A 241,383-nucleotide genomic window follows, 5' to 3' on the forward strand; every position below is an offset into this window, starting at 1 on the left:
TCTAAGACCTGCCTCCAGGAAATTAGGCAGGGGGGCATTAGGACCTAGGAACCCAGAGCAGTGCGACTTACTGAAGAAAATCCGAGGGCAGAGAGTATAATGGTTAAGAGTTCCGGCTTCTGCATTAAATTCTGGCTTCATCATCTCACTAAGTGATTTTTTTTTTTTTGCAAATTCCTTACCCCCTCTGCACCCCCAACTGGAAAAGGGGGGCAATAGAGTTATGAAGGTTGAAAGTAAAGCTTATAAAACACTGGTGCATGGGGCCGAGCTCTTAGCAAGCCCTTTAAAATGCCAGCTGTCGTTTAGCTGACTTTGATGCTGACTGGGTCTTAGACACAAGCCTGAATGCTGGGCTTTCATTATATTGTAAATGCCCAACCCTGTGCCCCAGAACAGACAGCAGAGCACATCTGGGTCCCTTGTTTCTGAGCCTGAGTGACTGCTTAATGACCAAACCACTCCAGCCTGGGACGCGGAGTATCAGACCATGTCAATCAACCCCAATTACAAACGCAGAATCAATCAATCATCCTTCACTGGCCTCTTCTTGCTTTCTTCTTTCGCTGTAACATAAATTGTACCAATGGGTCAGCATTTCTTTTTTTTTTTTTTTGTCTTTTTGTTGTTGTTGTTGTTGCTATTTCTTGGGCCGCTCCCGCGGCATATGGAGGTTCCCAGGCTAGGGGTTGAATCGGAGCTGTAGCCACCGGCCTACGCCAGACCCACAGCAACGCAGGATCCGAGCTGCGTCTGCAACCTACACCACAGCTCACGGCAACACCGGATCGTTAACCCACTGAGCAAGGGCAGGGACCGAACCCGCAACCTCATGGTTCCTAGTCGGATTCGTTAACCACTGCACCAGGACGGGAACTCCTTTGTTGTTGTTGTTGTTGTTGTTGTTGTTGGGTCAGCATTTCTATTGGATGAAAACAAGGGAATGTAGTAAACCACAGTATGAGCCCAGGCTACAAGAAATATGTGGGGAGTTTGCACTCCTAAAATAATTACCATTTTTAAAAAATGGTTTCACTATACTAAAAATTTACATCCCCCATTCAAGAAGGTGGGGTTCTATTAAATGTCACCAAACCAGCTTTGATGATGGAATTGATGAGGCTGTGCCAGATCATGATGATAAAGCGTTCAAAGGTATATGTCACTTATAAGTATAACCACATCTAGATTCATAAAAATAGGCTTCCTCTTTAAATAGAATCTTCTTTCTGAGCATTGCTAAGTGACGTAATTTGAAATTTTCCTAAATTGCAGAGAGGGAGGTGGCGGTGGTATTTCTCCCCTTTGAGGAGATGACCATCTATTATATGGATTTGCAAATTGGTTAACTGTCTGGAACATTTGAAAAGAAAAAGGCTGTTTTAGTAAATTTGTACAGTCCTGGGTTAAACTCAGAGGATTTGGCCAAGAGAAGATTCACAGAAGCAAGAGTCTGCCCAATATATTTTGTATGAGAAACCAGGCTATATTTTTAAACTAGTGCTTTCAAAAAGAAAACAATAGCAAAATGCCTACAATGCCTTACACCTCAGCAAATTAGAGCTTTAAGATCCAGAAGGCCAGTATCTTTGCCCATCTCCACTGTGGCCACCTTGATGCCTAGATTAGTGCCTGGAACAGATACAGGCACTCACTCAATATGTCCTGAATAAATGAATTAATGAAATGAAATGAATTAGCAGGTGGTATGGTGTTGGTGTTCATTTTCTGTGTAAATTCTGAGCAGTTATAAAGGTAAACATGATCAGATCAAGAAGGGGAAAAAAACGAGCAGGAAGGTGATATAAAGTCACATTCGAATTTTGGGGCACAATGTAAGAGAAGACGAAAACCCAGTGTCAATGGAATTTATCACTACAAAGTTTTCATTCCCGCATGGAAATTTCCAGAGCCTATGTTATAAAGTATCTTACAATTTATGAGGAGCAACCGTTTTTTTGCTTCTGCAAGTATGTGGCAGCAGCACCATCTGCTGGGCAACTAGTCCGGCATTTTAGAACAATATTCTTGAGTCTTTTCCACATAGCAAATTGAATTTAGAATCACAGAAAATTACCTAGGAAATATCTTTAGAGATCATCTAGGCCCTATGTCATCTTACAGGTTATGATTTGCCTTAAGTAGGTACAATATTTTCTTTCAGTCTCTTGATGCAACGGAGTCCCACATTCATGTCTCAAGAGAGAAGACAAACCCCAGCCACCATTACTAAATTGTCACAGGTGTCATGTAAATCAGAAATGAAAAGGCAGTTAAAATCCATTTGTTGAGGAATTCCCTTTGTGGCTCAGGTGTAACTAACCCGACTAGTATTCACGAAGATGTGTGTTGGATCCCTGGCCTCGCTCAGTGGGTTAAGGATCCAGTATTGCAGTGAGCTGTGGTGTGGGTCGCAGATGTGGCTCGGATCTGGCATTACTGTGGCTATTGTGTACACAAGCAGCTGAAGCTCCGATTTGACCCCTAGCCTGGGAGCTTCCATATCCCACAGGTGCAGCCCTAAAATGACAAAAACAAAACAAAACAAACCAAAAAAAACACCCATTTGTCCAGCATCTGAAGAGTGCTGCCCAATAGAAATCTCTACAACAATGGAGGAACAGAATTTTTTTTTTTTGGGGGGGGGGGGTCTTTCGTCTTTTTAGGGCCGCACTTGCGGCATATGGAGGTTCCCAGGCTAGGGGTCTAATCGGAGCTACAGCTGCCAGCCTACACACAGCCACGGCCACGTCAGATCTGAGCCACATCTGCAACCTACACCACAGCTCATGGCAACGCCAGATCCTTAACCCACTGAGTGAGGCCAGGGATGGAACCCAAAACCTCATGGTTTCTAGCGGGATTCGTTTCCTCTGCACCACGACGGGAACTCCATGGAATAGAACTTTCTATGATCATCTATATGTGTGTGTACTGGCCAGTGCAGCAGACACTAACCATGTGTGGTTAATAAACATCTGAAATGTGGCTAATGACTCTGAGGAACTGGATTTTTTTTTCTAATTTGAATTAATTTACAGTTTTAAAAATAGCCATACATGGCTAGTGTAGAGTTTCTCAGCCTCAGTACTATTTACATTTTGAACTAGATCATTCTTTGCTCTGGTGGCTGTCTTGTGCACTGTAGGATGTTTAGCAACAATCCTGCCCCCTACCCAGTGGCCGCTAGTACCCTCCCCTGAGCTGTGACAACAAAAAAAGTCTCCAGACAATGCCAAATGTCCCCTAAGGGGGAAAAATCGCCCCTGGTTGCAAGCCACTGGGCTAGTAGCTACTGTACTGAACAGCATGGTTCTAGAATATGCCTGCTATGTATGGGACATTTTGGTTGAGAAAAAGAACTGACCACTATATGCTACACTAGAGCAGTAGGGGTCTTGTCATACGAGTAGAGAAGGTTTTAAAAAATAAAGTCAGACATAGTCAAAGAAATGTCTTTCTTACCTTCCTTCCCACATAGTGGAGATGGAGGCAGGAGAGTGATACTGGAAAATTCTGCCTCTCTCAAAAGTCCCCAGGTTAGCATCAGAAAACCTATACTCAAATCTGGCTCCCCCTTCACTGTGACTTAACTGACAAACTGACCTACCTGAGTCTCAGGGTCTCACCTGGAGAAGGGGAAGAAATAGTACCCACCTGGCAGGATTGCTGTGAGGGCTAAATGATGCTTCTAGAACATTCCTGGCTCAGGGCTTGACATGTAAACATATTCTACACCATAGTTGTTATATTAGCCACCCTCTTTCAAGCAGGGGGGAAATTTTTTCATGCCTTCCAACCAATAACACAAAAGTACTCAGTATATTCCATTAAAAATAAAAATCTCAGAGTTCCCACTGTGGTGTAGCAGGTTGGGGATTCTGTGTTGTCGCTGCAGAGGTGGGGGTTCAATCCCCAGGCTGGCACAATGGATTGAGGATCCTGAGTTGCCGCAGCTGCAGCTCACATTCTATCCCTGGCCTGGGAACTTCCATGTGCCATGGGTGTGATTGAAAAAGAAAAAAAATAATTAAAATCTCATTGAAAAAGAAAAAAAAAAAAAAAACTAGCCAAGCTCTATTAACCTGACTTTATTTTGAAATGCCAGGGGCCTCAACCCCCAATAACGTCTGACCGTTGCTTGTGACTCCACTCCCTTGACACATTTAAACATGCAGGAGAAAGCGTTTCAGCTCCTCGGGGAGACTGAGTCCTGTGATTCTGTGATGTTGCCGGATCCCAAAGCACTTCCGAATTCTAAGGCGGCACAACTGCATCAAAGTAGGTGGCCCTGGAGAAAGATCATGAGACAAGTCACATATGAGTTTCACTGATCTAAGACTCTTCCTTCCCTTCATTTAAGGCACATGAGCTATATAACACAATTATAAGAAAATAATATGGCGCTGCTTCAGACCATTTCCTGGGTTTCGTAGGAGGCATTTCTAGGCCATGTTCTCTCTTGTCTGGTATCTAACTGAAATGAGTTCATTAAGTTTTGATTTAGAACAAAGACATTTAAAACTCCATCTCACCAATGGAGGCTTATATAAGCCAATTTTGGAATTACAAGTCTATGTAGTTCCCAGCAATGGAAATAAAATCCATATTTAATGGCTTACTGGTCTTTACCTTTAAAAAAGGTCATATTTCTGGATATGAATAATTCTATAACTTAGCAGTTTTAAGTCATTCAAATACAATGAGCTATCAGTGAAGCGTGAGTATGTGATCTGAAATCATCTGGTTGTAGAGAACTATCCCAGTGCTTCAAATCATAGGTGAAAAGTGAACCAAAGCAAACCTTGCCTATAGATCCAGCCCAGAGTTTGCATCTTAATACAGTGGTTCTTAACAGGAGAGGAGGGGAAAGAGGAGCATTTTGATCCCTAGGGACAACTGGCAGTGTCTCCAAGACACTGTAGTTTGTCGCAACTTTGGATGGGGGGGGGGTTCTATTGGCATCTAGTATATAGAGGCCAGGGATGGTGCTAAACATCCTACAGCACACAGGACTACCCCCAACTGGTCCAAAATGTAAATAGTGCTGAGGCTGAGAAACCCTGTCATAGGGTAAAAAGAAGAGAAATGATTTCCCAGCCCCAGCCCTAAATTGCAATGGGAGTTCACCTCTGCTTATTAAAAACACTTTTGGAAGATGGTATGAGAAAAGGAATGTGTAGAGATATACATGAATATATGACTGCGTCACTATGCTGTATAGCAGAAACTGACACAACACTGTAAATCTAAGGAGATAAAGGACCTATATGCTGAGAACTATAAAACTTTAATCAAGGAAATTAAAGAAGATGTAAAGAAATGGAAAGATATTCCACGCTCCTGGGTTGGAAAAATTAATATTATAAAAATGGCCATACTACCCAAAGCAATCTACAGATGCAATGCAATCCCTATCAAATGACCCATGACATTTCTCACAGAACTAGAACAAACAACCCAAAACTTTATGTGGAACCACAAAAGACCAAGAACTGCCAAAACAATTCTGAGGAACAAAAACCAAGCAGGAGGCATAACTCTCCCAGACTTCAGGCAATATTACAAAGCCACAGTCATCAAGACAGTGTGGTCTGGTACCAAAACAGACAGACCGACCAATGGAACAGAACAGGGAACCCAGAAAATAAACCCAGACACCTATGGTCAATTAATCGTTGACAAGGGAGGCAAGAACATCAAATGGGAAAAAGACAGTCTATTCAGCAAGCATTGCTGGGAAACCTGGACAGCTGCATGCAAAGCAATGAAACTAGAACACACCCTCACACCATGCACCAAAATAAACTCCAAATGGCTGAAAGACTTAAATATAAGACAAGACACCATCAAACTCCTGGAAGAGAACATAGGCAAAACTTGCCCTGACATCAACCTCACAAATGTTTTCTCAGGTCAGTCTCCCAAAGCAACAGAAATAAAAGCAAAAATAAACCAATGGGACCTAATCAAACTGACAAGCTTCTGCACAGCAAAGGAAACCACAAAGAAACCAAAAAGACGACTTACACAATGGGAGAAAATAGTTTCAAATGATGCAATGGACAAGGGCTTTATCTCTAAAGTATACAAGCAACACATATATCTCAACAGCAAAAAAGCCAACAACCCAATGGAAAAATGGGCAAAAGACCTGAATAGATGTTCTCCAAGGAAGATGTACAAATGGGCAACAAGCTCATGAAACAATGCTCAACATCCCTGATTATCAGAGAAATGCAAATCAAAACTACCATGAGATACCACCTCACACCAGTCAGAATGGCCATCATTCAGAAGTCCACAAATAACAAATGCCGGAGGGGGCAGGGAGAAAATGGAACCCTCCTGCACTCTGGGTGGGAATGTAAGCTGGTACAACCACTATGGAGAACAGTATGGAGGTATCTTAGAAAACTATAAATAGAACTACCATATGACCCAGAAATCCCACTCTTGGGCATATATCAGGACAAAACTTTCCTTCAAAAAGACACATGCACCCGCATGTTCATTGCAGCACTATTCACAATAGCCAAGACATGGAATCAACCCAAATGTCCACTGATAGATGATTGGATTAGGAAGATGTGGTGTACAGACACAATGGAATACTACTCGGCCATAAAAAAGAATGAAATAATGCCATTTGCAGCAACATGGATGTAACTAGAGACTCTCACCCTGAGTGAAGTAAGTCAGAAAGAGAAAGACAAATACCATATGATATCACTCATATCTGGAATCTAATATATGGCACAAAGGAACCTTTCCACAGAAAAGAAAATCATGGACTCAGAGAATAGATTTGTGGTTGCCTGGGAGAAGGGGAAGGAGTGGGAAGGACTGGGAGCTTGGGGTAAAGAGATGCAGAATGTTGCCTTTGAGATGGATTAGCAATGGGATCCTGCTGTGTAGCACTGGGAACTCTTGTCTAGTCACTTACGATGGAACACTTAATGTGAGAAAAAAGAATGCATACATGCATGTATAATTGGGTCACCATGCTGTACAGCAGAAAAAAAATATATATATATATATATAAATTATTTTTAAAAACACTGCAAATCAACTATGCTCTAATAAAAATAAAATCAAAAAAAAATTTTAAAAAAAGCAACGCTGGATTTCCTGTTGTGGCTCAGAAGGTTAAGAATCAAACTGGTATCCATGAGGATGAGGGTTGGATCCCTGACCTCACTCAGTGGGTTATGGAGCCCATGTCATTGTGGCTATAGTGTAGGCCAGCAGCTGCAATTCCAATTCGACCCCCTAGCCTGGGAACTTCCATATGCCATGGGCATGGCCCTAAAAAGAAAAAAGAAAAGCTATGTACCCTCAAGAATCCCATAAAGCAGTACCCTCAATCCAGACTTGGAAGGCAGGCTCTAAACGACACTGAGATGTTGGACCCTACCCCAGAGATGTTGCTTCAATTGATATCAAGTAGCACCCGTGCATCTGAATTTTGTAAAGGCACGTGCCCCACGTCATTTTTTTGCGTGGCCAGCATTGAGAATGAAAACAAGAGGGTACCGTGGCTTCTAATTTCCTATCATGTCTCCACAAGCTACAGGATAAGCTGGGAAGCATACTTCTCAGGTGATGAAGAGCACAGAGAGGTGGAAAGAGACACATCTACAAGAAAGAAAGAAAAGAAAGAGAGAAAGAGAGAAAGGAAGGAAGGAAGGAAGGAAGGAAGGAAGGAAGGAAGGAAGGAAGGAAGAAAGGAAGAAAGAAAGGAAGAAAGGAAGGAAGAAGGAAGGAAGGAAGGAAGGAAGGAAGGAAGGAAGGAAGGAAGAAGGAAGAAGGAAGGAAGAAAGAGGAAGAAAGGAAGGCAGGGAAGAGGAAGGAAGGAAGGAAGGAAGGAAAAAGGAAGGAAAGGAAGAAAGGAAGGAAGGAAGAAAGGAAGAAAGGAAGGAAGGAAGGAAGGAAGGAAGGAAGAAGGAAGGAAGGAAGGAAGGAAGGAAGGAAGGAAGGAAGAAAGGAAGGAAGGGAGGAAGGAAGGAAGGAAGGAGGAAGGGAAGGAAAGAAAAGAAGTATTTACAACCAAGCCCTCACAGCACATTCAGAAGGTCCCTGCTGGAATTTAGGGCACCTTCCTGATGATGTCCAAGACTCAAGGCGCATATTCAGAATGATTACACCCTGTGCTCACAGCATTTGTTAACAAACTGAAAAAACACAGTGTGGGGAAACTGAACTTAATCTCTAAGCACTAAGGAAGGTTTGGTTTTGTTTAATATTCTTTTATTAAAGTATAGTTGATTTATAATGTGTCAATTTATGCTGTACAGCAGAGAGAAGGAATGGTGAAGGACGTGACTAATCACACATGCAACATACAAGGACAGAGACAACTGAAGGAAGTGCTGCTAAAGAATTACAAAGAACAAGACGTCAGAGCAAGCCTGATGGAGAATTAGCAAAAGTAGGGCATCAAATTTAGCTCAGCGTAATGACTGATGGAAAGTGACTATCTGTTGCTTCCCACAAGTGGGGTGATATATAACAACTACAGCCTTCATTCCACATAAATAGAGTGGAAGACCCTCTATGCTTTGTATTCAGGGGGTTGGCTTTACTCCATAATGGAATCAGCTGAGTCTATGCTTATCAGTGGGCATATTGCTTTGGGTCTCAATTTCTTCTTCTCCAGCAACACTCCTGGTGCTTAAAGACCCAAGTGCATGGAGGGGTGGTTCCTCGTGCTAGGCTGAGTCATTTTTAGCTGTCATTGTGTACCATACATAAACACTGCTCTAGATGCTCTGCAACGTGGAGGAGGAGGGGTGGGATGGTCATATTCTAGAACTCCTTTCCGGAGCCACCCAGAGAGAGAAAATGCTGTGTTAAATCTGCAAGTCTGGCTTTCTGTGCTTGCCTGGCCCCAATCCCCATACCCTCACAGCCTGGAATGACTCATGGAGGCAAAAGAAATGGCGATGCTCTCCAAGGGCAAATGACATTTTATAAACCAGTGGGCTCGTTGGCCATACTGCCACCAAAGTGTGAATTAAAGGCAACATATGTGTCTCAGAATGGCTTTGGGAAATAGAGTAGAAAAGAAGTTAGTGGAGGCAACTTGAAAATCCAATGAGATCATTTCATGTGGTGAGAGAAGAGTCTACACACACACACACACACACACACACACACACATTTGTGCGTGTGTCTATATGTATGATTTCATGACCTTGGGGGACCCTGAGGCACTTTTGCTTTGTGGATCTCTTTCTCAATTAAAAAAAAAGATATTTTACAACTGATAACTTGACAATTGTGTTCATATAAAGACTGATATAACCCGGGTTGATTTCAATTCATTTTTTTCCTTCCGAATTTGAAAAGAAATCAAAACATTCCTGTGGGCCCCTAAAAAACATGGTGAGCCCTAAACACTGTGCCATGTGTGTCTGCTGGAGAAATCAGGACAGTCTATACAGATAACAATTTTTTTGAAAAAAAGAAATTGTCAAAATGCAGGAAAAGTTGCCCGGCAGTGATTCCACTACTTCATGTAAAGGGGTTTCCATTGGACTGTTACCTGTGCCCCTGCTCGGGGACCCAGGCCTTGTTTGGGGACTCCAAGGAGGGGCTATGGCCATGAGCACCTTGGGGCAGTGGGTGTAGGAGGAAGAAGCATTCAGGGGCCACGTTACAATTCTGCCCAGAGCAAACACTAATTCTCAGTTATGTGGGAAGAAAATAACCAGATTACATGACATCAGAATCCTGCTTCAAATTCCCACAACCCCTGAAACACAACAAAGTCCACACTCCAGTTAAAAAAAAAAAAAAAAAAAGGCAGATCTCAAGCTGGCTGCTCTCCACCTCAAAGGACAATTAGGAATGCAATCAGAGGGGTCTTTTCTCTCCATCCAAGCCCACCCCCGATCTTGTGGCCCAGGGAAGTGCCCCTGCTCCATCACACCCTGCTCAACCTCAGTGTTTACTGGTTTGGGTCAGGAGTGTCCATTTTTATTTCTGGAGGAGTGTGATTTGGTGCTGATTAATTTATAATAGCATATGTCTCTAGGTTGCTGTGAATCATGAAAGTCATACTGTCTAATGCTCAATGAGTTGCATTCTAAACACCCAACTCCCTCCTCCCAAAGCCAAAGGCCCAATTGTTCAGCCCACCCGTACTGCAGTAAGACATCCTGGGGCATTGTACAACCCCAAAGAGGCATCTGCAGCACCATTCTCAAGTTTGGCTTAGATAACTTTAACATTTTAAAATAACATCTTAATTCTTTGAAAGCTGGCCTACCCCATACACGAATATTGCATCACCCAAGACAGCCCAGTGCCAACATGCCAAACAGCAGGGCGGTTCTTTATCATGTAGCCGCCACTGTACTTTGATAAATACTAAATTATCTCCGCTTCCTACATTTGCAGAAGGCAGAGCACAATCTTTTTTTATAGGACCGGAAGTCAGAACTCAGTAAGTACCTGCCTCCTGCTAGAGCCCACAGGAGTCTCTATGGATTAGGGCTTAGGTTCAGGCAAAGGAGAAGCACCTTCTCTCTGCAAGAAGAGCTGGCTCAGGGGGCTCTCTGGAGGCACCAGCTCCAAAGGACGTTTGCCTTCAGCATTCCTGGCCTGGGTGTCTGCTCCAAACTCCAGGAGCAGGCAGGCCAGCTCCCCACTGGAAGCCCTGGCCACCGCATGAAGAGGGGAGTCCAGCCCCCGGCCTTGGTTCACACTCGCTCCTAAACAGTCATGAGAACAACAGAGAGTCAGCCAAGGAGCAGAGCCCAAGCACCCCCAGCTCAAAGCGCTGCACCTCAAAGTTCCCAACAAAAAGGCATCCACAGGGGGAAATGGCAGCTCTCCTGAGAAAACAGATGACTTTATTCCAGTTAATAATATGGGCAACATCCCACTTGACAAGGTGACTCAATGTACAACATGAGCTATCTATGGCATATGAGGTTTAAAACCTGGCCTCTGGGCACTAAACATGCATGTGATACGTAACAAGAAAAATCCTGGTGGCATGAAAGCTGAACATGCATTATTAATGGAGCCCAGATATTAGCCAGTACAGACCGGAAGTGACGCCAGATGGTGAAATCCCATCTGTAACAGGCAGCCACATTCACACACTGAGCAACTGCAATCAAGTTCAAACCTGAAACTTGGGACCATGTGATTTGGACAGTGAAGGGCAACCAATAATGATGGCATTGCCTAGATTGGGGTGGCCAATCCCAAGATCACAGGGAAGGTGGCAAGGTCCTCCCCTTCAGGGATAAGGTAGATTTCTAGGACCATCCCCACTCAGTTCCATCCCTACGCTCTCAACACATCCCTACTGCAGCCCAGATGCCAGCTCCCACTATGACATACGGGGACATATGGCTTCGCCTGAGCTGTTCTCCTTCTAATAAAATGGGACTCTAGGTCCACTCAATACATGTTAACAAAATTGTTCTAATATCGGTCTTAGCTTTGTGAAGGATACCAAACCTGGCCCTTTTGTGACTAGGAGCTTAAAATCCACCTAAGATGAGAGAGGAGAGAAAGAGGGAGAGAAGCAGAGAGAATGAATCTCCTTACTCATGGTCACAGCGACCACGTGGGTAAAAGGCAATAAGAACTACAAGAACATTCAGTGGAGGGAAAGGTTACTGGATTTTTTTTTTGTCTTTTGTCTTTTTTAGGACTGCACCCATGGCACATGGAGGTTCCCAGGCTAGGGGTCCAATTGGAGCTGTTGCTGCTGGCCTACACCACAATCACAGCAACACGGGATCTGAGCTGTGTCTGTGACCTACACCACAGCTCACGGCAATACCATTTCCTTGACCCACTGAGTGAGGCCAGGAATCGAACCCACATCCCCATGGATATTAGTTGGGTTGGTAACCCGCTGAGCCACAATGGGAACTCTGCAAAAGGGTCAAGTTCTATTTCCAAATCAAAGAGAACTGGTGGAGGTGGCCCCAAATCTGAAGACTCAGCCCTCATCCAGCAGCTGTGTGAGTGATGCTGGGCCTAATAATATCACTGGCCAGAGGGAGGGAGGAAGAGGAAAGCAAGGCAAAATGAGTAACCATTGAGGACCACCCTGGGAGGAGCTATCGTCGTCATCATCATCATTTTCCTCATTACAAGTAAGAGAACTAAAGGTCAAATAGTTTAAAATAATTCCCCATGGGAACACAGCCAGTATGAACTCAGAGCTTTCCAACTCCCCTGCCCACACTCCTTCCTCTGCTACAATACAAATAGCTTTCGAATCCCTTTAATTTACTTGGCATTTACTTTCCTTGTTCTGCGCTGCTTTGGGTTTTACCTGATTCCAGAAGCTTCCTGGCACAGGCTACCTGCAGGTTTTCACAAGCCAAATATAAAGGTGTGCCCAGGTGGCTGATGTTATGGTCAATGTCACCGCCATGAGCCGCAAGAGTCTCGATGCACTCCGTGTGGCCTGCAGCCCATAGTGGGAGAAAACAATCATGGCATAAACTCTCTTAGTTAGGGAAACACCACCTTGCTCATTTTTTGTGTGTTTAAATTTTCTGAAAACTTATCCAGGGACTAAAACCTATGTCTTTTACTTAGAACAGGGAATAATCTTCAGCATTGCCACCAGATAATGGGTTGACCATAACATGTGATCTACAGCTCTGGGTAGAAGTCCATTTGTGTTTACCAGCCACTGGAAGCAACCAGCAACCATTCCACCTTCTTCAGTCATTTGTGGCTCTGTCATCAGTCTGAGCAGAGAAACTGAAGTGAGAGTTTGGGAGAGGTATGGAAGAACAGAGACCAAAGGTAGACCTGGAGTTCCTGTTGTGGCTCAGCGGTAATGAACTCAACTAGTATCCCTGGCAGGTTCAATCTCTGGTCTCGCTCAGTGGGTTAAGGTTCAATCCCTGGCCTCACTCAGTGGGTTAAGGATCCAGTGGGGCCGTGAGCCGCAGTGTAGGTCACAGATGCTGCTCGGATCCTGTGCTGCTGTGGCTGTGGTGTGGGCTGGCAGCTGCAGTTCTGATTCAACCCCTAGCCCAGGAACTTCCATATGCCATGGGTAAAGCCCTAAAAATAAAAATAAAATTTTTTTTAAATAAATAGATAAAGGCAGACCTGAAGAAGAAAGGGCACAGAGTGGGCCACTGGACAGGGAAGGAAACTTACAACCTCACCAAGGGCATGCTCTGGGACAAACAGGCCATGGTAGGCACAGGCGAGGCTTAGAAGAAGGTGCCAAATCCAGAGTGAGTGGCCCAGTGTGGCCAACAAAGTTTGGTGAAAGCAGAATCACTCTTCCTTGGGCTAGAATGTCATACTTTTTTTTTTTTTTTGGCTGCCCCATGGCACATGGCGTTCCTGGACCAGGGATCAGATCTGAGCCATAGCTGCAACCCAGCTGGGGCAACTCAGGACCCTTTAAACCACTGTGCCGGGCCAGGGAGCGAACCTGCATCCTGGTGCTGTAGAGACCCCACCAATCCTGGTGAGCCACAGTGGGAACTCCTAGAATGTCATACTTGCAACATTGCTCCTTTGCATTTACCTTGTGATACCATTTTAGTTTCATGTGTCCAGTGAATATGTTGAGTTGGCACGGCTCCCCATGAAGCAATGCCAGTGCTTTGGGAGATGATTATAATATCGGTGGATCCAGTTAAACGGGGCTGCTGTAAAGATCACGGGAAGCCATTTGGTGAAATGGCTGAAACAACCCTCCTGCAAAGCATGGTCATCATGACGAGGAGGAGAAGGAGGAGGAACTGGAGAAAAGCAAAACTTTCCATTTTATTTTTTGTCTCAGAGTTAAGAAGAGCAGAAAAAGGAGTTCTCAATGTGGCTCAGCAGGAACGAACCTGACTAGTATCCATGAGGGTACAGGTTTGATCCCTGGCCTCGCTTAGTGGGTTAAGGATCAGCATTGCTGTGAGTTGTGGTGTAGGTCACAGACACGGCTTGGATCCCGAGTTGCTGTGGCTGTGGTGTAGGCGGGCAGCTGCAGCTCTGATTTGACCCCTAGCCTCAGAACTCCATATGCTGCAGGTGTGGCCCTAAAAAAAAGAAAGGAAAAAAAGAGCAGGAAAACTGTGACTTTATGAAAATATTACCCACACAAATAAATTCTGGGGATCTAACATATAGCATGGTGACTATATAATAAAGCTATATTATAAACTTGAAATTTGCCAAGAGAGTAGATCTTAAACGTTCTCACCATCAAAAAAAGGTAATTACATGATGTAATAGATATGTTAATTAACTTGCTTATGGTAATCCTTTCAGAATATATATGTATATCAAATCATCACATTATATACCTTAACTATACACAGGGTTTTTTGTTTGTTTGTTTTCTTTTTTTGTGGTTTTTTTGCTTTTTAGGGCTGCAGCTTCGGCATATGGAGGTTCCCAGGCTAGGAGTGGAATGGGAGCTGTGTCTGTGACCTACACCACAGCTCACAGCAATGCCGGATCCTTAACCCACTGAGCGAGGCCAGGGACAGATCCCGCATCCTCGTGGATACTAATGAGATTCGTTTCTGCTGAGCCACAACAGGAACTTCCACTACACACAGCTTTATTTGTAAATTATACCTCAATAAATCTAGGGGTGGGGAGAATGACCCCAAACTGTATGTAACATCTTATATTTCCAAAAACTGAAAGTTTGTTTCACTTAGCAAACCTAGGTAGCCTTGACACAACATTCTTTAAGGCCCCCAAATAGGAGCATATAGTTTGTTTCATAGAACAACTTGATGCCATGGGGTCCTGGTTGCAACAAGATATTCCACAAATGTGGAAGGATAGTCAGTCTACTATATGCCAGGCCGTGTTCCAGAAACACAGCAGTGAACAACATTCCAAATGTTCTAAAAGGGTGCTTCTCAAACTTATGGTGCATCAGAATCACCCACAGGGCCTATTAAACCAAACACAGGTGGCTGGGCCCCACCCCTAAGTTACTGTCTCGGTGGGTCTGGAATGGGGTCCGAGGATCTGCATTTGCATGGCAGGTCATGCTGATGCTTCTGGCCCCAGGATCCCACAGGGAGAAGGACTGCTCCATATACCTCCTTTTCCCTCTTCCTTTCGACGGTAAGATGTCCCTTGAAGGAGTGAGTGGACGACTTAAATTCTCAACAGATTTACCTCTCTTAGCAGCTTCATGGATGGGAGATGCCAGATCACTGGCAGGTTGAGGGCTGGCTCCATGCTGCAGAAGCAAATTCACGCAGTCCTGGCTGCCGCTGACACAAGCGTTAAACAAGGGAGTATGCCAGTCTGTAGTAACACCATTCACCTATAAAGAAAAGCTCCAGGGAGTTCCCTTGTGGTGCAGTGGGTTAAGGATCTGGCATTGTTACTATAATGGTTTGGGTCGCTGCTATGGTGTGGGTTCAATCCCTGGCCTGGAACTTCCACATGCCACAGGTATGGCCAAAAAAAGAAAAAAACGAAAAGCTCAAGGATGAAGGCAGGCAGGGGGGTGTCCTAGATTCAAATCTAAGCTTCACCATTTTCAAGCTATTATTTAACTTCTCTGAGCATTGAATTCCATAGCTATAAAAAGAGGGCAAAAATAACAAATTCCATGACGTTGTTTGGAAAAACCAAATGGGGTCTGGAATATAAGGCACCAAGGATGTTCCTGCATATTCTATCTCTTCCATGCCCTCCCCAGGAACATGAACTTTTAAACTCATTAGAATAACTTTAATAGCTTACTATTATTTTATTCTATTTTTGCTGTGCCCGTGGCATGCAGAAGTTCTCAGGCTGGGGACTGAACCAGCGCCACAGCAGTAACCCAAGCCAGCACAGTGACAACGCCAGATCCTTGACCACTAGGCCACCAGGGAACTCCTATTCTCCTTATTTTATATCATGGTGGTTTGCAAAAATGGCCACAGATTCTCTGCCCAGGATGCACATCCCTTAGCAGTGTGGCTTTGCAACTCCTCCCATCAGAGGAAGGAGTCTATTGCTTCAGTCCTTGAAGCTAGGCTTGCCCACCTGAGTTGCTCTGGTCAATGGGGGCAGTAACAAATGCGATGCGAGCAGAAAGCTTGCCCTCTGGTGCTGCTCTTGGGATCCCTGGCACCATGTGAACAAGCCCAGATCACCCGCTAAAGGATGAGAGACCACATAAAGATTTACTGCCTCCCCAGAGTTCCCAGCTTTCTTAGCCAAGGTCATGGTGAAGCAGCCAGCCCCAGCCCCCATCAGCTGACTTCCAACGCCTCAGTTAGCCCAGCTGAGGTTAACAGAAGCAGGCCAGACCAGCCAACACTAGCAATTGTGAGATAAATCAATGGTTACAGTCTTAAGTCATTAGGTCAGGGTGGTTTGTTACAGAGCAAAAACGAATGGATCAAAACAGTGTGCTTTAACTGCCTGCTGTGGCTGAGCTGCTATGCATTCCACACACTCATTTCCTCTCTCCCAGGCGCACAGCCATACTACACTTCCCCACCTTCCTGACGGCTAGACACAGCCTGAGTTCTGGCCAACGGGACATGAGCTTAAGTGACGTGTGTCACTACCAAGATCGGTCCTTAAAAGTCTTCCATTCACAATCCTCCATGTCTTTTCTCTTTCTAGCCATCTGGAATGGAGCACATATGGGAGCCACTTGAAGAGAGTGGAGCAACAGGATGAAAAAAGCCTGTGTCCTTGAATCACCCTTGGAAAACAGCCACCCAACTGGGAACACCCACAGTAGAATTGAAGATGAACAAGAAATAAACTTTTATTCTATTAGGCTCCAGAGATTTCAGGGTTTATCTATTAAAGCAGCTAGTGTTACATTCAGCCATTTACTTGTTTATCTGATTGTCTCCTCATTTAGCATATAAGTTGCGAAAAATGTTTATTTAGAGTTAGGCACATAAAAAATGCTCAGTACATACTGGTTAGAGAATATGAGAAAGCCATATAGAATTTTCTGACCAGATTTTCCCATCACTTTTGATCATGAGGGGACTTAATTCATGGAAGACCTACTGGTCCCTACTTTCAAATTCAATGACTTTACATCTTCCTTCTGTAGAATCTCATTAGGCCATCCCGATTCCCATTCTCCAAATAATAATCATATGCCTTCTCTCTCTCAATCCTCATAATACCACAAAATATGGTGCATGATTGGGGGGGGGGGATTTTCCTTCTTTTTCATGTAAAGACTCTAAAGCTCACAGGCTAAGTAACTTGTCCAAGTTTCCAATGTTAATAAATGGTATAGATGGTCTGGGACCATTATTCAGGTCTTATGGAGCCAAATGTTATGTGTTTTCTACAATATTTCACCACCTTCCAGCCATGGGAACGAAGGCAGAAATCAAACAGCTATTTATTAGTAGTGACTGTTCAAGAAAATGATATAGACTCGAACCATTACTTTCAAGCTAAAATTGCAATATTTCATCTACTGCTAAAGCAAATGAGCTTGATGAACATATTACTGTTGAAAAAAAAACAAAAAAACAAAACCTCTTCATATTTTGAATCAGGCTAATCAAAAATGCTAAAAATTATTCAGAAGGTCTAGAAATAGTCATTTTTCAGCCATGGTTCCCCAGATGCGATTGGTGCTGCACTTACCTGAGCTCCATGCTTTAATAAAATGTTTGCACAGGAGGCATGACCTCCGAGACAAGCTTCATGGAGTGGGGACACACGATCTGCTGTGATGAGGTTCACAGGCCACCCCTGGAGGAGGGGAGATGGGCCAAGGAAGAGGTAGGGTTGGGTTTCAGCCGTGAACCAATACAAGACAATTCTTTTAAAAGTAAACTTGGCTCAAAACCTGACAGTACACTTAGGTGTTGACAATGATGTAAGAAAATAAATAAATAAATAAATAAAAAGGAACTGGAGTACTGCTAGTGGGAGTGGAATATAATACAACCACTTGGGAAAACAGACATACGTACCACCTGGCCACATGACGCTTAGGTACATACACTTAAGACTGACTTTCATCTTGCTCTCAGACTCTCTCAGCCTCTCACTTATTGGCTTATTGCGAGCTGGATGGCAAAGTGCTGTAAAGGATTTTGGAATTTCTCATTTCCAAGCAGGTTATGTTGACTCTTCCAGAACCCCTTCCCAGGCCCACCTAACATTGCCAGGTAATTTTTAACTCATTACTTCACAGAGGCTCCGGTCTACAGTGGCTTTCAGGCTTTTTTTTTTTTAATGGACTGAATAGTTTATTTAATATTTCTATCATCAATTGCCCCCTAGTCTCAGTCTATAATCAAAAGCTGTTTTTGATGGGTCCTTGGGGCTGTGCAGTATCAGGGCACCCATGGGTGACACAATGCTCAGTGCCTGGTAACTTTCTGTCCCAGCCCCCAATCACATGCCACCTCAGGCTGAACCAACTGACTACAAGAAAGTTAGGCTTTAACTTGCATCCTGTTCACAGTTACCACTTCCTTCCCCATACTCGGCAGAAAGGAAGATCATGAGCACCCATCTCACTCATGTTCATCAGAACCATCACTTCCTTCTTACTTTACCAAGGAGGTCGAAGCCATTGGAAGTGAGAGCTTCCTACATTCCCCTTCTCCCCACCCCTAGAATCTCTCTGCATGTCTCCAGTCTTCCCCTCTTCCATTGCTCCTTTCTTTGAGGAAGAAACACATGAGGTCACTCTAATAGCCCATGACCTCAGCTGGTCCCTGCCCCCAATCCCGCTGCTACCCCCATGACTGTCCTTCATTCGCCTTCTCACTTGCATTACCCCCTGCTCTCCTCTTTAGGCACACTTTGTTTTTGCTTTCAAAGTCTTCCCATCCCTCAATCCTGACCCTCTGCCAAGCAACCATCCAACACTCTTCCTTCCTTCACTCCCCCACCCTTTTTTAAAATAGTCTATCCCCACTGTCTCCACTTTTACCCCTTCTCTCACTCTCTACCAACACGATCCTGCTGCAACTGCTTTTAAAGATCGCCAGTGACTTCCTCCTTATGGGAACCAGGATGCAATGCTCTGTCCCCCACTTCCTTCCACCTCTGGATTTGCCACATACTTATCCTGTCCTCATGAAACCTCTCCCTTGGCTTCTAAGGCAGAGAGAACACTACCTGGAATTATCTGCAGCCTCTGGCTGCCTTTTTTTCTGTCTCTTTCACTAACTCTATCCTTCTGGTCCTTACATCTCCTAATGCAGGCATTTCCTCAAGGATTTGCCCTCAAATCCTTTTCTTTTCCCTCAATACTCTCTCTGTAGATGGCTTTCAAATCTAAATCTCCATCTCCAGGACATGTTCTTAATCCTCTGCTAAGACATAACCACCCAGAGACCCAGATCACACCATAAATTCAGCCTTTGCCAACCAAACTCCCCTGAAAAGAGCTCCTTGTCTTGGCAGACCTAATTCTCTGAATGGCACTACTATCTCATTTCATACCTAGGACTGAGACCTCAGAGAGAGGATAGAAGAATGATTCCCAAGGTAAAATGTTGGCACCTTCACATAACAAGCAGTGTGACCTTGGGCCAGCTACTTATCTCCCAAAGACTTAATTTCCATCTGAAAAATGGAGATAATTGTACCTCCCCCACAAGGATGCTATGAAGATCAAAACACGATGTATGCAAAATGCTTAGCAATCAGTAACTTCTGGGCAGTTATTATCTGAGGTTTCTTGTTATGCTTTATCACTTAGCCTTCAATTAGCTGCCACATCCTAAAGGTTCGATGTTTCAGAATGCTAGGGTCTCTCCTAGTATCCACTCTGATTGTGACTTAGCCCTTTAAAGATTGCAGGGAGCAGCATAAAAAATTTTATTCAAGGAACAAGAAAGCCAGTCCTCACCACTTGCATGCAGTGAGACTTTATTGGCAAGGTTTATAGGGCTGTGCATTCGTATCTCCAGAGGACCTTTAAAAAAAATCCTGATACCCAGGCTGCATCCCACAGCAAGTGCAATATAATCAAAGGGAGCTGAATTCAGGCATCAATATTTTTAAGAAACCACACCCAGCCCCAGCCCAAGGGGATGCTAATATGCACTCTAGGTTGAGAATCACCAAATTAAGGTCATACTGTGCCCAAGAGGTACCTTAATTGCTTTCTGATGACCTAACAACAACAAAAAAAAAAACTCGTAATGAAGTGCAACAGTTATAAAGAAAAGTTCATAAATCCTTAGTGTAAACCTCAGTGAATTATCACAAAGAAAATAACCACTATACAGGTAAAGGGGGGAAAAAGTTGCTGGAAGCCCACATATGTCCTACCCAAATTAATATCCTCCTCTCATCTGCAAAGGCATCCATAATACTGACTCCTCACATTATAGATTAGTTGTCCTTGGTTTTGAACGCTATATTAATTGAACCATGAAGTATGTATTTTCGTGTGTGTGCTCAGCTACTTTGACTTAACACCTGTTTTTCAGGCTCATTCATTCATCCATCTTCATTGCTATATAGAGTTCCACTGAGTAATATACCAAAATATATTTTTCCATCTTACTTTTGATGGACACTTAGATTGTTTTCAAGGGTTTTTTTGGCTGATATGAGTAAGTCTGCTACCTGTACATGTCTTCTGATGAACACATGTATACATATCTGTTGCATATAAACCTTAATGATGGAGCATGATAATGTGAGAAAAAAGAAAGTATACATGTATGTGTAACTGGGTCACCATGCTGTACAAGAGAAAAAAAAATAATGTACTGGGGAAATAAATAAATAAATAAATTGCAAAAAAAAAGAAGAAATGAAATTGTTGGATTGTAGGGTAGGGATATTTTTAGCTTTTTTTTTTTTTTTTGCCATTTCTTGGGCCGCTCCCACGGCATATGGAGGTTCCCAGGCTAGGGGTCGAATCGGAGCTGTAGCTGCCAGCCTACGCCAGAGCCACAGCAACGCAGGATCCGAGCCGCGTCTGCAACCTACACCACAGCTCACAGCAACGCCAGATCGTTAACCCACTGAGCAAGGGCAGGGATCGAACCCGCAACCTCATGGTTCCTAGTCGGATTCGTTAACCACTGCGCCACGACGGGAACTCCTATTTTTAGCTTTAGTAGATACTCCTTAACAATTTCCCCAAGTGGTTTGTACAAATTTACACTCCTACAAGCAATCTATGAGAGTTCCAGATGCTCCACATTCTTACCAACACTTGGTGTTATGTCTTTCCAAAGTTAACCCTTCTCATGGGAAGTGCTGATAATATAATCTCTTACTTGTAGTTTGAATTACTCCAATTACTACTAAGCACAGTTTGATGTATTTATTAAACATTTGGATGTCCTCTTTTTGGAAGGGCCAGCCCAAGTCTCTCGCTCATTTTTCTGTTGGGTTGCCAGTCTTTTTCATATTGATCTTAGCCTAGGAATATGAGTTCTTTGCCACATATACATATTGCAAATATTTTCTTTTTTTTTTCCAGGTGAACTATTTAATCAGATTTAATAGTCAATTGATTAATAATAGATTCCAAGTTAAACAAGGCATGTATACACTAAAGAAAGCAGTACAGAAATGTACTGTATATGAACTGTTTACAAAAACATACGAAATGCTGGATGGCACAAGAGATACAGTGCTAATACAAATGGATTGTTTAAGCTAAGTGCTTAACATAAACTGTCCATCCCTATGCGAATATTTTCTTATGTGAAGCTTGACTTAAAAGTCTGATTTTATTTATCTACTTATTTTTTAATTTTGCTTTTTAGGGCCACACGTGCGGCATATGGAAGTTCCCAGGCTAGGGGTTAAATCAGAATGCAGCTGCTAACCTACACCACAGCCACGGCAATGCAGGATCCAAGCCGCATTTGCAACCTACACCACAGCTCTCAGCAAACACTGGATCCCTGACCCACTGAGGCGGTGCAGGGATCGAACCTGCATCCTCATTGATACTAGTCGGGTTCGTTACTGATGAGGCACAATGGGAACTCCCTTAAAATACTGTTTTTAAAATATTGCCTTTGATGAAGAAGTTCTTAAGTTTAACGAAATCCAACCCATCAGTCTTTTTAATTCCTTTCTACATGCTACTTCTCTTTCATGTCAAATACACTTCTCTTTCTCTGTAGTCAAAATAGCCCTTTTTAAAAAAAATTCCTGAACTTAGCGGTTCTAAAGGAGCTTAAAAAAAATGAATGCATGAAGACTGCCCTAGGCTAAATCAGAATATCTAGGCCCAGATATTATTACATTTTTTAAAATCTCACACTAGTTTAATGTGAAGCCATGGTAAAGAGTAATTAGTTACAGATTCAGCTTCTCTCTTCTTGGACCAAGTGAGAATTTTTTTTTTGTACTTTTTTTTTCTCTTTGCTATAGCCATTTGAATGTTTGGTCTTATTCCCCTGACTAAAATAAAGGTTTGTTTAGCAGCAGTGCTTTTCATATTCTTTGATTACATGAAGTGCTACATTGTAATAAAATAGATACTCCTCAATTGTGAGGATTAACTGGAGTGGGTAATTTACATAATGTCACCTTAGTTAATTATCCCAAACTCATACAAGGTATTGTAATAGGCTGAATTTTTGCCCTCAATTCTTTACTCTCCTGTAGCACTGTAATACATTCACACCCTTGCCATGACCTCATCGTTAACAAAAAGTACTTCCTTGATCCTTGACTTTGGACTTGGTCATCTGACTTGCTCTGACCAATGGGATATCAGCAGATGTAACATAAGCAGATTGGAGGTATTCTTTCATGGTTGGGCTTACTCTACTATGCTTCAGCTTTTGCCATGAGGAAAAAATTCCTCAGTTATCTACTCATCCATGAGGATGTGGGTTTCATCCCTGGCGTTTCTCAGTGGGTTAAGGATGGGGCATTGCAAGGAGCTGTGGTGCAAGTCACAGATGCAGCCTGGATCCCGCATTGCTGTGGCTGTGGCATAGGCCGGCAGCTGCAGCTCTGATTCAACCTCTAGCCTGGGAACTTCCACATGCCTCGGGTGCGGCCCTAAAAAGCAAAGAAAAAAAAAAAAAAGACATGGTTCCAGGTAATGTTCAGTAAATATATAAATTCAGAATATAAATGAATACATTCAATATAAAAAGTAATATATAAAAGGTGCAGTGATCATTTTTCACCCTATCAAAATAAGGTAAATGTTTCATTTTATATGAGAATCAGCTTAACTTCATTTAGCTAGAGTTAATGTGTTATTATCTATATTGCTATTTTTAATAGGCTGCTGCTACCAAAATCACTTAAGAAAGTGGCTTAAAGTAGTCTGAAGTTTGTCTTTAGAAATTGTTTTCTTATAGGAGGATTTCTTAGTCTGGGTAAGTTCGTGAAATTGGAATTTTTTCAAAGTACATTTATTTCTACTAACTACTACTTGAAATTTATCATGTCCTTCAATTGTGAATAAAGACTACAAACCATGATAGTTATAGCAGTATTTAGGACTAACACAGAGAGGAATCACAGATTTTTTTTAAATGCATTATAATTACTGTAACTATTTAAAGTATCTCAAAATATATATTCATGCTATTTAGAAAGTATAGTAATCATTAGAATCACCACTCAATCTTGTTATGTAATGCATGAATAAAGAAGTTCATATACTATGCCATACATTTGTTTAACAGGTTTCCTTTACAAACAATATATGCTGGGGAGGGTGTGGAGAAAAGGGAACCCTCCTACACTGTTGGTGGGAATGTCAATTGGTGCAACCACCATGGAAAACAGTACGGGGGTTCCTTGAAAAACTAAAACTAGAACTACCATATGATCCAGCAATCCCACTCCTAGGCATGTGTCTAGAGAACACTCTACTTCAAAAAGATACATGCATTTCAATGTTCATAGCAGCACCATTTACAATAGCCAAGATATGGAAACAACCTAAATGTCTATCAACAGATGAATGGATTAAGATGTGACACATATATACAATGGAATACTACTCAGCTACAAAAATGAATGAAATAATGCCATCTACAGTAACATATTCATTCAATAGATATTTATTTTAGAACCTACTATGTGCATCAAATTACACTAAACTCTAGGATCATGCCAACCTCCAAGTAAAGAAGTGGTTAGATAGGACAGGATTCATCTCATTTTGCTGAAGAGGAAATTTATATCTTAGTATCAGACTATGGTTTCTTTTTCTCAGCATGTTGAATAATATAATCTGTTTAACATTTATCTTTTTTTTTTTTTTTTCAAAAAGTTACCTACCTGGCTGATGAGGTTCCTCAAAGACAGCAGACGTCCGTGAATTGCAGCTTCATGCACAGGCGACCAGTCGGACACAATATCTACATGAAAAGGGAGCAACAAGTTACATCCCCTGACACAATTCAGACCCAGAGGCTCATCCTTGCCCATCAATAAGAGCCTCACGGGTCTTACTGGAAGGCGACATCAGAGGCAATCATCCAACACGCCCATTAGGACTTCAGCATTTCACCCCTCTATGGAGGTTTCTTGTACAAAGTTCATTTGCAGTATCTAGCTAGCTAAATAAATGACTGCAGCCAGTGTCCAAACTGAGGACAAAAGTGGGTTGGGATGACAGATGACTGTACTTCCACTGACACACTGCTTTCAAAGGCAAATGGTCCATTCAGTTAAATGAGAACTTCACTAATGACCAGCATCAGTGTGTTAAGCTGTGGTTACCAGCCTAGTTTCCTGGGTGAAACACAAACTCTGCCATCTCAGCAAACAGTGCCATATACTAATAGTATTAATCTTGTAATTACATACACCATTAGGTTTGGAATCAAACTTAAACAGAAGCGTATCTATTTATGGATTACCTCCCTCCTATCCCAATATCAAGTGCAAATCAGGGTTTAGTCTAACCTTGTAAAAGGAACATCATTTACCCCCAAAGGCAGTGAGCCAGTGTGATTCAGAGAAAGCTTTGAATTCAGGGCCGCTTGACTTCTTCCAGGCTGCAGGTGCCTGAGCAGACCCTGAGCTTCCGTTTCCTCCTCTGTAAAGTCAGGATGGTAATATCCTTAGTTACCCATAGCTCAGCACCTAGTAGCTACTATTATTATCCTGCCCTAACACTACAGAGAGTCTCAATGATAGCCCACAGTCACCGCTATTTAAAATAGCAACTGTATTCTCCAAGCATAGGGAAAGGGTACACTTGCTTAGGAAGGAAGCCTGTAAAACCTATCCTGACACATTAAATGCTTTCCTCCCTTTCTCCTTGACTGATGTCACCTGAATGCAGCACAGACGTGAACTCTTCTCATCTCCAGCGCATTTGGTTGCCAGAACAAACAAAAGCAGGGAGGGGAACGTGAGGAGGCTCGTCTGAGCTTGCTGCCGCTCCAGCCCGGCCTGCTAGAGCAAACACACTATGTGCAAACAAGGCAGGATGGTCCCATCGCAGTCATGCCTCATGAAGGAACTGGATCTCTGCTAAGCTCAGGAGACCTGGAGAACAAGGGTAGTTCTACAGCCTGGCCAATGCACGGCCGTCAAGAAGGAGGTTAGACCACTCCACACTTAACACCTGCTGGCTGAGGTGGGCCTGCCACCTGGAGCTATCAGGGTCCTGGAAAACCCGTCCTGGAGAGCAAGTGACCATCCCTCCAGATGGATTCATGAGGCATTTATGAGAGCAGAGGAGGCAGGAGGCGCCCGCAGATACGCTGCCCTCCCAGGGCTTCCTTTCTGGGCTCAGTGAGGTGCTCCAGGTACCTCCAGTGAAGCGGCTTCTCCTAACCTCCCAAACCATATGTGCAAAAGAAAATTAGTGTCCTCACAACCTTCTTTGAGGCTCCTAACTCTCTCATGGAAAAATACTGCTGCTTCTGGGGCTCAGGGCCTGCAATCCAGACAGCAGTGATGGAAAGATTTATCTCCAAATTAGAATTCAAAGGACAACTCTATCCACCCTGTTGCTACTAAGGCAAAATACCATCCACGCACACTCCTGAGTGAGAGGAAAGAGCCAAGAAATGAGAAATGTCCTGAAAATCGCTTGGATCACCATGTGTGCGATGATTAAGCCATGTTTCCTTCCAACTGCTCAGCTGCTAAGAAACAGCTGCCACACTCCCCAAGCTTTCTTAGAGCTACCTCAGAAAATGAGAGTGGACAGCCAGGCAGGTGATCTGGGTCCTCAACTGTAACTCTGTTTATTTCATAAAAAATGGTGCCATGATACTATATTTTTCACTTCATAAAAATGGTGCAATTATATTATCAAGCATAGACCCAAATGGGCTTGACTTTCTGTGCATTCATCATGGAAACGCTGCTCCTTCTTTTTCAGGTAAAGAATTATGTACTTCTCCAAGGGGGGGGGGAAGACGACCTAAGGTTTTGTACCCCTGCATTAGAACGTACTATTTATTTAAGTATCTATTTATTGTCTTGCTGCCTTTTCTAGGGCTGCTCCTGCGACATGTGGAGGTTCCCAGGCTAGAGGTCAAATTGGAGCTGCAGCTTCCAGCCTACACCACAGCCAGAGCAACACGGGATCCAAGCCGTGCCTGCGACCTACACCACAGCTCACAGCAATGCCAGATCCTTAACCCACTGAGCGAGGCCAGGGATCGAACCTGCAACCTCATCATTCCTAGTCAGATTCATTAACCACTGAGCCATGACGGGAACTTCAGAACATACTATTTACAAAGCAGAGACAGTTTGTGTCTTTGAGAATCATGGGCCGTTGTCCTGGCACACGTGGTGGAGGACTAAATATCCACTTTAATGATTTGTAATTCACATACCACACGATTCACCTCTTCAAAGTGTACAATCATGTACAATTCATTGGTTTTCAGTGCATTTCACATAGTTGTACCTCCATCATCACAATCAACTTTAGAACATTTCCACCATCCCTAAACGAAACCCCTCGCCCACTGGCAGTCACTCCCCCATTTCCACTTCCCTCCAACCCCTGGCAACCACTGGTCTACTTTCCATCTCTACGGATTTGCCTATTCTGGACTTTTCATATAAGTGGAATCATTTATATGAAAATAAATGGAGGTGTTCCTTCATGACTGGCTTCCTTCATGGAGCATAATGTTGCAAGGTTCATCCACCACTATACCACGTATGAATACTTCATCCCCTTTCATGGCCAAATAACATTTGTAGAGAGAGACCAAAAAGTTAATAGACATTTGTGTTGTTTTCACTTCTTGGCTGTTAGTAACAATGCTGCTATAAACGCTCATGTACAAATTGTTGAGTGGCTATATGTTTTCAATTGTCTTGGGTTTACATGTAGGAGAGGAATTGCTGTATGATAAGGTAAGCCCATCTTTAGCCTTTTGAGAAACTGCCAGACTATTGTCCAAAGCAGCTGTATCGCTTTAGATTCCCATCTGCAGTGTATGGGACTTACCTTCCTACTTTAAAGTCCTTTCCAACTAGGATTTGGTGAGTCTATCATAGTGTGCCTATACTCCAGCCCAGGAAAAAAACCTTAGGTCCTTGTAAAGCTAAAACTCATCTCAAATTTATACAAAAGACTTTAGCCTCAGCTGGTCGCTGAACACTTGAACGATTATCTAAAGACTTTAAATTGTGAAAGGTTGATTATTCTTCTCACAATGACAGCACGCATTTCATATATAGCTCATTTAGCAAATGCCACAATTTGCAACATGGATCAGTCCACACACTCTCTGTAGCTCTTAAAAGCGGTGACAAGATATCCAGATGTTTCTCCAGGGTTTCCAGAGCCCACATCACAAGCAGAGCCTCAAATTCAACATGTGAGCAAATTTTGCCTGCCTTCCTGCTGACAACTGGGGAGAGAGCAGAATAAACAGTAAAGGGGGCCTATTCCTGCCAGAACATGGATGCTCCCCCCAGTAGGAAGCTATGGATGAAGACGACAATCAAGGTCACAATCCCCTTTTCCACTGACGCCGAGGAAGCATTTGAAACTCAAGAGCCATTATATCTATACAACTCGACAACTAAGCGCTTAGTATATATTAAAGATTCTTCCCCAGTACTTATTCAGCCAGGATCTATTGGTTTTACTGCCAAGAAACTGATGCCAAACAGGGTCAGTAGCAATGCCATAGATCCAGTATGTAGCTGAAGGTTAAAAATGGGGCAGGGAGCTCCCCTAATGAAATGACCCCACAAGCCCTCCAACTACTGCCATCCAACCTACCTTTCTTGTAAATTGAGACTCCATCAAACCGTGCAGCACATTAGGAAGGCTGCCGCTTCATTTTATTGCAATTTCTGGAATGACTGTTTTTAACTTCCATTATTTCAGAAGAGATGTCAAATGCACTAATTGGCACACTCTGAAAAGAGCTATTCAGGAAGCTCTGAGAGCCCCCAGTGAGTTCTGGGAGTAGCATCCATCTCTTCCTCCTGGGAAACATTTTGCAAGGTCAAGGAGGTAAAAGAGAGGGTGGGAGCACTTGCCTCCAGTCTCCGGGACATGATGGGGTCGGTTCAGTGTGCGTGCCAATAGTGGACAGGGTCTGGGCCCTGTGTTTCCAATTAGATTTGCTGGGGCCGCCATAACAAAGTACCAAAGTACCACAAACTACATGGCTTAAGTAGTAGCAATTCATTGTCTCAGAGTTCTGAAGGCCACAAGTCTGAAATGAAGGAGTCCTCCCAGCCACACACTCTCCAAAGGCTGGAGGGAACAATCTTTCTTCTTCTGGCATCTGGGAGGGGGTGGGAGGGGGTGGGGGGAGCAGGGAACGGTCTTTGCTCTTTCCTGGCTGGTTAGATGCGTCATCCCAATCTCTGCGCCATCTTCGCATTCTTTCCTCCATTTCTCCAGGGAAGGGGGCAAAGAAAAGCCTGCAAGAGCAGGTGGGAGCAGCCTTGAAAGTTCCCCAAGACCAAGCACACCTGGGCCTGACTTTCCCTCCGACGGGGTCCTGTGCGGGGCCAGGGAGGGGGAGTGATCAGGCTTCACCTGAATTGAGTTTTTCATCAGCGCCATTGGGAGAGAACATTCTGAGTGCTTCCCGTTCCACACGTCACCAAGGTCAAGACTTCAGAAGCCTAAACAGATGCAAGCCAGCTATAAGTGAGGTTCAGCCCAAGGGGTAGGACTGACACCCAGTAGGGAGGGAGAGACTCCACTTGGGAAGGGAAAAGGAGGCTGTCTGGGAGGGCTGCGTGGGGGCAGTGGCTCGGCTGGGTGGGAAGATATAGGAGTTGGTGGGTCAGATGTAGAAAGAGGAGGTGGGAGAGTGGAGGGGTCCTGCCATCTACCCTCGTGACCTCTGCTTCTTGGACAACTTCTCTTCCTTTAGTCCCTGTGAAATGATAGCATCCACATCTCGTCCTGCTTCACTGTCTGACTTACTGGTCCTACAGTCCAGCCTTGGTGCTGTCAGCAGTTGGACATCAGACAATGTCTCCTTCTGCAGAATTTCAAGCCAGCCCCTCTGCAGAACATCCTGGGGTCTGATTCCCCATCCGCGTCCATTCCCCCGCCTCTGTTCTGGACCATCAGGCAGTGCCCTGGGCACTGGCATTGTCACTTGCAGGTTCAAAAGTGAACTCCAGAGCTCTGCTCGCAAGCCAGCTCTCCTTCCTAACTTCTCTCCTGTCTCGCCCTCTGATCTGGCATTAACTTAGGCTTTGAAAATGTTGCAGCTTTGGCCTCTCCTCTCCTTTAGCCCCAATATTTAATTTATCCAGCAACGTAGCCTGATTTCCCTTTCCTTTGAAATTGTCACCCCTGTTTTCCCTTTCACTGTCATTTCCAGAGCTTGATCCAGACAACAGCTTCATGCAGTGGTTCTCCAAGCGAGGTCCCCAACCAGTACCATCAGCATCCCCTGGGAGTTCCTTATAAATACAGATTCCCAGGCACTACCCCAGACCTATGACTATGTCAGAAGTGGTGGGACTGGGCCATCTGTATTTTACCAATCCATCCAGGTAATGCTGATGTATATGGGTTTGAGAAGCAATGGATAGGTGCAAGAATTCCTTGTCAATCCACCACAATCCATCCTTACAGGTGCTACCAGAATGATTTACTTACAACCTTCATTGTGGCCAGAACCATCAAGGGCTCCAAATTTCCTGCCTCATGAAGGCTAAACTCTACTTTCTTCTTCTTCTTCTTCTTCTTCTTATTATTATTATTATTATTATTATTATTTGTATTTTTAGGGCCACACTTGTGGCGTATGGAAGTTCCCAGACTAGGGGTCGAATCGTGAATCAGAGCTGCAGCTGCCAGCCTACGCCACAGCCACAGCAACGTGGGATCCAAGCTGCTCTGTGACCTACACCACAGCTCATGGCCATGCTGGATATGCGACCTACTGAATGGGGCCAGGGATCGAACCCATATCCTCATGGATACTACTCAGGTTCATTATGCTAAGCCACAACGGGAACTCCCTTCCACTTAGCTTTTGAAGCTGCATTTTCAGGTTCCATCTCTCAAACCTGTCCTCGCTCAACTAAGACACTGCACTCCAGTTATGCCAGTGCCATGTATACATATGTCTGCCCACCCTCACCCTCCCATCCAGCCCTTAGAAACTGTCAACAGTGACGAGTGGCCAGTGCCCCTCTCTCACATGGAAATAAAAACAAACATAATGCTACTCAGCTGTAAAACAATCATGCCGAAGTCCGCCCAGTCCCTGATTCTCCCCCAAGTGACTAGTTTGCTGCTTTAATAAAATATATTCATCAAATCCATTTGTAAAAGTCACTTTTTTGGTGCCATTCTGCTTCCCACTCCTCCAAGTTCACACTCAAAACCTGTGATTAATCTAGGTCTGCCTTTGCAGATCTAAATTCTCCTCACTGTTGGGGGCTCTGCTCATTTTACAAGGAAAAGTGGATACAGGAATGAGTAAGGGAGGCTTGTCTCCTCAATGAGCCAGAGGGAAGGCATTTGGACTTTCATTTCTTCTTTTTCCCCTTCAGGACTTACACCGTAGGAGAGTTGTAAGTCCTGGCTGATGGCCAGGTCCCCACTTTTTGTCCCTTTGACTGACAAATGTTGTAGGCAGCCTATCAGGGTGCTGAATATAATCCTCTTGCCTCTCATGCCTAGATCCATTTTTCAGAATCCTTTAAGCCCGCAGGTACCTGGCGAGTGTTCACAGGAAGTGACAGTTTTCCAGGGGCGTGAGACTCTATACATTAGCAAAGACAGTGCGCCACCTGTGAAAATTGCACCTGTAGACACTTCACCAAAGTTTAAAAAAAAAAAAAAAAAAAGTCTCCTTTTAAAGCAAATCAATCAGTGCTCAATGTTTGGACATCGTTTATAAAGCCAGCCCCGCCCAAACACCAAACACCTATGACCTTTCACAAACTTTTCGCAGGAAAGATGTTCCCATTTATAAGTTATCTTTTAAACCTCCCGTGGAAATGATACATTTGACCCACAGAGGAAAATTCCTTGGAGCTGAAGTCTGTACTAGAGAATAAACTGTGATCATTGACTTTGGTCTAAAGGACCCTGCCGATAGATAGAGGTGTGCCCATCTCTGAACAACCGTGTGAAGGGCAGATACCAGCAAGATGGGGACAGCTGTCCAGTAACTGCCCCGTGGCCTCGTCTCGGAAGGACCACTGAGATCGCCCGACACTCAGCCCTCATTCCTTCTAAGCGTGATAACCAACTTCCCCAGCGCGCTCTCTCCACGGCCCCTCCACTCACCCCCCATCAATGGGTTGGAAAGGAGCCTGATGTCAGGAGCGTCTCCTGGCCTTGGGGGCTTGCTGCCGTTGCTGCCCAGTGGTTTGTCATCCATGGTGCCCTCCTGGTCCAGGCAAGCTCCACGCTCCACTTCAGTTGCTCAGAAAAGTCCAAATTCCATGCTCCCCCTGCTCCTGGGAAATTCCGGGGCTGAGCTGCACAGTCCTGGTCAGATGGCAGAGGAGAGAACAGGCAGAGTAATCTGAATACTACCTGTGGTCAGACAGACATGCGCGCGCATGCACACCCACACACACTCTCTCTCTCTCTCTCTGTCTCTCTCTCTCTCTCTCTCTCACTGTCTCTCTGTCTCTCACTCTCACTCCACCTACCTAGCTGGCTGGAGGCTGCCCAAAGCCCGCAACAGCCCCCTAGCCCCAAGTCTGCAAAGTTGCTGATGTCACGTCCTTTCCAAAACTGAGACCAATCAGTGAGGAAGCCTTGAGGTTTATCAGGCAGGAAACTCACAGTTTGTAACTTTTGGAGAGCCCAGAGAACAGGGTGGGGATGAAGAAAAACAACCACTCCCTCCTCGCTCGCTGCAACTTCTTTGCCCTGCTGGGGTCTGTTTGTTATTTGGGGGTTTCTTGTTGTTGAGACAAGCCCCAGAACCCGGGAGCTGAGAAAGCTGGCTGTGCTGCAGCCCTGCTGAACTGCTTGCACAGCAACTTACGCAGCACGCCCTGGCCATCTGCACATGTGGTTTCAATTTTTCTGGGAGTTTCTTATGGGAAAATGTGTCTATATGTTACAAGAATGCACGTTTGGAAAGAACTTCTATTTTTCTTCGTTCTGACTGCAAAGACTGCACTAAATGTCCTGCTGGCCCTTCCACCCCACATTACATTTTAACTTCTAAATAAATAATTCAGCGTTGCTATTGGAAGAATGGACTGCAGGGGCAGCAGGAGGGCGGGGAAGAGACCTGCTATCTTTCTTTTAATTGTTAGTTGTAAAAAGTTTTACTTTGTCAAAGTTTTGCCTATTTGTCTCTACCAATCATTTGGGGGTTTGTCCGTGTTTTTTCAGATAAACCCAGTTTCCCCATACTCCTGGGTGCTGGTTCAGGCTGGTGGCAACCCCTGGACTCCCCACCTACCTCTTCCAGGCAGAAAGGGATTTTTCTTCCCCATTCAGGGGGGCTCTGAGTTAGTCTCAAGCATTTTCTGGTTGAGAAATGACTGCAGATTTTTTCCCTTTTTAAAAAAATTATAGTTGTTTTACAATGTTGTGCCAATTTCTACTGTACAGCAAAGTGACCCAGTCATTCATAGACATACAAACACACACACACACATCCCTTTCTTATATTACCTTCAGTCATGGTCTATTCTAAGAGATTGGATATAGTTCCCTGTGCTGTAGAGCAGGACCTCATTGTCTACCATTCTAAATGTATGGAGTTCCCGTGGTGGCGCAGTGGTTAACGAATCCGACTAGGAACCATGAGGTTGCGGGTTCGGTCCCTGCCCTTGCTCAGTGGGTTAACGATCCAGCGTTGCCTGCCCTTGCTCAGTGGGTTAACGATCCGGCGTTGCCGTGAGCTGTGGTGTAGGCTGCAGACGCGGCTTGGATCCCGTGTTGCTGTGGCTCTGGTGTAGGCCAGTGGCTACAGCTCCAATTCAACCCCTAGCCTGGGAAGCTCCATATGCCGCGGGAGCGGCCCAAGAAAAATGGCAAGAAGACAAAAAATAAATAAATAAATAAATAAATAAATAAATAAATAAATAAATGTAATAGTTTGTATCTACTAACCAAAAACCCCCCCGCCATCCCACTCCCTCCCCGCTTCCCCTTGGAAACCACAAAATCTGTTCTCCATGTCTGTGAGTCTGCTTCTGTTTTGTAGATAGCTTCATTTGTGCCATATTTTAGATTCCACATATAAGTGATATCATATGGTATTTGTCTTTCTGACTTATTTCACTTAGGATGAGAATCCCTAGTTGCCTCCATGTTGCTGAAATGGCATTATTTTGTTCTTTTTTATGGCTGAGTAATATTCCATGGTATACATGTACCACATCTTAATCTATTATTCTGTCAATGGACATTTAGGTTATTTTCATCTTGGTTCTTGTGAAGAGTGCTGTAAAGAACATAGGGGTGTGAGTATCTTTTTGAATTAAAGTCTTCTCTGGGCATATGCCCAAGAGTGAGATTGCTCAATCATATGACAACTCTATTTTTAGGTTTTTGAGGAACCTCCATACTGTTCACAATAGTGCCTACACCAGTTTACATTCCCACCCACAGTGTAGGAGGGTTCCCATTTCTTCATACCATCTCCAGCATTTGTTATTTGTGGACTTATTAATGATGGCCATTCTGACCGGTGTGAGGTGGTACCTCATTGTAGTTTTGATTTGCATTTCTCTAATAATTAGTGATGTTGAGCATTTTTCATATGCCTATTACCTGTGTTTCTTCTTTGTAGAAATTTCTATCTAGGTCTTCTGATTGCAGATCTTTTTCAATACCAAAGATACAACCTTACTGTTTCAGATTTATGGAGCCTCAGTTGACCCACGTGGTAGCCATTGTTAACAGTTTGAGGAATGTCTTTCACATTTTAAAATGCATTTCTGAGCAACAGAAATAAAAGCAAAAATAAACCAATGGGACCTAATCAAGCTGACAAGCTTCTGCACAGCAAAGGAAACCACAAAGAAACCAAAAAGACGACTTACACAATGGGAGAAAATAGTTTCAAATGATGCAATGGACAAGGGCTTAATCTCTAGAATATACAAGCAACACATATATCTCAACAGCAAAAAGCCAACAACCCAATGGAAAAATGGGCCAAAGACCTGAATAGATGTTCTCCAAGGAAGATATACTGATGGCCAACAAGCTCAACATCCCTGATTATCAGAGAAATGCAAATCAAAACTACCATGAGATACCACCTCACACCAGTCAGAATGGCCATCATTCAGAGGTCCACAAATAACAAATGCCGGAGGGGGTAGGGGGAAAACGGAACCCTCCTGCACTCTTGGTGGGAATGTAAGCTGGTACAACCACTATGGAGAACAGTATGGAGGTATCTTAGAAAACTATAAATAGAACTACCATATGACCCAGAAATCCCACTCTTGGGCATATATCAGGACAAAACTTTCCTTCAAAAAGACACATGCACCCGCATGTTCATTGCAGCACTATTCAGAATAGCCAAGACATGGAATCAACCCAAATGACCACTGATAGATGATTGGATTAGGAAGATGTGGTATATATACACAATGGAATACTACTCGGTCATAAAAAAGAATGAAATAACGCCATTTGCAGCAACATGGATGGAACTAGAGATTCTCATCCTGAGTGAAGTAAGTCAGAAAGAGAAAAACAAATACCATATGATGTTACTTACATCTGGAATCTAATATATGGCACAAAGGAACCTTTCCACAGAAAAGAAAATCATGGACTCGGAGAATAGATTTGTGGTTGCCTGGGGGGAGGGGGAGGGAGTGGGAGGGATTGGGAGCTTGGGGTTAATGGATGCAAACTATTGCTCATGGAATGGATTTACAATGAGATCCTGCTGGGTAGCACTGAAAACTATGTCTAGATACTTACAACGCAGCACGACAATGGGAGAAAAAATTATGTATACGTGCATGTGTAACTGGGTCCCCATGCTATACAGCGGGGGAAAAAAAGTGTGTTGGGGGAAATAACAATAAAAAAAATTAAAAATAAATAAATGAAATGCATTTCTGTGCATACATGTAGACACACATTTATTCCTTTACATTTTCCACATAATTATAATCACATTATCACGTATACTTTTTATACTTATTTTGTCTTGGAGATCTTTCCATTTCAGCAGAGTAGCTCTGTCCCGTTCTTTATTGCCTATGGTGTAGCATTCCATATGATGCCAAAAGCATTTCATTATTCCCCTAATGATGGAGGCAGAATGTTACCATTTTCTCTAACTACGACAAAAATACTGCAGTCCACATTTTTCTACATATGGCTTCACACACATACTTAAACTGAGTCCCCCTAAAACTCAGTTCTTCTGCCAAGTTTATGATTAACCTCTCTATCCAAAAATTTATTCCCTTTTTTGTCCTGAACTGTTCCCCTCAAGACTGAAGAGTATCGAAGAAAAGGGGGGATTGAAACCAATTTCAGGCCCCTGTGTCTCTGTCCTTTGAAGTAAAAGGCTTTTTGCTTTATCCCCAGTAAGGGAGTCCCAGGCCTCTCTTGAGTCTCAAAAGGCTGGCTCAAGAGTTAATGACAAGGAAATGTGAAGATGTAGAAACAGAGAATAGCTATTGAGTCTGGAAACTGCCAACAATTTAAATGATAAATCTGTCACATGGCAGAATCACTGAACTCCTGCAAGATATAAAGGCATGCAAGATAAAAGGCCTGACACACATTCTTAACTTGTTTTTACAGGAATCAGACCCCTACCAGATAAAAACTGCTGACCACAAACATGTAGACCATAGACAGACTAGTTGAAACCAGAAGGTTGATGAAGCTTGAAACTTCACCTTAATGCCAACCAACCCGAGAACTGTGCATGAGATGATCATGCAAGCTGCAGCCCCTTCCCTCACACTGCCTTTAAAACCCCTTCCTTGAAGGCAACTGGAGAGTTTAGGCCTTTTGAGCATAAGCTGCCTGTCCATCCTTCTTGCTTGGTGTCCTGCAATAAATGCTGTACTTTCCTTTACCACAACCTGGTGTCAGCTGATTGGCTTTACAGCACAGCCAAGCTGACCCAAGTTGGGTTTGGTAACAGCATGCAAATGTTTCTGGAGGTGAGATTCCTAAGAGTGGACATGCTGGGTCAAAGTTGTGCTCACACACATGTGAACATTCTATGGAACAAAAGACACACACAGGAGGGGGTACAAGTCAAATGAGAATCCCGAAGGTGATCAGTGGATGGTCTCAGTGTCGATTTCCTGGTTGTGATATTGTACTACAGTTCTGCACAAAGTTATCACTGGGGGAATCTGGGCAAAGCTACAGGAGATCTCTCTGTATTATTTCCTACAACTGCATGTGAATCTGTAATTATAAATTTCGCTGTCCACTTCAAAATGAGAGAACCACTGCCCAACTGCCCTCCAGCTCTATTCGCAGAATGAACTGAGAAGGCCATAAGCATATACATTGTTCGTTACTGCATCAGGAAAGATTTGAAGAATGATGAAAGCTGCATTTGGCAGAGAGGGAGAAATTTACTCCCAATGTAAACTGGCTGACAAAGAATTAAACAGAGGGGTGCAATGGCAAAGCTAGATACCATTGCCATTCTTTTTCAGAGTTTCTTTATTTACTTTTAATTAAATTCCAAGAAGATAACATTTTTCCATTTTCAAATTTAACTTGGTTGTCCAAAAGGACAATAAAGATGTCCAGGTTATTGCCTTAGTCCCTGAGAGGGAATTAATCACCATATAATCCTCTCATATTTATAATGTTGATCAATACCTGTGAACATTGGAGGATGGGAACTGATTTTTTTTTTTTTAACTGTTTAAAACATTTTAGGCCAGAAATTAGAAAACCATTACCAGAAAAGTTCATGTTTTGGGGGTTTTTTTTTGGGGGGGGGCATTGTTTGTTGTGTTGTTTTTGTGTTTTGTTTTGTTGCCGCGACTGTAGCATATGGAAATTCCCAGGCTGGGGACTGAATCCAAGCCACAGTTGCAGCAATGCCTGATCCTTAACCCACTGTGTCACAGCGGGAACTCTAGTTCATGCATTTTTAAGGATCAGTAAGAGGGAAAAGTTGAATTTCATGTACATGAGCTGAGATTATAGAGAAATTGGTTAGCTTACAAGGAGCCACAGGAGAAGAACGAACTTACCAGCCTCTAGTCAGTCTTTGCCTGTGTCTGCATGTTCAGGAAACTTGTTCCAGGCTAGGTAAGAAAAAAGAATGATGGCCCGTAGCAGCAGTAAGGCCATGATCATTCCTTATCAAGTGCAGGCTTAACACAAGCCAGTGCCTCTGCCCCACCTCTCACCTACATGTCAGCGCGGCTGACATGACTCATGGATTATGAGGTTTTCCTCCCAAGGCCTTGGGGAGCCTTAAAAGTCATCTCCAATCAGTCAAAGTTGGCCTAGGAGCTAAAACCTCTTGTCATTCCAGCCCGCAATTTTTCTTTTTCTTTTTCTTTTTTTTGTCTTTTTGCTATTTCTTGGGCCGCTCCCGTGGCATATGGAGGTTCCCAGGCTAGGGGTCCAATCGGAGCCGTAGCCACCGGCCTACGCCAGAGCCACAGCAACGCAGGATCCGAGCCTCGTCTGCAGCCTACACCACAGCTCACGGCAACGCCGGATCCTTAACCCACAACCGAACCCGCAACCTCATGGTTCCTAGTCGGATTCGTTAACCACTGCGCCACGACGGGAACTCCTGCCCGCAATTTTTCTAGTACAAAACCTTTTAAAACTAAAAGGTACACATCTCTTCTGATCATGTGGAATGATGTGCTTTTCCTGCAGAAGTCCAATCTGTTCTAGTTGTTCTTGCATCAAAGGCTCTGCATGCTGAGCTGGCTGATGGTGTTACCTTTGAAAGCCACAGCTCATTCCTACTCCATCGATCAGATCAGCGCCATAAGAGTCAAACAAGGATGAGTGTTTTTTAAAAAAAAAATTCTGGCACAATGTAGTATTCTTGAGGAAACAATCAGGCAAATCAAAATTGAGGGACAGTCTTCATAACAATGGGGCTGGATTCTTCAAAAATGCTGGTGCCATAAAAGACAAACGTGGTAGGGGAGGTTTTCTAGATTAAAGGAGAATGAAGACACTTGATAATCAAATGTGATGATCCTTGATTGGATCCTGATGGGGGGGGCATGAGACATAAAAGACATCAATGCCACAACCGTGGAAATTTAAACATAGACTATATCCTATACTCATAGTGCATCAATGTCAAACTTCCTACATGTGATCCCTGTGTCACTGGTGATTATGTAGAAGCAGCTGTGTTCTTAGGAAATTCACGCTGAAGTGTATAGCGTGAAGCCTGGTGGGAGTGTGACTCAGGGGAGAGAAATGCATGCCCCTATAGACACATTTTGCACCAAATAGGAAAAGTTAATGCAAGCTCTACAGTCAAAACGCCTGAGTATATATAAAACCCACACTGCCCTGTCTGTTCACAAGCCATTGTCATTCCTCGTAAACCCAATGACCACGTGTCCCGAAAATTTGGGCTGACTGGGAACTCTGTTCTCATTGCACAATTCTGCAGGGTTGTAAAACGAACAAACAAACAAAAACAGTCTGTCTTCATTAAAAGTTTTGATACCTTGGTCATCATGGGCTTTGTTCCCTTAACATTTGAATTTGTTAACACTGCACTAAAATTTTGTCTTGGAGTTCCCACTGTGGTGCAATGGGATAAGAATCCAACCGCGGTGGCTCAGGTCACTGCAGTGGTGTGGGTTCAATCCCTGGCCCAGGAACTTCCATATGCCACAGGTGTGGCCATTAAAAAATAATAGTAATAAAATTTTTATCTTGATGACTCAGTTTTTAGGTGTCCCCTTAACTTTTTTGCTTCACTTGCCTTCTCCTAATTCTAGCCATAGTGAAGAAGCACAATATCTACAGATGACTCATAAATATTACAGATATTCATATATATTCTATAGCTGTGTGTACACACATGTATACATAGATGTATATGTACTACACATGAACATGTGCATACACACAAAGAGACATAAGCAAACATAGCAAAATCCTATCAGATGATGAGCTAGGGTGACGGACGTACAAATATTCATTGTATTATTCTTGCAATTTTTCTGTAAGCTGAAAAAGATGTCAAGATATAACAGCGGCAGAGAAGGAAATAATAAATGAAAATTAAAGCCTAGTATACATTTTTTTTACAGGTTAAACTCACATTAAAATATGAAGCTGCTATTCTGAGTGTGACCTATGTATATGTCCTGGTATAGACTCTGCTAAAGGAAGGAACTAAGGTATTCCACATGCAAATGTCCATGCAAGAGTGGCCCCTGGCAATGACATTGGATGGGAGAAAGGGAGAAAGCACGAGGTCCTCCAGCGCAGACAGCGCCCTTTCCTGACAAGGTGTGGTTATTCAGTGATTCTTCCTTCACCATGACAGCTTCAGGCAACGCCTCTGAAGCGTCAGCGGTTCTCTTTGTGTTAAATGCCTAAAATCTTCTCAGCAATGAGCACTATTACTGAAAAAAGAATTATCTGTAAACCTCAGGCTTATTTGATGTGGTAATATTAGAAATATCAGGGAGGGGAATCACTTTGGGAGAAACAGTTCCTTAATAAACTATGAATTAAAAACTTAGGTTGAAGGAGGTACCCAGCCTTTTAAATAATGAGTGGGATTTTTTTTTTTTTTTCTTTTGAGGGCCACACCCGAGGCATATGAAAGTTCCCAGGCTAGGGGTCTAATCGGAGCTACAGATGCTGGCCTACACCACAGCCACAGCAACTCAGGATCGGAGCCGCCTCTGTGACCTACACCACAGCTCATGACAACGCCGGATCGTTGACCCACTGAGCGGGGCCGGGGATCGAACCTGCAGCCTCATGGATCCTAGTCGGGTTCATTAACTGCTGAGCCATGAAAGGAACTCCATGAGTGGGATTTCCAATGAGTTGAAATAAACAAGCTTTTTTTAAAAAAAATAATGGGTCAAGGCAGATGATGGATACAGTCAGATAAATGACGGATGGACAGAAAGATGATAGACAGATGATATACAGATAGATATACTAGATGTTTATATAGAGACAGTGGTATATGAGTAGATAATATGTACTACTTGGTTATGAAAACACTTTTCACTTAAAATGATTCACTATGTATATATTGTAAATTATTTTAAACTCTTATTTTAGTCTTCTTAATCAGAAAATAACCTCAGAACATCTGAGAAATACTTCAAATGCTTTAAAAGTTTATGAAAATGGAAGTTCACACTAGTGTTATTTATAATAGCAAGAAGTTAGAAATGATCTAAGTATCAAACAATATGGAAATAGCTAAGAAATACGATAAGACCATTTTAACCAGGATAGTTTCAAAGGATTTGAAACTTAGAAAATTGTTACAACATAGTTTGTAGGAAAAACAGGAATCAAAAAATACTTTAACAGCAAAAATAAATAGGAACCTAATAAAACTTATAAACTTTTGCACAGAAAAGGAAACCATAAGCAAAATGAAAAGACAACTTATAGACTAGGGGAAAATATCTACAAACAATATGACCAACAAGGATTTAATTTCCTAAATTTATAAACAGTTCATATAACTCAGTAACAAAAAACCAAACAACTCAATCAAAAAATGGTCAGAAGACCTAAATAGACATTTCTCCAAAGACGACATACAGATGGCCAATAGGGACATGAAAAAATGCTCAGCATCACTAATTATTAGAGAAATGCAAATCAAAACTACAATGAGGTACCACCTCACACCAGTCAGAATGGCCATCACTAACAAGTCCACAAATGCTGGAGAGGGTGTGGAAAAAAAGGGAACCCTCCTACACTGTTGGTAGGAACCTAAATTGGTACAGCCACTGTGGAAAACAGTATGGAGGTTCCTCAAAAACCTAAAAATAGAACTGCTATATGATCTAGCAATCCCACTCCTGGACATATATCCAGAGAAAATTCTAATTCAAAAAGATACATGCACGCCAATGTTCATAGCAACAGTATCTACAATAGCCAAGACATGGAAACAAACTAAATGTCCACTGAGAGATGAATAAAGAAGATGTAGTACATATATACAAAAGAATATTACTCAGCCATAAGAAAGGACAAAATAATGCCATTTGCAGCAGCATGGATGGACCTAGATAGAGGTTGTTACACTAAGTCAGAAAGACAGAGACAAAACCTACATGGTATCACTTATATGTGGATTTTAAAACATGACACAAATGAACTTACAAAGCAGAAACAAATTCATAGACTTCAGAAACAAACTTATGGTTACCAAGGGTGAAAAGGAGGTGGGGGAGGGATGAATTAGGAGTTTGGGATTAGTTGATGCAAACTACTATACATAAAATGACATGGGCATTCCCACCGTTCGTGGCTCAGTGGAAACAAATCTGACTAGGATCCATGAGGATGCAGGTTCAATCCCTGGCCTTGCTCAGGGAATCAAGGATCCAGCTTTGCCATGAGCCGTGGTGTTGGTCGCAGACACGGCTGGGATCCCGAGTTGCTGTGGCTGTGGTGTAGGTTGGCATCTGTAGCTCTGATTAGACCCCTAGCCTGGGAACTTCCATATGCCTCGGGTGTGGCCCTAAAAAGACCCAAGAAAAAAAGAAAATAAATAAAATGATAACAAAGACCTACTACATAGCACAGTGAACTATATTCAATATCCTATAATAAACCATAATGGAAAAGAACACGAAAAAGTATATATATTTGGCTGGATCACTTTGCTGTATACCAGAAATTAATGCAACATTGTAAATCAACTATACTGCAATTAAAAAAAAACACTTTTATAATAGAAATGCTACATTCAATCAGATAAACAAACAAACCAAAAAAACGCCGATGATAACTATTGAAAACATACTGAAAAAAAGTCACTAAAACCTTAACAGTAAAAAATTACTAATAAATATTAGATACATACACAAATAGTTCTTTTAAAATACATTTGCCCTGGAGTTCCCATTGTGGTGCAGCAGAAACAAATCTGACTAGTAGCTGTGAGGTTGCAGGTGATCCCTGGCCTTGCTCAGTGAGTTAAGGATCCGCATTGCCGTGAGCTGTGGTGTAGGTTGCAGACACGGCTCGGATCTGGCGTTGCTGTGACTGTGGTGTAGGCTGGCGGCTATAGCTCCGATTTGATCCCTAGCCTGGGAACCTCCACATGCCATGCGTGCGGCCCTAAAAAGCAAATAAATAAATAAAGTAAAATACATTCACCCTGCCAGGGACCTTGCCTTAATCACCTTATCTAAAACAGTGGCTCTTGCCATCACTCATTATTTTAATCTGCTTTATTTTTCCTCCTATCACTTCCTGACATGACGATTCATGTGTGTGTTGCTTATTCCCTGTTGCCTCCACCAACACATAAGCTTTCCGAGGGCCAGGACCTTCTCTTTCTCTTTCTCAGCCTTGAACAGCGTCTTTGGCACATAACAGATGCTGAGTAAACATGTGCTGAATGAATGAACTGAGAAATTGCCCTAGAGCACTTCGAGTATGATTGAACTTGGAAGAAGTCCTGCCACTTTGAGAATAAAACATCCCACATCCTGTGAAAAAAAAAAAAATGAAATTATCTTAGTGCTAAGAACCCCCCCAAACCAAGCCACATAATTTAAGAACCCTCCCCCAAAACCAAGCCATACAATTTCATATAAACTAGATGATTTCTCTGAAGGTCTAATTCTAGTATGACGGAACGCAGGACTGAAAGGGAACTTTAAAGACAATATCGTGTCCAATCAAAAATCATAAGACATCATGACGACCCCAAGATTCGGGGATCTGGACTTATTCTGCATCCACATCCTTCTGGATCCAGAAGCATCAGAGCTGGTGAGTGGTCTCTTGGGAGTCAGTTCAGAAGTGGAGTGGCCCCCGCCACACACACGCCCTACCAGTGTTGGGAGGTCCATACAAACAATTCATGAAATCCACGGTCTGAAGTTTCAGACCGTGGATGCAACAGCAGGACAGACTGAACATCCCAAGACCTCCTAAGGCTTAATAACAGACCTCAGATACTCGGCGAGATGCAGGTTGACCAAAAAATGCACTCTGGAGAACACTTTGAAGATGCAAAGCCTCAGTTCCTGAATATTCTATGAGCATATTTTGTCAGGATTTTCCTTCAAAGTTTCTGCTTTTGATATGATGCTTAGCAAAGACTTTCCTTTTCATGTACATTCATGAACCTTTTATTTCAGTATTTTATACCATGGCTTAAAATTTAACATTTTCCAAAAACAGAGGTTTGTTTTTAGACAATGACGTGAAATAAGAATTTAGGAGTTACCCGGTGGCCTGGTGGTTAAGGATCTGGCATTGTTGCTATTGTGGCTTGGGTTCAGTCCCAGGCCTGGGAACTTCCACATGCCGTGGGCAAGGCCAAAAAGATAAATAACAATTTTTTAAATGAGAATTTAATCTTTTCCCCCAGATAGTTAACTACTTCAGATTAACTTATTTCATTTTCCAAAGTTGTGAACTATCAGAAATATAATGCTGGCCACAAGTGTAATTTAAAATTGTACTGTAGTCACATTAAAAAAGTAAAAGAAGTAGGAGTTCCCATCATGGTGCAGCAGAAATGAATCTGACTAGGAACCATGAGGTTGCAGGTTTGATCCCTGGCCTCACTCATTGGGTTAAGGATCTGGCGGTGCCGTGAGCTGTGGTGTAGGTTGCAGATGAGGCTCAGATCTGGCATTGCCGTGGCTGTGGTGTAGGCCGGCGGCTACAGCTCTGATTAGACCCCTGGCCTGGGAATCTCCATATGCCGAGGGTTCAGCCCTAAAAAGCAAAAAGATAAAATAAAATAAAATATAAAGTGTTTAGCTTGCAGTTCCTGTTGTGGCTCAGTGGAAACAAGCCTGACCAGTATCCATGAAGATGCGGGTTGGATCCCTGCCCTCACTCAGTCGGTTTGGGATCCGGCGTTGCCATGAGCTGCGGTGTAGGTCACAGACGCGGCTCGGGTCCCAGTGTGGCTATGGCTGTGGTGTAGACCGGCAGCAGTAGCTCTGATTCGACCCCTAACCTGAGAACTTCCATATGCCACTGGCACAGCCCTGAAAAGCAAAAAATAAAGTGCTTAGCTTTTTATATTTAGAAAAACACAAGGAAACCAAATTTTTGCAGAAATTTATTCTTGGAAGGAAGGAAAGACAGGGGGAAGGAGGGAAGAACTCAATCAGAACACATCCTAGAATACATATATTCATCCTAATCTTATTTACCCAGATTTACATGTCTGCATGCTATTCAGAATGGTGACTCAATTGAAAATCATCAATCTTGATTTTACTTTCACCCTACTTGACAGTTTGTTTTTAAAGTTTCTTAACAAGAGCTACAAACAAAAAGGTTTCTGATTGCCCTTTGGTTAAAGAGAACACCAAAGTAACCAGGAGTTTCCACTCCCCAAGTGTCGTGGGGCATCAGGGATTCGCCCTAACTTGCTTAGCTTGTCAGGATTCGCCATAACTAGCTTAGCTTGTCGGAAGATACTGGGAATCTAACTGTTGGGCGTCTACACTAGGTACCCGGGGTGCAGCAGGCAATAGCCTGCTTCTTTCCAAGCATCTTCCCATGGCCAGGTTGGACTACTGGTAGAGGAGGAATCTTTCCAGTGGCTCCGGCAGATAGAGTTTCTGGATGGTCTGATGACAGGTCCGACCCAAGCACTTCCGGACACACAGGCGGCAGAGCTGGGAAAGAGCGGGTGGGCCTGGGGAAGGAATTAAAATGTGCGGTCACAGAGGCAGTGTTAGGAGATGTGCTGAGGCCTGACAGGCCTCGGGTACCTCCTGGCTCCAGGTGCCCATGAGACTGGCCGGGTCCCCACACTCACAGGGGCCCTCCATTCTCAACAGATCCCAGCCCAACAGAGGATCTGAAGAATGGACCCAACTTGGACCCCGCTATGCCATGAACCTCAGTCATGGAGTCTCATGAAGTCATCACGCCCAAGGCTGTGAGTGGCTTCTGAGCCCTGGAAGAAAGCAAACTAAGGAGAGTCCAAAAAACAGCTGACCAGGCTGAGTGAGCATTTGGCTGGAATCCTCGTTACTCTGGCACATGGTTACTACCTGCCTTATTTCCTAACCTGACCGTATTGATAAAGATCTCTACAAGTAGACCCCTGTAATTACTGGACCATACAAAGCTTTCCTTCTCAAGAAAATCCTACTGGAACAGCATCTTGCACCGCACGAGAAATGGTGACCGTACAGACAAACAGCCCGATGACACCTGGACTGCTGTTGCCAAGAAGCATCCATGTGATAATGGAAAGCTACCTGGAGGGGCAGACCATCGCCCTTAAAGTCTTGGGGTGCAAGAATGCAAAGTGTCTGTCCTGTCAAACAGTGAAAGCTCCTCAGAGTGACCTCTGGCATAGCTGCTATTCATTCTTCTAGAGCAGCAGCTCTATTTATGAAGACAGAAGACAGAGGAACTTGCTTCGATGAAATATAAATCCTGCCCCTGGAGACACTTTTGATGGAAGACAAGAGGTAATTGTGACAAACGCTATAAACTATAGTCTCAGCTAATAGTTGTTAAGGACCTGGTATTTCCAAACAGGGAACTGGCAAAGAAGATGGTAATTCTTGCAGGAGAGATTCACATCAAAGAACAATCATTAATGACACAGACTATTGCAAATCATCCAGACCCGTCTTATTCAAAGTCTGGCCTCAGACCAACAGCCTGGGCATCACCTGACGGGTGGCCCGGCAGAGGCTAGGGCCCCACCCCAGAGCTCCTGCATCAGAATCTGCATTTTAAGGAGATCCCCAGGTAATTCGTAGGCACATTAAAGCTTAAGAAGCACTGGCCAAGCATCCCATTGGGAAGGTATCCAAGACATGGGGTGGTTTCACCAAGTGGAGCTGGTACCTGAAATCAAACTCTGCTTCGCTAGAAATTGTTTCAAAAGACTCAGGATGGAGGCATCATAACATTAAGTGTGCACGCTGGAATCCGAGTTCTTGGTTAGAATTCCCAGTCTACTTTTTAGCAGCCGTGTGACCTCCTGAAAGCCCTCTCTTCATGCTTCTTCTTTCCCATTCGCGACTAGGGCAGCACCAGTTATGATAAAATTCTCGTGGTTTTCAAGTTTTGAGAATTCAACAAGATTAATCTCCCTGAGGTGGAGAACATGCCAAGAGCTCTACCATTGAGCCCAGTTCCTGAAAGACACACTCTGTGTCCATGTGGCCATCTGTAACTCGAGTATTTCTCATTTCCCCTGAATTGCCTCTAAGTGCTACAAAGCGGAGTTTTGACCTGCTCAATCATGTGCTTATGGCAGGATAGATGCAGCAGTTCAAGCGTTTCAAGGTGAAAGAAAGTTCTCGGATAATTTCCTTGCTAATGCAAAAACAAAACAGCACGCCAGTTGCCTGTAAATGTCCCTTTAAGTGAATATATCCAGCGCACAAAAATCCCATCTCTGTGATGCTAGGACGTGCCCTCTCCTGCGTGCCACTTCCACTTACAAAGAGAAAAAGAAAAAGAAAGTCTAGAGGTGACACAGGAGGAGAGAGAGCAAATGTGTTTTTGGATGAGAAACGGATGCCCAGCCCTTTCTTACCTTCCCGGAGCAAGAGCGCCTGCTCCACGCTGCTTTTTGGAGCTGCCAGATCAAGTGCAATCTTGCCCTGAGCGTTCTTGCCCTTGATGTTAGCCCCGAAGTCTATCAGCAGGTGAATGATTTCCACACTGTTCTGCCTTGCAGCTGCATGCAGGGGACTGTCCAGCCATTGGCCATGGTCCACGTTGGCTCCTTAACAAAGCAGATGAGCACGATTCAACCACAAAGGTTAATGGAGAGACACACACAGCCTAAAATGTGCTAGTTGTCGATCGAGACATCTTTTTTTAATCTTTTTTCACCCACACCTGTGGCATATGGAAGTTCCCAGGCTAGGGGTCAAATTGGAGCTGCAGCTGCCAGTCTACGCCACAGCCACAGCAGATCCGAGCCGTGTCTGTGACCTATGCCACAGCTTGCAGCAGTGCTGACCCTTAACCCACTGGGCAAGGTCAGGGATTGAACACGCATCCTCATGGACACTATGTCAGGTTCTTTTCTTTTCTTTTTTTTTTTTTGTCTTTTTGCCTTTTCTAGGGCCGCACCTATGGCACATGAAGGTTCCCAGGCTAGGGGTCTAATCAGAGCTATATCCACGGGCCTACACCAGAGACATAGCAATGCAGGATCTGAGCCACGTCTGCACCTACAGCACAGCTCACAGCAACGTCGGATCCTGAACCCACTGAGCAAGGCCAGGGATGAAACCCTCAACCTCATGGTTCCTAGTTGGATTCATTAACCACTGAGCCATACGGGAACTCCCTATGTCAGGTTCTTAGTCCACTGAGCCACAACAGGAACTCCAATAGAGACATCTTAAATGCTATGACATAGTTGACAAATCTTTGAAAATGTATGGCTGAAGCCTAGAATCAGCAATACCTCCTAAAACTGTTTCCACGTATTCTGATGAGAAAAGTATAGAACAGGAGTTTCCGTCGTGGCTCAGTGGTTAACGAATCCGACTAGGAACCATGAGGTTGCAGGTTCGACCCCTGGCCTTGCTTATTGGGTTAAGGATCCGGCGTTGCCGTGAGCTGTGGTGTAGGTCACAGACGTAGCTCGGATCCCCGCGTTGCTGTGGCTCTGGCGGAGGCCGGCGGCTACAGCTCCGATTCGATCCCTAGCCTGGGAACCTCCATAAGCCACGGGAGCGGCCCTAGAAAAGGCAAAAAGACAAAAAAAGAAAAAGAAAAAAAAGTATAGAATAGAGAGATTTTTAGTCATTTTAAATGCTTCACTTACTTTCCCATAGGAACTGTGGGAGAGACAAAATTAAATATTTGCAGCTCCTTTCCCATATTTTGTTTTGGGGCACAGGACAAAGCTAAGTTTATTTAGTATTTACTATTCTGGGCTCAAAAAAAAAGTTTTCTGAATTACTATCAGGAGTGGCATATGATAGGGGTTTTTTTAAGTCAAAAAATCTTGGAGACTGATATTCTTATTGCCACCTCTACCTTTGTGTCAGTGGCTAAGTTTGGGGAATCTTTACCCAAATAATAGTTTCAAGACATTTTACTTTCCCCTGGACTCTCAGTTTCTGTTTATGACTTTGAGAATTCAAAAATTACTAAATGATCCAGCAGGATTGACCTAGTCCATGGCAAATGTCTATTGTTTTTTTTTTTTTTTTTTACTAACCAGCATCTTCCTGGGAACCACACCTCGATTTTACTCAGGGGAACCATCTCCTGTGATTCCCAGATCACGTGTTTCCAGTGAAGCCCAACAACTGCAGTGTAGATGGAAATCTAGGCCTAAGCCCATCTGCATGGGCTATTCCCTTGATTGGCTCAGAGATGGGCATGTGATTCAGAAAGAGCCAATGAAATAACGAAACGCAATTGGTTGTTTTCCCCCTGAGTTTATGGGAGAGAGACTCCTGCTCTGTCACTGGACCACCAAGGAGAAGCCAGGTGAATGGAGCCAACATCAAAAGAGGCAGAACTGAGAACGGCACATACTCATCTCTGAAGTCCTGCTTTAAGCATTTAAACATCAAATGCTGGCAGAGTTTTGACCACCCTGACAACAACTTCGTCTCTGAGGTCATAGAAAACCAACAGGGTTAACAGGTTCTCACGAAAAGATTTCTGGAAGTTACCTAATTCTAGAAGTTTCTTGACACAGTCGACCCTCTGGTAGGTGCAAGCCACATACAGGGGAGTTCCGAGGTGAGGCACTTCTTGGTCGATGTTGACGTTATTTGCCAGCAGAATCTCCATGCACTCTCTGTTGCCTGGCGGAACACATGATAACCTCGCTCAAGTAAGGGAAATAGTAACGCTTCACAGAATTACAGGACTGCTTATCTATAATGGGCTTTAGAAACACCCTAGTTTTTTGTTTTGTTTTTTACGGCTGCACCTGTGGCATATGGAATTTTCCAAGCCAGGTGGGGGTCAAACCGGAGCTGCAGCTGAGTCACAGCCACAAGCACACCGGATTCAAGCCACATCTGGGACCTACACTGAAGCTTGTGGCAACGTCGGATCCTTAACCCACTGAGCAAGGCCAGGGATCTCGAACCCACATCCTCATGGACTTGTGTTGGGTTCTTAACCTGCTCAGCAACAATAGGAACTCCCTTTTTTTTTGTCTTTTTGTCTTTTCTAGGGCTGCACCCGAGGCATATGGAGGTCCAGGGGTCCAACTGGAGCTGCAGCCGCTGGCCTACACCACAGCCACAGCAACTCGGAATCCGAGCCGTGTCTGCGACCTACACCACAGCTCACAGCCGGATCGTTAACCCACTGAGCGAGGCCAGGGATCGAACCCGCAACCTCATGGTTCCTAGTGGGATTCGTTAACCACTGAGTTACAATGGGAACTCTGGGAATGCCTAGATTTCTTTTAAGCAGAAAATAATTTGGGCAGTGGAGGAAACCTTAGAAATCACCAAAATAAAACCATTAAAAAGAAGAGCATGCCCTTGCTTCCCCCACTGAAATTCTTCCTTGCAGCCCTGGGGTACCTCCAACCAAACTAAGGGCACCAGGGAGCACAGCTGAAATCACTGTCTATAATAAGTCATGGGTTTTTAGACAAAGGCTACAAGACCGAGGGGGATAAATGACTCATGCTATTATCACCCCGGAAACCCAGTGCTCAAATCCAAGACCCAGCCCTGATCCCTCTCCATGACACATCTTCTCTTTCCCACCCCAACATGTAAGACCGGGTGGACTGCCACGCCACGCAGTAAAACCTTCTTCTTTTATTTTTGGTTAATTTGGAAGACTCCCATGAGGATTAAAAAAAAAAAAAAAAAAACCCTCAAATGTAGACTGTATTTCCATGCGCTCTCAAGTTCAATGGTAACTAAGAACTATGTGCGTAATCGCTGTCCTTGGAATTCACCAGGTGAATAGACAGGATTAAGTTGCAGCGTATGAATGACCTGCTCAGGAGCAAAGGCTTCTGAGGTATTTACTGATGGGGGTTTTTCTCTCTTAAAGAGTTTGTTCTTTTTTGAAGATTCAAAGGTTTCCTTAAAAAAAACACTATCACTGATTAAGCTTAACCAGTCTTTTCTTTAGAGATGATATAAACGTAAGCTTCATCTCGAGCCTGCTTGATTTATCACAATTCCAATTTAAGCATAATTATGCATTAAAATGTACAAATAAGGATTCTGTGAATTCAGACTCTTTGTTCGCATGAGTAAATTTTCTACCTGGATTATAGCATCAATCTGTCCAAGTACTGACTCAGACTGGCCCAGCTTGTTCCTAGAGGTTTAAAGCTGCCAGAATCCAGAAATGATATCTAATTAGGACCTAAAAGTGCCTGGTTAATACAATGCATCTAATCAACACTTTCAAATCACTCCTGTCCTTTCCCCCCCCCCCTTTTTTTTTATTTCTGCAAAAAACTGAGCCTACTTGGAGTGAAATTTAAGTATTCTCAGAAACTTTTAAAAACATGAATACATAGAAGTCAAGTGACTGGCGCCAATAGTATCTGATATAATGAATCTGCTATTCATCCTTCCATTCTGTGGACACTGGTCTCTAACACATTTTTATGATGATACAGAAAAAAATGCGCAGAGGAGTTCCCACTGTGGTGCAGTGGGATCAGCAGTGTCTCTGAAGTGCCAGGATGCCAGTTCAATCCCCAGACCAGTACAGTGGGTTAAAGGATCTGGGGTTGCCCCTGCTGGGTTGCAACTGTGGCTCAAATCTGATCCCTGGCTCAGGAACTCCATATGCTGTGACGGAGCCAAAAAAATATACTTAGAGACACAAGAATTTCTCTGTTTATAGGGATATATAACGCTTATATATGTATATATAGGATAGAGAGTGTATGTATATGTGTGTGTGATTTTATATATATGTATTTATATATATATAGTAGGCACATAGATACGAAACACTCCATATATAACTGTCTAAGCACTGCAGAACTACTTAAGTAATGCAAACTATTCCCAATATTTAACCACTTATAAATGTTTGGACGGAAAGGCAAATAATAGATTAATTTTCCCTTCAAATCAATAGTTAAATTTTTTAAACACTTCTATATTACTTTCAAAGTAGGCTATTTCCCTACAACTTAAAGGACGTATTTGAAGTTTGGAAAATGACCAACATCAATTGTCAATCAATGAATGTTTATTAAATATGTACAGGGCATCAAAACCATAGATATTCTGAGGTTTGAGGGGGTCTTTATCCTTTCAAGTAATCCACTGCAAAAAAAGTTACCAAGTAACATGTTTTATTTTGTTTGTTTGTTTTTTGCCATGGTCGAGGCATGTGGAAGTTTCCAGGCCAGGGAGTAAACCACGCATGACCTGAGCCGCTGCAGTGACAATGCTGGATCCTTAACCTGCTGCACCACCAGGGAACTCAAGTGACATGTTTAACAACCTGGGGCAAATCTTCCTCTATTGCTTTTGGAAATAGAGTTTGATTCCCATTATACCAGCAAAGATCACTCTTCTCCAGTGTTCTTACTTCTCCGTTGGATTTCTGATCTCAGTGTAAGAGAATAAGCTCCACTGCCGGTTGACACAGAAATGCTGCTCTTTAAGTGTGACCTTTGATAAATGGCACTGGCCTTTCAATGGCTCTTTTTAATGCCTAGTCCATGCATATCGTTCTTGAATTCCTTCATTTTACTCTTTTCTGTCATTTCAATAGCAATGGAGAACAGAGATGTCTGGAATCAAGAACAAGGTTTCCAACACCATGCTTCTGAAAACTGCCACTTGCTTTTCAACAACTAATGACTTTGAGAGCCATCAGCTCGTCTCGAGTATATTGCTTGCTGTGGACAGTTACCTTTAATCTTCCATTAGCGACATCATCTGCCTTGGCTTTCAGACACTTTCATCATTTATTTTATGCTAGCGGTTGATGTTTTATGGGCTTTGGGGCATGGACTGTTCTTTTCCGGTAAGGACAGAGACAGAAACACAGTACAACTCATGGAAGTGACGCCTGCAGCCTTGACTCCACCAGTGGCCACCCAAACACCAGCAAAGAACCTCAAGCCAGGCTGGATGAGAGACTGACCCCAGGAAACGGGACATCTGGGGCAAACAGCCACTCCTGGGTTGTAAGAAGAGGCTTTTCATGCCCACTGGTATTGCCAGGAGATTTGGGCGTGGTGAGGTTACCGCTGTGGAATTTCTAAGCCACACAGTGTCTGTTGGTTAAAAATATCTGGGCGACCCTAGTAAGGGGACCACTAGGTCAGTGACTCACACAGACTAGAGGGAGTCCACCCATGTTCTGTGGGCCAGGCGATGGCTCACCTACCTCTCTTCACTGCCTCGTGGATGGGCGAGGCCAGGTGCACCTCCAGCTGGGCCTTGGCTCCAAATTCCAGCAGCACATTGACACATGCAGCACTGCCGCTGCAGCAGGCATTGAAGAGGGGCGTGGCTCCGTGAACTGTCACCCCATTGACCTAGGGACGGGCAAAGGGAGAACCAGAGGATTTGCTCTTTGTTTCTCATCATCTCCAGCTGCGCATTCCCACGGATCTGTCTGGACAAACTTCCCAGGCCAGGAAATGAGTGAAGGAACTGTCCATCCTTCCAGCATTACATTTTTTTACATCAGTAACCTGCCAGCGCTCGCTTATAAGGACGATCATGAGTGAGGCACAATGGGACTGTTTTTTAAATGGATACAGGGGCATACTGGGTAGAGTTCTCTGTGCTATACAGCAGGTCCCCGGGGCCCAATTATTCCATACACCTCAGCGTGCATATGCCAATCCCAAACCCTCAATATGTGGGAAAGGAATCTGAAGGAGAATGGATGTGTGTATATGTACAAGTGAATCCCTTTGCTGTACTGCAGAAATCATCCCAACATTGTAAATTGACTTCAACAAAGCTTTTAGAAATGAAAAAAAAAAAAATGCATTCACGGGTATTCTAGAGTTTGTTTTTAGCAGCCTCCTAGTTGCCTGAGAACATGGCCTCTGGAACAATCAGCTTGGGTTCAAACCCAGCTCTCTTTCTTCCGTCGGCTCAGAGATCTTGGTTAGGACACTAACTTTCTGTGCCTGGGTTTCCTTATCTGTAAAATGAGGATCATAAAGGAATCTACTTCATGAGGTTACAACACCTGAGTTACGACGTGTTCAACACCTAGAACACTGCCTGAAGCTCAGTAAGCATCTGATAAACAGTCACAGCAAACAATGATCTCCATTTTCCACTAGTACGGAGCTGACTCCCCCTCGCAGTCACAAACACACCGAAAGTACTAGAGGTACCATCTAGCTTAAGGTCCCCAAATCTATCCTTGCAAAAAAAAAAAAAAAAAAAAAATCTGCTCAGCACTTCCCCACAGCTCTTTCTTGCCAAAGATTTCCTTTCTGGTCTACGACAATCCATACCAATCACAAATCCAGTAGCGACCCCTCAAGAGATCGTGACCAAGCAAAAGACACAAAGAAGAGAGCCATCAACATGGTGTCTCCAACCATCCTTGGTGCCTTCTAGGGATGTGGGAGGTCCAGGAGACCCAGCACAGCTGCGAGGCATCTGTGAGTAGGAACAATAGAGTGGAAAGAACATCCTGGAACCAAGGTGTTCTGGAGGGGAGGCTCTGATAGGACTGAAAGGTGAGAAAGACCATGAGGGTTTGATGTCAAGCCACTTTGCCTCAACAACCAAAGATACATGCTTGTGATCATTGGAATCATTAACCAAAAGCTATTTCTCCATAGTGCCAAGATAGCCCTCATTCAAGGTGAAAGTTAAAAATGAGATGCTAAGACGGCAGAGAGAGACGAGGACCCAGACAAACACGAGTGAATTCATACACTGTAAGGATTTCTAACCTAATTTTCATTTTTACGGACAAATATATGGTGGAACCGGTTCGGCTGGTTTTTAACCAAGTAACCTCCTCATCCTCAGGCCTGGCAATCTTCTCATTTGATTTCCTCTAAGTTTCTCTCTCCCATCAGGTCAACAAACATTTACTGAGCACCTAATTAGTTTCCACTGTTTCCAAAACAAGAGTGGACAGCGGCCTCTCTTTGAACACAATGAAATCTATTCCCAAAGACAAACGAAAAGAGAGAGTTTGGATCCAGTAAGAAATGCTTTAGATCATGACAGCAGCAGGACAAAGGACAGCATAGATCTGAGAAATATTTAGGAAGGAGAATTAATAGGATGTTGTGCTTAATTAGAGAGGCAGACGGAAGGAAAAGGGAGGGGGTCTGGAAATAGGTTTTACCTGGTCTCTTAGGCTGGGATTTGCCCCCACAGAACCTTCCAGAGGCTCCTCTACCACTCAAAGCTGTTGGCTCTTGCCCACCTGTGACCCCAGTCACGCAGCTGGAAAGGAAACAGGCCCCCAACCAAACTTGCCCTCATCATCACGTGAGCGGATGAAGTGGTAGCTCAAAGGAGCACTACCTAATGAAAATGAAAATACATGACCACTACGGCATCGGGAAAAATCGCTTTTTATAAAAGTTAGACTTTTATATTCGGTTCTACACGGAGAAACCCCACTTCCATATAAAATGCAAAGAAAATCCTCATTAAGCACTTAAAAACATTACAGCTCACAAAACAAGGCAAGGACTGAGTTTTTGTAAAAAAAATAAAATAAAACTGAACCTCAAAATACTATCTGGCAACTAAATCAAGGTCATTGAGATTTTCCAAAGTATGAATTTCAGAATTCCATTCTGATACCTATACTACACACAGCACCTCAGCCACTCCTTGGAAAAAAAAAAAGAAGAAGCAAATTAGTTACCTTCATAGTGTTTTCCCAATGGATTATTTGCTAAAAGCTTATTTAGTTTGACAATGTTGCTCAATAAAAGAATCGGTGTGGGTGTAAGGCGCTGACTTAGAGGGGTTTGGGGTTGCTGTTCTTCGAAAAATGTGCTCTTTGGAAAGCCCTATAACAAATTTTCCAGGATCAGTGTTCGATTGCTTTGGCTCAAGTCAGCCTCCCAGTGTTGAATCCGCCCTAGGAATTAATTACCTCATCGGAACGTGCACAACGGCCACAGAGGCTGAAGAGCAACCAGCAGCGTCTTCCCCACCATCCAAGAACACGGGCGCCGAGGCAGCGAGCCCCCCGAACCCCGCCGCGGGTCTGCGGCCTGCGAAGTGTGGGGTCTTTAGCTGCTGCGGCGGCACCTGGGCAGCCGGGCGGGGGCGGGGCGGGTACTCACGTGTGCGCCGTTCTCCAATAGGGCCTTCGCGCAGGCCACGTGGCCGCCGAGGCACGCCTCGTGCAGAGAAGACACCCGGTTAATCGTTACCAGGTTCACGTTGACACCCTGCGGTTTGGAGAGAAGTGGGTTACAGGCTGCATCAGCGCTACGGACGAATGCAAGAATGTGGGACCCGTCTGCGAAGGCTTCTCGGCCGGGCGGCTGCCGTCTAGAGAGGAGGCAGGGCCGGGACCGGGGGAATCCAAGCATCGCAGAGAGCCCGGGATTGATGCAGTGATTCAGCAAAAACGCTCACGCAGCCTGCTGGGCCAGGCGAAGGGCCAGCACCTGGGGCCTCGAAGTTCGTGCCAAGGGTCTCTCTCCTCCAAGAGCCTAGTGGGGGAGACAGAATTGGCGGGGTGGGGGTGGGGGTCCAGCAAGACTATTGCTGCCCTGGAAGCATATTCACATTTCTTTGTCTTTTTCGGCCACCCCGAGGCATATGGAGTTTCCGGGCCAGGGATGAGATTCGAGCCACAGTTTGGACCTATGCCGCAGCTGCAGCCACGTTGGATCCTTTAACCCACGGTGCCAGGGGGGTATGGAACCTGCGTCCCAGCACTCCAGAGACAGGCCAATCGCGTTGCGCCACAGCGGGAACTCCCATATTCACATTTTAAGTGGCGGCCTGGCCTGGTGTATCCTTGAACCTGGCTTGGGGAGTAAGAGAAAACGTCACCAACGAGGTGGTATTTAGCTAAGGCATGAAGCATGAAAAAGTTCAAGCTAGGAGGGCAAAAAAAAAAAAAAAGAGCATTCCAGTAGGAGGGAACAGGATATGCAAATATGCGACGCGGAGGAGAGGGTGGAAGGGCCAAAGGTGAAGGGTTGATATTTCTGGATCACAAAGATCCCACAGGTGGTAGAGGCGGAAGGAGGGAAGTGGGAGATGAGGAAAGGGGGGCAGTGGGAGATGGGGAAAGGGGATGGTGAGCTGGAGGTAGACCGCGAAAGGCCTTGATTTCCAAACAGGAGGTGCCTGTCTTCGAGGGAACGGCGTGCCTTTCAAGGCTGTTAGGCTGTTGAAGTTCTGATATTGGACGTTTGGGGGAGGCGGAATTGGATTTGGCCCGGAAGGACGACTCCCAGGCTCCAGAGTAGAAAGTAAAGCGGGCGGTGCTCCTGGGATTGAGGTACCGTGGTCGCAGCGATGCTGATCGCCACATCTCTGCTGCGGGGCTCGGTCTCGCAGGACCAGGGTCTGGAGCCAGGACTCCTCCTAAGGCTCCTCACTGGCCTTCCCCGCGTTCCTCCCCTTAGAGTCCGGGTGATATTAGAACCGGCTCCGCCCAGCTGCTGGTCGGCTCTGACCTCAGGCCGGGATGCTAACACCTAGGCCCTTACCCTCCCCGCCACCCCGCAGGACCACCCCTTTCACCCCTTTCTGCGAGAGGATTGAAGTTCCTGCCAGCCCCCAACCAAGTTCTGCCTTTGATTCCCTGCCTCAGAGCTGACCTGCCGAAATCCTCCAAAACCTAGTGCATGACCCTGAATCTCAAACCCCAACGCGAGTTCCCGCCGCATCCTTCACGGGGCTGGCTGCGTCCCTGCTGTGGGCACGGCAACACCTTACATCTTGGGGCCTGTCTATTGGCTCCTTGGTCCCGTCTCTGTTTATGTCCCGAGTGTGACATTGAGACTCCGGAGCTGTGCTGTCTATTTACACTTGGATAGCTAATCCAAGAAGATTTCTTTTCCTTTTCCCAGATATAATTTGGAGAAAAAAAAAAAGAAAAAGAAAAATAGGAAACATTTAAAAAATAGTCCACAGGGTGGCAGCAATGTGCTAGGAAAAACAAAACAAAACAAAACAAACCAAAACAAAGCCTGGATGGGCGCAGACTCTCCCAACCTCTGGAATTGTATACATGTAAGGCTGGGCGGGGCCTGAAAGATCATCTAGAAGGAATCACCTTCTTGGCGCAGGAGAAAACGGAGGAGCAGAAACTTCCAATTCCTAAATAAGACCTGAGGTTCCCCAGCTGACGGTGACAGCGTGGTCATCCAGAGCCCCCCATCCTTGTTTTTCAGGTTTTGCTCACAGCACAGCACATCATCTCTATGTAAAATAGAGAAGACCATAAAATAGAATAATGCCTTTTTTTTTTTTTTTTACTAGTGTGTAAGGGTAAAGAAGTAGGGGTATGCTGAGAAAAGGGGGAAGAATTCTCCATGAAGAATGCTCTTTACACAGTGAAGGAGACGGTAGAAACCAAATAAAGGAGTGAAAAATAAGAGAGAGCTAAAAGCCGTGTTAATATCCTGGACTCTATCCTGGGAGAGAAAAAAGACCCCGGTGGTCTGCAGTTGACTGAATGGTTTCATACCCTTGTTCCTCTCTTTTTTTTTTTTTTTTAAATAAAGATTTTTATGTTTTCCGTTATAGTTGGTTTCATCTCTTTTGACTCAAGGACTGGGTTATGTATGATATTAACACTAGGGGAAGTTGGGTGAAGGGTGTGCTGGAACTCTCTGTACTCTCTTTGCAGCTCTTCTTGAAAATTATTCCAAAAGAAAAAAGTTTATTTAAAGGACGAATAAAAGTATGGGATGGGGCAAGAGGGAGGAGGTGAATGACTTTTAATTGTGTACCTTTTCCTATCATTTCCACTTTTAAACTATGTGAATATGTCACATATTAGAAATGACCACAGTCGATAATATTTGAAGTCTTTTGAATATGCAACGACATTAAAGGCAGAGGAAGAGGAGGTCGGAGGAGGAGGAAAGAGAGAGGTGAGGGAGATGAAGCGGCACAAACAGGCAGTTGCTAAACAAATGAGTCACAGGGATGATATGAAATGTACAGTGTGGGGAACAGAGTCAATAATTATATATTTGGTGGAGTTCCCATCGCGGCTCAGTGGTTAACAAACCCGACTAGTGTCCATGAGGTTGCAGGTTCGATCCCTGGCCTTGCTCAGTGAGTTAAGGATCTGGTGTTGCCGTGAGCTGTGGTGTAGGTTGCAGACACAGCTCGGATCCCGCGTTGCTGTGGCTCTGATGTAGGCCGGCGGCTACAGCTCCAATTCGACCCCTAGCCTGGGAACCTCCATATGCCGAGGGTGCAGCCCTCAAAAGACTAAAGACAAAAAAACCCAAAAAACAAATAAATAAGCAAGTGATAAAAGTCAAGTGCAAAGTCCATTTGATTGTTACTAGCAGTCCTGTTTTCCTCCGGCCTCTTTCCTATGAGGTAACACAATGCATAAAAGAGAAAAAGAAAAAGGCACACAGAGAAAAAGAGCAGTGTGTGCAGCTGTTTAAATTCAAAATAAGGCAGCCAGGTTTGGTGGTAACTGGGATGTGGGGAAAAACAACCCTAATGACTTACCTCGTCTGTACACACAGAGACTCTGAAACAAAGTAAATGGACTGTGTACACTTTCATTTATCTCACAAATATTTGCTAGGCCGCTATTCATTACTCACGGCATGAGGGATAGTTATAAATGAAAATGAATTAGCCTTACTGACTGAGACTTGAATAAATCTTCCCAAACAAGTCAGATTTAAATAGTTGCTCTTGAAATGGTGTGTCATCGGGGCAGGCAGCCTCTAAGATGGCTCCCAGGGTTCAAGGTGGCTCCGTTTCCTGGCATTGGCTCCTTGGCATAATCCCCTCCCCTCGGGGGTGGGTTGGATTTACCGATTCACATCTAATGAGTAGAACATGGCAAACGTGATGGGATATCCCTCTGGAGATGAGGTTATATACTGAGACTTCCTTCTTAGGCCCACTCTTGTGCTCTTGAAGGAGGAAGCCAGCAGCCCTCTCAAGAGGGAGCCCCGCGGAGAGGCTCATGTGTCAAGACACTGAAGCCAGCAGCCAACAGCCTCATGAGTGACATTGGAAGCAGCACCTTCCCCACCTGCATCAAGCTGTGAGGCGTCTGTGGCCCCGGCTGATACTTTGCAGCCTGCACAAGACCTGGAACCAGAACCACTAGCTAAGCTGCTCCTTGGCCCACAGACCCCATGAGAATTTGTGTGTTGTCTCCGGCCAGCACATGTTGTAATTTGTTACAGAGCAATAGCTGACTAATGCAACTTCAGGGCTGCTGAAGGAATGCTGGGAAAGTATAAGGTGAGTTCAGGCAACGTGGGTTAGAGGGGACACACCCCCACCCCCAATCAGCCTCACAGGGAAACTTTTTAGGAAGCAAAGGAAGACCCTAAAGGAGCAGGATCGAACTGGGCAGAAAACCAGCCAGCTCCCCAAGAGAGGACAGGCAGGAGAAACCAACAGTGAGTTGGGAGAGGATACGTCCACCTAGAAGGTGCTGGAACCCAGATGGGGCCAGCCAGACCGTGGCTACTGTCAAAGCTAATAGAGAACAACCCTGGATTACAGCAGAAGCACAGAGGATCAAGTCTTGAGTTTACTTACTTGTGCAATTAAGGTTTTAAGGGCCAGCAGGCGCCCCTGAGCCGCAGCCTCATGAAGTGGAGAGCGATCGGCCCAGCAGTCTGAAACACACATCAAGCTCAGAGTCAAGGTTTGGAAGGCTTCTTCCTGCAGGTGGTTCATGTGCCCATCCCCTGGGAGAGGAGATCTGGGGAAGGGGAGGGGCGCCTGCCCCACATGGCAGGTTCTCTTAGCAGCCACTCTCAGGGTGACGGGTCACTGAGGATACAGTCCATTGGTACGGCGCTGTGTGTGGAGAGGCAGCCCGGACCATCTCTCTGGCTTTGGGTGGCAATTTTCACAAGCAATACAATTATTTAGTTCAAATAAACAGTGCCAAGGGCTTGAATCCCTTAGTTGTGAAGAGGCAGAATGAAAGGCAAAGCTGTCCTTGAACGTCTCTGCTTTCTTCTTTCCCCTGCCTCCCCCCAGCCCCCCATCACCCCTACCCTAGGCAGAAGGTTGTTTTGCAGACGATGTCATCCTCCAAAACTTTTTGGTGGGCAACTGGAAGTGATGGCTAAGCATGGGGCCTGTGGAGCCGTACGGCCTGGGTTCAAGTCCTGCCTCAGCCACTTTCTCTGCCACAATGGGCAAGTTACTAAAGTCATTGAGCTTCGACTTCCTGATCTGTAAAGTGGGGGTCTCTAAGTAGGCTGAGAAAATACGCCAAGAAAATTTATGATTACTAAGTACACAAGGCAGGCTGGCGCTCTAAGGAACAGCCTCAGAACTGCCTTACGATTGTATTTTTCTTGGCATTGCCTGCTTAAATATGCATCTGAGAAGGAAACTTGTATTGAACTTACCAAAGGGCAATCATTTCTTTGGGAAGAAAACCTCTACCGATTCACAGTATTTGGGCCTTCTTCAAATGCTAACTGTGCCCTTCATGCATTGAGCAGCATATCATACAATTCGGGTTTTACCCAAAGGGTCTGTCTTATCATCCTTTTCTAGGTGATGCCGATGATGCTAAGAATTCAGGCTTTCCCATACCTGCAACCTTGGCAAAGAGTCCCACCAAAGATGATGTGAACTTGGAATCGCTCCTCCTCAAGGAGAGAGTGACCTTTTCCAATGGGTCAGAACCAGGGCTAGAAACATTGCTTATAAGCCTTCTTCTTACATGGGAACTCAATCCGTATCTTCTCTAACCTGCTGGGTTATGACAGACTGAACTCCACAGAGCTGGATTGAAATGGGAGAAACTGGTATGATACCATGCTTTTCAAGGTGTGTGTGTAGATGGGGAGATATCTAAGGACTGAAGGTGGGAACTGGTGACCTGTCTGGTTCTCGATCTCTCTGCCTATCTGTCGATCTATCTATAGATCGATCTATCCATATCGATAGATCGACAGATAGACGGATAGATCTAGAGAGAGAGACTAGCATTGCATCTGAGAAAACCTAAACCAGGGATGCTTGGAGAAATGGCTGATTCCAAGTCTGCACCAAGAAAAATACAAGACGGGCCCCAAACATCTTGCCAGAAAGTCAGGGAGTGCTCAGTGAATGATGGGAAATGCCCAAAAGGACAGACGTTGGCTAGAAGAGGCATCCACTGGCCAAATACAGGACAATCGGAGCATCAAAATAAATAATGATTATATCCTAGCAAATGAAATAGGATATATATAGGCCTTACTGACATAAATGAAGGTATAAATGGGGAGAAGAGAAAGCACTTCCTCATGGAACACCAACGTAGAGCCATAGGAGGGAGAATAGAATCTGCCTCAGATGACCTCCCCACAAAGTAATGACATAGCTATAAAGGGAACAGGGGTCATTTTGCAGTGGAACAAAATCGTAGGCACCACCTGACCCCCGGGGATCAGAGTTAACCTCAGACGTGAGGGACCAGTCGGTACAGTGTGCCACCCCTTGAAACCCCATGAGCAGCCTCACGCCCCGCGGGCGGGAACACAATGAGAAGAACACAAGGTCGCTTGGGAGGTTCCTGCTCAAAACGCATGGCCTGAACCCGAAGATGAGGACACCGCGAACCGACTCAAACTGGGGGACATTCTCCAAAATAACTGGCCTGTAACCAGCTCAAGTAAGGACCGAGGAACAGGTTGAAGGAGGCCGATGAGACACAGAGATGAAAGCTAGTATGTGCGCCTGGATGGAATCCATTTGCCGTCAAGGTTATTGATCGGACAGTTGGGTAAACCCGAGTGGGGTCTCTGGGCAGAGGAAAGTGGGAAATATTTGTACCACTTTAGTTCCCCAATAAAAATATGATCTCTAAATATCTATAATCACTGGTGATTGCATCCTTCACTTATGAATAATGCTACCTATAATAAGAGAAAAATTTTAATCTGAAAACATACCATGCGCGTGTGTGTCTCCATTCGTTCTAGAGTCAGTTAAAAGTTGATGAATGGAGTATTTTTAAATCTCCTTGGACATTCCTAATTTGCATAAGCTAGGAATCAGGAGATAATGCATGCACAGAATCCTCCAGAGTCGGCCTTGGTTTCTTCGGAATACATCTCCATCTCATTCAGAGTGAGGCGCGCATTATACACATTGCCCTCCGGCTGCCTGGCTCTTGGAGATGGACGGGCGCGGGCACTGGGGTGGCCAGGACGCTCTTGCCCCCATTGCAGCTCGGCACCCTGACCCGGGGAAGCCACAAAGCCACAGCTGTGACCTAGTTATTCTCTCGTTCTACAAATAGCCAGCCAACCTGACTCACCTGAAGATGCCTTAAGTCCTTGCTGCCCAAATAAAACCAAGACTGTGATGGCAACTTGCTATTACTAACTTAGAATGGCAACGTGAAATGGGTTTTTTCTTCCCAAAACTTGTCCCAAGTGGGCTGCGGTGTCCCATCTCCTGCTGGAAAACAAGCACCTTAACCACCATTTCGTCTATTGCTAGTAACTTTCTGCCACCCACCAGCCCCCTAAGACCCACTGGGTACACACAGCCTAGCTGGATCTCTCGAACCGAATGCTGTCCGGGGAAGCCAGACACAAAGGAGGATGTGCCCTCTGACGGCCTCTCCAGAAAGTTCCAAAGGGGCCAAACTCACCATGGGTGTTAGGAGCCAGAAGCACCAGGGTTTGGCTAGAGCTGGCCGTGGTGGGGGCCATGCTGATAACAGGCAGGTTCTTGCTCCTGGGAGCTGGTGCCCAACTGTGAAAATTCCCCCGGCTCTTGGCACTTGTCTATATTTTTAGCATACTTCAATGGAGAGGTTTAAAAACCACCTGACTGCTGGTCAGTCCCCTTTCAAACTGTTGTCTCCGCTCCTCTGCCCATTCTCAGGGCAGGGGATGGCCCTCTGTCCCGCCCAGGCAGGTGGCAGAGGAAGGGCAGTGCGTTCTCACACAGGTTCCCCCACTTCCTCCTGGAGGTGCCAGCCTCCAGTGCCCATGGGGGGTGAAGAGAGGCTCCCCAGCCAAATGCCTGCTTGGCCTCAAGGGCAGGACTCACTCCTGGTCCCCACACGGGTGGGGGTGTGGGGGGGTATCACCCCCTGACTCCTTTCCTCTGCACCAGCGCTTGGCCACCTCTCTGTGTGTCCCCCACGGACGCAGCAACCTCTGATGCTCCTGGACTCCCACCCCATGCTTGGGATGCCTGCAGGTCATCTTCCGACCCACAACCCACAATCCAGAATCCGTGATCCCAGCCGCCTTCCAATTCTCTTTCCCCCTGTTTGAGGAGCAGAATTGTCCACCTAAACCGACCCAGGCTCCGCCCCCTGAAACGTGCTCCTTCCCGGACCCTCCAGCCCTCGGCTCTCGAGAGAGGCGGGAAGAGCCTGGCCCCCTGAAGCCAGACACTCCAAAGGCACAGCAACAATTGCCTCACCTCAGATCTCACTTCTGCCCAAGTGAGACTGGAGAAGGCACCGTGTCCGGGTTTTAAGAACTACCAGGTTTTCCCATCCTGCCTCTCCCTGTGGTCCATTTACTTGTGGGGGTTGCTTTGCTCTGTCCCCTGTCTCTCTCTGAACAATATGAAGTGAATCAATGGGACTGCCTTAAATGTGGAAATCGTTTTGGTTTCCCCACTGGCAACAAAGCCACTGTCAAGGAAGTCCTCTTTCCAGTCGCTGTTTTCCAGCGCTTGCTTCAAAGGACCTTGACGGGTTCTGCACACAAAGCCCTTTTCCAGAAACTCGGCCACGGTGGGCTCCTCTCTTTTTCTATTCTTATTCCCCACGTGCCGGCTCTTGCCCTTATCATTCCTGTTTTGCAAATTGGAGCTAATTGTGAGAAATTGAGGATAAAAGTTATTTGGCAGCCAGGGAGTTTTTCCATTCCTTTCAGGAAATATGCATCTAAGCTCTCCAAACAAATGAAGGCGAAGTAGGAATCAATCATTGCTTCTAAGGCAGTCTATTTTTAGTTACTTGGCAGCCTGCCTGTGTCACAGGGCTGCAGGCACATTTTTTGAAGATAGTTTACTCTACAAATATGTTTACTTGTTCCTGATGAGGTGTACGGAAAATGTTCAAGTACTTTTTCATTCCCCCCTTTGACTTTTTCTCAGAATGTGATTTATATCTTCAGTTCTCGGGCTCTCGGAATAACCATTTCACGACAGCTTCAACAACCAAAGAAGCTTCGACAACCTGTTTCAATAACAAAATGGGTTCAGATGGAATACGGTTGTCTGAGTTTCAAGTATTCAAGATCAAAATCAATTATTATTTTTATTTTTTTGCAATGTTTACCCTTCCTAATTCCAACAAGTATTTGAGATGACAGGTTTATGATTAAAAAAAAAAAAAAAAAAACCTCCGGCTAACTGCCTATCTCTAGTGCCCATAGAACAATCTTTATTCTCTTTATTCAAGTTCCAAAATCCTCTGGAGGAGTATCTTCTCCTATAGAATCTATTGAAGAAAAGAAAAGTCAAAAGGAATTTTGAATTCGAATTAAAATATAGGCAAGAGCCTAATTAGTATTTTAAGTAAAACAGAGGTAATTGGAAAAAATATATATTATAAGAAATTTCCTCAGGGAGTTCCCAACTAGCAGGTTAAGGATCCAGCACTGTCTATGAGGTGGCTGGGGTTGGATCTCCAGCCTGGCACAGAGATTTAAGGATCCAGCGTTGCTGCAGCTGTAGCATAGGTTGCGGCTGAGGCTCAGATTTGATCCTTGCTCCAGGAACTTCCATATGCCTTGAGCGTGGAGAAATGAAAGAAAGAAAGACAAGACGGACAGACAAAAGAAAGAAGGGAGGGAGGAATGAAAGAAGGAATTTCCTGAGACATCTAAAATATTATGACAAAATTGAGTTAAGGTGCACGTTCTCTAGAACACTTGGCTCTGGCCAGGAGATGAACTATGATCAATTAACACTTTTCTGTAGTGCGCTAGGAGGAGACTTCCTTTGAACATATTAGGAGCAGGAGAGCTGAGCTGAAGATAACATGTTGGGTGGCAAAGCCCCTGCTGAGGACTCTTTGTTCTCACTTGGCAAGCCAGCAGGCACCTGTGACATATAACCATTCAGAGGGTGGATGGGCCCAGGCCTGAGGAGACAAGTAACAACACCGAACAAGGCCAGGCAGAGGACTAGGCAAGAATGGACCGAAGGCAGGAAAAAAGCTGTTGACGGGGGAAGGAATACAAAAAAGGAGTCCGAATGAGTCAGGCAAAGGTGGGGCCATCAAATCAAGGTCAGTCCTTTGAGTTTAGCAAAGCAAGGACAACTGATTTTAGACAAAACACTTAGAACTAATTTTTTAAAGGGTACAATAATTCCACCATTTCTTATCTGCAACTGTAAAATTCCGCACATTCTGAAAACCAAGTTTCCCCTACCCTGCAAGTCGGAGAAGCTCCTTTGGCAGCAAAACGTGGCCAGGTCTCAGGTTTAGCAGTTTATTATTTTTAATTTGCATTTTTCACTTACTGTGAATATTGCTATTTTCGCCATAGAAATATCAAAACATTTGATTATGGGAGGCGAGTCCAGCTGGAAGTGCTATGTCATAAGAAGTATACACATTGCACCATCTTTCTAGTATCCCCCAAACTGCTGAATCCTGAAACATGTCTGGTCCAAGAGTTGGGAATAACAGATTATCAACCTGTATCTACACTTTATTTATCAACCTGTATCTACACTTTATTTTTATAATATATACTATATTATATACTAAATATATTTAGTATATACTAGTATATTTAGCTGTACTAAATATAGCTTCAGTTCTGGCCACATTAGCAAAGGTTGAAAAACCATGCACCACATCTCTTGGGAAAGAGAGAGAGAGAGAGAGAGAGGGAGATTGAGAAAGAGAGAAAAAGGGAGAGACTTTACAGAAATATCTATGGGCTCAAGGAAGGAGCTGGTGATCCATCTGGTGCTCTAGATGTAAGAATACCAAGGGCCAATGACAATGTTTCAAACTTAAAATTCAGATGTAATACATATATATTATTGACAAATAACAAAGAGGCCTGAAAAAGCTAACAGCCAAGCAACCATAGCTTAACTCCATTCTGATGAGTTTTCTCTAAATGTGTTTAAGCCACAAAGAAAATATCGAATGATGTATTCCAGAATATGAACAACAACAACGATCTTTCCCCCCCAAAAATAAGGTATTTCATGAGAGACGCAATGCTAGGTGTGGCTTCCAAAAGAAAAGTGCCAAGACCTATGACAGGCCAAACTCTGCCCTGGCTCAGGTTTTTACAGCCTCCCTTGTTTATGACAGCGCCGGCCAGAGTTTACAGGAACATAATATGCTAGTGGAATCAAGGAAGGTAACCTTGGGCCGAGACTTTAGTAAGTCAATTAGCTGACTTACTGAGTAAATGTCACATGTTTTCCCAGAAAACATTTGTCTGACCAACGAGCAGCAAAGGTAGTTTCTGGTTTGAGTCAAACACTTGGACAAAATTTTGTTTTGGCTTTTAACACGTCTAGCTTTAAATGTATATAGTATCTGACTGTTAACAGTGTCAAAAGCAAAAAGGCTGTTGGAATCGTGTGAAAAAACCACTGCTCTGGCACGGTACTGCCTACAGTATTATAGAGAACCTTATTTACATCTGGATATACACTCTGTTACACATGTGTGTGCATGTGTGAGTGGGGCAGATACGTCTTAACACACCCATCCTCACGCACATATGCATGCTCATAGGAAGGAAATTAAACTGAGAAATTAACAGGCACTATTCTCCATCCTGCCTCTCGTTAGCGATCATTGAAAAATACGTTTTTGACTTTTGTAATGCCATGCCACGTGCAAATTAAATGCATATTATCCTAGGCCCTTCAACAAGTAAAGATATTTGAGCTTGAGACTAAGTGAGCTCTATTTACGGGATTTGTATTATGGTTCCAGGTTTTGACTACGATAAAACTCTCTTAAGAGGGTACTTAATTAATGGCCACAAAGGCAAAAAGAACGCACACAAGCACCCGGAGGCAATGTTTTTAACACATTCTGGCTGATACCAGCTGTCGGACTTTACCTAATTTAAACCAGAAGGATGATGTGTGAACTTCGAGAAAGCCCCTGCCCAGATTTACAAATTAAATTAGAAAATTGCTTTTCGGATTATGCTTCATTGGAAAATTACAGTTACTTTTCTTTTTTGTAAACCAAGTCTAAAAGCGACATACCTCCCTGAAACGTGTGACAAATATAATCCCCAAAAGAAATCTCTTTCCACACTCCGGGCCTTCTGGTATTTCCCAAAACTTCCAGATTCTTCTCATTTTCCCCCATTAACTGAAGCATCCTGACGCTTTGTCTTTGGAAGTCTTATCTCTTCGGATAAGACTACTCTTGCCTAGTGTCCTTAAAGTTGTCTCGTGTGTTGGGATCACACAACGTAAGGCTATTTTGAAAGGGAGTCCAGGATGCAAGGTGAAATGGATACCAGATAAAGAATGAGGTAATCCTGGAAGCCTTTACGAACACTAAAAATACATGGGGAAATTCGGAACTCCGTTAACACAGACTCCTCCATCAAGCGGCTGTCCCAGCAGGACCGAGCAAATCTGATTCATTTACTTTGGTAGCATCTCCCTGCAATGAAGGGGAATCATTTCTGGAAAGAAATGGAGACTAAATCCTACAAAGCAGGAGACATGAAAAGGTTTCGCCCAAAGGTTGGCATTTCCTACTACAGTAACCTTTGCATTGCTTTGCAAGGTGCTGCATATAAATGGACTCAGTACAGGGTTTTCCTGACGGTGACAAGTGGCTAAACAATTTGAGTTGCAAATGACAGCACAACTATATATATATGGCATATATATTACTGCTTTTCGTCAAATTTATCGGCCATTCCATTTCCCGGGGAAACAGTTCTGTTAGAAGGCATTGTCAACATTTGATTTAAAATATTAACGAGGATCATCCTATAAAGTAATTCTTTTGTTAGTAGAGACGAGGTTTTTCAAAATACTCTTAGAAAGCCACGACTCTATTTACTTCTTAAAGAGTAACTGCTAATGGAACTACTACCTTGCAGAAATTAAAGCTGAAAATCCTCCGCAAATTGGTGCAGTCAACACCCTTTGCTACTTGAAATGAGACTCTTTGAAAAACTGCCCACTCAAAGCCAAAGCAGAAATAAAACCTGCCTTCCAGAAATATCATTCACATGAATTATCTAGGAGCATATCTGGGAACAAATTCATGTCTTTTTACCTGAAATTTCACCATAGATCTCTTCTGCTATCCTAGCCGCTTCTTTTCTATTTCCTTTGACGATATAGAAATGGGTTAGGAGCGCCAGGAAAACTTTAATCAAAAGCTTGAAGAAGAAAAAAGTAGCAAACATCGTAATAAAAATGTTTGGAAAGCCATAGGCAACAGGAGCGTCTTCCATTTTGGCTTCCACTCCGTATAGGTTCGGGGGACTGCAAAATTTCACCGAGTTATAATTGGTATCATATGACATCTATTTTAAACCTTTGAGCTCTCCGTGCTCCTGTTACAGAGAACTCAGTTTCTAGATTCTCAGCTAACTGTGATCTGCTTGCCCTGACATTCACGGCAATGTGAAATGAACTAAAGAGACTCCCTTCTAACCAGAAACATCCAACAGTTCTAGACCTACATTCCTCAGCGCAGTTTAACAAACAAAAGGTTGTCCAAAACTTTCTTCCTCCTAAATCCCAGTTCTTGCTCCGTTATGTTGGAAGGCAGGATTGGAAAGATAAAACCAACCTCTCAGACCCCACGGGGACAAAGAAAGTCATTTCAAGTTCACGCAAAGAAGTGCAAATACGTCCTGTGCTCTTGGAAGTACCAGCCCCTGGAACATTTCATTCTTCTCTTCATTCTGAGGTTTATGAGAGATAAAGCCCAAATCTAAAACATGACCAGTTAAGAGAGACTATTTACTCTCAGGCAGTGTTTAGTAACGGGCCCGTCTCAGCTGCCTCTCCAGGCTGGACGCACCAGACCACTTGCTGTGATAGACTCCATCCATCCATGACCGAGTCGCCCTCCACATTCCTAATCCTTTACTTTCTATCGTCAGGCATGGTGGTGCCTCTTTCGGGAAGATGTGGGCTACTCTCCATCTTGGAGGACTTACAATGAAACGTATGAATGTGCTCTAGGTTCTGGGTGAAGCCCCCCAAGATTCTACGCATCAGCACCTTCCCTTGCTAGCCCGTATTTTCTTGCAACCCTAACTCTTCGATAGGCATCAGCTGGCCAATGCAAATAACGCTCATTTGTTTTGAATTTTCCTCACCTGGGAAAAACAGAGGAGGAAACTCTAGGTCTCCTTCATTCTTGGCTCTATTCGATTTTCTAAATGTCTACAACCTACTGGTAAGGCCAAGCCAGCGTAAAATTAGAGGAGACGACTAAATGAATCTTACTTAATGCATGCTTTCTGCAAAAAAATATGGGAGTTTCTCCTTGCACTCAGGCAGACTGGAACAACCACCTATTTAAGAACCATCTCCCTATACTCTGAAAAAGGGGAGGCATCCGAATACAACCTTGACTCTCAAGACGCAACGTAGCCATTTCAGTGTTTCATTCTGCAAGCTTGGGCTGTTCCCATTCTCAAGAAAAGATATGAACATACAAGGTTTGCCAAGCTAAGACTACCTGGTAGAGTGCCAACGTATGCCAACTGACCACAAGCATCTTAGCTCTTTCAACGAACTGCTCCCTAAGAAGCCCATCACTTATTTGCTCCTGTCGGCCTACTGATGTCTACAGTATCACATGTTATTCAATCTTGTTTTGGCCCATAATTTTCATTTAAATCGTGGCTGTGCTTTTTGTTTTTCATACCAGAAAAGCTTTTGTCCTATTTCTGGGAGACCATCTTCGCTACGTTTGGGCCTTCCGTTTGAGATGGGCCCAAAAGGCTACTGACAGAAGCCGTTAACTCACGGTAAATGACACAGGGGACGAAACCAACGGGGTTTCTCAGCTCAGCACTACTGACATTGTGAGCCAGGTAATTCTTTGGGAGGCCGTCCAAAAGCACTGTAGGCAATTGGGCAGCATCTCTGACCTGTATGCATTCGACATCAACGCCCCACTCCTATCCAGGGGGACCAACCCAGAAGTGCCCCCCAGGCACTTTGAGCACTCCCCTAGCGGGCAAAATCACCAGGGCCACATCCAGTTGAGGATCCCCGAGCCACAGCCAAATATAAAGCATAAAGGAAAATCAACTCCCCAAATAGTGCTCAACACAAATCAAAGTCTACACAGCTTTCATTTTCAGAATTTCCTTTTTTAAAAAACGCCAGCCCCAAGATGAGACAGTTCAACATCCAGCCAGATTCTTTCGGGAAGGCAGAGGAGGAGAAAAAGGGCTTTAGAAAGACATCACAAAAGTAAACACAGAACTGTAATACGCTGGACTCGGCCAAAAATAAGTTTTGGTGTGAGCGAAATCAGAAGCTATGAGTGCAGGTGACTGCTTTCCACTGCCTCCTACAAAGCTGAAGCCGGTGGGATAGGCTGGGTGTTGGGCTCCATCTCGCAGGCCTCAAGGCCAAAGAACTGGGAGTCAGAGACAGAGAGGCATGAGTGGTTTAATAGATGGGGGAGCTTACACATCCGAAGCAAGTTCCTGGAGCGACACCCCACTGCGTGCGGCAGACAGCAGGTGGCGGGATGGCAGGACATGGCAGGAGTCTTCAGGCCCAGAGGAAGGGGCCGATTACCAATTATAGGGGGAATTGACGTCAGGTAGGCTCGTCAGTTACCAGGGAAACCAGCAGAGGGGTGTGCCGCCCCTCACTGCGCTCCTCTGATAAGCTATCAGGGTAGAGATGTTCTGATCTCGCGATCAGAACAATCACTGGCTGGGGCTGGGGGGCAAGTATGAAGGCATTTGCTGATTAGGCTCAATGATTAAGAGAGAAGGTATGTCATGTGAGTAGGGTGTAGGTGAAGCAGGCACCTGTCGAGCAGGGGATGTACAGAGAGCAAGCGAGCTGCCATCTTGGGTGGCAAGACCATATGCTAGGCTTCCGTAAACCACGTCAAAATTTAAATTTATCGTAATGTAGCTCACGGGATATACAGTATAATTATGTAGCTCACATACACGATAGTTTATGGATGGATTCATTTGTCTCACCCAGTAACTCTACTGCAGGGAAAAACAAGGGCTTGTTTGGATCAGGAAACAAAGGCACAATTGAACGTGCTATTCCATGAGTAAAACAGAGAAGATTCTAGAAAGATGACAGAGTAATTCATCAACTGAAGGATATTTCCTGTTTTACTAACAGACCAAGCAAAACATCAAATTGGACTTTAAAAAAAAAAAAGCATGCGAGTTAAGGGGTAGGAGGAATGTGGCTCAGCTAGTAAACAATATTCTGTTCCTCAAATGAGACAAACTCAGAAAATTGTCAAAATGTCATTGTGGTCTTTATTTTTGGACACGTAGCATGTTTTCATAAATCAGTTTTGCATGTGCTATTTTTATAACATCAGAAGAAATACAATATATTTTTCATAAATTCCTCATCACTGCAAGTTCACTTTCAAATAAATGTTAAGTAGCAGAGTAGAACAATATGTTTCCACATATTGACCAGTGCAACACTGACAGTTACAATTAAGGTATTCAGAAAGCCCGAAAATTAAAATTTACTAAAACAAGCAAATTTACTTTCATTTATTAAAAAAAAAGGAAAAATGCAAACTACATACTTTTCATGCAAGAACTTTAAATCCTATTTCCATCTGAAATAAATGGCAATGTAATAATTACTTGACAGTTTTTTGGGAAAAAAAAAAAAAAGCCAAGAAACAAAAACACAAGAAAAATAGTAGTATGTCTTTAAAAACGGAACAGAAGAAATAAAACCAAATGTTACAGTTTCTTGCTTTGTCATGAATATTGGCACTGTTTATTTCAGATTTATGTAAGTCGGTTTCTATGCACAAAAATCCCAATAAGACTGAATGGTTTGGGTCAGTCTGTTTTTCTTTAACAAAAGAACCCCTAACTTCTAGATTTTAAAAACTGCACTCTTGCATTTGTGTTCTAGTATAAAACACAAACATATTTCTCCCGTATCAGTGGCAATGACATAGGCATGTTAAGATACTTTTTTTTAAAAGAAGTTCTGTGAATGTTGTTGTTTACAAAAAGAAAAAAAGAATCGCAATACTGCCAGCATCTAACCAGTGCACCCACAGTGCCTCATTCTTGTGATTTCACAGTCCTTTAATCACAAAAACTTACTCTAAGGAGTTCAAAGAATTAATAAGACACACCATGTGGATAATTTGGGGTTTTAACAACCCATGGCTCTGGGCAACAACAATTACAGTTAACAACATCCATCCACAGAGAGACTGTGTTCCTAGAATTTTCAGACTCAACTGGCTACAAACAAAACATTCTGGGGTTAAGACTTCTGCACACTGACAATACTCATCAGACATCAGCTAGGCCACAAGTGAAGGGAAGTGACTTCTATCAAAAGTACAGGGTAGCAGCTGATTTTGAGATGGCACACCTCGTACATTCTGCTCGGAAAACACGAAGGCATATTGACAGAGGACTAAATTATGCACTGAGAGACGTGGACGGCTTCTCTGCACTATCATCAACAGTGATATCGGTCCCTAGTATTTAAAAAGCAAGAAGGATTTTCATACACACAACTGAAAACGAAGGCTCTACCTAGGAGAATGCGCTCAACAGGATCAGAGGAGAACTCGAACTAGGCCGGCAACTTTCCTTCTGGCATTAAGAGCGTGAGCATTTCTGGCATGGTGGGCAGCTTTCCCTCTCATGCCAACTCCGACTACCAAGTGAGCCACTTGAGTCATCGACGAAGAGCGAATGCACCCCTGGTCCTTAACACACCGAGTGTCCAGTTCAACGTTCTACACGCAGTAGGTGCTTAAAACATGCTGGTAGCCGACAGACCATTTTACTCAAGAAACCTGCTGATTATACGCAACACTGAGTGTGTACCCATTGCATGTCTAAAGACTACGCCTTAAATGTCTAATAAATGTCGTATGAATATGACTTAAAATAGTTCATCTAGTTGTTGTACTTCCCTAAAGAAAACTTGTAAACATCTGGTGAATGTCTAACGGTAGAACATTTAAAATTGGCCAAAAAATGCCCAGAAAACGTTTGGCCCTTCAGCACCCAAAGCTCCCAAAATATAATGTTAAAACATCTCTGCTAGAGGGATTTCAGTAGTCTGAAAAATTGCATACCTGAGTGGCTTCAAGGTTCTCTCTTAAATTTTAAATAAGTGCAAGGAGTTTCTACACTCAGGAATTGCATAAGTGTTTCTCTTTCCTCAAAATAAAACATTGAATGATATAGAGGTAGCATAACTTACTAAATTAACTTTAAAAAAAAAAAGAAAAAAAAGCACGGTTATCAACAGTCTCAATAGACCTATTACAAGTGTTTAAATCCTCGCAATCCAGGCTTTCTTCTACCTGGTTTCCGACTCCTCATTATTCTCGTCCCCGTTTGCACGGGAAGGATATTGACGAGTCCAGGCACCCTTTGGCCCCGTGGCATCTATTGCAACATCGATGATAGAATCTGGAGTCATCCACCTCAGGAAAACGAGGAAGAGAAAGTTGAACACAGCCAACAAAGCAAAAATGCAGCCTGTCACAGGGCCACAGTGAGAGATGAGCCTGTCCAGTCGCTTGTCCATCGGCAGCACAGCCTCTCCTGCCACGCGGTCGTACACCTGGCGGGAGAGAGGCCGAGAATGAGCGCTCGGAGACACGAGAACCCCGGACCCACGCGGACCAAGAGTGCTCTAGAGACGGAAACAGAAGGCACTGACATTGCGCTGTTGTTGTGACAGTAATGATGTGATTAATGAAACCGTTTACACTAAGAACTGCCACTCAATTCAACACTGATGAGCGCCTATTCTGGACAAAACACGGGGGGGGGCTGGGGTAGACACTGTGTGATACACAGGTGAATCTACGATGCGTACACCACAGCTCCTGTCCCCTGGGGAGCCCCATCCATATTTAACCACCTCCAAGAATTCCAAGGTCCTGAAAAGGTGGAATGGCTTTTCAGGTCCCCTCTGTCCAGGCCCTATTTCATTCAGCAGTGACTCCCTGAAGCAGGACTGGCCCTTGCAGACTCTGTGACTTGGACAGGCCTCACTGCTCTCTGGGAGACATCAACTCCCATCACAGAGCTACAACCTAGCGCCCTTCTGGGTACAGAGAGGCTCCTCTTTCCACAGCCTCGGGAACCCGTGCTGCTGCGCACAGATGGGGAGAATATTTGGAAACATTTCAGGGATTCCAAATAAAAGGAGGGGAAAGAGATGGGAGAAATTTTGGTAGATGGTATAGGTCAAACACTGGCAACCAAGATAAGGTCTATTGCTGAGAACGGGTAGTAGGTGGCCTGCTTTTTTAAAGTGCTGCTAAGCGCTCAACTCTAAAACAGTCAAAAACAAAGCTCTCGCAACATACTTCTTTCAAGCACATACCATGGGCCAGCATGAATGTTTTTAAACTCCATTTGGGCAGCACTTGTGCTCATTCTCACGTATCACCTGTAAACCATCTCCCTTTGAACTCGAGAAAGTTATGATGTGCAAGTTCTCCAGGTCAGTGGCCTCTGAAAGGTACAGGCTGTTCATCCAGCTCCTCTACCCCGTGGACATGCAGAATACATTTCAATCACAATGGCGTCAAGCATTAAGCTGAGGCTGGTGAATTAAAACTGAAAAAGTATGTTTCCGGCCCAAACACTGATTTAATTTCTTGACCAATTTTCTAAATAGCCCAGATAAACTAAGGTGAAAAGGAATCCAATGTCCCATATGCAATGGGTAAAATGATCGAGCAGGAGTTCCCATCGTGACGCAGTGGTTAACGAATCCGACTAGGAACCATGAGGTTGCGGGTTCGGTCCCTGCCCTTGCTCAGTGGGTTAACGATCCGGCGTTGCCGTGAGCTGTGGTGTAGGTTGCAGACGCGGCTCGGATCCCGCGTTGCTGTGGCTCTGGCGTAGACCGGGGGCTACAGCTCCGATTGGACCCCTAGCCTGGGAACCTCCATATGCCGCAGGTGCGGCCCTAAAAAGACAAACACAAAAAAAAGAAAAAGGGAAAGAAAAAGAAAAAGAAACTTAGCCTAGCATCCACCAAAGGTAATAAAGAGCTCCTTCCTTTTCATTTGGAAGACTTCATAAACTGAAGCAATAAAGCAGAAATGGTAAACTTACGTAAGCAGCAGCAAATGTGTACATGAACCATTAAGCAAGAATTAAGACACAACCTTCGCAAACCCTTCTCTTAGCACGTGACATACTTTTTCCGTTCTCTCCGCAACATTCCTCCAGGTGTAGAAAGTCTTGACGATGTTATGGATACTTTCTGGAGGCGGCAATGCTCCTGACTTCAGTTGCGAAATAGCTTTTTCCAATCCCTCGCACAGAGACTTTACAGAAGGCTCACATAATATGATAAGACTTTCTGGAAGCACTTCAGGAATTCCACCAACCCTGGTACTTACAACCTTAAAAAGAAAAGGAAAAAAAAAAAAAAAAAAGAACACATGAGCCATGATAATTCATCTCTCAGGAAAATAAAGCAAAACACAATTTTAAAAAAATTCTATAGAAGGCATCTGATTGTTTTTCAAAACGCAAATACAGAAACCCAAAATGTAATAAGCCCTCAGAGCTTTTTACCTGTAAACCACAACTGGCTGCTTCCACAATTGCCATGCAGAATGCTTCAGTAAGGGAAGTATTAAGAAAAATATGTCCTTGAACTAAGACATTTCTAACATCCTTGTGTTCTAAGGCTCCCAAGAGACGCACTCTGATTTTTGAAATGAGAGAAGAAAGAGGGGAGTAAAAATCATGCCACAAAAGAAACACCATTTATAAGCCACATGTGCTACCCGTACTATACTTCGATCCTCACTGCCTGCAATGTCTTCCACCTCAAATGATTACAGAGCACCCACCTGGGATCTAAAAGAGAGTCATACAAAGCTCTTTGGTTAAAAACTCCTACGGTTAGTCCATTTCTCACTTTGGTCACACATACCAAATTTCACCTTCTCCAGAATCAGCTGGTACTCAAGGAAAATGTTAATACACCTTGGTAAGTAAATGTTAAAGTGTCAGTTCTCAACAGGAAAATGTCCCTTTTCCACTGATGCCTCACATGGACACAACTCACGTGTCATCTCAGTTACTGAGGAAGAGAAGTGTTAGGATCCGTATGTGCTGAGCAATTTCCGCGATTTGGGCCATGCTGTTTCAATTACAACTCAGAAGGGCCTGAGAACCTGCAAGCATTTCCTAGCAAAGTGATCTTCTGTGCGTGCTAGCGTGCCCCAACCACTGCCCCCTAAAAACAAATAATCATGGGCTAACAAAAAAACAAAGTTATAAATTCTTTAAGGTTTCCCATTTTATATAAACTTTTTAAAAAAACAACAGGTCTTGCATTGCATTTTTCCATGTAGGAGAAGCAGCCTGCTTAAGGCAGGCAGGTAGCCAAAACCGAATTTAGGTTAAGCAATATTTTCTCACCCAAGACAACATGGAATCCATCAATACCTGTCATGGAGCTGGTATCTTTCCCGAACTTCTTCCAAAATGATTCTCTTTGGTCCCTCTCCTCCAATTACGAAATTTAAATCAGGGTATTTCTGACAGAGTTCAGGTATTATACCACTAAGCAAATCGGTCCCTGAAAACATAAAGTTGAATATTGGAGATACTAATAATGTTTTAAAATTTTATCAGAACTACTGAGAATCCACTCACTTTGGAAACTACTTAAGCAGTTTAAGCAGCCAAACTAATTCTTTGAAACCTTTCCTGGACGGGTGAACTCTTTTGCAAAATGCCAGGGGGGTCTCCCAAGACTTGCAATTCTTGAAGATATATCCACTGACACCCACTGTGACCTTGCACACACCCAGTTCGTGGGCTACTCTGTTATTCACCTGTACTGACACACTGCCTGTTACAAACAGCATTTGAGGTAGCTAACATTTTAAACTTTTCTACAGAGCAGGAGAGCTGGCTGGAGATCTGGGGCTTGTCCCAGTCTTTTTATGAGCAAGTTCTTTGGTAATAGGAAAGTTTCCTGACAGAGAAAATGAAAAGACAAGGTAAAGTCCAAGGTCTTGTTCAGCTATGAAATTCGAGCAGCCTATGATTCTACTTCCTGCTACAGGAAAAGGCTGAGCAGCAAACCATAACTGCTCCTGCCACTTTACTGAGGATGCAGGTGCTACAGAGGATTTTGCAGTGAACACTATGGTACTGGCAAAATTTCTAAGAAATAGTTTCATCCAAACCTGCTAGGGCTCACTTCTCCTGGATGACAGAAAATGCAGGCAGCAGGACCGCAAGTGCCAGATCATCACAGGCCATAGAACAAAAGGATGCACCTTGGACCTTTTTTTTTTTTTAAATAAAAGTTTTCTCATAATACATAAATACAACCTCAGGTAATATAAAGCAGTAAAATAAAGTATGCCCTGCTTGTCTTAAAGTGGCTATTCAAAGTGACAGCAATGTTGATTTTGAGAATGTAGTTCATTAACAATTACAAATTGTACACATTCAAAACTAAACGTAAAATAAGCTCATTAAAGTTTCTTAAGAAATGCACACACATTTGAGTTCCCGTCGTGGCGCAGTGGTTAACAAATCCGACTAGGAACCATGAGGTTGCGCGTTCGGTCCCTGCCCTTGCTCAGTGGGTTAAGGATCCGGCGTTGCCGTGAGCTGTGGTGTAGGTCGCAGACGCGGCTCGGATCCCGCGTTGCTGTGGCTCTGGCGTAGGCCGGTGGCTACAGCTCCGATTCGACCCCTAGCCTGGGAACCTCCATGTGCCGCGGGAGTGGCCCAAAGAAATAGCAAAAAGACAAAAAAAAAAAAGGAAAGAAAGAAATGCATACACACACACACACACACACACACACACACACACACACACACAAGAACTGCATGTCTGTCAATCTTCCCAAATACAGGCAGATCAATTATTAAAAGGATGGTAGGAGAAATAATATATATGGGTCATTTTAATTAAGTAATTCAAAGTAGGATTTATTAAATAAACTCTGCTAGTACTTTCAAAATATGATTGCATTAGCAAACAAATTCACAAGTAGCTTTTCTGAATTATGAAAGCTTCTCATTAAAATTTTAGCTGTCTTTGTTTCAAGTTTATTACTAAGTCCATCAACTGGATCTCCAGATAAACCAGAAGGTGTCTTAATGACTTTCAACATTTAGCCTCCTATGATTCTCTTTTCCTTTGCCTATCCCTGCCCTCTCCCTTCTAATACAAAGGTTAAGATCCATTCTTTAAAAGGAAAAAAAAAACATACAGAGTAATAATCATAATTGCGAACATTTACTGAGTGCTTACTGTGTCAGGCAGACGTACTTTAAATGCACTGTCATTTAATCCTGACAACTACGTTAAAAGAAATGGAACTGATTAATGTTATCAACGATCTATAACGTTATTCTAAGAATAAAGGTTCCCCCCCTACACACACAACAAAAGAGGTTCTGGCGCCTCTAACAAGAGTCTAACACAATGGAACGTAACAAAAGGATTTTCCATCACCGTATTCACACAAAATGGACAAGGCAAGTTCTGATTCAAGCGCTTTTAAAAGCACAGTCATTAACAATATTTTAAAGAATCTTCTGACTCTGTACCTAGATATTGGTGGCTGGGCCAAGGGCGGAGGGAACAGGAGACCTTGAGAAGAAATGAACTCAGGTTTGTCATCTCTGTTACTTACTGTGTAACCTGGGTGAGTTACTTACCCTCTCTGAGACTCAGTTTGTCTGCGACATGCAGATAACATCTACCCTACAGCTGGTGGGAGGGTCAAGTGAGGTACAGTACCATGCACAGGCTCTATCAACTGCAGAATATAAATGTGAGTCGTCATTACCACTAGAGCAAGCCCGGCGTGCCTGCACAAGCACGGGGCGCTGCGACACCCCGACTGAGAGCAAAACGGGCTCCATGGGAGAGGGAAGCGGCCGGCCAGGAATCCTGAAACGAATTTCGATTTATCCTCTCTTACTTAATACGTTCCAAGCGGCCTTTGATATCTGGTCCAAATGAACACCTCCTAAAGAAATTAATTTATTAATAATTAATGGACCATTAATACAACTACTCACTTTCAGGCTAAAGATGGGGCCATTCCTTCTCAGAATGTTACTTTTTGCACAGTGCCTGGCATACAGAGAGGGTTTGATAAAGGTTTGTTATATTACTGAATTGAGAACAGGAAAGGTTGTAGCTTCACGGTGTTGGTGGTTAGCTCAGCTGGCTAAAATACCATCATTAGTGAAATAAAGGTAACAGGTTCACTCTTTGAACAGGTAAGTTAATTTTGCTCTGATCCTTGACCACACATGCATCCTACTCTTTCTTAGCGAGCTTTCTCACAATGCTATAGGATTCGGTGAAAAAAAAAATTAGGCACATTTTTAAAGTTACAACCAACAACACATCACCAATATCCCCAGAGGGATTCAGAACACGGAATGCAGGTCTGTTCACATCTTCAAGGAAAGAACAAGCACGTTATTGCCTTCACCCCTGAAAATGCAGCTCAGAAGATTCTCATCATCCTCCACGTGGTGGATGGCAGCATGGACCTAGGCTCTGCATTCCAAAAATGAAGCACCCGAAGCCAAGCCCCCATCTGGATCCCGGGCCACCCCCTAGTACACTGGAACCTCTGATCACACGGCCGAGCTTCATGGTTACCAAGGATCAGCTACCTCTGCCCACACATCTGTGTGATGCCCAATGTACTTGTTACTGTGTTGGGTTACTTAATTAAACGACAAACTGACAAAAGGGGTTTCCACAAAACTAAGCCGACCCGTTTAAAAAATTCGATCAAGACACAGAAAAAAGCTCTTGTCAGATTAGGGGGTAATCTGAACCACTGTATCAAGTCAAAAAACAAATTAAAAATCCAGAAGCACAGCACTTCACACACCTTTAGGTTCTCACTGCATTTAAGTGACCCAAACTGGCAACTGTAAATTGTGCTCTTTGTAGGTGACTGCAGCTCAAACAGTGCACCCGTACTCCCAAGCCTGCGGGCCTACATCAAGCTACCGGCAATACAGCGCGTGTTAATGACATTTTAAGTAAATTGTTTAAAAGGGGGGTGCATATCATCTTTTTAATAATTCTCTACTTTTAATGACCATTTTGATTGCTGCAGAGGTTTGCAAATACCACTGAGAAGTCCATGTTTTGGATAACCATATTGTTTCAGACTTTGAACGGGCGAGGCTCTACAAATTCTACTTCGGGATCCAAAGTGCTGCAGAGGCACTAAAGCAATCCCCGACAACAGCAGACACTTAGGAAATAAAACCCGGGCTAAGTCCTTCATAGGAACCACTGAACCCTTCCACGGTTACCAAGCTGCCCACAGCACACAACAGGGAAAAAACGTGAAACTCAGAGACGTTAAGCCGCTTGTCTTGCATCACACAACGAGATGGAGCCGGGACTGGATTCCGGGCCGCCTCATCCCCCTTCCTTCATCACTTACCTGCCATTAACGTCTTATCTGTGATGAAAGGAAATAAGCAAGCTACAAAACAGCAACGTGCAGAACAAGCCCACTGACTTTGAGCATATGCATAAAAAGGAGAGGAAAGCTATAAATCAAAACACTCCTTAGGGTTATCCCTGAAATAGTACAGTAATAGCTGGTTTTAATTTTCACCCTTGTCATATTCTTAGTTTTCAACATATCTGCAATGAAAGAAACAGTTCTGTGGGGGACTGGGCCCTGGAGTTCTTACTGCACGTGTTGGGAAACTTTTAAAAGACCTGACATATTCACCAGCAGGCTACTGTTTTCTCTTTTAAATAACTATTACGACAACAACGGTGAGGGGGTGGGTGGGATTTACCACTGTGGCACAAATTCCTCCTTTGGGATGGACAAAATATTGGACCCTTCTTCGCTGTATTTAATGCAGAAGTAGTTATAAAACCGTACAAGAGAACGAAAAGCCCAACAATCATCATACACAAATATTCAACAGCTTTCTACAAGGAAAACAAAAAGGCTGTGCAGTGCAACTGCAGCTATCATTTCATTACCTTTTCTGTAAACAAGTCTGCTGACAACAACAATAGTTATTACACTATCATGCCTTCTAAATGGGTCTGGAGTGAAGTCAGTAGGATCTACAGCATTAGGAATGACGGACACTATTTCAGGATTCAGTGCTGCTCTTAGCACCGTGTTTTCCTTACTAGTGTAAGAGACACAAATTATGTGGTTTGTGTCACAAAGAGACACAGTTAGAAGCTTGTTTGTAAGCACCGAGCTGACATCAGCAAATCCAAAAAGGGAATGGTCCGTGAAGACTGTCTGGAGGCCCATTGTCTTGGCGTGGAAGAGGGCATCATGGGCCATGGCAGAAAAGGAGCTATGTGAATGGATTATCGTGACTCTCTCCCGAACAAATATGTACCTGAGCAATGGCAGACTGTGAAAGAGGGTCGTGGCTGTAGATTGGTTGTACATGACTTTCAGAGGCAAGTAATAGACTTTGAGGCCATTAGTGAGGTAACGGATGCCTTTGCGATTTCCGTAAGCATGGGTGACAATTATGACCTTGTGCCCTCTTTCAATCAGGCACTGAGAGAGCTGGTAAATGTGGCTTTCCACGCCTCCCATATTTGGGTAGAAAAAGTCCGACACCATGCATATATTATGGGAACAGGATCTACATGTGGGAAGACTTCCAGGGCTGACAGAGGAGAGCGCAGGTGAGGGAGGCTGGCTTGGCCCACCTCCTCCACTACAGGCCATGCTGAGATGGTTTAGGCATTAGTCCTTGGAGGGACCCAGTTAAGATATGTGTCCTCTAATACCTGAAAGAGAGAATAAACGGGATCTCAGCTCAGAGACAAAATACAGTCCATACTCCAAATGCAGATATAAATATGGTTTTCACGTTAATATAAACCTGTTTTCCCCCTGGAAATACAAAGCATATAATGAATTTATGAATTCGACAACCTTTGCTTGCTTAGCATTTACTATGGGCCATATAACAAAACTAGCTTCTGCAATGTCCTGGTATTTTTTTTTTTTTTTTTGGTCTCTTGTCTTTATAGGGCCGCACCCACGGCACATGGAGGTTCCCAGGCTAGGGGTCGAATTGGAGCTGTAGCCGCGGGTCTATACCAGAACCATGGCAATGCCAGATCCCAGCCGCGTCTGCGACCTCCACCACAGCTCAGCTCATGGCAAGGCGGGGTCCTTAACCCACTTAGAGAGGCCAGGGATCAAACCCGCAACCTCATGGTTCCTAGCTAGATTCGTTTCCGCTGTGCCATGACAGGAACTCCCCTTACATCTTAATTTTGCTCTAAAAACACTGCTACAGGATTTTAAATAATGTTTGTTACACCACATTATATAACAATTGGCCATGCTAAAAAACCAGTACATTCTAATAATTAAATACATAGCTCTTTACAGGAAAAGTTTGTGAAGCTCATTCTAGAGCTTAGCCACCGACTCAATGAATCTCAAGTTCTGCTAGTATAAATTCTGTGGCTTATACTAAGATATACCTGGAGTTAGAACTTTCTTGTTCTTTTTTTTTTTTTTTTTTTAATGGCTGCACCCATGGTATATGGAAGTTCTCTGGTCAGGGACTGAATATGAGCCGTGGCTGGACCTATGCGGAATCCTTTAACCCACTATGCCAGGCCTGGATGGAACCTGCACCTGCATAGCCACCCACGCCACTGCAGTTGGATTCTTAATCCACTGTGCCACAGCATGAACACCTAGAACGGTCTTTTAGAGCAGCTTTTTTTTTTTTTTTTTGTCTTTTTAGGGCCGCACCCACGACACAAGGATGTTCCCAGGCTTAGGGGCGAATCGGAGCTGCAGCTGCTGGCCACATCCACAGCCACGTGGGATCCGAGCTGCCTTTACGACCTACACCACAGCTCCTGGCAACACTGGATCCTTAACCCACTGAGCAAGGTCAGGGATCAAACCTGTGTCCTCATGGATGCTAGGCAGATTCGTTTCCACTGAGCCGTGACGGGAACTCCAGAGAGCAGCTTTTTAAAGTGTCGCCTGCAGCACACGCCGCCGCAGACCTCCACATTCTCCTTCCTTATTCAAGAATGATGACATCAAGCCGCTCCCTCCATTTTCTTAACCTTTGTTATTTTGGTTTTGCCTCCAGGAGCGTCCCTCCCTTCCGTCTGGAATCTGATCTAGAGACGCAAAGGGAGGGACCTGGGGCCATTTTCTCCATCTAAAGTAGAAGTTCAGCTCAGGGGTTCCCAAGATCATCAGCACAAAATGGATGCTCAATATTCAGTATGATTATCAATGCTTAGCTGTTTAAAGCTAAAGAGAGGCTTGGAAAGTGAGTGAAACTCTTCCTCAGCTTTACACGTTGAGATTTCCATGCTTCCAGAAACTCAACTATTCAATGGGAAGCCATCCTTAGAACCTGAGTTTCCGATTTCACCACAAACTCAAAAAAAGCAAATTAACAGTCATCTTTACTTTAAAAATAGTCTTAGAAACACTCCATTGTGTTTGTTGACCTGAATTTACTAATTAAGATTCACTACTACCAAATCATGAGACTCTTCAAGTCTGCACTTTTAAGTCGTCCTCTGTGGTTTGTCACCTAATCCCGAATTTCCAGTTCCATTTAATTTTAAAAGATGAGCGATAATGAAAGCAGTTAATAAAGAACCAAATGAAATCATTTAAAGTTCTGTCATTAATCCGCAATATCTTGTGAGGAAATCAGCCTAACATCACGGCGTAAAAGCCCAACAAACGTCACAGTCACAGAATCTTAAGGTTTTAAAGCTGAAGAGAGGCTTAAAGAGCTACTGGATAGCTCTTATTTTACAAATGAGAAGTCACACAAGTTGAGCGATTTGTCCGAGGTCCCCACCCGGCCACTTAAGCGGCAAATGCGAGATGGTCATAAATACGGCAACGGCCACCGAGTCCCTGAACAGTCCTGAGGAGCAGAGAGTCCCGAGGAGCCTTAAACCTGGTGGGGCCTCGGAATCTAGGGGAAGGGGCTCTCACCCACCCCCAGGGAACCGTCCCGGCTTCACTCACTGAGCGGTTGCTGGGGAGCGCCAGGGCCAAAGAAGGGACGAAACGACTCAGTCAGCGATCCTGTCAGAGTCAGGCGGGGTCTCGCTAGGCCCCGAGAGGAAAAGGGCCAGAGAGTGGGCAAAAGGTTGAGGCCGGCGGTCCCGGAGCCGTTCGCTCTGCCCGCGTTAACCATCGCAGAACCGGCTACAGCGCGGCCGCCGAAGCGCACCCTCATCCCCACTCGACTCCGAACACCCTCGGCCCCCACTTCCGAGCCTTACACCGGGTCGGCTTCGCCCACTCCATCGTGGGCCACGCTCTCCTGGGGGCAGCTCAGTCCCAGCTAAAAGCGGCAGACAGTGGCTAGCCCGGGGAGGTCAAACGCGCACTTACCGGCTAGTCCCATGGCCGCCAGTGTCCGGACCTCCCGCGGCTGCAGCCGGAGTCCCACCCCGCTGCCCCGAAGCACCAATCCGGGGCGTCCGCGCCCGAGCGCCGCGCCCCCGAGAAGACCAATCACGAAGAGGCGCTGGGGTCACGTGCAGGAGAGACGCTCAGTTCCCCACCCGTCAGCGCGAGATGCAACGTCAGCGCGCGCGTGCACATATCGCCACGATGTTCCGGAAGACTAGTTTTCTTTCGATGGAAAGCAGTAATCCTCGGTTTAACCTTTTATGTGAATTCTTAATGTTGAGATTTTCTCAAAATTGGCCTTGGCCTCTTGCTAAACAAGGAGCCAGCCCACCAGGACCCTTCGACGGAGTAAAACCGGCACTCCCAGCGTGCTTCGCAGGACCCTTCAGCGCTCCTGGGAGTTGTAGTCCCGTCGCCTCCGGAGGCGAATCCGAACTTAGAAAACTCATTCCCAGGATGCACCGCACTTCTAAACGCGGATCTTGCGGACGGGTGGGTTTGGTGCTTTGGTTGCCTAGTTACAGCGTCTCGTTTTGGAAGCCTGTTCTCTGTGGCTTCCAATTCAGACTTTGGCTGAGAAGGCTACAGAAAATCGGGGTCGTGGTGGCGTTTTGTTATTATCTGTGCCACAGCCGATTCTCCAGGTTCTTACCCCTCTGGTAGAATTGCCTGATGTAATAAAGATACACAAATGTCAGGTCAATTTTTTAAATAATTTGAATATCAGATAAATAATTTTTTATGTTATGTCCCTAGTATCGGGGACTTTACTAAAAGATTATTCGTCGTTTATCTGAAATTCAAATTTAACTGGGCATCCTGTATTTTTTCTGGCAACTCTCCACTCTGGAGAAAAAAATCTGAGGTCTGGCCTGAAGTATCAACTCCTGTTCAAACTGGTTCTACTGGCTATCATGGTGCTTGGCCAAGAATAAATGGGAGTGGTCTGATGGTTTTCCACCCCCTCACAGTTGGTACACGGAGTTCCCCAGTCAAGCAAATGCCTTTCTGAGCACCATCAACCACAGCTTCTAGCACCCATTTTAAGCCTGTAGAAAGCCTATTCATCCCTGAAAATTCCAGCTCCTTTGTGATGCCTTCCCCAAACCTCCAGAGAGAATTAAATCCTCCCTCTTTTATATTTTGATAGTACTTTGGCCATATGCTAGTAAAACATTCATCAAGAGATGATTCAACTTGTTTGCCTGGCTGCTGCACCGCCACCCACACCCCCACTACCCCACCCCCCTTCTGCCTCAACTTAATCCTTGGAGACTTCTGTCTTCTTGGGATCTCACATGTACTTCTTTCTGAAAATTGGCAGTTGTATTTCCTTGTTAAATGTCTGCCCTCCCAGCCAGAGAGTAAGCTGAAGCAGGATCTGTTCCTGGTAATAGACACCAAATAAGTTTTTGTTGTGTTAATAAATTTCTTTATTCAGTACCTGCACAATTCCTGATACATATACCCAATTAAATGTATTGAAAAAAATTCAAGGGGTGTACCTTGTAAAAATTACAGCATACTTATATAAATAAAAGAGCATTTTGGTTGTAGTATTTGAAGTGTATTAATGAGTTAACTTTAATGAGTAAGGCTCAAGTGGGAATAGATACTCTGCCCTGTGTTAATATTGATGCATCAGAGAATAAAGATGATTTAGGCTCAAGGATACTTATTCAAGCTTAGTAATTTGCAGTTGGCTTCACAGGTGGAAACGACCACTACCAGATGGTACAGCATTGCTTTGGTCTCCTTTTCATCTTTGCAATAGGTCTTAAGATAAAGAATATGGGCTGAAATTCTGGAGGGTATAAATGAGAGTTAAGCCTCATTTACTGAGCCCCTGGTTTGTCTCTGCCATAATTCTGATCACAACATACACTTGAAATTCCGCCATGAATCTTGTAAGATCCTGATGCCAATACTTCAAAAAAAAAAATGAAAAACAAAACTCGTGAGCTATTTTCAAAAGAGAATACATATTTTCTATCTTTCTCATCAAACATTTACTGAGCACCTACTCTGTAAAGGCTTTGGGGTGAATACAAGGAATATTAAACATAGTGTGTTTTAAAAGCTCTTCACCTCTCCTAGCTTTTATATACCTTTTAACAATGATTTAAAAAGCAATCCACTTTTCTTGAAAGGTTCCTTGTATTTTAAATACTGTAGAATCAGCTAACCTTTATAAATAGCTATCAGTAAAGGCACACTGTTGTGGAGTCTCTGTGGGGGAGGGGGGCAATAAACCTGCAAGCTGTTCCTACCAAGCCTGAAAACATTGAACATTCATCCTCTTTGTCTCTGATCTAGGCATTGAACATTAAAAAGGCAAATACATCATGATTCTGTACACGGTTCACAAGACCATATGAAATTAGATCTTATAGCCTAATTTCATATGGCTATAAGACTCCATTTTTAGTCAAACCTTGAGCAAAGCTCTCCATTTAGGGCTATTTTCTAAAAGTCAAGAGAAAGTTGTAGCAGGAGGATTAAGCTATAAATCTGGGGATAATTCTAATTACAGTGTTCTGCCTAAATGTATGGCATCCAGTATGCCTTTAGAGAATTTCTTATAAACCACTAGCATTAGACCAAAATACTTACACGCAGTGCCTTCTGATTGCACTTAATACAATGTGAGGGCAATCAGTACCAGTGGTAGCATAAAATGACCTATAAATGAAGAAGGTATAAAATAAATGTAGATATCACCTTCCCTTGAAATTCAAGTCTTTGCAAATTCATATGTAAATGAGCTCTTGGATAATTTTGGAGTGGGAAGGCGATGCATTTGTACTGAGAACCAACTATCCATGTAAAAGGCACAAGGCAGGGAAAAACAGGCATGAGCTTTATCCCCAAAGAACCAAGACAGAGTTAAGGCATATGTAAATATCTCTGATAAAATGTAGGAAGTGATAAGTGCCACAGAAGAAGTACAAGAAAAATACTGGGAGTTCAGAGGGAAAGAGTATTTCTGGCTGCCGGCAGTTAGCTTGTGGAAGTAAAGAGATCCCTGGGCAACTGCTGTGAGCAAGATTATTCCAAGCACAATGTGACCAGGGTACAGAGACAGGTGCTAACTGTCCAGTGAACACTGTTGTGCAATTACACAGGGGGAGAGGAGGGTAAGGGTTCCAAACAGGAGAAGGCTGGCATTTCCAGGGAAGGTTGGAGGAAACTGATAGATGAACTTCCTAAGAAAGATGGACTTGATGTTGAGCCAGACTTCCAGCCAAGATGACACTTTCAATCAAGATTTTGAGACTCGGAGTTCCCCCTGTGGCTTGGTGGGTTATAAACCGTGACCAGTATCCATAAGAATGCGGGTTCCATTCCTGGCCTCACTCGGTGGATTAAGGATACGGCGTTGCTGTGGCTGGGTATAGGCCGCCAGCTGCAACTCCAATTCGATCCCTAGCCTGGGAACTTCCATATGCTGCAAGTGAGGCCCTAAAACAAAATCAAAAAAAAAACAACAAATTCTGAGACTCCTCTCTTCTCATTCTGCTTCAAAAAAGAAAAATTAGAGACATAATATAAATGAGAAAAATTCAACTGTTACAGCTGTGATTAAAAGAAGATCCTAAACATTTCCATGTGTCAGAAACAGAACCAAAATGCAAAACGGTGATCAGAACAAAGTCACACAGGTCCTGGCCTCTGTATGTGGAAGCAGGAAGACTTGAATTAGGGCTCGGCTCTTGGAGAACAACAGAGACGAACAGGTCTCCACCTGGGCCTAGAGACAGGAAGCAACCCTATGGGGGACCGTTACGTGGCGGCCTTCAGTGAACCACTTTCCTATAAATGCACCCTTGTCTAATCCCCTCCCACCTCAGCTCTAGGCTTGGCCAGGTGACTTGCTTGGCCAAAGGCACATCAGTAAATGAGATACAGCAGAAGCTTAATAAGTGCTTATGCAGTGGGGCCCATCCTATTGGAAGAAAGCCAATGGCTATGCTGTGAAGAAGCTCAGGCAAGGTACTGAATGATGAAAAGCCACCTGGAGAGAGGCCCTCCCTGGAGAAAAAGAGTTCATCTTAACGCATCCAGTGGCAGATAAGTTCCCATTCACTGGTCATGGAATCAACACAACACTTCCCTATTAATTAAATAATCATTTATTAGGCACCTACTATATGCAAGACATCATTCCCACACTGAGGATTAGGAGTAAATTAAAGTCCAGTTCTCATCGAGCAAATGACCAACTCCATTAAACTCACAGTTTCACCTAGCTATTTCTTTCCTTAAAAGTCTTAAAATGGATTATCTGTGGCATCTCCTTTATCAAGTATCTCAGAGAGTGTTTGAATCTCATCTAACTCTGGCTGTTATGCGTCCAAATGTGTTTCTACCTCTAAAGGGCCTCCTACCACACAGCTGTAGTCACAGATTTATGATCTGTGCTGTCCTATTAATTCATTTTCTGGCCTTGTGGCTTAGATAAGCAGGGACATCATGCATCGCTGGCATTTATCGTGTTTGCTTTAAGCTCTTGGGACTTTCTCACATATTTTTATTTTGCAACACAATTTTGCGCGTTGAAATTTTTCAGCACACATTCCAAAGCTATTAGTTTGACAAATATTCCTGTACCAGGACCAGTGAACTCTAAAAAGGCTATCAGCCAGTTCCCCCACCTCCACCCTGAGGACCAGCCCCAGCCCAGCCCAGACCCAGCTTCAGGGATCTTGGTGGTTATTGAGGGTAAGCGAAGAAGCAGGGGGAGGGATTGTAGAAGTGGAAAGCCAGATCTCGTATAGTTTTGTCCAGAATTCCCTAGAGTAGCTCCATCTAAATGGCAATCAAGAAGCCAAAGCCACTAACCAAAATGTGGTTTGAGTTGGTTTTAGGGCAGATCCAGAAATCCAGTATGAGCCAAGAATTTTGCTCACAGTCATGCTTCTCTTTGAGGGATAATCCCTTTAATGTGTCAAGCACATGGTATTTTTTTTTCAAACTGTTTTCATTTATGGCGTGAAATTAGCAACTCTGAGATACAGGGAGATGGGATTATCACTCACGCGTTTAGCAGGAGAGGCGAGCTGAGGCGCCGTGGGGTTGCTGGGCCTCATAATGCAAATAAGTAGCAGAACCTGTCCTTCAGCTCAGGTCTTTTCTCCTTGTCCTGCATTCAGCCTCTCTTTTTACCAGTCACGATGAGCCAAGTGATGCCTTGAATGGTGCGGTGTCCCTTGGAGCATCTGCTGCCCCCGCTCCCAAGGGAACCTAACCAAACACTACTGAGGAGGAGAGAGCAGTAGAAACGTTATGAAGGGAGAAAGAAGCAAGAAACTGAATACATTTAAGAAACTAAGTTACCCACGAGCCCTTTCAGAAGCCTGAGAAGCAAATAGTAAAATGAGAAGGAAGAAGGCCCCTGACATCAAGGTCATAAAGGGAGGACGAGAGGAAGGGTGATAGCAGAGAAGGGATCGGGCCAAGGCCGGTAACTGGTGAGATGACGGTGATGGCCCAGCTGTGGGGACTGGTCCCAGGCCAGCTCAAGAGCAGCTGTGTCCCCAAGGCAGGGTCTGAGAACTAAGGCCAGGAAGGGAGCAGAGGGCCCAGAGTCACAGGCCACAGAGAGCTTCAGCAAAGGAGGGGAGAATTCAGGAAGTGCTTAGGAACCCTGGGGGAAGAAGGCCAGGCCGTTCGGGCCAGGATCCAACAGTTCTTCCCTACAGATTTGGGAGAAACAAAACAATTTTTTGCTGTATTTGTTTGCCATCGTCTTTCTTCTTCTTCTTATCCCGCTCTACATGGTCTGGCCTGAGAAACTTAGGTTACACAAGTTGGATCAGGTTCCAGTCATAAGGCGGTCACAGTGTAGTGGGGAGATAACAACGAACACAAATTTTTTTTTTTCTTAAAGTAGAGTTGATTTACCATGTTGTGCCAGTTTCTTCTGCACAGCAAAGTGACCCAGTCATATATATATGTATATATATATATATATTTTTTCCTTCCTTATATTATCTTCCATCGTGGTCTATCCCAAGAGATGGGATAGAGTTCCTTGCGCTGTACAGCAGGACCTCATTGCTTATTCATTCTAAATATAATAGCTTACATCTACCAACCCCAAACTCCCAGTCCATCCCGCTCCCTCCTTCCTCCCCCACTGGCAACCCCAAGTCCGTTCTCTATGTCTGTGTTTCCACATATAAGGAATACAAGTATTTACAAAAGTGTGATAAATGCCGCAATAGACTGTATATCTATCTATCATCTATCTATGCAAGATGCTGGGGAAGGCAACAATTTTTAAGTTATTTGCTGAATAACTTAGTTCTGCTAAATCCCCTCCATTATACCAAACTTTTCAGTAAAAGTTTGGGGGGAAAAGCAAAGAAAGAAGGCTTGTGCTGCCTTCCTGGGTAGCTGTTGGACAGAAAGAAGATCTCATGACCCCCAGAACTGAGACGTGAATGAGAATGACAACTGAGTAAGCGCAGAAACGTGGAGCTGGAGGTGGCCAGAAGACATACACCCGCAAAGATGGCAGGGGTACCAGGGAGCTCTTCTCCACCCTGGGACGAGGGCCAAATCAAGTTCAGTTGGGCATCAAATCAAGGTAAACTGAATCTCAAAGGACAGACTGAAGTCCAGCTGCCTCTTGAGTCACACACAACCTCGTTTAGAATCCTAAACCTTCTGAGAGCTATTCCTTCAGTTTCCCAAAACGGGTGTCTAGTTTTATTTTGCTCCTGTCTCTCTCACACCTCCCACTTCTGACTTCCTTTCTCCCTTTTAAACATTTGTTTTTCTTTAATGTAAAATTTAAAGCAGTAGCATATTAAGTAATACAAAATTCTCTGGCTTGAATAATGTGTTTATTTTCTTTTAAATACGCTTAAATATGAAACAACAGACAGTAGTTTGGTAAACTCAAAACTACAAGCTGGACAGTAATCAGACAATCAGTGCTGATCATACACATCAAAATCTGCATAAGAAAGAATCAGAATAACTCACAAGAGAGTTGTGATTAGCCAAGGACTCGGCGACTATGCAAATTACCTCATCTGCTCTGAATAATGAATCACATGACACCTGTCATTCCGTGAGGATCCGACTTTTTCATTCACCAAAAAAGGGGGGGGAGGGGCGGGTAACGCAGATTCCTTCTCCATTCCTTGGTGCACAGGGCATCATTAGTTACAAGACATCTGTCAGTGAGCTGGGGAACCCTCAGCTGTTGTTTAACGGAAGGTCAGTCTGGATTCACCAGGGGACTATGTAAAACGGATTTTTTTTTCTAACACCTGGAACAGCGACAGCAACTTGGCAAAACAGCATGCTGTTTAAAATGACAGGGTTGGGGAAATGGAGATCAAGGCTGAATCAAGGATTTTCTTGATCGTGGCGCCCATGGGTGGCCCTTTTCTCCTTTGGAAAGCGGCAGTGCTTTGGGCATGCTGGTTTTCCGTTCGTACAGGTTCTGGTGTGAAAGGGGCATCTGTCTTCACAGCTGTTACAGAAGAGAATAAACAGGAGAATTCAGATACAAGAACTAAATTCAAAGGAAAAATTCTGCTCAAATTTGATTACCTTTTCAAAGGACATTTTCCAGATATGCATTTAAAATGTCAATATAAAACCCTGAACGGTTAGCCCACATCGTTTCAAAATCTACTAAAGCACAACTGCCAACTTCTAAGTGCTCTAGTCATCAGCAAATTTCTTGCTATATAAATCCAGTGACATCTCCTTCCTCAAAGAAAAAAGTAAGCATATGTGGATATATATTGAGAGAGAGATTGAGCCAAAGAGTTTGCTGATCTGAAATAATAATGACTTAAATTTCATTAATTTTAGTGTTTGCTTAAGATCCATAAGCCAACAGTAGCAGGCAGGATTTCCTTGATTTCACAATTAGTCTTCATTCTATATACCTATTTCTTAGTTGCCAAACCTCTGTTTTACTTTCAAAAAGAGGGCTTGGCACTGAAAACAAAACTGTCTTAATAAGGAGTCTCACTGAATCTAAATGGCTTTTACACTAAATGTCAATGGGTTAACTTAAGGTGAAAGTGCCAAAGCCATCCACCTGCAGGTGTCTGGGTGAAATATCTTGTGCTTCTGACAGCAGCTCTCCACAGTTTCTCTGCATTCAATGCAGCTGCAGTTTTCTGGGTGCTGGATGAAATCTCTGGGACATGGCATTTTACAGACACACTCGCAACGATCTTCATCAAACTTCATGTGAGGCCCACAGAGAGCCAGTTCCTGGAGATGAGCATGATCTACACCGAAAGATAAAAGCATTGGTTGAACAGCTATTCCAGAGAGAACATGACCACCAAAGCTGGTTATATACTTTACATCATTCTAAAGTAACTTGGATTCACCTAATCTCCTTTCTTGTAGATTTCCACCCCTAATATTGTTACAGAGTGAAGGAGATTCACCTTTGATTTCATAATACTAACACAGGAGTCATGTGCTGTCTTAAGTTTGTGATAAAAATGGTATAAGCTGAATATTTTTGATAAGATTTTTTTAGAGATTTCCAGGTGGGTGACTTGTTCCAAAAAAGCAAACTTTCACAACCAAGTATTAGTCATAAAATAGAGGCTAAGGATTATGAGTCTAGTCCTTTCCAGTTTTTTTAGATGAAGATTAAAAGGAGAGAAGAACAGAAACACTAGTCTTATAGAAATATACCTCAGACCTTTCAGACTACGGGTAGTAACAGTGATGTATTTCCTCACCACAGACCACAACACAAATATAAAAGATACAACAGTGACAATGAACTTTGAGTCCACAGCTATCTATTGGAAGATATGATCAGCTGAGAGAGGAGGATCTGAGAGGTTTCTGACACAATTAGCTGGAAGATACTTCTAGAAAATGTACGAAATGGTTATTGGATAACTACTACTCCATATTCAATTCTGACCATAAAATTGAAATCTATTTCAAAAAAAAAAAAAAAAAAAAAACAGAAGGAATGGAAACTTTGGAAGAACTTGACAATGTCACCTTAGCATTCTTGAAAGGCCTGGAGGAAAGTTAAGCGTTTTAGTTTCTTCCTCAAACCTGCTTTTCTCCCACTTTGCCTCATTTAGTGAATGGTGCCATCACTCTTGACTCATCTGCCATATTGAATCTAATGACCACGTTCACCTAGTTCTGCCTCAATTCACTCAGTACTTTGTATTTTTGTGTAGATGGCTGTCACTCACTTCACCACCACAAGTTTTACCCTTTCAATCTGTTCTCCACAATATCAAATGTAAATCTAATCATGCCATTCTATGGCTCTGATTATCTTACAATGTTCTCCTCTCTTCCACAATAAAAGCCAATTTTCTCACCAGGACATAAGAGACCCTCCATGAACTGGACCCTATTAACCTCCCAGACTCTTCTTCTGTCTCTCTCTCTCTCTCTCATGTATCCTATGCTCATCCATACAAATTATAATACTTTTTGTTCCTATGATATGTCAAGGTCTCTCAAACCCATGCCTTTGGTCTTGTCTTTCCCCCTGAGAGCTTTCTCCATTTCAAGTTCAGTTAAGTGCTCTTACCCTGTGCATATTTCCATCCTATACTTTCTTGCACTGCTTACATTTGTCTGTTTGTGTTTCCTCCATTAATTAAAAAATCCTGAAGGTTATAGGGATTAGGTCTCATCGTTCTGGCATAAAATAGGCACTTGACAAACATTTGTTGAGTTTATTTGCTGTCATTAAAGGGTCCTGAAGCAGGCCAATATATGGAGACTCTGAAGAATCCCATCCAGTATTCCAAGACATTGGGTTAAATCATATGGTCTTGCCAATATCTGGCGATTGATGATACATCAACATGGCAATCTCATGTCATCAAATCTGTCTTAACAGCTCTGTGGTTGATGATCTTCGAGGGATCAGGTAGCATAGGTCCTGGAAGGCTAGATGTGGGGACAATCCATTCTGAATTGTGTGAAGAGGAAAAAGGTAAGCTTTGTAAGCCATGTGCCAGCGAAACAGATGTCACTTTGGGGCAAGTTGAGACTAGATAGAAGCTCTTAAAAGATTTACATGGATCACTAGGTGGCAGTAGATATTCGCTTGGAACACTCCAGGCCAGCCCGAGTCCATTCTTGGGGAAACAGTCTACCAAGTGCTCGCTGCACTTCAGCAAGGTGGTTGGCAAAGGTTGACCTCAATCCTTATAGACAAGTTAAAAGTAACAAAGAATGGATGCAGGAGGGCTGAGGGAAGAAGGAGCTAGCTAAGGGTGATACCGGAAGTATTGTATATCAACATGTTAGGTCCTCAGCCTTGTTCTACTTATCATTTTTATCAATAAACTCATGGCATTTTTACAAGTAAACTCTTGATTTTGTAGGTATCTTGAGGAATTTAAAATGCAGAGTCAGGATTCCTCAATATTTTTTTTTTTTTAACAGTTTAGAGCAATGATCTGAACTTAACAAGATGAAATTAAATTGGACTTGGATTCACTAACCCACATGTGCCCATTCAGGGAAGTCATTGCAGAAAGGGCAGTTGGCTTAATAGTGATATGTTGGCAGGGGTTGCTCAGTGAACAGTAAGTTCAGTATATGTCATCAGTTTGATGGGGCCACTGGAGAAGTGACTATGAACTTGGCCCTCATTAACTGAATTGTGGGACATGAAAATTAGAAGTGATTGTGATCCAGACTATTCCACACCTCTTACTTCCATCATTGCCACAACTTCCCTAAAAGTCCCCTTCCTCCTTGCCTGCTCCAGGCCAACCTATCTTCTTGTACACTGTCGCTGGGTTGATTTTGTGAAAGTTCTAATTGGTGCTGTCTCTCTCTGCTTGAACCAGTTAAGTTGTGTGTAGCATCACATCCAAGCTCTGGGACAAGGTTCACAAGGTCCCTGTGAACTGCTCTGCTTCCTCTCTCACATCCACCCAGCCCCCTTCCTTTATGTCCCCACCATGCTGATCATCACCCAGGGCCCTGACATGCTATAGTCTCTCACTTCCAGCCCTGAGTGCTCATTTTTCCCTGGCTCAGAGTACTCTTCTCTTTCTTCACTACTTTTCCTACCCTCAACACACTTGTGCACTGGTTAAGTCCCTCCCCAGGAATTATCTTCAGCAGAAGGAAGCTGCCTCATCCAAGGTTAGATCTCCTCCCACAGGCAGCCCATATCCAGTGACCAGTCCATAGGACCCAGCCCCTTGGCCTCAATTTGAGACATTCTCCCCAAGGGCTGTCCCTACTTCAGCTCCATAGGCTTGGCTAGTACCCCTCAGCACCTGCAACACAGTTCAACTTCTCCTTCTGCCCAGTCCTGCTTCCCTCTCACTTTTTAATGTACTCCTTCATGCAAACCTCTGGAGCACAAACCTCTCCCAGGAGCTGTGTACCAAGGAAACCTTGACTAGAACAGCCTCTAAGCTCTCTATGTACACAGCCTTCCACAATCACTCTCTAACACACTTTCGAAATGGGTCGCATGGAGAAAGAACTAGATTGGTTTTACATGGCTCTACAGGCTAAACCTGAATGAATGAGTTGATGCTCTAGAGCTAGGCTGTCCAACATGGAAGCTCCAGGCCACGTTGAGCACAAAATGGCAAATCTGAATTGACATATACTGTAAGTGTAAAATATACACTGTATTTCAAAGACTTAGCACAAAGAATGAAGGCTAGATCACTGATAAATTTTATACTGCTTTCACAGTTTTTATATTTTGGATTAAGTAAAATACATTAAAATTAATTTCATCTGTTTCTTTTGACCTTTTTAAGGTGAATACTATAAAATGTAAGTTACATATGTGACTCTCACTGTAGCTGGACAGTACTGGGGGGGGAGGGAAGGAGGAAGGAAGACATATATTGGGGTTCAATATAGTTTACTAGCAACAAGAATGTGCCCAGTGCAACTGAGCCACCTCAGTGGGTTTGGCATTTCCCCATGACTGATATATTTTCTAGCAGAAGATGGCTGAAGGCTTGGTGGGAAGGATGTACGTGACATTTAAGAACTGAATGGGCATTTAACTACATGAACTTTAAGATGCCTTCAAACCCTGGGTTGAGTGTTAGTGGAAACACTTAGAAAGAACCTGAGAGACAGAAACACAGGAAATAGGTTGTTAATTCCAGTTTCTAGGACAGATTCCTTCGAGTTTAATCCTCACTAGCCCTGCTTGCTGACCATAGTTGCAAACAAGCAAGGTTCAAATTGCCTGAGTCCTTGCTATCTTTTCAGTGGAATCGTCAAGTTCTCTTGGGAGTAAATAAAAAGTGTGTTCAATTTTCAGCCAGATGTTCATGACCAAAACATCAGAGCATTATGACTTCTGTGCAGTGACAAAAGCCTAGTTTATCTGGTTCCCAACGTCCCCTTAGCCCAACATCTGTGTTTTTACTTTGCCCTAGTTTCATAAGTTTTCTCTTATTCACCATTTGATCAAATTATTGGCATGTTTTCACATAACACTGTGAAAAGAAACCAAGTCCAAAATTACCTTATGTTCTTGTGAGACTTCTCTACAAATACATTAGTAAAATGTGGTTGGCTTGTGTTAAATTCTGAAATGGCTTTCATTAAAGGTTATACCTGTCAAAATCAGTGCTTTGGGATGTTCTAATGCCTTTGGGCTTTTCTTTAAGATCAAAGAGCAGACCTGGATTGTAAGAATCAATATTGTCAAAATGACCATGCTACCCAAGGCTATCTAACAGGTTCAGTGCAATCCCTATCAAATTACCAATGGCATTCTACATAGAACTAGAACAGAATTTTTTACATTCACATGTAAACAAAAAAGACTCCACATAGCAAAGCAATCTTGAGAAAGAAAAGTGGAGCTGGAGGAATCAGGCTCCCTGACTTCAGAATATACTACAAAGTTATAGTCATCAAAACTGTATGGTACTGGTGCAAAAACAGAAATATAGATCAGTGAGACAGGATAGAAAGCCCAGAAATAAACACAATGACCTATGGTCAATTAATCTATGACAAAGGAGGCAAGAATGTAAAATGGAGAAAAGATCATATCTTCAATAAGTACTACTGGAAAAACTGGACAGCTATATGTAAAAGAATGAACTAGAACATTCTCTTATACCGTACACAAAAATATAAACTCAAAATGGATTAAAGAACTAAACATAAGGCCAGATACTATAAAACTCTTTGAGGAAAACACAGGCAGAACGCTTTTTGACATAAATCACAGCAATACTTTTGGATCCACCTCCTAGAGTAATGAAAATAAAAACAAAAATAAACAAATAGGACTGAATTAAACGTAAAGCTTTTGCACAGCAAAGGAAACCATAAAAAAAGACAACCCACAGAATGGGAGAAAATCTTTGCAAATGAAGCTACTGACAAGGGATTAATCTCTAAAATATACAAATATCTCATATAGCTTTATATTTTAAAAAATCCAATCAAAAAATGGTCAGAAGATCTAAACAGACATTTCTCCAAAGAGAGATAGCCAAAAAGCACATGAAAAGATGCTCAACATCACTAATTATTAGAGAAAAACAGATCAAAACTACAATGAGGGGTTACCTGATACCAGTCAGAATGAACATCACCAAAAAGTCTACTGGAGTTCCCATTGGGGTGCAATGGAAATGAATCCGACTAGTATCCATGAGGAGGTGGGTTCAGTCTCTGGCTTAGCTCAGTGGGTTGGGGATCTGGCATTGCCATGAGCTGTGGTATAGGTCGCAGACACAGCTTGGATCCCACATTGCTGTGGCTGTGGTGCAGGCTGGCAGCTGTAGCTCCAATTTGACCCCTAGCCTAGGAATTGCCATATGCCATGGGTGTGGCCCTAAACAGACCAAAAAAAAAGTCTACAAATAATAAATACTGGAGAAGGTGCAAAGAAAAGGGACCCCTTCTACACTGCTGGTGGGAATGTAAATTGATGCAACCACAATGGAAAACAGTAGGAAGGTTCCTTAAAACAACTAAATACAGAACTACCATGTAATCCAGCAATCCCAATCCTGGGCTCATATCTGGAGAAAACCACAATTCGAAAAGACACATGCACCCAGTGTTCACTGTAGCAGTATTTACAAGAGCCAAGACATGGAAGCAATCTAAATGTCCATGAACAAGAACGGATAAAGAAGATGTGGTACATATATACAGTGGAATACTACCCAGTCACAAAAAAAGAATGAAATAATGCCATTTGGAGCAACATGGAGGGATGTAGAGATTATCATAATAAGTAAAGTAAGTCAGACAGAGAAAGACAAACATCATAGAAGATCACAAACGTGGAATATAATAAAAATGATACAAAAGAATTTACTCGCAAAACAGAAACAGACTCAAAGATTTCAAAACTTATGGTTACCAAAGGGGAAACATTGGGAGAACAGATAAATTAAGAGTTTGGGATTGACATATACACACCACTATATACAAAATAGATAAGTAACAAGGACCTGCTGTATAGCACAGGGAAATTTACTCAATACTGTGTAATAAAAAAAGGAATGGATATATGTATATATATAACTGATTCATTTTGCTGTACACTTGCAACTAATACAACATTGGAAGTCAACTATACTCCAATAAAATTTTTAAAAGCGATTAACGAGTAGAATGACGCACTGGTCTTGACTTGCTATATAATTATAGCACCAAGGGCTCTGGAATCTCACTGCTTCTATCACTCTTAGCTGTGTGACCTTGCGAAAACTGCTAGACATTTTAGTGTGTCCATTTTGTACTTGTAAAAAAAAGGGGGAGGGGATACTAATCATACATCATAGGATTATCGGGAGGATTAAGTGAACTGATAGATGTAAAAGGCTTACAAGATTTCTTGATCAATGAATATTAGTTGCTAATGCTGTTATTTTTTTACATTTATTTTTATCAGGGTATAGTTTATTTACAGTGTTGAGTCAACTTCTGCTGTATAGCATAGGGACCCGGTCCTACACATATATATTCTTTTCCTCATATTATCTTCCATCATGGTCTATCCCAAGAGACTGGATATACTCCCCTGCGCTATACAGTAGGACCTCATTGCTTATCCATCCTACATGTAATAGTTTGCAGCTACTAACCCCAAACTCCCCGCCCATCCCACTCCCTCCTCCCTCTCCCTTGGCAACCACAAGTTTGCTCTCTATGTCTGTGAGTCTGTTTCTATTTTGTGGATAGGTTCATTTCTGCCATATCTGCTGTTATTTTTTTATTATCATTATGATTTCACTACTGCCATCATTACCTTCCATTCCAGCAAGGGGATTCTCCTCCTGTAAAACACATTTACATTTGTTGCTATCCCAGAGCATGTCAATAGGACAGAGTTTCTTGGAATGAGAACATCTAGGAAAAGAAAACAATAAATCAGATTTTAAAGCTTTCAAGGGTAATGATACCTTTGGAACACTTTTTTTAAATGATGAATACATTTCTGAGTGGAGAACAGTTAAGGAGCTTAATTCATACTTATGAATTGCATGTTATTAGACTGTAATTCTGTAATTACAAATAGTCTCGGTGGAAACCTTTGGAAACTTAAAACTGCAATTTTGGGAAGTGATAATCTCTTTAAGAGGACTGGTGTTAAAGCTATGCAAATTAGCTGTCAACAGAGCTTATTTACCAAAAGGAAACAGTGTCCTAACACAGTTCCTAAGCATTATCTTCTTTAAGAGGGAGATAAGGACGTTGGCTAGGACAGCAGAGGCAGGCTGAGGATAAATGTTCCTTTGACAAGAGCTTTCTTTTCTCTTTGACTAACGTAAAACCACCAGCTCAATCTTTCACTCACTGTTAACAAAGTGCGTTTCCTCCTTTCCTTTTGCAAGATCTAAGATCTTGCAAGATCTTACTTTCTATTTTTATTTAGTGATTGCACTTTGCCCTTTATTTGTTTCTCTATATTAACCCCCCCATCAACGGTTCTCACTGTTGATTTCCGAACACTTCAGGGCGTCATGATTTGTCTCATAAAGAATTACAAAATGCTCAAAAGAAAAACTCCGAGTCAAATTAATTTTAAGTCATTTTCATTTAAAGTAAGACCTCCCATTTGGTAATCATAGGAGGAGGGGTTAAAAAAATGCCCAAATCAGATGCTGATAGTTCTGCCACTCCCCAGTGACTCCAGCAACCATTGCCCTCTGCCTTCCCCAAATATGGGGACTTTAATACACAAACAGCCTGAAATGAGTTTTACCTAATGCTTGTTCTGGAATGAGGGACCATATGCCAAATTTGAGACTGGAGTTTAACAACTGCATTGGGCTATGTGTATTAAGAAGGAAGGTGCCCACGAGTTGACATGCTGAGTTCATAAGTGCTGAGTTTTTTGGGGTTTTTTGGGCCCTATCGCAATACACCTGTCACACCTAATAAAACATATATTTGCCAAACAGTTATTACCCTTCGATCTGGGTTAGAAGCTAAAAGATGAAACGCTGGAAGAGAGAGTGATGACTCCGTGACTAATGAAGTCTTCTCCACACACAGCTTTAGCGAAGGCAAGAACAAGCATGATGAAGTATAGAAAAGGCTCACCCATCTTCTTCTGCGATCTGGATGGATCTTCTGATAATCGAGTAGGGATGATGAGGAGCTGTTGGCAAGCACTTACAACCTGTATGGTTGGCAACTTTAACAGGCACTAATTCAGGAACAGATGTCAAAGGCACTGATATCTCAAAGAGCTATAGCAGAGAGAGAGAGAGAACTGTCATGCATATACATATATTTTAAATTTCTACAGTGTATACATTTGCCCTTGTCCCTTACAGTAGTGACTTTAGCAAAGGTGTCCATTAAGAAGAGAATTCATAAGGATTGGGGCTGGCATGATGGAAAGAAGGCTGGGCCAACAGTCAGAGGACCAGAGTCTCAGTCAAGTTTATCGAGTATTTAAATTTGGTCAGATCTCTTAACTTCTTGGTGTCCCTAGCAGCCTTGTAAAATTGTCCTTTGCAAAGTGTAAGCTTGTAAAGGTGGTCCCTGCTCCTGCTTTAAGTCTGAGTGTAAGTTGTAAGGATTAAACGAAATTATAGCTATGAAGTTTCTTTGAGACCCTGGCGGACAGATTATTGTTCAAAGCTATTTACTTACCCATTCGCATGCCATCTCCATTGAAGGGATAGAGTTTCCTATCTTTTGACCTTGGACTTGGCCGTGTGATGCTTTGGTCGACAGGACATTAGCAGGCATGCCACAAGCACACACGTGAACTCTGCGTGCCTTTTGGGGCTTGTTTTCTCATGTGTTTGCTGTAGCCATGGAAAGATCGTACTCTGGGAGGTCTGCTGGTCTAGGAGGTGAGAGACACAGCACCAGACCTGGACTCGATCTGCAGCTTGTGTCAAGCCCAACTGAGCCCACTCTAAACGAACTGAATCTGCTACATGAATGTGGATAAATCCTTGCTGTCTGAAGCCACAATGTATCAGGGTGTTACTAGGCAGCATTACATAGCAATAGCTGACTGATACAAGACCATCATGCCCAAACCAATGATTATGGGTAACGTGAATATCTTTCTATGGTTCCATATGTCAATCTTTTTATATTACTTCATTTACCCTTATAACAACATTATAGGGTGTTTTTAAATTACCTGCCCCCCTACCTCTATAGGTGAAGAAACAGATGTTTCTTCAGAAAGTTTACATAACTTGCCTAAGGCAGGAGTTCCCGTCATGGCTCAGCAAAAAGGAATCGGACTAGGAACCATGAGGTCGTGGGTTCGATCCCTGGTCTTGCTCAGTGCGTTAAGGATCAGGCGTTGCCATGAGCTGTGGTGATGCAGGTCGCAGACGTGGCTCAGATCCCGCATTGCTGTGGCTGTTGTTGTGCTGTAGGCCCGCAGCTGTAGCTCCAGTTCAACCCCTAGCCTGGGAACCTCCATACACTGCAGGTGCAGCCCTAAAAAGCAAAAACAAACAAACAAACAAACAAAAACCAAACAAACTTGCCTAAGGCATATAACTATGGATTGGAAGAGTGGGGATTTGAACCCAATCAGTCCACTCTAGAGCCAGAAATATTTTGTTTGTTTTTGTTTTTTAGGGCTGCAGCCACGGCATACGGAGGTTCCCAGGCTAGGGGTCAAATTGGAGCTACAGCTGCCAGCCCACGTCACAGCCACAGCAACTCAGGATTCGAGCCACATCTTTGACCTACACCACAGCTCAAGGCAACGCCAGATCCATAACCCACTGAGCAAGGCCAGGGATTTGAACCTGTGTCCTCAAGGATCCTAATCGGGTTTGTTAACCGCTGAGCCAAGAAGGGAACTCCCAGAGAGAATATTCTTAATAATATGCCTTACTACTTTGGGGAATGAAATTGCTGTGACCAGAAGAAGATGGTATCTTGGCTAGTTAAATTTAGAAAAATATCAATTTCTTTCTTTCTAGAGTGGTTCCCTGATGGGTGGATAAATGTGAACTTGATTTTAATGTTCTGTCCAGTCGATCAATATTCCATGTAGTCCTTCTACTACACAGAGTATTCATTGATTCGCTTAATTTTTTTGGGATGAGAGATAGTTTCTTTTTTTAAATGACTAAAATGTTCAAATATGCCCATTTGGAAGGAAAAACTGCTGCACACTTACACTTAAGCACATTCTTAAAAACTACTCATTTGTTGAGTACAGCAGTCAAAATAAAGTACTCAATTATCTAGTAATTGGAAACAATCCATTTAAGTTATGTTTATCCTGACCTTTCAATGTGTAATAGAACTTCCATGAGTCCAAGAGAGTGTTTTTAGAATGTTTATTTTGCATGAACTTCATCGTCTTGCGAAATTTTTCAGCTATACTCTAGGGTATAACACGGTCGTGAACTAAAGCCTCTTACGTTATGCAAGCTCTGTTTCTAGTGACAGTTGATGCGTAGTCATAATTATGTCGTTTTTTGTCCCCCAGATTGCCAAAAGGTAGAGGTCAGAATTTTTACAGTTCCAAGAGTCTCTTTCAAAAGTTAGAAAAATAAACTACAGTTTAAGGGAATTTCTAGAGGTGGGGGGAAATTAAGGATATGTTAACCTAGTACGAAACATAGCAGCATTCCATCTTACCATCCAATTACGATAATTACCTAACGTGGGTATATCCAGTGCCTAAGTAATTTTATTGTAAGACTTCCTTGCATAATCATGAGACTAGATTGTGTAAGCAAATACAGACAATTAAATGAATATATCAACATGCATGAGAAATTTGCAACACAGAACCAAAAGGAATGTAGTTTGACTTACAGCTTTTTAATGCCTTTTCCTAAGTTTGTTATCACTGCTCTACACTGTGGCATTTATAATATTTTACAACAGTATGGTAGCGATAGAGAGAAGAGCTTATCTACTGAGCAAAAGGGGTTTTATAAGATGGAGAGGGAAGCATTATTCCTCTCGTGGGGACTGTAGGATGCTTTTCAAAGGTCTTTTGTGCTAGATAGTCTCCACTTGCCCCTCCTGAGACCCCATCCTCTCTCCTTCCCTCCCCAAAGGGCTGTGTCCCATGACCCTGACCTTCATGAACCAGATCTATAGTCGCTCTTGCCGCGCCCGCCCCCTTACCCCTTCTCCTCGGCCGGGTTAAAGGTTGGCAGTGGCTGCCACTCCTCCAGCCAGCCCAGCAGCCCTCTTCCCCACCTCCTTCCTGGGTTCCCCTAACCGCTCCATCCTCTTGCCTCTTCAGTCTAAGGGTGGAAACAGCTCCCCCTTCCGGCCAGCTCTGAGTACTTCACCAGCCCATCTGCCCGGACCCTGCTCACACCCTTCATGACACTCTTTTCAATCACTCCATTCGAACAACACAGAACCTAATGAGTCCATGAGTTAGAGCGGTTGTCTTTGGTCCTTTTAATGTCTGTTCTAGAAACTTCCACGTGATTTTTTGACCTTATATCATCAGAGAGACGGTAACTGACAAGGGATCAGGCTCTGGAGTGACCCGCCTTTGAATCCCAGCTCTGCCACAAGTCACCTCTCTGTGCCTCCATCTACCAGGGAAGATGATCAGCTACCCTTTTGGCTGGTTTCATGGGTTAAAGGCAATGACGCACATCAAGCATGGAGACAGCGCTGGGCAACAAGCTGAGCCGGAGCTGTCAGCGCGATCGGCGGCAGGGCTGATGTCCTCATACCTGTTTGGAAACGTACGAGGTGCTGGTGTTCACACACACAAGACTCTCTTCATTGCAGCAGCCGCCACACCGGAACACGTTCACGCAGGGAGGCTTGAAGAATGTGTCGGTGCTCCTGCCCACCTCGCTGGCCACCTCCACGCACGTCTCTCGAGGGCTGCACTGCGTCCTCTGCCATTCCTCATCTATAACTGCAGAGAGGAGCTCAGTGGGCCGGCAGAACCAACGGCCCTGACAGGCTCACGTGGGCCAGGGCGACACGGAACACCTTCTCATGTTTATCTCACTAGATGGGGGATTGGGGTCCGTCATTCAACCACATATTGTCTTCAGAAGAATCCCGACCCAAATCTGTGTTCTTTTCTATTGACACGATACCTGCATAGACTAGAATTTTACTTTCCATTGGTGATGATCACCAATGTCCTGTATAGAACTACATCGGTTGGAAATGATCTATGCACCTCAAGGTTCACTGCAGCTCTTTTCACAAGAGCCAAGACATGGAAGCCACCTAAATGTCCATCGGCAGGTGAAGAGATAAAGAAGATGTAGTGTATACATACAATGGAATATTACTCAGCCATAAACAGAATGAAATATTGTCATTTGTAGCAACACGGAAGGACCTAGAGATTACCATAATAAGCCAGACAAATATCATATGATATGACTTATCGGTGGACTCTAATAAAAAAAATGATACAGATGAGCCTATTTACAAAACAGAAACAGACTCAAAGATTTTGCAGTCAAACTTATGGTTTCCAAAGGGGAAACGTGGGAGTGGGGGGAGGGATACATTAGGCGGTGGGTCAGGAGTGACATATACACACTACTTTATATAAAATAGATAAGTAACAAGGACCTACTGTATAGCACAGGGAAATCTACTCAATACTGTGTGGTAACCTGTATGGGAAAATAATGGGAATAGGACTATGAATATGTATCTGTATAACTGAATCTCTTTGCTGTACACCTGAAACTAACACACTTTAAATCAACTACACTCAAAAATTTTAAAAATAACCACATCAGGTACATGCAGAGAGGCTGCCTAATAAGGAAGTAAATGGGTGCATGTAAAGCAATAACATGTAAGCACTATTTACTAAGCAATTTACACAGCATTTCTTCTTGAAGCCAGCTGTGGGTAGGTTTCAGCACCATCAAGAAATCCGTTTCTGTTGGTTGGTTGCTTAAGTACCTACTGTAGGATTCAAACCTGGCAAATACATAAATGAAAATTTAAGTGGAACTCATCTTTCCTCGAGTCAGAATTTTCTCATTTGCAAATGCCTGATACCGATGTTTCTACAAAATGATGAAAGAAGGGGTTCATTTTGATGATAGGAGCAATATTCTGGCCATTCTAGCTAACTTGCGAGAAACAAGAAAAAGAAGCCTCTGGGAATGAAAACAAGATTATACACAATCTTGTTAAAATAGCACTTGCTTTTCTCTCATAGTTTATTGTTTTAATTAGTTCTTTTTTTTTTTTTTTGCCTCTTCTGGGGCCGCTCCCACGGCATATGGAGATTCCCAGGCTAGGGGTCAAATTGGAGCTGTAGCCGCTGGCCTACACCACAGCCACAGCAACGCAGGATCCGAGCTGCATTTGCGACCTACATCACAGCTCACAGCAACGCCGGATCTTTAACCCACTGAGCAAGGTCAGGGATCAAACCCGCAACCTCATGGTTCCCAGTCGGCTTCGTTAACCACTGAGCCACGACGGGAACTCCTTAATTAGATCTTGATACTTTGCTACTTAACAGTTGCACAGCCTTTCTGTGGATATTTTTGAGAAATGATTCCATTTTATGATAAAGACAACATTTCAAAGACTTAGTTTGCCATGGAATTGGAGACTTGATTATACGTGGGGCAGGGGTGGTGAAATTCCTGGGTGCTTGGCTGCTTCTAAACTGACCCTCTGTGTTGGCTGCCTCCTGGTGTTCACACCCTTGTGTGATCCCCTCCTCTCTGTGTGGGCTCGACCTAGTGACCTGATTCTTAGGAAGAGAATACAGCAAGAGTGATGGGATGTGACTTCCATTACTAGGTTAAGAGAGACTGTGATTTCCATCTTGCTGGCACCCTCTCTTGCCTCCTCGGCTTGCAAGCTTTGATGCAGCTTTGATGCTGCGAGCTGCCACGTTGGAAAGGCCCACATGGCAGGGAACTGAGGGTGGCCTCTATCCAAATGCCAGTGAGGAGCTGGGACCCTCAGTCCAACAGCCTGTGAACTGAATCCTGCTGACCACCGGTGAGTAAACTTGGGAGCACATCTGGCCCCGACGGAACCTTGAGATGATATCTTCAGCCCTAGCTGATACTTGGCAGCCTCTGGAGAGACTCTGAAGGAAAGACATGAGTCAAGGTCACACGTGCATTTCTGACCCAGGAAACCGTGAGATAAAAAGCGCTGTCTGGGGGAGTTCCCATTGTGGCGCAGCATTAGTGAACCCAACTAGTATCCGTGGGGAGGAAGGCTCAATCCCTGCCTTTGTTCGGCAGGTCAGAGGATCTGGTGTTGCCATGAGCTGTGGGTTAAGCTACGGATGGATCTGGTGTTGCCATGGCTGTGGTATAGGCTGACAGCTGTAGCTCTGATTTGACCGCTAGCCTGGGAACTTCCATATGCCATGAGGGTGGCCCTAAAAAGAAAAAAAAAAAAAAAACCCACTATATGGGAGTTCCTGCTGTGGCACAGTGGGTTAAGAATCTGACTGCAGCGGCTTGGGTGGCTGCGGAGGCTGAGGGTTCAATCCCTGGCCCTGCGCAGTGAGTTAAAGGATCTGGCATGGATGTAGCTGTGGCACAAGCCACAGCTGAGGCTCGGGCTCAATCCCTAGCCCGGGAATTTCCATATGCCTCAGGTATGGCCATAAAAACAAACAAACAAAAAACACTGCTGTCTGAAGCAGCTAAGTTTTGGGGTAATGTGTTAAACCACAATAGATAACCTCCTCTCCATTTTTCGCCCGTCTTGAAAAATATGTAATTGGTTTCTGCCAAGATTCTGAATTCCCGTGTATATATAAACACATTTCCACTAGAAAAGACAGAACATTTTTCTGAAGTGTACAGATAAAATATCATTGTTGCCAAGGGGGAGGGGGAGGGCGTGGGATGGACCGGGAATCTGGGGTTCACAGATGCACACTATTGCAGGTGGAATGGATGAGCAATGAGATCCCGCCGTATAGCACTGGGAACTCTGTCTAGTCACTTATGATGGAGCAGGATGGAGGATAATGGGAGAAAAAGAATGTATATATGTATGTGTGACTGGGTCCCTTTGCTGTACAGCAGAAAATTTACAAAGCACTGTAAACCAACTACAGTGGAACAAATAAAAATCATTATAAATGAAAAAAAATACTATTGTTACAGAGCTGATGTTAGTCTAAATTAGTCCCTTAGAACATCTTTTCCACAGTCTTCTTCCTTCCCCCCTGCAAATCTCAAATTTCTTCATATATAGCTTCACTGATCACCGAAAACACAAAATATAAGATGTTTGGCCAGCTGAAAAGCCCTGCATACATTTTACAATTTACCGAAACTCTTTTTTTTTCATATTAAAATCTTCCATCCTAAGAAACTCCTTAAAATCTCTGATTATAAAAAATTGGGAAAAAAATCTGATGATGAGTATTTATTCAAAGACCCTGAAGGTTGTAAACATGAGAGAGAAATTACCCAAGTGGGTATTAATAGGAGTATTCCTGAGTTCACTATATTAATCATAAATCCTGAAAAAAAGTAATCAACTCCGAAAAACATTTCCTGTTTAAAATTCTACTTAAATGTTGCTTTCCCTTTGTTTGTTTAATAAAACTAAGGTTTGAAAAATTGGAGTAGTAAGATTTTTATTATTATTTTTTTGTCTTTTTCTAGGGCCGCTCCCACGGCATATGGAGGTTCCCAAGGCTAGGGGTCAAATTGGAGCTGTAGCCACCGGCCTACACCACAGCCACAGCAACGCGGGATCCTTAACCCACTGAGCAAGGCCAGGGATCGAACGCGCAACCTCATAGTTCCTAGTCAGATTCGTTAACCACTGTCATGGTTCCTAGTCAGATTCGTTAACCACTGCGCCACGATAGGAACTCCTGGAGCAGTAAGATTTTAAGCAACACTGTAGGGAACAATGACCCAGGCCACTGATTAAAGGCTTCCTAACTCTACTTTCTTTCCTGCTGCCCAGCAGGACTGCCCCGTCTCAGGGAATTACCATGAAATCCATGCGGGAGAGTTGATAACAAATTATAATTGGGATGACACTGTCACCGAGCAGGTCCCTGTGGGGCTCCTTGGCACAAAAGCCTAGGTTCCCCATTGCTTTTTAGGAAAGAGGCCTCTTTGAGTTTCCCTGAGTTCAAACAGCTGCTAATCAGGGAAGGGAGGGGATGCAGAGACCAGGGAGGAGCCGGCAAGAGATAATGGGGCAGCCCCTGGGGGCAGGGTCCTGGTTGCTCCTCAAGGAATATAGATACCACTATCTTTGAGTCTTTCTGCAGAACTAAACCCCCCAATACATGGAAGATGTTAATGAAGCATTCTTCATTCCGGAAAGAAGACTGACAGACCACTAAACACCAGCTTTGAAAGCCAGTGCAAGCTTGCCTCTACCCTGATCCTTATCTGGGGCCCCCATTTTCCCCTCCCTAACTATAAAACCACTGCCCAAACTCTCCCAGTGGGGGTGGGGGGCACAGTCTTCAGGGCATCCGCCTGCTGCGACCCCTCTGCCTGGCAAAGCAATAAAGCTATCTTTTTCCTCCTTCACCCAAAACTCTGTCTCCACGTTTCTATTGGGCACTGGCGGACAGAGGCCGAGTTTTGGCAACAACGCCCCAATTTGATTATTGGCTGCTTCTAACTTAGTGAATAGCTTTAGACGTTTTTCCAGGTAATTAGGGTGGCAAATTCCATATTATTTCTGGGTTTTGTTGTTACTGTTATTGTTTGGTTGCACCTGCAACCTGTGGAAGTTCCCAGACCCCCTGAACTCGCCCCACAGCAGTGACAATGCCAGATCCTTAACCTGCTAGGCCACCAGGGAACTCTGATACTATTTCCGTTTAAAAAAATAATTTTTCAAACTTTATGATTACCTCCTTAGAAAATGTCAATGTCAACACCACTGATTGATTTCTTTTTTTTTATCACCTTGTCTTGGTTTTCTGGTAATATATCTCCTTGTCCACAGAGTATGTCCAGGCTTGCCTTACACCTTCAGACAGGCCAGATGAGGTCTGATTCCTTTACTACCACGAAGTCCATGCTAATTCCCCATATAGAAACAACTAGAGCTTCAAACCTCTGGCTAAACTGTGTTCTATGCCATGGTTGCGACCATCTCAAATCATTTAGTTGGACACATGCACACCAAACACCTTCACATGGGTGCCCCAGTGCTGCCAAGGGATTTAGCCCACATACCCTTCCCCGCAACAACAGGGCCTGTGCAGCAACTTCACCCTTTTACAAACGGAGGAAAATGGGAGGTCCCACCATGGCACAGTGGAAATGTATCCAACTAGGAACCATGAAGTTGCAGGTTCGATCCCTGGCCTCACTTAGTGGATTAAGGATCTGGCGTTGCGGTGAGCTACGATGTAGGTCGCAGACGTGGCTTGGATCCCACATGGCTGTGGTGCAGGCCGGTGGCCGTAGCTCCAATGGGACCCCTAGCCTGGGAACCTCCATAGGCCTCGTGTGTGGCCCTAAAAAGCAAAAAAAAAAAAAAAAAAAAAAAAGGAAGAAAATGAAGATATCACTATAGAGAACAAAAAGAATGATTTTGGCTCAGCGGTCAATTTGAATTATGCAGTAGAAATAATCCGATACCAGGCAGTCATATGTTAATTAAATATAAAATGCTAGATCATCAACACAATGGTAGCTTCTTATGCTGTTTTGATATGTAATCAAAAAAGCTAAATGCTGCAGAGTTCCCCGGTGGTCTAGTGATTAAGAATCAGCGCTTTCACCACTGAGATGAACTGAGATCCCACATCAAGCCAAATGCTGTGGCCAAAAAAAAAAAAAAAACCCAATCAACCAAACAAAAAAAAGCTAAATGCCTAACTGGAGGCCACACAACCATATTTGGCAAGCATTTCATTCATTATGGCATAGAACACATCGATAATGGTTATCTTATAAAGAACTTCCAAACCAAACGACTAGGGAATAGTCATTCCTTTTATTTCAAATTGTGGTATTTTCAAATCCAGAGTAGAGATTCTTTTGTCCAAAGAATTTTCCCCTCCATTACTCTCCTAGTAATACCAGTATGCATTATTCCGACTCTGCTTTTAACTTCTACTTTTCATTTCTACTTAAAAAAAAAAAAAATCTCAAGATTTTGAAGACAGAAAAGCTATACCTGATCTTTGGGTTTTTATCCATGTATGTATGGCCATACAATACTCCTTGTTAATGAATATTCGGATTGATCGATCGATTAATTGATTGGTGCCTGAGAGGTGAGGAAGTTTCTGGGGCCAGGGATCCAGGGATCGAACTTGCACCACAGCAGAGACCCAAGCCGCAGCAGCGACAATGCTGGATCCTTAATCACTAGACCTCCAGAGGACTCCCAGGCTGCTTTATTTTTTAAGCAAACTCAATTACTTTTTTTCTATTAAGAACAATCTGGGAGCTCCCACTGTGGTACAGCAGAGACGAATCCAATTAGAATTCACGAGGATGCAGGTTGGATCCCTGGCCTCGCTTAGTGGATGAGGGATTCGGCTTTGCCCCGAGCTGTGGTGTAGGTCGCAGATGCGGCTCTTATCCCACGTTGCCGGCAGGTGTAGCTCTGATTCAACCCCTAGACTGACAGGTGTAGCTCTGATTCAACCCCTAGACTGTGAACCTCCATATGCCGTGGGTTCGGCCCTAAAAAGATAAAATCAATCATTTTGATTTTATTTCTTTGTGGCGTAAACACAGGAAACCAGGATGCTCCAGCAACACCAAAGCTATGAAATCAACGACCCCCTTTTCTTCTCCCTGACGAGTGCCTGTCCTACTCAAACTTTTAGAAGAAGCTGGTGCATTTGGTACGGACAAAGGGCAAGGATTGGCCTCCACACATACACACCTACCTTTCAGTGTCTCAATGTCATAGAAAGTGGCCGCAAACCTGGTGGCGCGGTGGGATGCTGAGCGAGAGTCTGCACTCGCCAGACTTTTGACCTTCAGTCGGCATCTCCACAGCTTCCAGTCCTCGAAGTGTGTGATCTGCAGCAGCTCCTCCAAACCCGAAGCCGCCCTAATCTGCTGCTCAGATCGTTCCAACATCGACCGCGATGCCCGCTTAAAGCCAAACAGAAATCCTGGTTTAAAAGCAAGTTACTCAAAAGAAGAGAATGTATATAGGTGTGTAAGCTACTTTCCTGTACAAAGGAAATTAGTACAACATTGCAAATCAACTATATTGTAATACAATATATATTAAAATTTTTTTTAATTTAAAAAAGCAAGTTCCTTAAGTTCTAGTTTGTCTTAATAATGTGCATTGCTAATGCTTACGACTGTAAGTAGAGCTAAAAAGAAATTAGATTATTCACATGGACATGGGTACCCAGGAAAAATAACATCCAGTGTTTTTTTGTTTTTGTTTTTTTTTTTAGTGGCTGAACCCAGGGCATATGGAGGTGCCCCGGCCAGGGACTGAATCTGAGCCACAGCTGTGACCTATGCCATAGCTGCAGCAATGCCAGATCCTTTAACCCAGGTGCCGGGCCAGGGATCAAACCTGCACTTCTGCAACAACCCAAGCCACTGCAGTTGGGTTTTTAACCCACTGTGCCACAGTGGGAACTCCTGAATGGCGAACTTTTAAATGATCCATCCGCATCCTAACCCCCAGAACCTGTAAATACAACGTTCTTTGGGAAAAGGATCTTTGTAGCTGTCATGAAGTTAACATCTTGAGATGAGGTCATCCTGGGTTATCCAAGTGGGTCTTAAATACAAAGACAAGCATCCTTATAAAAGATAGAAGAAGGGAAGACAGACACAGCGGAGAAGGATTTGTGAAGATGGAGATGGAGACTGAAATAATGCAGCCACAAGCCAGGGTCACCTGAAGCCACCAGAAGGTGGAAGACAAAGGAATGATTTGTTCCAAGAGCCGCTTGTGGGCAGATGGCTCTGCTGACACTTTCATTCTGCAAGTGGATTCCAGAACTATGAGAAAATAAACTTCTGTTGTCTTATCCCACAGCAACAATTTCTGTTGGTAATTCAGTATGTCAGCCACTGGAAAGTAATATAGATGTTTAAATCATACTATTTTGTGACAGGAGCCAATGACAATTGTTTCCATCTGTTATTTATTTGAGACACTGACCCACAAAGTCTTGGGGATCCTACCTACAGTCACACAGATTTTAAAACCCTGATAACCTGAACTTGCTGACTTTCAACGCTCTGAACTTTTTCTTTTTAAGCCAGTTTACTGTTTCAAAGACATGATTTTTTTTTTCCTGAGAAAATATACTTTTAGAGGTTTTTTGTTTTTTGTTTTTTTCTATTTGCCTTTTTTTTTTTTTTTTTTTGCCACGGCATGTAGCTGCTTGATGTAGGATCTCAGCTCCCAGACCAGAGATTGAACTTGGGCCCCAGGGGTGAAAGTGCTAAATCCTAACTACTAGACCGCCAGGGAACGCCCCATTTCTAGAGTTTATGTTGAAAATTTGCTTTCCACACAGTGGCACAAACTGTACTGGCTGATATGCCACATGGATTTATGAGGAAAAAAATACCTGGCCATAAAAGATTTTCAGTATGTAGCCAAACTCTTCGAAATTAGGGGCTTGGTTATATAACGACACATGCATACTATGAATACTATGTGATCATCAAAACCAACAATATGGATGTATATTGGGACAATGAATTGAGCTCCTCCCTGGAATATGCTGGAGAAACGAAAAGGTATGGCTAGGGACCTGGATTTTCTCTGGTTACTGGGTTTAGGTTTTGTTGTGTGGTTTGCATACGCGCACTGAGGATGGTTTTTTAGAGCTGGGGTGAGGGAGGGGAGGGAGGGAAGGGTCGGTATGGCTGCAGGATGGTGCTGGGAGAGGAAGGTGGAGGGAGAGGTGAAAGTCAGCTGCCTGCCATGGGGGAGGGGCAGTAGGGTCAAACAAGCTGAGCCTGGGACTTGCAGGAAGCTTGACCTTGGCTGGCGTGATGGACGTCCTCCTCCTCTGCTGCCCCTCAAAAACTTCAGTTAAATCTGCATCAATCATCAGCGATTTGGAAGTGGGATTTTTTTTTTTTAAGATATGATGATGGATACTGGGAGTGGTCCAGAAGTGGATGCTCAGAAAAGCAACTGTGGTCCCAGCCATGTGTGATAGCTATGCTACCTCTTAAAAATTATTTGTGTGTAATCTACATCATATATACATACATATAGGTAACCACTGTTTAAGCGTATGTACCAAATTTATATATATATATATATGTGTGTGTAATATCTGGAGGAATATACAAACAATGGTTAATTCTCTAGATCAAGGGTTGTCATACTAAAGGCCCCCTGACCTAACTCAGTCTGCTGCCTGCCTGTTTTTTGCTTTTTTTTTTTTTTTTTTTTTTTTGCTTTTTAGGTCTGCAACCCCGGCATAGGGAAGTTCCCAGGCTAGTGGTTGAATCAGAGCTGCCGCTGCCGGCCTACACCACAGCCACAGCAACACAGGACTGAGCCGTGTCTTCAACCTACACCACAGCTCACGGCAATGCCGGATCCCTGACCCACTGAGCAAGGCCAGGAACCAAACCCACATCCTCATGGATGCTAGTTGGATTTGCTTCTGCTGTGCCACAGTGGGAACTCTGTGGCTGTCTGTTTTTATAAATTTTTATTGGAACACAGCCATGTCCATTCATTTACATATCGTCTATGACTGCCTTTATTCTATGATGGGAGAGTTGAGAAAATGCAATAGAGACACCAGTTTCAATCTGAGGCCACTCATCTTTTTTTTTTTTTCTTTTCAAAAAAATTCTTTCTCAGTCACTGTAGTTTTCATTATTCCATGTATATATTGTCTCTATTCTTCCTGTCGAAGAGTTACATATATATTGGAGCCTTTTCATGATCTTACATGTGCTTTCCATATTTTTCCCCCTCCATCTGTTTTTAATGTGTGACAGATAAATTAAATGGTTCCTCTTCTCAATCACCATTTCTTCAGTTGTGTGAGTCTAGAGTTTAAGTTTTTAATTTTGGTTACCATATTTCTAATTTCAAATATGTCTGCTTCATTATCCTTCCCATCTGCTTTTTGTTTCATTTCCTCATTTTTCTTTCTTTCTTTCCTTTTTTTTTTTTGGTCTTTTGAGGGCTGCATATGCTAGTTCCCAGGCGAGGGGTCGAATTAGAGCTGTAGTCACCAGCCTATGCCACAGCCACAGCAATACCAGATCCGAGCCTGCGACCTACACCACAGCTCACGGCAACGTCAGATCCTTAACCCACTGAGCGAGGCCAGGGATTGAACCTGTGTCCTCATGGTTACTAGTCAGATTCATTTCTGCTGAGCCACAACAGGAACTCCTCATTTCTCATTTTTATTTTGTGCATATGATTCCTTTATCTCTTTAAAGGTCCTAAATACATGTCAGCATTTCTTCAAGTTGCTTTATATTTTAACTTCATATTTATAATTTGTTTCCTGATTATTCTTTTTATTGGTTTTCTCAGTAATAACTGCCTCTATGTGCTTTCAAGTTTTGGTTAGTAGTTTTACCTTCATCAAGCAATTCATTTTTCTTTATCACCATTCTTTCATCACCATTTGAAGGTTTCTGGTTGCCCCCCCTGACTCCCAGGGCCCTGAATCCAGAAACCTGTTGAATATTTATGACTCAAGGATCAGCTTAGCTCAAGTCCTGGGTGCAAGGAAGTATCTGCCTTCTCCTCTGGCCCTAGGTAAGCAGTTTCATAGAAGACACAGCCCCGGGTCTTTCATGGCTCTGATGTGTTGCATTCACGGTGCTCATTACCCACGGGAGCTGAACTCTTGGTGGCCTCCACCTTCCAGACTCAATGTCCATCCATTCTGCAACTTCAGCTTTGCAGATTTTTTAAAAAATTGTTTTTTGACATCTCACTGACATATAATGTGGTATAAGTCTAAGGTAGACGACATGTTCATTTCTCTCTCTCTTTTTTTTTTTTTTGGCTTTTCTGGGGCTGCTCCCGCAGCATATGGAGGTTCCCAGGCTAGGGGTCGAATCAGAGCTGTAGCCACCAGCCTACACCAGAGCCACAGCAACGCGGGATCCGAGCAAGCCGTGTCTGCAACCTACACCACACACAGCTCACGGCAATGCCGGATCCTTAACCCACTGAGCAAGGCCAGGGATCGAACCCGCAACCTCATGGTTCCTAGTCGGATTCGTTAACCACTGCACCACGACGGGAACTCCAACATGTTCATTTCTTCAGCTTCATGTTTTTGGTAGCATTTCTGCAAATGTTTGCCATCTACAGATGTTTCCCACCCTTTGATCACTTTTCCATTTTATCTATCATTACGGACTTTAAACCATTTCAAGATGTGAATTTAGAAGGTCATCTTGCTTGGAAGTCCGGCTGCGGCGGGGGGCGGGGTGTGTGTGCGTGTGTACGTTTTTAAGAAAGGTGGGAAAATCTTGAACGTGTTTACGAGCTGAAGGAAAGAGCCACCAGAGAGGAACAAGTGGAACAGATGCAGGAGAGAAGGCAGGGACTGAGAGGGGTTGGGGTGATGTAAGTTTGAATCAAGGTAATTTTCCAGGAACACCAAGCACAGGAAGCTTGAAGAACATAGACAAGGTTTGTGGAACAGGCATCCAATTTAAGGATCATGCCACAGCTGCTTTGCCTAAGAAATCTGGGGCTGAAATGGAATAATTACCAATCTCTCTAGCAATGCTGACATTCAATGATGCACCATCAAGGCTCATTTTTCAATCGTTTCTCTTTTCACGATTATTCATGAATAATCTCTTCCAGTTGGATGGTATAACTACTTCCTAGTCAATCTGCTCTTCGGAATAAAATTTTGTTACAACACTGTTTCCCCACGAAAATAATGAAAACAATCAAATAACTTTTGGCAACGTTTTAAAAATTGTACTTGACCAAGAGGATTTCTATTTACTGAGGCAAATTTCATTCAATACCCTCTATAACTACAGAATGATAAGGCTTCCTAGCTCTTACAGGTTTCAATTCAATCTCAGAAATGTTTTTAAACTATTCAACCATGAGAGCTCAGGAGGAAATATTCAAACCCATGGATTGAATTAAAGCCACTGAACAGCTCATATGACTTACCTCATCATACAAAATGAAGTGTTTACTCAAGTGCGAGTTATTTAAACATACTTAAAGCATCGTAATTTAAAATCTAGTTTGAAACAACTGAGAAATTGCTGATACTTATTTTGCCTTTACAAGTGGAGGTACTGAAAATTCAGAATAGACATAAACCTGACAACTAATTCATTAAGGGGGGGGGCGGGATATGTTTATACATTTATAAAGGATCAAGAATGGGTGTTTATTTCCAAGAGACTTTCTGCACTGGTTGATTCTTGTATAATTAATTTTATCTTATCTGCTTGGGCAAGATAAACATTAAAATTAAAAAGCATAACTATAGCCCCCCCATACATATTTAAACCGTTGATTTCAATGGTTTTAACCACCAAACATTCGCCAAGTCAGTGGCTCATAATTTCTTCGTAGTTTCTAATAGAAATGCTAATCAAAACTAAAATAATTAGAAAGCAGTCAGCAAGAGGAAGGAAGTGGAGCAGGGCTTAGATCTCTGCTTTTTGTTTCAGCAACATCTTTTCGTGTGCCTGTGGTTATTAATCCAAGACTGTTAGCAATTGCACTCCTAAATAACAAATCACTCTCTGCCGTCCTGGCTATACCACAAGCCAGTTTCTAAATTGTGAGGCTTAAGGTCTTTGTAACAAGATTTTACCATTGTTTAAATGGATCCTGCTTTCTCCGGTACAATATGAAAGATAGCCACTTCTCCTTTTGTTCATTTCTAGGTTCACACGGGGAGAACTCCGTAGCTCAAGCCCAGGCAGTAATCTAGGCCAAGTGTGACTAAGATGGCAGGCGAGATATTTGGACAAGTATGGTGGCTGGGTTTGTAGGAGGAATTTGGAAGAGGCCACATCATGGGGAAATCAAAGAATCCTCACAATCTGAACTCTCAACTTCCATGCCCTCTTCCTCCAAAAAATATCTAGTCAAGTAACACATTCAAAGAATGAACCAAAGGCATCATTTGGAAATATCAAGGAGCTCTAGTGAAAAAAAAAACAAAAACAAAAAAACAAACAGACAACAGCAGGAGGTTCACTTTGGTGGGGCACAGAGCAGGTCTGAGAGTGAGAGAGCTGGCAAACAAAATTAGAAAGAGAGGCTGGTGCAATGAGGTACCACTTCACATTCACTGGGAGGGCCGTAGTCAGGAAGACATCAAATGTGGGGTATGCCGAGCAATGGGGACCCTTTTCCATTGTGGATGGGATTGTAAAATGGTGCTGTCACTTTGGACAAGGGTTCGGCAGATCCTTAAAAAGTTCCATATAATCTCACCATATGACCAACCAATTCCACTTCCAGTAATTACTCAAGAGATAGAAAACTGATTGATTATTGGGTGCCTGGGGCTGAGAGGGGGAATGAGGGTTAAATTGTAAAAGGACACAAGGATCATGGCTGCACCACTGAGTAAGTCTGCTAAACATCACTGAATTACCTAAAACAGGTGAATGGGTAACTTTTATAACAGGTAACTTGTATATCGATACAATTGTTTCAAACCAAAAGAGGAAGGATTGGACACTTAAAGGCCAGGCTACTTGTCTCCAGTTCAGGAGACAATGGAAAACATCGGCGAGGGCAAGAGTGGAATACCACTGGGCACCCGTTTCATTGGTTTGCTCTTCTGTTCATTCCTTCCGGCTTTGGCCTTAGTCCATGCGGTTCCCTCTGCTAGGAAAACCCTCCACTCTGTCTACCTAAACCTTTTGCAGCCAGGTATTACCCTCTAAGGGAAACCTCCCCCACAACTCCCACCCCTGCCAATTCCAGTTCCTCAGGCACACGTGGATTCCTAGCACCCCATCCTCCTTCTCCCCAGGACTTAACACCACTGACACCAATGAGTTATTGACGTCATTTGCTTAATGCTTGTCTTTCCCAATGGGTCACGAGGGCCACTGGAGACGTAATAATACATCTTATTTATGTAGCAACAGAAAGAGCTATAAATTAGGACTTTGGGATCAACACATACACACTACTAGATGTAAAATAGATAATCAGCAAGGACCTACTGTATAGCACAGGGAACTCTACTCAGTATTTTGTAATAATGATAAGGGAAAAGAATCTGAAAAAGATTATCTAGCTACGTATCTCTCTACATAGATATATACACTCACACACATATATCTCTGAGTGCCTGTGCTGTACACCTGAAACTAATGCATTACTATAATAAAATCAACTACAATAAAAAGAGTTAAGAGCTAAATCTTTATTAAATGTCTGAATAAATAAACTGATTCATCAGATGGAACGGAAAAATTAATCCTGAGCTTATGCATTTATTCAAACTGCATCACTTATTTTTCAAGGATCTTCCTTCTGAGCGACCGCCTTCCAGATCCAAATCAAATGCTTCTTTTTTCACCAAGCTTTCTACGATGTCCCTAACTTGGACTATATTTTTAAGGAGCACATTGCATTTATCTTACTAGACAGTGACCTCCTTAAGGGTAGAATATGTGTCAGGCTCATCTTGTTACATAATAAGCACTTAATCCAAACCTGATGAAGGGGTTTTTTCTTTTTTTTGGCTTTTTAGGGCTGCACCCATGGCATATGCAGGTTCCCAGGCTAGGGGGTCTAATCGGAGCTGTTGCTGCCGGCCTACACCACAGCCACAGCAACTCGGGATCCTAGCCGCATCTGCGACCTACATCACAGCTCAGGGCACCGCCAGATCCTTAACCCACCAAGAAAGACCAGGGATCGAACTTGTGTCCTCATGGGTACTAGGCGGGTTCATTACAGCTGAGCCACTATGGGAACTCCTAGGATGGTGCCTTTCTAACAAGTGCCCAGGTGAGGGTGATCCTGTTGCCTGGTGGACCACACTTTAAGAAGTAAGGATTTGTAGCAGAGCTTCTCAATCTTGGCATCACCTTGAACCTGCCTGGGAAGAAGCCTCAAATAAACACTGATGCTTGGAACCCACCCTCAGAGATTCTCAGTTTACGGGTCTGGGCTACACCTCTGTCATCAGGATTTTTAAACACTTCTCAAGCGGTTACTAGTTTTAGGGGACAATGGGGGAGAGATATACAGGAATTCTCTATGCTACCTTTGCTAATTTTCTGTAAATCTAAAATTACTTCAAGATAAAAAGTATCTTTGGGGCTTCCTGTTGTGGCTCAGTGGATTCAGAACCCGACTAGTATTCACGAAGTTGTGGGTTCAATCCCTGACCTCACTCAGTGGGTTAAAGGATCCAGCATTGCCACGAGTGGTGGCTCAGACACCATGTTGCTGTGGCTGTGGTGTAGGCTGGCAGCTGTAGCTCTGATTTGACCCCTAGCCTGGGAACTTCCCTATGCTGCAGGTGCGGCCCTAAAAAGAGAAAAACTTAAAAAAAAAAAAAAAGATAAAAAGTGTCTTTAAAAAGAATCTTCCCAAGCAATTTTCATGAGAAACACTGGTCTTGGGGGTGGTGCAGGCTGCTTTAAGTTCAAAGACCTGGGTGTACAAGGCCACCGAGTAGGTGGAATAAATGGAATAAATGGAATATGCGTGCTGAGAAATAGTCTTATTCTTTAAACTCCTTGAGTTATATCTTGGATTCAAAACATTTGGATGAATATCGTGCTGAACTAGATTTTTTTTTTTTAGGGCCACACCACGGCATAGGGATGTTCCCAGGCTAAGGGGCGAATCAGAGCTGCAGCTGCTGGCCTACACCACAGCCCACAGCAACGCCAGATCCTTAACCCACTGAGCAAGGCCAGGAATCGTATCCACATCCTCGAGGAGACTATGTCACGTTCTTAACCCACTGAGCCGCAACGGGAACTCCTAAATTTTTTTTAGTACAGTTGATTTACAATGTTCTGTCAATTTCTGCTGTACAGCAAAATGACCCAGTTATACATACATATACATTCCTTTTCTCACATTATCTTCTATCATGTTCTATCACAAGTGATTGGATAGAGTTCCCTGTGCTGTACAGCAGGACCTCACTGCCTATCTATTCTAAAGGTAACAGTTTGCATGTACTAACCCCAAACTCCCAGTTCATCCCACCGCCTCAGATTCAAGACCAACATTGCTGTTCTGCAGGCTAAAGAGCACGAGGAACTCAGCTGCCTCATGTGAGGGCATCCTAGGTGACAGGAAAAAACAAAAAAACAAAAAACAAAAAACAACAACTGCTGCTCAGTTCTCAAGAAGCCAAAGCAACCCATCTGTCCAAAACAGAATTAAAAAGAACAGGTTCTGCTTTCACTTACTGCAATTCAACATAGAACAAAAAATTCTAATCCTTTCACACGGCGGTCTAGAAGATATCTGAAGGAGAATAGAGATAAGACCATCAACACAGTGCCAAGGACAAGGAGCGTGGCTCCGGGGTACACAGCGGTTTCAGCCTGGCTCTGAGCTGTCAGAGCTGCAGCGAGGAATTTCTGAGTGGGGACCCTGACTACTTTCCTCAAAGAGTTGCAAGAAGCATTTCTGTGGCCACTCCAGTCCCAGGCTCTGAAGGAGCCTCCTGGTCTAGATATGAAAAAGGAGACCAGCTTTGCAAAATTCCCCACCAAACCTCGCGAGAACTGTGGGTCTAAGACTATGTTTCCAAGCCTTTTCGAAACTGTCGGGGCGATTCGGTCGGACTGCGTTGGCGAGTTGTCTTCAGGAAGGTTAGTGATAAGGGGGTGGGGCCAAGAGAATTTGCATATTTGGAAGAGCCGGAAGCTGCGGAGGAAACACAATTCACGCAGCTTTCCCTAGATTTGTTTCGGGATTTACAAGGGTTGCCTGGGGGGCCCAGTCCTCTTGTCACTGGGAACCGGTCAGTGATTTCCCTTGGCAGTGCATCTGGGGAGGTGGATCAGGTTGCAAAACAGAGGATCCCATCCTCCCCCACCTCTTAGCAACTTCTGTTTCACTGGAAAAGCACTTTGCATGTCATCTTTAGTTTGATGTTTAAAGGCTGAACCAAAAGCACCAAATGTTTCCTGGTGTGGGGGCCGAGTTGCACGGTCACGTTTTCAGCTGTACACAGATATTGCTGCCCCGCCCCTCCCTCTCCCTTTTGCACACTCCCGCCTGTCAAGGAAACCACCTCAGCCATGTTAGACTCATGAAGCCCAACTGAACTTTTGTGACTTGGCCTCCTGAAACTCTCCGGTGGAAATTACATTTCTGCCTGATACCAGAAACCACTCTGTGGTCCAGACAGATGGCTGATGGGAGCGTGGAAGGCATGGATTAGAATTATTCAAAACTGGCTTTGAGTGGTAGAACATTCTGGAAAATGTGTTGGTGGTTTCTTATGACGTTCAACAGACATTCACCATACCACCCAGCAGTCCTACTCCTGGGAATTAAACCTTGAGCGGCGAGGACTTGGGTTCACCCAAAAACCCTGACATGAATGTTTATACTAGCTTTCTTCGCAATAGCTAAAAAACTGACAGCAACTTTTATGTCATTCAATCTGAGTGACTGGTTAGGCAAACCAGGCTACATCCATCTCATGGAATACCACTCAACCAGGAAAAAGAATGGACGGCTGGTAGGCACAGCAACTTGGGTGGTTCTCAAAGACACTGGGAGTGAAAGAAGCCAGTCTCACTGTATGATTCCATCCATAACAGTCTCAAAAAACCAGAACGATAGTGTTGGAGAACAGAGCAGAGGTTGGGAAGAAGTGTGACTATAGAAGGGGAGCATAAGTGAATTTTCTGTGTATCCTGATTATGGCGGTGGTTACACAAATTTGTGTTAAAATTCATAGAACTGCACATCAGAAGGGAAAAATGTTGGCATTCTCTTGTGGCATGGCGGCTTAAGGATTTGGCGTTGTCACTGCAGTGGCTTGGGTCACTGCTGGGGCGTGGGTTCAATCCCTGGCCCGGGAACTTCTGCATGCTGTGGGTGCAGCCAATAAAAAGGAAGGGGAAAAATGTTAATTTTATTAATCTAAAAAAAATAAAGTAAGCTCGTTTGAATCCAGGCACTGCTCCTTTTTAGCTCTCTGACTCAGGGTCAATTATCTGATTTCCTCAAGCCATAGTTTCCTCATTTAAGAAGGCAACGCTAATAACACTCACCTCACCAAGGTGAGGTGGAGGTGGCCCAAAGTCATGCGTGGGAAAGGGGCAGATACAGAGGAAGCACTCAATCATGTTCATTTCCTCTCTTCCCTCTCTCAGGGGTGGGGCATCTGGTCCTCTGTTGGGGTGTAGAGGTGTCTTATGGCCTTTGATTTCCTTTAGCAACCAGAGAAGGGAGTTTGCAAAGAACAAGATGTGGCAACTTCAACCACAGTAAATACAAATTAAAAGGAGAAAAACTGGAGCTCCCGTCGTGGCGCAGTGGTTAACGAATCCGACTAGGAACCATGAGGTTGCGGGTTCGGTCCCTGGCCTTGCTCAGTGGGTTAAGGATCCAGCGTTGCCGTGAGCTGTGGTGTAGGTAGCAGACGCGGCTCGGATCCCGCGTTGCTGTGGCTCTGGCGTAGGCCGGTGGCTACAGCTTCAATTAGACCCCTAGCCTGGGAACCTCCATATGCCGCGGGAGCGGCCCAAGAAATAGCAACAACAACAACAACAACAACAACAAAAAGACAAAAAAAAGGAGAAAAACTTATCCAGGGGAAATCAAGGACAAACTTTTTTTTTAAACATCCCTTGGAGGTATTTTCAGATGAAAGGTCAATTTTAAAGCACCTGCCCAGGCTTTACATATGTCTCTGGATGGGTGAAGAAAAAAAAAAAAAAACCCACTTTTAGAACTTTGTGTTTTGTCGTTAGGGTCCAGCCTTCCCCAGAGGCAGATGGTACCTAATAGGATGGGCCATGCCAACTGAGAGGAGGGAGGAGAATGCCTGTTTGCTGATAATGACCTACGGCGGGGCAGTGAGGGCCTGGTGCTGCTGCTCTGAAATCCAGAAACCTGGCCATTTGGGGGCCCCCATGAGACCGGTGGCTCTTTTACTCATGCAGTTCTATATTTAAATGCATATATATGAGAAATCCAGGGTGTCTAATTGAACTTAGACAAAGGAAAGGAACTACAGATGCAGAGGAAATGTGTGTGTGTGTGTGTGCATTTGTGTGAGTGTGTGTGTATAGCTGTCTGGGTACCGTAGGGGATACTAGTGCACTAAGAGGCCTGGGAGCTCCACATCCTCCAAGTTAATAAATACCCTGGGTGAGTGTTTCCCCAGTCAAACTGTCTAGAATGCGGGAGATATCTATGCCCCCCTGTACATGTTTTAAATCCGTGCTCTCATCAAATGCTTCTGCTCCCATTTGATGTATCTCTGCTTAGTGAATATGGGGGGAAGATGAGTGTGGGATGGGCTTGAGTGGCAAAACTCTAAAAGGATGCTCTGGATAACCCCAAGGGGGTACATTCTTTTTTTTTTTTTGTCTTTTTGCATTTCTTGGGCTGCTCCTGCGGCATATGGAGGTTCCCAGGCTAGGGGTCCAATCAGAGCTGTAGCCAATGGCCTACGCCACGGCCATAGCAATGCGGGGATCCGAGCAGAGTCTGCAACCTACACTACAGCTCACGGCAACACCGGATCCCCTAACCCACTGAGCAAGGCCAGGGACCAAACCCACAACCTCAGGGTTCCTGGTCGGATTCGTTAACCACTGAGCCACGACGGGAACTCCTTTTTTTTGGGGGGGGGGATACATTCTTAAGGTCTGTTACAGTCTCTTTATCAGTGATCTCGAAGATCCAGGTCCCAATGCCTAAGGAAACAACCCAAAGCCTTTATGGTAATTAGGTGAGTGTTAAAAACAATTTCACTGCCTGCATCTGCCCCAGAGAGGAGTATATTTCTCAACCACACTGATGTTGGGCCACATGACATACTTTGACCAATGGGATGTTACAAGACTTGGTGTCAGCAGAGGACTGAAGTGTACTGATGACTACACAGTTCTCCTAGGTTTCCACCATCATCCTCTTTTTTTTTTTTTTTTTGTCTTTTTAGGGCTACACCCACAGCATATGGAGGTTCCCAGGCTAGGGGTAGAATCGGAGCTGTAGCCACCGGCCAATGCCAGAGCCACAGCAACGCAGAATCTGAGCATCATCCGTGACCTACACCCCAGCTCATGGCAACAACAGATCCTTAACCCACGAGCAAAGCCAGGGCTTGAACCTGTGTCCTCATGGATGCTAGTCAGGTTCGTCAACTGCTGAGTCATGAAGGGAACTCCCCCCCCCCCTTTTTTTTTTTTAAACAAGGCAGCCCTGCCATGCCACTGGCAGTGAACCAGGGATGCTCCTTTTCACTTTTCTCCTAAAGATGCAGTGGTCCTGTGTGAGCATCCACTGCTCTCCTCTCCTCTTCCTCATCTACAACCTCTGCACTGAGATGCCTGATGATCCCCGGTCCAGCTGTGACAGTATCGTCACGACCCAAGCAAAGGCTTTTACTTTTTGATCTATTCTTGTCAGGGAGTCTCTTATTTAGGCTGAACTCAGGGTGTTCCTTCAATCAAAATCACATTCTTCCCCAACCCTCTCCAGAACGGAACAGTTAACAACAAAATCTTTGCCGCAGCAATATTTGACAAGCATCATTTTCTTTCTCCAGAAATGATTTTAGGCAAACTTAGATTTCAAGAAAACAATATTTTTCTCAGAGATAAGAATGCTGTAATTATTTGGATGACAATGAATGACAAAAAGAGACTCATAAGCATTTACATTATTACTTAAAGTTTCAGGCATTACATGCATCCTTCTCACAGGCCAAGTTGAGCTCCTTGGCTGCCGGTTAAGACATGCAAATAACTAAGACATCTTTTTTAAATAAAAATGTCATTTCCACTCCTGTGCTTGGCACATGGTGGACATTCCAGGAATGTTCACTGAACCGAATGTCCAGCTCTCCTTTTTGCAGGAAAAAGGAGCCTTCTGAGCAGCAGAAATGAACCTGAGTGTCCTCTTTCAGTGATTCCACCCCAGTGTCCAACCACAGTCACATCCCATCGCAAGGGCAGGTTCAGAGAGATTTAGAAGTGACCAAAGTTGTATGTATTAGTCATCAATACAATTCACCAAATAGTTCCAGCTTTCTACCCTCTCGGCACATGGAAGGATTGCACTTCCGAGCCCCTGGTGGATGGCTGCAACAGGGGGTCAAGAGGCTGTGACTGGAAGTGATGGGTGTCACTTCCAAGCCAAAGCATTTAACTGCCAGGGTGAGAGTGTCCAGGGCTTTCCTTTCCTCTGTCATGGTGATGAATGGCATTCATGATGGGGATGCTCAGCCAACTTCACCCGGATGTGAACTTGACTCTGGACAAACCACGATGGTCACGTGGTACGAGCAATATCTACACCTATGCTATTTATGAGCCACCAAGATTTGGGGGTTGTTTGTTATGGAAGCAGATGCTGGTCTAGCCTGACTAATCAAGTATCTGACCAGAGTTCTTTGCCATAATTTACTTCCTCACAAAGCACCTGGTGTAGGATGAAAACACAGCCCTGTGCCATGATATAAAAGATAGAGGAAATCATTAGTTGTCCAAATTTTATCCAGATCTACTGGGTAGCCAAGAGGCCACTTTACCTTGTCTATTTCTGTGACCACCAAGCTAGAAAAATGGGCTAAGGTGACTTGCTTCTATAACTGACTCTTTGAAGTAAACACCTTCTAGGACAGCTTATGGCTGAGAAAACACTGGAGGATTCTTTGATACCTCCACCCAAATCATCTCAAATCCCCACAGGAAGACCAGCACAGGGTGAATATACTACCTTATTAAAAATGCTTTCAAATAAAAAATGAAATCAGGCAAGCCATGATCAGAGTAGATGCTGGAGATTATTTGATGCAGTCATTCATAACCTGAGTATCCCAAATCCTAGAAGCCCCGTTCATCAGTCAGTAACAAGTACATTTTTAGTATCCACTCTATTACGCCCTTGCACTAGGTGACTGGGACACTGAAAGCAAGACAATGCAAAGTTCCTGTTCTAAACTCATTCTAGTGGAGGGCGACAAAACAATAAACCTATACACAAGCAAAAAAAAAAAAAAAAAAGTCAGGCACTGATACATCCTATCAAGAGGATAAAATAGGGTAATGATATAGATCAGGGTTGGCCAACTATGACCTGTGGGCCAAATCCAGTCTGCAGCCTCTTTCCATGGCTGATGAGTCAAAAGTGCCTTCTTGCAATTTTAAATGACTGCAACACATGGAAAGAAGACTATTTCATGACGCATGAAGAGGATACACAGTGCACATTTCAGTATCTGTGGAGTTTTGTTGGAACACAGCGCCAGTCTACACGACCAGTCCCGGCTACTTCCCCAACTTCAAAAACTGCAGCTTTGGTTTCTACTCTCCCTACTCCAGTCCCACCAGCCCCCTGGCTAATATCCAAACACCCACGTCTCCTTCCTGCCCTCTCAGCCACGCACAAAGTTGCCTCTGCCTCCCTCACTATCCTCTAGGGCTCTGCATAAATGAAACAGAATCAGAGAAGTCTTCCCCCACGCATCCCTCTGTGTTTCTTCCCCCTTCTTGATTTACTTCATGGCACTTATCACCCCTGACACGTTCTAGATCTGTGTATTGCCTGCCTTACTTGCTGCACTTGGAATATAAGTTGAGAGTTGAAACACTGCCTTACTTCCTGTTGCATTTGACATAGTAGGTGCTCAATAAATGAGCAAATGAGTTGTTGGATATTGGAAAGTTCTAAGGCAAGATAAGGGGGAGGCTTTAGGAGTAGAATATCACAATCAGTCAAGATGTTGATGATGCGGTGGGGCCTCAGAGAGTCTGCGCTTTATATCATCCTGGTATCTTGGTAGAGATGATAAGATCTAGAGGCAAGACAGAAAAGGGGACCCCCCCCTCCAGCATTAAAGCACCCTAAGGACAAATGTCTCACCTCCCCTTATTTCAATCACATTCTTGACCATGTACAGTATCCTGCCCTCTCTTCTAATCTCAAATGGTGGGAGAGGGCTAAGCTTCGAAATGTGCTCAGAAACGATTTTACTGTTAATTGTGTCCCTCTTTCTCTAGTACCTCTAGCCCATTTTGATCACCATAAATATGCCTGGGAGTTCCATTCTCCTGGCTCTACATGGAAGCCTCCAGGTATCTAAATACTAGACTTTTATTCCATAAATTATCTTTATTAAGCCTGTCCCAAGAGGGGTTCTTTAATGAAACTCACTCAACATTCAGCTTTAATGCGATTTCTTCCTAAAGCTTGTAAGGGTCTAAAGTAAAGGTTAATTCACAAGTCCAAATCAGGATTTTTACATTAAAAATAAGTCATGAGAAAATACTATAGTCAAGATACAAGATACAGGGTGTTTGTATCCTGAAGAAAAATAATAGGCTAGAGTGACAGAAAGGCTTCAACCACCAGTTAAGTGACTGACTTGGAGAGATCTGTGCATAGAAGTATGTAATTCAACACATTCACCTATAAAGTCATAAATGGCATAGAAATTAGTGGAAAACATTTCAAATGTCTTTTGTGTCAAGGACCGTGCCTGATAGGAAAGCAGACAAGAGCTCGTTGGACCATCTGACTAGCAAAGAAGTCAACGGACTTCCCTGTGCACAACCTGAGGGAGGGCAGTAGGGGCTGGACTGCTTCCTGCAGGTAAATATGGAAGGTGCACCTCAGTCCTTGTTATTCAATTTCCTTTAGAAACAATTTCAGGAGAAGGCAAGAGACACAAAGGTTATGAAGTCTTGTGAGCCATGTGGCTTCTCCTGAAAGTTAGAGGTATCCCACATTCCTGCGGATCTTGGACTTATTCAAGTCTTAGGCAGACTCTGAATGACTCCAACACCCAGCAGTATTCCTCCACCAGTGAAGTTAAGAAAGAGGGAGTAAAAGGTAGGGTTGGCCAAACCTACCATGACCTAGAATAATTCCTTCATTACCCTACTGATATGTCTCCATGAGTGACTTTGAAAAGATTTATGGTGTATGGCTTCCCTTAGTGACCTAAGGGGGTGCCAAGATTTCTGGTGACAAGAAATGCTGATCAAATAAACCAGAAATAGGACTGGCTACAAGGTCAATGTGAATGATAGGATAGTGACATTGCAGGTATTTATTTACCATATGCTCAGAGTATCTACACTATTGTATTCAGGGCTGTCACATACAGATGTGAGTGTATGTGGATGGAGCATCCTAGAATTGTGCAGCGCACACCCTGTGCAACTGTATATGACCACCCCTGTGTATACAAAAGCTGGAGAAAGCAGACACAGAAATAAATCCCATATCTAGTGAGACAGGAATAGGCACTGGGTTAACCTTCCTTCTAGAGGAAAACACGTTCTGTTTAGATGGAAAAACGTAGCAGCAAAACAATATATACAGTAGATATGAGTTGAGATTTTCAAAATAGTTATCTCAGTTTACAAATTCCATGCACAACTGACCCCAAACAGCTGCCCTAACTACAAATGGCGAGACTAATAAAATGAGGATGGCCTACACTCAAATGGCATTTTGTGCAACTGTCCAGGGTATTGGTAGCCATTTGCATGGTTACTGCAGAATATACATTCACAGATTTGTACAGCTGTACTACAGGCAACGCTAATCCAAGCTAAGCAAGCAGGAGAATGTCCAAGGCTAGAAAGTGAGGGCTGTGGGGGAAGGGTAACCTAGGGAGAGAAATGGCATCGTTGTCCTTTCCAGAAAAGTGGTGGTTAGAAGAACACGCTCATGGACATACCACTGAGAAGGACCCTGGACATGTCTGGTAATAATTGAAACATTTTTATCTCAAAAAGCACAAAACAAATTCATGGCCCAGTGGCCAAGCCATGACCGCCTTGAATATGCATTCATACTAAATTTTAATTTAAACAAGAGCATTAAGAAACATATTGCTTCTTCAATTTTCTCTTAAGAGGAAGTTCCTGGGGGAAAAGAAAAAGTACAATAACCAACGTGATCTACCTCCTTATTCCTTACCTGGACCCACTTACATCTACGCCTGAACTTCCGATTAACTGTAGGCACGCCTTTCCTTTACATCAGAAAGAGTTAATTTAGCTACGAGTTGGGTGAGTAAGCTAAGCTCAGTGTATGGAGCTTCCCTTTTTATGTATGCATGTATGTATGTATTTTTGTCTTTTTGCCATTTTCTTGGGTCGCTCCTGTGGCATATGGAGGTTCCCAGGCTAGGGGTCAAATCGGAGCTGTAGCCACCAGCCTACGCCAGAGCCACAGCAACGCGGGATCCGAGCCACATCTGTACCCTACACCACAGCTCACGGCAACACTGGATCCTCAACCCACTGAGCAAGGCCAGGGATCAAACCCGCAACCTCATGGTTCCTAGTCAGATTCATTAACCACTGAGCCACGAGGGGAACTCCCGGAGCTTCCCTTTTTAAAAGAATTTCTGACATGCATGAAAAACATGGCCAACAGTATCACTAATCATATAATGCTGCATCTTCCATGTGTAAAGACATTTTTTCTGTTACACGCAAATTCAAGTGCTTTCCGCCAGTGCCCCATTAGATAAGCTTATGTATTCGCAGTAAATCTGAAACATTTAAAACTTCACTGCGTCCAGAACAAGTAGAGAATACTTGGTGTGTTCACTCTTTAAAAGAGGTGAACAACCTAAAGAATATTATTGCTTTCCAACAATTCAAAGTCGCCTCTTGTGTCATCCATCAAACACACTGATGTTTCAAAGTAAAACAGAAACATTTTAAAACTCCATGCAATAGAAGAAAGGCAGGGCAGGTGGCGGTGGATTCCTGAGTTTTGCCGACTTAAACAAAAAAAAGCTGGACAGTCTAAAAAGCCTTACTAGCTTCAAATATGTCTCATTTGTTTCTCCTGTCCCCTAGGCGCTTTTAAAAATGGGACTCCCTTTACCTGCAATCTGACATTGAGACCCCACACCCAGGCTGCTGGCAATGAAGTGAGGCTGAATGATTGTGACTCTGGCGTGTACATTTGGAATTTGCAAAGTCAGAAAGGTAGAGATCGCTGGACAAGACGACTCCCTGCCCCTAACACAGAATTCAACCTTCGCAAAAACATGGTAGATCTGTTTCGGGGCTGCATGTATATGCGTGCTTTATATATAACAAGAGCTGAAACGTTTTCATCCCCAAGGATCACTTTTCCCCCGTTGGGGGTAATATCACCCCGCTAAAACTGCATGTCCTGACAACAGCTGCAAAAACTCAAGTCCACATTTGTCCATGGCCAGAAATTCCTAAATCAGTCATGACTTAGCACCACTTCCGTCGAAACAATTATATCTGAATCATTTTCAAAACAAAAAGCTGGAAAAAAAATATAATCTGTGAAATACATGCCACTGGGCGAAACAGTGCTCAGTCAGTAACAGCCCAGTTAATTTTTTTTTTTTTTACATTACTCTCGATTCATTGCGCTCTATGTGATGCTTGCCCGGAAACGCAGAGATGCGGTTATGGTTGAATTTTATACACGTTTCAAAAAGCAAAGGACCAAAACAACTTCCGAGAAAAGTTTTCCAGGTGGTGGCCAGGGGTAATTTGGAAAACTAGATAGAAAACATCTGTAGAAAGCATGGTCGTTTTTGATTTCCAGGAGAAATTAAATAAACTAATTATTGCTACTTGCAGATGACTTGAAAATAAACAGCTCACAAAGCATCTGTGTCATAAAAACAAATAAGGGCTTCATTAGAAAATCACTGTGCTATCTGTACATAGAGTTGAGGGGAAACTTTCCTATCTGAAAAGATTCCAAAATGCCCATTTATGTCCTAGGACATCTTCAAAAGCACCCCCGACCCCGTCACTTTGAAACACTCCTGGCAAGAATCTTAGTAAGCCTAAGGAACAGAATACTCATTAACAAGTGCAGGATACATCCTGTCCACTACTAGGAGAGCTCTGCATTTTCATATTGTCTCGAAAGAAAGAACATCCTTTGTAAAAGGCAACTAAAAAAATCTGCATCACATTAAAAGTTGAGCTCACCTACCTTCACTGGTCCACGTTCATAACTGAAGCCCTGCACCAGATGCAGAGAAGACATCATAAAAATATTCACCACTGCCCACTGTCTGTACATTTTGAATATTTCAATGTCCACTGATTACCAAGCAGTTGACATCAGGCAGCTAGAGCAAACTGTTTCCAAAGGCATTCTCCAGCAGGAAAGTTCGAAACCCCAAGAGTTCACAGGGAAAAACAAATAATCAGTTGTCATCAAAATCCAATGAAACTACTTCAATTAGTCAAGGTACGTTTGTTTTTGCAATCTTATGGGGGTGGGGGGAGAGAGAGATGAAAAAAGCTGTAAATGTTTTCCTGCTCCAAGAATAATCAGGAGGTGGACATGTCTTCCGACTTGAAATGAGAAAGCATTCTTAATCCATCTCATATCCAGCAAATTTTTTAAAAAGTCTCTCCACCCAATGCCTCAGGTTTGAGTCGCTTTGTAGGGAGGTGGCGCGGCCACCAATGTCTGCACATGCAGAAGGCTGGGACCCGATTGTGGAGTCCAGCTTTTTTTCACAACCCTCGTGGAAGCTTGCAGGAGCATGTGTCTTAAATCTGACACAGATTTTGGCAGAGAAAGCTGACAAGTCTTGGCCCTAATCCTGTTGCGTCCCTACCAATAGGAGGGCAGTTTTAAAAACTGAACTGCTCAGAACTGCTGTTACTTTAAGGCAGATAACTTGTAACGTGAAACCTAGAGGCATGGAATTGGCATTGCTCAGGAAGGGACCTCGGATGCCCACACATCTACTATCAGGGACATGCAGAAAGTAATCGAGCATGCTTTAAAAAACACCAGGCACAAAGATAACCAAATATCCCACATGCATTTGAAAAAGCAAAAATACACAAAATGATTTCTTTAAACAGAAGCTTAGTAATTTAGGTTGAAATGAAGAACGCTGATTTTTAAAGAAGCAACAATTAGGTTTATTTGCTTGTGCCAGGAAATAGCTCACATACATTGCTATAGAAATCATATCATCACTTTAGAGTGAAATTCTTGAGAAGCACTGGCGAAGCCAGCTTTGGAAATTGGACGTGTCGAATGGGTGGATGCCACAAATGGCAAAATTCTAGAAGGCAGCCAGACCTGCCCTCGTGCTTGTCACTGGTTTCCAATCTTTGATTTCCAGGTTTTGGCTCTTTCAAAGCCATTTTTCGCATTTCTGAAATCAAGAATGGCCTGAGAAATCTCTTCATCTGTGTTCATCACAAATGGACCTGGAGCAGAAAGAGACATTCAGAAAGTTCTGGGTGAGGAGAATGTTTTTTGTTTTGTTTTGTTTTTTTTCTACCACTAAAATGGTATGTATTTTTGCAGTTCTTAATTCGAAACAAACTCTGGCATATCTGCACAGCAAAAGGTTATTTTCGCAGCATCCGATCCCCAAGGACTGTAATACAAGTTTCTTGACCAGGACTGTGTATGATTATAAAGACCAAACTTCAGCCAAACGAATGCAATTATATCTCATTCATGCATTGCCGGCTGTCAGCAGCAGTGGCAATCTCTTTATTCAAAACGTTCTTAGGTTTCATTCAATTACAACCATTTTTGCACTTGTTAGTTCTTTTATCTTCTCTTTTTGTTGGTGTCGAGGTATAACTGATATGCAGCACTATATTCATTTCAGGTGTACAACGTAATGATTCAATACTGGTATAAACTGGGAAATGATCACCACAATAAGTCTGGTTAACATCTGTCACCATACATGGTTAGAGAATTTTTTTCCTTGCCATGAGAACGTTTAAGATTCACTGTAGTTGCCCGGTGCTTAGCATTGGCTGACGTCGAGAATGGAACCGATCTCATGAAAAACAATGGGCGAATCTCGTCTCCACAGGATATGAGGCTGTGTCCTGACAGGAGAGGTCTAAGTCATTTATGAAAATTAGCAGTCCCTCATTGACAACAAACAGGAGATGATAAAAAATTCAAGTTCGGAAAGCATCACCTTTGGGATTCTCTAGGGGTCATCACGCATCTCCTGGAGAGGGCCAGATGCTCCATATTTTACACTCTGTGGCGCAGAGTATCTGTCTCAACTACTCAGCTCGTCCGGTGAAGCACAAAAGCAGCCACAGATAATACAAAAGTGAAGACGGATGGCTGTGTTCGAATAAAACTTTATTTACAGAAACATGCCGTGGGCACGAGTGGCCCATGAATCACAGGCTGTCTAATTCCTAGGTTTGAACTTGGCTTTTGCTAAAAGTGTAGAAGGCCTCCCATAATGGACCAGGAAGCAAGACGTCTGTCTCTTCCCCCATCTTCACATGTGTAGGAGCAAAGGGGTACTGTCACTCCCAGCTGTTGGACCAACAAGGCCAGCTCATATATGGCACTGACAGTGTCTTGAAAGCAGGTGACAGACTGGACCATTTTGGTATATGTCCCCATCCCCACCCCCCATCTTCAGAGGGTCCCTTGGGCACCTTATGGAAATGCCTCTTCTAAGGGGCTGTCTCTGAGAGCCCTACATTAAAATATAACTGTGACACTTAGAGGGAATGACACAGCCGTCTTAACTCCTGATAGCCTATCAGCACAGACTTGGCGCTCCCTTTAGTTCAGCACTTGAGAAGGAACAGCCAGGATAACGTGCTGGGAGGATGCTCAGGCCTTTGGGGAGACTGCAGGGAAGAGGACGGCGACAGAAAGGGAAACAGGCGGCAGGCATCTAAATCCACTCATTCATTCAATTACCTATCTATCATGTATTTAGTGTATGCCTATCAAATGACCAACATGGTGCCAGGAGCTAGAGACATAAAGATGAAAGACAAATGAGTGACAGACTCTGTCCCCCCGAGGGCCTCAGATCTATCACACCAACGGATACAAAAGCAAATTATTACAAAACAGAGTGGTGCACGGAGTGACCCAAGTATGGAAAAATCCGAAGGATCGGCACAGAAAGGGGAGAAGGAAGGGCCCAGGACAGGACTCCCAAAGGCAGTGATGTCCAAACAGGCAGACATGAAGAAAGGCATTTTTGCGGTCAGCAGCTGGAAGAAGTGAGGGTGGGGACACAGTGCTGGAAGGAAGGATGGAAGGGGGAAACGAAGCTGGAGGCGGGTGGATTTTATATGTAGGAAGAGGCAGAGCCCTCTGGGGTTGGCAGGCTATCTCTGGGGAGAAGACGGGACATGATTCTGCGGGTGACTGGGAATCACTGACAGGTTAGGTAGAGAGTCAAGTGATCTGATCTGCAGTTTGTAAAGACTCTAGCATCAGGGAGTTCCCATTGTGGCTCAGTGGTAATAAATCTGACTAGCATCCATGAGGACGTCAGTTCGATCCCTGGCCTCCATCAGCGGGTTAAGGATCCGGTGCTGCTGTGAGCTGTGGTGTAGGTTGCTGATGCGACTCAGTTCCCACCTTGCTGTGGCTGTGGTGTAGGCCAGCAGCTACTGCTCTGATTCAACCCCTAGCCTGGGAACTTCTATATGCTGTGGGTGTGGCCCTAAAGAGACCAAAAAAAAAAAAAAAAAGTTAACAAAACAAAATAAATAAAATGAACCATCAGAATGCCTTGCCTCTCCGTCACTGAGATTTCAGAGGCCATCTCTATCTTGTCTGGTTAATCCAGGTGTGTATGTACAAGCATAGCCAGTGGCCCCGAGTTCCAAGCCTCTGGGAGCAGATTCACGGGAGACAAATGGAGGGTGGGTGGCTTCAGGCAGTCCCACCCCTTCCGACTGTGGCCTATGGCACTGGGACTTTCAGTTTTCATTACTGGTGCAGGGGACATCGCTTTAACTTAAAAGATTTTGATCCTATGGATCCTTTTCCCACCTAAATTCTAGGTGCTGTCAATAAAGATGTTGACGCCATTCAATTTGGCTACAGGCTTCTTCCAGAAGAACAAACTGCTTCAGGACTGTTCAATCAAGAACGTGAAAACCGGAGTTCCCGTCGTGGCGCAGTGGTTAACGAATCCGACTAGGAACCGTGAGGTTGCGGGTTCGGTCCCTGCCCTCGCTCAGTGGGTTAATGATCCGGCGTTGCCGTGAGCTGTGGTGTAGGTTGCAGACGCGGCTCGGATCCTGTGTTGCTGTGGCTCTGGCGTAGGCCGGTGGCTACAGCTCCGATTCGACCCCTAGCCTGGGAACCTCCATATGCCAAGGGAGCGGCCCAAAGAAACAGCAAAAAGACAAAAAAAAAAAAAAACGTGAAAACCAGGAACCTTTGGAGCAGCGTCAAAATCAGAAGCCTGCAAAATGGAGGTCAAACGCTCCAGGCTGGGGGAGGAGAACTAACCCTTATTTTAGTAATAGAACAAAAAAGAGAAATGTTTTAAAAATAATCGATGTCCCTTAAATTTATGATCACCTGGGGTTTTTTGTTCTGAAGTCACTGTGTACACACCTTTCTGCAAGGTAGTGAAATGGGATTTTAAGGAATGTTCACAACATAAGGCATATGTCCACGTATCAATAATTGCATATGTGCACATCACTATGCTTTGCAGCATTTATCTAAGTAATGGGCTGGGTTCTAGGTGCTTTTAGATAGTCCTCATTTAATCAAACAACAAGACTTTGAGCAAGTCAAGACGAAGAACTGAAGTGACTCTGATGAGTACTTATTCTAGGATTTTCTGCCTCGAAGGTACAGTCCTGTTTCTACTACACCCCAGTTACTTCTAGTTGTGTGTCTTGTTTTGTTGAAGTATAGTTGATTTGCGATTTTGTGTTCATTTCAGTTGTAGAGGAAATGACTCAGTGATACACACACACATACACACACATATATTCTTTTTCATATTTTTTTCCATTCTAGTTTACTACAGGATACTGAATATAGTTCCCTGCACTATACCACAGTGTTTATCACTTTTTTTTTTTTTTTTTGCTTTTTAGGGCTGCACCCACCGCATGTGGAGGTTCCCAGGCTAGGGGTCGAAGTATAGCTATAGCTGCCTGCCTACACCACAGCCACAGCAACGCAGGATTCGAGCCACGTCTGCAACCTACGCCACAGCTCATGGCAAGGCCAGATCCTCAACCCACTGAGCGAGGCCAGGGATCGAACCTGCAACCTCACGGTTCCTCGTCGGATTCGTTTCCACTGGGCCACGACGGGCACTACCACCATACTGTTTATCTATTTTATATCTCCATTTGTTTTTAAATAAACTAAGAGTAACTCAGATATTTTAGAAACCTCCAAAGACATATTTCTAAGATGTTATTTTTCACTCAACACACAATCAACGCGAGGACAGTATTGAAATCACAGATATTTTTGGTGAAGATAAAAATGACAGTCAAGTTCCCAGGAGACCACAAAATCTTTTTTTAAGGTGAAATTCCCTAGGACAAAACACACACATGTACACACAAAAAATCCACTGTTTTTGGTCTCCCCACAGGCCCAACCTTAATGTGCTACACATGATAGGTAGGTCCTCAAGTGTTTCTTTAAAAGAAAAAATCAACATAGAAATGAACATCAAGTATATATTTTCCACTGACATTGGAGAAATGAAACAAACTCCTCACATCTGTAGATGGAGAGAGAGGACAAAAGCCCAGCTCTTCTTCCCACTGACACCATATATGTACACTCCTTTCCAAGACAAGGAAAAGCAACCAAGAAAATCACCATCATCTGGGGCTTACCATGTTGGACAACTGGTTCTTTTAATGGCTCTCCGGCAATCAGGACGAAGTGGCTTCTCTCAGGATCCTAAAGTCAAGGAAGAAAACATCAGACAATAAACATGCTTATTTTTGAAAGTCTGATTAGGAATGATTTGACGTTGACATTCTGGCCAAATGAATGATTTGAATCCTTAATGATTTTAGTTCTTAATTTTAAATTCCAGAAATATTTTTCAATTCCAGAAATATTTTTCTGTGCAACATGCATGTGATGGAAGTGCTTATTCTTTAAGATGTTTGGTAGCAATCATTATTCAAGAATACATCCTGACCGGAGTTCCCATCATGGCGAAACGGAAATGAATCCAACTAGGAACCACTACGTTTCGGGTCCGATCCCTGGCCTCACTGAGTGGGTTAAGGATCCGGCGTTGCCGTGAGCTGTGGTGTAGGTTGCAGACGCAGCTCAGATCCTGTGTTGCTGTGGTTCTGTCGTAGGCTGGCAGCGGTGGCTCCGATTAGACCCCCTAGCCTGGGAACCTCCATATGCTGCGGGTATGGCCCTAAAAAGACCAAAGACAAAAAAAAAAAGAAGAAGAATACCTCCTGACCATCAAAATAATAGCTTTCTCCAAGGAGAATTTAAATTAGGATTTTAATTAGAAACATCTTTAAGACAAACTATGTAAGTGCTTGGCTTATTATAGGCCTTATAATTTCCTACCAAAAATTTAATTTTTAAAAGGGAAGATTGTTTCTGCAAATCCAAAAGTAAGATTTTATTACTTTTGACATTTATTACCATTAATGTAAAATAGGCCCCAGAAATATTATGTTAAATGGAATCAAATAAAAACATCCACGGGACAGCTGCTCAGACAGATTTCTCTCCAAAGGGATCCTACTGTGCTGAAGTCTCTAGTTTTTGTTTAGAATTAGGATTAGGTTTTTTTCTCTGAAACAGAAAAAAAAAAAATACTAACTGTAAAAATCCAGTGCTAGTGTAGCTACAAGGAAAGATACACTTTTCTATACATCATTTGGGGGATTTAAAATTGGTACAGTGGCGTTCCCACTGTGGCACAACAGGTTTGGTGGCGACTTCGCAGTACCAGGACACAGCAGGTTCCATCCCTGCCCGCCACAGAGGTTACGGATCTGGCGCTGCCACAGCTGTAGCTTAGATTGCCAGTGCAGCTCGGATCTGACCCCTGGCCCAGGAACTCCACATGCCACAGGGCAGCCAAAAAAGAAAAAAAGAAAATTGGTGCCGTAATCCTTCCGGGGAGCACCGTGACAATACAACTTCAAGCTCCCATGACCGCTGTTGTCCTGTGACCCAATAACGCCCGAGAAACCAGCCGAAGACCCTCCCAGCACTCTTGCGAGACATCCTAACTGTTTTACGTCCCTAGATGCCAGGTGGTTTGTTATGAACAGATAACTGAACATTATGTATTTCTTTTGAGGTGTCTGTGAGGTGTCTCTGTGGCTTATCCGATTTCAGATAAAACAGTAACTAGGTCATAATGATTAGGTACTTGTTTTCCTTGCTTTTTAGAGCAGAAGAAAAACAAAATAAAAAGAGGCGTCATTAACTCCATAGGAGATTCGACCTTAGCACAGATCCCTACTCAGTCCCCACTTATTCTCACATTACACAAGATGTTAATAATTAAGCTTGACAGTTACCAGACCCCTGAGATTCAAAGCTACAAGACAGGAAAGCAGTACTAGATAGTAATACAAGAAAATGGGCAGCTGAACATCAATGATGGAAATTCAAAACAAACAAAGTAAACTGTGAACAACAGGCGCAGTGGAAATGAACCCGACTAGGAACCATGAGGTTGCGGGTTTGATCCCTGCCTCGCTCAGCGGGTTAAAGATCCAGTGTTGCTGTGAGCTGTGGTGTAGGCCGGCAGCCTTAGCTCTGATTAGACCCCGAACCTGGGAACCTCCATATGCTGCGGGTGCGGCCCTAAAAAGACAAAAGACAAAAAAAAAAAAAAGAAAGAAAAGAAAAACAGGTACAGAAGCTTAAAAATTAGACTAGGACCACTTACTGTAGAAGCTAGCAAGCCCAGAAGACATCATACTTTATAGTTCAGGACAGTAATTCATTAACGTGCTAATGACCCAATGTTATGAATTAGCTAAATTGTGTATAATAATACACAATAGCCCACAAGAAAGGGGGAGGTTTCTACTTGAAATTTTGTATTCAATATCATGTTTAAGAGCCTAAAAATTCAACTTGAAAAAAAACCCACAGTTAACAGAAAAGATTTATGCTCTAAGGGCTTGGAGCGGAGAGACTGCAGTGGGAGTTATATGACATATTAAAGAAAAGTATCTTGGAAAAATAGTTGCGATCACTGGCAGTACATCATTTCCAACTTAATCTCAGAGAAGACATTCCTAAAACGTGCTGTGAGGCGCTTGTTCCTTTGGGGGGGCTACACACTGGAGTTCTAGGGTCAGGACGCAGACGAGAAAGGGTCAGGGTTCACGAGAGAAGAGAAAAGGAGAGGCTGACCTTGGGTCGTGGGTGTGCCAACTCCTCAGAATGCAAGTTTCTTAATTAATTAAGAAGGCGCATCTTTGGTGAGTGACAAACGTGTCCTCCACCTTCACACAGTTTGGAATAGGAATCGAGTGTCGAAAGTTTTGCCCCTTTTGCTATGACTCAAATCAAATGATGACTTTCATTTATAATGCAGCCAGCAGGATGAAAGGACACTTGCATTTGGTCTGAAATGAAAAATGATTCAACTGCTGGGTGCTGAGTTGTTCAGGAGTTTGGCTTTCCACTTGAGAAAGCGGGAGGCTGGTCCGAGCTTCTCTGAATGACTTCTTCGTAGAATTAACCTCTGAGTGGCCTGATCTCCTCTAACCTAAGCCAGATGTTTGGGGTCTTTTTCTTTTGTCTTAAATGAGCCGTTTTTCTTCCCTAAACTAGCCTTCTTTGGTGAAAGCTGATAATCTTTCTGGATAGTCAGCAGAGCGCTGTTGGGGCCCAATGGCCCAATTGCTGCCTCGCTGGAAAGTCCTCGTCTACGGCGACCTTGGGTACAGTGTCAAATGATGAAATTCAGGCCAAAGCAAAGAGAGGGATTGACCTGTTTAAGATCATAAGGCCCTGTGTGGATCTCAGTCAGTGCCCTGTTGCAGTTTGATAAAAACAATGAAAAGGCCTCCCTACAAAGGTGACAGAAGCCCACTTAATGCCTCATGTATAACTGTCCCAACTAAAACTCATGATGTTTGGGGACCCAGATCATGTCTTTCACTTTGGCACACCTTCTCGAAGTTCCTAGTTCAGAGCCAGGTCTTTCTCGGTTGACTTAGTAGTTTACTTGCATAAACTGCTCTTTGTTATTCCCTAAGTTTTACTGCCAAGACATGTCTTGAGTCTCACTGATACCAACATCAAATGATCGAAGCCCAGATGAAGGCCCCAGGAATCACTTAAGGTGTGGGTAACGTCTACACGGTGGGGATGTACTCAGCTTGCTTGATTGATTAGAAATATAAAGCTCGTGATGGCAGCAGGACTCAGAATGAATCTCGGGGCATGCTGCTGCTTCAGCGACATTTATTATAGTGAAATATTACCCCAAAATATCACCAGAAAGAACATGAGCTTTAACAGGACTGAATTGCAGACAAGTGTTCATCGTTTATCCTTCTTAGGCCAACTGAAAGATAAAAACAATGAACTGTTACCAGTTTTTGAAAATTGATGGTTTATTATGAATTTTTACACATAAGCAAAGAGTTATCTCTAGCTTTAAGCAGTGTTTTATCTATCTTTCGATTTTTATTTTAATCAAATGTTAATCTGTGTTACTGTAATAAATTCCCCAGGAATAGTGCCAGTGGAAGAGCGTCATTACTTTCAAGTTTGGTTCTGATGGCAGCCAATGAGGAACTGAGTGTCTCCCTCGGCAAACTACAAGCACGTTTGCTAATCCATGAGGCTGAAGACCTTCTCAACAGGACACTAGTATAAGCATGAGATTAAAGCTGAGATCAAGCCTTCATAGCAAGCCTATGAGCTTCTCATCATGGAGCCATCCTGGCAACCAGGGTACCGTGAGCCCAAGTGGCACAGGGAGCCCTAATGCTTGAACCAGAGACAGTTCCAGGATGACCATTACAGTCCAGGCTTAAATGGCCACAGCAGCCTGGTGTTGGTCCCAATCTCTAAGAACTCTGAAAAAGTTAAGCCCACTTTAGAAGCCTTTGTTGGGGTTTGGGCGTCCTCTAAGTCAAAGGGTCTGGCTTAAAGACTTGTACAAAATCCAGCATAAACCAAGCCCCCCGTACTTGATACCAACCATGGAAGACTTCAGAGTAACAGTCACAAAAGGCAATCCACACGTGGAGAAAGGCAGGCGGTCCCTGCAGCCTAAAACGTGCTGGCCTAAGATGAGCCAAATGCTGAAAGGGAGCGGGGACACCCAGGGACAGAAAAGACGTGATCTCCATCACCTCTTCCCTGCCCTCCTCTTCTGCCCCGGGGGACTGACCATTCCGGAGGCAGCTGCCCAGACTCCTGGGCCACCAGGAGGATAGGCATGATGCTAAAGAGATGAAATGAGAAAGGGCAAGGAGAGCAATGCCAGAGAGAAGCCGGGGAATATGTATCAACTTCTGACTCCTGACCACTTCCCCGCGCCCATGGGAGTCGGGGAGAACCAGGAAGTCCCAACTTCCTTCTTTCTCTAACCCTCAGGCCAAGTCTAGTTCCGAATAAAGATATCCCTGGCCTGGTGCCCAAGTGAATTAGGGCCCTTTAGGGCTTTTTTCTAGCTGTGGAAACTGTTATGGGCTCTAAACCTTCGGGCCCAAGGTATGAATCCTTGTAACATGTATGTGGCATGACTCTCTGTAATACGAGATGTTCAGATCAGTGAATCTTCCAGCTACCATCACTGGGCAAGCCCTATGTGCCCAGAGCCAGGATTAGCAAACTTGCCCGTGGGAAGAGCCAGACAGTAAAGGTTTTAGGCTTTGTGGGCCCATCCAGTCTCTGCCCCAAACACTCACCTCTGCCACTGGCATGAAATTATCCACAGACAAATGGAAATGAATGGATGTGGCTGGGCTTCAATAAAACTTTATTTATGCAGAGGTTCAAACGCAGCCTATGGAACATAAAGTACTGACCCCCGTGCTAGAGGTGGGCTAGACTCTCGACCTACATCATCTCAAATACTCTATCCCACAACCCCATGCAGTTGGCACTGGTATTTCAATTCTGCAAAGAAAGAGAACAAAGCTCAAGGGGGTTGAGAACTGTGTCCGAAGTCACGTGGCTAATGAGTGGTGAAGCTAAGACTCACACCTTCACAGGCTCCTATTATAATCTCAGGGGGACGGTCTACTCTTCGTGGATGTAAAAGTGATATGTGCCCATTTAAACACTAATTTTTTGGAATAAGTTTTTTCATAGGCCTCTTTCTAACGTCTTGGTGGCTCAGGCTCTGCCTATACACAGTCAGAAGGGCACGGAACAGAACCACGCCCCTGGGGCCAAGGAACTGATGGTTCAGCCTTTTCCATCCCGGTGCCTCCCATCTTCCCAGCTGCCCTCGTCACTTCTCTCTGGTGTTCTGCTTCGGCTCTCAAATCCTTATCATCTGCAAGGTGCCCTCTGCTATAAAACAGGAAGGATTGAGCTTGTCCAGCTAAACCAGATAATGTAGACTAATCCGCTGTCAGTAGGGTCTAGTCTACTTATAGCTTTTCTTTTCTGCCTTGAGTGGAAATAGATGAAATTGCCATTTGGGGAGGTCAAAAGGGGCAGTTTGGGGAGTTCCCATCGTGGCTCAGCAGCAATGAACCTGACTAGGATCTATGAGGACGCGGGTTCGATCCCTGGCCTTGCTCATTGGGTTAAGGACCTGGCGTTGCTCTGAAGTGTGATGTAGTCGTGGATATGGCTCGGATCCTGCCTTGTCCGTTGCTGTGGCTGTGGTGCAGGCTGGCAGCTCTAGCTCCAATTCCACCCCTCGCCTGGGAACCTCCGTATGCAGCAGGGGGCAGTTTTGTACAGTTCAACCTAACAATAGTTAGCTTAGACCCCAAGGTATGCATTTCCTCTGGAGCTCATGAGGTTTTGCGTCTACTGACTTGGCTGCTCCTGGAGGTGTTGCAGAGGATCAAAACAGCAGCAGGGGAACTGCTAGCAAAGGGGACTAAGATATCACCATTCCTCACCTCCACCACATTCTATGACACCAGGGCTGGAGGGCCAGTAGCCAGTCAGACGGCCTCTGGACCAGTCACCTGCACGCAGACATGGTTTTCATACTTATTTTTCAAAATTCCTCTTTGCAAGAGCTTCTACACAACTGTTCTCATTTCTCTTTATTAGAATGTCACAAAGTGGTCAGACCGGCTTCATAGGCTCCCAAGACAGTGAGTTAATCATTCAAGGGAATAAAACAGATGGAGGGGAGAAACCTGACGACCTGGACAGGAAAAGCTCCTCAGACTCCTAAAGTTTCAGAAACCTTACTTAAAAAGCAAAGATTCAACAGAAAAGGACTATGAAATGTATCCTATGTTCCTCTCAGTTGGAAACGGGACTGACTTTCAAAGGGCTCCATGTGTGTAGATCTATATTTACACCCCTTGAGGGCAGATACATTTTCACTTATGCTAATGATAAAAATCAGTCAATTATATAAGGAAAGAAAAGTGAAAGGCAAAAAAGATGGGCTGCCTTCAGATTCACATTTTCAGGGGTAAACAATGATGATTCTTAGAGATAAGCAATTAGATAAAACCTTAAAATAAACCAACAGAAATAAGAGTATGAGAGGGGTTGATAAACTTGGGGCACAGTTTCTTTCCCAAGGAAGAGGGAAGGTTCCAGCTACACAGGACATCTTGGCATTTGCATGGAAACTAGCAGAAAAAGTATAAGTTTAGAAAATTAAAGCAACCTAAGGGTCCACCAACAGGTAAATGGATAAAGAAGATGTGGTACATATATACAATGGAATATTACTCAGCCATAAAAAAGAACAAAATAATGCCATTTGCAGCAACATGGACGGACTTGGAGAGCATGATGCTAAGTGAAGTTAGAGAAAGACAAATGTGACATGATATCACTTATATGTGAAATATAAAAAAGTAAACCAAACTAGTGAATATAACAAAAAAGAAATAGACTCACAGATACAAAGAACAACATAGTGGTTACCAGTGGTAGGGGAGGAGAAATATAAGAGGAGGGGAGTAGGAGGTCAAAACTATTGGATACATGATAGACTCAGGATGTATCGTATAACACGCGGAAGCCAATATTCTGTAGTAAGTGCAAATGGAAAGTAACCTTCAAAAATCGTATTTAAAAAAAATTAAGTGCAAAAATTTTTCTCTCTCTTTTTTTTTTTATTAAACTATAGTTGATTTACAAGACTGTGTTAGTTTCAGGGGACAGCACAGTGCTTCATACACACCCACACACATACATACATCTATATATATAATATGTATATACACACATATATATCTGTTCTTTTTCAGATTCTTTTTCCTTATAGGTTGTTACAAACTATTAGAATTCCCTGTGCTGTAAGTATGTCCTTGTTGGTAAATATTTTTTAATTAGAAAAAAGAAAATTCACAATTTTTAATATTTACCTTGTTCTCCACCTGGACACTGTCACCTTCTCCCAGCACGGCTGTGTGATGAGGTTCTATTTTTTGCTGCGCATTATCAGGCCCTACGAAGAACATGATCCCCTAATTTAGTCTTCATGGTAGCACAGTTCTCATACAGTTACCAATCTGGTTAACTACACAGCACCATTATATCAAGTTCAGAAATCACAAACTTAGAAATCTCCTTAAATATCTTTGCTGATGATATTTGCAATTACTGAAGTCAGAAGCTGGCTGTTTTTTTCTTTTTCTTCTTCTTTTTAGGGCTGCACCTGCAGCATATGCAGGTTCCCAGGCTAGGGGTCAAAGTGGAGCTGCAGCTGCCAGCCTACACCACAGCCACAGCAACACCAGCTCCAAGCCATGTCTGTGACCTTACAGCACAGCTCACAGCAACGCCAGATCCTCAATCCACCAAGCGAGCCCAGGGATTGAACTCATAGCCTCATGGTTACTAGTCGGATTATTTCTGTTGAGCCACTATGGGAATTCTGGAAAATGGCTGTTTTCTAATGTGGAAAAGAACAAGGAGGTGAATCCTGTATTATGCTTCCACTTACACTTTTAATGTCATGCCTAATAACTTAATTAAAAAGCCAAATCCTTGGCATTAGATTGTTTCCTTGGGTCAATTATAAACCTCACAAGAGTCAGCCATGCTTGGAGTTCTTCTGTGGTGCAGCACGTTAAGGTTCCAGCATTGCCAACGCAATGGCTTGGGTCGCTGCTGTGGTCCCAGTTCATTCCCTGGCCTAGGAACTTCCATACGCTGTGGATGCAGCCACAAAAACCCCAAGACAAAGAGAATGAAAATAAAACAAGAGGAATTTAGCTCAGCAGTAATGAACCCAACTAGTATCCATGAGGATGTGGGTTCGATCCCTGGCCTTGCTCAGTGGGTCAAGGATCTGGTGTTGCCATGAGCTGTGGTGCAGGCTGGCATCTGTAGCTCCGATTTGACCCCTAGCCTGGGAACTTCCATATGCCACAAGTGTGGCCCTGAAAAGATTGAAAAAATTAAAAAAAAAAAAACAAGAAAAGAATTAGGCATGCTTGGGAAAATTAGTAAATTTTATTATTAGTTCATTTTTAACAAGGATTTATTGAGCACTTACAATTGCCCCAGCACTGTGAGAAAACGCCAAAAAGTGCAAAGCCAATTCCTTGCATCCCAATAACTCAAAAGCTCATTGAGAGACACTAAATACACAGTCGTATCAGCGAATAACTCAATTGGAAAACAGGTAAGCTTGAGCTAGTAAACCAAAGCTGCTGAACTCTGTACAGAGCCCTGTGCTAAATGCTGTAGGGAGCTTTCACGATGGATATATTGCCCTCCCTTCTATGTTGTGGCTCATAGATGAAATATAAAAAATTCATAACATGAAACTGTATCTTAAAGGCAACAAGAAAGTAGTGAAAAAAGTTCAAAGAGAAAACAGGAGCTGTAGGGGTTAATTCAGGTCTAGGGACCCCAGGAATGTGCTGTGGGGGCAATCAGACTTGATCAGAGCTCTGCAGGATCAGGAAGACCTACCAAAGGCAGAGCTAGGATGAAGGGCATTCTAGACAACAGGACAGTGTGTGCAAAGGTGAGGTACTGGGAAGAAGCAGGGCACGCCTGAGGGAACAGGGAACCTTCTATCCCATTGCTGGAATATTCTTCTGGGAGGAATGATGGCAAGGTAGACTGGCTTCAGGTCAAGGAAAGACCTGAAGGCCATGCTTACCCATATAAAATGGAGCACCTCTGGGAAAGGGTGTGCATGAGAAATGGTTAGTGCTGTGTCTTGGAGAAAGAACTGAAAGCAGAGCACAGGATAAACTGGAAGGGGCAGGACTGAAGGGAGGAGAATCAGTTAGGAGTTTACTGTAACAGTCTAAGTGGAAATGAATTACAGTCTGAAGTGGGAGAGTGGAAGCAGAAAGACAGGGATGGATGTGAGGGGTGGAGGTGAGAAAGACTCTGAAGGACCCGACAACAATGGGAGAGAGCAAGAGTCCAACACGGTTCTCCTGAGCAGGATAATGCAATGGCCAAAAGACGACAACAGTGGCTTTGGAAGAAGAGGCTAGAGAATGGAGAAGCCAAGCAGGCTGCAACAGCCACAGGACGCTGCAGAGACATGGTGGGACATGGGCTGGGTCTTTCAGTTGGGTAAACAACCAGACATGTGAATGGACAACAGAGAGAAGATTCCAAGCAGGGTGAGAAGCCCATAACGACATCTGGGGACCCACCTGTGTGACATTCTGAACTATACATTAGGACATTCACCTGACACAATAGAGCTAAAGCCAGATAATCAATACAGAAATGCTCATTTCAGTGAAAACAACAGGTTAAGGAATTACCATATAAAGAGAAACATAATTTGTAACTTTTGTGAATAAGGACTGGAGTTCAGCCATATGTTCTAGAGAAATCTTCCTTATCAGCTCCCACTTTGGAGACAACCTGTATCGAGCAACAGGGTTCATTTTGATGCTTGCAAACATGAAATGGGATTTTAATAGAACATTTCTTACCCTACAGTCAGTGTGTTCCCAAGGGATAGAATTCAGAGCAGTCATAGATTTGCATGGGAGACAAATGCTATCTTGATTTTCACTAACACTGAACTAAAATGTGGCCTTTCTTTCAGTCATGAATGTAGCCAAGAAAGCACAGCAGTATTAAATGGACTGAAGATTTTGTCTCCAGTAGAAATCATAGGTGGTTTCTTATCACATGAGCATTTCAGGTATCTCAAAATAAGTTAATATTAATCACTACCTACAATTTAAAACAGACCTGCTTCTGGTTTGTGTCATTTCAAATGTCATCAGAGTAGCACATACAAAACCACAGCATAAACTTGTTCTTTTAACATTTTAATGACTTCACTGAATTTAAAAACAAAACAAAACATTGTTCAGAGGTGGGGCCTTGGCCAAGGTCAAAAATGTTCATGGCACAAAAAAGTTTCAGAACCTCTATATCAGAGGCAGTCATGTGCTAATTAATGTTTACCAACCAGCTTTTGGGGGCAAAGGGGAGAACGAACCTGATTTGTAGTGTGTGCCAATTTCCATGGTGTAAATGCTCCCGCTGTGGCCAATTTCAAGCTATCAATGTGAGGTCAGGGAAGAGGTGCACAACCAGCTGCCAAGAGTCAGCCCCAGCACATCACTAAAGGTCTTTTCTCCATCAAGGATTCAGGTTAGCAGATGTCATGACAGTGAATGATAGGACTTCATTGATTTTCTACTCACATAAGGAGGTGGCAATAAGAGAGAGGTCTCGGAGTCTAAGAAGAACCTCATTTAGAGTTGGGTAATATTTTTAACTGTAACATGGAGCAGCATAATATTAAGTGTGCTTCAATGAGGTTCCCTGGGAGCAATGAGCCAACTGTTTACCTTCCACTACTTCATATGGAACACTCATCACCCACAGGGTCTACCCATGACCCCTAATGCTGTCATGTAGGATGTTTCATGATACACAGAGACCAACACAGTTGATAAAGCTCCTTTCACTATGTTTTAATGGAGTCAGCTGGTAAGAGACAGCTCTCAAAAATCATGCTGAACTGCGATTTCTTTGCATCTCCTATCAAGATAGCTTGCTTGACTGCCATGTTCAATGGTCTGTGAGGAAATCTTAATTTAGAAACAGAGAGTTCATGATTGCCTAGGAGCTCTCAGTCTAATTTTATATGGAATGCAACTTCTGCCCATTCTACTTGCTGATCTAGGAGAGTAATCAGTATTGGTTCTGAAGAGGCCATTTGAAATGCTCCACCATAAGGCAGACCTTTTTTTATAGACACTGGAAAGTCGTGTTTTCAGATGAATCATTCTAAGTGTACCTTTAGCTCCTGTATTATTTTATGAAATGTTTAAAACAGGATCACAGAAAGCAAAGACTGATTCTATTTTATGTCATTTCTATGCTGATTCACCCATCTGGTTATCTCCTGAACCCAAAATAAGTCTCAAAGAAAATACATTTTATTGTTTCTGACTACTTTCAATTATAAATCAAGCCAAATCAGATAATAAATAGTTTCCATTGGGAAGCTTTGCCAAGAATGTTAAATCTAATAGTGCAGTTAAGGAAAATTTAACTGAAAATAATTGAACTGCAAATATTTTTGTTTGCCTAAACAATCACGAAAGGGCAAAATACTTTACAACATATTTTAAAGTTAGTGCTGCATCTCTGGTGTGTTATTAACTGCTGTGCAACTCTTCCTCATATGCCAGATTTCCTTTTTCTCCTTGTCTTTACAAGAACGACTGTCCTACTTATTCTCTGTTTCATCCATTCTGGTACTTCTATCTAGATTTTTATATCAATTTTGTATGCACAGTTGAAGCCTTCTTACTAACGCAATCCAGATCATTAATTGAAAAAGACAATCAGGGAGTTCTCTGGTAGCACAGTGAGTTAAGGATCTGGCATTGTCACTGCTGTGACTTGAGTTGCTACTGTGGCATGGGTTTGATCCCTAGCCTGGGTACTTCTGCATGCTGCAGGTGTGACGGAAAAAAAAAGGGAAAAGACACATTGCCTCCAACATTTTACTCTAAAGTGTTAATATGCATCCACTTGCCAATTTTTAGAAATACTGTCAAAAAAAAAAAAAAAAAAAAAGGGAGTTCCCGTGGTGGCGCAGTGGTTAACGAATCCGACTAGGAACCATGAGGTTGCGGGTTCGGTCCCTGCCCTTGCTCAGTGGGTTAACGATCCGGCGTTGCCGTGAGCTGTGGTGTAGGTCGCAGACGCGGCTCGGATCCCGCGTTGCTGTGGCTCTGGCGTAGGCCGGTGGCTGCAGCTCCGATTGGACCCCTAGCCTGGGAACCTCCATATGCCGCGGGAGCAGCCCAAGAAATAGCAACAACAACAACAAAAGACAAAAAAAAAAAGAAATACTGTCAAGGTGAGCCTACTGATTGGACTGAAACACTTTCTTTATAAAGTATACCCATAATGCACCACTGAAACCCTTCGCAATGATCACAGCTCCCCCCATTCTCACACTGGCATCTCTGCCATACTAGTTCAAAGGGTTTTCTTTAGCAATTCACTTTTACAAAGCATTTGACCTTAGTTCCGGAAATAGGAACTGCCTTTACATACTTATTTCATTCATTCAGATATTATCTAATTAAATCACATAATTGCACTCACTGGTGCAACTGGCATGAACACATTTGAGAACAATCACCCCTGCCTTTAAGTCTGCTTTAGCTTCTGCTTTAGCTTGGCCAGAGGGAGCAGCGGGGGCCAGATGGAGCCAGGAAGCTGATCATACCAGGAAGCTGATCATGCTGGAAGTTCAGGCTCCTCATTCAAAGCATCCCACATGGAATGAAGTACCCTGCTTGGTCCAGTTCGTTTTGGGTAAGTGGAGGTCAATTCTGAGGGCTTCGAGTGTTTCTCCAAGTTAACTGAGATCCAGGGCCTGCGTCAAACTGTTTCATAACCTCCCAGAACCAGAAGCAAAGGGCAGAGCATAAACTGAGCCATGAGTAGTTACTTATTTAAATAAATTTGAAATATTTTATTACCCACATAGTTAGTTGTCATTTCAATAACCAGAGACATGTTTTTAGATTTCTAAATACATTTTCTAAGCCCCAACAGTATACATGACACTGGTTCTTCTCAGGGACTGGCCTCCAAGCTGATAAATGGTCCCAAGTGTGAAGGATACAGGATATAAACTCCTCTACCCTGGTGTTCTCTGTATTAATGTGTAATGTCATTTTCATTTCAGCTACAGGGAGGGAGGTTCAGGCCTAGCATCCTTGGGACCTGCTGGCTTTCTGACCATGTTAATTTTCTTCTTTTTTTTAAAAAAATCATATACTACACAAGGTTTCGTCTACAGGCAAGAAAAAGGGCTTGTCGCCTCAATAAATGACTGTGGTTAAAGACCTCTCTCCTGGCAGTTCCCTGGCGATGCAGTGGGTTAAGGATCTGGCATTGTCTCTGCAGCGGCTTGGGTGGCTGCTGGGGCTCGGGTTCAATCCCTGGCTGGGACCTTCCACATGCTGCAGGTGTAGCCAAAAATTTCTTAAAAGCTCTCTCCTGTACAATTTTTAAAGCTACTATTTAACAGTTAGCTTAGAAGGCTTGGGAAAAAAAACCCAATGTATCCATAACTAAGATGATCCTGAAAAAGCATAAAACTCTTAAATAAGAGTGTAAATAAATACTCTTTTCAATAAGAGAGTACTAATTCTATTTGCCTTCTTTCAGTTCTGTTAATTCCCTCTCTCCTTCAGGGTGTCATTAGCAGGCAGTTACAGAGCTTCACCATATTCACCATGAACTTTAATATATTTAACTTAGTCAACTAGTTAATGCCTAGCATTTTCTCACATTCAAATTTTCACCTGTCCTTACTCAAACTACATCTACTGATGTCCATCTTTTAAGCACTTCCTGCATCAATTCATATTTTAATAGTCCTCCTAAATCTCCATTTACACAACTTCCCAGACGACTTTCTCAAGCCAAACTGCAGTCTATTTATTCCAACCCAATACATTAAGTATACATATTTATAATATCTATTTCAACAGAATAGAGGTACATGCCATTTTGAAAAAGACAATTACTTGCTTATCAGGTCCTGCCGTCTGTGATTGGCTAGCAAGCTATGCTGCTTTTACAGGCAAGGCAAAACTGAGGCAATCAAGTCAGAAAGCATTTTCTGGATTTTCTATAGATTTTATAGGTCAGTACACATTCAATAACTATTTTTTCGCTTTGTTTCTTTTTCCCTGGTGATTTGCTCTTGCCCTTTTGTTTTTCTCATTAACGCCTCCATTAGAGGGTGGAGAGGAGGAAGGGAAGGAGATAAAATTCAAATGAGGTCATCTGGCCAGCCCCTCATTGGCTGAAGCAGATTCCCAAGAGGCCAGTTTTGGGAGCTGGATTGTCTCCGAGGTCCACTTTGCACTGGGCAGATGCAAGCTTGCTCCAGCGCTACAGACGGCGACCCTATTTCCTGCCAGATGTTTTGCACTTGTGGCTCATGGTCACGAGAGATGACCAGGCCAGTGAATAGAGATGACTCAGGAAAATCCTGCCTCACCTCGAGAAAAACAAGTGGATGTGGAAGTCATTCTTAGCCCTCCAGCTGCTGAGGCTTTCACTTGTTAAATTGTCAGACTAAAAGGTCTGTCAGGGAACAAGGCTGTAAGCCATGATTCAAACAGGTTTTGAAGATGTTCAGTTAATCTTCCTCCCCTTCATCCTCCATGATACCATTTAAACCCATTTAACCCGAAGAGGTTCGGAATGAGCCTCTCCCAAATGTGCCACTCTGGCATGTGGATTGTATTCAGGTGAACATCATCAAGGCCTAAAAGACTCGAAAGAGCTTCTAACCACTCCCTTAACCGCCTAAAAGAATTTAGATCAGGGGTCTGGCTCAAAGAGAGCGCTAGTACCAGAGATAACTTTCATCTGAAGGGCTTAACTGTACCGCTGGGCAAACATCTAATTAGCAAACATCTGCTCTTCTCAGCATCCCATGAATGATCCTCCTCCCCCGTGAACTTCAGGTTCCTATCCCATTCCTTAGCTCAGGAGGGCACACCTGCCTTACCTGCCCAACCTGCCCTTGGGTCTCATATTTTATGGGGCTCCTGTATGTACATAATTAAGTTTGTTTTTCACCTGTCAATCTGTCATATGTCAATTGAATTCATAGACCAGGCTGTGACTGTTGTTGCACTAAGCAGGCAGGAATGAGTCATTGCAACAGAAACTGTATCGCCTGCCATGATGGAAATATTTGGTATCCAGCCCTTTAAAGAAGTGTATTCCCCCCTGCTCTTTCTTACACTACACAACATTTCTGGTATCCTTATCGCCTCAGAATGTGCTTTCCTTATCACTTTCCATTTGTGCAGATTGTTTTATTTCTCTTTCTTAAGTCAGGGGTGATATCTCCATAAAAATGGCTTTTACTCTCCATTTAGAGAAAGTACTACGTGATAACTAAGATTTTCAAAAGATCATAAAAACAAATGATGCTTCCTCTCTTCCAGATGGTTAATAGAGTTTAATGTGTGTGCCCACAGGCTTGTGATACTACTAGTAGTCTCGATACTTCTTCAAATGCTAAAATAAATGAATTTTGTTGCTGAACCATAGTTGAAACACTCTTCAGTGAAAGAGGAACTAAGCCCATGTCTCCCGTATAAAATCAAAATACATGAGACTGTGTTACCATTATGTTTCAGAAGATTAATTTCAGGCAATTGAACTCTCCTCTTGGAGAATATTAAGAATGGTTTAAATGGCTCTGGTGGGCCCTTCAAGCCCTGAGCAGACATTATCAGTAACCCAGCTGGTCTAGGGCTGGGCGTGTGTTGTCCAAGGAGGTAGCCGTGCTAGGGCAGCAAGTTCACTGCTGAGGAAGCTTTCCTGCAGGTTGGGATGGAGAAGCCTCCAACCACAGAGGGGTCTCAGGAATGGGATTCTTGGCCTGTGCCTTGAGGCAGTCATACACTCTGCTCCATCACCCTCACCCCATCCACACCGGCCATCGCTGGCCACGAGGGGCAGGGAAGGAGAGAAGGGAGGCTGGTTCTCTTACTTTGGGTCTTCCCAGAGTCACAGCCTAAGGTGTATATTTGAGTTGAAGGAGTTTATCTGGGAGGCAGTCCCAGGAAACACCAGTCCAGGAATTGGGAAAGGTAGGAAAGGGAAGGCAGACAAGGAAAGGTGTGTTATTAAGGTCACGTTCACATGGGGAGCTTGAACTCAATCCCTCCAGGGAACTCTAGGAAAAGGCATCACAGACAGGCCTCAGCGTTATCCCATCGGAGGGGCAACATAGTTCCAGGTATGTGAATACCCCAGCACTTCCGTCCTGCCCTGATTGGAGCAAAGTAGGCTTCCAAGCATTCAGAGAAAGCCTGAGGTCAAGAGATACAGATGCTACTGGCGGTTGAAAGTTGGTCAGCAGGTCCCATGGGTGTGGGTAGGGGACCAATGGCATCTGCTACAGCAGTTTTCTGATAATCCCACAGAGAGACTTTTCCTGGCACCCCTGCTGCTTCTAGGAGGATGGGGAGAGTGGGAGTAAATACTGGCGGAAGCCAGTCTACTCTACAATCTCCACTCTCCCACCCCTCCTGGCTCTTCTGCTGGGTTGGCTAAAGGGCTTAGACTGGAAAAGACAAGTTGGATGGTGTGTTCCTTGTGTTGCCATCATACAAAGGATGTGGGGTGGGGTGGGAGGAGTGGAACTGACAAGCCCTTGGTTCTGGTCCCAGATCCACCAATGCATAATTCTGGCAAGTTAACTTTCTCTAGACTTTACTTTCCTCATCTATAAAATGGGGGTTGACTGGGTCTCAAACATCCCTTCTAGACTAGACTCAACAAGTGACACATACGCAACCCTTAGAATAAGAGAAAACCAACTTTCGGATTTCTCAGAGGCACTTTTGGGACAGTCCCTTTATCAGTATGGAGGATGCCAACGTCTTAGCCAGGTGTCAACCCCCATATCCATGCCTGCACTTTCCATCTGCTCATGGGCCACAGTAAAATGGCTGCTGTCATGACTGGTGTTTATATTCTCCTCGCTCAATGAACATGCTGGAAGCTGAGAGGTACCCTGCCCTGGGCAGACCGGGATATGCTATGAATGTAGATGCCAGGCAGCAAGAAGCACAGTATTCAATTACACAAATGGTTTCATCTCATCTTTCCTTCGTGGCAGCAGCTTAAATTATATTGCAGCTGAACCCAAAGCAACAGACTCATCACTTACCAATATATACATTTCCAGATATGGTATAAATGAAGCTTGTCCACCCTGAAAAGGAACCAGAAACATTAAAAGGTTAGTGTTCATAATGCCAAAAGGAACAGATAACATATTTAACAAATATCTCTGTATATGAAATATAAGTACATAAATTTATATAACACATGTCAAAGACAAGTGTGGAGAGGAAATCTTTTACATGTATGTTTAGAAATTTAAATTCCGTAAGCTGTTTAAAACACACTCCAAAAAAACCCCCACATACACTCCCACATGCGTGAGTACACACAGAAATGAGCACACCCACACACATTCACACCTCAGCCTAAATGACCTGGCCCCAAATGTTTAAAAGCCACCCAAGTAGGCAGTGTACGATTCACTGGCTAGATATCAATATGGCAATAGCTGTGCTAATAAACAAACTGTTCCTTCCAGGACAAACATCAGTGCTAATAACTACAACCCCCCAGTCTGGCTTATCATCACTTCCATGTGCCTCCAAGTAGTTTTAAGTGTGAAAAGAATGCTAGAAATATGCTCTGACATAGTTGCATTTTGGTTTCCAGTAAACTCACTCCTTTCTATCTATCCTAAAATATAGCATCAGTGCCAGGGAGGTGGGGAGGCATAACCTTTGACATATGAATGGGCTTCGGATGGCCTGTACCCTTCCTGGAATTGTCCACACAATTTTTCAAGTGGGTAAGCTTTTCTACAAAGAGGGTACAGAGCATTCACCACATTTCCACTGTGACCCATGGGCCAAGAGCTCAGAAGCACAGACAACCTGTTCTCTGCCCTCTTGGCACCAACACTGGATTTCCATGGATATTTATGTATTGTCCCCATGGTCCCACAGAGACACTGTGCTGTCACTGAGGGATATGAACATAGGAGTGGCCAGCTCAAAATGAAATCAGGACATCACTCCGCGTGCCTTTGGTGGAAAAGAAGATCCGCGGAGCGAACGCAGGGACAAGTTCAAGGGGCAATAGCAGGACCCAGACTGGAGTCTGTGCTAGAGTCAACATGGTGCCAGAGTAAACAAAACTAAGGCAGGCATGGAAGAATCACAAAGGACAAAGCATACTCTAGGGACGTGGCTGTGCTGGCAGGTGGGCTGAAATGCTCAGGAAAGGCCCACGCGGTAAGACACGACTGACCGAAGTTAACAAAAACTGAGTGGTTCGGAAAATCGGAAGGATGGTAAATCAAAGACAGACACTCAGGTGGATGCCAGATGATATTTTTTCATCCTCCTATTTCACTGTTTTTCCTCCCCGAGGTTTCACTAGAATGAGTTTAAAGGTCTCATTCTATCTATCTGCTCAGAGCACACTCACACTTTTGCTGCATTACTGACCCACCAGCTCAGTCTTCCAAGCTCAGCCTCCCATTATCTAGTGACTGGCTATCATTCACATGCCTGTGCTGTGCGTGGACACGCAAAGACAAAGACACAGCCTGGGATGTTCACACTGTGCAGTTTAAGGGAGGGAAGTTTGTGGTAGATGCTGAAAACATGTGCCAAAGGTTCCCAGCCCATAAATAGCATTAGCAATTTGGTATTTGTGCTTTCAACTGCTTTTTTTTTTTTAATGTACTACATACATTACTTGCTTAAAAACTAAAATCAGTGTTCTATTTGGGATATCTTTACCCGTCAAGACATAGAGAAATAATTCATCCTGGGAAAGACTGCAAAGCATTCTATTGTAAGGATGTGTTATAACTGACATGATCAATCTCCTCCTCGTGGTGGAAAGGTATTAAAAAATTAATGGTTTCTGAGGTTCACAGAACCTCAAAGCTCTCAATTGCTCAAGGAGGTTTTTATTTGGAATAATTACAACTGTTCTAATCATGTTTCTCCTCCATCGCCTTTGCTTCTTCACTCACCCTCTAAGCAGAAAGCTAGTCCACACATAATGGCCTCAGTCTTTCTTTTGCGTTTTATCTTTTAAAATCTTTTACCCAGAAGGACCAAACATTCACTTAAAGGAATGGCCAAATCGATGTATCCTGCGCATTAATGTATTTTCATTTCTTGCATAAGTCTTTTATTAGGTTGCAAAGTCCACCTTCACCACTAATAACACAACTCGTGTTATGGGTTACAAGGTGCAAAGTGTTAGAGGGAATGAAATAGGAACAGAAGGCAATTTCCCTTTTTCCTTCTTTTTAACATGTTGTCGATCTGTACTTGCTTCTATTAAATCTTGTTTAATTTCCACTGGGCATTTTTTCTTAAAGCTATAACAAAACAAGAGCCAAACTGTATGAATGCTTATGATATGTTAATGAACCACCAAGTTTCTTTAGAATTCCTTCTCTGCTAAGAGCATGATTGCATCTGCAAAGAGTTCTCCTGTGAGATTTTCAGGTCCCTCTCATCTTTCGTTCTTTCCCCATCTCTCCTCCCACTTTTCCTGACCAGTACCAGGAACAGATACCATCCTGGCATTTTTTTTTTTTTTTTTTTTTTGCTCTTTCAGAGGTCTCAGGCCCTGCAAATGTGGTCTCCAAGCTATTGGCTCTTCACACCTGGGAAGCTCTTCCCCTCCCTTGGGCAATGACAAAGAACAGGAGTTGGGATGAAGGTCACATTCTACCCCTGGCCCCAGGCTTGGGTTAATCAGCACCACATTCTAGTCAGACCTCCTTCAAGTTCAACAGAAGACGTGTCAAACTTTTTTTTTTTAATATGTAAATCATTTTCTGTGGCACTTGCCCTCATTTCCAGGGAGGTTCCCAATTCTTGCAAATGGCCCTAGTGAGAGCTTTTCTTGGCCTATATTCCTTGCCTTGACACAGCTCATTTTTTTCCTGTCTCAGTCTTCATTATTTCAATGAACTCTGCAGTGGCTCACTATATATGTTACGTGTAGAGAAAACAGAAAAACACGACCTGGTGACATGCCACATCCATGACAAAGGTGAGCTGTGAGAAGGGGAGGTGAGAGGGGAATCTGGCTAAGGAGAGAAGGAACTCTCCCCAAACTCTGGGTCACAGAGGATGTCACACCCCAAAGCAGCACAGGTTCCTAAGGGCCCCCCTGCCCCCCAAGATGTCTCTGCCTTCAGCCTGGGCAGGCAGCTGGCTCACCAAAGACCTCATGCCTACAGTCTCCTGGGACAGAAGAAGGCAGACCCACCAGGTCTTTTCCTCCCCTTCCTCATTCCACCAATTTATTTGGTAGTTTTTTTAAATATATATAATGATTCTTATTTTTTTTTTCCACTATAGCTGGTTTACAGTGTTTTGTCAATTTTCTACCACACAGCATGGTGAACCAGTTACTAGAGAAATGCAAATCAAAACTACCACGAGATACCACCTCACACCCGTCAGAATGGCCGTCATTAATAATTCCACAAATAACAAGTGCTGGAGGGGCTGTGGAGAAAAGGGAACCCTCCTGCACTGTTGGTGGGAATGCAAGCTGGTACAACCACTGTGGAGAACAGTATGGAGGTACCTTAGAAAACTATACATAGAACTACCATATGACCCCGCAATCCCACCATTTGGAAGTTTTTACTTTGAAATAATTTCAGACATACAGAAAAGTTACAAGAATAGTACAGACAATTACTGTACACTACACTACTCATCTAGATTCTCCAAAAGCTAAGCTGTTAACACATATATTTACATCATTCTTTTTTGCTGAAATACTTGACAGTAAACTTGGAGACATGATACCCCTTTACCACAAAATAATTTTCAGCACGTATTTCCTAAAAACAAGGATATTTTTAATTTAACCATAGTGAACTTATATAGGTTATGAAATTGATACAGTATCAGTGCAAAAAATTATGACCATTAATACAGTACTATTAGCTATGTACAGATATTCCAATTGAGCCACCTGTTTCAGTAATGCTTTCTAGCACAAAAACAAAAAAGAAAAGAAACATGTCCAGGCCAGGATCAAATCCGGGTTCATATGCGGCATTTAGTTGTCATGACTAATCTCTGTTCCTCCAAAACACTTCCTCAAGTCTTTTTCCTCATTAAAAGTACAGACCCATTATTCTGTACACTGTCCCTCCATTTGGGGTTGTCTGATATGTCCTCATGCTTAGACCAGATTGTCTGGTAATCCCTTTCCTTATCAACTTCAGAGACAGTTTCCCATTTTCATGATTTTCATTTTTTTTTTTTAGTTCAGAAGAGCACAAGGATGAAGCAATGAACATATATTTTAGCATATTTATTTCCTATCCTTCTTTGATTTTACGGGTAAAATCATAAAGATGAGAGAAACAGCCCCTAACTGGGTGCCTCCAATCAATTTTCTGCACTCAGAGAAAGTGACCTTGTTGCAGGAGAAAGGGGAGTGAGAGAACAATCACATCCCAGGTCTTGGCCGAGTCCCTGGGACGGGCCGCCCAGTGAGGGTCTTTGGCTTGGCGCAGGAAAGAATTCAACAGGGAGCTGAAATAGGGTGAAAGCAGGTTTGACTGAAAGACAGCTGTGTAATCCCGTCTCTCTGAGTCTGGGCTGCACCTAGAGACCTGCTTCTAAGTGGCAGTAAGAGGTCAGCGTGATGGGATGCTGCATCTGGGATTAGGGGACATAAAGACTCTGCTTTCCATCATGCTCAGCTTCTGCTTGCTCACTTGCCCAGCTCTGAGGAAGCCAGCGGCCGCGGTAGGAGCCGCTCTATGGAGAGTTATACGTGGCAAGGGCCTGACGCTGGACTGCAGCGACCTCCCCTCAAGGACGTGAGCGCAGCCAAGAGCCATGTGGGTGTGAGCTTGGAAGTGCATCCTTCCCGATGGAGCCCTGGGGTGGCTGCCACCCCAGCTGCCACCTCCATCACCATCTTGTAGGAGTGCCCAGCCCAAGGACACAGCTAAACTGTGAGACACTGTGACACAACAAAGACTGTTTTAAGCCACTGAGTTTGGGGGTAATTTGCTGTGCAGCCAAACAGGTAACACAAAAAGACTGATTTCAACATATCCTAATGTGATTTACTGAGGAGCTACTACTATATGCACGGCTTTAAAATCTACTTTTTTAAAAAGCATGCTGAGGCATTTCTTTCTTTTTCTCCTCTGGCTTTAGTGAGATATAATTCATGTGGCTCCTTTCTTTTTTGTCCCCTAGAAGGTAAACACAGAAGCAAAGATATACTGATAATATTTAAGAGGGTCCTATTGCTGCTGTAAGAAATTACTACAAACATGCTGACTTAACACACACAAAAAAACCTTACCGCTATCTTACACATCTACAGGTCAGAAGTCTGAAAACAGGTCTCATGGGTCTAAAATCAAGGTGTGGGCAGGGCAGCGAACCTTCTGGAGGCTGCTGAGGAGAATTCATTTCCTTGCATTTTCTGGCTTGTAAGGTTGCCCCGATTTTTTGGCTTGTGGCCCCTTACATTTTCTTTCTTTCTTTCTTTCTTTTTCCTTTTATGGCTGTCCCATGGCATATGGAGTGCCCGGGCCAAGGATCAGATCCGAGCCATAGATGCAACCTACACCACAGCTGCGCAATGCCAGATCCTTTAACCCACTGTGCCCAGCCGGGGATCGAACCTACGTCCTGGTGCTGCAAAGATACTGCCCATCCTGTTGCACCACAATGGGAACTCTGCCCCTTCCATTTTCAAAACCAGAAATTACATCACTCGGACCTCTGTTTCGATGGTCGCCTCTCTTTCTCTCACTGACTCTCAGCTCCCTCTTTCTTTTCTGGAGTACCCAGGCTAGTCACCCCACTGCAAGCTCCTTAATCACACCTGCAAAACCCCCTTTACCGTGTAAGGTAACATATTCACAGCTGCCAGAATTAGACAGAACAATGGGCTAAGCGACATGCTCGCTAAATACATTTTGTTGATTACCGTACATATATGCTAAAGAAAAGCTGAGGGAAGCAAAAAAGGCTTACAAAATTACACTTTCCATGCCCTGACAACCTGCCTCTTATAACATTCCAGATTGCCCTTTTAAATCCCAAGTAGCAGGGATGCTGGGAAGGAAGATGGAGAAAATAAACAGAGCGGGTGTTGAGGGCCCAACTTTGATGCAGTCAGTCAGAAGACCAAAGGGGACTTGAGGACCAAAAGGCACAAATTTCTTAGAAAAGATCGGTGTTTTCCTAGAAACACAGATTTATGTCTTTTTCAATGAGGGATCACAAACAGTCTTATCCGTATATCAGATGACAGCAAGGGAAATCGGATTGCTTTGCAAGAGATGTTAAAAGTCACAGCAAAGAAAGAAAGAAAGAAAAAGAAAGAAAGAAAGAAAGAAAGAAAGAAAGAAAGAAAGAAAGAAAGAAAGAAAGAAAGCAAGCAAGCAAGCAAACAAAACACATAACTACTTATTCTTCTTTTAGCCAAGAATTAACATGAAAAACGTGCGGCCAATGTGAAAGGATGCTGCTGCTGTCAGAGACTGGACAAATTGGATTCTTTGTAAGTGATGCACCGTCCAGCTCAATTCCTGATATCAACTGCCTTCCAAACCATCACTGCATGAAACATCTGTTTTCTGCAAGATTAGCACAACTCCACAGCAACATGCCTTGCCCGAAGGAAACCGAGATGGCAAAAATTGATTCCAATTCTATTTATGGGGAAGAAATTCAGATACAACCTAGTCCGATTCATGGAGAAATTCTAGTCGCCCTTAACTGGATGTCCCTTGGGACATACGCATTTTCCTGGTCTCAGGAATGGGATGGTGGCAGTGTGGCCTCTATTCCTGTCTCTTTAGTATGCTACAGTGGAGTCAACATTAAATGAGTTAGATTACAGAGCTTATGCCAAAAGCCAAACATAACCCAGACATCCGTGTCAAATCCCTTTACCGTGAGTAACAAAACCATCAAAATCTTATAAACAGAACATGTCGAGGACACAGCCAAGGGGCTACACATTTCAAGGAATATGTGAGGCCACAAAGCACTCAAACCAAATGAGTTTATAGACAGTCCTTGGATTTTCTAATGGAAATTGACCAGGGAAGGTGGTTTAAAAAAAAAAAAAACAAAGACTTGATAATAAAACCTATACAGTATAATTTTCGCAGCCAAGATGGCAGATTTCAGGCAGCAAGTACCACTAAGTTCATAAATAGTAAGTGCTTTATAATACCTGAATTGTTTATCTGGCATTGGACAGTAAACCCTGACTTTAGATCTGTCACCCAACACAATGCAAGCATGGATGGGGGAGCGGATGGGGAACACACTCTAACCGGAAGTGACATAGCAGGAAAGATGGATTCTTCTGCTTCATAAATGAGGTTGGTACCAGACTTGTTTAAAGTGGGTTTACAGGGACTCAACAATAAGCATGCATTTCTGAGCTACTTGTTTCTGCATGCCTCCAAAAGTGTTTTTTTATAGAATTTTTTTTCATTATAGCTGGTTTACAGTGTTCTGTCAATTTTCTACTGGACAGTTTTTGAAAATCAATCTCAGGTTTAAAATCTGTTATGACAAAATAGTCTAGCAGTACTGCTTTGTAAACTGACAGACAGACATTCTCTTACGAGCCCACATATAAGGTGGTGGCGCAGTATAGAGCCCAAATGAACAAGGACCATGCGTTGAAGCTTTGGTGTGATGGAGGAGTTGGTGCCTCATACAATCCTAATGGAAAGCTTGACTGCCTTTTGCGGTTGCAACTCACCAGGCTTGTTTTTTTTGTTTTGTTTTGTTTTGTTTTTTGTCTTTTTAGGGCTGCACCTATAGCATATGGAGGTTCCCAGGCTAGGGGGTCCAATCGGAGCTGTAGCTGCCAGCCTACACCACAGCCACAGCAACATGGGATCCGAGCCGCATCTGCAACCTACACCACAGCTCATAGCAAGGTGGGATCCTTAACCCACTGAGCGAGGCCAGGGATCGAACCCGCATTCTCATGGATGCTAGTTGGGTTCGTTGACTGCTGAGCCACGACAGGAACTCCTCACCAGACTTTGAAAACTATACATGCATAAACCTTGCAATCATCCTTGGAAATCTGTCACAATAAAATAAGCCCCCAGATGGAAGTAGATGAGTGCAAGGGTGTTCACTGCAGACCAGTGAGCAGGAGCCTAGCACTAGGAACAAAAGGAGCGCCCATTGACAGGGAGGAGGTGAATGCACTGTAGTCAACCCATGAGGTAAGACACTGCCGCTCAACAGAGCCACACAAGCAGATTGGGGGGACGTTCCGAGAGGTATTGTTTGGTCGCAAAAGCAAGATGCAAAAATATATTTATAACAGGATTCCGTCTTAGTGAAACCAGGAGAGAAAAGCCCTGTATACATGTATATTTACATACGCATACACGTTAGTGTGGAAAAGGAAGTGACAGGAACAATACTGTAAGATCTGGCTGGGATATACTTCATATCTGGGACACACAGAGAGGATGGTGAGAAGGGTGAATGAGGGTGGAAGAGGGTTTGGAGAGAAGCAAAGTCGAAAGTACAAGAAAAGCGCACAGCACTAAAGCTGCCAGCACACATGCTATCATACTTTTTGTTATAAAAATTAGGTAGGAAGGCAGGCTTAAGTGCATTAATGTAAAAAAAAAAAAAAAAAAAACCTTTCTGTGCTGTGAAATAGCCAGAATGAAAATAACCAGAGAAGAAAAGAATGGGTCTGAGGTTGATGCCTAATGACCTCAGGGGTGGCCATTTGTGAAAATAAAACTGGCCTTAAATCCTTGGGAGTTGTCTGACTGTTCTTTGGATTTAAATGTCAAACATAAACTCTCCAAATCAGCTGTATCTCAATCCAGAGTGCGCCTGTTCACAGGAACACGGGTTGGGCTGCCTCCAGGAAACAGTGTGAGTCCAAAGTCGCCGGGCACTCAGGAGACCTGGGTACGTGTCCTGCTGTGTCCAAGAAGCCATTGTATGACCTGGAGCAAGTAGCGAATGTTGGGTCTTAGTGGTCACACCTATGAAATGAGGGGGTGGCCCCAATGGTCTATGAATTCTTCCTGATTTTTCTTCTTTTTTTTTGTCTTTTTGCCATTTCTCGGGCTGCTCCCGAGGCATATGGAGGTTCCCAGGCTAGGGGTCTAATCGGAGCTGTAACTGCCGGCCCACACCACAGCCACAGCAACACAGGATCTGAGCCGCATCTGCAACCCACACCACAGCTCATGGCAATGCCAGATCCTTAACCCACTGAGCAAGGGCAGGGATCGAACCCACAACCTCATGGTTCCTAGTTGGATTCCTTAACCACTGAGCCACGACGGGAACTCCCTCTTCCTGATTTTCTTAACTTGGAAATCTCCAGCACTATTCACTAATTTAAATGTTAATTAAACATAAACAAGGTCAACAGAACTTTGTGTTGAGGTTTCGAAACAAACATATTCCAGAGAAAGCAGCCCCTGGATTTTGTTTTTTTTTTCCTGAAATGATCACTAAATCCCAGAACCCACCATACCTTTAGGAATAGGCTGGGAATGCTTTGCTCCTTGGTCCAATTTGAAGTCCAGATATAAGGTTGGTGTGTGAGTGTAAATCTTGGACTGAAAAGAAAAAGGACATCATCAGCATCTGAGAATAAGGTTCACTTTTTTTTTGGTTTTTTTTAATTTTTTTTTTAAGGCCGCACCTGCAGCATATGTAAGTTCTCAGGCCAGGGGTCGAATCTGAGATGCAGCTGCCAGCCTACACCACAGCCACAGAAATGCCAGATTCGAGCTGCATCTGTCTGCGACCTACACCACAGCTCATGGCTATGCTGGATCCTTAATCTACTAAGCGAGGCCAGGGATCAAACTTGCATCCTGGACGCTATGTCGGGTTCTCAACCCGCTGAGCCACAGTGGGAACTCCTAAGGTTCGTCTGGACCCTTCTGTCGTGGGCCTGGGGATTGGATCCATTCTATTTACAATTCCTCGCTGGGAAATACTGTGAAAGCAGGGAGGACGGGCTGCCAATACAGCTCCCTCTTACGGGTCTCAGTCTAAAAGTTAGCCCTGCTAGCTTTACAATGTGGCTGACACACAAATTACAGAACGACAGCTATCTCCCTACAGCCATTTCTCAAACATGCTCTGATGTCAATAGTTTTCCAGTTAATAACTGCCCCAACGTCTACCAACCTCCAGTTTTCTACTTAATATAGTAGGTTAATGCGTGCACATCAAATGTATGTTTCTTCCCCAGGTCTCAATAAAGCCAGGTCTATTCTGAAATTCAAAGAGAGTAGCCTATAAACATTTTTAGTTTTTCTAACTCAGCCCTCTCGCAAAAAAAGAAAGGTGGTCTCAAACTGCCGGCCTGAAAATGCCGTAACTCCAAATGTAACACAGGCAAACTTGCTGGATTTTCCATTGTAAACAGTGGCTTTGATTCCATCAACAGTTAAGCAGTTTGTAATTGGATATGATACCATTATGAACCACTGGCACAGACTGAAATCCAAGGGATTAGTGCTATTGCCATAAACTTTATGATGGTTCATTGTTTATCACAAAGTCCCGGGGGTTCTGTTCTACTTAAGGTTTTAACTTTAATAACACACAAAAATGAAAAAGTGCATAATATCAAATTTGGCAATGATGGTAGAGTAACTGGAACTTTTGTTCAGCGCTGGTGGGACTTGATATAAACACTTTAGAAAACGCTTTGGCAGTAGGCAGTACAGATGAATATATATGTGATCTATGACCCAGCATTCCAACTCAGTAAGTGTATCCCCAACAGAAATCCTCACCTAGGAGTTCCCGTTGTGGCGCAGTGGAAAAGAATCTGACCAGTAACCATAAGGACGCGGGTTCGATCCCTGGCTTCACTCAGTGGGTTAAGGATCCCACATTGCCCGTGAGCTGAGGTGTAGGTCGCAGACTCGGCTCGGATCCCACGTTGCTTCGGCTTTGGTGTAGGCTGGCAGCTATAGCTCTGATTTGACCCCTAGCCTGGAAACCTCCATATGCTGCCAAAAAAAAAAAAAAAAGAAAAGAAAGAAAAAAAGAAATATTCATCTAAAGATGTACTCAAATCGTGCTAGTGACACAGTCACACAGTCAGTAATAGCCCTGACCTGGAAATATTGCAAATGTCTCTAATGACAGAATGGATAAATGAACTGTAATATACAAGAGAATATAATACAACCAGGAGAATGAATGAACCCAACTATACGTGGCAAGCCGCCAAGGCGGCAGTGGCGGATCCTTACCCACCGCACAACAGCAGCATCTCCCACACGAATGAATGAACCCAGCCATGAGCTCACAAGCACAATAGTGAAGAATCAAAGGCAGACATAGATCATACAACATGACTCCATTCCGATAAAGTTCAAATCGAGGCAAAACTAATATATGGTATCAGAAGTCAGAAAAGTGCTACCTGGGGAAGGTTAGTAACTGCATGGAGTTTCAAAGGGAGCTTCTGAAGCCTGGCAATGTTCTGTTTCTTGGTTTCACAAATGAGTTTACTTGGTGAAAATCCTCTGAGCTGTACACATGATTTGTGTACCTTTCCCTGCATATATTTTCTGTGTATACGTTATATTTTAACAAAAAGCTTACATTCATCAAAAACATGCCTGTGGGAGACCCTGCTGTTGTGCAGTGGGGTAAGGATCCGCCATTGCCCCCTTTCCAGTGTAGGTTGCAGCTGCGGCTCAGATTCGACCCCTGGCCAGGAAACTTCCGCAGGCCACGGGTGTGGCAAACCTGCCCCGCCCCCCCGCCCCCCCCCACAAAAAAAAACAAAAGAGAAACCTGAATGTGTAAATTGACCAAAAGAGAGACTCCAGAGCCCAGAATCATTTACCCTCCTTGATAAAGGCATCATTTTGCAGAGAGTAACGACGCAAACTCCATGTAGACATGGACATATCTACCCTTTCCACCCGGGGCCAACTCACAGGGCCTCTCACACAGCAGGTGTTCAGGAAATACTTACTGAAGGATGTTTCATAATGGAAGTTCTCACATATGATAATAAATTTATTTCTAGAACACATAGTATATTCATCAATATCTTTACCACCATGTAGCAAAATACCTCTCTTCAGGAACAGGTGATTAGGGATGGTCAAAGTGCATGTTTGTACATTAAGTTTTGAAATAGAGAACTGTAAATAATGCTGTCAGAAGGTTGCTCCCTTTCCAGAACCTTCCTACACTGTTGGTAGGAATGTAAATTGGCGCAGCCACTATGGAAAACAGTATGGAGGTTCAAAAAAGTAAAAAATTGCGTTGCCATATGATCCTGCAATCCCACTCCCGGACATACATCAGGACAAAACTACCATTCAAAAAGATTCATGCACCCCAATGTTCATAGCAGCACCATTCACAATAGCCAAGACATGGAAGCAACTGAAGTGTCCATCAACAGAGGAATGAATAAAGAAGGTGTGGTAAATATATACAATGGAATATTACTCGGCCATGAAAAAGAATGAAATTATGCCATTTGCAGCAACATGGATGGGCACAGAGATTCTCACACTAAGTGAAGTAAGTCAGGGAAAGACCAATACCATATATCATTTACATGTGGAATCTGAAATATGACACAAATGAACCTATCGATGAAACAGAAACAAACTCACGGACATAGGGAACAGATTCATGGCTGCCAAGGGGGAGGGATGATGGAGGAGGGAAGGATTAGGAGTTTGGGGTTAGCAGACGTAAACTAGTATATATAGGATGGTTAAGCAACAAGGTCCTGGTGTAGAGCACAGGGAACTAGATTCAATATCCCCTGATAAGCCATAATGGAAAAGACTATGAGAAAGGATATGCATATATATGTATAAATATCTCAATTACTTTGCTGTACAGCAGAAATTAACACAATATTGTAACCAAACTATACTTCAATCAATGTTTTAAAAACAAGAAAAAAAAACATTGTTTCCTTTCCTACAAAATTCTCAAGTATTGAAGCTTTGGGCTTTAAGTGGTCTGATAGGCAGTATTAAGTGGCTTAGAAGCTGCAACCGCACAGCTTCAAAGACTGGAAAAGCAAATTCCCCTGTGCATACATAAATGAAACCAGAAAGACCTGTGACATCAAGTGCAACCTGAGGCCAAAGATTTCCAATCAATCTGAAGTGCCTGGAACACACATGAAGTGAGGGCGGCACCCGCAGGATGCGGGGTCCGACCCTTTATCATCATTAGGTGTGCGCAGCACCATCTGGAAAGGATCTGGTTTTGCCTGATGAAAACTTCTAAAATTACTGCTAAAAAAGATCAAGGGGAAACTTTGTGTAGTATCAGATGACTCGTCTTCCTGGGCAATATTTTGCTGTCTTCCAGAAAAAGAATCCGTCTTTGGTTCAAGCATCTTTCCTCACTCTTTCTCCGTGGCTGATGCAGTAACCAGGCCTACAGCGAAGAAGTGAATCATAAAGAGGCCCTTGGTTTAACTTTTACTAGAATGTTCCCAGAACATAGTCATAAAAATCATCCTGACCTGGAAACCAGGAGTCTTTGCTGTTGGCATTGCTTTTCCTGCTGACTTAGCAAGGCCTTTATCTATTTCTGAGCTTAGCTCACTCGTTTGAAAACCTGGTGTTGGGACTTCACTGACGTTGAAGTGTATTTCTGGTTCTGAAATTGAGTCAGAAAATTAATGTTTTCTTCGCATTTTTTTTGTTTTGGTTTGGTTTGGTTTTTTTGGCTGTGCCCGCGGCATGTGGCAGTTCCCGAGTCGGGGATCAAACCCGCATCACGGTAGTGACCTGAGCCGCAGCAGCGCCAACAATGGATCCTTAACCCGCTGAGCCGCAAGAGAACGCCCACATTTTAAGTTTTAAAAATCCCTTCTGATTTCTCAAACTAGAGCCGTATAGAGGTGAGAATGTGGCCGAGGCGAGAGCCACTAGGGCTGTGGGGAGGGAGTGGGAGGCGCTGCTGAGCTCATGCTATTCCTGCCCTCACCCTTGGCCATCATCCTGGCCCCCTTGGCTAGCTCTGCTTTTCTACCTTCTCAACGTAATTTGTATTGCCACCCCCCCCCCCGCCGCCATACAGTAACCTTTCTCTCTAACACTGCAAGGACAGACATACACGGATGCACACACAGACACAGAATTCTGTACCTACATATTCGTTACCCAATTTTAAACAGAAACTAATTAAGAGACACAATAAAGCCAAAAAATACATCTTACTGCCTTATAGTGGGAAAAGGGCTCAAGGGAATTTTAAAATTCACTTTGAAGGCATTTTTCACATCTATAGCCTAAAATAGAATTTGGATTCTAGTATACTTTTTGAACTGAAAATCAGATCATTGAGGGCCTCAATAGAACACGTCTTAAATAATCAACTACTCCAAACCTAAATGTATATTATTCCATTTCAGTTAGTTCATACTAAGATAAAACTCAATTTGAAAGCTGTTTCCATGAGTGTGTGTATAAGAATATGTATGCATACATACACAAACACACATATTTTTTGAAAAGTAGGTAGGTTTTGTTTTTTTAAATTGTGACCTTCCACGGTAACTCTGTTGAACTACCAAGTGTAAATTATGTTTATTTAACTCAAGGATGATAACGCCAGCCTCAAATGTACTTTGGGCAAACCTGGACTTAATTTTTCCATTACACACTGTGCGGATTTGCAACCATAAAGAAATACCGCCATTAGGCATATTCTCCTGCATTCGGTTTTTATTCTTATGTATAGCATTAAACTATCAATAGGGCCTGAGAGAATGAAAAGTTATAAAATTAAACAAATCATTCTTTCTTTTGTTAAAACTTAGCGATCAACCCTAAAATATTTCTCTACGAATGTTTCAGCAGGAATCAAACTGATGCACGTGAATTCCATCAGTGAAATTACTGATTTAAAGGTTTTAGTCTGTATTTTAAAACCCCAATGCCTTAAAATATTCCAGGTTGAACACCATGTAGGCAAAGCTTCTAGAAGTAACATGACTCTTGATGAGACGGGAAGGGTAAATGCTGGTTAACCTACAGCAACGGGGGTGCTACCAAGTCCAGACAAGCCTTGTCTCTCTTCCTCTATAAAAATGTCAGAATTAAACCCTAAATGAGCCTAAGACACCACTCCAATAATGAGCGCAAATCAAGGCTACAAAACCACTTCCTTCCGAACCCAACTACCTTCATCTTGCATCTTTCAAAGCCCTCCCGCTTCCCCTGGCTTCTGGTATGATACCCATGTTTAGCTGGCTTCCTTCCTCTGCTTTTATTCGTAAATGTGACCTTAATTAGGAGATGAAATCACTTCCACATGGAAGCCATGTGGCTTAAAAAGGTCTTCTCAAGAAAGAGAGTGTCTAGGTCGGCGTGGTAAAGAAAGTAAAACTTCTTTCATTCTGCCCCGGCTCCTTTCACAGATAACTGCCACCCATTTATCCCTGAATGCTGCTCATTTTGCCATCACGCTGGCCTTCTCCAAAAGCAAGTGGCAGCAATCAGTCACGTGTCAGAGCTGGAATAAAGGCTTCCACATTTTGTTTTTTTTTTGAGAACTATTTCGAAAATCCTTTATGACTGATTTTTCAGGAGATGCACTCAAATCGTCCATCTTACTAGACGTTGTTTAAGCAAATTAAGTACCTGGAGTAAACAGTGTAATTCCTCGGCATTTCATAAAAGAAAGCAAGTGTATTCCCATTCCTGGACCCTCACTCTCATGCTGGATCATCCCCCTATTGTTGGACAGTCTGTTTTACAGTTGTTCCTTGGTTTGGGGGGGCATCATTGCTGACTTTTGATGACGATCTTTGCACATCCGTCTTTGACCACTTCTATGTTTTTTCATCACAGTGCAATTTGGGGTATAAAGATCTGGACATTTTTTTTTCTTTGTCTTTTTGCCATTACTTGGGCCGCTCCCGCGGCATATGGAGGTTCCCAGGCTAGGGGTCCAATCGGAGCTGTAGCTGCCAGCCTACGCCAGAGCCACAGCAACACCAGATCCGAGCTGCATCTGCAACCTACACCACAGCTCACGGCAACGCCAGATCCTTAACCCACTGAGCAAGGGCAGGGACCGAACCCGCAACCTCATGGTTCCTAGTTGGATTCGTTAACCACTGCGCCACGACGGGAACGCCAAGATCTGGACATTTTAATGGCTCTTGATATATCAGGTTTACGGCCAAAGGCAACGTGGCCAAAAGCGAGCTGGTCAACATGATCACTTGACTGAAGAGCAGTATTTTCCTGAACATGCCTGCCAGGAGTCAATGGCTTTTCTGGCCTCAGTAATTTTCCTACAGCACGGGGCAGTTTTCAAACTCATTAGGTACTCCAAATATTGGCTTTTTACTTTCATCTAATCTCCTATTGTTAAAAAATTAACTCGTTTCCAGATATCTCCTAGGGTTATACATTTAGATTTTTTTTTCCCCAGTATACCCTTGTCCAAACATAGAAGGGAAGGATGAATTGCTAGACAAAAAAAAAAACAAAACAAAACAAAACAAAAAAAACCAATCTTTGAAAAAATAGACAAAAAGAAAAAATAAGGAAAAGAGCTTGGCCTAAAAAAAGTTTAAAGACACCACCTCCACAGTCCAAGTACTAACATTTGAAAACTTGTCTCTAGCAGATTTTTTTGTTTTTGAATTATTCTGATCAGTTGTTAAACTAAACGGACTGTTTTCATCCAAATTGTTCTCGGTCAACTCACTGGGTAACTACCTATAAAAAGCACCCATCTCATCAAAAATGTTGACCATCTTATTTTTTTTAATCTTTGCTTATTTAAGAAACAGAAGTGGCTATCTCCTTACTCTTCTGACTATTAGTCTGGGTGATATTATTATTAAGAAATACTACTAAATACTATTAACCTGAGAATAACAATAGCTCAATATATTGAGGGCTTAGTATACACCAGGCACTACACTAGAGGCTTCATATATATTCATTAGGCCACTTGTATCTCTCTTTTAACAAAACATCTGCTTATTAATCTATGTATGCTTTCATTCATTTATTAGTTAGCTCCTTCAAGAAATATTGACAGAGCATATGCTAGTCACTGCATATGTACATTGGTGAATAACAGATCTGTTCAGCCTTTGTGGTTTACTTTCTTGTAAGGAAGATAATTTAACAAATTAAATATAAAAGTACACATGCTACAAAAGAAAGGAATAGGGTACAGAGGGAGAAAATACAATGAGGGACGGAGTTCCTATTGTGGCTCAGTGGTAGTGAACCCGACTAGTATCCATAAGGATGCAGGTTCGATCCCTGGCTCTGCTCAGTGGGTTCAGGATGCAGCATTGCTGTGGCTGTGGTGTAGACTGGCAGCTACAGCTCCAATTTGACCGCTAGCCTGGGAACTCCCATATGCTGAGGGTATGGCCCTAAAAAGCAAAAAATAAAAAGACAATACAATACAATACAATGAGGGAGAAACCAAAGGCCTGGAGTCAGAAGAGCTGGGGGTAAAAGGTTCCTGCGCAGAGAAAGGAGCACAGCGGAGAGCTTGGAGGATCTGCACACGAAGAGGCCAGCCAAATGCAGACACAAAGAGGAGGCTGGAGAGGATGGCATGAGATGAGTTTACAGAGTTAGCAAAGACCCAGCCAGGATTTCTTTAAAGTACAATGGGTGTCTTGCGCTGCCTGCTGTGGAAGAGGCCACTGCAGGGGGCCTGGCTCGCTCTGGGCAGGGCATAGGAGAGAAGCAGAGAGGCTTCAAATATATGCGAACACTGTAAATCAATCATAATTTTTAAAAATCTTAAATAAAATAAAAAGTATTTGAGCAAGTTCCCCTGTGGCATGGTGGGCTAAGGATTTGGCTTGTGACACAGGCCACAACTGCAGTGCCGGTTTGGTTCCTGGCCCTGGAACTTCCACATGATGCAGTACAGGAAAAAAAAAAAAATATATATATATATATATATATATATGTATACATATGTATGTGTATATTATATACATTTATTAATATTTCTTGGACATAGAATGGTTTTGAGAATGGGCAGGATGAGGGTGGGAGGGAGGAGGAGTAAGGACGGTGCCACCAGGTCTCCGCTCCGTGCAGTGAGCGATGGTGCCATTCACTCACGCAGATGGAGAAGCAGGAAGGCAAAGTTTGTGTCTGTTTGCTCTCAGGGCAGGTGGTGGTAAGGGAACAAGACCTCAACTTTGCCATTTTAAATGTGCCATGCCTGGGACCCACGCAAATGGAGCCATCAAGGAGGCAGCTGAATATATGAGTCAACATAGGGCTCAGTGGTGAGGCTTGTGCTATGAACAGAAACGTGGGAGTTGTTTGAAAGTGGGAGACATGTGAAAGGTGCCAAGAGAGTCATTGTTTTTGACTTTTTTTGTTTTAGGGCCACACACGTGGCATATGGAGGTTCCCAGGCTAGGGGTGGAATCAGAGCTGTGGCTGCTGGTCCACACCACCGCCACAGCCACTCGGGATCCAAGTCGCATCTGCGACCTACACCACAGCTCATGGCAACGCCGGATCCTTAACCCACGGAGCGAGGCCAGGGATCGAAAACGCATCCTCATGGGTGCTAGTCAGATTCGTTTCCACTGCACCATGACAGCAACTCCGCGAGTAAATCTTAAAAGCTCTCATCACAGACATGAGACATTCTGTAACTGTGTGTGGTGATGGATGTTAACTGGGCTTTTTGTGTATTGCGGCAATTATTTCACAACAGGTACAAATATTAAACCATTACGTTGTACACCTCAAACTAATGTAATGTTCTATAAATTATAACAATCAAGAATAAAATAAACGTGGGATCGTAAGACTACAAATGGTATCTAAATCCATGGGATGGATAAGATGACCTTGGGAGATGACGTTCAATGAGCAAGAAGAGGACTCAGGACTGAGATCCAGGGGAACTCGCGTGTTTAGGAGTCTGGTACAGGAAACGGTACCCACATGAGAAAAGAAACTGAGAAGGCGCAAAGAGCATCTGGGGACAGAAGAACGTATGGTCTCCGAGGCCAAAGAAAGGAGAGAGGGTGTAGAGAGGGAGGAAGCCTTCAACCCATGGAAAGGAAGGAAAGCAAAGACCGATGGGTTGGGCCACATGGAGCTGAGAAGCAACTCAATGCACTGCTGGAGGGGCTGCCAGGGTGAGAGCCTGGAGCGGGTGGGGAAGCGAGCAGGCAGATCTGGAGGGTGTGGAGTCAAGGGAGTTTGGTGCTTCCCTTATGAATTTCTATGAGAGGGTTTTTGAGATAAATAAATTTTCGTTTTTTACAATTTGTTGTAAAAATCTCCCAGTTTGTTTTTGGCCTTGAATTTTAATTTACGGCCTTTCTGACATGGGTCAGATCCATCTTTTCCTTCCAATGCTTTTAGACTTCGAAAGCCTTTCCCTCTGCAAAGACCACGTTAAAGGTCTGCCTGTATTTTTCTAGGTCAGAATTGTTAACATTTGGGTCACTGATCTCGGTCAAGGTTATTTCCCTATGAGGTGTGAGACCGTGACCTCAGCTGGTTTCTTTTTATGAATGGTTAACCAAATCCCAGTTGACTTGTTCTCCCCTTTTCCCCACGTGATGATAACCTTCTTCACCACCAAGTTCGCACATATACTTGGGTCGGACTTCAGGTAGGTTCTCTTTCTGCCAATCACAAAAGGAGCCTCAGCGGAGAAACCTCCACCAATGAGCTCAGGAGCCTCAACGAAGAGAAGATCTACCCCAGAGGAGGTCTGGCCACCACCTAGGCCATCTCCCGCGGGGCTCCCCGACCCCGTGCACCTTCGCTCCACCGCTTCCCCACTCTGACAGTCTCCTGGGGACTTTGCACTGGAGAGAAAGAAAACCCCACCCGCACACACCCAATCCTCTCCACCGCTTACACCTGCAAACGCACTCAAGAAACTCACTGCCAGATCCCTGGTGTGAAGAACCCAACCTTCCCCCTTTCTCCTGGGGCTTGTAAAGCTTTGAGGGAATGAAAAGGAGATGTAGGATCTTATTGAAAGCCAACGTCCAACTCCTGCTGCTTAGACGAGGCTGGTGCTCTTCCACCAAAGGCGAAGTCTTCTGTCTCCAATCCGAAGCACCCTGGACTTCTAAATTCTTGATTATTTGAAAGAATTCTGTTAAGGAGCGGGAGAGATTAGTTTGCATCCTCAGTGCCAAAGGTATTGGGGGAAGGATGAAAACCCCGTCATCACATTTTGACATATCTATGAAGTGCTACACAAAACGAAGACGAGGAACTCTTAGGCAAAATGCCAGCGAGGCGGTATAGGGTGAGAGTTAGAGAGGGCCAGACAACATTTTTAACATCTATGTACCATAAAGGAGTGTGGGAAATCTTGGCCATCAAGCTGTCCAGCTGACCAGGAATCATGGACAGAGCCAAGCCGTCCTACAGGCCAGTCTCGAGAGGATCCTGTTTTCAAGCAGCACTTGAATCCGTAGTAACACTGGAGTCCCTCTCCTTCTCGCTCTGTATTTGAGGGAGGGGTCGTGGGGAGGGAAGAGCTAAGGCGGAAGGGAATCAAAATGCTGGCCCAGCTCACAGTCCTGAAATGTAATCAGAGACATGTTAATTGTGAAAGTGGACTTTGATTTCTTCACTCTCTGAGTCAGCATCCTTGCTCGAAACTGGGTTACAGATGTTCTGATTTTTTGGCAAATTAGAACCAGAGAAGGAACGCACGCCCATCTCTCATACGAATAACCCATCCATAATCCTACAAAGGCAACAGTACAATAAGACCACAAATAATACCAACGGGGAGGCTTCCTATCACTTATCTCCCATCCATGGGTATCGTTTTTCAACGTTAAGTCAGTAAATCTATTAATTGATGCTAGAATACTCACAGGGCTTTACAGTACTTTAAAAAATTGTATTAGAGTACAGTTGACTTACGATGTTGCGCTAGTTTCAGGTGTACAGCAAAGTGATTTAGTTATATATACATATATATTCTTTTTCATGGTCTTTTCTAAGTTACTACCCAGTATTGAGTACAATTTCCTCTGCTGTACAGTAGGTCCTTGTTACGCATCCATTTTATATATAGTAGCGTGTATATGTTAATCCCAATCTTTAATCTCTATTAGTCGCACTTGGAATTTACCTTCAGTTTTATGACTACAGGCACATGGCGTCTCCTATAGGATCAGTGGCTGTTGAGGTGACACAGTTGATCTGACACAGTTGAGGTGTCTGCTTGTACATGAAATTGAGCTAAGACATTTCCAAGCTGGAGAGAGACACACTCAGCAAGTTCGCGTACAAGGGCTGAATGATGTGATAAGACAGGGCCACGTTGCATATAAAACAGGGCAAAATTCAGGAGACCCAAGTTTGAGCCTGGGTTCCTTCCTCAACGAGTTGTGTGACCTTCCATCAAGTCGTGTTGCCATCGTCTCATCTGCAACATGGTGGAGCTGGAGAGCTCGTGTCTCGTGTCTGCAGCTGCCGGACGCTGTGATCCAAACAGAAATGCAGAAGAAGAAGGAAGAGCAGGTCCTGGCTGGCTCAGAAAAGCATCTCATACCATCAGGAGTTCTGGACTCTTGCTGCCCTCAGAATGTCATTCACATCCTAAGACCCCGTTACAGCAGTGGAAGAGGTGAATGCATGGAGAGCTTCCTGTCCAACTATCATATACATGGGCTTGAGATGGCTCCTGTATTTGAGGAGAAAATGGTGCCCATCTTGTTCACTTCTTCACAGCAAGAGAGGACCTTTAGGCCCAGGGTTGTTGGAACTCACCTCAAATTCTCACGCATCTGATCCCTTTAAATATATCCCAAATAAACACGCTTTTAGCCACTTAGAGACTACCTGCTTTGTGCACCCTGTGAGACAGCTCCCAACAGCTGTGATGCACAAATAAGGACAAACCCTGCAGCTATGACAGACCCCAGGAGTGCCTGCTATGCTGCAGTGGGTTGGGAATTTGACTGCGGTGGTTCAGGTCACAGGGGAGGCATGGGTTCAATCCCCAGCCCAGCGCAGTAGACTGGGGGATCTGGCATTGCCATACCGGTAGTGTAGGTCGCAGCTGTGGCGACAGAAAAAGTCTTCCTCTTTCTTCCTTTATTAAAAGGCCTGAGGCACAGTTTTCTGACGCGGCATATCCTATGCCACTAAGCGTGGGTCTGTCCTCCCCTCTCCCTCACTCTCCCTGTCCCAGCACTGCGCCCAAGCCCTGCCTTAGGCTCCGTCCCTGAGAGAAGCCAAGTTAAAGCAGGAGGAAAAGGACCGACGCAGGTCAAGCACTTGGGACCTCACTGTCCAATACAGCTGCCACTACTCACGTGCAGCTACTGAGCACCCGAAGTGTGGCTAGCGTGAACGGAGATATGCTGTAAGTGTAACACAAATACACATTGGACTTCAAGGACTTGGTGCAAAAAAATATTAACCATCTCGTTATAATTGTATAGCGATTATATGCTGAAATGACAATCTTTTGGATCACTGGGCTCAAGTATACTAGCGAAACTCACTGCGGGAGTTCCTGTTGTGGCTCAGCAGGTTAAGGACCCCACGATGTCTCTCAGAGGATGTGGGCGTGATCCCGGGCCTCACGCAGTGGGTAAAGGATCCTGCATTGCCGTGAGCTGTGGCAGAGATCACAGATGTGCCTTACATCCGGCATGGCTGTGGCGTAGGCCTCAAGCTACAGCTCTGATTCGATCCCTAGCCTGGGATCTTCCATATGCCACGGGTGTGGCCTTAAAATTTTTTTTTTCATCTGTTTGTTTTTATGTTTTGAGTGTGTGTCTACTGAAAATTGTCGGTGACACGTGGCTTCCATTATATTCCTACTGGACAGCTCTAACTCAGAATGTGGTTCCTTGTAAGCCTACAAACGATTTTTGCAGCCATTTTCCTTTCCCATCCCAAGACGTTCTAGAGATTTGCTGTCAGTGAAGTCTAATGACCCAAGGAAACAGGGAAACAGAAAGGGAGACAGTACCCTCCTTGTTGCTAGGCGCATTATATATCATGCAAATGATTCAAAGACTACGCATTATTATCCCCATTTGGCAGATGAGAAATAAAGGCACAAAGATAAACTTCCCCAAAACCACAGAGGTATTAAACAACAGAGCCAAGACGTGCACGCAGCTCTGCATGACTCCACAGTCCCTGCTCTTTTCAATCTATCATTCCATCAAAGGACTGACTCCCTAATGGTACAGTTTAGAGGACGTAACCGAGATTTCTTGGGCATGTGTGAGGTCATCCCAGAACCTCTTAAATCACCCCAGGGGAGATCACCTACGCTAAACAAGCTACAAGCTGCTGTTGGACACAATCGAGCCATCGATCCCTCTCTTTCTCTCTTTCACACACACAGAATTGTGTGCATGTGCCCTTGTCATAGGTCCTTGGAACCGAACTGGTCATACATCATACCATGGCACATGGTCACACGCCCATGAAAGCCGCTCTTCTTTCGTATTTGCTCTCCATCTCATTCTCCCACTGATTCTCAGTCAAGCATACAAAATGAATATTCTTCCAAACTAGCCTCTGTATGTTTATTTAGAAAGACAGGTGTCCTGGAGAAATAAAGCGGTATCATGTTGCTGAATTGCTTTCGTGTTCTTATTTATTTCACATTATTTCCTGAGATCTAATAACACAGCTATGAGTAAATGTAATCCAGTGCTTCTGGAAGTTATACCGTATCGTACGGTAGGTGACCACCACATTCTCCTTATCCACGCCCTCAATGGTCGCCACTTCCATCATCTCCGACTCCTTTCTACCACCCACGGCGCTGGGATGACCACCATCATATGGCTACTTGGTGAGGTTTTGCGGGAGTGTTAGCTTCACTAAGTAAGGCCAGCTTGCTGTCCACAATGGATCGAGTCATACTCGCCTACCAGGCATGAAGTTTCTATTTCCTCCCATCCTTGCCAGCACTTGGTAACACTCAACTTCCTAATTTTTGTCAACTTAAAGAGTGTCAAGTGGTGGATTATTAGAATCCACCTTTCTCTGTGTGTTGGTGAGAAGAACACCTCTGCTTATTCTTGGCCTTCAATAGTTGGGTGGAGGATGTTCTTAGGACCTGGAGCCTACAGTTGCCACCAACACAAGCATCTAACTCGGCAAGAAGGCACCAATGTCTCACCTCAGAGGATGGAGAACTATGGATACACGGCTTTGTTCTTCCAACAATGTTAACACTCTGGCCTGACCACGTACATCAGTTTTCTGCAGATGGAACTGCTCTAGGGCTTGGAGATTTGCTTGTGCAACAAAATCTCATGGAACCGCGGGGCGGGATTGCAATTTAAATCTGTCTCCCATTATCTCTGGGGATATTTTTAAAGTGAGGCAAATGATTTCAAGTCTGGCAATCTGGACGGAGCACATCCAGTCCAGGGGAGGCAACCCAGGCTACTGTGCTTACAAAGAAAAAGAAAACCCACCCTCTACCCAAGCAAAGAAGAATTTAAATTGGGTATGGACACTCTGGCACTTTATGTAGAATATCATTTTTAAGGATAGTTTCTTTTGCCTTGGTTTATAACGGCAGGGGGGTTTAGATCAGAACCTTACTTTCTTCTTAGAGATTTGATGATGGGCTATGTTCAAATGTGGGATATTTTAACATTTAGATATTTCTTAGGCTATCACTTAGGCTTCTTGCACACCTCTCAATGTGGCTGGATATAGTTTTGGCAGGGAAACATGATAGGGAGTCGATGTGAAGCCTAGAATATGGATTGCCTTGGCGTTAGTTGAATGAAAATATTCTCTGTACCCATTTCAGAATTTTCTGGTTAGTAAAATTTATCCCAGAGAGCAGAAGTTAGTTTTGGTGGGAGGAGGTCCGGGCTGATAAATTTCTCCTCTCCTTCCCTGAGGGGGGCAGTCGCTGCTAAGTGTAAAACCCAACAGGTTAATAGAACAAAACACTGGGGAATATGGTGGGAGCCCCCTGGCCACCCCCCCCCCCGGTGTCCCCACGAGGCAACACTGCCTTCCTGGCTCATCCCTAGGACTGGAGGGGAGAAGGAAGGATAGGATCCTGCTGCCGAGGGTAATTCGAGGAACATGCTCAGCTCATCCCCTTCTGCGCTTTCTCCTTTTTTCTCTCTCTCTCTTCTTCTACCATGACGTAATAAGCCCACCTCTGAAAAGGATGCTGATGACTGTCCATTCTGCCTAGACGTGTTTAAGGAAGTGGGCGAAGTAGTAAGAAGCAGCAACGGTCTCAGACCCAACTCATATGCTCTTATCCAGATTTTACTGGTAACACAGATGATACCGGGATCCCTATCTGCCAACCTCTCAGAGTCTCTCTCTCCCTCCAACTTGGGAAGGGAAGGAGTATTATCTTCTGGTCTCCTCCTGCATCTCAACTCCCTTCATCTGACAGCTCCCCAATTCTTAGTCCTTCCTGCTTTTGTCTGGCCAACAGACCCTGTAGGTTAAAACCTATGAAAACATTTAATCACAGTCCCCAGGAACTCTTACTCAAAACTTCTTTTGGACTGATCAGTAACAGATGGCCTTAAATCAGTAACTGCTGCTGGGAAAACCCACCAGGCAAGTCTCAGGAGTTACTCAGAGACAGTCAGAGTCCCCAAGGCAGACAAAGACATAGATGGCACTGACGCCTGAGCAGCAGAGCTGCTGCAGCCAGTGTGAAAGCTGCTGGGGAAAATGATCTGGCCAGAAGGACTCCACCAGCAGAGATTCTAACTGGTGGTGGTGGTGGTGAGGCAATGGGCTGGCAGGACCGGGGGAGCAGGGTAGGCTATGAGGAAACACTCCCGTGGACCACGGGTCGAGGCACAAAAACCAATGCTAAAGGAACCAAGATGGAGCAGGAATGGTGTTGGGCTGTTTTTCTTCTTCCTTTTCACAGCCCAGCTCTTCCTCTCTCTCATGGATGGGTTCCTGTAATCACAGAATGGCATAAGTGGGAGGTGACATCAGCATTGCTCTTAGAGCCTAGAGATGTGATGAAAACTGACCGCAGACAGGTGTTTGAGGGTGGTGGGAAAGAAGGACCCTGGCCTAGGTTTCAAAATGGTTTCCTTTAAAAGGAGGCATTTAAATGTCTCCAACTGCTACTTATAGTAGGACAAGGAAAGAAAATTGGGGCCACCAGCTTTCCTTCCATAATGCTCAAAATGATCGTCTATAATGGAAGCCAAGAGAGCAAGGGGGTTCATGAGGGGCTTCAGGTTTCATGAAAAAGAGGCAAATTATCATTATTTAATCCTTCAATGAACCTGGACCTTAATCAATTCATGCTACCTTCCAAATGTAACGGCTCTAGCCTCAACATGGATGACTCCTACAGATGCTAAGTGAGAGCACTGTGTCTTTAAAACTCTGTACTGTTTGAGTTTTGATCACCCAGAGAGGGAAATAAAAGGCAGAGATGGCAGAAAACCAGTTACTCCAGGTAAAACATCACTGGCATATTCATGACTTTTCTAAAGACACAAGAGAATGAAAACACGAGGTGAGAATGAGAGAGAGAGAGAGAGAGAGAGAGAGAGAGAGATTATAAATGACCAGAAAAGCTGCACATGGTAAAGACGATAATTTTCCTGCTTAAAACCATGAACATATGTTTTGAAGGCCTCCTAAAGGCACTCACTTATTCAACCAGACCCTTTCGTACCCCCGTGCAGAATCACTTCCACTCAAGCCATCTCCTCTGTGCTGTCTCGACTCCTTCCATCTTTCTTTGCCAGGCCAGTTGGTTCCTAGATTCAGGTCTGCTTTTCCTGACCCTTCCAGGTTGGGCTCATTCAGCCTCCCAGCCAGGCTGCCCTCTCCTAAACCCACCATGTTTGCCAGTCGGGTGATACCAGAGTACACTCGTGTTCGCTGGGGATGTGGCTGTTCTTTTGACTGTGCCTTTCCAGCTCCTTGATTTTGTTTTTCCTCTTTTTCCCTCACGCCTTCACAGGGCCTTGCTTATACGGTTGGCCCTCAGTACCTATCTGCTGAGCCCGACAGAACTATGGTGGCATAAGTGCCTTCCTGGAAAATCCTCCCAGAACCACAATGGCCAGCGCGGGAGTCCATTCAGGAACAGCAGGATCAGACAATGTCCTCCTCTCACTTACAAAGCCAAGGGTCTGCTCAATGGCCAGGGGTCTGCAACGGAGAGTGAAAAGGATTCGCTCAGGTCTGAAGACTACGACATGCTCCTCCTTCAATGGAATCACCCCATCAATGATTCAGAGGCCATGAGAGCTGATCTTTCAAAAATTCTTACCTCTTGAAATACCTATACCTGACCGCAGGAGAGTTCTTAGTGAAACTTCAAGTAATCAGAAATCTGACACCAAATTAACTCATCACGTCTTAGGGTGAGTGTAGCCAAACTGTTCAAAAACCGCATGGTCCCAAGGATGTGTGCTTTAGGCAAAATAAAGTATGATGCTTGTAGCTCTTCAGAGCATAGCTTTACATATGTGAGGGCCAGTTTTTAAAATACCAACATCCGCTTCATTTATTTCTAAAGGAGCTCAGCTTTGAATGCAACAGGCAAGCCTCTGAAGCTCTCTGAGGCTGTCGTGGTTTTTTTTTTTTTTTTCCCACTATGGTTAGAAAAAAATATGTAATGTTTCCTGGGAAAAGACTTATTACAGCCTTGACAGCCAGAGAAGTGATTATAGTGATATAGAAAGTGTCTGCTCACTTTTACTGAAGGAGACACCTTGCTTTTTATAGCTCTCATTATGCTCTTAGTCTAAATCCCCTGCTAACTTGTAACCCTGATTAGCAACAGCCAACGATGGACGAACGGCACGGGATGTCACTTCGGCTTGAAACGCGCACTTCTCCACTCTTGACTCACCGGCGGAAGAGGGCTTGTCGACACCAAAGGAATGTTCTCGCTAGGTGATTAGGTCGGCAGGGACATCTTGAAGGAGTGAGAACATCTGGCGCCCTTCGTGCGCACTGAGAATGGTATTTCTGGAGTGAGCGGGCTGCCCTGGGCAAGAGCAACCTTCTGTACAGCTGATGTGAGCAGATCCTGACCACTGTTTATCTGAACATTCCAAACCGCAAATGAAGTGCCAACAACAGCTGCCAACTCAGGACAAGTTCTCTGATGTCTTCCTACTGATGAAACAAGACGAACAGACCTAACTGTGTCTGGTCTCAGCAGTGCCTCAGAACTAAGACTGGCACTTGTCTCTGCCACGATGCTGATCACCTGCTCCGGCTACACGGCCTGGGACGGGCAGGTCCTATAGAGTGCACTGCATGGTGACTTCGAGATGAGACCTGGTGGCACCCCAGCCCCAGCCGCCCTTACCCTCAAACGGTGCTACTGCAAAACCCTGGACAGAGGGATGCAGGGAATAAGAGACAGCCCAGCGCAGCCATAGGTAAAACTCAGGCCTAGATACACTCGGTCCTGATTTTCCCTCCCCCTTGATATTTTGCATCAACTCCTTTGGCCTTGTCACAACGCCACCAGGATCTGGCTGCCTCTGCGGGCCCCCATCACGATCCGAAGCAGCTGGAGCACCCCAACTCTCCAAGTCTTGGACACAAGCCATTACAAGGCACGAGCCCTGCCCCCCCTTCTCTTCTCTTTCCTTCCCTCCCTCCACCCACACAAGCAGCATTACTCCTCCACCCTCCAGACCGCCGCGGAAGTGACACACACGTGCTTTTAGCACGTCTTGTATCACAGGATACCTCTGATGTCGGCCCGCTTCTCCCCCCTGCTAGACCGAGACCTTAAGTGACAATGCACACTGTATACCTGGCAGGTGCCTAACGACGGAATGAGCAGAGCTGATAGAGGAAAGGGACGTGTGAACTAAATGATAACTGTCGGTCTAAAAATCTCATCGACGATGAAGACAGGAGGGCTGCACGGATCCGAGGCAGCTGAGAAGGCTTCAGGAAAGAGAGGGGACCGGGGTTGGCCCCCCGTGACGACTAGCAAGGAGATGGTGAGATTTCTCCCCATCGCTACAGGACTTGGCACGTGACAATGACTTTTCCTCCAACTGCTCCGCTTCCCTCCCCCCACCGCCCTGCATCAAACGGACACCAGGAGGCGCTCTGCCTTGTGTAACATTTCCTTCTCCTTTCTCCCCATATGCCCCCATTATAAGACGTTTATATAAAGTCCGAAAAGGGAAATTTCAGCCTGGATTCATTTGGGGGATTGCGACTTTCTGAGGTGGGGCTTTTTATTTTTTTAAGCATTCCTCGTGGCATCTAATCAAACATGGACGGTAAAAGAAAAATCAATGGAAATAAAACCCAGGGGAAAATGATATTGTCAGGAACAAAGATAAAATTGCATCGTTAGGAATCTTGGATTCCTAAAATGACCACATCACATTAGGCTTCCAGAAACTGCCTCTTAGAGATAATGGCCATCCATTTCTTTAAAATATTTATTTAATATTTTTTATTATTATTTTTGGCTGCACCCATGGCACGTGGAAGTTCCCGGGCCAGGGATGGAACCTGGGCTGCAGTTACAACCTACGCCACAGCTGCGGCAACGCCAAAGCATTAACCCACCGCACCACAAGGGAACTTTCTATTTAATAGCTAATGTAACATTGAATATTACACTATTTGACTTAGCTCTCTTCCCTTATATCTGAACCTATATTTTCTTACACTGAAGATCTTGATTCCTAAAAATGTTAAGAAATTTATGCATAAATGAGTTTAAAACTTTATGCTGTTCTTTTCGCCCTTAGAATATATCCCACTCAAAGGGTACCAGCAGAGAACTATGTTGAAAAGCCCTTCAAATAAATATTTTCTCTGTGTACTTATGTTGCTGATATCTTTAAACAAATTGTGAGGTTCTTCATTTGTTTCCGTTTGGCTTTCATATTAAGATGTGGTTTTTTTCCCCTTTTCTGGTTTAACTCGATGTCTTAAATATGTAAACATTTACATCTTTCAAAATTAAAAATAAATAGACATACTGAGAGAAGTGTCAGGGCCATCCTTATTCCCCGCCCTCGACCCCAAAGGGAATGTTTTTGTAAATATCCAGTTTTTAAGTCTATCACCAAGTGCTCTGATTTATAAATAAAATCAATTAACAGAGAGGCCTTTGGCAGAGACACTTTCTCTCTGAGCCAGTGCTGTGTTCCCTCTGTTTGCTATCATCCTGAGTTCCCTTGGTCAGAAACCCACCATCATTCTTTTTTGAGCAAGACTCGAGCTTAGGGGTTCCCGCTGTGGCACAACAGGATCGGCAGCGTCTCTACAACACCAGGACACGGGTTCAAGCCCCACCTGGCACAGTGGGTTAAGGATCCGGTGTTGCTTCAACTGCAGATCAGATTTTTTTCTTTCTTTCTTTCTTTTTTTTTTTTTGTCTTTTGCCTTTTTAGGGCCGCATCCACGGCATATGGAGGTTCCCAGGCCATCGAATCAGAGCTACAGCTGCCAGCCTACACCACAGCTCACAGCAACGCCAGATCTTTAACCCACTGAGCGAGGCCAGGGGTCGAACCCACAACCTCATGGTTCCTAGGCGGATTCATTACCGCTGCACCAAGACGGGAACTCCGGATCAGATCTTGATCGCTGGCCTGGCAACTCCATATGCCGAGGGGTGGCCCAAAAGGAAAAAACAAAACAGACTGACTCTCAAACTTGCTTGAATACTTCAAAGGGGAAAAAAAGCTCCTGTGCTATCTGTTTTCAGAATGTAATGGTTTTTTAAAATGTTACCTGGAGAAGTTGTTCTTCTGAGCCTGGGAAGCCAAGAGAAGCCTCCCATTGGGGGGCGGCCCTCCCCACCTCACCAGACAGAAGCAAACTCAGAAAGGCGGGGCAGAGGACTGGAGAATCTGGGGTCAACTGGAAAGTCGGGCAAGATCCATGTAACACTGCCAAATCCAACTTAAGAAATTCAAATTTTCCCTGAAATAGAGAAATGGGTAGGTACAACGTTCAAATGTCCTGAGTTTACTGTCCGGTATTAGGATTGCCAAAAACCCACTGCCGTGTGGACATGCTATAAAAATATTTCCCTGGAGTTCACTCGTGGTGCAGCAGGTTAAAGATCCAGCGTTGACACTGCAGTGGCTCGAGTCACTGCTGTGGTGCAGGTTCAATCCCTGGACCAGGAACTTCTGCACGCCATGGGCACAAGCAAAAAAAAAAAATTAAAATTAAAAAAAAAAAAATCCGGAGTTCCCATCATGGCTCCGTGATTAACAGAACTCACTGCACACCAGTAAGTACGGCCGCTGCTGGAGGTCAGGCCACGCCCTGAGACCCACAGGAAAGATGCCGACAAGGAGACACCCACCTGCGGACCCCTAAAGGGAACCAGGAACCTCCAAACCTCTGCTCCTCACTGAGTGCTGTCACTGCTGGCGTTTCAGAAACCTGCGGGGAACAATCTGGGTCTGGCAAAACAGCCTCGTAGCCACACTTCAAGAAGAAATAAAAATCCGAGTTCCCTGGTGGCTCAGAGGATGAAGGACTTGACAGTGTCACTGCTGTGGCCTGGGAACTTCTACATGACTCATGTGTCCCCCCCCCCCCAAAAGATCGTTCTGTTTTTTATCTCCCTGCTTCCTAATCCCTTAAAGAGTTTATTGTATTTGAAAATAGAATTTGGCGAATTTTACTCCTCTCTCAACTTTTTAGTGAGCTCGAATTAAGCTTACTGCAGTCATGCCTAATCCTTCTATCGCCTCTCTTCTTAGGACTTTTCCATAGTTTCTCTTATTCCAGCACTCATTTACATTTTGATGACTTCACTTGCACACCCAGAAAATATTTATCGATCACCTTGTGTGTACTAGACAGTTTCAGGTCTGGGCCCATTACAGGAGCTGCTTGGCTGACTCTCTTGGAAGTGAATTTGTACAGTTTTGGCTGTCCTCCAGTATGAGACTACACAGTCTGCCCATCAGAAGGAAACTTCTTCTTGTGATATGTGTAGTCCACAGGAATCTTGCACAAGGCTTCTGCACAGGAAAAGCAGCAACCACGTCGAGAGGGCTCACCCTGTACCGGGGAGTGCGCTCAGCTCTTCATCCCCATGAACCAATCTCATCTTCCCAATGACCCTCTGGGTCATCAGAATGATCTCCATTTTACAGGTGAGAAAACTGAGGCCCAGCAAGCGGACATGACTTCTCTAAAGGCAGTCAGCGGTGGGGCTGGCCTTGACCTCAGCAGTCTGGCTCCAGATTGCCGTTTTCTGACCCTGGGAGGGGGTGGCTGAGGCCTCCTTAGGCTTTGCTTCTGACATAATGGAATTTCAAACAGCGGGAGGCAAGAAAGAGGCGTTTGTTGGGAAAAGAATCCTGTTCCAGAGACAACTGGCAATAAATATCCCTCACTGGCGGCCTGATAAGGATGGAATGGGGTTTAGAGAATTTCAGAGTCTCGTGAAATAAACATGTGAGTTTTGACCTTCCTGAAGTGACAGAAACTATTCGAAGTGTCCCGTTTTGCTCTTTTCCCCCTTGCAGCCTTCACTTTAGACTGTGCTGTCCTGGCAGAATCTTGCTCAAAACTGGCTGTGGCTTCTCAAGGGCTGAAGAAATGCTCAGAGTCACAAAACCTGGGCAACACGGGGCACATCTACCTCTGGGAATTTTAAAAGATCGGCTGTGTTGCTCGCAAAAAAAAGTGTCTAGCATTTTGCACAAAACTCCCTCACGGTTTCTGTGGAGGTGGGAACCGAAGCCCAGAAAGGTTGCGAACTTGCCAAAAGCCACAGAGCTGGACCTTGACATCGTCTACAGACACCTACTCACACTGTTCCTCAGGAGAAGTGCACCCCCGCGTCTTGGATCCTGCGGATTTGATACATTTTACAAACAATGGGGCCTGGACCACAGCGTGAGCATCCCATGGGAGCCGGTGAGAAAGGCAGACTCTCTGGCCTTACCTGGCCCTGCTGAACCGGAATCTGCATTTCAACAAGAGCCCGGAGCCATCCACGTGAATATTAAAACTGGAGAAGAGCGCAAATGTTCTAGCTAGTTCAGTTGTGGGGAGGGGAGGTATTGGCGACTCTATCTATGTTGGTTATAAATGCACCCGTCTCTTGAAAGGTATATGATCAGCCTCACCTCGCAATTTAACTTAAAATTATCCTCCTGATGCAAAACGATTTTCAGTTTGTCTTTATGGCGGACCGAGACTTTTAAGGATGCAATCGTTGCTTTGTGAGCAGATAGGAAGGCTTCCGATGTGCAAAATTACCTTTCTTATGAGACCCAGCAAGAAACGGCCACCAGCCCCCAGGTTTACGATGACGCACAGTGATGTCTTTTCTCGAGAGCACATCAACCACCTTTTCCCAGATCGTGGCGACATGGGCAGCAAACACAAATCTCGGCCCGGTTCTTGCCCAAGTTAACACAAAGGCATCACAACAATAACAGCTACCATGTATGTGCTGTTTACAATGTGTCTGGCGCTGTGTTGATAACTTACAGTATAGAAAAAAATCACTTAAGCCTCAGAGTAACCGTATTTTACAGACAAGGACAATGAAGCACAGAGAGGTTTGGTGGTTTGCCCGAAGCCACACAGCTAGTTCATGGTGGGGCTCGTAATTCAGCCTGTCTGCCTCGAGTCCACGCTGGTAGCCACAGCCCCATACTGCCGCTCAGAGTCCAAATGGATGCTGTCTGGGGTTCCAGGAGTCCCTCTGCTCTCATACTAAAGACCGATCATGTACCTAGGAGAATGTAATTCACTTCAGATGTTTTACTTGACAAAAAGCAAAAGAGAGGCTGGCAGCGACTAGGACATTATTTCACAGAGTGAAGTAAGACACAGTCTCCAGCTCTCGGTGGCGACTGCAAGACCTCGCAGTCTGATGCTTGGAAGTGCTTGAAAACGTCCCTCTGCCTGTCACGGAACCAACTCCTACATTGAAACTGCACTATAGTTTCTATAAATGAGAAGCAGCTGCAAAGGCTAAGGATTCGTGATACTGCTGGCTTTGATTATCCATCAAATCAGGGGTCTCATTTCTCTTTTCAGCAGCCGATGCTCACCTCTTTTTGTAAAAGAAACCTTAAGGATAATTCCAGTATACGTGGACCAGGCACAGCCTTGTGCTTTGGGTGAAGTGGGGAGAGGGAATTCTCTCGACCTTCACCTCAGTAGCCCTGAGAGCCTGTCCCTAGAACCCTAGAGTCCTGAAAACAAAGAATGAAAAACACCCCAGGAGATAGTGAGTGGCCTCTCCTGTGTGTGAACGCAGCTCTCCAGAGAGCCTCCCTGCCTGACAGTACACACGGCCCAGTCCTCGGTCTTACACCTGGAAGACCTCCCCCGGCGCGAACTCTCCCCTGTGGAGCTGAACTAGAAACAGTTGAAAAGGGCACTGCCAGAGTTCTCGGCGAAAATGAATCTGACTAGTTTCCATGAGGTCGCAGGTTCGATCCCTGGCCTCACTCAGTGGGTCAAGGATCTGGCGTTGCCGTGAGCTGTGGTATAGTCACAGATGTGGCTCGGATCTGGTGTTGCTGTGGCTGTTGCCTAGGTCGGTGGCTTCAGCTCCGATTCAACCCCTAGCCTGGGAACTTCCATATGCCACAGGTGTGGCCCTAAAAGTACAAAAAGGGGCAGAGGGGGGGGCACTGCTGAATGCTTGGCAAAACAGACATGGGCCACAGAAACACTATGAGAGGTGACATTCCCAACGGCAAAGTCAGGCAGAGGCCTGCCAGGGGCAGAGCTGGCAGGCAGATGTGTGCGCTTAATAGGGAGCGAATGCTGATACTGTTTTCTTCAACCACTTCTGTTTGCACTGGAAACGCAAAGCAGAATCACGTCGACGCCCAGGCACAGCCCAGGTCCAGAGCCATGGTTATGGCGCAGGGAAGATAAAAAGCGCTAACTCCTCACCAATCACTACGACCAACCCCCTGGCCAGGAAATGCATCCCACTGCCCGGCCCTTAGCCCTGCGCCTACAGGAAAACAACACTGAAATTGACGTAACTTAGTCTCCCAAACGGTTTTAAGTGCTGGTGGGGGAGAGGTGGGCAAAGTGGTTCCCAGGAGGTTGATTTCTCAACAACAGGCGACAGACTGGCAGCACAGGTGGTACTAGAGTCAGAGCCCCTCCCAGATCCCCTCAACCCCCGCCCCGGGGTCCTTTTAACCATTTCTGTGCTGCCCACCCCAAACTCAATGGCTTGGGGGAAGGGAGCACGAAAGCCCAGCCCCTGTGTCAGGGTGGGTGGGGACAAGTGGGAGGCAGCCGATCCTCTTTGGGACTTTGCCTGAGATGACACCCCTGTGTGGCGACTTGCTCCTCCTGGTCCGGGTTCCTTTTTCCCTTCCCCAGGGGACACTTCCTTTAGACATCTGCACATGAATGTTCTCTGGGTCTGCCTCTGGGAAATGCCACCTACAAGACCACCAAGCCCCCCAGCTCACCACCCTGCAGGTGCAAGCTAGGAACCCGGCCTCAGCAGCAGGTCTACGGTGCAATGAACACTTTACTTGCCATACCCTTTTCCTACCAAAATCTGTCCATAAAATGTAGCCAAAATTGATCGTACTTGATTAAAAGGTGGGACATGAAACCAAAATATGATAAAGTCTCTGTTAAGAACAATGTACAGGGCATGGCATGGATGCCTTATATCAACGTTCGAGTTAATTGTTTAAAGAAACCTTTATGGAGTTCCCATCATGGCTCAGTGGTTAACGAATCTGACTAGGAACCATGAGGTTGCAGGTTCGATCCCTGGCCTTGCTCAGTGGGTTAAGGATCCAGTGTTGCTGTGAGCTGTGGTGTAGGTTGCAGACGCAGCTTGGATCCCGCGTTGCTGTGGCTCTGGCGTAGGCCGGTGACTGCAGCTCCGATTCGACCCCTAGCCTGGGAACCTCCATATGCCGCAGAAGCGGCCCTAGAAATGGCAAAATGACAAAAAAAAAATAAGAATAAAAATAAAAGAAACCTTTCTATGATGTAGTAGTGTGCTGTCCTTACCAATTTAAAAACATCTTCATAGAGTGGAGTTCAGTTTTTGTTTCTTAAACGGGGAGCTATAAAAGTGCACTATAAATAAAAGGAAATAGACTAAGTATGCGCACACATTAAGATGTATCTTGAAAATGGCTTTTTGTGCAGAATTATTAAATGACCTTGCTTTCCTGTAATTTTCCTAGCTCGATGGATCTGCAGGCGCCCCCCCCCCCCCAAAAAAAAACCGTCTGGGCTGCCTTCAGTTCCATTTATTCTGACGCCTCTGCAGCAACTCCTTCACATGGGACACGAACTGTGACAGCTAACCCGAGGTGCGCTGCCAACCGGGATGGGGCCAGCCGCGTGTCACCGGGCACCTCGGCTTTCATGAACGCACGACAGCGCGGTTACCTTGACTCCCAGGGCTTCTCCCGAAATGACGGCCACAGTCACACCATCCTGACTGGGTTTAGGGATTTCTTTACTTTTCAGTTCCTGGTAGCGTGGCTCCACCATCTTCTGAGAGCTCCTCAAATTCACCCACAGTTGTAGGCCATGGACTGGCTCCTCCGAGCAGGGCATCTCGGCGTGCACGATGCCCCGGCCGGCGGTCATCCACTGCAGACACCAGACCAAAGAGAGGAAGGTGTAACCCAGCTTCTAAGGAGGCCGCAGATGGGACGAGGATGCCCGGGTAACTAAGCAACCAAGCGAGGCGCCTCACAAAGCCCTGCTTTCCGAGTTACCGGGCAGCAGGAGGAGTACCACAGCCACAGGGACAACTGCTGGGCCCTTTCTTTTTCCAAAGGCATCCCGTGCTTCCGCATGCAAATTCAAAGCATCGGATCTGCAATTTGCACACAGGGAAGACTGCCCGCATTGGCCCCGGAGTCTCAGGACGGCACTATGAGATGGGCGGGGGGGGGGGGGTCTGGGCCGGGGAGGGGCGAGGCGAGCATCAGTGCAGATAGAGTGAAGGCCCTAGCCCATCCAACAGGGAGCTCCGGAGAGGGATGAAGCTTCAGAACTGTCCCGAATTGAGGCGTGGTGGCTGAGCTTTTCTATCCCGACAGGAGCAAACCACTGGCCGTGGGCCAGCCGCCACTCCTTAGCCTTGGGTGGGGTGGTTCCGGTGCAGAGGGCAGCGCTGGGGTGGGGTGGGGATCTAAAGACACGGGCGGAGGCCCATGCCATCCTCCACACCAGAGGCAGCTGACCGGAGTCCATGGGTACCGGAGCCCTCACTGCTGGGAGAAACTTACTGTCTCCACTGTTGTGCAGATTTTGCAAGCGTGCCTTGATTTCTTTATTAAGAGCCTGTCAGGGGCCAGCCCTAGGCGCCAACCTCAGAATCTGGGGAGGGAGGGAGGGAATGAGCCCGACAGGCAGATTTCCTGCCTGCCTCGGCTTGGGTCCTCCCACAGGAGGTCCCGACACAAGGGCTCAAATGCAAGGGGTTTATGTACTTGGAAAGTGAGGCAGAAAATACAAGTGGGGGAGAGGAGGAGGAGTGAGCAAGGCAAGGGAGGAAGCTAAAAGGGGTGCTCATGGGCAGGTGGCATCTGCGGGCACCTGGGGCCCGGTCCCACGGGGAACCAGGCACATCAGAACAACTGCATGGAGGGAGGAAAAATCCACTTTACGTTCTGCTCCTGGTGAGAAGTGACTGTTGACATTTGGCCATGCCTCTCTGCCCTTTTGCTTTTCTGCCTTTAAATTTTGTGTTCACTGAAACACCATGATTCAAATATTTGCAGCTGGCATCCCACAAAATGTGTACATGATCCCAGAAGGTGTCTGAGACAGAGTCCAGGCTTTTAAACCCAGTGAAGATGACCCAAGCACTTCCTGGGGATTTTAATTTTAAAATCATCTCAGAGGGACCAGGATGGTGGCCGGGTTTGGGTCCTGATCTTACGTGACAACACTCGCCCCTGCAAACATCCTGGAAGATACATAGTAAATTGTCTCAAAGTCAGCAGAGAGGTCTAGAAAGATGAGACGTGAAGCTAGTGCACTGAATGTGGCAACTGGGACATCAGGAGCGACCGTGACCTGAATGGCTTCAAGAAAGGACTGGGGGGCGGTGCTGAGAGGCCAACCCTGATTTCAGTGAGTGGAGGATGGGATGGAAGATGAGCAAGGTGAGACAGAGACTCACGGATTACTCTTTTGAGAAAAGCAAGGCAAAGACTAGGTGGAAGCTGAGCGATGATGCTGGGGTCAAGGGAAAGAGAAACGCAAGACACCTGAGCAGGTTTGCAGGTGAAGTGGAAGGAGCCATAGAACGGGGGAAGTCAAAGATGGAACAAAGAGCGCGGGGGGTCGGGGGACAGGTGAAGGTACCGGAAGTGGGAGGGATCAAGCAAGCCCAGCCACAGCCTAGGAAAGCATCAGCCATAACTCGTGTTGGCCATACCTGTAGGTCTCCTGGGTTCAACTGACCAGCATGTCCACAGAAGTCTTCGTGGGCCATGCTACCCCCTTCCAGGAGGTAAGACACCTTTGAAAAAAACAAAAGAGAAGCAAAAGTAGGTGTTGGGGAGCTGTGAAGTGTTACTCTCTGTTTGCACTGAAAACGGGTTGAAGAAAAGCGGCAGGAGCAGCTCAGACAGTGGAGCGAGCTGCCGGAATGAGCCTCAGTGACAGGTCCACGCGCTCCATGCAATGTCCGAGCGAATTTCAGGTGGGAGCCCCTTCCTCTGGGCAGATGCAGCCCTGAGCAAGCAGCGCCCCCAGGCGGGTGAGAGGGGCCCCCACCCATTCCCTCAGCCACAGTGGGCCCCGGAGCTCAGGGTGAAAGCGGCAGCTCCTGTTGAAACAGCAGGAGCCCTGTTACCAAGGCCAGGTTCACCCAGGAGGGTGGGACGGCAGACCTGAGGTCTCCACGCCGTCCTCTACAAGAGGACTGGGGAAACCCAAAGGGGGTGTCTTTCCCACACCAGGCACACAAACTCACCCGGCGCTCAAGAGATGTTGGTGCAATAGGTCAAATGAATGCATATAAAGTCAACTTTTCCAGAGGCGTGTCTGCACGAAATCTGAAAGCATCATCCGTGTAGAGATTCTGTGATGTCCCTTGGGGGAGCCACTAGCCACGTGTGGCTGAGTTCCAAGTAATTAAAATTAAACAAAATTAAAAATCAGCTCCTCAGGTGCACTCGTCACATTTCAAGTACTCGAGAGCCCCCATGTGCCCAGTGGCCACCCGAGCGGACCGCGCAGATGGCAAGGCATCTTTACAGGAAGTTCTATGTGATGACACTGATCTTGATAAATAAATCTGAGTATCAGCAGCCATCTAAGGGAGGGATTTTGCAAGGATAGCCAAACCTTCCCGGGAGCCTCTATAAGCACAGTGCCTCTTGGCAGAACGAGATGCCACCGATTTTAAACAGCACAAGAAAATCTTACTTCATTATTTCCCTAAGAGGAAAAATCCAGCAACTCTAAAATTCTCATTTTGAAAGCTATCGTGATTATCTTAACAAAGATAAAAAGACACCCAAATACTGAGAAGCTATTTTAAACGACCCCAGGGATATGGCAACATTTGAAACACGCGATTTAATACTGAAAGCTTAAAATGCGTGTCTGCTCGGGTGGGAGCTCCCTCTGCACAACTCTGTTTTCCGCTCTCCATTTTGCTCGTTTTGTACACATTCCTGAAATCATCTGTAAATGCCAACAAGAAATACCCATCAGCCTCAACAGTTCTGAAAGGTGTGTGCAAAACGACGTTTATCCACAAACCACGCACGGCTCCCCTCCTCAGGCTCATGGGCAACAGCTCTGATCATTTACACCATTGGATGAAGTTTTCATATTCTAGCGATTCCAAGGCTTTCTTTAAAGCTTAATGGGTTTACCCTTTTTAATCTTGTAACTTTTACTCCAAAACTCTCACCATTATTAAATGAGCGAACCCAAAATGCAGTCTGCAGTTAAGGTCCCAACATCTCTTGTACTCATGCCAGCCCGATCTCATTTTCACCCAAAGACCCATTCCGCCAAATAGAGCAATTTAAATCAGTACTTTAAAATAACAACATTTGGAAGTTCCCGTCATGGCGCAGCAGAAACGAATCCGACTAGGAACCATGAGGTTGCAGGTTCGAGTCCCTGGCCTCACTCTGTGGGTTAAGGATCCAGCGTTGCCAGGAGCTGTGGTGCAGGTCACAGATACGGCTCAGATCCCGCGTTGCTGTGGCTGTGGTGTAGGCCAGTAGCTGTAGCTCCGATTAGACCCCTAGCCTGGGAACCTCCATATGCCGAGAGTGCGGCCCTAAAAAGAAAAAAGAGTAAAATAATATTTTTACCAACAAATCACATCTGTCTAGAACCACAAAAAGAAACAGAGTAGAAACATGTCTCCGCAAGGAAGAAAAAAATATAAATACTCAAGAGGTAAGAGAAGAGAAAATATTTACAAAGGTCGAAGCACACACATCAGATACTGCTGTTCTACACAAAGAACACTATTTCCTGCTCCATACAAGAACCCAGGACGTATGTCTAGGCCAGACTGCTTCCATGGTCTATGTTTCTGCTTTATTCTAAGGCATTAAAAAGTAGACCCAACTAATCTTTTTGTTTTGTTTTGTTTTTTTGTCTTGTTGCCGTCTTTCTAGGGCCGCTCCCATGGCACATGGAGGTTCCCAGGCTAGGGGTCTAATCAGAGCTGTAGCTGCTGGCCTACGCCACAGCCACAGCCACAGCCACGTGGGATCCGAGCCGCATCTGCGACCTACACCACAGCTCATGGCAACGCCAGATCCCTAACCCACGGAGCAAGGCCAGGGATCAAACCCACAACCTCGTGGTTCCTAGTCGGACTCGTTAACCACTGAGCCACGACGGGAACTCCCCAACTAATCTTTTTTAATATGAAAATTCCAAAAATTGTTTTATAACTTATAAGGGGCAGTGGGCTTTGGATCATTTTCCTATATATCTGTGTATTTAGGAACTAGCCAAATGATGATCAATTCCTAGATAGAGAACCTACAACAGAACAATTTTAAAATAATTAATAAGACGGTCAGTTCACCAAAAACATTCATTCGTGAATTCACTGGATATCATCACTAAGGTCTTCTGACGGAGAAGACAGATAAGACAGCTGTGCTCAGGAAGCGCATCTTCTCACGCAGACGAGCAAGTGCACAGCAGGCCCTGCTGGCTACGTACAGGGCACCGTGAGGGGCACAGGAAGGATTCGGCTCACACTCAGGTCCAGGGTAAAGCGTCTCAGAGAAAGATGAGAAAGGGGCCGCAAGATCACACCAGCATAGCAATAACCCAAGACCCGGCCATGACCCTGGCCTCCCATCGCTGTGGCCTGACCTCTATCAGGGACCCCCGCTCCATCAGCGGGGCAGGGCCTGCCCCAAAGAGTTAGGGACAACCTCCACTGCCCTTTGTGCTATTTCCCTCCCCCCGGAGGGCACTCCATGTACACTTAACACCCCTGTGCTCCTCGCCCACCCCTCCCTGGTGGGAAGGGAACAGCGGAATCTGATTGGTGGACTTGAAAGAAGACCGAGCCCCATCGCTGAACCCTGCCTCTCCCCTCCCTCTGGGAGAATCGGCCTGTCCACAGAAGGCGGGGGTCCTCTTTTGCTCTTTGCCTCTGTGGGGAGGGCCAGTCCCCACATTGGTGGCTGGCAGGGGGCTAGCACAGCCAGTGAGATCTGCCAGTGAGTCTGCCTCAGTTGCAGTATTCAGAAGCCCAGCTACCCACGGGTATAAGCCCCATTCTACAGTATCAACTTTATTGGAAATAAAGGCATGTCTCTGTCTGCATTTCCACTCTTTCATCTCAACTCGTTCAGAATCCAGGCTGGGCCACCAGGCTGTGGTTTGCTCTTCCTCCTCATACCCCCAACTAAGGGCAATTCAAGAGCTGCTACAGTCAGCTGTTGAAATCTTACTTTGCAGCCTTATGATGAGCCCACCGCCTCCAGAGCTCACTTTATTGATTGCAGGTTCTTGAAACCAAGTGTTTGTTGAGCACTTAACTACAGTGCAAACCAAGGCTGGCGCCAGAGGATTCTCCATGTGTCATCCTGCAGAACAATGCCACTGTGCTAGGTGGCCCTGGCAGCAACCTTTCTCTCAGCAGGTGACAAGGAGATGGCTAGAGTAACTGGAGGTTCTGGAATGCTTCTTTTTTTCTTTTGTATCTTTTTTAGAGCTGCACCCGTGGCACAGGGAGGTTCCCAGGCTAGGGGTCAAATTAGAGCTGCAGCTGCCGGCCTGCACCACAGCCACAGCAAAGCCAGATCCGAGTCACGTCCGCGACCTACACCACAGCTCATGGCCACCCTGGATCCTTAACCCAGTGAGCGAGGCCAGGGATCGAACCTGCAACCTCATGGATACTAATGGGGTTCATTATGTTGAGCCACGACGGGAACTCCTCCTTGGAGGTCCTAGATGGTGATGGTTCATTATACGTGTCAACTTGAATGGGCTAAGGGATGCCCGGAGAGCTGGTAAAATGTCACTTCTGGGTGTCTCTGTGAAGCCGTTTCTGGACGAGATGAGCATTTCCATCAGCAGATCCACCAGCACCGGTGCAGGGGGCGCCGCCCCGTTGCACGAGGACTCAAATGCAGCAACATGGTGGAAGGTGAACGCCTGCTCTCTCTTCTTCGGCTGGACCATCTACCTTCTCCTGACCTCAGAGACCAAAACGTCGGGATTCTCTGCCTTTGTCTTCGGGGATTTACACCAGCGGCCTCTGGAGCCTCCGGCCTTGGTCTGAACTCGACAAGCCGGCTTCCCCAGTTTGCCAGCCTGTAGAGGTCAGGTTGAGATTTCCCACCTTCCTTAATCAAGGGAGCCACTTGCTACAACGAATCTCATCCTACGTTGATCTCTATCTATCCTGTTGATTCTGTTTCTCTGGAGAACCCCGCCTGGATTTTTATGTCCAGAACCATCTGGGAACTTATGACCGCAACGGCAATGGTGCAACGCTGGCACAGGGATGAAGGAGACCCGTTTGCAGAGGGAATTAACATAAAATGACAGCGACTTCAAATCAGTGCAGCAAGGATGCGTTTTTCCATTAAACGGTATTGGAACGAGCGATGAACCAGATGAGAAAAAGAGAGCAAGCGACGTGTTCCAAATGGGTTAAGGATTTTAAAAATCCATTTCTAAGACTGAAATCTAAGGAGACAACAAGAATACAAAACGTCTGCACAAATCTATCTTGGCAATGTTTATTATAACAGCAAAAAGACAGGAACAATCTGGATGGTGAATTAATAGGGAACGCTTAGCTAAATGATGGTACAGCCCTACCAGAGACTATTATGCAACTGTCAAAACGTGATACAGATCTCTATTTGCTGACACAGAAAAATGAAATATTCATAAAAAAAATAGGCTACAGAACAGTAATTGTACTTAAAGGGGTCAAATGCAATGATGCATGTAAATGGCTTCATTTAATAACACTGTATCCGGTCATGCTGCGTAGACATGTAAGTGCCCAGATGGACACGTGCTAAAATGTGAACAAAGGTCACGCCCAGAGGATGGACTTGCGTGCGGGTACATTTTATCATCTGCTTTCTTTTCTAATAGTTTGAGTTTTCTGCAATGAGTAGTTTACTCTTTCACAGGGCAAACTTTTTTTTTTTTTTTTTTAAAAACATAAAGATGCTGCCGCTCATCAGTGAATGGAAAGAAGTGACAGGCTTTATTCTGCAGAGATGCTGGTGATTGTGGGTTCCTTGTGTAGGCGAACTGGGGCTGGACAAGAAGGCAGTGAGACCTACGGGAAAACACTGAGAATCAGAAGAATAACTCCCTATTACCTGTGAGGACAGCTTCGTCAGCTCTGGCTTTAATGTCACTAGGTGGGACAGACCCGGAATTATTACAGAGGCCACTTGTGCCAAAATAAGAATCAAGCGCTTAGGACTCCATACAAAGCTTCAACATTTCAGAGGACAAATTTCAAACAACCAGCCAGTGTATATGGGGCAGTGTCTAGACGTGCTTTCCTTTTCCTGTTAGGCATGCATTTTTAATTAAAATAACTTGCATAATAATGGCAATTTTCATTCCGTTTGGGCTGAAGTTCCCCTTGGGGTTCTCAAAGGAGCCTCTTTCAAATCATGTTCTTTCCAGCCCCCAAGATTTTTCAATTAAGCAAGCCGAGGGGCTTTCAAGTTGTTCATCATCTGAAAATACGTCAGGCAACTTTCAAAAGTAAATTGCGGTGAGCGTGCCTTATTTAAAGACGAAACTGTATGTGGATACCCAAAGAGACTGTTTTTGTTTGGTGGGTTGTTTTTTGGCAGCTTTTATTTTAGAGAGCACTTCCAACACGGTTTCTAAAAGATGGCGAAGACAGTTCTCCCCTCTTTTCTTCTCCTTTTGCGCTGTGGATGGTCCTCTTTTCCCTGCTGATACGAAAGGAAACAGCACTGCCCCTGTTCTAAATTCTGTAAAACCTGAGTTAGAGAAGTCTGGTCAAAGAAGCTTTACTGAATCCGTAATACCTGCCCTTTTCTACCTAAAGCGAAAAGACACACTGAGAGCCTTTGGGGAAAGAAAAATCAGAAACCAAGGAAACCAGCAACACTGGATTTATTCTTTTCCTTCTTGTGTTTGTTAAGTGCTACACATGCTGCACTGAGACCTGAAGGATGAAGGTCTACAGAGCATTACAAACAAACAAACAAACCACACTCGAGCAGGACGTTTAGGAGTCGACAGGATCCAGACGATTTTTCAGGACGTGACATAATTGCAAACACCTGGCGAACTGGCGGGTGGCTACGGAACAGGGAGTATTGTGTTCAGACTTGAGAGCGGCATGTGTCTAAGAAATCTGTGATTTGAAACAGGTGTTTGCTGAAAGGACTGGACATGCCTCCTTGGTCCTGCTGCGTCCTTTCCTCCTCCTGGTCCTAACCTTTCCACCCGTCTTTACGAAACAGGTGTGCTTCCTTGTCCGTTCTCATTGGTGACTGCATTGGGAAGACGGACCCGAACTCACAACAGTAGTGACAGACAAGGGTCACCTGCAAGGTGAAGCTGCGAGAAGGTGTACCTCGAGGAGCTATACATTATTTCTGAGCAATCACGGCAGCAAACAGAGTCTGTGGTTTCTTTCTGGCTGGTATTCAGTAAGAAGAGTGTCATGACCTTACTCAGTGTTACAGATGCAAAAAATACTGTTTGGAGGAAAAAAGTTTTGTGCTAGATTAAACTCTATGTTCTTTTCCTTTCCATTTGCCCTGAAATGGGGGCTTTGTTTGTTTTTGTTTTTGTTTTTTTTCTATTGGTAGCTGAGTAGGAAAAAGAGACAAACAAAACAAAAACACGGGTTGAGGTCATGGCTGATGAGAGAGGCCGGCAAGGAACATCTTGCGTAATCGAAGCGGGGAACTGGCCTTCAAGGACACAGAGGGAATGTGTGAATCCATATCATTCAGGACCCGAGCTATTTTACAAAAATGTTTTCATCTTTTGAGCAATCACTGAGAAACCTGGAAAATGACCCCCCCTTAGTCAGCTCACCCGATCCCAAACCCACAAAAACACCTTCACGAGGGCCACAAGGGAGTTTTCGCAAAAAGGGAAAAGACAACCAACAAGGTTGAGGTCTTCAGCCAAAGGTCAAACCCGCATCTTTTAAAGCTCCGCTGGGTCCTGCCTTGACCCGTCCTGCTACCAGCCCCGGAGGCGCAAGGCTTCAGGGATTCTTGCCAGCACTGCCCCCTGCTGGCATGGCCCTGCCTTGGGGGCCACGCGGGCCCTGAGGTTGCCACTTCTTTACCAGGTGTGAGGTGTGGGGTGAAGTCCTTAACGTCTCAGAGGCTCGGTTTCTTCACGTACCACAGGGACCTAGGTGACGAGCGCGGGGAGGGCCAACTCAGGTGACGTGTGCAAAGCACAGGACCAAGTGTTCAGTGAGTTCTCGCATCGGCACACCCGCCACACGTCCTCCAGCAGAGAGCCCGTTCTGAGGTCCTCCCTCGAGCTCCTGGGAATGTGCTTCCCCCGATGTTTTCATGGTTTCGTCCTGACTTCGTCCAGACCTCTGTTCAAATGTCACAGCCGAAGAGAGGCCGCCCCCAAACAGCCCCCCGAGTTGGTCAGTCTGCTCTTAATCGTCCGAACTCTGGTTGTTTCTTCATCCTTGCTTTCTCAAGAAGGGACTCTGCGCTGTATAATTATTTGGTTATTCCTTTATTATCTGTCTCCCCTCAGAAAATGCAACTTCCCTGAAGATTGAGCACAAAGCTGGCAATGAAGCTTTTCGGAAGAGTGAAAGGCAGGGAGGAAAGAAGGCAGGAAGGAAGGAAAGGAGGGAGGGAGAGGGAGGGCAGCAATTCCTATTCGCACAGCATTTCGGTGTTGAAAAGCATCTGATTCTGGGAATCTATCATTACCCACCTGTTACTGATGAAAACACTGGTTTAGGGTGACCAAGAATACACCATTATTTGGAGTTCCCATCGTCGTGGCTCAGTGGTTGACGAATCCGACTAGGAACCATGAGGTTGCGGGTTCGATCCCTGGCTGCGCTCAGTGGGTTAAGGATCCGGCGTTGCCGTGAGCTGTGGTGTGGGTCCCAGACACGGTTTGGATCTCGGTTGCTGTGGCTCTGGCGGAGGCTGGCGGCTACAGCTCTGACGCGACCTCTAGCCTGGGAACCTCCACATGCTGCGGGAGCGGCCCAAGAAATAGCAAAAAGCCAAAAAAAAAAAAAAAAGAACGCACCATTTGTAGCAGCAGGACAAGGACTTCACATTTTCTGAGGATAAAATCATCCTCACTCGCCGAGGTCGTCCCGAAAACGCTGGCCCCACCTCGGCAGTGATGCCTGTGGTGCGGTGGGTGCACCAGGCCTGCCCTCGAGGGGAGACGAAGGGAGCCCAAGAGGAGCGGGGCTTTAGGCCAACGCCACCTCGGGCAACCAAAGGGTCCTTGTGCTGTTTGTTGCACACGAAGCTGAAAACAGGCCTCAGGATTCCCGGGTGAAGCAGCTAAGAGGTGGCCAGAGGGGTAGGCAGCCGCGGGATCCTGAGATGAGGCGCCTGAGGGATCCTTCTTTGGTTTCGACGTTGCCGAGCTCTACGCAATGACGTCTGACTACAGAGACAGGAACAACTGACTTAGACGCAATTTCCCTTTTCCATTTTTCTGTGGTTTCCATTCGCAAAAGCCTCCCAAATCTCCTAACTTTCCTTGCACTCTGGGTAAAAGTTCTGACACGCACAACCACATCCCCAAAGCTAATGACTCAGGCGAGCGGAACTGCAACCTCCTTGAGAATCCTCCAGCTGCTTCTAGAACCTCAGGGTCAGAAATGCCCTTCTTCTTCAAACCCCACTCAGGAGTCAACCCTTTGGGGACTCTCTATCCCTGGCTCCCCATGTCTTCATCAGGCCAGCTTCTTAAATGGTACCACCTACATCTCATTAAACTGTGGTCAAGGTGCTCACGTCCACTGTTTTTTTTGTTTGGTTGGTTGGTTGGTTGGGTTTTTTTGGTCTTTGGTCTTTTTTTAGGGCCACACCCGCAGTATATGGGGGTTCCCAGGCTAGAGGTCAAATCGGAGCTGTAGCTGCCGGCCTACACCACAGCCACAGCAGCAGTGGATCCAAGCCACAGCTCATGGCAATGCCAGATCCTTAAGCCACTGAGCGAGGCCAGGGATCGAACCTGCATCCTCATGGATACTAGTGGGTTCGTTAACCACTAAGCCACGATGGGAACTCATGTCCATTGTTTCATCCCCCATGTTATACTGAAGGGGCCTCAAGGGAATGGTTGGCCAGCTTCTAGGATTATCCCAGGTTCCCACGTACGAAAGCACTGTGTCTGCACCCAGTGGGCAGAGGGTGGTTCGAAGCATTGTTGTGTAAGAGTGCCCTCTGCTGGCCGTCATGAGGCATGCTCAATGTTTTCTAAAATCTGTTCTCAACAAACCAGGGGTTTTGCTGAAAGATCTGCTGATAACTAGGTACCTCTTGCCTACTCACGTTGTCTCTGCTCCAAGACCAGTGTCCATGGGGCAGGCCGCCCTCCAGGCATCAGGGGAGGGGCTGTGTGCTGGTGCAGAAGGAGGTTTTTCTGCTCAGCAATCTCTAGTTAAAAGCTGTCAAGGCAGATAACCTAAGAAAGTGCCTGAAAGGCTCCTCCGCCTCAGGAGATCCTGAGGGGACCTGGGGCTCACAGGGCTCTGACAGAGAGACAGAGTTAAGGGAACCGTGTCCATTTCCCTCTTGTTTTAATATTTTGTTACAATTTCATTATAAAAATATTTAACTGAATTAAGCCGCTGACACCTTTGGATGGGTGATTTATTATTCCTGATTCAATTCATGGTAAGGATTTAATTTCTATAACTTTCAGTGAATGTATTCATTGCACTTGATGATCCTGGGCCACAGTTCTGGGGATTTGGGACTTCAGGAAGCAAGAAAACATTTTCTTTCTTTCTTTTTTTTTTTTTTTGTCTTTTCTAGGGTTTCACCTGTGGCATATGGAGATTCCCAGGCTAGGGGTCGAATCGGAGCTATAGCCGCCAGCCTACACCACAGCTCATGGCAACGCTGGATCCTTAACCCATTGAGCAAGGCCAGGGATCAAACCTGCGACCTCATGGTTCCTAGTCGGATTCGTTAACCACTGAGCCATGATGGGAACTCCAAGAAAACATTCTCTAATAAGGGGTCTGAAAGAGGGATGTAAATTTTTTGATCTTTCATCTTTTTAAAGAAACTGATCTTGGAATCATTTTTAATCTCTTTTCCTTTTTCTTTCATTTTGGCCTGCACAAGAGAAACTGTCATCACAAAATCATTAACAGAAAGTTAGGAAGCACCCGAAAGAACACAGTGATCATTCCTTCCCTACCTTCTAGAAGCTACCAGTAACTCTAGCAGGAGAAACACTACTAAAATATGCAGGTAGGAGAAGCAAATGCTAAAGAGAAGTACAGTCAGTCTCGCTGGGAACACAGAGGAAAGATTAATCCTGATGAGGACGAATCTGGAGGAATGGGGGAGTAACTCATTGAGAACACAGCCCCCCACCTGGTCCTTAAAAGACCAAAATATTGGAATTCCCGTTGTGGCACAACAGAAACAAATCTGACTAGGAACCATGAGGTTGCAGGTTCGATCCCTGGCCTTGCTCAGTGGGTTTAGGATCCAGCGTTGCCGTGAGCTGTGCTGTAGGTCGCAGACGGGGCTTGGATCTGGCGTTGCTGTGGCTGTGGTGTCGGCTGGTAGCTGTAGCTCCGATTCGACCCCTGGCCTGGGAACCTCCATGTGCCGCAAGCGCGGCCCTAAAAAGACAAAAATAAAATAAAATAAAAGACCGAAATACTGGGGAAAAGCTAGGGGTAGGGTCAGGCCAAAAGGTATGTAGGAGGGGAAAGAAGCTTTAGGTTGTAGTAGAAAGTCACAAGCAACGAAAGCACAATTGTGTTCATTATCATGTTATCTCTACATCACGAATGGCCTCCTGTGGTGACAAGAACTTAAATGATTGTCCTTGAATATCCAGGCAGTCAACCGACTCCATCGTCATGATACAGGAAGCTCAGAGGAGATTCGGGAAAACACGGACCCCTGCACCAGGAACGCACTGGGTCCCACAGCGAGGGAGTCACACGAGAATGCAGTGTTCACAGTTTGGGGATCTGTGCCACCTGCGCAGTGTCACTTCTCTCGGTATCAACGTGTCGATGTTCCGACCCACTCTCCGCTGTCCGGAACGGGGCCTCTGTTCCAGGAGTGGGAGCTCGGAAGCGGGGACAGGTGTGGGCCTGGGCGCGGATGGGCGCACCTGCCCTGTAGGAGCCTCAAGAGGCCCCCCTTCACTGGTTTCGGGTTCCTCCTCTGTACTGGGGGGGGGGATGACAGCTCCTACTCTGCACGGTTGCTGCGAGGTTTAGAGGTAGAGAAAGCAAGGGACGCTTGTCATAAAACGGGCAGCTGACATCATCTCGGGGCGAACCTCCTCTGGGTTTAAGCGTGTGTGCTCCGCCACCTCCGGTGAAGAGTCTACTGACAGGTGATGCTGAAGAAGACCCGCGAACAGCAATAAAGATCTGCCAGAAGTTTTCCATCGTGCAATGAGCTACGTTGACTTGCCTCGGACTTATTTTTAGTCTCACTTAAGAAGCATCATTTTACATCTGGTAACATAAAAGGGGGTTCAATGCCATGTTTATCGTCTTCAACACATCTCGCCACCAAGGTGTCTCCTTGAGAACGCGGTCTCTCAGATACGAATGGTTTCTGTTTGTAACACGGTGGGGAATTTTTTTGGCTTACTTTCGAGGAATATTTCCATCAAATGGCAACTTCCGCTCATGTGACCTATACTTATTGACCAGGGCTTAACTCTGGGCTGTGGCTTCTGGCCTGGGCACCGGGGGATATTCGGTGGCACTCCTGGCCTCTACTCACCAGATGTCAGTAGCTCCCTCCAGTTGGTAAAAGCACGGCAAGGAACTGGCACATGACCCTCCACCCAGCTGGGAAGGACAGACACGACATTCTAACAGCCAGACATTTAGACTGAACATGGTGCTAATTTCAAAATGACGGCATTAACTTGGGAATCCCATCCTACACATGCAAATTTTTTTTTTTTTTTTTTTGCTTTTTAGGGCTGCACTCATGACATAGTTAAGTTCCCAGGCTAGGGGTCCAATTGGAGCCGCAGGTGCTGGCCTACACCACAGCCACAGCAACACTAGATCTGGGCCACATCTGTGACCTACACCACAGCTCACGGCAACGCCAGATCCTTAACCCACTGAGCAAGGGCAGGGACCGAACCCGCAACCTCATGGTTCCTAGTCGGATTCATTAACCACTGCACCACAATGGGAACTCCTACACATCCAATTTTTAAGTCTAACTCAACTCCTCGTCATTTCTAATCAATCTCCATCATCATCTCTATCTTCTTTTCCTCCACTGTCATATCCAAGTTACCCCCTAAGGTTTTTACTAACTGGCCAGGTTTTCCCTGAAACCCTCCCAGAAGTGCCAGCTTCTCCCTCACAACGTGAAACTTCACCAGCTGGACCTCCCCTGTGCCTCCTGCATCATTTTCTAATTTTCTTGCAAACTACAAGTCCTCCTCCACCCCAGTTTCTAAACTCACATGCACACACACGATTTTTTTTTTTTTTGTCTTTTTCTAGGGCCGCACCCTCGGCATATGAAGGTTCCCAGGCTAGGGGTCGAATCGGAGTTGTAGCCACCGGCCTATACCATAGCCACAGCAACGCGGGATCTGAGCCACGTCTGCAACCTACACCACAGCTCACAGCAACACCAGATCCTTAACCCACTGAGGGAGACCAGGGATCGAACTCACAACCTCATGGTTCCTAGTTGGATTCATTAACCATTGATCCCTGATGGGAACTCCACAATTTTAATTTCCTTTTGCAAAGGGGACATGCTGAAGAGGAGAAAGTTTGGCTTCTTCATTGGAAGCACTCTTTTCAGTTCTGTGGGCGCCTCAAGCATTCCCAAGTGGAAGCAGCCCCAAGGGCATCCTCCCCACTGCACGCTGGCACCTTGCATCGGTTTACCTGGTTGACCCACACAAAACACAAACCAGGTCGGATTTCACGTGCAGAGGGCAGACCCATCATGAAGGCCTCACTCAGCCAGAGTTCCTGGAGAACAAGTGAGCGTAGGCCCTTCCCCAACCACGAGAGCACTGTTTATCTTCAAATGCGCCGTGCAAAGAGGCAACTGTAAAAATAGCTGTTTTCTAAATCACCAGCGCACATGGTCCCAAATTCTAAAGGCACGAAGAGGGATAGGCTGAAAAGAAGCCCTCTTTCCCACGCCCCCTCATCACCTTCTCGGAAGGGTCACCAGTCGCCTGGCTGGCCTTTCAGAGATACTGCGGGCAGAACCCAAGAATCAGGTATAAGTGGAGATGATCCGAAGGTCTGACAGCAGGTGACTGGACAAATGCAGACAACGGAGCGGCAGTCACAAAAGGGAATGAGGTCCTGACACGTGCGGCAATGTGGGCGAGCCCGGAAAACATGATGCTGAGTGAGAGAAGCCAGACACAAAAGACCACATCCGGTGGGATTCCTTTTACACAAAGTGTCCAGAATAGGCAAATCCCTAAAATCACAGTCTGGGTGCCGGAGGCTGGGTGAAGTGGTAACGGAGAGTGGCTGCCGAGGGGCGTTCTTTGGCTGGCGAGGAGAATGTCGCCACCGGTGGTGACAGTGGCCCAGTTGCATAAATATACCAAAAAAAAAAAATGCATTTTTTAAAAGCTGTGTCAGTATGTATTTGTATCTGTCATTACGTGTTTGTTTCCTCTCTAAGCACGCTCTTCTTTGAATACTGTAACACGACTTGCGTGATTTTGTTTTCTTTGCCTCGGTGTAGGCTGCGGAAGCCAGACCCACAGTCCAGCTTCCCCCCAAGAAATAATCACCCATTTCTGAAAAAGAATAAAGGCATATAATAGCCTTTCTATTTTATACAAATCCTGCGCTGTGCTACAACAAGCTAGCACCTTGCCTCTGCCGCTTTCCAGCTATCATGGAGATTCTTCTCCATCAGGCCACAGCAAGCTGTGACTTTCTTCTTAGTAGCTGCGTGGTATGTGACTGCACGGACACATGTATGGAAACCACCACTAGTTCCCCACTGGGGGCCACGTGGTGGCCCTCCCCGCCCAGAATGAACAGGTAACACTATCTGGAGACAGTTTTTGTCATCCGCATTGGAGGCAGGGGGTGCCACTGGCAGCCAGTGAGAAGAGGGCAGGTATCCTGGCAAACTTCCGAGAAAGCACGGCCCCCCACAGCGAAGGCTTATCCACCCCAAGTGTCAACAGCGCCAAGGGTGAGAAGCTTTGATTTAAACAGAACACGAGCCATAAAAATTTAAATTATTTATAACAATTGCTTGACTAACGCATTATACGTCAACTATACTTCAAATTTTTAAATCTTTTAAAAAATATATTTGCTCTTACAAATTATGTTATATAGTATTCCATCTACCAGACATAGAATAATCACCACATAAATAACCATCTCCATTTTACTTTGAATGCTTCTTTTGTTCCCTTTTTCTGGCCAAGCCCGCAGCATACTGACGTTTCCGGGCCAGGGACTGAACCTATGCCACAGCAATGACCCGAGCCACAGCAGTGACAATGCCAGATCCTTAGCCACTAGGCTACCAGAGAACTCCTGTTCCCTTTTATTTATTTATTTATTTATTTATTTATTTATTTATTTATTTATTTATGCTTTTTAGGGTTTGCACCCGTGGCATGTGGAAGTTCCCAGGCGAGGGGTCTAATCAGAGCTACAGCTGCTGGCCTACACCACAGCCACAGTAAGAGTAACACAGGATCCAAGCCGCGACTGCAATCTACACCACAGCTCACAGCAATGCCAGATCCTTAACCCACTGAGCGAGGCCAGGGATCAAACCTGCATCCTCATGGTTCCTAGCTGGGTTCATTAACCACTGAGCCACGAAGGGAACTCCCCTGTTCCCTTTTTTATGTCTTTTTGTCTTTTGGCCTTTTCTAGGGCCGCTCCCATGGCATATGGAGGTTCCCAGGCTAGGGGTCCAATCGGAGCTGTAGCCACCGGCCTACACCAGAGCCACAGCAACGCGGGATCCGAGCCGCATCTGCGACCTACACCACAGCTCATGACAACGCCGGATCGTTAACCCACTGAGCAAGGGCAGGGACTGAACCCGCAACCTCATGGTTCCTAGTCAGATTCGTTAGCCCCTGAGCCACGACGGGAACTCCCCCATTCCCGTTTTTAAACTGACTTTTTAATATTGCGCTGGAATAAACATTTGTATAATAAGCCTTTGTTCTTACACTGGGTTTCTTCTCAGGAAATTCTTAGATTCCTAGAAGTAGGATAAGTGGGTTAAAGGAGAACTTTCTTGCCTGGAATCCTATGGAGTTCTTCGTGCTATTACAAATGAGATTTGCCCCCTCGTTAGATCTGGTTATTGCTTTTCTGCAGGAAAGCAGGTGACCTTTGCATAGTTATCTTCTACCCAGCCATTTACGAAGAGGGTTGGGTTGATATCTTCAGCGTGGTGGTGCCAAGGGGTGTCCTGGGGAGGGAGGGTGGCTTTAGTTTCCTTTAGCATCTGTTAGCCACACCCCCAAATCATGCCAAATAGGCGTGTATGCTAAAAATCCACATGCCGTCCGGTCACATCACCGCCCACAGCGGATGGGGCCACCTCGGGGTTTTCCTTTGATCCGCATGTTCCCTACAAATAAACAACCTGGCCTCCTCCCCCTTTCCTGTGGCTGTGACTCTTACTCAGAGCATCGAAGCTTCCCGAGCCCTATTCAATCATAACGATATGATAGACACTTGTCCTCTTTCTCACAGCAACAAGAACATGTCCATACGTCCACGTGAGAGACGTCACAGGATGTTCCTTGAACAATAGCGCCTTGATGGTGTTCAAAAACTATCCTTCCTTCCTCCTTCTCCTAGACTATTTTTCTTCTCTCCAAAATGGATTCTGAATTCCATCAAGCTTTTCTTTTGTAGCTTTGACTCCACAGTGATAAGGTTTGCGTTTGAAAGCACAATGCACGTTAGGGAAAAGCAAGACAAAGCAAAACAGCCGTGTGAGAGACGGGTGGCTTGGATCCAGCTCTAAGTTTTCGGTGTGAATCACCAGGACCCTTCCCTTCCTCTCGGGACACTGTGCAGGCAGTTGCATGCAAACGCTGCTGGCCGCCAACCAGGAACCAGGAGAGTGGCTCTGCTGCGGGGCACACCCTTGGCAACAGAGCGGGTCTGTTCTCCTGAACAAAGTCAAAGAACCTGCCGAGGCTCGTAGTGAAAAACTTCATAGAGCATTTCTAAGCCCCGTGATGGACAAGACCACCCTCAAATGTCGTGGGCAAAGCAAGGCGCGAGGTTAATCCTAGCAGTTCACCTGACGCAGAAGTGACCAACCACACTGGTTTCCCCAGGAACACGCGATTTTGATGCGCACACCCGGAAAGGCCTGAGGCTGAAATGTAAAGGGTGAGTTTGAAAGGCACAAAATCTGCTTCTTCTCCGGGTAGGTGAAAGGTTCATCAGCAGGGTGTGACCTCTCAGGACTGCTCTTGCAGGCAAAAGTCAACTCGGGCAGGGCGTGGATGAGAACGGTCGAGGGGTGCGTGCATTTCTCAGATGGTTGTTTCGGAGCATTTGGAGCTGCCCTAAACAAATCACGCGATCAGGCCCGAGCTGACACCCCTGACTGCAAAAGCCTTCTGCCCTCAGATTTCCCAGGCAGGGAATCTGGCCACCAGCCAGGCCTCCTTCTCCAGGGCTTTCCTTCTTCCTTAACTTTCAGGCAAGTTGTTAACAGAAAAGAGCAAGCTATCATCCCAAGTGAAGGGTTAAGTTTTAAAAAATGACTAGCCATCGACACAGGAGAATCAGGTTCTGGCTCTTAGCTCAGAGAATTACAGTATTTCTGGTTTGGAGGCTCATGTACACGAGAGCTTCTCAAACTGTGCCATTCACAGCAATCACTCGAGGATGGGGTTGGAATGCGGATTCTGATTCCTGGGTTGAGGTGGAACCTAACAGTCCAGATGATATCACAGCTGGTTCCCAATCACACTTGAGGTAATGAGAATTTTGTAGACTAATATTCTCCACATTAATCTGATCATGTATTCCTATTAGTCTAAAAAAAATGTGAGCATGGACTTAAAAACGTAATTTATTTATTTAAACTTTATATCCACGTGTTAGTCCAGCATAATTCCATTTTTAAAAATACAAATGTCAGCTCTATTATTTTACTCCAGCACAGCACTGACTCATCTCACACACAGCCTGTTTTGAAGACCACTGATCTGAGAACTCACCCATTATGTTAACATTCAGTGCCTGCTTGTATTTCTCCAGACATTAAAAAAAAATCTCTTTAATCCAATTATGAATATGGAGAACAGGCTTGTGGCTGCCAAGGGGGAGGGGAAGGGAGTGGGAGGGACTGGGCATCTGGGGTTCACAGATGCAAACTATTGCCTTTGGAATGGATGAGCAATGAGATCCTGCTGTCTAGCACTGGGAACTCTATCTAGTCACTTGTGATGGAGCGTGACGGAGGATAATGTGAGAAAAGGAATGTACACATGTATGGGTGACGGGGTCACCTTGCTGTACAGTAGAAAATTGACAGAACACTGTAAACCAGCTATAATAGAAAAAAAAATAAAAATCATTAAGTAAAAAAAAAAGAAAATCTCTTTGATCCAGCAGTCGACTCATCATAAACTGTTGCAAAGTTCTTCCTTCTATTGGTTTGTATCTATGCTTTGTATCCAGAGATTTGCATACGAAATAAGCCTAATCCATCTTAACACTATTTCAACTCTTACCACTGAAAAGGCCCCAATTTCCTGAGTATATAAAGAGCATTTATAAAACAATAATACCACCAGCCCGAGAGAACAAAATAGGCCAAGGACATACATATGTGTGGTAAAAAGATGTTTAAAAATGAAAAGACAACCAACTTGCTCAGATGAGAAAAATGAAATTTAAAACCATGGTGAGGTATTATTTTTCACCAAAAGAGCAAAGATAAAGAAAAGGTGGGTAAAGATATCATGTTGGCAATGCTGAGAGAAAACAGGTGCCCTCATACATTGCTGTGGTAAGAATGTCACCTGGTACAATTTCATGACAGATGCTTAATGAAGCCATCAAAGTTTAGTATTTTTTTTAAATACTGGAAAAATGCTAATGGCATAATGGTTCTTTGTTGTTGTTGTTGTCTTTTGTCTTTTTAGGGCCGCACCCATGGCATATAGAGGGTCCCAGACTAGGGGTTGAATCAGAGCTGCAGCTGCTGGCCTACGCCACAGCCACAGCAACGCCAGATCTGAGCCACATCTGTGACCTATACCACAGCACAGGGCACCACCGGATCCTTAACCCACTGAGCGAGGCCAGGGATCAAACCCCCAACCTCATGGTTCCTCGTAGGATTCGTTTCCGCTGCGCCACGACAGGAACTCCCTTTTTTTTTTTTTTTTTTTAAGACAAAACATATACAGCCTGATACCAGAAAAAAAAATTCTGGAAGAAAATATATCAAAACAATAGCAATACCTATTTCTGAATATTAAGATAATATAACAGGTGATTCTAACTCTGTTCTTTATACTAGTTAACATTTTCAAAATTTATCAGCCTGTAGAAAATGCTAAAGGGAGGAAGTGATGAGAGCCTAGAAGTGGACCTGGTTTTGCATTGCAGACTTTGAAGCTTCTCTAACACATGTATTTTATGCACAAGGCACCTCACAGCCTTCTGGCCCCTTAGGAACACGGGACAGCGCTGCGGCACTATGCCTGGGAGACATTTAAAACAGCGAGAGCACCAACCAATGAAAAGCACCAAAATGCAGTTACTAATTAGACCTCAAGAAGGACACGTGTTTGCAGTATGAGAGCGGAAACAAGAAGGCAGAGCATCGTCTTGTTCACTCTCAGCTGGAAGCGTGTGCACACTGGTCTGCTCTGTACACGCACACGAGTGGGGGTGCAAGCACCACACCTACTGATTTGGGGGGTACGAATTAATGGAGTGAATAGGTGAATGTGGCAATACCAGATCCGCAAATGATAAGGATTGGCTGAGGTTAACAATGACAGATGTAAGGAAAATTCTTAGAAGAGCCAAATACCAAAATTCTGTAGCTGAACCCCTTCCCAGAGTCAAGTTGAGTGCCTCACAATCTATAAATTGTAATTTAGAAAGGAAATTAGGAGTTCCTATCACGGCACAGCAGAAACAAATCGGACTAGGAACCATGAGGTTGTGGGTTCGAACCCTGGCCCGCTCAGTGGGTTAAGGATCCAGCGTTGCCGTGAGCTATGGTGTAGGTCACAGATGCGGCTCGGATGTGGTGTTGCTGTGGCTGTGGTGTGGGCTGGCAGAAACAGCTCTGATTCAACCCCTAGCCTGGGAACCTCCATATGCCGTGGTACAGCCCTAAAAAGACAAAAAAAAAAGGAAATGAAATTTTCTTTCCATAATGGAAAGCAATGAGTTTCATCATTCATTTTAACATATTCATCATCTTTGGCAAAAACCATCTCTTTCTTTTATTCAACTAAACTCAGCCAGGTGTTACCGAGACGCTCCACCTGCAGAACGCGGAGATGGCTGGGATGATCTGAGCCGAAGCAATTTACACTCCTCCTGGGCGTGGGAGGGGAGGTTGAGGCAACTCCTCGTTCTATTACGAGGCAAGAGAGCCACCAGAACAATCTCACGTGTAGGACCCTGGAAAAACCTAAGGCCATGGGGGCCGAATGAAGAAGAAAGGGTATCCTCTTAGGACTGCGTCGAAAACGTGGCAGAGAGGGTAATAATTGAAAAGATCATGACAATTAGTGAAATGGTAGCTGAGCTGGGGGATGCGACGGTGAGGATGCCCTGACACCAGAGGCAGAGGAGCACGGGGGGCGGGGGCCCTGTTCCAGGAACCGGGTCAGAATCCAGCGCGGGGGCAGGGGAGGTGAAAGGAATGGCTCCCACTGTTGCTGTGAAGCAAGGCACAGTGCCCTCAAAGTGGCGACAAAGAAGAGAACCAGAAGGCAAAAGGCTAAGAAGGAAGGGAAACCGGTCCAACGACCTTGAGCCTTGAGACTGTTTCCAGAAGCTTCTGGGCTTTTTCCATGTCCGTCTTTCACCTCCTTAACTCAGAGAGCATACTGGAGGCAAGCAGGGGCCAGGCCTCATTCTTCATTCGCCTCCCTCCCTCCACCCACACTCCCCAACACACACACACACATCCCCCGACACACAAAAGATCACCTGACACCACGCCCTCAATGTCACCAGACATCAATAAATATTTACGCAGTCAGTAATGGGCTTGACACACACACTAGCCCTGGTCTGTTTCCTAACTTAACAGACTTTCCTCATGCAGAAGATGATTCCACTCTGTTAGGAACTGTCCCTGCACTGTCCCACAATATACGTGTGTGCGAAGAACGGAAGTCATTGAAAGTGCCCCAATATTCTATTACACGTTATTTCCTCATCTAACCAAAACTGAAAGCAAGGGTTCAGCAGAACCTCTATAAATGTTATGTTAAATCTATAAACAGGGAGTTCCCGTTGTGGCTCCGTGGTAATAAACTCAACTGGCATCCATGAGGACAAAGGTTGGATCCCTGGCCTCGCTCAGTGGGTTAAGAATCCCGAGTTGCCTTGAGCTGCGGTGTAGATCACAGATGCAGCTTGGATCTGGTGTGGCTGTGGCTGTGGCGTAGACCAGCAGCTGCAGCTCTGATTCCACCCCCAGCCTGGGAACTTGCATATGCTGTGTGGGTGTGGCCCTAAAAAAATCTGTAAACAAAATATGTATGTATAGCCTTGAAATCCTAATTTTTACACTACGTTCTGTTTTGGCCCCTTCATTCTATAATTCTTCAGAATTGAATTGAAATACTAATAGTGTCCTTGGATTGTCTTGAGGGGTTTAAAATATTTCATTGTAAGAGATGAAAACAACTCTGAAAGTTCTTGAAGAGAAGGAAGTCTTTTGTTTGTTTCGTTTTGGGTTTTGTTTTTTTTTTTTTTTTTTGCTCTTTTTGCCTTTTCTAGGCCTGCTCCCATCGCATATGGAGGTTCCCAGGCTAGGGGTCGAATCGGAGCTATAGCTGCTGGCCTACACCACAGCCACAGCAATGCCAGATCCTTAACCCACTGAGAGAGGCCAGGGATGCTGCAACCTCATGGTTCCTAGTCGGATTCCTTAACCACTGCGCCACGACGGGAACTCCAAGAAGCAAGTTTTTTTGTTTGTGTTTTGTTTTTGTTTTTTTGTGGCCACATCTGCAACCCAAGCCACTGCAGTGACAATGCAGATCCGTAACTTGCTGAACCACAAGGGAACTCTCAAGAACCAAATTTTTATATAAAAGTATTTTAATCACATCAAATTGTTTCTTCTAAACAAATTATTTTAATTATTTAGATACTTTTTTTTTTTGCTTTTTAGTCCCACACCTGCAGCATGTGGAGATCCCAGGCAATGGGTCAAATCAGTTACAGCTGCCAGCCTATGCCACAGCCACGGCAACTCCAGATCTGAGCCGTGTTTGTGACCTACACCACAGCTCATGGCAATGCTGGATCACCAACCCACTAAGCGAGGCCAGGGATCGAACCTGCAACCTCATGGTTACTAGTCAGATTCGTTCCCACCACAACAGGAACTCCTAACTATATAAATATTTGAAGAAGCCAATTCTTGCTCTTTATTAACTGCTCAGATAGGAATGTCTCTACTGGCACAAATTCGAGGAAGACTTAAATGAGTAAATATTTAAATCTGAATATATTTCATGTAAAACAGATATTACAATTCTATTAACAGCCAGGAACTTATAAATTAATCTTTGCCTATTATTAGTCATTGCTTCTAACCTTGAATTCTATTGGACAATTTTAAGAACAGAGGTAAATTGCAAAATACATACTGTGCAGTCAAGTTGTTTTACTTACTGTTTCAAAGCCTCGGTGTGGGTGATCAGGAAATCCGCCTGGTCTACCACCTTTAAATTCATCAAACAGTAAAAACGGATCCAGGTTTTTTAACTGAAATAAAAATAAAATTCAGCAGATTAGACGTGCTTTTTAAAGCCATGAACAGACATAGCAAATGTCGCTGAAAATGATATTGTTCATGAGGGCAACTTTTTGGCAAAATGCAAGTTGCTTTCAGGCAAGAACTCCTTTCACACACACACACACACACACACACACACACACACACACACACGCAGATTCACCAAGTTAAAGAATTAACATTTTACAAGGAGTGTGAAGAGTGGACAAACATTTCATGATCATCTAAGACCGACAGAGTCAAGCACAAACAAGCTACAGTCTATATCCTAAACAGACTGCTAATCGCAGAGGAGAACAGACTAGGAAATAGATTTCGGTGCCGTGATGATAAACACTCTAGAGGAAGCGAACACAGAGGAGGGTGGGGCGGGGTCAGGGAAGGTTCTACCAGGGAGGTGTCACTTGAGCTGGGTCTTCAGGTCCACAGAGAAGTTATTTCAGGTAGACAGGAAGGAGGAAAAATGTTCTCAATAAAAGAGCAGAGAAGCAGCTTGGCAAGCTTGAAGAACTACAAGGAAACTGCGCTATTAGAAAAAAAAAATGCCCTAAGGCAATCCACAGATTCAATGCAATCCCTATCAAATTACCAAGGACATTTTTCACAAAACTTGAACAAAATATTTTAAAGTTTGTTTGGAAGCACAAAAGACCCAGAATAGCCAAAGACATCCTGAAAAGGAAAAATGGAGCTGGAGGAATCAGGCTCCTGGACTTCAAACTATACTACAAAACAACAATCATCAAAACTGTATGGTACTGGCACAAAGACAGAAATATAGATCAGTGGAACAGGAGAGAAAGCCCAGAATTAAACCCATGCACCTACAGCCAACTCATCTATGACAAAGGAGGCTAGGATATACAATGGAGAAAGGACAGCTTGTTCAATAAGTGCTGCTGGGAAAACTGGACAGCCACATGGAAAAAAATGAAATTAGAACACTCCCTAACACCACACACAAAAATAAACTCAAAATGGATTAAAGACCTAGATATAAGACCAGACACTATAAAACTCTTAGAGGAAAACATAGGCCAAACACTCTCTGACATAAACGACAGCAACATCTTCTCAGATCCACCTCTTAGAGTATTGACAGTAAAAACAAAAACAAATGGGACCTAATCAAACTTAAAAGTTTCTGCACAGCAAAGGAAACCCTAAACAAAACGAAAAGACAACCCACAGAATGGGAGAAAATCTTTGCAAGTGAATCAACTGACAAGGGACTAATTTCCAAAATTTACAAACACCTTCTGCAGCTCCATACCAAAAAAAAAAAAAAAAAAAACCATCAAAAAATGGGCAGACGATCTAAACAGACAGTTCTCCAAAGAAGACATCCAGATGGCCAAAAAACACATGAAAAGATGTTCAACGTCACTCATTAGTAGAGAAATGCAAATCAAAACCACGATGAGGTACCACCTTACACCAGCCAGAATGGCCATCATCCAAAAGTCTACAAACAATAAGTCCTGGAGAGGGTGTGGAGAAAAAGGAACCCTAGTACACTGTTGGTGGGACTGTACATTGGTGCAACCACTGTGGAAAACAGTATGGAGATTCCTTAGAAAACTAAAAATCAAACTACCATTTGATGCAGCAATCCCACTCCTGGGCATTTATCCAGAGAAAACCATGACTCGCAAAGACACATGTACTCCAATGTTCATTACAGCACGATTTGCAATAGCCAAGACATGGAAACAACCTAAATGTCCATCGACAGAGGAGCGGATCAAGAAGATGTGGTACAGAGACACAATGGAATATTACTCAGACATTAAAAGGAAGGAAATACCGGCATTTTTAGCAACATGGATGGACCTAGAAACGATCATACTAAGTGAAGTCAGCCATACAATGAGACACCCACATCAAATGCTTTCACTGACATGTGGAATCTGAAGAAAGGACAGACTGAATTTCTTTGCAGAACAGATACTGACTCACATACATTGAAAAACTTATGGTCTCCAGAGGAGACAGTTTGGGGGGTGGGGGGACGTGCATGGGTTATGGGATGGAAATCCTGTGAAATTGGATTGTTATGATCATTATACAACTACAGATGTGATAAATTCATTTGAGTAATAAAAAAATAAAAATTAATATAAAAAAAGGTGCATGTGGAATTATGATGAGAGATTGGCTGAGCACAGAGGCCAAATCTAAAGAGTGTGGGGGAGTTCCCACTGGCTTAGCAGATTAAGAACCCAACTAGTATCCATGAGGGTGGATTGGAACCCTGGCCCTGCTCAGTAAGTCAAGGATCTGGCGTTGCTGTGGCTGTGGTGTAGGCCGGCAGCTGCAGCTCTGATTCGACCCCTAGCCTGGGAACCTCCATATGCACGGGTGCAGCCCTAAAAAGAACTAAATAGTTTGGGTTTTAACGTGAAGGTGATAAGTTTTAATAAGAAGTTGAGATGACCAGATTTAGAAAGACCACCCTAGCATCCATGTGGAAGAGAGTCTGGAAAAGGGAGAGACAGGGGGCAAAGAGTATTTAGAAGATGATTTCAACAGTCCAGGCAAGGACAAAGGCCAGGTCTCAGGCAATGGCAGGAGTGACGGAGAATGGAAAAAAGGAAGAGCATGAGGTCACTCCCAACCTCCTAGCTATGGACCACAAGACAGAAGCAGCAGCCTTGAAATAGCCATGGTGACTTCATTTCAGGTCACGGTGAGTTTGAGATAGGTATGTAAATGATACCTGTATAAACAGAATATGAATATTCAGTGTCCAGTATATTATACAAAAGATGAAGATAAATCTTGAGCCCCAAAGAGTGGCAGAAACAGATCTGGCTGTCATCGGCATATCTTTACGGCTGTCTTGGGTTATTCTTGGCCATTTGTTCTTCGATACAAATTTTAGAAAGTGTAAAAATGTCTCCAAACAAAAATGGTAGACTTTTGATTGGAACTGCTTTGAATCTATGGATCAATTTGGGAAGAAATGACATTTATATAATATTGAATTTTCCTATTCCTCAACATGGTTATCTCCATTTATTTAGGTGTTTTTAAATGTCTTTCAATAGGATTTGTAGTTTTCTTTTCTCCAAAAAGGTTCTGCATATATTAAAACTTTTTTTCTAACATATTTTTTACAGTATTTATAGGTACAGTTTTTATTGAGGTATAACAGACATATAACATTAGTTTCAGATGTACAAGGTAACAATTTGATACTTGTAAACATTGCAAAATGATCATCATACTAAGTCTAGTTACTATCACTATACAAAGGTATGAAAAAGTTTTTTTTCTTGTGACAAGAACTTTTAAGATTTACTCTTGGGAGTTCCCTGGTAGCCCAGTGGTTATGGGCTCAGTGTTTTCACTGCTGTGGCTTGGGTTACTGCTGTGGCTCGGGTTACTGCTGTGGCTCAGGTTCAGTGCCTGGCCCAAGAATTTCTGCGTGCCTCAGGCGCAGCCCCCCAGGCCCCCCCCCAAAGATTTACTCTCCTGGCAACTTTCAAATACACACTACAATAATCTGTTAAGTTTCTATGCATTAACGACAAACTATCAGAAAGAGAAATTAAGAAAACAATCTCACTTATACTTGCATCGAAAAGAGTAAAATTCCTAGGAATTAATTAATCAAGGAGGTGAATAACCCATACACTGAAAACTGTAAGACAGTGATGAAAGAAAGTGAAAATGACACAAATAAATGGAAAGGTATTCTGTGCTCATGTCCTGAAAGAATTAATTACTGTTAAAATGTGCATATGACCCAAAGCATTCAACACAACCCCTATGAATATCCCAATAGCATTTTTCACAGAAAGAGAATAATTCTAAAATATATACGGAACCACACAAGGCCCCAAACAGAACCAAGCTGAAGGCATCACACTCCCTGATTTTAAACTACACTGCAAAGTGACAGTAACGTAAACAGTACTTTTTTTTTTTTAAGGTACATGCGTTTTATTTTTTTTGATTTTGATTTTTTCTATTATAGTTGATTTACATTGTTCTTGTCAATTTCAAGGTGCATACATTTTTTTTATAATTTTTTTTTATTTTCCCACTGTACAGCAAGGGGGTCAGGTTATCCTTACATGTATACATTACAATTACATTTTTTCCCCCACCCTTTCTTCTGTTGCAACATGAGTATCTAGACAAAGTTCTCAATGCTATTCAGCAGGATCTCCTTGTAAATCTATTCTAAGTTGTGTCTGATAAGCCCAAGCTCCCGATCCCTCCCACTCCCTCCCCCTCCCATCAGGCAGCCACAAGTCTCTTCTCCAAGTCCATGATTTTCTTTTCTGAGGAGATGTTCATTTGTGCTGAATATTAGATTCCAGTTATAAGTGATATCATATGGTATTTGTCTTTGTCTTTCTGGCTCATTTCACTCAGTATGAGATTCTCTAGCTCCATCCATGTTGCTGCAAATGGCATGATGTCATTCTTTTTTATGGCTGAGTAGTATTCCATTGTGTATGTATACCACATCTTCTGAATCCAATCATCTGTCAATGGACATTTGGGTTGTTTCCACGTCCTGGCTATTGTGAATAGTGCTGCAATGAACATGCGGGTGCACGAAACAGTACTTTTAAATGATATTTTTGAACACTTTGCTGCTGGGGATTCAAAATGTGAATAAAAAGGCAATTCTGAACGCTTCTAAGCTCTTATGAATTTTAATAATTCTTTTGTAGCTTCTTTTGGGTTTTCTTTGTAGACATCTTTTTAGACTGGTGAAGACACCAGTGTCTTCACCAATAAGTTTCTGCCCAGTCGTTCCCAAACACATTTTTTTTCCGCTTGCATTAAAGTCACGGCAGGCTTCAGTTTCTCTGGGTTTTGCTGGGCGTGACTGACCTGTACGTGTCTTCTCATTCTGGATCCCCCGCTGAAATGGTGGCCACTCTCTAAGACATGCTGGTCTCACAGCCACGGGCAGGAGCCAATGGTGCGCGATCACAGTAACACTTCCCATTGGTCAAAGCATGGAACAAGGTCAAGCCCAAAAGCAGAGAGGAAGGCACTTAAACCCTCCCTTTGGGACGCGAGGGCAATGTACCTAAAAGTGAGAGGGAGTGAATATGTGGGAATAATATTCCAGCCGACACCTGTGGGCAAATAACTGGTTGTTCCCCTTCCGTTTCAACCCTTATACTTTCTGTCTTTTTGCAACCTAGCGCTTCTACAGCAATGTTGAGTGAAAGAGAAGGTAATAGACATCCTTGTCTAGTTCCTAGTGGTATGTACGTACATTACTTTTTTAAATCTTAGAGTGGATTTTATTTTTTCCATTACAATTGGTTTACAAAATTTCTCTAAGCAGGTGAAACTAAGTGGGTTTAATCTACGTTTTCTGTAGATTCCCTTCGTAAAGTCAAGGAATTTCCCTTTTCTTTCTAGTTTACTAAATTTTGAGCGTAGATGGATGCTGAATTCTACTGAATGCATTTTCTGCAGTGATAGAGACATATGCTTGTTCTCTTTTAATCTCTTAACATTGGTTAAGTTATATAAATAGATTTTCTAATATTACACCAAATTTGCTTTCTTCAGACAATCCAAACTTGGTCATGATATATTATCTTTTCTACACGCTGCTGTATTTGGTTGATTAATGCTCCACTCGTGATTTCTGCAAAAATGTTTACAAATGTAATATAATTAACCCTTCATTTGCTGTCCTTGTCTGGTCTTGATAGGAAGGTAATGTCACTTCATAAAATCATTTGAGGACTCCTGGAGCTTCGTCTGCGTATTACTGGAATTATCTGTACTACACTTTGATTTAAAAAAACAAAACAAAACAAAAAACTAAAGATGTGTTTCAAATCTGCCAGTAGATGTGTCCAATATTTCCATCATCTCTCACCGTAACCTTTCAAATCTCCCGCCACCATCTGGAGATGGTGTTTCCCTTTTCTCCTCCTCCCCCTCAGCTTCTGAATTCACTCTTTCCTCTTCCACCAGTGACCCTCCGCCCTTTCTGGCGAAACTCAGATTTTGGGTCCTTTCAATCTCATCCTGTCCCTCCGAACTCCATGTCAGCTCAAAGAAAGCCCAGGAAAGGTACAGGCGTTGGGAGGAGGAGAGGTCAAAAATTCTCCTATCTTCTTGTCTCTTGTTCTTCTCATAGGATAATGCCTAACTTGAAGAGCTGGAACAGTGAGTGGAGGGGACCTGGTCTAGGGCCCAGGGCACTGCAGGTTTTACAGAGATGGGTGGTATCTGTTATTTGGTGCCAGTTCTACAAATCTCTTGAGACACAACTTCCCTGCGTGCAAAGCCAAGGGTTTGGAACCTCAAGCTGGCTTTTCAGTTCTACATTATTGTGGTTCTATGGTTTTAAAAGGTGGGTAAAAGGTGAGATCAAGAGATATGTACTGTCTCTTGGGACCAGAGCGTTTCGTGTGAACAGATACATCCTGCTATTAGGCACATCGTGAAGAGAAGAGGTCTCCTCCTTCCAGTTCTACCCACACCACCACCCACCCAACAATAGTTACTCCATGTCTGCAAAGTCCTGTTTCTGCTATCCGGATGCCATAGTCGAGCGTTCTGGTCACCGATCCATAACTTAAGGACACACACGGGAGAAAAACCGGCACCAGGAAAAGACTACAGAAGCTAGGGGGCTGGTTGAGGCAAAAGCCAGAGGGATCCACTGTTTATCTGGCAAAGGATGGGGCACAGTCTTCCTCCAACAAGCATGTGTTACCCGCAGGCTGGGGATCAGTGCACCTCAAAGTGGCTAACGTCCTCCAGATGCTCAGCAAGTATTCAAGAACATGTCGGAGACACCTGTCATCTGTAGACAAGGTCTGATTTATAGAAGAACTCGGATTTTCTAAAAGGGCTTGACCTGGTCCCCAACTCCTCCACATCAGCCTCTTTCCACACATTAAACTCATGCTCTTTCAAAGTTTTTGCATCATGTGAGAATTTCCTTTCCTTCAAACAGTTCCAGATTCTCTAGCTGCACCTCCAGTTGGCAGCTTCCAAGCGATCCCTTTTTGATCTCGAGAAGGCCAGTTGAAACCTGTGGCCGCCCTCATACAGCTCCAGCAGCCTAACATTTTATTTAAATCCAGCAACAATGGAACCAGCTGCCAGGAAGATCAGTTCCTTGGGGATAAGGCCGATGTTATGCTTTTTCAGGACGCTCCACTGAATCTAGAATAATTCTGAGTACGGAGTACATGCAAGGTGCTCCTCCAACATCCCAGGCGGTACTTGCACTAGGTCCCTAGCCTCGCTCATAGCTACGTGTGGCCATATGACCGAATCTGGCTAATGAGAGCCACAAAGAAGTTGCTAGGTGGGACTTTTAGGGAAATCTCTTATAAAAGGAGGCTGGACGGCTGGCATATGTCCTTTTGCCTGTCCCCCCTCCCTCCTTTCTGCACCCAAGGCCAAACGGTGGCGAGGGCTACAACGCGCCTTGGGCCGTAAGGTTGAGACACGAACAATGGACTCAAAAGGATGAACTAAGAGAGACTGAGCCTGCAACTCGGATGTGTGGAGCTTCCAGGTCCACCCTGGACCACTTACTTTTTTGGGGTTTTCAAAAGAGAAACACAAATCCTTACATATGTAAACCACTGGTTCTGGAGGATGCTTTCTGTTAAACACAACTGAGCCTGATCCAACTGACAGAAGGGCCACAATGCCTGGGACAGCAGCCCCGAATCAAGAGAGACCCCTCAAAGGTGGACTCCAATACTCAGACTACCCCTGAGCCTACGCACCTGGGGCCCAAGGGGAACGATCAAGGGGTAGAAGGACACTTCCAGCCCACAGCAAACCGAGGTCTAAATATGGCCCTGAGTGGACTTGAGCTGTGACTCTGCTCTTCCACCTTGACTCAATGTCTAGAGACGATAACGCAAAGTGTCATCCACAGCAGCTGTTACCACCCAGGACCAAGGCTGTCTGGTGACATTAAGAAGTTCCTCAGAGTTCCCGTTGCAGCACAGTGGTTAACGAATCCAACTAGGAACCATGAGGTTGCGGGTTCGATCCCTGGCCTCGCTCAGTGGGTTAAGGATCTGGCATTGCTGTGAGCTGGGGTGTAGGTTGCAGACACAGGTTGGATCCCAAGTGGCTGCGGCTGTGGTATAGACTGGCAGCTACAGCTCCCATTAGACCCCTAGCCTGGGAACCTCCATATGCCGTGGGGACGGTCCTAAAAAGAGACAAAAAAAAAAAAGAAAAGAAACTCCTCAGGTGATGATTAGCATTTTTGAACAATAAAGTATTTTTTAAATGAGGGCATATAATTGTTCTCTTAGACACGATGCTATTGCAGACTTAAGAGCTGACAGTATAGTATAAACATACATTTTATGTGCACCAAGAAACCAAAACTTTCCACGTGACCCGCTTTACTGCGACACTTTACTGCGGCGGTCTGCAACGGAAGGCATGACACCTCGGAGGTGGGACTGCCTAAGGGCCGTCGAAGGAAAATCACATCACCGAGGCCTGCCTGGTGGAAGGGGGTGTGGGGCGCGGAGGCAAATGCAGGTGGGCGGTGGGTTTCCCTCCCGCCGGGAGCACAGAGGAACTCCCGGCCAACCCCAGGCTCCAAGGTCACTGCAATTCCCGCCTGGCTGCCCCACGCACACCCGATGGTAGCAGAAGGTGCCAGTGAGAGCACTGCGAGTTCCGCCACCTCCCCCTTAGTAGTCACAGGGAACGTGTCACCTAGGGCCACTAAAACTCAACACGGGTGTAAATTCTACGCTAAAATAGCTCTGGGCTCCAGGATTTTTATGAGATTTTATTTTCCGCAGACAGAGCCTTGGTGCAAATGGTCTGAAAAGTAACTGCCTTTAAGTTAAAGTGATGCTTTGCTTCTTCTGCTGATGGGAACGTTGGGGTCCATCTTTCTGGCAAGTTGGCAGCGTGCTAACAATCTCAATGGTCAAAAGCAGGGCCGGCAGCATCACCGAGTCCACAAATAAATTCTGGAGAGGGGTGTTCCCATCCTGGCATGGCGGAAATGCATCCGACTTGGAACCATGAGGTTGCAGGTTCGATCCCTGGCCTCACTCAGTGGGTTAAGGATCCGGCGTCACCGTGAGCTATGGTGTAGGTCGCAGACATGGCTTGGATCCTGTGTTGCTGTGGCTGTGGTGTAGGCCGGCACCTGTAGCTCCCATTTGACTGCTAGCCTGGGAACCTCCATGTGCTGCGGGTGCAGCCCTAAAAAGCCAAATAAATAAATAAATAAATTCATTCTGGAGAAGGCAAGGAGAAAAGGGAAGCCTCCTACACTGTTGGAGGGAATGTAAACTGGTGCAGCCACTATGAAAACAATATGGAGGTCCCTAAAAAAAAAAAAAAACCTAAAAATAGAGTTGTTGTCATATGATCCAGAAATCCCACTCGCAGGCAAAACCTCTAGTTTGAAAAAATACATGCACCCCAACGTTCAGAGAAACACTATGTACAATGACCAAGACACAGAAGCAATCTGAATGTCCATCGACAGGTGAATGGACAAAGGAGATGTGGTACATACATAAGACGGACCATTAGCCAAAAAAGAGAAGGAAACAGTGCCACTGGCAACAACCTGAATGGACCAGAGACTAAGTGAAGTCAGTCAAACGGAGAGAGACAGTATCAGACGGTATCACTTATATATGGCATCTAAAATACGATACGAACCAACTTATTTACAAAACAAAACCAGTTAACAGGCACAGGAAAACAAACTTAGGGTTACCAAAGGGGAACATGGGATAGGCGTAAATTAGAAATTTGGGCTCAACAGATAAACGGCACTATATATAAAATAAACAACGAGGACCTACTGCATAGCCCAGGAAACTATATTCCATGCCTTGTAATAACCTATAATGGAAAGGAGCTGAAAAAGAGCATTCGGGTATATGTACGTGAAACTAATACAACGTTATACATCAACTATACCAAAATTTTTTAAAGTAGGGTAAAGTAAGAGAATACACTGGAATATATCATAGCTATTTAAATGGTGTTTCTGGAGAATTTATAACAACATGAGAAGTGCTTAGGCTGCCATATTAAACGAAAGACACCAAATTATTTATTCTGTACAACGAAAATATGTAACTATAGAGAAACAAGAGGAAACACCCTCTGAATTAACTGTGATTAAACCAGGGTGTCGGCATTAGGAATGATTTCTATCCATTTATTTTTCTTCACGGTAGAGAGGCACACCTGGGACATGGGAGACCCTTTGCATTAGCAGAATGTGGAGGTCTTTATTTTTCTATTTTATTGGAATAGCGTTGACTGACAAGGCTGCATTCGTTTCAGGTGTACAGCAAAGCGAATCCGTTATACACACACGCGGAGGTTTAACACACAGGTTTTCGGCCAGGGATTCTTAACCAGGTACCATGGATAGAACTCAGGGCCACTGTAAATGTGGCTGGGAAAAAAACCCCACATCTTTACTTTCACTAACTTCTAACTAGAAATTTCTTTTCTTCTGAATTTGTTTTGCAGTAAAACAAACCTAACATAAAATTTTCCACCTGATTGTTCTTTTGGTAATTAATGTCAGGTGGTGAAAAAGCACTTCTCTGAAGCTCAATATTCCTTAATTTCAAGGCAGTTTGTAATCCATGCCTTTGTTTAAATGTAATTAAATTTTATTCTAAAGAAGTGCAGCATTATACTATGGTAACCATCTTTCTAAAAACAATTTGTATTTATTTACCTGTTCATTATTTGTCATTTAGACAGCTGTTTTCTCAGACAGATGTGCCTAAAATAATAGCTTCTAAATGTTGACAATGATTATTTCTGAGTGGGAAAATATTTACAATATTTTCTTTGTGTGCTTTTGAATTGTCTGATTTTTAATAGTGCTTTTACAATACTTCACTCATTATATACAAAGTCATCCTAAAATCACTTACGGAATAAAGTAAATGATATTTGATTAATAAACATCACAATGAAAATCACAATGGTCAAAGACATTTAAAAATATACTTATAGGAGTTCCTGTCATGACTCGGTGGTAACGAACCTGACTAGTGTCCACGAAGACATGGGTTCAATCCCTGGCCCCACTCAGTGGATTAAGGATCCGGTGTTGCCATGAGCTGTGGTGCAGGTTGCAGACACAGCTTGGATCTGGCATTGCTGCGGCTGTGGTGTAGGCCCATTCGATCCCTGGCCTGGGACTTCCATGTGCCGCGGGTGGGGACCTAAAAAGAAAAAACAAAACAAAACTATGTTTATTTAAATATATTTATAAATAATACTCTACTAGCCAAAGGATAAAAGACAAAAACGCAAGATGAAATGTCACTGACCATTACATTAAAAATAAATAGTGAAGATTCTCTAGGGATCAAAAAAAAAGGAAATTTAAATTAAAATCAGCCTTAAAAAAATTTTTTTTTAAATTTACCATCTGAACCATTTTTAAGTATATAGTTCAACGGCATCTAGGACATTCACACCGGTGTGCGACAGACACCACTCACCAGCCCCAGACTGAAATGTGACATTTCCGCAAACTACGAATATAGTCAGAGAACCGCAGTAAATGACCAGGACCTGTGCCTGTGTCACCAATAGAAATCAAAGCTCTATTCAGGTCACATTACAGCTGTTGCAGGCACGCCGAACTACTGCTCATGCCCCTGCAGCTTTGAAATGAGGGAGAGGACGAAGTGCCACCCAATCTCCTAATTTAATGTCACGGGAGTTGTTATTTAAGGTACTAAATCGTGAATTTGTTTTGTAATATTTTGCTAACCGTCTTTCAATGGGAAGGTTTTCCTTTGTATGCAAACCTGTGTGTTTTATGTATTTAAAAAACATTCTCAGGAGGAATTGATAGGTTTCAGCGGACCACCGAAGGGGTTCACGAGACCAAAACAATCAGGAACCTCTCGGTGGACGTGTTTCTGACGGATGGAGTTAATTAACGTATTAGCGACCCTCCACGTGCAATCGTGGGCTTACGGACAGGTGCTCAAACTCTTCTGTTGGTGACGTGGCCTCGTAGAAAATGATACCACCTCCACCTGCGGCTTCCCAACAGCCTTTGTGCTGTGAGCCCTTAGAATGATGCTGTTGGCGTGTATCCCTCTGGAAAACAGTGTTTGACGGCCCTCAAAAAACATTCTCTGATGAACAGGAAGCTCATGGCAGGAAGTGTGAGAATACCAGAGCAGATTTTAAGAAGAGGAACAAACCAATCTCACTTTTCAAAAGCATCCATTTCCCTAATACACTTCTTCCTTTATCCAAAAATATTTTGGGGGTGAGTTCCCGTTGTGGTTCAGTGGTAATGAACGAGACTAGTATCCATGAGGATGTGGGTTCCATCCCTGGCCTCGCTCAGTGGGTTAAGCATCTGGCCTTGCCATGAGCTGCAGCACAGGTCACAGACGCGGCTTGGATCCCACGTTGCTGTGGCTGTGGTGTAGGCTGGCAGCTGCAGCTCCAACTCGACCCCTAGCCGGGGAACTTCCATAGGCCGCAGGGGCATCCCTTAAAAAAAGAGCCAAAAAAATTTGGGGGGGAACATGCCCAACATCGCTAATCAAAGACATGCAAATCCAAACCACAATGAGCTATCATCTCACACCTGTTAGGCTGGCTATTCTCAAAATGACAAGAAATAACAAGTGTTGGAGAGAATGTGGAGAAAAGGGGAGCCGTGTGTCCTGCTGGTGGGCATGCAAACCAGTGCAGCCACTATGGAAAATAGGAGGGAGGTTCCTCAAAAAATTAAATGTATAACTGGCATATGATCCAGCAAGTCCACTTCTGGGTACGTATTCAAAGAAAATGAAACCACTCACTTGAAAAAATATACGCACCCCATGTTAACTGCAGCATCATCTCCAACGATCAAGACACGGAAGCAACCTAAGTGTCCACTGACAGATGAATGAATAAAGAAAATGTGGCATATATACATATAAATGTGTGTGTGATGGAATATTATTCAATGATAAAAAAGTGTTTGTAGCAACACGTATGGACCTTGAGGGTACTACGCTGAGGGAAAGAAGTCAGAAAGAGAAAGACGAATCCTGTATGATCTCACTTAAATGTGGAATCTAAAAACAGAAAAACAAGCTCGTGGATACAGAGAACAGATTGTTGACAGATGCAGAGGGGGGATGAGCGAAATGGATAAAGGTAGTCAAACAGCAGAAACTCTCAGTTCTAAAATAAATGGGAATGGGATTTGGAGTGTGGTGACTGTACTTAATACTTGCTGCATATTCAAAAGCTGCTAATAGAGTAGATCTTAAAAGTTCTCGTCACAAGAAAAACAATTCTCTGTGTATGGTGACAGATGTCAACTAGACTTGCGATCATTTTGCAATATAAACAACCACCAAGTCAGTGTTGCACGCCTGAACCTAATGTTGATTATACCTCAATAAGCAGAATTCTGTTTCTGGAATCTGGCATGGTGCTGGGCACCGTATTCCTTGGACTATAACCACCATTTGATTATCTTTCTGCGCATGTAAGATTTTCCTGTCTGCAACACCATGTCTCCCATGATTTCCAAATACAAGTGCTTTCTAATGTTGAAAGGCCTCTATCTGACTTAGGATCACCTTCTCTGAGAGAAGCCCCCACCTTCCCCCCATGAGAGGTCCAGAGCTGGGTCTCAGCGGCTTCTCTAAGAACTTGCATCCCTGGCAATGGCTGACCGGCCAAAGGGAGAGTCCTGACCCAAGCCAACGGGATTCTCTCTCATGGGAATTTGGAATTGGGCCCGAGTTTCTCCCTAGTGCTCTGACCGGTGGGCATGTAAATCTGGGGGTGTCAGGTGGGAGTGGCTGGTGACATGCATACTGAGGCTGACAGATGAACCCAGGATGGGTCATGGGTGTGCGAGGGGCGGGGGGGGGGAGGGCACAGACGTTTCAGCTGCACCTTCTGCTCAGAACTGCTGAATCCCTGTTGCAGAAAGCCTTGGGGCTGGGGCTGGTTCAAGGGGGACCCCCAACCGCTAAGTCTAGAGCAGCCCCTCTGGCCTCTGGCCGCAGGGCAGCTCCTGATCACCTCATGCCCTCTCTTCCCAAGCTTCCCCTCAGTGTCCCACAGTCCCTTCCCCAAACCAGCAGGCAACAGCTGCCCAACAGCCTACCTCAGGTCGGCCGATGCTTCTGCGGACCCGGGCTCCGACCCCTTCCGCCTGCTCCCGGCTGAGCACCGAGAGCGTAACCACCTTGGAGGCCGCCATGTGCAAGGCTGAGCAGAAAGTGGTCGGAGGCTGAGCTGTAGAGACTGGAGGGCAGGGGGAGGGACAACCAACCAAAGACGTCATCAAAAAATGTAAGAAAAACACTTTAAGACACATTTTTCAAAAACAGAGACATTATCAAGGAGGGGCCAGCCAAGGACTATAAAACACAGGCGATTAAATTCACACCTGCTCCAAATGCTCAAAGCTGCAATTTATTAATCACTACGCGGCACAAGACCTGGGCTAGGCGCTTTAAAACAATCAAGATGGGGAACACACTGGAGCACTAACTAGGTTCCCAGCGTGTTATTTTGCAATAGCAGCTCTGGCGCTGCCCATGAGGTGGGTTGTACCATAAACTCCAAGAGATTAGTGTGGCGACACAAGGCACGTGGGAAAAAAGCAAGAGCCTGTGACTCTCACCTGAACATGACAAAGATCTTGGTACTGAAAGGGATCTTGGAGGGTCATCAAATTCAAAGACCCATCTACCCCTGAAGTTCAGGCCCAAGTGAAATGGGAAGAAATCTGAGCATTCTCATGAAGTCCCCTTGGAGAGCACAGGAAGCTCATGGAGGAGGTGCCCTTGACCATATGGTCTGTACTTCAGGACCCATCGAGACCCTGACTTCAGAAGTACTTCCTCTTCGGGGGTCTAAAGTCTGCTCAACAACAACAACAAAAAAAATCACAAAACGAGTATCCCCTTTCCACTTCAAATGTGTGCAGACAGAACCTCCATCTCTAAAGTTGTTCTCCAAATGATATATAATCCATTCCTTGAAGGCATATTTGAAATATTCCCACTCAAACCAAGAGAGATGCTTTTTTAGCAAGAAGCCTACACTTGGGAGCCACACAGCCTGGGTCTGCATCCCACGTTCACCACACACCAGCTGTGTGACCTGAAGCCAATGGCTAAGCCTCTCTGTGCCTCACTTTTTCCACCTGTGAAACAGGAAGGCTGCCTACCTCGAAGGAGTACAGTCAGTGCTCAGAGAATGGGAGCTGCGGCTACTCACTCTACTAGCCAACGCCCTCCAGCCAGTCAAGGCTCACTCTGAAGTGCCCCCTGCCCCCGGGGGCGTGCAAGCAATCAGTATTTACTGGGTGCTGGCCTGTGGGGCACCAGAAATGAGCTCAATATTCCAAGCCCCACAGAACTCTCATCCCCTACCCACGGGCATCTACAAAGTCGTTTCCGTCCCCCGCCTCCCATGTGAACTATTTCTGGGTCTTTCCAGACTCGTACAACTCATTTTTATGCACGTGAAGCACTAAGGAGATACTTACCAGAACGCGATGCTCTGCAGAAAGAAAAGTCGTCTGCAAAGAGCCAAACGGGCAGAGGGCTATTTAAGCATCGCCGGCCGGCTCCCTAGGAGACTCCCCCGAGAGTCCGAAGCGGGCGGGGAGGGCGGCGTCCTTGCAACGGACCGCCTGCGCCGGCCCGGCCCGCCCGGCCCCGCGGGCGCCACCCGGGTCCTCCCTCCGGTCCTGGGGGCGCGGCGAGGGCGGGCTCGCGGGGCGCCGCGCAGCTGCCTCACGGTGACTCAGCGCTTCGCCGCCGGCGGCCGCAGAGAGGCCAGAGCCTGTGGCTCTCGGGGGCCCGGGGCAGGGGCCACCCGCGTTGATTGACAGGCCGCCGCCGCGCCGATCCCTTCGCTCCGCCCCCCGCCGCTCCCTCGCCCCCCCCCCCCCCCCCCCCGGCCTGCTCGGCTGCCCTGCAGCCCCGCGCCCTTCCGGCCCCCGCGGCGAGCGGCGTGCGGGGCCCCGGGTGGGGTGGATAGGACGGGCAGGCGTTCCGTTCAGGGCCAAGGGCCCAGCTCGACCTACTTACTAGGAAATGTGTCTTTACCTGGAGTCCCCCGGGTAAGCAGCCCACGGAGCTTGGTTACAAGGGTTCCAATGCGCCCTCCACCACTTCCAGCTGCGTGACCTAGGGCAGGTGGCTTGGTCTCTCTGGGCCCCGGGTTCCTCCACTGTAAAATGGAGATGGCGATGATAATTCAGTACAACCTGGTGGGGGCTGTGGTGAGAATTAAATGAGCTCGGCAGGTCCTGAGCGGTACACGATGGCTAGTTGCCCGCTGTTGGCCCCTTACAAAGGGGCAGGAGTTTGGAGAGTTTTCCCAGGGGCATGTGGGGGTGCGGAAGCCACTGCGCGGTTTCTGTGCTGTAAACACCCGAAAGCTCATTGCCTGTTTTTGAAAAAGGACCCAAAGCGGCTCCTCTACAGGAGTCGGTAAAGGGCCAGATAGCAAACACCGCTTTGCAGGTGTTCTCTGTGGAGGCTGCTCCAGGGGCCTGGGCAGCAACCAAAGAGCCAGAGGCAACCTGTAAGTAAACGGGCGCAGCTGTTTCAGTACAACTTTCGCTATGGTTACTGCAATTTGAATTTCACGTAACTTTTGCTTGTCATGAAGTGTTATTCTTCTTTTGATTTTTTTTTTTTTAAGTTCAAGCACTTAAAAGCCTAAAAACCATTTTTGGCTCACAGGCACTAAAAATTAGGTAGTGGGCCAGACTGACCCCTGCTCTGAGAGAACAGTTAGTAGAGGAATAAGGACTCCATTCCTTCTATGTGGGGCTCAAATCCCCCCTTTCCGCTTTACTTAAATGAGTCAAAGCTAAATGAGATAACACACATGAAATTGGTGCAACCGCTATGGAAAAGTATGGAGCGTCCTCAAAAAACTACAAATAGAATTATCATTTGATCCAGCAATCCCACTCCTGGGCATCTATCCAGAGCAAACCATGCCTAGAAAAGATACATGTACCGGTGTGTTCACTGCAGCACCATATACAATAGCCATGACATGGAAGCAACCTAAATGTCCATCGGCGGAGAAGTGGATAAAGATGTGGTCCATATATACAATGGAATACTAGTCAGCCATTAAAAGGAATGAACTAATGGCATTTGCAGCAACATGGATGGACCTAGGAAGTATCATGTGAAGCGCAGTCAGTCAGACAGTGGGACACAAAGTCACATGCTATCACCTATATGTGGAATCTAGAAAGGATACAATGCGCTCACTTGCAGAACAGAAACTGACTCCCAGGCTTTGAAAAACTTAGGGTTACCAAAGGAGACAGGTTGCGGAGGGAGGGATGGGCTAGGGGTTTGGGATGGAAATGTTGTAAAATTAGGTTGTGATGATAGCTGTACAACTATAAGTAAGATTCATTGAATTAAAAAAAGAAAAAATAAAGCTGCCATGAATACAAAAAGTGCAATGAAATAATATTGCTATTTATCATCATTATACTTAGCTCTGCAGCTGTCTCCAAACAAAACAGAACCAAGGGCGCTCTGTCTGACAGGTTTTGGTTTTTAGTAAATGCTTCTGGAGTTCCCACTGTGGCACGGTGGGTTAAGAACTCAACTACAGTGGCATGGGTTCAATCCCTGGCCTGGCGCAGTGGGTTAAAGGCTCGGATTTGATTTCTGGCACGGGAACTTCATATGCCACAGGTGCAGCCATAAAATCAAAAAAAAAAAAAAAAGCTGCTGCATTGCCTACCAAAAAGTTAACTCCTCTATCTTGAAAGTCTGTGGATTCCGCTCCTCTTCTCTCTTAAATATCTCTTAAACATATCCAGTGCTTCCCATTTTCATGGCCACCATCTATTTTCTCTGCTTAGCAGAGCATTCTCCAAGACACAGGGAAATGGCATAGCTGCCTAAAACCTTCATTGCCCTCAAGCCAAAGCCCTGCAATGTCTTGAACCCAGCCCCACACTCAGCAGGCTGACACTTGCTCAAGGACAAACACACACACACCCCCTCTTTCCATTATGCTGAATCTTTTAAGCTCTAGAATGTGCATTCACCCTCTTACTGGCTTGCTGTGCCTAGAACTTTCTTTCTCCTTGATCTGGCTCATCCCCACTCCTCTTTCAGCTCTCAGTCTCCACATGACTCCCTCTAGGAAACCTGGCCTGTCTGTCCCCTCAGGTTTGGGTGAGATGTTTGATGTGGCGATCATCCCACCTATAGGTCATTGTTTATCCTCCTTGGGGACACTGTGCCAATTCTGGGTGTGGCTCTGAAATGGCCTGGCAGCTTCTGGTTCCAGCGACTGGGAAGCCGGCTGCTATGTAAGAACAGCGATGACTCTGAGAGCAGCACGCGACGTGGAAAGGTCGTGGAAGAAGAAACGCCGTGTGAGGAAGGGGCCAGAGGCCAAGGACACTGCGGTGCCAGCCATACAGACAAACAAGTCATCTGAGAAGTGGCTCCTCCTGCCCCGGGTGCCCCAGCTGACGCCACGTGGACAAGGCACGAACATCCAACTTCTGGACCCAGAGGCTTGTGAACAAATAAACACGGTTGTTTTAAGCCCTTCACGTTCCAGGTTGTACATTTTGTGAAAAGAGATAACTGGAAAATATGCTTTCATGTGGGAAAAAGAAAAAAAGATGAGTTCCCGTCGTGGCGCAGTGGTTAGCGAATCCAACTAGGAACCATGGGGTTGCGGGTTCGGTCCCTGGCCTCGCTCAGTGGGTTAAGGATCCGGCGTTGCTGTGAGCTGTGGTGTACGTTGCAGACGCAGCTCAGATCCCGCGTTGCTGTGGCTCTGGCGTAGGCTGGCGGCTACAGCTCCGATTCGACCCCTGGCCTGGGAGCCTCCATATGCCACGGGAGCGGCCCAAGAAATGGCAAAAAGACAAAAAAAAAAAAAAAAGAAAAAAAGATGAGGTGGATTTTTCAAATCTCTCTGGGCTACAGGAAAACGCTTAAAAATATTTACCCTTTCAGAAAGTGGCTCCGTCCATCTAAATGTTATCACCGAGGCACGCAGCCAGCCAGTAAGATACGAATTGACTGAACTAAACTTGAGAGTTGAAATGCTGCGTCCCACTGGCGATGGCAGAGCCTGTGAAGCGCAGGTGTCCCAAAAGTGTCCTCTGTCACATGTAGCATTTAGGACTGCTTCCCAATGCAAGAAAATGGGAGAGCGTGGCTTCCCAGTATGTTTTTACCCACTTCTACTGCTTCTATACTGGATTTGACATACTTTTGATGATGCTTTCAGTTTATCACTTTTTCCAAGCTTCCTTGGGAATCAGAATCTCCTCTGGCTCCAAAACTGAAACAGGCAGGAGAGCTTCCCTTTTTTCTTGAGACTTTGGGAGGCCAGTCAGAGAGAGGAGCCAAGCGCAAGGGTGTGAATCGTCAGAGCGAGGCCGCTGCGGGGAGCAGGCCTGAAAAGCTAGAAGACCTAAAATGAGAAAAAATCGGAGTTCCCGTTGTGGCTCAGTGGGTTAAGGACCCAGAGTTGTCTCTGTGAGGATGCACGTTCGATCCCTGGCCTCGCTCAGTGGGTTAAGGATCCAGCTTTGCCGTGAGCTATGGTGTAGGTTGCAGACGCAGCTCGGATCCCGCGTTGCTGTGGCTGTGGTGTAGGCCGCTGGCTACAGCTCCGATTGGTCCCTAGCCTGGGAACCTCCATATGCCATGGGTGCGGCCCTAAAAAGGAACAGAGAGGGAGAGAGAAAATGAGGGGAAAAAGAGGTGAGAAGGGGCAAATTCCAATGGAATATACTGCATGTACCTATAACAAGCCCGATTTTGAGATGAGAAATGTGACCCTGTACATGGAGCTTTGAGCATTTTTCGTAACGTCATTTGCCATCCAGATGGAGATGCTGAACAGGCAGCTGGATATATAAGTGTGTAGATACTCTATCAGTCGCTAAGTGACTCCAAATAACACCATTATCTTTGAAGACACCCACGTTATCAACATATTATATGTGACTTTTTTCCAGTTCTACTCAAACATGTTATTTTTTCTTTCTGTATAACTTACTTTCTTCTCAAAAATACTTTTTAAAAAAATACATGGATATATATATATGTATATATATATATTGCTTTTTAGGGCCGCATCTGCAGCATATGGAGGTTCCCAGGCTAGGGGTTGAATCAGAGCTACAGCTGCCAGCCTACGCCACAGCTCACAGCAACCCCAGATCCCCAACCCACTGAGCAAGGTCAGGGATCAAACCCGCAACCTCATAGTTGGATTCGCTTCCACTGCACCACAACAGGAACTCCATACATGGATATCTTATACATTCATCATCTGCAATTTTGTTCTCCTTCAAGCAGTCAACTCAAAAACTCTTTTTTTTTTTTTTTCCCCCACACCAGGGATTGAATCCGAGCCTCAGCTGCGACCTACACCACAGCTGCAGCTACGCCAGATCCTTCACCCACTGTGCCAGACCAGGGGTTGAACCTGCACTGCCAGAGAGAGAACATTGGATCCTTCACCTTCTGTGCCACAGTGGGAACTCCCTCAAAAAGTCTCTCTTAAAAAAAATCTTGACGAAGGTAAACTGGTTTGCAGGCAGCCAATGATATTTTTCATACAGTGAAAAGTAAAAATAAAATAAAACTCTTTCTTACAGATTGGCCAGGATTGGGTAATTTGCTTCCCAGGGCACTCGAGCTGCTGTTCATTGAAGGACAAATCTTTCTAGAATATTCCATTTTAGGGATTCAGATTCTCTGAACCCAGGAAATCCATTAGCTCCAAGTCGGGGACTAATCATTTTGTAAACATTCATGTAGGAAGGGCATTAATATGCTCGTGGCCAAGGAAATCCAAAAACCGATCCAGAAGGGATGTGCACACGTGACTTCCATGTCCAACCTCTTGAGAACAATCATGTGCATAGACTCGGTCTGGTCCATTGGTCACGGTGCTGACCCAGAAGCTACTCGGGATCAACTGTTGCATGACACTCACAACTGTTCCTCTCTTTCTTTCCCGGGGTTTGGGGGCAGCTTGCCAGAAGAGAATCGCGTACGACCCTCTCTTTTAAGCCACAGCTCCTCCCTAGAATCCACCCCAAGCAAAACATGCCTGGCCGTGAAAGGCCCATTCCTCTCGGAACCAGAGAAATGCAGACACTCGGGTGAGTGAGTCCCATGCCGTTTCCCTCCGTTACCCTGAGAACCTGTCTCAGTTTTCAGCTTTTAAAAGGCTGTGTCTCTGGCTGAATGAAGGCTGTTTTCAAGATCGCAGTGTTGGAGTGAATATTCAAGGGCTAACTTGAATTGACCTCCAGTCGATGTCATGTACCTCGAGGTGTTTACGGATGAAGTCCACTGAAACCGGCCGCTTACTCTGAATGCACCGAGACTTAACAGTAATAGCGGTAGGAATAATATCAATAAGGTGGGTTGCCGGATGGCTAGGGTGGATGAACAGACGGCAAAGCAAAGAGCGGAAAATAGAATTATAGAATCTAGTGATGTACAGGTGCTCCCCGTACAATGTTTTCAACTGTTCTGTATTTTGAAACTATTCATGATAAAATTTTGGAAAAACTAATCTGAATCGAAATGGGAGTCAGGTGGAGTTCCCATCGTGGTGCAGTGGAAACAAATCTGACTAGGTAGGCACCATGAGGTTGCGGGTTCGATCCCTGGCCGCGCTCAGTGGGTTAAGGATCCGGCATTGCCGTGAGCTGTGGTGTAGGTCACAGATGCGGCTCGGATCTGGCATTGCTGTGGCTGTGGTGTAGGCCGGCAGTTACAGCTCTGATTCAACCCCTAGCCTGGAAACCTCCAGATGCCACAGGTGCAGCCCTCAAAAGGCAAAAAGACAAAAAAAAAATGGGAGTCGGGGCTGGAAGGGTCCCTAAAGTTACCCCTTTGCTTACTTTCCTCACGTCCAACCCCGGCACCTTGTACACAAGACAGTTCAGCGAAGATCTGTGGATTCAGGCTGTTGAGCTAAATTTCAAGCTACTAGGTCTCTTCCACGACTGGCCGGATTCTTCCAGAGCGTCAGTTGGCACATTTCTCCTGCGAAGGCCAGAGAGCAAATATCTGAGACTCTGCAGGCACACGGCCTCTGCTGCAACCAGTCAACTCTGCCGCTGGAGAGCGAGCCTCAGCCAGTAGGTGAATGAATGATCCCGGCCGTGTTCTGAAAAATTTTATTTCTAGAAACAGGTGGCAGTCGTAGTGTGTCAACCCCATTTAGACCCCAAATCCTTATCTTCCACTAAAAAATAGAAGCACAAGTGATAAACTGCCAACAGTCTACATATATCAAGATTTCGTGGCTGCCGGAAAGGGCGTAACCAAACGACACAACACACCTTCCCGTGTCCACCTCCACCCTCCACTCAGCCATCTCCTTTCACGAGAAACAAGGCTCTTGGTTCCGCCATCAAACCGAGGTTTACTATCGAAGCATCCTTAGCAGAGACGACACATGCATCTTCGATTCCAGCCAGTGTAAACCATTCACATCAGATCCCAACCTCCAAGGAGGTTCTTCTAGCGCCAGGAGGAATAAGTACAGGAGGTGATGGGGTGACGCCCCCGGTGAAGAGACCCCCGGCGAAATGCTCAGGCTGCAGAAAGAAGCCGTGGGAGCCCTTGTGGGCTCACTCTTCAGGGAAGAGAGACGGATATTAAAGGTAGTAAATAAGTAAATTTGTAGTCTGTTTTAAGGTGTTGGGTACTATGGAAAAAAAGAAAACATAGAGCAGAGGAAGGGAGACTGGGGGTGCTGGGTGCAGGGTTAAACACGGCGGTCTAGGCAGGGCTCACTAGGAAGATGTCATTTAAGGCAGAGCCTGGAGGTGAGGAAATGAACCAGGCAGATGTCTGGGACAGTTTGCCAAGTAGCGGAAACCGCTAATGCAAAGGCCCTGGGGCAGGTGGCGCTCGGACTATAGCACAAGTGGCAATGTGAGGTGGAAGAATCAGGAGATGATATTAGAGACAGTCCTAGGGGACCCGAAGAGGCAGAGAGTGCAGACAGGAGGAGTGGCGGGCTTTGACTGACATTGAAAGCATCTCTCTGGCTGCGGGTGGAGACCAGAGGGCCAGCAGCAAGGGCAGGAAGCAGGGAGAGCGGGCAGGAGGTAAGGAGGTGAGCGGTGGTGGCAGCTTAGACCAGCAGGGAGCAGTAGAGGTGGTGACAAGTGGCCAGAGTTGGGATGTATTTTGAAGACACAGCCAGCCGTCTTGTCTTTCGCGGTGCACTGGATGCTGAGTGGGAAGGAGGGGTCTGAAAAGTCCAGAGCGATGTTGTTTTGGCCTGAGCGACTGCAAGGCTAGCGTTGCTCTGAGCTGAGAAGGAAAGACTGTCGGAGGAGCTAGTCTGAGAGGTCAGGCGGGAGGTCAGCTCTGGACACAGTGCGGTTGACATGGTTATTAAATATTCCACACAGAGATGGATAAGCTGATGAGGACAAGTCCGGCATTCAGAGGAGAGGACCTGGCTGAAATGTGGAATCGGAATCATAGAGACAGTTTAAAGTTGTAAATCAAATGAATTATTTTTTATTCATTCATTTATTTGTTTGTTTATTTATTTATTTAGCTTTTTAGGGCTGCACCGAGGCACATGGAGGTTCCCGGGCTAGGGGTCGAATCAGAGCTGCAGCCGCCAGCCTACATCACAGCCACAGCCACACCAGATCGGAGCTGCATCTGTGACCTACACCACGGCAACGCCGGATCCTTAACCCACTGAGCACAGCCAGGGATCGAACCCGCAACCTCATCGTTCCTAGTCAGATTTGTTAACCACTGAGCCATGATGGGAACGCCCCTGAGTTTTTTGCAAGTGAGAGGAAAATAGCAGCCAGTCTGAAGCCAGAAAGACTCTCTCTCCCTCCCGCCAACTCCCCACCCCCCATGCACACACACTGGATCCTATGAGGTTCTTTCTTGTACTAAAAATATAAGCACCCCTGCTCCCAACGGAACAAGCCTGTTTACAAGGTGAAGTCAACCACCAACGCCGCGCCCCCCGACCCCCCGCCCCGCCACCTGCTCCACACAAGCTCGCCTGCTAAAGGCTCACGTGGACAAGCTGAGAGAAAATTCCCAAGGGTCTCCTGGGTAGAGGTGACAACGCAGAGCATAATGTGAGCAAGTTCAATCACATAATGGAAATAGCAGGTTGCCCCGAGCTGGAGTTGGACTAAAGACAGGGAAAATACAGGGCCAAGGAAAGGTTCGGTACAAGTGGCAGAGGAAGCAAGTGAATGGACCAAGTAAATAAACCCAGGACATTTTGACTCAGAGGAAACCACTCCCCCCAGCTGCCCTGGAGTGTTTCAAGTCCCAAGAAGGGATGGGAATCCCAGGAGACCGTGCCCAGGTGTTTCCAGAGTCCTGCCACCTCCTCCTCCCCTCCCGTAAATTGACTTTTTTTTTTTTGTCTTTTCTAGGGCTGAACCCACGGCATCTGGAGGTTCCCAGGCTAGGGGTCGAGTTGGAGCTGTAGCCACCGTCCTACACCACAGCCACAGCCACTCAGGATCCGAACCACGTCTGCGACCTACACCACAGCTCACGGCAACGCCAGATCCTTAACCCACTGAGTAAGGCCAGGGATCGAACCCACAACCTCGTGGTTCCTAGTCGGGTTCATTAACCTCTGAGCCACGACAGGAACTCCTAAATTGACTTTTTATTCTAGAATTGATCTTCAGCCATGCTACCATGTTTAAACAGCAGGGTAAATACAAATCGCCCTGTGGCGAGGGAAGTTAATTAGCAGAGCCTAGAATTAATATATTTGGCCAGGTTGCTATGCCACTGTCGCTCTGCTTCACCCTCGATTTCTCAAAGGACTGCCGACTTTATTCCTGGAGGCTGGAGAGCTATCTGGAATCCAGCAGTGATGTATTTTCTATCAGGCGTCATTTCCCTCTTTTGAATCGTTCTGAAGGACTCTCTGCCATTCCCCAAATCCCAGTTTCTAAGGGAAATATTTCGTTTTCAGACACTCTCCTGTAA

General features: G+C 44.6%; 5 protein-coding genes across 18 annotated transcripts; all 5 read right to left on the minus strand.

The window, feature by feature from the left end:
- Nucleotides 1-4,076: 4,076 nt before the first annotated feature.
- Nucleotides 4,077-32,287, minus strand: ASB9 (ankyrin repeat and SOCS box containing 9). Of its 6 annotated transcripts, none has more exons than XM_047765361.1 (8): nt 32,132-32,287; nt 31,625-31,828; nt 24,193-24,272; nt 17,590-17,697; nt 15,139-15,289; nt 12,308-12,442; nt 10,527-10,718; nt 4,077-4,291 (listed from the first exon to the last, which is right to left on the minus strand). In XM_047765361.1, exons 2-8 carry the CDS (start codon nt 31,716-31,718, stop codon nt 4,167-4,169), a joined length of 885 nt encoding a protein of 294 aa, XP_047621317.1. In that variant the 5' UTR covers nt 31,719-31,828; nt 32,132-32,287; the 3' UTR covers nt 4,077-4,166. The 6 variants fall into 6 exon arrangements, with proteins under 6 accessions (XP_047621317.1, XP_047621315.1, XP_047621314.1 ...); XM_047765359.1 differs by lacking the exon at nt 32,132-32,287 and adding an exon at nt 31,996-32,110; XM_047765358.1 differs by lacking the exon at nt 32,132-32,287 and having other exon boundaries at nt 31,625-31,941.
- Nucleotides 32,288-44,557: 12,270 nt separating this feature from the next.
- On the minus strand, nt 44,558-69,037 carry ASB11 (ankyrin repeat and SOCS box containing 11). 3 transcript variants are annotated; one of them, XM_047765611.1, is made up of 7 exons: nt 68,810-69,037; nt 60,133-60,212; nt 55,701-55,808; nt 52,799-52,949; nt 49,129-49,263; nt 47,019-47,210; nt 44,558-45,149 (listed from the first exon to the last, which is right to left on the minus strand). In XM_047765611.1, exons 1-7 carry the CDS (start codon nt 68,988-68,990, stop codon nt 45,025-45,027), a joined length of 972 nt encoding a protein of 323 aa, XP_047621567.1. In that variant the 5' UTR covers nt 68,991-69,037; the 3' UTR covers nt 44,558-45,024. The 3 variants fall into 3 exon arrangements, with proteins under 3 accessions (XP_047621567.1, XP_047621568.1, XP_047621569.1); XM_047765612.1 differs by lacking the exon at nt 68,810-69,037 and adding an exon at nt 67,774-67,986; XM_047765613.1 differs by lacking the exon at nt 68,810-69,037 and adding an exon at nt 63,203-63,314.
- Nucleotides 69,038-72,000: 2,963 nt separating this feature from the next.
- Nucleotides 72,001-85,228, minus strand: PIGA (phosphatidylinositol glycan anchor biosynthesis class A). Of its 5 annotated transcripts, none has more exons than XM_047764737.1 (6): nt 85,157-85,228; nt 81,763-82,542; nt 77,196-77,328; nt 76,314-76,446; nt 75,932-76,138; nt 72,001-74,334 (listed from the first exon to the last, which is right to left on the minus strand). In XM_047764737.1, the coding sequence occupies exons 2-6, from the start codon at nt 82,478-82,480 to the stop codon at nt 74,068-74,070; spliced, it is 1,458 nt and encodes a 485-aa protein (XP_047620693.1). In that variant the 5' UTR covers nt 82,481-82,542; nt 85,157-85,228; the 3' UTR covers nt 72,001-74,067. The 5 variants fall into 5 exon arrangements, with proteins under 5 accessions (XP_047620693.1, XP_047620695.1, XP_047620696.1 ...); XM_047764739.1 differs by lacking the exon at nt 85,157-85,228 and adding an exon at nt 84,785-85,034; XM_047764740.1 differs by lacking the exon at nt 77,196-77,328 and having other exon boundaries at nt 82,140-82,542; nt 85,157-85,227.
- A 6,787-nt stretch (nt 85,229-92,015) lies between these two features.
- On the minus strand, nt 92,016-133,298 carry VEGFD (vascular endothelial growth factor D). The gene is made up of 7 exons (XM_047765433.1): nt 132,677-133,298; nt 112,455-112,665; nt 105,325-105,515; nt 101,726-101,874; nt 100,428-100,528; nt 93,246-93,441; nt 92,016-92,666 (listed from the first exon to the last, which is right to left on the minus strand). The coding sequence occupies exons 1-7, from the start codon at nt 132,764-132,766 to the stop codon at nt 92,540-92,542; spliced, it is 1,065 nt and encodes a 354-aa protein (XP_047621389.1). The 5' UTR covers nt 132,767-133,298; the 3' UTR covers nt 92,016-92,539.
- Nucleotides 133,299-133,602: 304 nt separating this feature from the next.
- On the minus strand, nt 133,603-232,579 carry PIR (pirin). Of its 3 annotated transcripts, XM_047764405.1 has the most exons (11): nt 231,882-232,069; nt 231,012-231,250; nt 230,490-230,629; nt 216,238-216,330; nt 194,077-194,160; nt 192,069-192,275; nt 165,215-165,299; nt 155,790-155,834; nt 145,978-146,060; nt 138,331-138,397; nt 133,603-133,920 (listed from the first exon to the last, which is right to left on the minus strand). In XM_047764405.1, exons 3-11 carry the CDS (start codon nt 230,583-230,585, stop codon nt 133,805-133,807), a joined length of 876 nt encoding a protein of 291 aa, XP_047620361.1. In that variant the 5' UTR covers nt 230,586-230,629; nt 231,012-231,250; nt 231,882-232,069; the 3' UTR covers nt 133,603-133,804. The 3 variants fall into 3 exon arrangements, with proteins under 3 accessions (XP_047620361.1, XP_047620362.1, XP_047620360.1); XM_047764406.1 differs by lacking the exons at nt 231,012-231,250; nt 231,882-232,069 and adding an exon at nt 232,447-232,579; XM_047764404.1 differs by lacking the exon at nt 231,012-231,250 and having other exon boundaries at nt 231,882-232,068.
- Between the last annotated feature and the right edge of the window lie 8,804 nt (nt 232,580-241,383).

This window comes from Phacochoerus africanus, chromosome X, assembly GCF_016906955.1.
Source record: "Phacochoerus africanus isolate WHEZ1 chromosome X, ROS_Pafr_v1, whole genome shotgun sequence".
Classification (NCBI taxonomy): Eukaryota; Metazoa; Chordata; class Mammalia; order Artiodactyla; family Suidae; genus Phacochoerus; species Phacochoerus africanus.

Coding starts and splice junctions, on each gene's coding strand:
- ASB11 (XM_047765611.1), bottom strand. CDS start 68,990: ATGGAAGACGCTCCTGTTGCCTATGGCTTTCCAAACATTTTTATTACG. Junction 60,213..68,809: donor GATCTATGGTGAAATTTCAG/GTAAAAAGACAT, acceptor TGTGTGTTTCAG/ACTGCTGGGCCGATCGCTCT. Junction 52,950..55,700: donor TATTGGAGAACGGCGCACAC/GTGAGTACCCGC, acceptor GCCCGTCCCTAG/GTCAATGGGGTGACAGTTCA.
- PIR (XM_047764406.1), bottom strand. CDS start 230,585: ATGGCGGCCTCCAAGGTGGTTACGCTCTCGGTGCTCAGCCGGGAGCAG. Junction 194,161..216,237: donor CACACCGAGGCTTTGAAACA/GTAAGTAAAACA, acceptor TTTTTTTCAAAG/GTGTCTTACCTCCTGGAAGG. Junction 165,300..192,068: donor GAGAAGCCCTGGGAGTCAAG/GTAACCGCGCTG, acceptor TTTTCTTTTCAG/TCCAAGATTTACACTCACAC.
- VEGFD (XM_047765433.1), bottom strand. CDS start 132,766: ATGTACAGACAGTGGGCAGTGGTGAATATTTTTATGATGTCTTCTCTG. Junction 101,875..105,324: donor CCTCGTACGTTTCCAAACAG/GTATGAGGACAT, acceptor TCTCTGCTATAG/CTCTTTGAGATATCAGTGCC. Junction 92,667..93,245: donor TTTCACCCAGACACCTGCAG/GTGGATGGCTTT, acceptor CTTCTGTAACAG/CTGTGAAGACAGATGCCCCT.
- ASB9 (XM_047765361.1), bottom strand. CDS start 31,718: ATGGATGACAAACCACTGGGCAGCAACGGCAGCAAGCCCCCAAGGCCA. Junction 24,273..31,624: donor TTCCAACCCATTGATGGGGG/GTGAGTGGAGGG, acceptor CTTTTCATGTAG/ATATTGTGTCCGACTGGTCG. Junction 17,698..24,192: donor TGAGGAACCTCATCAGCCAG/GTAGGTAACTTT, acceptor CCCCTCCTCCAG/GGGTGGCCTGTGAACCTCAT.
- PIGA (XM_047764737.1), bottom strand. CDS start 82,480: ATGGCCTGTAGTGGAGGAGGTGGGCCAAGCCAGCCTCCCTCACCTGCG. Junction 76,447..77,195: donor AGATACCAGCTCCATGACAG/GTATTGATGGAT, acceptor TTCAAAAATCAG/AGTGCGTCTCTTGGGAGCCT. Junction 74,335..75,931: donor TTGCGGAGAGAACGGAAAAA/GTATGTCACGTG, acceptor CTCTCCCGCCAG/GTGTACGACCGCGTGGCAGG.